At 38.8% G+C, this 285,419-nt stretch overlaps 4 protein-coding genes and 1 pseudogene across 9 annotated transcripts; 4 read left to right on the plus strand and 1 right to left on the minus strand.

Annotated features, from left to right (window-relative positions):
- Positions 1 to 4,149: 4,149 nt before the first annotated feature.
- On the minus strand, positions 4,150 to 4,715 carry LOC112298174 (large ribosomal subunit protein eL18 pseudogene; annotated as a pseudogene).
- Positions 4,716 to 22,266: 17,551 nt separating this feature from the next.
- FOXN2 (forkhead box N2) lies at positions 22,267 to 75,494 on the plus strand. Of its 3 annotated transcripts, none has more exons than XM_053924789.1 (6): positions 22,267 to 22,462; positions 48,330 to 48,880; positions 60,258 to 60,364; positions 62,308 to 62,372; positions 69,835 to 69,903; positions 70,945 to 75,494. In XM_053924789.1, exons 2-6 carry the CDS (start codon positions 48,344 to 48,346, stop codon positions 71,466 to 71,468), a joined length of 1,302 nt encoding a protein of 433 aa, XP_053780764.1. In that variant the 5' UTR covers positions 22,267 to 22,462; positions 48,330 to 48,343; the 3' UTR covers positions 71,469 to 75,494. The 3 variants fall into 3 exon arrangements, with proteins under 3 accessions (XP_053780764.1, XP_053780765.1, XP_071077642.1); XM_053924790.1 differs by lacking the exon at positions 22,267 to 22,462 and adding an exon at positions 22,624 to 22,753; XM_071221541.1 differs by lacking the exon at positions 22,267 to 22,462 and adding an exon at positions 23,501 to 23,663.
- Positions 75,495 to 102,232: 26,738 nt separating this feature from the next.
- PPP1R21 (protein phosphatase 1 regulatory subunit 21) lies at positions 102,233 to 163,298 on the plus strand. Its single transcript, XM_024552830.4, has 22 exons — positions 102,233 to 102,401; positions 111,068 to 111,136; positions 114,160 to 114,306; positions 116,639 to 116,740; positions 117,880 to 118,044; positions 118,226 to 118,284; positions 119,687 to 119,781; positions 123,459 to 123,511; positions 124,234 to 124,383; positions 126,726 to 126,827; positions 126,913 to 127,001; positions 128,978 to 129,114; positions 133,225 to 133,317; positions 139,622 to 139,749; positions 142,705 to 142,857; positions 147,183 to 147,275; positions 149,845 to 150,087; positions 154,988 to 155,020; positions 156,196 to 156,312; positions 158,660 to 158,758; positions 160,578 to 160,706; positions 162,825 to 163,298. Exons 1-22 carry the CDS (start codon positions 102,345 to 102,347, stop codon positions 162,852 to 162,854), a joined length of 2,343 nt encoding a protein of 780 aa, XP_024408598.2. The 5' UTR covers positions 102,233 to 102,344; the 3' UTR covers positions 162,855 to 163,298.
- A 9,722-nt stretch (positions 163,299 to 173,020) lies between these two features.
- STON1 (stonin 1) lies at positions 173,021 to 226,257 on the plus strand. Of its 4 annotated transcripts, XM_053925892.2 has the most exons (6): positions 173,021 to 173,095; positions 177,934 to 177,975; positions 193,066 to 193,140; positions 209,096 to 211,068; positions 221,300 to 221,502; positions 223,994 to 226,257. In XM_053925892.2, the coding sequence occupies exons 4-6, from the start codon at positions 209,139 to 209,141 to the stop codon at positions 224,066 to 224,068; spliced, it is 2,208 nt and encodes a 735-aa protein (XP_053781867.1). In that variant the 5' UTR covers positions 173,021 to 173,095; positions 177,934 to 177,975; positions 193,066 to 193,140; positions 209,096 to 209,138; the 3' UTR covers positions 224,069 to 226,257. The 4 variants fall into 4 exon arrangements, with proteins under 4 accessions (XP_053781867.1, XP_024408599.2, XP_045045397.2 ...); XM_024552831.4 differs by lacking the exon at positions 193,066 to 193,140 and having other exon boundaries at positions 209,098 to 211,068; XM_045189462.3 differs by lacking the exons at positions 173,021 to 173,095; positions 177,934 to 177,975; positions 193,066 to 193,140 and adding an exon at positions 196,589 to 196,810 and having other exon boundaries at positions 209,098 to 211,068.
- A 19,612-nt stretch (positions 226,258 to 245,869) lies between these two features.
- Positions 245,870 to 270,192, plus strand: GTF2A1L (general transcription factor IIA subunit 1 like). Its single transcript, XM_071221609.1, has 7 exons — positions 245,870 to 245,890; positions 248,269 to 248,370; positions 256,950 to 257,034; positions 258,049 to 258,635; positions 267,334 to 267,594; positions 268,273 to 268,362; positions 270,175 to 270,192. The coding sequence occupies exons 1-7, from the start codon at positions 245,870 to 245,872 to the stop codon at positions 270,190 to 270,192; spliced, it is 1,164 nt and encodes a 387-aa protein (XP_071077710.1).
- Positions 270,193 to 285,419: the final 15,227 nt, after the last annotated feature.

The raw sequence follows: 285,419 nt of genomic DNA on the forward strand, positions 1-285,419 counted from the left end.
AGCAGAATCTTACCAAATGGTAGATAATTCTGCTTGGGTGTATAAGAACTTTGGTGCAAATATAAACTCAATTAAAGCAAGCAAATGTATTACTGAATCTAAATAATCTGTCTACGGTGCTTCAACCCTAGCTTTCTGAAATGTTTTGAGATGATGGTTTAGGGGGTTGATACTTGTTATGGATTAAATGTTAATGATCCCCCAAACTCATTTGTTGAAACCCTAAACCCTAATATGATAGCATTCGAAGGTGAAGCCGTTGGGAGGTCATTAGGTCATGAAGGTGGAGCCCTCATAAATGGAATTAATGTGCAAATAAAAGGGACCCCAGAGAGCTTTCTCCCCCTGTTTTTGCCATATGAGGACACAAGGAAAAGTCAGCAGTTTGCAGATCAGAAGTGGGCTCTCACCAGGACCCCATTATGCTAGTACACTGATCTCAGAGTTCCAGCCTCCAGAACTGTGAGAAATAAATTCCAATTGTTGAAAAGACACCCAATCTATGATACTTTGTTATAACAGTCCAGAGTAAGATAATACCGGTGCAAATTAGCTAGTTTTTAGCCATTCCATGTCTAGACACAACTCAGGTTACTTAGGCTAGTTGTTCAGACCATGAATGCCATTTATATATAGATATTTCCACTTGTCCTATAGATGGTGACAGGCAGACTCAAGTGCTAGGAATGATGGGCTTTCAGCGACACAGGAAGAAAGGTAGAAATAGATTGGATGAGGGTGGAAAAAAATGATCACATTAACATTTCTGCCTCCACCTAACCTTACCTGCCAGAATGAGTCTGATTATATTATACTTCAGTTGCTATGTACTTCTTAGAAACAGGAGTATAGCCACTGTACATTGTATCATATAGGATTATCTGCCTCAGGCACTAGCCTACCTCCACTATCCCTAGCTTTCTCCTCCTCCCTACTAGCATATATTGCTAAAGTCTCACTTATTCATTCATCCACTCCATTCATTCATTCAGTAAATATTTACTGAGACTTTAATATGTGCCAATTACTGTTCTAGCTCCTTGCAATATAGCATCTCTATAGTGTACTCTGGGTTTGAATTTTTACTTATAAAATTTTAAATTAAAACAATATATTTATTTTGAAAAATATACAATAATATAAAGGAGAAATTTTAATCTACATGTAATCCCAACAAATACTGTTAAATCTTTACTGAGTTTCTTTTCAGTCTTTTTTCCCCCTCTTCTAATGTTTTTAAGTTGAAATACTACAGGCATGTGAAATATCTGAGACTGAAAAAATAAGCACCCGCATGCCCTTTACACAGTTTAAAAAATAAAATATTACACAAACTGTTGAAGGCCCCTTCCCAGCTATATTCAACTTTGTCACTGTCAGGGTTACCATTACTGTAATTTTTTTTTACCACATCATAAATAATATGTAGTACAGTTTGAACTATGTGGGTTCACATATACTCATTTTTTCTTTTTTTAAAAATATATTTGATCAATTATGGTATTACAGTTGTCCCATTTCCCCCCTTTATTCCCCTTTGCCCTGCACACACCCTCCCACCCTCATTCCCCTTCTTTAGTTCATGTCCATGGGTCATACATATAAATTCTTTGGCTTCTACATTTCCTATGCTATTCTTAACCTCCCCCTATTTTCTACCTACCATTTATGCTACTTATTCTCTGCACCTTTTCCCCCCTCTCTCCCCCTCCCACTCCCCTGCTGATAACCCTCCATGTGATCTTCATTTCTGTGATTCTTTTCCTGTTCTAGTTGTTTGCTTAGTTTGCTTTTGTTTTTGTTTTAGGTGTGGTTGTTAATAACTGTTTGCTGTCATTTTACTGTTCATATATTTTATCTTCTTTTTCTTAGATAACTCCCTTTAATATTTCATATAATAAGGGCTTGGTGATGATAAACTCCTTTAACTTGACTTCATCTAGGAAGCACTTTATCTGCCCTTCCATTCTAAATGAAAGCTTTGCCGGATAGACTAATCTTAGATGTAGGTCCTTGCCTTTCATGACTTGGAATACTTCTTGCCAGCCCCTTCTTGCCTGAAAGTTTTCTTTTGAGAAATCACCTGACAGCCTTCTGGGAACTCCTTTGTAGGTAACTGTCTCCTTTTCTCTTACTGCTTTTAAGATTCTCTCCTTATCTTTAATCTTGGCTAATGTAATTATGATGTGCCTTGGTGTGTTCCTCTTTGGGTCCAACTTTTTGGGACTCTCTGAGCTTCCTGGACTTCGTGGAAGTCTATTTCCTTTGCCAGGTTAAGGAAGTTCTCCAATATTTTTTCAAATAAGTTTTCCATTTCTTGCTCTTCCTCTTCTCCTTCTGGCACTCCTATGATTCATATATTGGAAAGTTTAAAGTTGTCCCAGAGGTTCCAAAGCTTCTCCCATTTTTTTGAATTCTTGTTTCTTCATTCTGTTCTGGCTGAATGTTTTGTTCTTCTTTCTGGTCCAAACCGTTGATTTGAGTCCCGGTTTCCTTCCCATCACTGTTAGTTCCCTGTACATTTTCTTTTATCTCACTTAGCATAGCCTTCATTATTTCCTCTAATTTGTGACCATATTCAACCCATTCTGTGAGCATCCAGATTACCAGTGATTTGAACCGTGCATCTGATAGGTTGGCTATCTCTTCATCGCTTAGTTGTATTTTTTCTGGAGCTTTGATCTGTTCTTTCATTTGGGCCATTTTTTTTTTTTTTTGTCTTGGCACCTGTTACATAGTAAGGGGTGGAGCCTTAGGTGTTCACCAGGGCAGGGTAACTCACAGCACTGCGTTGTGATGCTGTCTGTGGGGGAGGGGTCTGAGAGGGAACAGTGCCACTTGCTCAGCTCTCAGCCAGTTTTCAGTCACTTCCCCTACTACCCACAATCAAATTAGGCCCTTCTGGTGCTGATTCCCGGGTGGGTGGGTTTGTGTACGTTCTAGGCCCCTGTGGGTCTCTCCAATGAACTCTCCTGTGAGGCTTGGAGTTTCTCCCACTGCTGCCTCAACCCCCACAGGTGTTTTCAGTCAGAGGTTTGAAGCTTTATTTCCCCCACACTGGAACTCTAGGTTGTATGGGGTCTGTCTCGCTCCCCTGGTTTGTCCTCTTGGTTGTCCTCCTGGTTTATCCGCACATGAATGTGGGACTGCCCAGTCAGCCAGCCACTGCCTTGCCTGTCCTGGTCCTCCAGCCGCAGCCCTGCCACTAGTCCTCTCTGCCTGGCTGCCATCTCCGCCCCTCCTACAGGTCTGGATGAATGTTTTTTCTTTAACTCCTTGGTTGTTGGACTTCCATACAGTTCAGTTTTCTGTCAGTTCTGGTTGTTTTTTGTTTTTAAATGTGTTTTTGTCCTTCATTTGGTTGTGCAAGGAGGCACCGTTTGTCTACCTATGCCTCCATCTTGGCCAGAAGTCCCCCTAATTTTTTCAATAAATATACAGTTGCCCCTCTGTATGCCCAGATTTTGCATCCACAGATTAAAAATAGTTTTTTCGATCTGCCATTGGGAATCCACAGATGCAGAGGGTCAACTGTATGCACTGTTCTACACCATTTCATATTAGGGACTTGGGCATCTATTGATTTTGGTATTCTCAGAGTGTCCCAGAACTTGGACCCAAGAAGGAACCATCCTCCCAACAGATACCAAGGGATGACTGTATTGTGGTATATTTTTACTACACATGGGTAATATAAAGGAGTGTTTTGCATGTTTTTAAAACTTTATATGAATATCATTCTGAATACATTCCTCTGCAATTTTATCCCTCATCATTGTTTTTAAAATTTATTCATATTGATGTATATATAGTTCCACTGCATTGATTTTAACTGTTGTATCATTGATATTCCCATGGATGAATATGCCACAATTTATCCATTTTCCTATGGGTTAACATGCAAGTTAGTTCTAATATCTTGTTAAAAACATGCAATGACCATTCTATACATGTTCCCTTAAGCACATGAGGAGGAATTTCTCTAGGGTATGTAATCTAGGAATAAAATCATTGAAACAAAGGGTGTAAATTACTTGGATATTATCAAATGGCCCTTCAAAGTGGTTGCGTTAACTTACACTCATACCAGTAATATGTGTAATGTACTCTTTTTTTTTTAGCATCCAAAATCTTTTTAATAACAAGGGGTTAGTTTTTGTAGCCCCAGCTAGCCTATGAGCCTCTTGAGTGCTAGAACTTCTGGCCCTTGGAGTATATGTAAGTTTTGGTGTAGCTGTGAAGGGTTCCTAGGTCCTTGACAAAACACCTGTACACCTCTTGGCCCTTGCTAGGACCAGAGAGCAGAATGGTGTCATGGTCCTTAGGGGTGTCTAGGGCCAGCTGGCTGAAGGTGAGGATCTTGCCTCCAGCCCTAAGGATAAGGCTCCTGGTGCAGCTTCTCACACAAAATGCACACACCTTCAGTTTGGGCACCTCCTGGACATGCACATTATGGGCTATAGTCCCTACAATCACAGTGGTTTTGCCCTCCTGGCCAGGAAGCTTCATCTTCCCGATCACTGAGAAAAGGACAGAGGGGGCTAATTGGTGCCACTCATGAACAGCCTCTTCAGCACCACTTCATTGAAGATGGAGTTGGTTCATGTGGCCAGAAACAGGTACAGCTTGACCAACAGCCTTGGGTAAGTGTCCTAGCTCTTGATCTCCTTACACCAAACCTTTCAGTCTTCGTCGTGGTAGATGTTGACTCCCATGATGGCGCCTCCGATTTCACCAGGTCCGGAAAGTGTAATGTACTTTTTAAGTGTAAAGAAATATATACATTCATGCATGTATATGGTGAATAAGTCATGTATATGGATCAGGGATCAAAAGACCCAAGCCTGGATATTCTCACCTGTCTCTCTTTCCCTCTCTTATTTGCCCCAACCTAATTCCTCTCACCGTCCTGTCCTTCTAGGCCCTGCTCAAGTCCCTCAGAAGGCCTTCTTTATCACACAGTTCTTCACATCTCTCCTGTCCCTGACCTCCCAAGGCAGCCCCTCACCACCAGGTTTTATTTAGTGTTTCAGGGGTCCATGCTCTGGTTCCACATCATATGATGTGCTCCTCAAAGGCAGAAACCATCCTGAGGATTTATTAGCATCTCCCAGAATCCAGTGCCACATTCATAATGAGTTCTTCATGAGGTTGGTGAATTGTTGACAGGGTGAAGGCAATTTCCTTTTCCTCCCATAGAGAGATCAGGTCATATTCCTGGAGTGATTTCCTAGAAACAACTAACCTCCCTTGCTTTGGTAACATCTTGTTAACATGCAGATCCACATACCCATTGCTCCAATAATTGCATTCCCCTGTATATACTCTAGAGAACTGCCCTTATATACAGTCCCACTTTTCTCTTATATTCCTGCTCTTAGTAAATTTTCAATGACATTTCATAAACACTTAGGCTAATCTTGAAGCAACCATAAATGATAAAACTGTTTTTCGAAAACCATAGCTACATATAGTTCTGCATATATAGGCTTACAGTTCATCTTTGTTCAACTTGGAAGAAGTCTATCCTGTGAGTTGTTGGTCTGCTCAGTTACCAAAGCACATTCTATTCTTAGTCCTGGGTCTGTGAGAAGTCTGGATTCTCCTGTTCTTTATTTCTACTTATCTTCTTGTCTGCTCCTCCCACGTCCTGAGCAATACACTGAACTCTTTTTACCATATTTACTCCCAAATCTTATTCTGTTTTCCTCAACAGAATGTCAAATATTCAGCTTCATTTTCTAATCAGGTTTTATTGAAACTTCTTACATTTTGACAGCAATGTGGTGTAGTAAAAAGAAAGCAGGTTTTAGAGCCCATAAAACTGGGTTTGAACTCTGCTTTATTAGTTTACTGTTACTTTAGGTAACTTACTATAACTCCATTATTTGTCAGAAAAATAAGCCCTCTATTTTATGCTGAGAGAATTAAACAGGATAACATCGGTTAAGTGTATTTATCGTAGTGTCTTGCATAGAGTAGTTGCTTGTTAACTATTAGCATCATTCCTCTTTTATTCTCCTTCCTCCCCCTGAATTACTCTCAGGTAATTTTTCTTAAAAGAGATGCAATAGAAAGTCACCTGTGTGACCAAAAAGACCTCCATCACAGCCCACACACACAAAAAAAATCCTCTTGTCAGCATTCCAGAAATTTTACCTCTATCAAGTAATTATTTTACACTCCTAATTGACAGGTATTGCAGACCCCATCTCCACTGCAAGAGAGTTTTTGGCACTTTGTCCCAGGACAGGGAAAAGACCATCTTATCAGTTGAGCTGAGGGACCTATTAAGTATTTGATGTCTCCTAAAAAGAAAGAAATGTTTCTCTTTTGTTACCAAACAGCAAGTGGGGACCTACTGCTTGCCGACACCCTCTAGGCAAAATTCCAGAGGAAAAGGTTTGGTAATAAAGGAAAGGAGTCTTCATTCAAAAGCTACACAGTTTTGGAACAACAGCTTTCCACATGCATTAGTCACTTAAGCCTATCAATTAAGGCTAAAATCTTTAACTTCTGAGTTTCTGTATCATTCCCCCTTTTCGTTTAAAATTCTTATTTCTATAGGATTTGTTTACACACTAAAGCAACATAAGATATGAAAGGTACACAATTTTGGAAAAAATGGCAGGCTTCTGCCTCAGAGCCCATCCCCTTTAGAATACCTAAAGAATAACCCTGCCATCCTCTTGCCAGGCCAGCCCGATCCAGGCTGTGCTTGGAGTTTCTTCTTCCATCCAAAGTGCCATCTTTTGGGAAATGCAGGCAGCTGCAGCACAATCATCCATGCATCCTCGAAGAAGAGAGCCAGAAAGCCAGTCTCTGCCTTCCTTTTATTTTAAATCTTCTGGCCCAAAATTTCATGCAGTCTGAGGCAGTCAGCTTCTCAGCCACTCCCACCCTAGACTGTTTATCATTGCCTCAGGCAACCTCCTGTTATGGCCCCTTCTTACTCCTCCCTAGTAATCTGATCATATCTCTGTATTGCTTTGACAAATATATATTATAGTGGGGGAGGGAAAAAATGTCTTCTACTTTCAAGGTTCTTTTGGCTGGTCAAATAATCAAACAGATGTGAGGCAGATTAGCAAGAGATAATAACCAAATTTAATATATATATATATATATGTATGGGGAACCCCACCAATGTGAGAAAGTCAGAGACCCCACATGCATGAGAAATTTAGAGACAGAGAGGGAACATGGGTATATATGACATTCTGAGCTAGAGATGAAGTAAATTGTCTAGGGGGCTGCAAAGGCTCATTGCAGAATGATAAGAAGAGACATTTAGTAAACAGAGGTTTTCCCTGCCCTATAGATAGGTCAAAACGGTTATCTCTAGTGATCTATTATTGGCAAAGCTCCTAATTCAAGTTCTAGGCATTTAAAGGAGGAGAAGTGTCCCTTGAGCCCTGGGCTAAAGTTGTCTTTAGCTCAAAATAGTCTATATACCACAGAGGCACATCTTGGTGTGACTCCTTCTGAACCCCCACTACACACACACACACACACACACACGCGCGCGCGCACAAAGTAAGTTCTCAATGTCCTGACTGGTGTGGCTCAGTTGGTTGGATGTCTTCCCACAAAGTCAAAGGTTGCCAGTTCAATTCCCACTCAGGGTACATGTCTGGGTTGTTCGCCCTGTCCCCAGTCAGGGTGCACATGAGAGGCGACCAATCAATGTTTCTCTCACACATCAATGTTTCTCTCCCTCTCTCTCCCCTTCCCTCTCCCTCTAAGAATAAATAAGTAAAACCTTCAAAACAATTTACCATAGGGTTATTGATATAAATGAGGATTGAGTTCCTATAACATATTTCTGGTCACAAAAACATCACCAAACTTCTAAATAAAAACCCCAAACATCTCTAATACGAAACACTGAAATAAATGTGAGTTATGTGTACATGTAAGAAAGATTAATAAAAACAAGTGAGATAATTATTTTTCAGCTCACTTATTCCAGTTCATGGTACAAGGTGGGAACCAGCCCTACATAGCACACTCTTCCATTGCAGGGTGCATTCACACCCTCGCACCCCAGGCTCATTCATACTGGGATGATTTAGACATATCAATTTCTTAATGTGTGCATCTTTGGGACATGGGAAGAAACCAGAGTTCTGGGAGAAAAACCACACAAACATGGGGATAATGTGCAAACTCCAGACAGAGAGTTTGCACATCCAGGAATTGATTATTTTCCCTCATCAACATTGTAACAAAATGATGTGGAATGAAAAGACATTATTCAAGGACCTGTTGTATATATTATATTTATATTATTATCCAGTAAAATATCTATCTCCTTATACTGGTGCACCTGGTACATATTGTCTTAGTCTATTTGGGCTGCTATAATAACATCATAAACTGGGTAGCATAAACAACAGAAATTTATTTCTCACAGTCTGGAGGCTGGGAATTCTAAGATCAAGGCACTGGCAGATTTGGTGTCTGGTGAGGACCAAGCTCTTATTTTATAAACCACCATATCTTTGCTGTGTCCTCACACTGTGGATGGGGGTGAAGGCAGGTCACTTGGATCTTTATAATTTCATTCATGAGGGCTCCACCCTCATGACTTAATCACCCCCCAAAGTCCCCACCTCCAAACACCTTCACATTGGGGATTAGGTTTCAGCATATGAATTAGTAGGAGTGGGGGCACAATTATTCAGTCTATAGCTCATACAGAAAGCAATGGCCTCATTACACCAGATACCCCATCTCTTTATACAGTGTGTGCTTTTTGCTACAGGCCTTGCTATTACTTAAATATTTAATTACATTTTTAATAATAAAAATCTCGATTGTTAGGAAGACTGCCATCAACATGGTCCAGTTAATTTCTTTTCTATGTGTATCCACATCAAGGTAAATGCTTTGCACCATAACTGGCTAGAAAGGAGCTAATTCATTCCAAATTAGTTACCTGGAAAAACTATTGGAAAGCCCCAGCCACACTTTCCCTTATCCAGGTAGAGCCATCCTAAATTACTGCAGGACATAGGTAATTTGAGATTAAGAAAAAGAGGAATCATTCATTAGGAAGTGTGAGAAATGTTTTAGGGTTGATTTTGTTAAATGCAATGTGAATTGAGCATTTGCAAGAGCTGTGCAAATAACACCCCTAAGGGGCTAAACCAACATGGATTGTTTCAGAGCAATTAATTCACTTCCAAACTTCTTGTATCAGCATCACCTATTTTCCCTCGTGTAGATAGACAATTGTTTTAAAAATCCACCAAAAACTGTGATATTCCTCGAATAAGATTGTAGAGGTGAAAGAACAACCCCCTAGTCAAATGCAAATTGTAGCCATATTATTATGCTAATGAACCAAGTGATAAACTGTGGGTCGGATCTCCTCTTCAGCTTAAATAGCACTTGAAAAGGTTTGTTACTATATGGTTGGGAGAAAAATTAAGGTTTAATTACATATTAATATTATCTGTTCAGCAATATGCAAAATTAATAGATGGACTAAACTGAGGACATAATTCTTCATAATGACTTATAAGTTATTGAGAAACAGGGCTTAAAGGAAACATTTAATTATTCTAAATTTGAAGTGAAGCCTTTTCAAAATTTATTATTTTACAATTTAAAAAATTTAGGTCTGTTTTGTCTAGCTGAGGAACATTTAAGGAGGAACAAAGAGGAAAACAGTTGGGGAAGAAGTTGAAAGGAGATAAGTTCCAAAGAAATGTTTACTGATGTTAATGTCCTTAACCACTTAAGAAAGAAATTGTTCCTGATTAAATTACTCCCATCAGTTGATTTTACCCTTTCAAAAAGCACCTAAGCACTTCTATAGAATTTTTAACGTCCACTGCTTTTCTTCATATGCTCTTGCAATTCTGTAAGTTCCTTAAAATCCAAAGCAGGTCTGATTGTATTTTGCAACATTCAGCTCAGCTACTTGCCTGTAGTCCAGGTTTGGAAAAGCCAGTTGAAGACCTGAGAAGAGACATGTGGTGAAGAGAGCCCCAAAATTGGGTCCCACAGTCACCCCCACTCTTTTTCTGTGTGACCGTATCTACTTCTACCCTCTCTGCCACTTCCACAAGCTATGTAACCAAGAGAAATTTGCTGAATCTCCTTGGACCCCAACCTTGACCATTGTAAAAGGGCAATAATAAAGCTTTAGGTGCAAAGCAGTGGTCTCAACCTTGGCTGCACAATGGAATCACCTAGAGAGCTTTAGAAATACTGGTGAATAGGTTCCACCCCCACCAGAGTTTTTAAATTCATCAGTGTGGTTGTTACCAGGGTATAGGGAGATATAAACATGCTGGGTGATTGTAATGTGCAGACGAGGTCAAGAACCAGTGCTTTAAGAGTTGTGTAAGAATTAAAACAAAAACAGTACCTGACAGTACTAAGTCAAAATCATTCGTTTCCTTTATTTCTCTAGTTGATTTTTCTATTTGTATTGGTAGTTGTGTTTGATCCTGGCTGAAGCTAAGGGACAGAGGGAGAATTGTGTTTAAACATTTTTGTTTTAGATTTTTTATTTTGAAATAATTTTAAACTTACAAAAGAATTATGAGGAGAGGACAAAGAATTCCCATATACCCTTCACCCAAATTCCCCAATTATTAACAATTTACTACATTTGCTCTATCACTTTTCCATGTTCTCTAAACACATATAATTTTTTTTCTGACCTAGTTGAGAGGTAGTTGCAGAAAATGTGCAAACTTATCCCTAAATATGTATTTATTAAGAATAAAGGCATTTTCCACAAGATAGTTATATGGAAAATTTAACATGGATACAATACTATTATCTATCTATAGTCCATAAGTAATTTCTGTAATATTCCCAATAATGTCCTTATGGCATTCCTCCGAGACCCTCCCGACCATATTCAGGATCCTATCCAGGATCATGCCTAGAAGTTCATTGTCATGCCACTTTAGTTTCTTTTAATCTGACATAATTCCTCTGCCTTTCATGATATCGGCATTTTTTGAAAGGTACAGGCCAGTTGTTCTGTATCCCATGCCATCTTTTTTGTTAGTGTTCAATTTAGTTAATAATTTTTAGTAATCATATAGAGATGTGCAGTCATTACTACAACCTCATTTTAGAACGTGTCCATCAATCCCCAAAATTCCCCTTTCTTCCACTCCCATCCCTAGCCCTAAGTAACCACCGATCTGCTTTCTGTTCTACAGTTTTGCCTTTTCAAAATGTCAAATAATAAAATCACACAGTATGTAGTCTTTTACAGCTGAATTTTTTTACTTAGCCTCGTGTTTCTGAGGTTCATACATTTGTAATACATCTCTGTATCTTGTTACTTTTTATTGATGAATAGTACCACAATATGGATATACTACATTGGTTGGCAGTTTCTAAGATGGTCCTCAATGATCCCTGCACTGGTATTCATGCCCTCGTACAAATACTTCCTGTTGAGTGTGGTCTTGACCTAATTAACTTGCTCCTAATGAACAGAATGTGGTGGGATGCCACTCTGAAAATTAGGTTATAAAGAGACTATTGCTTCTATCTTGAGGGCTCTCATTCTTTTTTTCTTTCTTGTATCCCTTCCTCTACTACAAAATTTATGCTTAAAATCATATGGTAGACAGAAAAGAATGCATTTTATTCCATCACATATTTGTTATTGAGCACACAGCAAATTAGCTTCTTAACTCGTTTGGGAAAGGAAGAAGATATGGGCCTGGTTGGAGAGCAGAAACCCAACACAGATCAGCAATGGGTGAGGTTCAACACCTTTCTCCATTAAGTGGCAACACAGACACCCAAGAAAGGCCCAGTAAATAAAAAGGAAAAGTCACTTAATTTGTCATATGAACTGAATTAAGGTTAACATTGTTTTCTCTTAGAGTTCAGATTTTTTGAAGAGAATGTGAAATGCAGTCTTTGCTAATAAGAAAATAAAGCCAATTAGGTAGTTCAGCCTTGTTCGGACATCATCAGTGGCTAAATTATACATTGTATCTAGCTATTACCTGAACAGTATATATAACCTTTGAATAAGTCCTGATATTTGGTGTCTGATGAGAACCCAATTCCTAGTTCATAGGCTGCCATCTTCTTGCTATAACCTCACATGGGAGAAGGGGAAGGGGAACTCTGTGGGGTCTCTTTTATAAAGGCACTAATCCCACTCCTTAGGGATCCACTCTCATGGCCTAATCACTCCCCAAAGGTCCCGCATCCTAATAGCATCGCATTGGTCATTAAGTTTCAACTTTTGAATTTTGGTAAAACACTAACGTTCAATCTATAGCAGCTTCTTTTGTTAGCAATCAGTATAGTTTTAAATGTGCCTGTGTTTTAATGGAGTTTCATTGGTCACATCCTGAGCCCAAGTTTCCCCGTCTGTAAACTGAGAGAAGGGATCTAGAACAGTGACTTCTAGGTCTTTAAAAATTTCAAGTCTCTAAAGGCAGGACATATCCCATCACTAACAGGGATTCATTATAGTGGAATTTCTCAATGAGGTGGAAGCAGAAGAGGGCCTGGGAGTTTGACAAAGCCTGGCCCTTAAGATTCTGGTATTATCAATACTTATGCTCATTCCATTAGACCAGTAGTTTTCAAAGTATTGTGTTCCTTGAGGAACACTGGATGCAAATACCTAGGTTTTTCCAGCCCTTCTCTGCCTTTCAGCATCTGCCCATCTTCAACCAGAGCAGGTCCACTTTGATCTATCTGTTTAAGAGTTGGACTCCAGGTAAGATTTCATTCAAACAAAAAGCTCCACAACTGTTCTACTTTGAAGGGCCTAAAAACTACTATTCTAATTCAGTGCTTCAATTTCTCATGCTTTGATGTGTATATGAATCACCTGTGGAATCTTCAAAAATTCAGATTCTTATTCAGTGGGTCTGGGGTGGGGCCTGGGATTCTGCATTCCTAAAAAGCTCCTTGGTGATGTTAATGCTGCTGAGTGTGCTCAGAAAACACTTGGAATAGCAAGGACTAAAATGATCTCTAAGGTTTTTAAAACTCAAATCATTTTTCTACTCAACCAAAGACTGCTTATGAAAGATTTTCCCCACAATGATCTTACGATTACCAAATGGTAAATTCTAGATTTGAACTCCTCCTACCCGCAAGTCTCAGCCTATCTGCCTCTATCTTTCCATCTATCTGTCTCATTCTCTCAGGTCTTGTTCTCATTCTCTCTCTTTGAAAAGTAAACAACATTTAACCTTCTGGACACGCATTTAAAAATCTTATAAAGTGAACATTGTGCCTCAGCCAGTTCATCTAGCAAGAGCTAACTGTGCAGGGTCTGGGAAATTTGCCACAAGTGAGTTATTTAAAGGTAGTTAGGGTGGCACACTCTCCTAAATTTAGCATCTTAATGAACTTCTCCAGATTAAGAAGTAACGGTCTTGCACTCTTCCAACCTTTGTGTACAAAATATAGTGTATGCTTGAGACTCATTACTTTTTTCCCTGTGTTCGAGCCTTCAAGCTGATCTTTTCTCAAAATACTTCCTCAGTTGCCATTTCCCCACATTATCTTTTTTCCACAAAAAACTCTCAGAACTTCAGTTACCAGAGTTGACCTTCACTAATCTTCTATAGGGCCCTACATTTCCACATCAAACTGCAGGGGTCAACTATTTCTGTAAAGGTCTAGAAAGTAAATATTTTCAGCTTTGTAGTCCTTTGGTGCTCTGTCACAACTACTCAACTCTATCCTTTTAATGCCAAAGCAGCCGTACCCAATATATAAATAAATGTGTGTAGCTGTGCTCTGTAAAAGCTTTACTTACAACAGTGGAAGGCAGGCCAGATTGTCTATACCTACTCCCAGCCCCAGGCCACATTGCTGACCCTTGATCTACATGTATGTTGAAACTTTAGCAGTCAGATTACAACTCCTAAAATATGGAATTAGGATCTTGAGACTAAGTAATAACTGTGGGTTGCTAAGCCGTAAAGTTGGGCAAATTGGGTGGTGGCCTGAGGTGGAGAGCTCGGGCCACCATTTGGGACAGCAATACTAGCCCTCATGCAAGCAGATAAGCGAGCAGCAAAGCCAGTCTGCAGACAGAATAAAGCAGACATACAAAGAAAAGCTGGAACTAGAGATCAGATGAGAAAGAGAAAGGGGGAACGAGACTTCTTGTAATGTTGTCTGTGCTTCCCACAGTTGTGTCTCACATAATCCCTGCCTATTTTTATACATGTTCCTCATTTATTTTAGCCAACTGGTATGACTTTCTGTTTCCTGCAACCAGATAACTCTTAACTCCAGCAACCTTTTATACTCCAGCCATTCCAAGCAACTGGCTGTTCTCTGATGAACAATCATGCTCTCTCACAACTAGGCTTTGCTAGGTGTGGTTCCTCTCTCCATCCCCACATTGCCACTTCTCTTTCACATTCTTTTCTTCAAACTTTGCTCGGGCATCATCTCCTGTGGCTGAGTTAGGACCCCATTCCCATTGCTCCTAATGTAAAGCTCTATCACTGCACTTATCATACCACATTATATATTTTCTGATTTGTTTGTCTGTAGTTTTAACTACAGTTTTCATCTCTGTGCTAAGTACAGGGCCTGCCACATAGTTGAAACTTAATATGTTTATTTAATGAATAAGGTAAAAGTATACATGGTAAATACTATATCTTTAACACAGGGATAGGTTCTCTCCAGCCTTGACTCAGCATCCTCAGATGTCATGAGCCAAAACAGAAATAACATAAACTGATAAATTTGTTCACATGTAAAGGACTATAGAAATGTACTCATCTGCCTTCACACTTAACTTTGCTAACAGTGTTGTTCAAACCTATATTCTTACTGAATTTTCTGTCAGCCTGTTTTTTCAGTAAATGAATATAATAGCATTTCCTGCTAAAACTATCAATTTTATATGCCTCCTTGTAGTGCTGTAATTTTTGCTTTATATACTCTGAGGTTATGTTATTAGGGGAATAAAACTTGGAATTTTTTTTATCTTCCTGGAAAATTAAATCTTTATCATTATGAAGAGTCTCTCTTTATATCCAGTAGTGCTTTTTATCTTACAGTCAACTGAATCTGATATTAATATGGTGCCTCCAGCTTTCTTTTGATAATATTATATGGTTTTTGTTATTTTCCATCCTTTTTCTTTCAACATTTTTACATTAAAAATGTTTTTTTTATTGTAGATAGAGGAGAAAGGAGGGAGAAAGAGAGGGTGAGGAATATCGATGTGAGAAACATCGATTGGTTGCCTTGTGTGTGCCCCAAGGGATTGAATCTGCAATGCAGGCAACCCAGGCATTCGCCCTGAAGAGAAATCAAACCGAGGACCTTGGTTTTGAGGTGATGCTCAACCAACTGAGCTACACCAGCTGGGGCTCAACCTCTTTGCATTTTCATGTTCCACATATATCCCTTGTAAACAGCATGTAGCTGATCTTGTGTGTGTGTGCAGTGTGTCACAATCTATGCTAGATGGTTAAATGGATTGGTAGCCCTGGGTTTACCATCTCTTAATATTTATACTTTCATATAGTTCCCTCTCCTTGATTCTGGGAAGGACATGTGTTTTGCTTTATCTGATAAATGTGGCAGAAATAACAATATGCTAGCTCCAAGTCCTTCTGAAAACCCTATCCCCTTGGAGAGACTATATGGAGAGGAGAAAGTCATGAAACCACTTGAACAAAAACCAAAGAACCCAATCAACAGTAAGAATGAAGGACCCATACATGCAATCTCAATCAAGCTGGTCCTGCTAACCCCCACCATTGGAGCCATCCCAGCTGAAGTGCCAGGCATGAGAGTAAAGCAGCTATCCAGGTAGGGCATTTTAGCCCCAGCAGTCATCACCCAGAGATGGGATGATCCATTCTTTTCATTTCCTATGCATATTCCTGACACACAAAATCATGAAATGCAATAAAATGGTGGTAGTTTAAGATTACCAAGTTTGGAGGTAGTTTGTTACATAGCAATAGGTAACCAAAACAATTTTTTTTCATTAAGATCTGTTTTCATTTAATGTAACTAGTGATATATTTGGGTTTAAATCTATCATCTCATTAATTACTTCCTACATGTCCTGCCTGTTATATGCCCTCATATTTCTCCTACTTTGCATTTGGATTGATTATTTTTTATTAGCCCATTCCCTTTGTCCCCCTTTTAGATTGGAAGCTGCATAGTGTTATGATTAATTTTGTGTCAGCTTGGCTGTGCCACACAAAGTGCCCAAATATTTGTTCAAACATTTTTATAGATATTTCTGTAAATATATTTTTCAATAAGATCATTTAAATTGATGGACTTTGAGGAAAGCAGACTATCTATCCTCCAGAGTATGAGTGGGCCTCATCCAATCAGTTGAAGACTTTAAAAGAATAAAGACTTGACCTCCCCTGAGCAAGGATAAATTCAGTCAGAAAACTACCTTTGGACTCAAACTGCAGCTCTTCCTTGGGTCTCCAGGCTGCTAGCCTACTCTGCAGATTTTGGACTTACTAAGCCTCCACAGTCACTTGAGCAAGATGGATTCTTGAGTTACCAGACTACTATTAATTGTAACTTTTTCCATTCTCTAAGACAATGCACAGATTTTAGAACACTTGATTTCATTTACCCTCTCCTGAGTTTTATACTACTGCTCTGTATTTTTATATACAAAAGACATTACTATTATTGCCTTATATAGACAATATCAATATTAATTTATTCATCTATATATTTATCATTTTGATTGATCTTTATTTCCTTATGTATCTCTGACCTTAAAACTGGGATATTTTCCTTCTGCCTAAAGAATGCCACTGTGAATATGCTGGTGACAAATACTCTAATTTGTTTGTTTAAAAATGTCTTAATTTTATCTTCATTCTTAATATATTTGCTTTCAGTCCTTTAAAGTTATAATTCCATCAATTTCTGGCTTCAGATAATTCTTTTAAAAAGTCAGTTGCCAGTCTAATTATTGTTTCCTTAAAGATCAATTCCATTTTCCCTTGCTGCTCTTAAGTGTTTGCTCTGTCTTGGAGTTGTAGCAGTTTTTTCATGATGTGTCTATGTGTCAACTGTGTGGGTTTAAAAAAATGTATCCTGATGGGGATTCATTAGTTCAAATATTTCTGCCCACTACTATCTTTCCTTTCCTTCTGGAATTCCATTTATATGTGTATTAAACTTTATCATGGTATCTTCCATGTGCTTCTCCTGTTTTTTGTATTTTTAATCCTTTTTCTTCTTTGTGCTTCTTTCTGTATATTTTCCTCTGACTTATCTTCTAGCTCACTAAATCTATCTTTGTCTGTGTCTAATATGCTGTAAGAACATCAAGTTCTTATTTTCAATTAGGGAATTTATTGGTCCTAAAATTCCATCTGATTATTTAAGTTTCTACTTATTTGCCTAAATTTTTAATCTTGTGTTATATTTATGTATACACAGTATGCATTTGTTATTTTTTCAATTAATAATCACAAAGGGAACTTAGTTATTTAATGCAACTACTAATCTAATGTCACCAATAAAATCTGAACAATTATATCACAAAACCACGGTTATACTGAGTGGACATGCATTAATAATCTATACAATGTAACATAACATCAGAAAAAGGAATTGAATACAAAATGTCCTTTGATTTTCAGTGGTTTCCAAATTTCATGGCACAGATTACCACCACCCCTCCAAAAAACTGTGTAAAAGCAAATTTTAGTATTTTCAGTAAAATGGTAAAAAGTTGAATAAGCCTTTAAGTTTTCATATTGGGCTAAAGATTTAAAACATCAAGTGACTCCAATCTGTCAAAAATGACAGATGAAAACCCTGTAGGGTTAATTTCTCAATGCAAACATGTCTTTGTGACTACTGTGATAATATAAAATTGGAAACATACCTGAATACAGAACAGGGATGAAAAGTAACACACAAGTCCATCTTATTTCTGACCTGTCATCATAAAGTCCTCTGGGTCCAAATACCAAACACTGTCCCTCAATATAAAACTAAATTCAGAAGAGTAGAATGACTTTTAGCCTACTGGCTGATATTCTTGTACAGAATTATCTTTTACTGCATGTAAGGGCAGGTCTCAAGCTCTGTTAACTTGCTTTTCTAGAGTGTAATTAGCAGACCACCAAATTTATAAACTCATATATGGCAACCCAAAATGCTAAACACACTTTGAAAACAAAAGCAAACATTTTTTCCCATTGTTGGTTCTGTGTCATGTTCTTAACTTACATAGCTACCAACATAAAAAATATTGGGGAAGCTTTGAACATATTGTGTACTTTTCATCAAGACTAAAGTGCAAAATATCTCCATATCTTCAGTATTTTCATAGGAAAAAATCATCAAACATACATAATAAAGGAACTGAAGTGACAGGAAAACTAACACACACAAAAAAACCTCTTTAAATATATACTTGAAGACTACATAAAACCAATATAATATTTATCTCTTCAGTGAAATATGTAAATGAACCAAGTTCTCATTGAACTTGAGATTTCATTTGATTCTGTTTCCCAGGATCAGAAATTCCAAAATTAGAAGGGGAAAACTGTTTGATAATTTCACTATCCAAATCCCTCTGGGATCTGCATTTGTTCTCTGGTATTTCTGCTATGTTTTTCTTGTTTCCTTGGGTGACTAATTATTTCTTACTATGTACTAGACATTGTATTTGTAACATTATTTATATAAATGATGATATTACTTTCCTCCACATATTTTAGAATATTAGTTGGCCTCTGCCAAGTGCTTGGGGGCATGAACTCAAAGGAATTACCTAAATCTAATCTTGGAATCGAGCTGATTTAAATATAGCCCCTTCACTTCTAGGATATAGCCATTTGGATTTACCATCCAAGGAGATGGGGCTTCAACAGAGTTCTCCTGCCCCCATCCCTTAACACACCCTGAACTCTAATTGCCAGACCCCATCTCTGTTCATTCATCCTCTCAGCAACTTTCTATGGAAAGGAAAATGGACCTTCCTGGGTTTCCACTGTTCCTCAGATCATGGCCTGGTAATTCCTATTTTGTAAGCTCTCTGATGCCTTGAGATGGTATTCTTTTATATTTTGTTGAGTTTTTTTAGTGTCCTCAGTAGGAGGATTGATCCATATTACTGCCAATACCAGGGCTTATAGAAATGTAGATATTATTAAGTATAGGTAGTTGCTTTTAGGGTGTACAATGAAAAAAAAATCCTTAAAGGAAAAATACATAGACTTTCTTCACAATTCTACTTTTTTTTGCCCAGGTGGCAGATCAGTACTTAGGAATGTTATATGGTAGTCCTCATACCATGTAATTTGAAGAAAGCTACTTCTTTCACTAACAAGAATACTTTTACTGATAAGAATATAAGAATTGAACATTGCCTCTATTCCAAAAGCTGTTCTAAGAATTTAGACCAGAAAGATGAAAAAGACATGGTCATTGACTTCAAGGGAATCTAGATTCCTTATTGATAAACTGGTTATTTTTAGAATCATTAATTCACAATCAAAAAGTCTTTTATTAAATACATGTAATATAATGATAAATGTTTAAAATTTAAACATGTGTATTTGTGTTCCTACCATTTTTCACCCTAAACGTGAAAGCATTTTAAACAATGTATTTTCTTTTTTTTTTTTTAGCATTTTATTTATTTATTTTTAGAGAGGAGAAAGGAGGGGGAAAGAGAGGGAGAGAAACATCAATGTGTGGTTGTCTCTCGTGTGCCCCTACTGTGGACCTGGTCTGCAACCCAGGCATGTGTCCTGACTGGGAATCGAACCAGCAACCCTTTGGTTCGAAGTTCGGCACTCAATCCACTGTGCCACACCAGTCAGGATTAAACAATGTATTTTCTAATGCATTTGTCTTCCAATAAATTTTACTATTAAATATGTTCTTTTAAAGGTTTTGGAGAACTAACAATAGCTTTGCAAGAGACCTTAAATGCCAGGATCCTCTTTTTCCTAAAGAGTTAAGTTCTGGTTTCCTAGCCTTTTTACTGTTGTAAACTTTGGGGGAAAGCTATTTATGCTGAATCATAATTATTTTTAATCAGAGCTCTTCTTTGGTGGGTGTTCAAAGTCCTCTAAAAAAGCCTCTAAGTACACAAGTGTCCCTGGACTCTAAACTAAGTGTGACAGATTTCCTAAGAGACCTGAATGAACCTCACCCACAGAGATCATTTAAATGGGTTCAGCCTCTCTAGGATGAGTCAGTGAGTAGAAAGAATCAGTACAAAGAACTTAGTGGATGAAGATGCTGTAGCTTCGTTCTGTGGCTTTGGACAAATTACATAATTTTTCTGGATTTATTTTCTCATCCATGATAGATTTGGCTCCTGGATGACATATCTCTAACGTATATATAACTTCCAGCTCTCAAATTCTATCATTCTTCTAGAGTTGATGGGGACTGTTTGCCCACCTGAGTTTAAAATAGATTAGAAGGAAAAAGAGAAACTAAAGTTCAATGCAGGGGTGGGCAAAAGTAGGTTTACAATTGCTTGTACGGAAAAAGACATGCAGATTATGATTACTACGGTAGCTTTATTAACTCAGAAGAATGTCATAATGTAATTATAAACCTACTTTTGAAAACTCCTGTGTGTGTGCAAGAAGATGGAGACCTATAGTATGCCAATGATCACCAGTACAATGGCTAGCAGACAGAAAAACGAGACTGAGGTCTGAGGAGGCTGTGGTTCTCCAGAAGCCACCCTCTCTCAATCCTCCCTTCCCTCTTTCCGCAGCTTCCTTTCTACTACAGGGACTTCCTTCAGTGTGTCCACAGGAGGGGCCAGCCATGATTGCTCTGAAGGGAGAGAATGAGTAACTCCCGTTTCAGTTGAAGCGCATTGTCCATTTGTCTTGCTGTCTCTTGCTCTGAATGCAGCTGTGAGGCCCTTCAGGACAGTGTGATGAAAAACAAACGGAACTAGCAGACAACTCTGGACAAATCGTATAAATGCTGCGTTTTCATTTGTAGAACGAGGGGCTCAAACTTCCATTTTTGTTTTTATATATCCTGACGCCTATAATTCTTCTGTATCTCTGTCACCCCCACAGCTTGACTTGTCTTATTGTCAGTAGGCAGCTTGTTCCATACTCAGCTCACTTGTACCCAGAGCTTGACACATCGGGAATGTCTGGTTAACATTCATTGTGCGGGAAGGAAATAAACCTGTGAGCACCTCCTGTACCCCAGGCACAGCCCCGGTCTGTTTCCTATACTTTTTCTTTTAACCCATTCAACACATTTGTGAGGTACATATATATCACTACTCTAGTTTTTGAAGGCGTGGGTATACATATTCAGAGATTTAATTATTAGTATCATAGTAATAATAAAACAGAGCCACTTACTTTATATCTGACAGGTTATTTTTCTAAGCCTCAGTTTCCATATCTGTAAAGTGGGAATTTGTAAGAGTTAGGATACGGTTGGCAGATCTAACAAACAACACAAATCAGAAAGAATATCCCAAATGGAACATTCTCATATTAAAAAATTATTGTACCTTTCCCTGAAATTCAGATGTAACTGGGCACTCCTGTATTTTATCTGGTAACGCTATGTTAGCACTACCGTTATGACAATGCATATAAAGGACTTAGCCCAGTCCCAAGCTCTTAGTGGGCACTCTGGAAATGCATGCTCATTAAATTTTGGTTCTGATTCCAAAGTCTTTTTTTCCACCACAAATACACTGAGCTCAGTTTCCACACAAAATTTCAGTCAGCGAGGGTGACGATTAAGTTTCTATTAATGCTTTATCCTTTCTATAGGGCTTTCAAAAAGCCTGGCCAATGGCGGAAAGCTCCTGGGGAAACCCATAAAAGTTGGAGTTGTTGGGGGTTGTCGTTGCAGTCCCGGCACTGGCACCGCTGTCCGATGGGCGGCCACCCTCGCCCCGCCCCCACGCCTCCTCCGCCAGTCAGCGGCTGCGGCGCGCCCCACCACACTCCTATAGGTCCTCCCCGGACAGACGAGGCCTTTCCATTTTCCCGCCTTCTCCAGCCCCTCCTCAGCTCAAAGCGGCACGGCCCTTCTCGTCTCCGCCCGGCCTTCCGTGCGAGCCCCGCCCTTTCAGACACCCCTTCCTCCCCTACCCGTTGTTCTAGGCGTCCCCTGGGTCCGTCCGCCCTTCTGTAGGAGGTGGGAGGGGACGGGAAGGGGCAGACCGAGCACCCCTCCAGAAAGGATGAGGGAGGAGGGAGCAGGAGGGAAGGGCGGGGCTAATCTCCTAGGCGCCGTGTTGCCATGGCAGCGGGGGGCGGAGGGAGCGGGAGGAAGCAGGAGGGAGGGGGATGTGGTGCCGCCGAGGCCGCCACCGCAGCTGCCGCTGCCTTCTCGTTGCCGTGTCTTCCCGGAGGCGGTTGCTGGAAGCTGCCGGCAGTAGCTGCGGTGCTCTGCCATATTGTGTCTCCCCCCCCTACCCGCCCCTTGCCTCCCCGCTGCGGCGGCCGAGCTGACGGTGAGTCCGGGGTCGAACGGCGCCCTCGCTGGCCGGCGCCGCCCGGCTTCCGTGCTCCCTGCCCCGGATTTCGGCGCAGCTCCTGGGCACAGAGGCAGGGTGTGTGGCTGGGCCGGGCGTGGGGCCCGGAGGCGGCTGTCCCGTGACGCGCCCGGACATTTTTGTCCTAAGGCTTTGACGCCGGCTCGGGGGTCTCCGCGGCGCGCGGCTTAGATTGTGTGTGGGCTCCACCGGGGTGTCGAACTGTGGAGAGTGCGGCCCCGAGAGGAGTTCGGAGTTTTTTCCTGAAAGGTACTGACCACCCGGGAGCGGGTGTCGCGCTGAGGAAACCGCGGCGAGTGGTGCCGTCTCTCCGAAAGGCTTGGAGATGGCCCGGAGGACGCTTCGGGCTCGACTAAGGGAGAATCTGCTGTTCGAGGAAGTGTCTGCCCCAAGCCCCTCGGGAGTCTTTGCAACGCCCCCCTCCGCTGGCTTGTAGTGGAGTGAGACGCGCGCGGGCGTGGGGTCCTCGTCCGGCCCCAGGCGGACTCGGGCTGGGCCCGGCCAAGTAGTGTCCAGGAAGGCGCTGGGCGCCGTCGGGAGCGAACTTCGCGCGGCTGCGTGGCGGGGCATTGGGATGGACAGGTTCGGTCCCGGATGTGGGGGCGGCCGACCCCGATGCCCTCTGGCATCGCCTCCAGCGGGCGCCCTGGGGGCCTCTGAAGGTGGCTGTCTAGGTGGGATGAGAGTTTGTGTTTCAGCGCTGCAATATGGACACTTCCTGTTCGCCTGCTGTCTTGGGGCCGTGGTTACTCTGCTCTTTAGTCCTCTGTCCTGGCTGTGAGGTTTGAGGGTGTGCGCGAGGCATTTCAGCCTTCTCAATTCGCCCCTCGGCAGCAGCCCCAGCAGAGAGTCTGGAACCTGGGAGGGCAGTGGGAGCCGGGGGGGCAGAGGCCCATGTGCTCAGGGCTCCATCTCACTCAACCCCACCCCTTTTACCTTTTAGCGGAATGCCTCTTCCCACCGCAGCTCAGGGGGGTTGAGGTGTCCAGCTCATTGGGGGCACACTCTCGGGATCTTTTTTGACACGATTTCAATTTAAAGTCTTTAAAGCAGCGTCTGTACTTAGTTTTCTCCTTACAGGAAAAAAGTTATGCAAAGAAATGTCACATGCTTTCTGCTACCCGAACTCCGACGTGGGGGAGGAGGGCAGTTGTTTCAGGTTGGTTTACGCTGATTCTCCTCTCTTATAATTGTGACAGCCACGTGGCCGGCTGAGTGTGAGAGATTGCCCTAGCGCCACCAGGGCTGAGGCTTCAATAGTAGCCAGGGGCTTTGTAACCGTGCAGTAGCTTTGCATCCACATTTATTTTGGTGTTTTCTGGGATGGGGAAGTGGAAAAAGTTGAACTGTACTTGTCCGAATCGTAAGACTCATTTGTTTCCTTGCAGTCATTGCAAGGTATATATGTTGACATTTTTGCCCTGCTTTGCCGTTTTCATGATTCATTTTTGAAATCTCAGCAGTATTAGGTACCATTAAAGATTGGTTGGGAATAGAATGGTACATTATGGAGTTTTCCAACCGAGGTTGGGGGAAAATCACTTGAAGTTCAAAGCCAATAATGAGAGGTTTTGATATAATCAGAAATAATCACATTCTGGAGGATTTCTTTTTGATAGTTTTATAAAAATTTGTTCTTTTTTATTTTTACCTAAAAGTCGTGACTTGAAAAGATATATTGCCGTTGAAAATACTTGTTTAGGGATGAAATAAATACTCGTTTGATTTGTGTAGTACATTTTCTGAAGCTTTTTGGGGGGAAAGGTATTAAAAGATATGAATACTAACAAACGGATTTTATTTTAAGGGAATGAAATTTAATTTTTAGAATATATAGAAATTAAATGTCGTCAAATTAAAAATTTAAAAATCCAAACTTTTGGAGTGTTTGGAAAATTTTAGAATTTCAGGACAATACCTGATTACTAATGTATCATGTTTCATTTTGTGAATACTTTGGTGGATTTGAATTTTTTCTGTATCATATGTTTTCATTTGAATTGGTTTTACTTGAAGAGTGATAAACCACAGAAAACATTTACGATGTGTAGAGAAATTATAGTAAAACTTACTAGAATTTTCATTACACCACAACAGTGGTTCTTAGTCAATGAGGTTAACAGATAAAAATATCAGAGTCTTCAGTGCAGAAAAGGTAATGAGACTGAGAAATGAGTATGTGTGCCCATGCTTAGGTGAGAAAGAAAAGGCAATGAGGTTATGAGATGCTTAAGTAAAGCAGAAAGCACTGAAAACATACACTGGAAGTTAACTGTTGAATACATTATTAGTTATGGGATCTGACTATCAAGTGAAACTTAAAAATAAACTGCCATCCAGTTTATGGCTTAGCCATGTGTGTGTTGCTTTTAAACCATTGTCATTTTAGTAACTGGGTTTTGCATAAATACAAAAAGGTCCTCCAAAAACAAAGTTTTGAAGGCCCAATACTTTGCTGATTTCTGAGGGAAGATAAGAGGTCTAAGATTTGATCCCTATTCTTAGGTTGAAGAGACAAGATTAACACACATGAAAATAAGAGCTTGTAATGTGAGAAGATACGGTTAGGAGTGAAATTGTATAATGCAGGCAGGTTCTGTAAGAGTTAAGAGGAGAAGAAAACTAGAGGGTTTGAAAAGATAGGGGAGGCTTCTTGAAGAAATAAGGCTCTTGCTTTCTAAAGTCTAACCTTTATTTTACTCCCATTAGATTAATCCTTCTGAAGATTATATCACTCTAATGACCAAAACTCTTTATATGAAGCATGAGTACCAAATTTCTTCTTAAGACTTTTCAACCTTTGGTTCCTGTCTTCTCCCATCTTATCTTCCACTAACCTATAGGAACTTTTTATTCAGTACTTCAGCATAGTATACCAATTTTGCTTCTTTTTTACCTTTGCTGACATGACATTTTTCTGTTGAAATGCACTTGCACGCATCCTCTTAACTACTGGAGATCTACTCAAGGTTGAAGCTTGCCTGAAATTTTGATTGCCCTGAGAACCTTAGAATAATACCATTTTATATCTCGCCAACTGAAAATCTCTTCTCTAGAAGTATATACGACTTTTGGGCTGTAACATTCTGTACTGCCTTGTTTTCATTTAATAAATGTTTTTTCCTTACCTACCACATGGCAGGCACTAGAAACTGTAGATACAGCCTTAAATAGACAAATTCCCATGTCCTTTGCTTTCGTTATCTTTTTAGATTTTATCATCCCAAGAGTATAAAGTCCACCACCCAGAAGTCTTACCTTCTTAGTGAATATTTGATTATTTTCTGAATAAAGGAAAGGCAGGGCTTGTGGTATGAGGCAGAAAAATGATAGAAAGGTCTTTCTTTACAAGTGAAGCGTACAAAAGAATAACCAATTGTGGATGGCCTTGAAGACATCACTTCTGAATTTAAATATGGTTTAGTCCTCCAAAAAATGGCATTTGAGCCTGGGAATGATAATATCCTTATTGGAGGAAGGTTCATTTCATAGCCATGTGCAGGACTAATTATTAATAGTGGGAATGAAGAGGAATGGGAAAGAGAACAATCTATTGAAGAAAAAAATTAACGACTTGAGAAGGAGATACAAAAGGGGAACATCACAAAGAAGATGGTGAGTTTAGTTGAGTGTAAAGTGAGTGGGAGCTATCAAGGTGAGTTTGAACTTTAGTGACTAGGTAATTCAATCAATGTAGAGCTGACAGCTAATGTTATGAATTTTTGTCATAGACTTAGTTAACTGAAATGTTGAGGACTAAGAATGATACTTTAGAAAAGTAGAATTCAAGGGGTATTTGCTTCATTCATATGTAACTTCATAATTAATACTGTAGACTTGTGTAATACCTATGATATTGTTTTATTAATAACTTTATTTCCACTGAATGAGAATGCTATCTCTGTCTTACTACCAAATATAAAGGGACCAAGAGTGTGTGTTATGATTTGCTTCCAAGGGATTTTGATTCAAGTATTCCTTACTTCTCTTACCCTAACTTTTTAAAATTTAAATAATCTTTTTCTTTTAGAATAGTTTACATTTACCAATAGTACACAGTGTATATACCTCATCCTATTTTTCCTGTCAACTTTTTACATTATACCATGGTACATTAGTCACGACTAAGGAGACAAAATTGCTATGTTACTATTACTTAACTACATACTTACCCAGATTTCACTAGTTTTCCCCAATGTCCTTTTTCTGTTCCAGAATTCTAGTTTCTCATACTTTTCTTATTTTTGATAACTGTCATAGTTTTGAGGAGTACTAGGAGAAATTTTATAGAATGTCCCTCATTTGAGATTTGTTTGATGTTTTCTTCATCATTAGACTGGCGTCATGGGTTTTAGGAAGTAAGATGACAGAGGTGAGCCCCAGCGGGTGTGGCCCAGTTGATTGGAGCATTGCCCTTAGACCAAAAGGTGGCGTGTTTGATTCCCAGCTAGGGCACTTACCTGGGTTGCTGGTTCAGTTTCCGGTGGGCGTGTATAGAAGAGGCAACCAATAGATGTTTCTCTCTCACATCATGTTTCTCTCCCTCTCTGCCTCCCTCCCCCTCTCTCTAAAATCAATAAGCATGTCTTTTTTTTTTTTTAAGACAACAGAGGTATAAGTGACATTCTTATCATATTGTATCAAGGGTACATATATACTAACAATATAATAACATTTATTTATTAACCTTGATCACCTGTTTGAAGTCTTTGTTTGCCCCTACTCCTACCCATTCCATATTCTGCTCTGGAAGCAAGTCACTAAGCACTGCCCATGTCCTAGGCCTTAACCTAATTTTGATTCATATATTTTTTTTATTTCCCTCAACCTAATTTTCTTTTCCATAAATAAACATTTAAACTTGGACAGCTATTTATTGAGCATCTGTTGTATTTAAGTGCTAGGAATATAGTGGTGACTAAGAGACTTCTTTCATTTCTATTCTTCTGGAGCCTGCCTGATATAAACATGAAATAGAATTTATCCCCTTACCAATACAGGCCTTAATTTTACTGACAGTTATAAACATAGTATTACTGTGAGGCCTAAAAGTCTAAGTAAAGCTCTATAACTAAGTAGTCACTCAGAAGATACTCTGTTATCATAAAGGTTAAATATTAGGTGCCATAAAAATAACCACCTTTTTGCTACTGAAATAGAGAATGGAAAATTACTGTGATTCTCCCTAAGCCGATGTATTATTGTTAAATTATTGGGACAGTTTAATTACCATTATCTTCATATCTAATAAAGTTTGCAGGTTATATAAGAAAATTCTTGGTTCTTGACAGTATTTTCATAGGTATTTAGTACTTTTGCTACTTAAAAGCTTTTTTTTTTTCACCCTGAAAAGTAGTTTAAAAGGTATATTGGGAAAAGAACAGAGATCATGAGCTATCTTCTTTGAGAGGCTTTATTTCTTTATGGAAAAGAAAATGAGATTGTGGGAAATAAAGAACAATCAAAATTTTGAAACTAAATTTTTGGAGGAAAGTTGCTTAAACTTAATAGAAAAGAGTGATGTTATTCTAATGATGGGAATGTTATTGGGATATTAGTATTACAACAATATCAATTTTGTTGGAGAATAAAATCTAATGACTTGTTGAATGAGGGTTTCAGTTAATTTTTTTCTAGTTAACTGGGTTAACTACAAAACAATCTTACCTTGAACTCTTATTGATTCTTTCTAAAATGTATTAATACATTTATACATTTCACACTATATTGTACAGGCCACTGAGCAAAATTTAATATTTAAATTATAATTTTGACACAGTTAATATAAAATTTTAAACTATATTCATAACTTTGGAGGTAGAAAATTGAGGAAATTGATAAATTTATATCCTTGTAGTTTGTTTCTTTATCTTAAAAGAGGAACCACAGAAAAAAGGAAGAAATTTCTTGTAAATTAAGATTTTACTGTTCATTTTACCTGCCCTATGACTTTGTCCAACTCTTCCATCCTTAAAAGTTTAGTTTAAATGCTACATCCTCTATGCCAGTTGAACAACATCTATTAATAATCGTAGTACTACTTACTACTTTTTATTGAGTGTCTACTATGTCCTGGCAAGGTATTATACTAGTCATATGAGTGTATAACTTAATTTCCATAACAACCCCAACAGATAATGAGACATTATTTAAATACAGTGCTGGGTATTTGAACCCATGTTTGTCAGACTATGAAAATTCATACTTTGGGTTTTTATTATTTTTTTTATTGATTATGCTATTACAGTTGTCCCAATTTTTCCCCTGTTGCCCCCCTCCACCCAGCACCTCCCTACTCTCTCAGGCCATGCCCACACCATTGGTCATGTCCATGGGTCATGTGTATAAATTCTTTGGCTACTCCCTTTCCTGTACTGTACTTGACATCCCCATGGCTATTCTGTAACTACCTATTTGTACTTCTTAATCCCCTCACCGCTTCATCCATTGCCCCATACGTCCCTCCCATCTGGCAACCATCAAAATGCTCTCCGTGTCCATGATTCTGTGTCTGTTCTTGTTTGCTTAGTTTGTTTTGTTAGATTCAATTGTTGACAGATATGTATTTTTGCCATTTTATTTTTCATAGTTTTGATCTTTTTCTTAACTAAGTCCCTTTAACATTAATGGTTTGGTGATAACGAACTCCTTTAGTTTTTACTTGTCTGGGAAGCACTATCTTGCCCTTCTATTCTAAATGATATTTTTACTGGGTAGAGCAATCTTGACTGTAGGTCCCTGCTTTTCATGACTTTGAATATTTCTTGCCAATCCCTTCAGTCTGTAAAGTTTTGAGAAATCAACTGACAATCTTATGGGGATGCTCCTGTAGGTAACTAACTGCTTTTCTCTTGCTGCTTTTAAGATTCTTTATCTTTAACCTTTGGCATTTTAATTATGATGTGTCTTGGTGTGATCCTCTTTGGGTCCAACTTGTTTGAGACTCTCTGTGCTTCCTGGATTTGTATGTCATATTTCTTTTGCCAAATTAGGGAAGTTTACTTTCCATTATTTTTTCAAATAAGTTTTCAATTTCTTGCTCATTTTCTTCTCCTTCTGGCACCCCTATGATGTGAATGTTGGACCTCTTAAAGTTGTCTCAAAGGCTGTTTACACTATCCTCATTCTTTTAGATTCTTTTTCTTCTTGTTTTTATGATTGGTTTTTTGCTTCCTTATGTTCCAAATAATTGATTTGAGTCTTGGCTTCATCCACTCCACTGTTGTTTCCCTGTAAATTGTTCTTTTTTAAATTAGTGTGTCCTTTGTTTCTGAGTGGATCTTTTTTATGCTTCTGAGGACCTCACCACATTCCTTGAGCATCCTATAACTAGTATTTTGAACTCTGCATCTGATAGATTTATCTCCATTTTGTTTAGTTCTTTTTCTTTTTTTTTTTTCTTTTTAATTGAGTCTTCCTATGTCTTAACAACAGGAAAATAAAGTCACCTTGTCCTCCGAATGGGACCCAGAGGTCATCCTGATTGTGATCCTCTGTTTAGTTCTTTTTCTGGAGTTTTGATCTGTTCTTTCATTTGGGCCCTGTTTCTTTGTCTCCATGTTTTGGTAGCCTCCCTGTATTTGTTTCTATGTATTAGGTAGAGCTGCTTTGATTCCATGTCTTGGTAGCATGGTCTAATGTATTAGGTGTCCTGTAAGGTCCGGTGGCACAGCCTTCCCTATTACCCAAGCTGGGTACATGAGGTGCACCAACTGTGTGGGTTGAGTATACCCTCCTCTTGTAGTTGAGCCTTGATTGCTGTTGGAAGGTCAATTGGGAAGGATATAGCCAGGCCAGTCAGCTACAAGGACTGGCTATGACCACTGACCACTAACCTCTGCCCTCTGTGGAGGACCAGCTGTGCAGGGGCAGGGTGGTGGTGCTCTGACATGGTCTGTAGTTGTCCATTTGGTATGCAGGCTTTGGGATTTCCCAGGTGGTGCAAGCCAGGGTAGCCCCCACCTATGTCTTGCCCGGAGCCACCCTGCATGAGCTGTAAAGCAGTCTGAGATGGCTGCTACTTACGGTGGGCTTAGAGATTCCTAGGTGAAGCCAGACTGTAAATCTAAGCTGGCTGCTCCTAGTACTGGGTCTGGGGCTGCTTAGCAAGAGGTATGGGGAATGGGGGCTCACTGAGGCCAGCAGTTGCTTGTTTGATAGGATTTAGGAAATTGTGAAGCATGAGCCAAGACCAGCCATTCATATGGGAAAGTCATGGTTAACAGTTTGGGTGGGCCTGTAACTTGGGTGGTTTGGAGTCTCTGGGGATCTCGGGGTGGCGGGGGCGGAGGGGACAAACACTGTTAGCCAGGTTGATGGAGTCTCAGATCTGGCACTTGCCTGCTGGCTCTGTGGCTCTGTGGCTCTGTGGGGGAGGGTTCAGAAAGGGACATTGTCCTCTGCCTACCCCTGTGTCTGAGAGAAAACTGTCCCCCAGCTCTTGCCCTGATGCCAGATACATCAGTTCCTCCCTGTATGCAGTGGTACCTTTCTTTTTTTTTTTTAATATATTTTTAAATTTTTTTATTGTTATTCAATTACAGTTGTATGCCTTTTCTCCCCATCCCTCCACCCTACCCCAGCCAAACACACCTCCCTCCCGCACCTCCACCCTCCCCCTTGATTTTGTCCATGTGTCCTTTATAGTAGTGCAGTGGTGCCTTTCAACCTGCTACCCCAGTGCTGGATCTCAGAGAGAGTGAATCTAAATAAATCTGTGTGTGGATTCTTTAAGAGGAACTACCTGAGACTCCAGAAGTTTCTTCCACCAACTCATTCCTTGCTAGTTTTTGCAGCCAGTAGTTATGGGGACTTGCCTTCCTGGCACTGGAACCCTGGGCTCTGGGGAGCTTGGTGTGGGTCTGGGATTCCTCACTCCTGAGATATCTCTCCTTAATTTTTATCCACCAGACTTTGGTGTGGGACCAGCATGTCTCTCCATCTCCGCCCCTCCTTACCAGTCTGGATGGATCTGGTTTCTCCACTCAGCTCGATTTCTGATGGTTCTGAGCGATGGTTCTATATTTTATTTGTAACTTTGATGTGGTTGTGTGAGGAGGCAAGCTGTGTTTACCTATGCTGCCATTGTGACTGGGAGTCGAAAATTCATACTTTGAACTGGAAGCTTATGTCTTTGAAAAATGGATATTTGTCCCCAGAAAGGAGTAGAGGGGAATACAATAAAGGGTCATGGGATTGTCTTTCTGTTGCAGATACACAAGTGTTAGTTGCTTTGACATTTATTGATTTAGCTGTTTCCAGTATTTAAAAGCTAACCTGCATTATGTACACCTAGGATATTCTTAAATTATGGAGAAAGAATTGGGTTTAACAGCTTCATATTGATTGGTTAAAGTTTTGAGAATTTTGTTTGTTGGTTTTCCTTTATACAAAGATAATTCAGAGATAGAAAATAATTAGATAGCTCAATAGGAAATTCTCTTTATGTGTAGAAGAACAAAAATTTAAATAATTTGTACAAGGTGAAGATACTCATTTGACAAATATCAAATGCTTACTACATGTTAGTAATCAGGTGAATGTGAGTAAATAATAGCAGAGTAAGACATCCTCTTCTAGACATAGATTCATGAGTACTGTGGGAACACAGTAGGAAGTAACTTTTCTCAAGCAGTGGGATTGGGTGGGGTGGATTTTACAGTCATGATGGAAGTTTATTAATGGTGTATCAGTAATACTTCTTAAGTGGAGAACTGAAATTTAGGAAGTGAAAAGATCACAAAGCAGAATGGAAAATACAGTATTTTGTACTTGAATATTAAATGCTCAGTAAATATTTTAAAAATAAATATCATATTTTACTCAAGTTATTTTTTTGTGTAGTTTGGTAAGGATATCTCCTTTGTTTGGTTGAAGAAAACTTAATGACATGGTGTAATTTGGGTGTAATTTTCCCTTTTCATTAAGCTAGTTGGCAGCAAGTTAGAGCCAGGTTCTACTTGCTTGAAGCAATCTGTTTAGGAGTATTGTATTCATTGGTTTTTATTCTCCTCTGTTTTTTATAAAAATTTAGTCTGGATTAAGTATTTTATAAAGTATAGAACTTTAGTGTTTATAAGGTAATTTATGTCTATTTCTTTTGAGTTATTGAGACATAAAACTACAGTAAAAAAGAGGATAGATAAGTGCATTTTGGAACATAGTAGGAAAGAGAGAAAAAATCTGTAAAAGATGTTTGAGTGAGAATTACATGGAGGAGTTGTCATTGAGTTAGGCCTTAAATATTAGGGCTTTGGCTAAATAGTGGCAGGCAAGGTAGACAATCGAATGTTAGAATAGCAGGAGCAAGCGTATAAATGGAGAAATGCACAGTAAGTATTTGAACAGGATTAGTCTAACAGGATTAGTCTAAATTAGTCCGGTGGATAAATTAGTCCAAAGTCTGGACTTTGGACTAATTTATCCACCGGACTAATTTCAAGCAGAAGAGCATTAGCTTGAGGATGTAGATACTGAGTCAGATTTATTGATGATAGTATGTACTTTTTAAAAAATTCTTTCTTTTGTATTGATATTTATGAAGTAATCTAGGCAGGATGTCAGCTGGTATAGTAGTAAAAAGTGTGAGCTCTTGTGCTGTACTCCCTGAGCTTGTGTCCCAGTTGTGCCACTTCAAGGTTTGTGGTATTGGGTGTATCATTTAATTTCTCTGTATCCGTTTCCAGATAGAAAATGAACACTAATAAGAGCAACTACCTGATTGGGGTTGTTATAAAGACTAAAGGAGTTAATACTAGTGAAACACTTAAAATAATACATACAAAAAAGTATTAGTTTTCACCTTTATATTAATTGTGTATATAATTTAGACACACATTCAGGCATGTAGGAAATGTACATGTAGGTAGGAAATGTAGGTCTTACTATGTATATATGTGCAGGAAAACTAGTAGTATTTGAATTTCAGTTTTTAATAGCATGTAGATTATTGTAGAATGAAAATCCAACCATCTAATTTAATAGATGTCAAAGTTATGTAATAGCAGAGCTAGAACTGAGATGTCAGACAACAAATATTTGAGCCGTAAACAAAACAGATAACCATATCTGCCTTAAGGAGATTTTAGTAAGTCATAAAAAGATGTGTATTAAACCATTCTAGGTGTGATAAGTGTCATCAAAAAGTATAGGATATCACCCTGGCTGGTATAGTTCAGTGGATTGAGAGTAGGCCTGCGAACCAAAGAGTTGCTGGTTCAATTCCCAGTCATGGCACATGCCTGGATTGTGGTCCAGGTCCCCAGTAGGGGGTGTGCAGGAGGCAACCACACATTGATGTTTCTTTACCTCTCTTTCTTTCTCCCTCCCTTCCCCTCTATAAAAATAAATAAATATATATATATTTTAAAAGTACAGGATATTATAGAAGAATACAGTTTGGGGTACCCTCTAATATGGAATGTTGGAGGAGGTTTCCCTTAAGATTGTAAAGCTGAGATGTGAATGATAGTTAGCCAGGGCTAGGTACAATGAAGTGTTAGGCAAAAGAAGTAGTATTTGTAAAGGCTCTGGGGGAGGAGTTCAGAATCTAAAGTGGGGAGAACAAGGGAAAGAGTGGCAAAAGAGTGGCCAGGGAGGTTACACAGGGGCTAAGTTCTCTTATATACCATGTCAAGAACTTCGGATTTTGATCTAAGGGCCCCCTTGATGTTTTGAGCAAGAAAAGGACATTGTCAGTGTTGCATTTTATAAGGTTACTCTAGTTACATTTTAGAGAACAAATTAAGAGGATCAGGCGTAGATGCAGGGAGACTAGTTTAGGAAGATATTGTCATTGCCGCTGTGTGTTTGTGTAGAACATAACCATAGTGGGTACGATTTATGTAGACTACCATTGTGGTGGTTTAGATGAGAGATGATGTTAGCCTGGACTGTAGTTGTGACCATGAAAATGGAGAGAGGGATGGGCAGATTTAAGATATAACTACCCCAAAATCTATCACCAGACCAGACATGTGTCCCTAACTATTGATCACATCTATCCCAAATGCCCACTTTACTTGAATATCTCATAAGCATCTCAGACTCATCAGATCAAAACAACAAAAAAATCCCCACGACAAACACTGATCTACTCCAAGAGAAAACCAGCCAATATTCTTTATATTATCAAGTAGAATTAACATCTACTCTCTTGCTGATTCTGTCTCCTAGTTGTGAAAACTAGACTACTTAGCTGTACATAGCTGCAGTTAATATGGCTACTTAGAATTTAGGATATATTCCGTGTCAGTTTATTTAGAAACTTGAGAGTTTATTAGGGTGAAGTGTTATTTTCTAAAATTCTCTGGGGGTCTATTTATAGCAGAAATGTCTTTAATAATTTTTAGTATAAAAATATTTTACTTTAGTATAAGTGTACTTATAGGGTTAGCTTAGTCCTATTTAAAATGGACTTAATTTTGCCCTGACCAGTGTGGCTCAGTTGGTGGGTGCGTTGTATTGTAACTGAAGCGTTGTGGGTTTAATTCCTGGTCAGGGCACATGCCTAGGTTACAGGTTCAGCCCCACGTCTGGCACATATGGGAGGCAACCAATTGATGTTTCTCTCTCTCCCTTCCTCTCTCTCTAAAAAAGCAATGAAAAAAATGTCCTCACATGAGGATTAAAAATTATAATAAGAGTAAAGTAAAATGGACTTGATTCTGTGTTAAATTAATCATACTTTTGTGTTGTTTTGGGAATTAGATATAAAATCAGTACATTAAATCAACCAGTATAGTTTTATTATACTCAGTTTTCCTCTTGCTTTCCTAATTTGACACCAGGGGCCTATTGGTAAGATACCACTTTATGCCTTTATTATAAAATGTATTTTTGATCATGAGTGTGCTCTTTAAAAATGCTTATTTTCAGTGGAACAACTTAATTGGCTGTGAGAGATTTACTCCATGGCTGACTAATTATGGCTTACCTTCAAGGTATTGAAAATCATCTTAAAATGTTAACAACAAAGAATACCAGCTGTTTGTATTCAAATGCCAACCAAATTTACCTTTGTACTTTGGGACATTAGATCTCTTGACTTTTCAGGTTTCTGTAACTTTGTTCCTCTCCACGTTACTTTTCAAGTGCAGTACAAGAACGTCAAAGAACGAAAGTGCTGGTTTGTTGCACAGGTGATGTTACTTATAATTCCATTAATGATTATTTTTGGTTTTTTATTTCTGTGTGATCAGTTTTTTTCACCCTCCAGCATATTTTTGCTTGGACCCCACAGTGATTGCTATTCAAAGTTTGAGAAGATGGGTTTCTAAAACTAGATTATTCTCGGAGCTACTAGTGCTTCTTCATAAAATGTATTTTTGATCATGAGTGTGCTTTTTAAAAATGCTTATTTTCAGTATTTTCTATCATTATATTTAATAACATGAGGTAATTAAGTGCGATATTTTAGATACTGATAGTTTACAAGTTGTTGTGTCATCTACTTTTTAAACATTAGACATAGGTATTCTCTTTATTAGAGAAAACAATTTTCACTCAATTTAGATTTAAGTACTGCTTTTTCCCTTTCTGTATGATACTGCTTTTTACCTGACTGTGAAAGGCAGGGTTTTGTACTAGAGATTCATTGTAAAGGGAAGTGTTTGGTTTTTATGTAGAGAACATAAGGTTTGTTACTGTTTAGAAGACAGTGTGTTCGTTTTTTAACTTACAAAGCTATTGCTTCATTTTAACTTCCCCTAGAAACTGATGAACAATTGAGGGTTTGGGGTTTTTATTTTAGGCACATGCTGCAACAATGTATAGGGTAACTGTATACTGTGTACAAATAGTACAAAATTTTCTAGATTGAAGTGGCATCTGAGCCATGGTTTACACAGTATATCTGGGCAAGTTAGGATAGGAGAAAAGTGGCTCCAGCGGAAGGTTAGCACACCAGATTTTTTCCCCCCAGATTTCAGTATTTTTTGCTTTTAGCGTGAGTTGGAGAAAGGCTTTCCCCCCACTCATTTTACTTTCTTTTTTTTAATCCTATTTGAAAAACAGTTTTCCTCTGAGACATCTTTGACCCTTTTGTATTCTGCTCCCCACCCCCCTTTCTGGACTGGAAAATGCAGCTGCACACATTTTTTGTTTAGAGACAATGGATCACATGCAGTGTCACCTAAATCTATGACGAAGAGGCAGTTTTATTCCTAAGAGAACATAATGCTTCTGTTGTCCTGGATACATGACATCATGTAGCATTATAATCAAACATACATCTTTTTGCAGTACATTTGGGATTTGAATCTACCCTCTAATCTCGGCATTGGATTTTATGGGAGGGGCAGTACTTATAATCAAGAATCTTAATCAAAACAAAGAATGTATTGTTAATTCAATAGGAAAAGTTGTGAGTTCCTTCCTTTTTTATGTGTTTTTTTTCCTTACTAAAGGTTGCCAAAGTTAACAGATATTTTAAGTTAATAGAATATCTTTAAAGTTATAGCATTTCTTAGGTTTATTACACAGTGCCTTGCAAATAGTATGTGCTCAATAAATGTTACATTTTGTTTTTGCTAACAATGTAACAATTTTTTCTTTTCTATTGAATTGGGTGACATTGGTTGATAAAATTATATAGGTTTCAGGTGTACAATTCTATAATACATCTGGATATTATATTGTGTGTGCACAACCCTAAGTTAAGTCTTCTTCTATCACCATTTACCCTCTCATACCCACTTCTCTTGTCTCCCATCCCCCTTACCCTTTGGTAATCACTAAACTGTTGCTTGTGTCTGTGAGATTTTTTGTTTGTTTGTTTTTGCTTAGTCCTTTCATATTTTTCCCCAATATGACAAATGAATGAGAAGAAAACTTTTTTCTAAATGAATAACTCACAAGATTTAGAAAATTATTAGCTGTAAACTGCTAAAATATTTTATGATGAGCTTATTATAATGAGCTTTTTATGCTGTTGAATAAATCTAGGAAATATAATGCAGTGGCTTCCAGTCTTGAGAAATGGTACCTTATTGTAATTAACAAATAAAAATAGTTCATTCCTAAGGAGATTGGAGGTGAGGAAAGGAGAGGGAAATTGAATGGAAATTTCTTTTATGTGTAGTACATCTTAATCAGGGACAGTGCTTAAATTACAGGAAAGAAATCAGGTAATTGCAAGGTAGTTTTAATATTAGTGCACAAACATTTTGTATTTCTGTGGTATGCCATAGCTCTGTCATAGATTTTTTTCCCATGAAAAACATTGTTTAGTGATCTGAATTAAGTGAATGCCTATTTCCCTTTGCTAGGATGTCTTAGCCCAAATCAAATGGTTTTTAATATTAGTTAATTTAAAGTCACTGGATGGGAAAGCCCAAATCTGAAGTAGGAGGTCTACTCTCTGGTCGATCTTTTGACATTTATAAGATTGTTTGATTTACTGATGACATTAAGTTCTTGGTGGGAAGTAAAATGGCAAGTCAATAAGAATAAAATTTCCAAATGTCTTAAGACCATGTAAAATAACAGAATTAGCAATTGGAAATGCATTTAATTAAATATAACCAAAAAAAAATCGTGATCATTTGTCACATGCTTCAGGAATTCACATTTTTAAAGTAAGTATAATGAAACTGAGTTTAAGTAGGAAGCTGGACCGTTAGAGTGAAAAGGATGAGAAACAACTTCATCTGTTAAGTCAGATGCTGCCATATATAGTTCGTGGTTAATCATCCCTTGCTTTAAGCATGGTACTGACTGCAAGTCTTCAGGGCTTCTCGGTACCATTGCTCAAGTGTTGCTTTCATCTTTTCCCCAGTTCTAGTATAACATAACAGGTGATGTGGTTCTTTTTCACACCAGTGTAGTAAAAGCTTTTAAGAAACAGCGAAATTGATTTTCCTTATTACTCTTTCCAGGTAATGAGGAAAGAAATATTTAGTGGTGCAAGAAGAAAAGTAAATTGGAATAAATTTGCTTTGGATATCAGAACTTGACTATCATATTTTATTTTGATCTGAGTCCATTTTCAGTGTTATTTTTTATTTTCTAATAACTCTTAGTGCAATGGGTTAAATGTAAATTTTTAACAGTTAAAAATTGTCTTGCAAATAACAGATTTAGGGCTCTGACAATTATATGTGTAAGATAATGTAAGAAAAATGTAACATGAAGAGATTTGATAATATGACTTGAAAAGCACTTTTTAACAGTATTAAACATCATTAATACAACTGAGTTAATTGAAATTATTTATTTGCTATGGTGCTGTGTTACTTAGTAAAGTATACACTAAAAAACTTTTATATTCATGAGAATCGCTGTACTGAGAGCCTGAGTTCTTGTCATTAAATTTTATATTCATAAACTCACTTTAAAGATATTATAGACATATGCTGAGATTCACAATATAAGTAATATTTTGAGAGTAGGGAAAAATTATTATTTTGAATATTTTAACTTGATAAGAATTTTATAACAAGATAATAGATTCTGAATTAGTTGAATACACTAGTATATGTAACTATATATGCAGGTATTTATATTTATATCCTGTTTTGATTATAACATTATATTTGCCATACATATAATGAGAATTATATATAGCATTATCTTTTCTTTTTGTTATTGATAATGTCATTACTAGTGAAAACTAAACATTTCTTATTTCAGAGGTAGTATAGTTATTTTCATTATTTTTTATGTGTGTATGTGTGTAAATGTCATCAGCCAGAGCTGTTAATAAAGGAATTTAGAGGGGGAGGGGCACACTAGATAATAAAATACTAAAAAATGTTCTGAAAGTTTATATGATTTAAGTGCTTTTATATTATTTAAATTAGAAAGATTTGAAGGATTCTGTCATGTTGCGTGATTGGGTAAGATACTGACATAACCTAACAAATAAAGTTCATAGACACAAATAGAACAAGGAAGTGAAAATTGTATCATAAAGAAAATGATGAAACTGATATTGCAGCACTCTTCTGAGAAGGCCTAATTTCAGTTGACTATTTTGTCAGTGGGTGTCATTGGTCATGAGAGGGATCCATCCTTAACACTAGAATTTTTTTTCTAATTTTCAAACTTCGAAACAGTATTGTTACTGGTTTTGTACTATAATTTTTTTATTTGAAACATACAACATTTATGAATCTATTACTTTAAAAAGAAAGCTAGTGATAATTTAAAAAATTAATAACAATAATAATCACTATCTCTATAGCTAGTATTTATTGTATACTTTACCTCTGTTCTAAGTGCTTTATATTTATTCTCACTTAATGTGTACTAACAATCTTATGAAAGTAGGTACTATTAGAATTCTAAATTGAAAGTAGATACTATTAGAATCCTATTGAGTGGTAGAGCTGGGATTTGAGGCAGTATCTCTTCACAGCTCATGCTCTTACCCATCTGCTTCACTACATCCAGATGTGATTATGATATCAAGAGTACTGATTTAGATTTTATTTTTGTTTTTTTATAATATGAAATCCTTTTTTTAAGATTTTATTTTTTTAGAGAGAAGGGAAAGGAGTAAGAAAGAGAAACATCAATGTGTGCTTGCCTCTCGCCTGCCCCCAACTGGGGACCTGGCCCGCAACCTAGGCATGTGCCCTGACCAGGGAATTGAACCAGCAACCTTTCAGTCCACAGGCCAGCACTCAATCCACTGAGTCACACCAGCCAGGGCAATAATATGAAATTCTTTACAACTTCAAATGTTCTGCCCCCTCAAGTTTCTGTTTAATATCTCCTAGTGTTAAATACCATGTTTCGCCATGTATAATATGTACTTTTTTGCCCAAATATTTGAAAATAAAGATGCACATTATACATGGGTAGTACCTGAAATCCCTTGTATCTGTTGTGTTTTGTAATTATTCGTTACATAAAATTTCTTACACCATAATGTTCAAAAATAAATGCTAAAATTTCTTTATAATACAAAAAACAAGTATCTAAATGTAAATAAATAAAAATTGAATTAAAAAATTAAAACAAAGGATTTTTTTCCTGAAAGTTAGGGTCTAAAATGTGGGTGTGCATTATACATGGCAGCACATTATACACAGCAAAATACAGTATATTCTTTCTCAAGAAAAAAGGCTTCCATTTTAGTTGTATACTATTTCACTATAGAATCTAACAACTATGACAACAGAGCCATGAGTTTAGTAGAAGAGGTGTCTTCTGGAAACTTATTAGAAAAGGACTGGGAGAGGTTATTCTGAATAGTATACTTTTCTTTCTCTATCATTTATCTTCATTGCTAGCTGAAGAGACATTGTAATCATAATCCAGTTTGGCTAATATGTTGGCTTTGGAATGTATTTTAAATCCCTATATACATTTAGGTACTTTGACATTTTAGAATTCATAATATATTTCCTGCTTATCAGGAGCTCACTTATTCTGTGTCTTCCACTATTAAACCATAGATAAAAAGAGATTCTTAAGTAGCTAGGAGAAAAATTACAAAGTTTATGCATTAAATTTATGCACCGTAAACTTGTTACCCTTATCCAATTTTTCTTACTGTGATCTGCTTTCCAGATAAATTTATAGCAAATAATGGTTGTACAATTATAGCAAATAATGGTTGTATAATTCCATCCCCACAATTTAGAAATCAAAAATGCTCTGAAAACCGAAAGTTTTATTTATTGGCAAAACATGATCTGAAATGATATAAGACTATTGATGTTCTTTATGTAGTTACTTTTTAGTGTGAACATATCTTTTGCTGCAGAAATATGAACATGTTCATTATGGGGTGCTGCCTCAGACTTCACTGTCACATCATATAACCCTCTTTTGCATTGTAGTCCCTTTCTAAAATCCAAATACTCTGAATTCTGAAGTGTATCTCAAAGATTTTAGATAAGGGATCATATACCTGTATAATCAGGTACAGTGACTACAGTACAAATGGGACTAGGATATAGAACTAAGAAGATTAATCTAGCAACTGAAGCGTAGCAGTGTGAGGCCTTTCAGTGTGCAGCAATTTTTCTCAACTTGAATTGTATGGATCATTTATGTAGAAAAAATTATTGACCATTTTGAGAATCACTGACTTTAGTTCCTCAAGTAGTTTTTTGGGGTTTTTTGTTTGTTTGGTTTTTTTTGTATCCTCACCTGAGGACATGTTTAAAGGGGGAAAGAGGGAGAGAAACATCAATGTGAGAGTTGCCTTTCACTGGTGCCCTGACCTTTTTGATTTATGGGACAGTGCTCCAACTGACTGAGCCACACCACCTGGGTCCTCAAGTAGTTTTAAGTCTTTTCATTTTTCTCTTTGAAAATGGTAAAATAGGCCCTGGCTGGGTAACTTAGTTGGTTAGAGTCTTGTCTCAATATGCCAAGATTTCAGGTTTGATCCCCTGTCAGGGCCCAAGTAAGAATCTACCAATGAATGCATAAATAAGTGGAACAAGAAATCAGTGATTCCTTCTCTCTCTCTCCTCCCCTGCGCAACTCCCCCCTCTCTAAAATCAATAAATAAAAATTTTGTAAAAAATGGTCAAATGCATTTTTATACTGTTATTGAGATGAAAGCAAAAAATGAAAATTACAAAACTTGTGACCCCTGGAATATATATCCTTGGGGCATCCTGATTTGGGAAACACTGATAAACTGGCCAGTAGTCCTGTATACTTTAGCAGCTCCTATAAGTATTACTCTTTATCAAGTCTTTGTTTATAATGATAGACCTGAATCATAGTTAAGGGGTTAAAATATCTTTACTGCATTTATGGAGCATGTTTTTTTAAAGGGATGAAAGCACCCTCTTTTTAAAAATCTGCACTGAGTTTTTGATAACCATCTTCAACCTTCAAGGAAATGTTCTCTACCTAATTCCAGTTGGAAGTCACTGTCACAATGAGCAACTCTTTACAGACATAAGTACTGTAAGTCAAATTCCTCAAGTGTGCTGAGGCTGAAGAAAATTAAGAACACATGCTCTAACACAGAGGCTAATGCACGTTAGAGATGTTGCCATAAATACCTGTTTTCTGCAGCATGGTGAACTAAATACCTGGAGGAGCCTTTCTGCTGAAGACAACCTAAAATACTGGATAAAAATGCATCAATGGTCTGGCACAAAAGTAAAGAACATTTAGCCCAACCACTAATTGAAAACCTAGTGAGGTAAGCTGAATGCTGAAACTGACTATTGCCTTGAGGGTATTTACCAAATTAAGTGAACTCTGTTTTCCTAGCTATGTAGGGCTCAGGGATCAGGAAGCAGAGCCCAGACCTAGTCAGAGTAGAACATCAAGCAAGAAATAGTCTTCCCCCATTAATTTGGGGTTCTATACACCTATACATTGTAGGTATAAGAGTGATCTAGAAATTCTTTCCCATGGTGTCCCAATGGATAACAAAGAAAATGATCTTTCTAGATTATTTCTACTAACAGGAAAAATAAAATCTCTGCTGAAAATTTATTACCACAAACCAGCCCCCTTACTGGTTTGCAGCCTGAATTCATACTAACCCTCAAGCTAAGAATTTAAAAGGATCATGGATTGTTACTACTCCCAGAAGCCTGACAGAAGCAAGCAACACAAATTATCATCATCAAATGATTCCAGTTGGTAAAGTTCTAATGAAAATGATTAGCTTGTAATAAAAATTTGTAAACATCTAGGGAAAACAGAGTACAGTATAAAAGAATCAGAAGAATCAGACCTGAGAATAGTTCACATCTTAGAATTATCAGATGTAAAATATAAAATAATGTCTTCAGTGAAAGTTGAAAAATGAGGAAAAGAGCAGATACTATGTAAAAAAAACAGAAGTTCTAGAAATGAAAATATACAGTAATTAAAATTTAAGGGATAGATAAAAGCAAATAGACCCCAATGAAGAGAAATTAATATAAGGAAGGATGAATCTGAAGAAATCTGGAATGCAACACAAGGAGACAATAAGTGGAAAACAAAAAGAGGTTAATAAAAGGGAAATTTTTAGAGAAAACACAGAACACCTTCAAAGGACTATGGTTTCAATAATAGTAATGGGAATAGAAGACCATGAAATAAGTGAAAATAAATCTAACAACTATGACTCATGGTATTTCAAGCTAGAGTTCTATAGCTAGCAAAAATATCTGTTAAGAACAAGGGTTAAACAAACATAGGCTCAGAGAAATAAAATCTGGAAGTTCACCAGCAGACCACTTTTTAAATAGAAGGAAAATGGTTACAGAAAGCCTGAAATTCAAGAAGGAATGATAAAAAGATTAGTAAGTGGTTATAACTTAAAGATGGCATGACCCCTGGGTCCCACCCTCCCTATTCACCCAATCTTGCCTCAAGCAATTTTTTTTGTTTCCTCTCCCCCGCCCCCATGAAGAAAATCCTCAGCGGGAAACTTTGCCCATGTGGAAGAGGTGAAACAAAAAACGGCAGAAGTACTATAAGGCATCAAACTCAAGTAGTTAAAAAACTTTTGAGCAGTGGAAAAAAGGTCTCAATAGGTATATTGCATCAAATGGAGAGTACTTTGAAGGCTACTGAAGTTTAAACATGTAAGAATAAGTACACAATTTTTTATAAATACCGTTGTTGGGTTTTTTTTTTTTTTGGTCCCCCCTGTTACTACAACTAAAAATAATCTAGCACAGCCTTTTCCTGCATGAGTTTCTTTTAATTTTAAACTATAAAAATAATAAACACATTAAAGAAATACTAGAAAATAGAAGAACAAAGAAAAAATTACCAAGTTAACTAATATAAACCACTGTACACTTTGTATATTTTCTATTTATCAGTTTTTAATAAAGCTTTTTTGTTTACCTCATAGTCTTTAGACAATCATTTTTTGTAGTGATGACTACTAAATATTACATTGAATAGATATACCTTAGTTTACTTACCTTCTGTAATAAAATATATAAGTTGTTTATAGATGTCTACTATCTTTCATTAATCTTGGATGGACATTTGTGTGTGTGTGCCGTGTAAAAGAGAGGGAGCCCTGGCTGGGTGGCTCAGTTGATTGGAACATCGTCCCATACACCAAAAAGGTGGGTTGGATGCTGAGTTGGGGCATGTTCAGTAGGCAACCCATTGATGTTTCTCTCACATGGATGTTTCTCTCCCCTCTACCCCCACCTCCGCCCCACCTCTAAAATCAATGAGCATATCCTCAGGTGAGAGTTTTTTTAAATTAAATAAATAAAAAGAGGAGGAGAAAGAAGAAAGAATTTTTCCCTACAGAGGATTATTTCACTGAAGTGATTCGTAAGTGGAATTAATGGCTCAAGAAATATGACATTTTTAATGATTCTGGGAGCATATTACCAGGTAGCTGTCTAAAATGGCCCAAGGTCCTTGACCCAAATTGTTATTGTATATATTTTTAAACTATTGCTTATTTGTGCAAAAGTAGATAGTTATTTTTATTACTAGTATTTGTGCTTGGTGCAAGACTAGGTACTGTGCTACATTATCATATTTAACATAACATTTTTGTTTTGCATTTCTTTTATCATTAGTGAAGTTGAATATTTTCTAGTTTATTTGTTCTCTATTTTTACAGTTATTTGTGAGAAAGATCATTTGCCTATTTGTTTTGATGGATTTAGTGTTCTAATGTTCTAAGTGGATGGTGTTCTAAAGTATTCTAAAATGATAGTTTAGAAACACTCTTCTTCTCTCCTTGAAAATGACAGTTCAAACCTTACTAAGAGCATATTATAGCCTTTCAGTGTCACTACTTAATCTTTTAACTTTGCTTGGCTGTGTACTTTGTAATCTTTGATGAATTTCATGATGTAATATTGGTTGTTATCTTAATAAGATTTTATTCTAAACTTGTAATTCAGAGGAATAACATAGTCGTAACCATCTAAATTAATTTCTGTCACATTATTTTCTCATGTCTGTCAACAATATATATTTGTTTTTAGTAGTATTGCTAAAATATAAATTCCTTAAGAGATTGAGTGTACTTGAATGGACAAAGGACTTGACTATTGAACTCAGCCTGGTTTATAATTTTGCTTCTCCTTTTTTTAGCTTTAGAACCTTAGACAAATGTCTTAGTTCACTTCCATTTCCTTATTTATAAACAGTGAATTTCAATTTTCTGGTTGTTACCAGTGAGGGTGTTTACTAGCATTAAGGATGTGTTTCGAAAATAAATAACTAGTAAAGGTGGGTAGCATAGCACCTGAGTAGTCCATGCATGTTGATTATTAGTTAATTTCAGTTTGAAATAATTATGATTTGATTGATTACTCACACCCAACATTTTGTTAAGAATCATTAGGAATACAAAAGTAAAAGATTCATGTCCTTTATGGAATTCACAATCAAAAAGAAAGAATGGTACATAGAGCTAAGTAGTATGGAGGAGTAAGTAGAGGCAAAGCATTTCAAAGCTCATAGCATAGTGTCTGTAATATAGTAAAATCTCAGTAAATGTTAGTCAGTGCTATTTGGTACTCCCTAATTTCTATAAGTAATTGAAAATAAAGCCTTGGCTGGTGTGGCTCAGTGGATTGAGCAGTAACTAACTGCCTGTGGACTGAAATTTGCTGGTTTGATTCCTGGCCAGGGCCTGTGCCTGGGATGTGGGCCAGGTCCCCATTTGGGGGCATGTGAGAGGCAACCACACATTGATATTTCCCTCTTTTTCTTACTTCCTCCTCTCTCTAAAAAAATAATCTCTAAAAAAAGGAAATAAATGAAGAGATAGGTGAAAAGACAAAAGTGGACCATTAAAAATTAGTTATTTCCTTCTTTGGACACTAAATGCTAAGTTGTTGTTGTTGTTGTTGTTGTTTTTAAGGAAACAAGACTTTCTTCAACCAGTTAATTCTCAACCATCACATTTTTAAAGTTTTCTATGGGTAGAGAGACTTTAGTGGTAAATGAACAATTTGGTCAGTTACATAGAACAGGATGTCATCTCTGAAATGTGTGCTTTCATTATTGATTGAAATAGACAACAAATTTGTTATAGTTTGATCTTTTCCTTTTTACAGTGTCTTAGTGTAAGAAGTGAAAGATGTAGGTGTATGTGAGAGGTAAGAGCTGGATGGAGAGAACAGTGATAAAATTTAAAATGGATAGGATTGGGTAATTCATACTCATGCGTGATGTATATGTACTGTTACCAGGATAATGTAATGGTTAGGGTTTTGGTTCTAAGTCACTCTGCCTGGTTTTTAAATTCTAATGTTTTCAGTTACTAGCCAGGCAACCTCAAACAGGATGTTTAACATCTGTGAATCATTTTCTTCATCTATAATAATTAGGTTAATAATAGTTCCTATTTTATACGGTTTAATTGATGGTTGAGATAGTGTTTCACACAATGGTTAGCCCCCAAATTATTATCAGTAACTAATGCTATTGATAATTGAATGCCCTGAGATTATATCTGCTACCAGCTACCAGAATCCAATTAGATGACTACCCAATTTAGATGACTTCGCTACATCTAAAATTGACTGATTTTCATAAATCTTGGGCTAACCTGCCAGATGTATTCTAAGTAAAGTAAAACTTTGGAGGTTCGGTGTTTTGCCATGTATGATGCACTCATGTGTATAATGTGCACCCACGTTTTTGGCCCAAACTTTCAGGAAAAACTTCTGTTTTAGTTCAGTTTTTTATTCATTTATATTTAGATACTTGTTTTTTTATTATCAAGGAATTTTAGCATTTATTTTTGAACATATTATAGTTCCAAGAAATCTTATGTAACAAATAATTACAAAACACAAGGGATTTCAGGTACTACCCATATATAATGCGCATCCTTATTTTTCCCTCAAAAATGTGGGCAAAATGTGCACATTATACATGGCAAAATATGGTACTTTTCATATTTCAGTTATGGAATTATAAGTAGATCAACTAGAATAATGGAAAACATAGAAGGTTTTTCACTGAATTCAGAAGTGAGGCATGTTTATGAATCATTAAATGAGTGAAATAGTACATTAGTTCTATCACTTACCACGTTGGTCAGTTGGTTTCCCATGTTAAGTGTTTTGAATTGAAGTGTGGTTAAAAAGCAAAAGAAAAGTTGTTTGAGAAAATAGAAGTAAAAACAGATGGTATAGAAATAGTTTTTTCTCTTTGAAAATACAGTAACACTTCATCCCTGGCTGGTGTGGCTCAGTGGACTGAGTGCCAGCGATACAGTGACACTTCGAACTTTATTAAGAGAATGTTAACCTTTCAGTATCAGTATCTGCTGAGAGAATACACAATACAGATGTAAAATACTGGAATTTAGAAAAAATATAACTTATAGTAAATGTAATTTTACTGATAACATAGTGAATAAGAAATGTTATCTTAGTATGATATAATAAAAATATTAAAATGGTTTCTCTTTATAGTAAATATTTTAGATTTGAGGAAAGGGTTTATTTAGGATTATTGTTTAAGCAATATTTTAAATTTGTTTTCTGTATTGAGCAATATATATGACTATTATAGTAAAAACGTAGATCCTTAGAATGCATAGATTATAAAGTCTTATAATTCAAAGAAATAGTCCGTTCCTTTTTAATAATAACCATTCCTTATTAAGTAGTAACTGTGGGCTAGGGACTTTAATAAATACTCAAAATACATTATTTAATTTTGTTTATATCACCCAGACATATGGTACTATAATGCTGCATTTTATTTACAACCATTTCAAATAATATGATGTTCTCTTACTCATATTGTAATCTTTAGTGTGTTCATTATACAAATACAGTGCTTAAATATTATGTGGAATAATTGCAAAATTTCTCCAATTTGGAGATATTTAAATATGTATTTTATTTTTCCATGAGCCTAAGAATCTTAAGCTTTACATTGATAATTGTTTCCTTTGTTGCAGAACTATAAGAGTAAATGGGTCCGGTAATTGGAATGACTCCAGAAAAGAGAGCTGAAACTCCAGGAGTTGAAAAGATTGCAGGATTAAGCCAGATTTACAAAATGGGAAGCTTGCCTGAAGCTGTCGATGCTGCCAAGCCAAAGGCCACTGTAGTGGACAATGAATCAGCAGATGATGAACTCACAAACTTGAACTGGCTTCATGAAAGTACTAATCTTCTAACAAACTTCAGCTTTGGAAGTGAGGGTCTTCCAATTGTTAGTCCCTTGTATGACATAGAGGGAGATGATGTGCCATCATTAGGACCATCTTGCTACCAGAACCCAGAAAAAAAATCAGTAACTTCGAAGCCCCCATACTCTTTTAGTCTTCTCATTTATATGGCTATAGAACACTCTCCAAATAAATGTTTGCCTGTCAAAGAAATTTATAGCTGGATTCTGGACCGCTTTCCATATTTTGCTACTGCACCAACAGGCTGGAAGAATTCTGTTCGACATAATCTGTCCCTGAATAAATGTTTTCAGAAAGTGGAAAGAAGCCATGGCAAGGTCAGTATTATGAACATTACTATATTTGGAGAGGTGGGGAAAGTTAACATGGAGACCCTAAAATACAGGGAAATCAAAGGAAGACAAAAATAGCCAAGTCAGATTACTTTAGCTTGATGTTAATTATATCCATCATTTGTTTTCAGCCTCCTATAGGTACATAAATTAGTTTTTTTTAATGTTCCAATTTTCTATTATCAGTTTCTATAGTGTTTCTATCAGTGTATCAGTATATTCTTACTTATTCAGTCTGACCTTTGCCTTATAATTGAAATGTAGACCATTTACATTAATGCAGTTGATATGGTTAGATTTAAATCTACTACTATGCTGTTTTTTTCTATTTGTTCAGTTTGTTTTTTTTCCTTTTTCCCACTTTTCCTGCCTTCTTTCGGATTGAGTATCTTATGATTCAGTTTTATCACTACTTTGGCTTATTAGCTATTTATTTTTTTACTTGTTACTGTAAAATTTTAATTGTATCTCTTTATCACAGTCTACCTTCAAATAATGTTATACCATTTCATTTGTTTTCTGGACTTTTACATAAAAAGTCAACTAATCCTGATGTCCTATCTGGATCAATTTCTTTTTCCTGGAGAAGTTTATTTAACATTTCTTATAATTCACTTGTACTAGCAATGAAATACTGTTTTAACTATTTTGTGGAAGAGGGGTATAAAATTCTAGGTTGGCAATTTTTAAGCACAGTATTTCCCTCCCCTTATCTACTGGGGTATGTTTCAAGACCTCCAGTGGATGCAGACAGTATGAAACATAGAATATACTATGTTTTTTCCTATACATACATATTTATGGTAAAGTTTAATTTGTAAATTAGGCACAAATAGATTAACAATAACTGATAACAATAGATTAACAGTAGCTGATAATAAGAACAACTGTAACAATATATTATTTTATTTATACATTTTTAGAGAGAGGGGAAGGGAAGGAGAAAAGAGGGAGAGAAATATCAATGTGTGGTTGCCTCTCACATGCCCTCAACTGGGGATCTGGCCCACATCCCAGGCAGGTGCTCTGACTGGGAATCGAACCAGCGACCCTTTGGTTTGCAGGCCAGCACTCAATCCACTGAGCCACACAAGTCAGGGCAATTGTAACAATACGTTGTAATAAAAGTTGAGTATGGCCTCTTTTTCTTTCTCAAAACATCTCATTGTCCCGTAATCACCCTTATTCTTGTGATGATGGGAGATGATGAAATGCTTATGGAATGAGATGAAGTGAGATGAATGATGTAGGTATTGTGACTTAGTGTTAGGCTGCTGTTGACCTTCTGACCATACATCAGAAAAGGATCATCTGCTTTAGGTGATCCTGGATCATCGAACCATGACAATATTGGTGTTTGGATGGCACCAGCAGACAATGTCAATGGTTGGGGAAATTTAATATTTTCAGACTGCAGTTGACTGCAAGTAACTGAAACTGCGGAAAGCAAACCCACAGATAAGGGGGAACTACTGTACTTTAAGGATTCTGCTCTCTTGTCTTTGGCTTACATAATTTCTAATGAGAAGTCTCTTGCCATTCTTATCTTTGTTCCTCTGTTATGTTTCTTTTTTAACTGTCTTCAAGATTTTTTCCTTTATCACTACTTTTTAGTAGTTTGACTATGATGTGTCTGATTGTGTTATTGTTATTTTTTATCCTGCATTGGTTTTTCAGAGGTTCTTGGATCTGTGGTTTGTTGTCTTTCATTAAATTGCAAAAAATTTAGCTCATTATCTCTTCAAATATTTCTTTTGGCTCACTTTCTAAGTCTTCTGGGACTCCAAGTAAAAATACGTTAGACCATTTACTGTTGTCTCACCTCTTAGTTGGTGAGACAACAGTAAATGGTCTAACCTTTTCCTATTTTTTTCTCCCTTTGTTTCAGTTTGGGTCATTTGTATTAGTCTTTACATAGGTTCACTCTTTCCTCCGTTGTGTTCATTCTGATGATAAGCCTGATAAAGGATTCTTCATATTTATTTTTAGCATTTGCATTTGCCTTTTAAAAAATACTCTCCATCTCCGCTAAAATTTCCCACTAGGTCTATAAACATATTAATCTTAGTTGTGGTATCTGATCATTTCAGTATCTGGTCCATCTCTGGGTCTAGTTTGACTATTTTATCTCCTGTTTTTGTGTGTGTTTCATAATTTTGGATTGAATGTCAGTGTAAAAAAAAATGGTAGAGATTGAAGTAAATAATATTTCCACCCAGAAGTAGGCATGCCTCTACTTCTGTCAAGTTGATAGTATATACAGGTATTGGTCAATCTAGTTAATAATTGAACTAGGATTGTGTTTTGTGGTTGTCATAGTTACCTTCAGCATACCACAGGCTTCACATTCCTATAGAGATGGACTGCCAATACTTTGGGCTTAGTGTGAAAATTGGTGTATCAGCCCTAGCTGTTGTAGCTCAGGGGATTGAGTGCAGGCCTGCAAACCAAAAGGTCACCAGTTTGATTCCCAGTCAGGACACATGCCTGGGTTGTGGGACAGGTCCCCAGTGGGAGTTGTGCAAGAGGCAACTATTTAATGTACCTCTCGTACATCATTGTATCTCTTCCTCTCTCTCTCTCACCCTTCCCCTAAAAATAAATAAATAAAATCTTAAAAAAATAAGAACTGATGTATCAGGTGGTTTTTTTCAGGGTTTTTACTTTACCTTCATCTTTCAGCTTGTGCCACATTTGGAGGCAGGGGAGGAGTTTGAACATTACCCTTAATGTTCTTGCCCTTCCCATAGCAATAGATTGTCATTGCTTATTACTTGGTGCAAGGCTTTTGTGTAGGGTGGGTTTCTTTCTTTTGTTCCAGTTTTAGTCTTAAGCAGGCCCTATATGCCTGTGCCTCCGGATAGGGTCTTTTCATGCCTTGTCCAGGAGCAGACAGTCTGTCCCATCTACTAGGCATGGAGTCTAGAGCTGCATTCATTAATAGCCAATTATCTACATGGGGCTAGTGGCTGGCATATTGGACAGCACAGATATAGGATAGTTCTGTCATTGTAGAAAGACCTACTGGAGTGCACTGTTCCGAAGCTCAGGCCTATTTCCTGCTTATTCCCATTGTGGCAGGTAAACTGGCTGATATCAGTGGGATGTCTTAGGTACAGGTGAATGACCATTTCCTTTCTCAGTGTAGCAGATTTGTGCTTTGTGTCTTTGGAGACTCTCGGCATGAGCTGATTTTCTGCCCTTCTCCTAATGACACATGGCACACTGCCTAGTGTCAGTGAAGTATCAGGATAGCTCAGTTTGGTACTTCTCTCCCAGCATCCTTCATTTGCATGGTACTGAGGTGGGTAGGGTATTTTGTCTCTCAGTAGCAGACAGCTTTTGCTTCATATTGAAGCTTTGTCCAGAGTGTAGGAAGGTTGTATGCCTGTCCCACAGTGACACCTGATCTCACTTTATGCTCATTCAGGGCCTGTAGCATGAATGAGTTCTGCCTTGGTAGATTCTGTGCATCTATCTTCATCTCTTTTATATGAAGGGTGTCTAAAGACACAAGGGTGTCTCTTTTAGATCTCCTGCCCTGCCTACTATCTTCCTCTAGAGCACAGGATGGAGGCCTGTGGAAAAATGCTGGCTAGTGGATGCAGACTCTTTTTCTGTCTGGGAGTGCCAGGGATGCTAACTTATCTTGCTAGCTCACACTTGGCTTTTAAGAATTTGTTAAATTTTGAGTCATTTTTTTTTCTTCTTTTATGATTACCACTTCTTCCATTCTCTGCCAAAGGTAAAACAGTCCACATGTTCCATGTCTACTCACAGGGCCCTGTCACAGTTTAGAATTTAGTTATTTCAGTTGTCTTGCAGCTTTAGCTCTCATACGGGCCCATAAAAAATTATGATTTTGTAGATTATTTTGGGTTTTTTCACTGTTAGTCTAGGAGTAATGTTCTCTTATGGCTTACTATACCCAAAGTGGTAGACGTTTATTCTTATGTGAAATAAAAGTTAAAAGAGTAACTAATTATATTTTTAGGTAACTAAAATATTTTCTAGGATAGTGCTGCTCAAACTTAAAATGTACCAACTTATCACCTAAGGATCTTGTTAAAATGCAGATTGTGATTCAGCAAATCTAGGATGGGAAGTGAGGCTCTTATTTCTAACAGGCTCCCAGGTGATCCTGATGCTGCTAGTCCATGGACACACCCTGAGTATGAAGACATTAGCACATATCATCATCTTATGCTAACTTAGAGGAGGTCGTATTAGTTATTTATTGCTATGTAACAAATTGCTGTGTATCACATAGCTAAGAAGAAGTCATTGAGACAAGCAGCAACCAAAAGATCTAGGATCAAAGCATATAAGCAGTGGTGTGCTGGTTAATGTTTAATAATTGGGTGCGGGCGAGGACATAGCTTTTGCAGGTATCCGTGGTACACATACTTCCGTCATGGCCAGTTTCAAGCTAACAACATTAAATGTGAAGTTGATGAGATGTTTATAGTCAGCAACATACCACTGTATATAAGGAACTCATATAATTCAATAAAGAAAAGAAAACTTAATAGAAAAATGGGCAAGAATATGAACAGACAGTTCACAGAAGAAGAAATACAGATGGCCCATAAACATATGCAAAGATGTTCATCCTCACAAATAATCAGGGACATACAAATTAAAAGAACAAAAGGCCACTTTTTACCTATTAGAATGTAAAAATTTTAAATGTTTGATAGTATCAAATTAGATGAGGAGGACACGGGGAAATAAAAAAAAATCAATAGTTTCACACTATTGATTACAAAAGAGTATAAATTATGGTCAGTAAATATGACCATACTTGAAGGCAACTTGACAGAAATTATTATCATTAGAAATGTGCATATCCTTAGTTCTAATGGATCAGATTCTGATATCTCCCCTACAGTAACATTCATACATGCATAAAAGGTAATGTATATAAGAATATTCACTGTGGTATTATTTGTAATAAAAATTGTAAAGCAATATGTTCAGTGCGGTATAATCAAAAGGAAGTTGTTTTTATCCGTAATTTTGAAATGTGTGCATTATTTATATCATTAACTGGAGTGTTTTTGAATGCTCAGAGAAAGAAAGAAAGAAAGGAAGGAAGTGAGAGCTAGCAAATGGGAGAGCATTAAGTCCAGAGTACAGGGAGAGTTGATAAAAGAGAAAGAAATCATGTTAGGAGATAGTAAAGAATATGAGAATAAATATAGAAATTGTTATATATTGGGAGAAAAAGTATCAAGCTATTATCACAAGTCAGGGTGTGAGGGAAGGAACTCACAGGCGATGGTCTTCACAAAAATCAGTAGACCACTTTGCTTAAATGTCTGAAATTTGGACACAGAAAGTGATAGATTCAAGTAGGATTGGGAAGCTTTATGGATATTTTTAATTTATGAAATACTTCTTGAATCAATGCCTCAAGATGACAATATTTGTCTTCTAATCTGCAGAAGGCAAGTAGGGTATACTTTCTTCCATCAAATGTTGGCAACCTTGACAGTACTTTTCTGATGACTGGTTGTTATGTAGAGATGATAATCTCAAAAGAAGGCAAGATGGCAAAGTCCAGGTCAAACTACAAAGTGGTGATGATGTCCAATCAGTTTGTATAGCTGCTGTTCAGATTTCCCCCCAGTCATCGATACCATAGTTCTTACTCTCAAAAGACAGGTCTAAAAATCTTGGCTTGATATTTTTCTGCTTCAGGATTTTAAAATTACAAAAGTTAGACATGGTGTATTTTGGTTTTGGTTTTGGTTTTATGTTTTAAACATTAACATCCAAGCCTTATATCTATTTTTCTAAATTTTTGTAAAGCCAGAGTGGGATTTTAGAAGTTTCATCATCTAAAATCTAATCTAATCTAAAAATATGTTTGTAAAACTTAACTTCCTTTGGAAAAAAATTTAGCTGAGAAATATAAATTTGACATTTTATCTGGTTTAGTACAATTTTACTCTGTATATTTGCATGATGATGACTTGTTTCAATAGCTGGATTTCGGGGGGGGGGGGAAGTCATGCTAATCGCTATAAAAGTTCATGCTATAAGCAAGAGTCAGGAATGTGGTTTTTAATTAGTTAATTCTTTTTAATTCAGTGATTCTGAAAACCACTGAAAAGGTCGTCAAGAGGGGAACTCTAGTAAAATGTATAGGGCAAGTGCATAAAAGCATTTCAAGAACAGTGAACATTGCCTCTTCTCCCAGTCTATTATTTACAACTTCCATTAAGGTAAATATTTAAAAAATTCAGCTCATTTCTTCAAAACCTTCATTGGTTCTCTACCAAATAAATCCAGAAGCCTTAGAGTTCCAAAATGCATAATAGTAAATGAGAGAATGCACATTTCCTGTTTTTACCCCACAAAAAAATTCATGTTGTTTTATGTAAATTTAGTTTAAAACAATTCTTCTAAAGCTCTTTATTATTTGTGTTCTATAATCTAAGCATATTAATGAAGAGGCAAAGTTTTAACCTGAGAGTTAGTTAAAAATAAGTTCCTTTTTGCTGTCGACTTGAAAACATAGATTAGCAAATGCAGAGTTTTATCTCTTGTTACTGATAGTTGTGAACAGACCCAGTGAAAGGAAATGCTGCCATGGTAACATAAACCAGACTGTTATTTGGAGACCTCATTCAAGTTACTTAACTGCCCCGAACTGCAAGTTTTCAGTACCAGATTTTCTAATTTGCTATTTCAAGTAAATAGCAATTCTACCACTACCAAAACAATTTGCAATTCTCTTATGATAGAATTTGAAAAGTAAACTTGAACTAAAGAGTATCTAGGAGTATAATCTCAGCAATACCAAGATAGAACATGGCTAGAATTATTATAATGGTTATCTTAGTCAATACATGAAAAATAATATATGCATATCTTTTCTCTGTAAAACAGGAATGGTTTGGGAGCAAAGGATGTTGTGGGTGCTAACATTTTATAATTTTGTTTCCATATCAGAACAATTATAATTATCATCTGGGCCAAGTGACTGAATATATAATTTAAGAAGTTTCATCATTTAATCTAAAAATACATTTGTAAAACTCCCTTTGGGAAAAAAATTTCAAATACTTGTTTGGCACAGTTATGTGGTATCTTGCCAGAGAAGGCTAGAAAAAGGTTTTACCTGATATATGATATATTACTTCCTATATCATGGTGTGATATGCTACCTATGTTTTTCTTTTCCTATATATTTAAGTTGTGAGGATGTTAAATACTGCTTTATACTCAATTACCATACTTTTCCTCAGACAAGAGCTTTTTTCCCTCTAACTTTAGTTTGTTCCTTGTTCTTTACTACCTAACTTTTGTCTCTTACGCAGAATTAATTGATGCTGTTTTTACTGTTAATTGTTTAAAATTCTCTCATCTCTTAGAAGAAGTAGGAATCTCTTAGAGTTTATAATATAAACTCTATATATGATAATTTCAGAATAACCCATTAATATTCACTTATTTTATATCTCTGTCACTTACATATAAACTATTGTCTTTGAATCTCATCACAGCTCAAATGGCCTGTTTTTTTTATTTTATAGATGAATTATGCATGAGGACTGATTTTTAGAGATACGATATGTTCAGTATCACATAGCCAATCAATAAGCAGTGTTTAGGACCTCATTTTTTAAACCTGCAGAAGTGTTCTTTCATTGTGCCATTCTGCCTTAATAATTAACACATGATATTGTAAGGTAAAAGAGCCTCAGCAATAGACCAATATTATCTTCAGGAAGATTTTGGGAAATGAAAGCACTCTGGAATTCATCACATCAATAACAGTCATAATAGTTTATATTGTACAGTATTTTATACAAACAACAAAGAGCAGGGGAACAGAAAACATAAATTGTATTGTTGTCTAAGTAATTGCTGATGTGCTTTTAGAGTGTAATTCAAACTAAAGAAATGGTTTTTGAGATAAAAAGGTGTATTATAAAAAAACTAATAGTTTGAATTTCACTAATCTCATGTGTTAGTTCTGAGGTTCTGAGGAAATTTTGTACATCCCATGGTGGGGAAGGCGACTTATAATTGATTTTTGACATTTGTAGAGAAAAAAACATCTAGTAGCCAACTTTTATTGAGTGTTTATGTGTCTGGCAGTGTTCTAAGCAATTTACATGAATTAACTTACAACACAGTAATTCTTGAAGTAGGTACAATTTATATAGAGATATATTTTGAGTACATTAATACACAGGGAACATAGATATTTTTTCTGAAGGTTACACAGCTGTTAAATGGTAGAGCCATTTTCTAAAGTAAGCAGTCTGGCTCCAAGGCTTCCACTCTTAACCACTATACAAATAGTGTTTAGCTCTGGGGTAGTAGGATGAGATTGCCTTTGGACTCCCTCCTTGTGTGGCTGTGGAGTTCTGTGTGTAAGCTGTGTATGGATGTAGTACATTTGTGGAATATGCTTATAGTTGGGTTTCTCTTCAGGATATGCAGATTGGGATGTTCAGCTAAGGAAATAGGAAAGATTTATCTTGAAGTTAGATTTAATGGGTGATACAACAGTTCCTAAAGTCCTTCAGTCACTTCACTTGACTAGCCGACCTAGTGTGAATAACGTATTAATGGTTTTTAAATACTCTCTTGCTCTGGCCATTGTGGCTCAGTTGGTTGGAATGTTGTCCCATAACCAAAGAGTTGTGGGTTCAATTATGGTCAGGACACATACCTAGGTTATGGGTTCAGTCCCTGGTCTGGGTGCATATGATCCCCCTTTGAGGTGCATACAGGAGGCAACCAATTGATGCTTCTCTTGCATTGATGTTTTTCTCACTTCCTCTCTCTCTAAAGAGCAATGAAAAAAATGTCCTTGGGTAAAGTTGAAAAAAAATTTTTTAAATACTCTCCTGAATTTATTTATCAAGTCCTTTCTTTTCCTCATTTCTAGTTTATATATTTGTCGATTTTCTTTTTATATGATTTTATATAATATGTTTACATTGTAAAATACTATATAGTTTTTTCTTTTTTTTCCCCATAGGTGTAACAAAAGCTCGTGTCAGATTTTTCATTTCTTGTTTAAGAAGGAGAGTGTTTTGGGGATATAAATTTGCCTTTAAGTAGTGCTTTGGCCACATCTGCTTAGTTTTGATACAACAATGTTTCTCATACCCTTTAATTACTAGGTAATCTGTAATTGTAGTTTGGAAAGCTTTTTAATCCAAGAGTGTTTATAAATTTCCAAGTGGTTAGAGAACTTTGTTGTCGTGGGACTGTTAACTGTTTTTCTTTATCAGGGTCTAAAATTGTGATTTTTTAAAAAAGATTTTATTTATATATTTTTAGAGAAATGGGAATGGAGGGAGAAAGAAAGGGAGAGAAACATAGATGTGTGAGAGATATATCAACTGGTTGCCTCTCAGATACCCCCAACCGGAAACCTGGCCCAAAACCTAAGCATGTCCCCTGATCGGGAATCCAACCAGTGACCCTTTGGTTCAATCCACCGAGCCACACCAGCCAGGGCAAAAAAAATTGTGATCTTTAAAAGGGAATTAATTTTTCTTCATGGCCTAACCAGCATTTGTAGGTGTTTGTTTGGTAACAAGAAATGTTTATTGGTACCTCCTTACTCTAGTTCCCAGAGTGTCAAGTTCACAGCAATGAGGGTGTTAGTATGGAGCAAAGGTCACGTGTGTGACATGGACCAGTATCCACCGTCACATGTGTAAACGGGACCCTAGGGAACACTTGCTGGAAGCCCCGGGCAGTGAGGCACCACAGCTAAATAAATACACGTGCTCCAGTGCGCCATAAGAGATTTGATTTTGTGTCCTTAGAAAAGACACTTCCTCAACTGTTGAATTTTTAAGTCTGTTTTCATTTTTTATGCCTAGAAAAACCTCTTCTCTCCTGGTATAGCCTCTAAGGCTTGGAGGAACTAAGGGGTATGACAGGAAAACGAAAACACAGGATTAGGAGCAGTCTACATGGAGTATATGCAGTGGTTTCTGGTACTCCAGCGCCTTTAAAATTTTATCAAAGCCTTGGACTTCTTGGAGAGACACAAGGTGCCTGTAGTTACCTGATTTTGTAGTTGTTTTTTCCATTAATATTTGGAAAGCAGATTCTATAAGAATTCACTGATCACATCAGTTTTTCTCATAAGTATTCCACAGAACACTAACTCTGTAAATGTTACCCGAGAGAAAGAGGTTCTGGGTCATATAACTTTGGAAACCACATAAAGCAGGTTTAATTATAGCAAGACTTTTTAAATTCCTTAATCCAATAATATATAGTGTGGTAAAATGTGCAGCATTTTTAAACCTGACTCAAAGGTATTATCTCATAGCCTGGCCTTTTCCCTGCATATTGGATAATATTAGTGAGGTTCTTTAAGCATCTTGTTCACTTACCTTCCTGATAAGCTGTACCTTCATGTTATGGGAACTGTGGATCAGGCAGGTCTTTCTTTTAGACACCTCCCATTTGTAATTTAGTGGGCACTTTTATTTATATTTTCTCTAGTTTCCAGTAATCATGCAAATTACATGATTTTAGATTTTATTGATTATTTTAATAGCATCTGGGCCTGTGCGCTCATTGCCATGTTACCCAGAAGTCACTCATATGTTGAAACTTAACCCTCTTGAGGGAAGGAATAATGCTTCTTCTTCCTCTTTTTATTTTTTCCAAGAGTCTTTTCCATACCTCAGTCACTGACTTACTACTCTTTGAGACTTTTACTATGCCATTTATTAAATTGTTTGCTGTTAATGCATTAAAAACTAAAAATAATTTTTGATGCCTCACTTAATACCATGTTCCCTAACAGTTTTGGGGAAATGATGTTGCATAGAAAGTATTTTTCTCTGTTTAATTTCTCTATAACAATAATAATGGCATTTGTGATATCTTAACGTGTGGAGGGCCACATTGTGCAGTTCTCCATGCTGTGCGTGGCATAACTTGGGGTTGTATCATTCTCACCAATTATGATGTGAATGGCATGTCCTGGAGTTGTGTGGTCCTGGGGCCCTCTGGGCCAGGCACTGTGCAGGAATCTTTATGCATAATTTAGCCCACGTAACAATTCTTTGTGGTGTAGGTACTGTTATTATCCTACATTACAAATGAGGGTATAATGGCCCAGAGAGATAGAAGTTAGTCAACCACGTGCAGATAAATGGCAGAGCAGGAGATAAGAACCCAGGCAGTCTGCCTTCAGGGATTTTAATCACACAGTGTATTCCTAGCAAGCTTACTTCAACCTTTGCATTGTACTGAAAAGGTACTATAGGAGGTTTTTTCCCCTTCACATTTATAAAAACATTCAGACACTAATTCTGTGTGTCTTAAAGTTCCAGGTTATTAATTCTTGTGTATTTTATTCTAGGTTAATGGGAAAGGTTCCTTATGGTGTGTTGATCCAGAGTATAAACCCAACCTTATGCAAGCCCTGAAGAAGCAACCTTTTCCCTCAGCATTAACATCTCCACAAAGGTATAGGGTCTTCCATATAAGTATCAGTGGTGATTTATGAGATTTCCTTGTGTGAGATGGAGAAAGTTAACAAAATTGTAAGGGTTTGGGGATTTTTTATTGTATAAAGAATTATTTATGGATAAGACATTAATTAATCTAAGACAGTTTTACTTAGAGTCTAACTTGTGTTGTTAGGGAATAGGATATGGATAGGTAAGAATATAAATCCTGGGAAATGTAGTTAATACTGAATATGTTATAACTAAGCTGTAAAGAAACATGATTTTTGTTTGTTTTTGCTGGTAAATATAATTGTGTATTTCCTTGCCTTTTGTTTTCAAACTTGGTGACTCCTATTGGTCTTACAGCTTTCCCATTTTAAGTCACACTGAAAATGTACTACCTCCTTAAATCTGATGTTTTCTTATAAAGAAGCCTTCAGAATCTTTTTGAATTCTATTATGTATATTCATTTGAATTTAAAATGTCAGATTTTGTCAAGATACTTTTAAGTGTTGCCTATAATGGTGAATTTGATTTTTGAAAAAAATGTAACCCTTCTTAGTAAAATGATAAGTGGAAATTTTCAAACATACACAAAAGTAGGGAGAAAGTTATAATGAAGTCCCAGCTGCAACAATTACCACCATTTCATATATTGGTTAGTTTTTTAAAGTAGAATTAGATAACTTTTAGAGGTAGCTGAAATACAGTAAAAAATTAGTATGTCTATTCACCGTAGCTTGTTTACCGTATTAGTAGGTAAAAGGATCATTGTAACAAGAACTACTGAGTAGTTTATTCTTATGAAACCTGGAAAAGAAATTACCAGTTATATCTTCATTGTTTAGGAATTGATATCTTTATTAGTTAATGTTGGTGCTTATGTTCCAGTTAAAAAATAATAATTTTTATAATACTTTTTATAATAATAATTATTATTAAACTAATAATTTAGAAACTAATGGTAAGTTCTATGATGGTAACTTATGTGTTCTATTTAGCTATGGTAATTTTTAAAATTAAAGATTAAATGGGAGAATTGGCGCCATTTTTTGTATATCATCAAAACCACACTTTATTGTGCCTTTCATATGTTGCATTTTCATGCTTATATTTTTTAACTTTATGTTTAAACGTAAATAAAAATGATTAATATTTTTAGAAACATTTTGTCTTTTTCATTGTTTGGTGAAATGAGAGTTTCATTTGACATGCCTTTGTGTAGCCCCTTTCATATCATAATTGGTAATTCTGAGGAAGAGAATAAGATACAATGTATGTAAAACTGTGAATAGAAAATAGACTTTTAATTTAGTTGGAAAATCAGATTTTTTTAATGCTATCACAAGCTCCAAAAAAACAGAAGTAGTTTGTCCCCAGAATGCTTTAATTTTTGGAACTAAAAAGAAATTGCTGGTCTCTTTTCATGAATATAGAAAGCTTAGTGTGATAATGATATTTACTAATAAAATCAGGGACTTACCTGTTTTGCATCATTATCATACAGTGCTCCTTAAACATTTGTTTTGGTAAACACTTTTATTTCTGTGGTAACACCTGCAGTGACATTATGTCAAACTTTGGCATTGCAACACCAAATAGTAACTATTATGTATTGCCTATTGTTCCAAGCATTTTAAATGCATTATCCTTATTTAATTAGCAGAGCAACCTTATGTGGGAGGTTTAGTTATTCCTATTTTACAGATGAAGAAAGTAAGAGATTAATTATTTTGTCTAAGAATGTCCAAACAGCTGTGATTTAATATTGGATCTTATGCTCTTTCTGCTCTGGCAGACTCTTCCTAAACTGAGTAGTATTAACAAAGAACAAAAGGTAAAAATAGTTTGTTGGGGGGGGGGTGGTTTGGTACACATTAGTTGTGTTTGTGACTAAGTTCTGTGAGAAGTGAGATTAAGGTTTTTATAAGTATATTTGTCTTCTCTGTTTTTTTCAGTGGCTCTTTATCACCTCACTACTTAAGCTCTGTACTCAAGCAGAACCAGGTGCAAACCCTCAAAGGTAAGAATAAGATCAGTATTTTAAATCAATAGAACTCAGGTTAAAAATTAAGATTTAGAAATTATTTTTTGAATTATAAAATAATTATATGTTTATTGTTGAAAATTTGGAAAATAAACATACTTATAAATGAGAAATTAAAACTTCCCTTTATTCTACTGTTAACATTTTGATAGAATTGTTTTGGTTCTTTTTATGCTTTATATGTAAGTAGGTAATTTTTGCGTGCATGCACAGACATGCCCACAAACCTATCTTTTCTCCAAATACCAGACTTACACTATATACATTGTTGTACATCCCTTTTTTTTCACGTCCTTTTTTGTGTATTTTCCCTTCCAAATAGGAAAATATTTCTCGGTAATATCATCAGTAGAGCGTTACATATCTTTTCAAGTACATCTGTGACTAGAACAGAAGGTTGGCAATCTGACTCATGGATCATATCTGGTCTGTCACCTGTTTTTGTATGGCTTATAAATTAGGCATGGTTTTACACTTGTAAATAGTTGAGAAAAATAAAAATAATATTTGGAGGCTTGTAAAAACTTGCTGCAACAGCAGAGTTAAGTAGTTGCACCAGAGACCTCTGTAGTGTATCCTTGGTTTTGCTTCTTGGCCAGTGAAGCCTAAAATATTTACTTAATGACCCTTTACAGAAGCAGTTTGCCAACTACTGGATTAAATATAGTTCAGAAAATTCTTTTATAGGTTATTTAAGTGTAAAGAACTTTAAGAAGGCAATAAGTTAACTTTTAGAATTTTGTAAACTTCTTTTTGAATGTATATCAAAATTTTGAATTAGTGGGTTATTTCCCCTACTCATAATCGATATTATAGATTAGTGATGTAGTAACATAAAGTTTTCTAGCATTGTTGCTTTGGAACCTAGAGAAATTTTTATGATTTTTTTAAAATTTTTAAGTTGATTTTAGAGAGGAGGGGAGAAAGAGAAAAACTGATTTGTTGTTCCACTTACCTTATTTATGCTTTCATTGGTTGAATCTTAGACATGGGTCCTGACCAGGGATTAAACCTGCAACCTTGGCATTTCAGGACAACGCTCTTAACCAACTGAGCTATTCAGCCAAGGCAGACTATGATTTTTAAAAATAGAAATTCTCAGACCAGAAGTCTTTCCATGTATCAGAAACATATTGGCTCTTTGGAATTACAATAAGCTGAGCATAGGAAGCAGTGTAAAGATGGTCTGTAAAAATAAGGGAGGGAGAGAATGTGAAAAATCTTAAGAGAACTTTGCAAAGAAAAGTGGATATGGAGTCCACTTCAGATATGTTCTAGGTTAATGAAAGGTAAGTGTCCATTTTTCCATTACCTGATGGATAAATGTGGTTTCTCTTTACATTTATGTATTGTTGGAACTTCCTTTATTTTTTTTATTACCTCATTAATATATGACCCATAGTCTTTTAAGCTGAGTTCATATATACACTTTGAGAACATTTTCTTTTTAAATTGTAGAGTTTATTTAGAATCTTGTCTTGCTCTTGTTCCATTTCATCTAAATTCTGCTTCTTTTTGGAGAGCAGACACTTTCACAAGTTTCTCCTGCTAGTTTCAATCACTATTTTTATAACTAGAGTGTAGGTACTTCTCTTTCCTTTAATGATTTCATATATTATGCATGATCTCCCCAGTGCTACTAGCACCTTACTTCCCTTCATTTCTATACAATTAAGTCTTAAGTCTATTCCCATACTAATAATTAACTTGGTGGGGAAGGTGTTTGGTATTCTGGGGTAAAACAAATGCAGATCTGTCTTGGAATAGAATATAAAGTTCTCATGGGTTTTAAGAGAAAAACATAAAATTTACAAAAGTGTAAAAAAAGGTATATTTAAATCAGGTTGCTTTAGGGCATTTTCATAGACTTCTGAGGAAATTTGCTTTTTCTCCTCTAGGGAAAAGTTTGAAAAATAGAACACTAAATGATTAAATGATTATTTATTCTATCAGTAATTGTTGGGTTCCTACATAGTGCTAGGCATTGTAGTGTAGTGGTTGGTTTTGCACATGCAGAGATGAAAGACCCAGGTTCTGGTCTCAGAAAATACTGAATTTAATTGAAGAAGGCTGGCTAGAATGATGCAGAGTACACTGGGGGAAAAGGAAGTGAATGGCAAATTATGCTTAGAGATAAGTTAGGAAAGGCATCTTAGGAGAAGAAAGAGTGATGGTTGAGCTGGACTCAAAAGTTGGGAGCATTCTTAACCTTGGGTAGAGGTTTGGTTAACCTGTGCAGTTAGTTGCTGGGAGCTGCAGGTTGATGAGTATGGCTGAAGCCTAGGAGTACAGAAGAAGACTGGTGGCCTTGGTCTGGTGGCTGTAGATGTGATCATTTAATATGAACAAGACCAAGGAAGAAGTTTAAGCAGGCATTAACCAAATCAAGGAGAACTTAGTTAACATGAGTTTGAATTTCTTCCAATGATTATAACATCAGTTAGTGTGGAGTTGCTTACTCTGGTGCTTTGCATGCATTATCTTATTTAATCCTCACAACAACTCTTTGAGGCACTGGTACTCTTTTACAAACAAGGAAACTAAAGTTGGGAGAAATTAAGTAACTTTCTCAAGGTGACACAACTAGTAATAGAATAGAAGGAACTCTGATTTTGGAGCCTGCACTCCTACCTGATATGAGACATTGGGGAGGCTGCTTTAGAGCTTTTAAGGAATGAGGTGACATTATCAGTTTTTTAAAGATTACTTAGGTGTCATCATTGGGCTTGATGTTAGAGTCTAATATTAGATTCATTTATCACTTCATGGAAATGTCTTTCTTATCATTATATTAGAGTGACCTTTAGACACATATGAGAGAGTAACAGAAGTTAGGCTTAGGAACTTCAGAAACCGGTATCAGCCAAAACAAGTGCAGCTGTTTGTTTAAAATATAGTTGTCTGTCTTGTTCACCTTAAAATGGCTAATTTTATGTACTAGTATCTATGTTACAATATTGTGTAACAGGTAGCAAGAGGCATAGGAATCTCATACTGAGATAGTAAAAGAAAACCTTTTTTGTCAATCTTTGTTTTGCTGTACATTTGTGGTAAATTCATCTGTCTAAAAATATTTATGGAGCATACTCGTGTGCTCGGCACTATTCTAGGCTACCAAGGATATGTCAGTGCAGGCCCTGGCTGGGTCGCTCAGTTGGTAGAGCATTATCCTGATACCAAGGTTGCATGTTCAGTCTCTGGTCAGGGCACATAAAAGAATCAACCAATAAATTTTTAAAAAAGGACATATCAGCAAACAACAAAGCAGGCAAAAATGGAACTCACATACTATAGTAGATTTCAGTATTTATACATAAGCACTATAGTATTCTATAAGCAGATACAAAATTTAGATAGTGATAATGTTAGAGGCTAAGTGCAAATCTAAATTCAAATTTAAGGTTGCAAATGAGCATAATTTGTATCTTCATTGAAATGGAAGTAAACCCATGGTCCAGTCAGCTTAAAGTGTTGATAATTTATTGAAATTGCTCTCCTAAAGAATCACAGGAGACAGCTTCTCCGTTTGGATGCTCTGTAAATGTGTATGTTAATTTTGATAGAGGCAGTAAATCCTCTTAGTTATTGCTGAGCTTATACCTATTTAAATTCTGCCTCTGTGGTTCTCATATCATGCCCTAAGCAAATGGACTGAGAATGAGATAACAGAAACTTCTAAGGAGTGTCAGAGAAAATACATACAAAAGACTTTATAAAAACAAAATTTTTGTTCTTCATGAACTGGGTATGTTAGATAATATAGCTAATAGCATGTGTTTTAAAAACAGAGACACCCTTAAAATAGTGTTAAGTACTTATTAATGAAAAAATAACATTACGAGGTGTTTTTTTATTATGACAATAAACAAATAAGTCTTCAGTTTAATTTTAATACCAAGACAGATTGGTTACTATAAATAAAAATTATTGTGAAGCCTGCACAGAAAGAGTTTTTGTTGTTCAAAGAAGCTCAAGATTGTATCTTAGACAAATTATTGAAAATCAGGTATTTTTTAAAAGATTTTATTTATTTATTTTTAGACAGAGAGGAAGGGAGGGAGAGAAACATCAATGTGTGGTTGCCTCTCTCGCATCCCCTACTGGTGCCCCAGCCCACAACCCAGGCATGTGCCCTAGACTGAGAATTGAACCTGCAACAACTTCGGTTCATAAGCAGGCACTCAATCCACTGAGCCATACCAACCAGGACAATAATCAGATATTCTTGATTACCAAGTGTTATGAGTCTTTTCTCTAATGCATATTTTAACATTGAAGTTAAACTTATCAGCATTAGAGTTAACTGACAAGGCATTGTGGGAATCATACTTTCAAATGTTCTAAATCAAGCAAGTCAGATGTAAATAAAATCCTTTTGCAAAGTCTTGGTTTCATAAAGTTAATTCTATGGGAGAGTCAAATTAATGAGACTATAATAACTTCTACAAGAAATAAATGTATTTAAGGAATACATTTATCAATCTGTTGTTACAGAAACAGTACCTAATTTTGTTACCACTTTAAATATTTGAAAACTAAGAAAAGAAATGGTGTTCATGCAGCTTACTTATATTGCCAGGATAAGCCTATTACCCGTTTTCTTTAGTTTTAGGTATAGTGTTCAGAAATATAACTCCTTGAATTATAATGGAAGTTTACTATAGGAAGTCAAATTAGAGATATACTAACTTTGAGTAAGATTTTGTTTCATTTATAAGATTATAAATTTTCTGATTATTTCCTCATTAGAATGAATGTCAGTAGTATTAGATTTGCTCCCTCACCACTACCTCCTTTATATATATAACTAGAAATAGGAAAACCTTTTCTATTAAAAGAAAAATTATTTCATGGAGCAGCAAAATCTGTTAGTGCTTTTGCATGGTGCCATGTAAGTTGTGCCCTGTACAAGGACAACTGGCTAAGGAATGAGTGGGGTCTGAAATCCAGCCCACACTCCCATCCTCAAGCTGTGTGCCTTGATACGGGGAAGCATCCACCTGGAGGGAGAGTTGCCTCTTTTCCAATTCACACAGAGATACAATATGGGCTCCCGGCTGCACTTTTTTGTCTTCAAAGATGTGTTAGAATACTGAACTCTATCAAGCTGTAGTCAGGTCTTATTTTAAAAGACAGGAATAAGAAAGGTGTTTGTTTTGCTAGCCTCTTGGCTATGACATGTATGAATCATTGATTAATTTTTTTTTTTACTTGCTGTTCTTTCTGAAGTGCTTTTCCTTCAGATATTCACATGGCTTCAATTCTCTGACTTTCTGAGGTCTTTGTTCAGCTATTACCTACTCCTCTTCCCTAACCTCTGTATTAAAAATTGCAACCACTTTTTCAGTATCACCCTTCCCTCTTAGTAATTTTTCTTCCTAGTGCTTATCACTCTCTGGCATACTGTGTTTTAATTATTTCTTTGTGTTTTGAGATTAGGGTTTTTCCTGTTTTGTTTTCTGCTGTATTCCACAGCCTAGAATGATGTCAGGCTCATAACAGGACACTCAGTTTATTGAATGAATAACAGAATAAATGATTTCCAGTATATTCTGTAATTTTCTACAGAATTTCCTATTCCAATCATGGGTCCTTGCTAAGTATTAAAGGGTGATGATGGAGTACAAATTGAAGGCCTGAGTTCTGGAAGTAGTCTACTGAGGTTCAGATCCTACCTCTGTCATTCCTAGAGACTCCTGGGTCTGTTTTCTTATCTTTAAGATGGAAATACTAATAGTACCCATATCATAAAGTTGTGAGGATTAGATCAGTTAATAATACTTAGCACATGCCAAGACCATTGAAAGTACTCAGTGTTAGTAATTTGATGATACTCAGCTTAATGTAAGGAAAGGGAGGCAAAGATATTATACGCATAATCTTTACACATTTATTAAGGACCTACTGTTGTTCCAGACATTATGGAAGACAGCAGATAAGATACAGTTCCTACCCTAAGGAAGCTGACAGTCTAATTGGAAAGACATTCACGTAGAGACTCTTTCATGAGGTCACATTTTATTTAAGGGAAAAGAGCTCTAATATTATGTGCTCCCTCATAGCAACCATCTTATGATTTACTTAAGCTTGTTTATTAAAGTCGATAACAAAAATTTCCTGCCTATTCTGAATTTATAGTCACATTGGGGAAAAAACAAGTCAATATCTTTATGACTTTATTATTTAAAATAACTTTATAATTAGAGATTGCAAGTAAAATTAAAAACTTTGGGATAATAAAAATTTTCCAGCTTTGAGATAGAAATGGGAGTTTTCATATCTGAGTCTTATTTGAAATGTATCCTTTATAATCTAAAAATTTTAATTATTTTCTAACTTTTCCTTCACTTTAGGTTATAGCATTTTGCTTTTTTATTTATTGATTTTGGAGGGAGAGAAAGAGAAACATTGATTTGTTTATACCACTTACTCATGCATTCGTTGGTTGATTCTTGTATGTGTCCTGACCCAGGATCAAATGCACAACCTTGGCATATCCGAACAATGCTCTAGCCAACAGAGCTACCTGGCCAGGGCTACCATTTCACTTTTATTCAATTCCAATTATTCATACTAATAGATCACTAAGATGGAGAGAAACTTCCAGTATAAAAAGAGATATGAGAGCAAAATTACCTTATCTGGAGTAGAACATGTTGATTTTACCATCTTTTAAAGCCCACTTTTCTTATGGGATATTCATAATTATGTTTGACCTCTTAAGTATTATATATCTATAGTACATATAGACTTATATGTAATTATGACTAAAGACATTAGTACTAATATTTTTGTGCCAGCAATAATTATTCATTTAGGTTTTATAGATTGACATGATCTAGACTGACCAATTATGTATATTTTTTTTTCCTGTAACTAACATGTATGAGTAATAACACAGTACTTTATAACTGCATGTGCGTATAGGTAAGGATATTTTTTAAATACTAAAAAGGTAAAAATGTTAAAAAGTAATACTACATTTTTAGGTAAGTTAGTCTATCTAAAGGCAAACCTTATTAAAATGCAGTTCAGGTTTTTATTTTCATTGTAAACAATTAAGAGAACTTTCATTATCTCTCGTACCTTTCAATCCTCCTTTATATGATACTGTTCACAAAACTGTTCATAATTTTAAGTGAACAAAAGCAGGTTGCAAAATATGTGCCTCATTTTGTTTAATTTTTAAAATTTTTATTGAATTTATAGGGGTGATATTGGTTAATAAAATCACATAGGTTTCAGGTTTGCAACTCTATAATACATCTTCTATATCTTACATTGTGTGTTCACCACCTGAAGTCAAGTCTCCTGCCATCACCATTCTTTTTTTTTAGGTAGGAGAATATAGACCAAAACCTTAACACTGGTTACCTTTGGGTGCGTGCAAATACTTATGATCAGAAACATTAACATTGTCACTCTTTTCCTTTTTCAGAATCTGATATTGATGCTGCCACTGCAATGATGCTTTTAAATACTTCCATAGAGCAAGGAATTTTAGAATGTAAGTAATTATGCTTTTCTTTATAAAATACATTTTTGAGTGCCTTTTCAAATATAATTCAGAGTGCAAGATATTTAAATGTTATAGCAAAAATATTCTTTCCAGCTAAATTGTGTTTTTATCTGAATAACTTAGTTTCTCTTTTACTGTATTTCCATTAATATAGTGAGCATTTGAGAAATTGAGAGGTTATTGCTAAGATGTATCATGTTACATTGAACAAGAAATTAAGAAGTAGCATATTTAGAAATTAAGCTTGAAAATATTAAAGGATTCTACAAGAAATAAAAGACCAGTTCAGAAACCCAGCAAAATATATGAATAGGTAGATCTCAGGAAGAAATACATATGGATAACATGCATTTGAAAAAAATATGTAACTTCTCTAGAAATCAAGGAAATGCAGTATGAAACAATATTGAGATACTTTTTTTGTCCATGAGATTATGAAAAATTTAAATGATTTATAATATAATATTAAATGTTAAGTATGAGAACTGGGTGTTGTCATAAACTGTAGGATATAAATTGGTACAACCATTTTGGAGGGCAATTTGGAAATACCAACTGTAAGTTTAAATGTGTATATATCCCTTTTACTTAGTAATTCCACTTCTTGCTTTTTTTTTCCTAGAAAAATATTTTCGTATGTGTGAGAAAAGGCACCTAAAAGGATTTTCATTACAGTGTTATTTGTAGTAGTGAAAAATTGGGAACCTACAAATATCAACAAGGAAATGGTTAGCAAACCATTGTAGTGATACATTCAATGCAGTGATAACATACATATTCAGGCATTCTGTGCAAGCAGCTCAAATAATTATATTTTCCTTGGGAAGGTCAAGACATATCGTTAAGTGGTTTAAAAATGTTTCAGATTAATACCTACAGGATGATACGGTTTGTGTAAAAAAAAAAAGAAGAACCTTCAAAATACTACTAATCTATAGCACTTGCTATTCGGGAATTATATGGTTGTTTTAAATGGCCTGTTTTTGCAATCAAATGCATTTGACCTATTGGAAGTTTTATTTTACACAGGTGAGAATCCTCTTTCTCTTAAAACAGCAATGCAGAAAAAAAGGAGTTATGGCAATGCATTTAATCATCCCAGTGCTATGCGATTACAAGAAAGCAATTCTTTAGCCACCAGCATTGATCCTAAAGAAGATCACAATTACAGTGCAAATAGCATTGCAACACAGCGTTGTGCATCCAGGTCCAGTGTGTCTTCCCTGTCTTCTGTGGATGAGGTATATGAATTTATCCCAAAGAGTAGTCATGTGGGAAGTGATGGCAGTGAAGGATTTCACAGTGAAGAAGATACAGACGTTGATTATGAAGATGATCCTCTTGGAGACAGTGGCTATGCATCACAGGCTTGTGCAGATACCTCTGCAAAGGGGCAGCCAGGCAAAAAGATGCGAAAACAGTCATGTCAAGAAATTGATGAGGAGCTCAAAGAGGCAGCTGGATCTCTGCTCCACCTTGCTGGAATTCGTACATGTCTGGGTTCTCTAATAAGTACTGCAAAGGCACAAAATCAAAAGCAGCGGAAAAAATAGAAATACCTATTAGTGTGAAATTATTTTAAAGTGTGGCAATACTCTTCTACTTAGTTCTTTACAAGGGATATCAAAGCCATATGGACTTATTTTTGTTTTAGAGAAGGGGGAAGGGATGCTAATTACTTGTTTATTTTGAAACATTTTTGTTTGTGTTTTAACTTTTATTAAATAATTACTGTTAGGATCATGCCCAACCATAAATACAATGTGAAGTTCTAAAAGCATAATTTTTGTGATGTGTCTTCAAGATTTTGAAATTTTTATATAAGAAAACCCACAGCTTCTGTCCTAAACTTGTAGGAGAAATCTTTTATTCTATTAATACGTCAAAATGTGTTAACTGGCAACTGTTAACACATTTTCTTCAATCTGTAATTAACTGCTGATCCAGTTAAAAATTTTGCTGATGTCTGTCTTATATACTTCTCTGACATATGCAATCGAGTAGGATAAGATTTGAATTTTTTCTTTTGTCTTAATTTTTTTGTTGTTGAAGCATAACAAAGTTGAATATAAATTAGAAAAGACCTTATATGTCTAGAAAATTCTTTTTGGTTACACAGGCAGAGAGTACAGCAAAGATTTATAAGATTTAAAAAAGGCAGTTTTGTGGTGTAATGTCATCTAGGAGCACTCCAATTCCTATTACAATACTGTCTTTGAAAATTTTTTATTTGCCAGATACTGCATAGCATTTACTGGAGCCTTCTCTTCTTTCCCAGAGTACTCTGCAACCAGTGTTTAAATATGAGCCACCAGCTGTCATTTGTTCAATAAACAATGAGAGGATATAGCCATAGAAGTTGTTATGAAGTTAACACCCATTTTAACACACTTTTGCAATAAGAGAATCGTTTCATTTACCACTTAATCTTTTCATTTGCCAGTTAAATGTACTGCATTCTGAGAAACTTATAGTAGGAATAGAGTGTAATCTAATACAAATATTTTGAATAACATTACTTACGTCATCATAAATAAAGGTAGGTCATTTAGGAAAAGAAACTTCTGTCCAAGCTTTTTATGAATTAAATTTGTATATACCCAATTAAATTACAATGTATTTAACAAGACTATAGAGACAAAATACCTTCATGGATCTCAAAATGTATATAAAATTAAATCTTACACAATACACCCTTTTGAGGAGGCAGTGTAATATCTATTATGTGCCATTAACCCATGCTAAATCTTATATTACAGTTCCAAATGTGCATTGACTAAGGCATTTTAAGTACTTGAAAAAATCTGCTTGTATGAAACATTTTTTCATATCATTTTCATATTATTTAGAAGGTATAAGGGATACTAATAAAACTAAACTTACTCATTATATATTTTTTTATAATGGCAGAAGCAACTTTCCAACATCCTATTTCATAGGCAATATCCTTGTTTTCATTTTATGATGATTTCATATATACAGGGTCTGGCAGAAGTAATGCCTGCTTGAGTGTGGTTGGTAGGGTAACAACATGGGTGTAATAATTTATAGTTTTAATTTGAACATTTCATCTAAAATATCATATGGTGTGCTTCAGTGTGATATTGTTATGTTACAGAATTATATGCTTATGATTTTGTAATAAAAAGGGCATTATTTGTGCTGGACCCTGTACATAGATACATATACACAGATACATAAGTTTATGATTTTGATTTGTTACTTTCAGCTATTTTTATGACTATAAAGCATTTTCTTGGATTTTTTTGAGACAAATATTTTAACTTCTAAATTTTATTAGAGCAAAACTGTCAAATGGGAAGCATAATGAAAATGTCTTTTTTAATTGGCAAGACTTTTAAGCCAGGGAGAACAACATTAATATAATCTACTCTGTTTCTATGTTAATTGTAATTGAACCTGGATAGCTACATTAATAGAATCAGTGCTGTTGAAATACGGTAATTTTTAAATCTGCTATTGATGAAAAATAGTCCGTAAGTATGCAGGATGAGGTATTCGGTCTTTCCTTCATATTCATCACGTCTACTACAAAAAGCGGCTAACCCAAGGTGGCATCTTTTAGTTAGTGAATATAACACCAAAAATTGCTTTACCACAGTATGAAATAGTACACAGATTATAAAATCATTTTAGTAATAATATTTTTTAAAATTATTTACCATGGCCTTGTGAATAGACCTTAGTAACAGTGTTTCAATGATCTGGGTCCAATTTATTTTGTTCAACTGAAAGTCAGCACCAAAAATGTTCTCTCTGGTTCCTGTCTATTAGATAATTATTCTTTGTAAGTAAAGGAAAATGATCTAAAACAAGGATGGGGGAGGGTTGTTCCAAGTTTTAATAGGAAGCTTCAAGATTATTTTGTCTTAATAACTCTTTAAACTTGACTTTTCTTTTCCTCTTCATGTACTCTTCCCACAAATTTAAAAGTTGAAGTTTATCACTAGGAAGGGCAATAAACACTTTTGCACTAAAAGCTAACAGGAAGAAGTTACACGATATTTTACACTTAATTCTTGTACAGAATTTAGTGCCTAACTTTCCATTTGCTAATTTACCAACACAGTTATTTTCAAGGGGGAGAGCCTTTTTAATTATGGTCCCCATTATTACTTCCATAGACATTGTGATCTCATTTCTCAGGTGTATTGAGATAAAAATATGGCTAATAACCACTCAGTTAAGGAAAGTCATTTGAAGTCCTATGGACTGGAAATTGTATTTCTAGTAATATATCATCGACAAATTTTACTGTAATGAAACAACAGTCCTGGAGAACTTACATATTTTCCAACAGATTTTAAAACTGATTTAAGCTAACTTATAATTTGCCTTATATCAATATAATTTGTTACAACTAATTTCAGTTTATAAATAGAAGATCCCTAGGAAGAGTTTTGCCTCAACACAATCTTCATCTCTCACATCCCAAATAGAATCAGTGTTTCTTGACTACTATATATTTTTGAAATTTATTTGTGCAATATATTACTAAATTAATATTTTATTTTCAAATTCAGATGAAGAAAACATTACTTGTATTCATGGAAAAGCTAATTATTGGTGGATCACCTCCTTTTTTCCACCTTCAAGCCTTTCCTGTTCTCCTTGTAACCAGCATGACTTTTCTTAACTTAGGTTTCTGTGTAGATAGTAAAGTTAGAATATATATATATATATTTTTTTTCTTTGCTACTTTCTGAGACATTAGGTAATGGGTTCATACTAGATGGCCAGTTAAACATATGTTAGCAGGAATTCAAAGCTAGAGAAAGTGTTAAAGAGGGAATATGTGTGTCTTGGTAGACTAGGAAGCCTTTCCAAGCAATTTAGGCAACACATGTGAATACTTCACAAATCTGTAAAGACGATTGTCTTAAATACTACGGTAACTTAACAACTTCTTTTGTGAAGACCATAGCATTTAAATAGGAAACTTGGAGGCTTTCTGGTTTACATCTATTTTATACTTTTTGTTTGAAATGTGTAAGCTTTGATTAAACAAACTTTACTTCAGTTTGTTAATGATGTAGTCAAAATATTTATTGAAAAACAGAGTATTTTAATGTTATACCTGCCATTTGTTCTTAAAGCACATTTTTTTTTGCATCTAACTGCCAGTGCCATTGTCAACACTTGTTTTTAAAGTGTTGTACAGTTGTTATTAAACTAAGTGCTTAATTTTAAAGTATTATGTTGCCATCATATAGTGTATAAAAATGTATAACTGCCAATTCATTGTAACTATTATTTATTTTTAATGAAAGTGTAAGAATGCTATTTGATTCAATAAATTTGAATTATACTGTTTCTTTATCCTCTTTTCTAATGTAGCATAAAAATTGCCGAGTTTGAGTTTTTTAACTACCAGTAGATGAGCAGTTTGAGTGAATCACTTCTCAGTTGCCAGTCTTTGCTGATATTAAAAACAACTTAACAAAATTTAGTTTTTGTATGTAATCTCTGATTATTAAAATGTTTATAAAGTTTATTTTTACCAAAGAGATGCAATTCATTATGATAAGGTATTGCAGAATAAACCTTGTTTTATAACATTTTTGTGTTTTCTCTGTTCTTTTCGGTTGGGTAGTGTAGATGTAGGTGACTCATAGTCCTACACACACACACACACACACACACACACACTTTCCATTTAAGTGTTACAAAGTTAGAATCATATACAGGTAAAAAATAAAGTTTCAATTTCAAGATATTTTTAAACTTTGCTTTTTTTAAGTATTGTTTTTCCTGGTTTGTACATGTCATCTTAATCATTGAAAGCTAAAGTAGTGTTAATTAAGTGATTTTCTTCCTAAAGTTAAACTTTTCTATTTCACATACATATATATGAGATTTTGGAAATACAAGTAGGAAAATTAAATAGCATATGAAATTATTAAGATTATTTTTAAATACCAGTTGCACAATATGTTTAAATATTGAGGCATCCATTGTAAAATGAAATAATCTACAACCCACATCTTGATTTTTATTTCGTTCCCCCATCATTTCCCTTTGAAGTTCTGCATAGGGTTGTCTATTTAAAATGAGTCAAGTGAGACCAGCATCTTCATTTTAAACTACCATCGCCTTCTCTAAGACCTCCTTCCAAGGCATCCCTTTGAAAATACAAAGTCATTTAAAAATCATAGCCACTTGGTGGGTGGTGAACACATAATACAATATACAGATGATCTATTATAGGATTGTGCACTTGAGACTCCCATATAATCTCATTAACCCATGGCACTCCAATAAAGTCAATATTTTTTTAAAATTATAGCCACTTGGGGAGTCATGTATTTGTTTCATATGAGAGCTTTATTCTCTATTGCAATCACCATTTCCTAGGGCATACTAATTCTGAGGGGGAAAGATACACCATTTTTAGAAAAATAATTTATTAAAATACGGGCTAAAAACATTTTTTTCCTCAAGAATTTAAGGATATTCTACTTTGATAGTTCTTAAAACTAAACAAAACTAGCAAAAAAAAGTGCAAAATCCTAGATGTAAAAGTGTTCAAAATCTTTTTTTGTAAAAGTTGAAAATCTAAGAATGAAAACAATTACTAATCTTAAAAATAACAGCGTTATTATGCTCCCTGAATTTTTAAGTATAGGAATGTGTAGAAGCTGTCTACTGAAAATTTAAATAGCCTTGTGCTACATAGAGAATATAACTCTTGTATTTAAGGATAGTTTGTGTTCCAAAAGTTGTTTAAAAATACATTGTTGGAAAGATAGCTTTGCCATTGAACTTCAAGGCAAATTATAAAGTCTATTTATCTCATAATGTAGTGAATAACCATCCCTTCTGAACTGAAAGTGATTCTTACACAAAACTTTTCCTCAGCCTTGAGATTTTGGTTTAAGTATATACTTATATATCATTCTTGTTGGGAAATTTTAATAAAATGGGAAACTAGGGGTTGACAGAAAAGAGAGATTGTAGAAAACACTAACTTGGGTGAGATTTAAGAACATGAAGCAGTTACTGTCTACTGTTTGAGAATTCTAAAGAGAGACTGCAACCAAATTAAAGAGCTCTGCAATGTGACTAAACTCATAATCTTATATATTGGTAATCTTTTATGTCAGGAGAGAAATTGAGAAAAAGTTCCACATTCTGGTTAACTGAGCATCTTTTCACTCAAGCATTGGCCTTTAAGTTTTGGACATGTGATATGCACCGAGAAGCAAAAATAGACAATTCCTCTCTTAAAAATGTAAATATAATTATGAATTCTGGTGATTGCCATGAAAGAAAAGATAGGAAGCTATGAAAACATACTAACATTGAATCTAGGGTTTTAGGGAAGGCTACCCTGAAGAATGATGTAAGCTGAGATCTTAAAGAAACAGGTTAACTTGGGAATGAAAGTGTTGGCAGCAAAATGGCACCAGGTGTTAGACCTCGGTTGAGCAACCTCAGTACTTGAGTTCTGGCTAAGAAAGAATTCAGAGCCAAGACTCAAACTAGAAGAGAAAGTTTATTTAGAAAATCACAGGTAGAAGTGGGCCAAAGAAGAAATGGGCTCAGGAAACGAGTTACAGAGGCAAAACAATGGCCCTTGGAGCTTAGGGGAGAGACATAGATACACACCTTGGGCGACAAAAGGGAGGAAAGGTGTGGGCATGCTTGGGAAAAAGAGAAAAAGAAATCATGTGCAGAGTCTCTGTCTTAAGGGCTTTTATCTGGAGGTCTCAGGGGGAGGATCTCAACTGAGTATCAGCTTTCTAGGTGTGTCCCTTCAGGGTTGTAGTTTCCACTGGTTGGTTGGTGCCAGGGCTGGGGGTCAGTCAGTACAGCTGGTCCTGACATCAGCCATGGCATCGCTTGCCTGATTGTGCCATTTCTCTGAGCCTGCAGCTGAAACACAGCTAAGGCCTTAGATGTCATCTCCAGGGGTTAATGCTTAAGGGGGAGATCAAGCAAGGGCTTGTAGTTTTGCCCTTTGTTAGGCACCTGGGGCTCTCCCCACTCATGACCCTCTGCACGTGGCCTATCATTCCTACCCTGCTCATACCTGTCTAATTACCTACTATAAAAGTACGGCAAATTGTTTTGGGTGGGGAGTAACAGCATGCACTGAGATCCCTGTGATAGGGGAAAACAAGATTTTTCAGTGAACTAAAAAGCTAGTGGGGCTACAAAGCAAAGACCTGGAGACAGATTTTGCGAAACTATGTGGATCATAGATTTGGGCTTGTAAGTACCTAGGCAAGACACTGAGGGTATACACAGTTTAAGAGATTACCCTGACACAATAGCAAGAGAAATAATTTGTGTCCATTGACATAAACAAAATGTGGTATTATACATAGCAAAGAAATATACTTCAGTCTTAAAAGGAAAGAAATCTGACATACTACAACACAGATGAACCTTGAAGATATGATATTAAGTGAAATGAGCCAGCCACGGGAAGAGAAATACTGTATGACTCCGTTTATATCAGGCACCTAGAGTAGTCTAACTGATAAACACAGAAAGTGGAAGGGTGACTGCCAGAGGCTGGGGGAAGAGGGAGATGGGGAGTTGTTTAATGAACGTGAAGCTTGAGTTTTGCAAGATGAAAAAGAATTCTGGAGGTTGGTTGCACAACAATGTGGATGTACTTAACACAACTGCACTGTGCACTTAAAAATGGTTAAAATGGCAAATTTCTTGTTAATGTATTTCACCACATTTAGAAAGAAGGAGGAAGGGGGAAGGGGGGAGGAGGCAGAGAGAGAGAGAGAGAGAGAGAGAGCTGTCTAGCCACACAAACACAGAAGAAACTTAAATGCATATTGCTAAGTGAAAGAAGCCCATGAAATAGCTACATGCCGTGATTCCAACTATATGGGAAAAACAAAATTATGGAGACAGTCAAAAGGCCAGGGGTGACCAGGAATTTCAGGGGAGGGAGGGAGGGAGGGATGAACTGGTAGAGCACGGAGAATTTTTAAGGCACTGAAACTACTCTATATGGATACCTCTATGAACATTGGAGTACAAGTACCTGTTTAAATCCCTGCTTTCAAGTATTTTGGGTATATACCTTAAAGTAGAATGGTTGCATGATATGGTAATTCTATGTTTAATTTGTTTTGAGGACCTGCCCCTACTGCTTTACCCTTTTACATTCCCATTGGCAATGCATAAATGTTCGTTTCTCCATATCCTTCCCAACAATTTTCTTTCCCTTTTTTAAAAAATAATAGTTATCCTAATGGGGCTGAAGTAGGGTGTCCCATAGTTTCCATGTCTTGCAAACAGAGGCACTGCCAGTCTTTTCTCCCAGACTATATTCATTTTCAAGGTGTGTGTATAGTGAACATCCGGCAGAGATAACGTCTGCGTCTAGAGCAGAGGACAGGTTAGATATCTTGATATCCAGGACAATAAAGATAATGGCTCCCTCGAGGGCAAAGGTCAGACATATTTGCTTGCAACCCGATCATATTATTGTTTACTATATTGAACCTCGTACTAGGTAAAGTCACAGTAAATACAAAACTGAATCTTGATCAAATTACAACACCACCGATGCTAGAACAACACAATTTACTGCTACCAAGCACACGCTTTAAGAACCCAGCTGTTCGGTGTCCTCCCTGTCAAATGAGCAAGAACCAGGTTCAGCAGCAGGGCTTTTCCTTCACATCTATTAAGACTTTATTTAAAGAACTCCCACTGGCTTTCTGCTTTCACTTGCACACCAGTCTGAGTTCTTAAAGGGAATTCTCTATGAAATCAGTTTTTCCTGAATGTGTTTGATGATAATTCCGAGAATGAGCGATTCCTTGAAACTTCATTATGTGTAAATACTATCTCTCCTTTCTTACAGAGGAATTTTCCCCAGGAAATGTATGGTCACCTTTAATTCACTTAAAGAACAATGTTGGTTATTCAAATGAAAAATTACAATATCCAAATACTTGCAATCAGCTCTTGGGAGAGGCAGTGGTGTACTTCCACATTTCAGCTGACACACCACAGGTCCTTTTATCAGTGGAGGTAAAAGTAGGGCCATATATAATTTATTCTCTCTCTCTCTCTCTCTCTCTCTCCCTCTCATTGCTTTCCAGTAGAATTGCAGAAAGGAATTCTCACTCCTCTTCTGTTTCCCAGGAGGGGTTGCCTTTGTTACAGCTCAACTATAAGCTTTATATGGAGTTGCAGCTTTCAAAATAGAGCATTAATTGGAAGCAATTATCCAATTATACCAGCTGTGACTATGCTGTATAATGAATATTTACCAAGAAAAGAACACATTTAACAGATGATTTAATATAGCAGCCTGGCATAATGAATCTGCAACTGACACTCCAATCACATAGCTAGTTTTCACTGGCTACAGTATTGAAGGGTACATCGGTAGCTCGAGTCATTGCAAAAACTGAAATAAAGACTATTACACTTGGTTTTCAAAGCAGTGTCAACTGTAGGTGATGTAAATTTCAAAAGTAATCAGAAAGTTTATGCTTGTTTATTATCTAAAATGAGTGAGATTTCTCCAACCACTTGATTTTAAAAGTAGGTGTGCCTTCAACTTTAATCAAATTTTTAAAAAATTCTTTTGAAGCTTTTTGTGTGTACCCTGAAGTCTTATTATAGGACTGTCCTTGAAACTGATGCTTTGGAGCCACTTTAGGTTCTGCTCAGATAAGCACCGAGAAGAACCTGCCCTGTGTGAAATTCCACTCTGCAGCCAATGGTGTGATAATGAGCTGTGGGGTAGTCATTTACTGCCGGTAATCTATTCAGCTGCAGGAGTGCTGACCAAGTGCTTGAGGGGCAACAGGCTTTGGCTTGGCTAGCATTGATTATATGGATGTGAAGATAATCCGTTCGCTGTCAAGGAATATTTTTATGGGCAAAAATCCACTACTGACACTTGCAAAATTGGCTTTGGGAGAAATGTTTCATCTGTTTGTTAGCTTTATATTAAAGAAACAAAACAAAGGATCCAAAACACGTTGCCACCAACTCTTGAGTCATCTTATTGGTGTTGTCTTGACAAAGAGATGCCCTTCCCCTATGTGCTATGATGTCACCTTTGTCCAATCATAACCTTTCTTATGAGAGTGGGGGATAACTCTCTGGAGACAAGGTGAGTGACAGCAGCAAGCAATGCAGCAGTCACTAGGCAACAGGATCCAGCCCTTCAGTGGAAGAGAATTTTCAAACATTTAACCCTCACGCCTTCAGGGCTTCTCGTCACTGATATGGCAGTAATCTCTGGACAAAAGAACTAATATGAACAATGTAGCTTTGTTTTCCCCTAAAGCCATGTCTCTAGAGACAATATGAGGGATCATTCTGTTTAGGATTAAGGACATTACTTGGTTTGAAAAGATTGGTAAAGTTACTATGCTATACACCTGAAACTATTACAAAATAATATTGAGTGTAAACTTTAATTGAAAAAAAAATTTAAAACAAAATCTTGGCAAATTGAGAAAATTTTAAAACCTTTTTTCACTTGGGTCACAGAACAAGCAACACAATTAGCTCCTCTGTGTGTTTAGAACTGTTGCTCAGTTGTTCCCCATAAGCCAGTCTGCCACACAGGTGTGTAGTTTGTGCCTTGGACAGGCATGCTGCTGGGGGAGGGTTGGTGGTGAGTGGAGCTGAAATCAGCCTGTACTCTGGGCCGAGACACACCCTTCTGCTGGCAGTCTTTAGAAAGGTATCTTTATCTAATTTGTCGCCCTGATGAGATGCCATTTTGTAATTTGCTGGAGGTGGTGCCTTTTCCTAATTTGCACAAACTTGCTGTATGTGATCTGGATGGGGGGACCCTATAAATACAGCTTATTTTTCCAACTACCCAGAAAGTCTACAATATTATCTCTCCCTCTTTTTCACTTGACCATGCTAGAGAATTTAGCACAGGGCTTGACAGACCCTTGAGAGACAGGTGAGACTGGTGGTATAATTTCCAAACTGGATTTACAGAATCATCTCATTCAAATTGTTTTGGTTTCTAGAAAAACAAAAAGTGTTAGAACTTCTCTCACGAAAAGATGACAGAATAAGGGTAAAAATACTGCAAGGTCACAGAGCCCAACGGGTTCAATCACTATGTGAGCTTCTAAAATAAACAGTGTGTGTATTTTTTAGACAAGTCCAGTTGCTGAACTGAACTGTCTCTGCATGACCCTTTTTTGTGGCACTGGAGGCTGCACACCCCTGGCCTTTTCCAGGGGTTAACTTCCAAGCAACATTCAGAACTCAACAGAGGTCATTTCCTCTCTAACCCCAAAACTCTAGCTCGGCATCCCGCTAGCCTGGTCGGTCCCTCAGCACCTGGATGTGACACTGTCACGCTGGGACGTTTGGTCCGTTTCCCAGTCTGCACACTCCTAGTTTGTGTTTAACTACTGTAAATTGGATAAGTGTACACGGTGAATCTGAATCTGATGTCCTTGTATATCTGCAGAATGTTGAGATTACTTATGAAAAATGTCTAAATAAAACTTTTCACTCTTGTATAGCCAAAACCAAGTATGGGAAAAGTAATTGACAAACTGTCTAATTTCTGTGATGCCTCCGAAGGACTTATCAGAGTCCTTTGGAGGAGGGGTGGAAGAGAATTTTTCCAAATTTCTACATGTAGAAATATAGATGAATGCACTATGCATTTAAAGTGTATTAATTTAATTAAAGTGTTTTAATATGGTCCCCATGTTAAAAATAAGCAGAAAAAGAAAAACAAAAACAAAATGGTCTTGAGAGTTTTGTGTCTCAGGGATTGGTGCAGTACTTAGCTCAATAAATATTTGTTGAGAGAATCAAAGGGTAAAATAAAAGAATAGACACAAAAATGCATTTAAATCTTCAAAGCTTTTGTTACACGGGAGATTTGCCTGTAATTTAGTACTGAAGAGGTAGCTAGCTACAGCCATGTGAACCAGTGAACAGAAGGGGGCTTGAAGCCCTGAGAGCAACTGTAGGCAGCAAATCGAAACATAAAAGAGCACTCATTGTTTAAACCTTTCCCAAAGGGAGCCTAGACAGCCACAATGTGATGGCAAGGTAGGATGCCATCTAAAGGGCCTTACCAGGTGGATTGAATCTAGACTATCCTCCTATCCCATTAATTTGAGTCTGGTCAACTAAGCTTTCTTAAAAGTGAAACTTGTAAGGAAAGTAGGAAAATCAATGCATAAAACAAAATCTCAGTGTACCAAAACTCAGGGGATGCAGCTAAAGCAGTGCTAAGAGGGAAATTTATAGCTAAATGCCTATATTAAAAAAGCAGAAAATTCTCAAATTAATAATCTACACTTCCACCTTAACAAAAACTAGAAAAGGAAGAGCAAACTAAACCCAAAGGGAGCAGAAGAAAGGAAATAATAAAAATAAAAGTGGAAATAAATAGAATATCAATAGAGGAAATTAATGCAATCAAAAGTGGGTGTTTTTGAAAAGATCAAGAAAATAGACAAACTTTTCCTTGACTGACCAAGAAAAAAAAAAAGACACAAATGACTGAAATCAGGAATGGAAATAGGGTCATTTCTACCAACCTTACAGAAATTAAAAGAATTTTAAAGAAATACTACAACAATAATATGCCAGTAAATTAGATAACTTAGATGAAAAGGACATATTTCTAGAAAGACAAATAACTGAAACTGACTCAAGAAGAAGAAACAGAAAATAGATGTGTGTGTAAACATTTTTTTCTTAAAGAATATTTTCCTTTTTAAAAAGACTTTATTTTTTTTAAGAAGTTTTAGATTCACAGAAAATTGAGAGGAAGGGACAGAGATTTCTTATATACCCACTGTCCTCAGACATGCCCAGGCCACCCCACTATCAACATCCCTCACTACAGCGGTACATTTGTTACAAACTGATGAACCCACACTAACACATCATAATCACCCAAAGTCCACAGCTGACCTTAGGGTTCACTCTTGGTTTTATAAATTCTATGGGTTTGGACAAATTAATAATGACGTGTATCCATCATTATAGTATCATACAAAATATTTCCATTCCCCTCCCAACTCTCTGTCCTCCATCTATTAATCTCTTCCCCCACACCAAAGCCTGGTGACCACTGAGCTTTCGACTCTCTATACTTTGGCTTTTTCCAGAACGCAGTATAGTTGGAATCATTAGGTATGTAGCTTTTTCAGATTGGCTTCTTTCTCTTAGTATATGTAGTTAAGGTTCCTCCCTGTCTTTTCATGGCTTATTTCTTTTCAGTGCTGAACAATAGCCCATTGTCTGGAAGTTCTGCGATTTACTTATTCATTCACCTATATCTCAGTTGCTACCAAATTTTGGCGATTATGAATAAAGCTGCTATAAGCATCCACATGCAGGTATTCGTATGGTCATAAATTTTCAAATTACTTGGGTAAATACCAAGGAACTCAATTGCTGAATCATATGGTAAGAGAATGTTTAGTTTTGTAAGACACCACCAAACTGTCTTGCAAAGTGGTTGTACCATTTTGCATTCCCACTTAAAATATATGAGGATTCCTATTGATCCACATCCTCACTAGCATTTGGTGTTGTTCCAGATTTGGGCCATTTTAATAGGTGTGTAGTGGTATCTTGTGGTTTTAATTTGCATTTCCCCGATGATATATGATGTGGAGCACCTTTTCATATGCCTATTTGTTGTCTGTATGTCTTCTTTGTTGGAGTGCCTGTTAAGGTCTTTGGACCATTTTTTTAACTGGATTGCTTTTACTCTTATTGTTGAGTTTTAAGAGGTCTTTGTGTATTTTGGATAACAACCCTTTATCAGATTGTCTTTTGCAAATATTTTCTCCCAGACTGTGCTTATCTTCTCATTCTCTTGACATTGTCTCTCACGGAGCAGAAGGTTTTAATTTAAATGCAGCCCAGCTTATAAATTATTTCTTTCACGGATCGTGCCTGTGGAGTTGTATCTGAAAAGTCATCGCCATACCCAAGGCCATCTAGATTTTCTCCTGTGTAATCTTCTAAGAGTTTTACAGTTTTCCATTTAGGTGTGCAGTCCATTTTGAGTTAATTTTTGTAAAAGGTGTAAGGTCTGGATCTAGATTTTTTTTTTTTTTGGCATGTGGAAAAGTATTTTCCTTTTAAGAATTATTTTTCTTTTAATATATGTGCAATACAGGTAGAAATAAAGTACAGATTAACAAAAAAGAAGAAAATAACTCCATGACCTGAAGATAACTGATACTATTTTGAGGTGAAACTATCAAATATGTGCACATATATATGTATGTAACAGGATGTTAAAATGGGATTCTTTCTACTTCCTTTTGGCTGATGCCCTAAAGGCTGATAACAATAAAATAGGCACCCAAGGGTCCCACATCCTAAACATCCAAACCGAGGTGCTATGTGTCCTATGCAAACTATGGAGGATAGATTGAGACATTAGGAAACAGGTTCTGCCAGCATGTGAAGCAACCACCCCTCCAGCCTATAAAAGCGAGAGTTCACGAGTAGTAAGAAAAATTTCTTGGAGGGCCTTTTGACAGGCTGAGTCCTGCCCCAGCTCCCAGGGGACCAGGAGGGGTACATCTCTTCATCCTAAGCCAAGTGAGAGGGCCTACCAGAGACCCACTCAGAAAGCTTGGCATGTGCCTCCTGGAGTTTGGGGACTGGGATCCCTTCAGTCGAGAGAAGCCTACACGTGAGAGATGGTGGCGGGCCCTCAGCCTGCCTGCCAGTGAGGACAAAGAGGGGCTGCACTTCTATGGTGACAGGGAAAGGTGTGTGAGCTTCACCGGGGGCCGTGTGGGTGTGAGGAGGGAGTTGGTCTGGGTTGTTTTCAAAGGGAACCACACAGGAGGACTCCTGAGTCAGAGGGCAAAGGGACCAAGAGAGCGTTAGTATGGGCTGAGGGCTTCCAGCCAGAGGAAAAATGGCATCCTCAACAAAGAAACTTGGGAACAACCTGCAAAGATACCTGCCAGGGAAAGAAGCTGCAATGTTCCATCTGCCACATTCACAGGACAGTCTTCCCCCGGTCCCATTCCAGGGTCCCAGCCTTGGAAGGAAGAAGAGGACCTAGGGGAGGGCGATGGCAACCATTAACCTTTCCAGGATTCCAGGCTGGAAGCAAGTTGGCCTGGAGGTGGAGATTCCCTTTGAATGGAAAGAAGTTCAGAATAGATTGGTCATTCTAATCTTCAAAGTAATACTGTCCAGCCAATTGAAAGGACCCAGGAAATCTTTGAAACCTGCCTGAGACTTCATCCAGGGACAGGAAAAGGACGAATCCAGAGAGTGGGTTTGAAGCAGATGTGGGAGAAAGGGAACACTTGCTTTGTTGTTGCACTTGTGCCTGTCTCATTCAACAAAACAGTCATGAATACCAACTATTTTTAAACAAGCATTGGATCGTACCCAGGTTCTTACATAAACAAAGTGACTTAATGTATGTGAAGCTTCTAGCATGATATTTAGCATGTAATGAATACTATATATAATAATTAGCTATTATTATCATTATTAATTTTGTAACGTGACTTCTTCATTTAATAATATATCCTAAATATATTTTTATGTCAGTCAATACAGCTATGGCATATAACCAGTTGTGAGATCCACACAGTTTTATTTGCTAATGTACCCTTCCATTCATAACAGTGTCTGGTACATGGTAGGTAGTCAATATACAATTATTCAATGAATCATTTTAAAGTGGATGAAACATGTCGATGTATGGAAGGTACTATATTTATTCATTGATCTCCTATTATTGGCCAGAATACACTGAAAACAACCACATCTAGGTGCTTTCCAATCTCTCATGATTATAAACCAGGCCCTAACAAATATCTTTATTTTTGATCTTTGTGTATATCCTTAATTACTTTCTTTGTATAAGTTCTTAGAAAAGGAATGGCTAGGTCAAAGGGCACAAATGTTTCATTAAAATTTAAAAACTGCTGTCAAATTTCCTTCTGGAGAGATTTTGGAGGCTTAGGAGGAGTTAGGAATTTCCAAGTACAGGGATTATTTTTATCATTTTGTATATCTCTGGATATTTCCCAGTTCCAAGAGTTTTGGCATGGTTTCAACCCAAGAAGGATTTCTGCAAGGTTGAAAATAAAAACATATTTCAGAAACTGTTTCTAGGGCATAGTTGACTGAAACAGAAGGAAAAACAGAGCATTCAGCAACAGAAGCAGCAGTGAGTAACTCCTCAGCCCAGCCTCTGCTTGGAATAGAACAGATTCCTCTCCAAGCATCACAGAGAAGACTTATAAGCCAAAATGCAACTATTTATTGAGCATCTACAAAGTATGGCACTTTGTTGGCTGTCGTGCACAGACAATGCCTGCATGTCCCTTTCTACTACACTGACCACTTTAGAGTGCAGGGGCCTGTGTCTGCACCCTCCCCCATCCCCTCTCCTCCCCTCCCCCCACTCTCCCATGCCCAGACTCTCCAGGGAAGAGCCTTTGTTGGCTTCGTGTTGCATCCCTGGCACACAGCAGGAGACATGCAATAGATGCAATATGTATTTGTGAAACTGAACAGAATTCCCCTAGGGAAATTCTAGAGGGTTTGGCACAAACCCCGGAAAACATACACACATACACATACATTTGAACGACTAATGTCAAATGTGAGAAGCTAAATCACTGTGGTCTTGATCTCTCACACTAGAAGCTCAGGTAGATTTAGGATTGTGTCTGTCTGTTCTCAGATGGGTCGGCTGACCCAGATTTGTTCAGCACCAGGATCTAGTCAGAACAGATCATCATGATGAGGCTGCACTCTGCTCTCTGGCATGAAATGGCAGACAAAAATCCAAGCCCATATGAACTAGAGGCCCTGAGCCAAGCAACCAAAAGGCTGTGTACTTCTCTTAGGACCTGTGTGTTGAATCTGCATTTGGACTTCAGCAGGTTCGCTAAGCATTGCAGTAGGTGAAACAGTGTGGTGGAGATGGCTGGCTGCCTACTCAATGTCCATTCACTCTGCTTCTTCACTAGAGAACCCACTGTTATTAGAGACAGCAAAGCATCTAACTAAAGTTACATAGCCAATGAGATATAAAGGAAGTTCTTAAAGGAGCCTTATTTGTTTATTCTTTCTGACTTCCACCCTTCTTTCTTCTTACCTAAATCACAGACACAATAGCTGGAGTTCCAGCAGCCATTTTGTGACCATGAACTTGAGGATGGAAATCCATACTAGGAATGTTACAGCAGAAAAGATAGGAGCCTTGGACAAACTAGCCCAGGACTGCCTGCTTCCATATTTATTTTACCTGAGAGGAAAACAAACCCTTATCTTGTGTAAGCTATCTTGTCATTCTTGTCATTTGAGGACTCTTTTAGTAGAGGCTGAAGGTGATTGTTAATGGAATGACTTTCTGTGGGATTAAGGGCACAGTATTTCCATCTGGGAGCATTTTGGAAATTCTTCTTTGGGGGTAGGGGGTTGTGTTTTTTGTTGCCACAATAAATGGGAGCACTACTTGTATTTAGTAGACAAGAGCCTCAGATGTCCTATTCCAGATGTTCATGCAGATTTATTTAATAAAACAATAAAATGTTTATAATTACCTGTGTCTTGAACCTAACATATAAACAGTTTTCCAGGATTACAACTGCCATGTAAAACAAAGAAATCTTGTACTTTGGTTTTGGGAACTTACTAAGATTTGTTCGGCATTCACAAAATTACATCACCAACGGTAACACTGATTATATGCAATATAACACACCTGTATTGACCTATGTTTCTAGCTGTCCCGCTCATGGTGAATGTATGATAACTACAGCATTTGGCTCCTTCATTTTATTTGCTAAGGTAGTTGGACCCAAGCATTTTCATACTGAAATACATATGTATTAATAGTTTATTATACTTTATTAATACCTATGTAATGATACTTTATAATAAACTACCTTCCTTTTATTTCTACTTTGACTTTTTACAGACACTATGCTGATGTTCTTTTTGAGAAGGTATGTATGTGTAGGCTTATTATCCATATATTTCATCATAGTACCATGATATTTGTTCTAAAAAGGGGGGAGGAGGGTGAGCATTTGTCTTGACAGTGCCCATTGTCCTAACTGATTGGACTTACACTCAGCCTTTGTCTGCCTCTCTGCTTTGGTGCTGAGAGGCAGAAAGGCCTGGCAATGGAGAGCTGAGTGTCTGGGGTCTGCCTGTGAAAGCAAAACAGGCGTGGTGTTTACATTTATTTGTGGCAAGCCTGGCTTTGGGCATCAATGCGGAAGATGCCTTGTGCAATGTCATTTGAGAACTAATTATCTCTGAGAGATTTGAGTATTAGTCCGTCATCTACCACTGACAACTCTGTACATTATTTTATCGGAGGACACAGAATTAGGGCAGAATGGTCTGTTGATAGAGGGGAGGCAGAGCAAGGAGCAGTTCTGGGACTCCAGGGGCTCAGGAAGGAGAAGGGAGGTGAAGGAACCGCCGTGGCCATCTGGGGGTGGGGGAAGAGTGCCAGGGGAAACAGCACAGCCCAGGCTACCAAGGGGACCTGCAGCATGGCCAGCCCACTGTTTGCCTTGGTCACCCCACTGGAGTGACTGAATTAACCACATCTCACACTCTTTAATTGGAGCAGATAATTGGCAAGCTGGCTCTGTGCACAGGAAATGTGTTCAGATAGATTTGGCAGAGTGGAACAGGAAGAATGGGGACCACCTGATTTCATCCTGTGCCAAGGAGGGTGACACAAAGAGGCAGTGTCCCTTATGGAGCCCTGCCCAGCAAAGCGTGGGGATGGAGAACCCTGTGCACACCCGCAGGCGTGTGGGATCCTCCTGGAAAGATAGCTGGAGCAGGTGACGGTCTGGGGCTCCGGGGCTGGGCTCAGTGGTTAAGCTGCTTTGTGACTTTGGGCTAGGAATTTAACCTCTTTCTGTCTGTTTCCTCATCTCTAAAACAATTGAGGGGGAAAATGTTACAACCCTGTTATAATCATGTCACTCCATTCCATCCAATCCACAGACATTGCTTGAATGCCCACTCCGTGGGTAGAACTCTGCCAGGAGCTATGCCTGCTTCCTTGAATCCCTGTGGGGGTGAGATGGGTGTAAAACAAACAAATATAAACAATCCTGGCAGGGTGTTTTAAATCTTCACCTTCTCCCCAGATAAATCTCAAGCAACTTCCACTTCGGGTTAGGAAATATCTTGGTCAACCCCCATCCCCAGCCCTTTGCCTATCTTTAAGAGATGCAGGGGAGAAGGACTGCTTGGAGATGGCCGTTGCCAGGACAACAGAAACCAAACACCAGTGAAGGTGTCATCATTTCTGGGGATGTGGGAAGTGAAGTGTTTGCCTGATGACCATCCTGTAACTGCCAGGGGCCCTTTTCCAGCTACATTTTGGAATCAGCTGGGAAATGTGCTCAGGTCCAGAAAGGAAGTGAGGGTCAGTGAGCTCCAGAACAACGGCTCCTTTGGAAAGATTCATCCTCATTTGCTCCTGGCTTAGGGTTGGTTTATGATGACTGTTTCCTGGGGATTTCCAACCTGACTGCAAGGAGCCCAGGCCCCAGCTCGTGCCCACGCAGAGGGCAGAGATGCTGTGTTTCCTGCACGACTTTCTCTGTCCTGCAGCGGGTAGACAAAGGGAGTCCGGAGACCAAGCTTGTGTGACCCTGGGCAAGTCTCTTTGCCTCCCTGAGTGTCACTGTAGCAACTGAGACATTCAGTAACATGTGTTCTTACAGGAAAACTTAGGACAAGTCACCAAAACTGGCCCGTACCCATTTAACACGGACGGTGTTATTATTTTTTTTGCTTTTTGCTCAAGATTTGTTTTTCATGATCTACAGTTACTCAAGTGAACACTTTCATTTCGTAACCTCTTTTGACTTAGAGCTGTTCATAGCTAATATTATCAGTCATTAAAAATGTTTCAATGCAGCAATGCATCTGTATTTTTCTTATTAAGCTTGGTTATCATGCAGAGCTTAGTGTGAATTACAGCACAGTATTATCTCATAAAAGTGGCAAGGTGGAAAAATTTGACTTAGCTGCAAAAATCGTTGAACATTTCCTAAGAGAAAACGAATCAAAAAGTCGCATGTCATTCCCACGACTAGCTTGTAGCAGACTTATTAATCAGATTCCATTGGAACATTTTCCTCACTGGGCTGCAGTGAGGATTCAATGAGAATATCAAGTTCTTGGTGCCCAGAGGCATCTAGTAAATGATGGTCATATATGTTTATATCCTCAAAAATAGACACACACCTACAAACAGGCATATACACATACACACACGCTATTTTGGTCCAACTCTCTTACAAAGAGTCCAATTCTAAAGGAAATGGATGAATATTCTCTTTAGAGTCTTAGCATGAAAGGTGGTCATCTCTTTTTTGTTTTGGGGGTTTGGGTCATTATCTGAGAACTTCAAATATCCCTTAGAGCCTCTGAGAGTCCAGCTCTGGTGTCCCCTGAACTCACGTTTCCAGGCTCACTGGGGAAACAAACCTTACAAGTATGAAGTACAACTCTAGACTTCACTTGAGTGATAACTGGAGACTGTGGTATAGGTGGGGTGTGGACTTCATGATCCATCTAGACTCCATGGGACTCTCTCTGGGACTGTGTGGAAGACTGTGTGGAACAGTACATGTATGTCCTGGACTTGGAGAAGAAGAGCAGCCATTTGTGGGGTGGGAAATGATTTGAAGGACAGCAAGAGTCATCCTCCAGGATAGATAGACCAGGGTCTGAGACCAGGGGGTTTATGAGGCTATAAAAAGTAGCATCTTGGGAAGGTCCCATAAAGCTTCGGTAAGAGACAAATTTGGGCTTTACTTGGCTTGTGTTGTGCCAGTCACCAAGTACCGACCTAGTCCTTTCTCATTACATCACACACACCTTAACTGAAGTGTTACTTAAGTTAGAAGATGTGGGCATTACGCATAACCCCAGCCACATGGGGAGCTTGGAATAGGTAGGAGTGTTTACACCCCAGAAATTGGCAAATGATAAAATAGCAACACTTCTTTTTTTGAGACCCAATTTACCAGACCACCATGGCCTTGGAGGGTACATAGCATAATGATTTGACTTACATATAATATAAAATTGTTACCACAAAAGTTTTGTTAACTTCTATCATCTCATAGAGATACAAAAAATTTTTCTTCCTTGTGGTAAGAACTTTTAAGATATACTCTCTTAACAAATTTCAAATTTACTATATGACAATGTGACTATAGTCATCATGTTCTATGTTACATCCCTCGCACTTATTTTGTAAATGGAAGCTTGTATTTTTTGATAACCTTCATCCAGTTCCCCTACCCCCACCCCTTACCTTTGATAACTACAAATTAAATTTCTTTTTTCTATGAGTTTGATTTTTTTTAAAGTTAGATTCTACCTATAAGTGAAATCTTACAGTATTCGTCTTTCTCTGATTTATTTAACTTAGTATAATGCCTTCAAGGTCCATCCATGCTGTCATAAAGGCAGGATTTCCCTTCTTAGGGCTGAATGGTACCTCATTGTGTGTGCACGTGTGTGTGTCTGTGTTATCACATCTTCGTTCATCTGATGATGGACACTTAGATTGTTTCCGTGTCTCCTTGGGGGCTTTGGGGTAAGGGGTGGGTAGAAACCTTTCATATCTTCACTTACTGGTTCGCCACTGGGGTAGAGATGTGTGTGAAGTGTTTTTAATTTTTCAAAAAGTTGCTTAGAGTCCAGTGGGGGAATCAGAGGCATGAGATTATGGTTTGTGGCAAAGCTTTATGGGAAAATCTCAGGTCCAGGAAGAATTCTTCCCAGAGGCAGTCAGCTGGGAGAGTAGAGGAGACATGGGCAGGGCGGAGTGTCAGGCAGAGGAAGCAACGTACTGGCAGGCAGGGCGCAGCCCAGGAACTGAGAGGCCGAGCTGCCTGGACTGCAGGGAACGTGGGGAGAGTGGTCAGGATGAGACGGAGGAAGTAGGAGGGGCTGATTGTGCAGACCTGGTGGGCCATGACAAGGATCTGTTCCTTACCCTGAAAGCCACAGGGAGACATCAGAGTGTCCCCGCTCTCTAAAGTTAAATTAAAAAAAGTTTCCTACTCTCACTGAAGGTTTTCCTTGTGCAGTGAGTAGCAGGATCAGAGAGAATAAGAGACATTCCTCCTTTTGTCATCCTCTCTCCCAAGCCCTGTGTCTTCTGAAGCATTGCTCATGAACAGGAACATGGCCTGGAACCCACTGGTCCCTCAGCACACGGCCAAATGCAGCCAGAAGGCCGGGGAGAATCAGCTCCTGGGGTTCGCTGAGCACATGGCAGTTTGGAGCAGTCCCCACCTCTCCGCAGCCTTCACCACAGAGGCTTCTGAAAGTGCATCTTGGGGCCCCAGAGCCGGTCAATGGAGGGCCCCACTTCTGTCGCAGAGAAGCGCAGGTCCAGGAAGGGCTGCTCCACTCCTGCTCTGCCTGCACAGGACAGAAAAAGGGGCTGCACCCGGCAGGGAGGAGTGACTCGCTCCTTTCTCTTCAGTCAGGTAAGGAAGGAGGGTCCACGCCCAAACTCTAAGCCTCAAGGAGATACAGGATGTCCCAACAGGCCTTGTAGAACGACTTAGTAATTTTCCAGTTACTAATTTGCCTTACCTGTTCTGTTCAAACAGGCTAATTGTTTCCTTAAAAAGACTCAAGTGTAGTGGGATGAGGTCACCAGAGACGTGCCTAAACAATCACAAACACTAGTCATGAGAGCACCAAGAGGTAACCAGTTACTCAGGCTGTTGGTCTGATTTTTTAATCTTTTCTGAAAGCAAATTCGGTGAGGGCGCGCCCCCTGCTGGTAACAGGAAACTATGCAGGGTAGAAAGAACCGTTCAGCTGAGTGAGCGATTCCTCTGGGTGGGAGGATAATTGAGAATAGGTGGTGTTTTTGGAACGTTCTCAGCGGGGCACATTAATGGTTCTTTCTCAATAAATATTTGTTGGTTGAAATGTGAAATTAAATTGATTAGTATAATCCATTAGTAATCATGATCTGGGAATGTGTGAATTTAATCAACAGTGAAAAATCTGCCAAAACAGAGAAAAAACAGGGAGAATTGATTTTTGGTCTGATGAGGAAAGAGAACATAACTTTGAGAGTTTCCATATACTGTTTGCTTTTACATTATGGGTATTATATTATCTCTATGTTCATATAGGACAGTTCAATTTTTTTATTACAAAAGTTTCCAAATATACACAAAAACAGGTGAAACATATAAATTCCCATATACTCACCACCCAGGTCCTGGAGTTATCAAGATTTTGTCACTCCTGCTTTATATATACCATTAATTTTTAGTTGCTTTTTCCCTTAAATTTTATAGCCCAGACATTATGTCACTTTGCCCTAAATACTGTACTGTAGTTAAGAATGCATTTCTAAAAACTGCGTATTTTTTATAACCACATATCATTATCACATCTAAAAATGTATAATCCCTTGGAGGCATCTATCTCCATCTCTCTCCTTTTCCTCCTTTCCTCTTAATTAACTTATCCTTATACACAGTGTGGGCCAAAAGTAGGTTTGCAGTTGTGAGTACGCAAAACACAGAGTTTATTATTATATTATTACTTATTCATTATTGTATTACTTTCTATATGAACCGAAAGCCTATTTTTACCCCACCCTGTATAGTGAAATGTGCAGGTATTAAGGATACAGTTTGGTGAGTTTTGATCAAAGCATACACCAGGTAACCTGCACCCTTATCAACATAGAGAACGTTCCCATCACATCAGAAACTTTCCTCCTGTGCCTTCACTGTCTGCTCACCCTCCACCCCAACCGCTGCTCTGGTTTCTTTCACCGTGGATAAGTTTTGCCTGTCCCAGAATTTCATACGAAATGGAAACATATAGTATGTTCCTTTTTGTGAATAAGCTTCTTGTGCTCAGCACAGTGTTTTTGAGGAGGTCTGTCCCCATTTTTGTATGTTCCTTTTATTGAATGGCATCCCATTGTATGTATGTATCAAAACTTGCTTATGTACAGTTCTGTTGTTGGACTTCTGAATTGTTTCCAATTTGGAGTATTATGAAAAAAGCTGCCATGATTATTTTTTAAATAATTATTACGTGGACATATGTTTTCATGTCTGTTGGGTAAATACCCTGGAATAAAATAACTGTTCACAGTGAGTGTGTATGTTTAACTTTGTAAGAAAACCCCAAGCCTCTTATAAGCACTCCCTGCTCTTCCACTTTTCCAGTTGTCCAGTAGTTCTGCATTCTGCATATGTCCACCGGCTTCCTTGTGGTGTCTCTTAACTTGTGCTTTTAACCCTGGGTTTCCTATAAACTAGTTGGATCTAAAATCTGGATGCGATTCATTTTAAATGCTTTGACAAGAATGCTTCAGACATGGTGCTGTGCGGTTTATCCTACATCTCAGGGGAAAGCACATGTTGCAGGGTTGCCCCTCTTAGTTAGGATGCTGAGACTGATCTGTGGACCCAGGTGGTGGCAGCCTTGTCCCCTGCAGTGCAAACTTCCCCATCATCCATCCCCTTATCTACTGGCTTCAAATGGTTTTTGCTTTAAAGGGCTGAATAAGACACAGTTCTCACCCTAAAGATTTTGCAGTTTAGTTAAGAGCACATGACTAAATATTGCCTAAATATGTTTTTAAAAATTCTTCACAATTTAAAGAAAATAACTATCAGTAACAGTTCAGATTTTTTAAATGCTGAATGACATCAAAAAAGGATAACAGAGAGAAAAGAAGGAATTAATGTAAAAAAGTACTTGTCAGATGGTGTGGAGTAGGGAAGCCCTTTAAAATGAGCAAGAGAAGGGGTGTGCTCGGAGACAGAGGCGTGCAGGGGAAGCTGATTGAAAATCACAACAAGGGAAGCAGAGTGTGGGAAAGGTAAACGGCCCAGGTGTTTTCCTATGGAACTAAGAAGCTGTTTTTAACCTACGAAGCTAGCAATCTGTGGCAAGAAGGAGAGCTGCCTGGACTCATGGAAGACAGGAGTCCATTCTTCGGTAGACCTGTTGCCTCAGGTGAAGCCTGAAGATGGGTACCATTTGTAGAGCTGTAGAGAAAGACGATAAAAGCCTGTCCTCTTACAGAGTCAGAGGCCTGTGCCCTTTCTCTGCCCCTCTGTGTGATACTGGCAAGGAATAAGGTGGTGAAATTTGCCATAGAGAAAGCAAGTAAACAATGGGTAGTGGTAAAGCATTTTTAGAAATTAAGGACGCCAATAAGCACATGAGAGGATGTTCAACATTGCAAGTCATTAGGGAAACGCAAATCAGAACCACAATGAGATAGTACTTTGCACCCATTAGGATGACTATTGTTTTTAAAAAATGTCTATTTATGCGTGAATGAATAAATAAAATGTGGTGTATTATTCAGCTTTAAAATTTAATGAAATTCTGATATGACATGGAGGAAACTTGAAGATGTTATGCTAAATGAAATAAGCCAAGCACAAACGGGCAAAGATTGTATGATTCTGCTTATATGAGATACTAAAGTAGTCAAATTGATAGAAATAGAAAACAGAATGATAGTTGCCAGGGGCTGGGAAGAGACGGGAATAAAGAGTAAGTACTTAATAATAGGGAGTTTCAGTTCGAAAACTTGAAAAAGTTCTACAGGTAGATGGTGGTGATTGTTGCACAACGGTGTTCATCTGCTTAATGACACTGGAAAAAATGGTATATTTTTAAAAAGGTTTTATTTACTTATTTTTAGAGAGAGGGGAAGGGAGAAAGAAAGAGAGGGAGAGAAACATCAATGTGTGGTTGCCTCTTGCGCACCCCTGCAGGGGACCTGGCCTGCAACCCAGGCACGTGCCCTGATGGGGAATCGAACCGCTAACCCTTTGGTTTGCCAGCCAGCACTCAATCCATTGAGTCACACCAGCCAGGTAAAAATGGTAAATTTTATGTTAGGCATTTCCCTCCCTGCCCTGCCTGCCCCACACACTGAGGATGCCCACATTGTAGAATTCACAGTGGACTTCCAGAAATGTGAAAGTTAAATCTTTACTTTCCACCTCTTCTACTTCTCCCCACCCCCTGCCAAAAGGCCAGACTTAAAAGCCAGTGCATTCTTGGGAGTGGAGGGTGGGGGGATTGAGCAAAAAAGAAAAGAACTCATGGACCAGACAACAGTGTCAACAGCCTGCTGATGGGGAGGGGGTGGAGGTGGAAGAGAGTATAAGGGGGATAAATGGTGATGAAAAAAAGTACAATAAAATATGAACTATGAAAATAAAAAAGCCAGTACATCCTGTCTTCCCATATCTAGTTTTATCACCCATTGTTCCTCAGGACGCATCCTCTGTTTTACAGCGGGCCAGCTCTCCAACAGGAAGGGCAAATCAGGATTCACAGGCAGGAGAATGGAGAAAAGAGAAGGCTCCATGCTTCAGAAAACACAACTCTTCAATATCAAAGTGTAATAGGTTATCAAGATTAACTTCCAATAGGTTATCAAGATGATCAATATTAGCATGTTACTTCTGCCCCTTTCTCCTAAACAGCTCTACTGTTATCTACTTCATGAAGGACCAAGTCCCAACAAATATCACGCTGTATAATCCACCCCTTGGCATCCTCCCTCCTAATCTAGGGTTCATTCACCTTCTGATCATTTAAGCTGAATGGCCAAGGTTTCCCACAAGTGGCACTTAACAGAGAAAATACAGTCTGCAGTAGAGGCAAAGGACCTGGGTTCTAGTTTTGCTTCTGCCGTTGTCTGCCATGTGACTCTGGACAAGGTATGTCAGGGCTCTGTGCCTGGTCTATTCTTCTTTCTTGCTGAGATGGAGACAGGCAAAGCTTGAGGGCATGGCCAAAGGAAGGAGTTGCAAAACCTCAAAGTCTAGAATTTCTATTTTTAGTGTAGAGTTCCTCAAATTCTACAGATGAAAATCTACAGATTTTTCCTGACTACTCATTACAAAACCTGAATTTTGGAGCTAGCTGCTCATCAAGAGAAAATCATTTGAAGGGAAGTGTTTTCTCCCTGCGCCCCACCCCCCCATGTTATTTTAATTTCATAGTACAGTGATAGGCGTTTCCCACTGGATTAAAAATATAAATAACAACAAGGACAATTTGTCATAATATGAGGCCCACAAGTTGCCTTCTTTAATCCTTTTCTTATATAAACACTGCTGTCCATTATCTCAGTAATCAGGAGTGGTGACCAGCCTCGAGGGTTGTGAAACCAGGCCAGAGAAAACCGTAACTTAGTTACCACAATGACCACCAGGGCAGATGCTGGTGGGGCTTGCTGGTCTTTCGACGTCACTGCGGTATCTACTACATACCCACAGGTTATTATGGAGTAGACTATGATTTCAGAAAATAGAGCTTTGAAGCTTGAAGGAAGTTCTTGATTTTCCGATGTATACAAACATGGAAAACACATCTCTACTGTACCAAGAAACAACGCTCACTCAGAGACTGACAATGTCATCTAAGTAACCCAGTGGCACAGCTGATCACTGTTTGTACGACCAAGGGAAGTTCCGCACTGTTATCTAGTTATATATTTTTGATTCCCGTTATTTGCAGTAGTTGTGTTCTACAAAATCACCACAAACACTGAATTACTGAATAACCTTTCTCCTGGGGAAAATAAAAGGTTAGGTTCCTGCAAGCCTTTTCTTTTTCTATGACAGATCTGGTCTTCCACAATCTCCTCTCCATTGGAAGAGGAAATTCATTGGTTAATACCTTCCCAGTCCTTTCAGTCAAACCAGTTTTCTTTTAGTGTACAACAGTCCCTCCTTTCACAAAATGCTCCTTCGTTCTGAGTGTTGTCCTCTCCCTCTCACCTCCAAGATCACTTCTGGGAATGTGGAGAGGGTACTGTGCCTTTGAGGTCAGGGCACAGGATCCCAGATCTGCATCAAGCAGGTTTCTGGGCCTCACGGCCTCTCCAGTGATGGTCCCTTGCTTAACCTGCCACAGAAGTCTGCATTTGAGGGAAGTGTAGTCTCTCTTGGTTTATTCATCGCCTAGGGATTTTCCCAGCTGACCTGCCTGTCTGATGTGACTGAGACCTCATGTTAGAGCTGACTGACCCAGGGATGTACCTCACCCAAGGTGGGCCAGCAGAGAACTTCCTTGTGTTTTTGCAAACTGAAACTGAGCAACCTAGTTCATCTCTGGAGGGAAAGTTGTGAGACAAGGACTGGAGGGCCGCTATGCTTGCAACCCAGCAGAAGCACAGGTAGCCCAGCAGCAGGAAGCTGCATAGACAGAGAGGATGGAAGTTGCAGAAGCATTATGGTCCCTGGTCTAAGTTGTTCTTGAGGTCCTGCAAACTTCTCTTTTCTCCTATTGTTCTGAGATCTACCCATACATCCTTTTAGTAAATTTCCTCCTTTGGGTGAAATCTAGTGTCAGTGTCTGACACCTGCAGCTGAAAAAGAAAATCCTAAGGCAGTATGTTTTTAAATGCTTTAATGATCATCACAGAACTTGCATATTTACAGTAACTCCAAGCCACCTTAATTTACACCACTTATCGGTTGGGAACTATTGATGGAAAGCATATGAGACAATCAAGGTTTTAAAAAAAAATTTGTTATTGTGAGATGTAACACCCATACAAAGAAGTGCACAAAACAAAAATGTATCTCATGAGGAATTATCACAAAGTTAACACCTGTGTAACTATCACACAGAATTAGAACATTGCCAACACCTCTGAAGCCCAATAGTTACCTCCTTCTTCCCTCCAAAAAGTAATCAAGCTCCTGACTTTCATGGTTTGCATTTGCTTATTTTTCTTTCTAGTTTTATTACCCAAGCATGGATCCCTGAACCCTGTAGTTGAGTCATGCCCTTTTTTGAATGTTATACAAATGAAATCATACAATATAATTGTTTTGGGGTATGGCTTCTTTTGTTCTGAATTATGTTTTCAGATTTACCTAATAGTTAACTGTAGCTATATTTCAGTTTTTTAAAAATTGCTGTTTACTATGATGAATATATATGTTTTCAGGTGAGTCAATAATACCAAATTCTTTTCTTTTTACGATTTTTTAAAATTGTCATTCTATTACAGTTGTCCCAATTTTTACCCCTTTGCCCTCCTCCACCCATCCCACCCCCCCATCAAATATTTTTTCTAAATGATTGTTCCACTTTATATTCCTATCAACGTTTTACGAGAGTTTTTCTCGTTCCACATCCTAACTCTCGTCAGTCTTTTGAATTTCTGCCGTTTGTATGGTGTGCATGGTATCTCACTGTGGTTTTAATTTCACTTCCTCTGGTTACTAATGAAACTGAACGCCCTTTTGTACATTTCATGACTGTTTCTATATCTTCTTTTGTGAAATGCCTGTGAAGTTTCTTGTCCACTTTTCTATTTGGTTGCCTGCTTTTCTCCTTACTGATTTGCAAGAGCTCCTTATGTACTTGGATGAGGCCTCCGTTGGATATATATGTTGCAAGCATCTCCCACGCTGTGGCTCGCCTTTCACTCAGTGGTGTTTTTGAGGAAAAGAGTCTTAACTTTAATGTATTCAGACTTATCAATTGGGATTTGAGACAATGTATCTGACAGAATCACCAATTAAGCAATGGAAAATAAATTTCCCAATTCAGTAAAATTGGGAAATTTACTGAAATTCAGTAAAATTTTGGCCCTTATAGCCAAAGTTGCACATTCTTTCTTTGGAATGTCATTTCTGAGATGGCATTTTATTTTTAAATGATTGGACATTCCATTCCATTACAAACCACAGAAAGACATGTACAGTATTTAATTTAATTGCTTGGTGGTGCGATGGAAAACTAATAATAATAATAGTAGTAGTAGCAGGAGTAGTAATAAAATTGTTGTTTTTAAAGTTTGCTGAACAATAGCACATGGCTATTAAATTGAAAAATATAAACAACACATTAAAAGTTTGTCACCCTTTTACATATTACAGTGGCTGAAAAGTACTTACAGGTTCAGCCTTTCACTATAAAATCCCAGGCATATTCATAGCCAAACAAGAAACTGGGAGAGCACAAATAGTTTTTTAAATCATGGTAAATTGCAAGCATTCTAAATTACCGATGTAACTATCATCCCTGTACCTGTTACCTAGATAATAAATTTTAACATTCTATTTAATTTAAAAATTAAATAAAAATAACAGTTAATGCTCCTTTGTTCTCCTGTTTCATCCTCTTTCTCCTTTTCTTACTAGAGGAAGCCACTATCCAGAATTTGACAGTTCTTGTTTTTCTATTTTTGTACGTTTCTGTTTTCATTAACAAATACTGCTTTGTGCTTTTTAAATGTATTTTTCCATGCTATTGTATACTGCAATTTGAGGTTAAACATAGTGCTTTATCATGTTGATATATGCAGATCTATTGTAAGTCATTAGTTTTAACTGCCGTGTTGTAATTTATGGCAAACGTATACTCTGAATTTATTTCATTCCTCTACCAATGAACATTTCTGTGTAGCAGTAAGTGCAATGTCAAGAACATCTAACATATAATAGGTCCTCAAAACTTATTTAATAAATGAATAGAGGCAGGCTGTTAAATAAAAGTGGTATAAGATATCTCAGGTAAAATACTTTTTGTTTCAATTCTCCAGTTTTTTGTCAACATCTACCCTATTTGCATGCGTAGCAGGTTATCGTTCCTGAAAATTTCTAATGTCTTTTTAACCAATCCACTGAAAAAGGCTCTGATGTGTTTTGCGTGTAGGGGCAGCGAATGGACTGGGTGGAGAAAGAACACAAAGAAATCTCAACGTCAAAATATAAAACAATAAAGGTTTGTGTGGTGTGGAGCAGTGTTATACATTCAGGGGAGGTCTGAGAGTTTACAATTCAGGGCATGGCCAGTGCTGCTACCACATCCGGATAAAGAAATAGCGGAAAGACATAGGTCTTTCTCTGCGTGTACGTTCTGAAAGATGGAACCATCAAATGCCAGACGGTTGCCATGGGAACCAGAGGGGGAGGGAGAGCACGAGGGCCAGAATTCTTTCTACACTTAGAATGTTTCTTCCGGTCCTCGCCTCTTCGCAACCACCGCCCCTTTCCTCGGTTTCCCGCCCGTTCGGTGGACTCATTCTCTTCCCCTCTTGACCCTCCTTCTCCATTCCAAGTTGCCATCTTGGACCATGCGTCAAGATGGCGTCCTCTGCTCCCAGATACTCAACCCAGGCGAGCCAGCGAGGCTGCGCGCGCACGTGCTTGGGCGCAGGAGGGTGGAGCGGTGACGTTCAGACGTCGCCCCGCCTCCGGCAGTCGCTCCTCCCCTGGGCGAACCCGGAAGTGGAGGAGGAGGCGCGGCGGCAGCAGCGGTGGCGAAGCGGGCAGGCGCTGGCTGAGCCGTATCGGGGAGCGTGTCTGGGGTTGGGGGCGGGGGGCGGGGCTGAACGGCCTGGGCAGCCTGGCCTGGAAGGGGCGGGAGAGGCCATGGCCTCGGCAGAGTTGCAGGGGAAGTACCAGAAGCTGGCTCAGGAGTACTCGAAGGTACCCATCATGGGCGGGGATTAGGGGGTCCCCGGCCCTGCGGCCTCGGGTTGCCTTGACTTGTCGGGACGGTGGGGTACCACGGAGGGAGCACGCGAGGGCACTCCACCTCTCTCCTTCGCCTCCCCTGCCCACGATTACCGATCTTCCACCTGCAGCACCCTAGAGATGCAGCCGGGCGGTGTCTGGGTTCGTGTGCGTTTCTGCGGGAAGGAGCAGGAGTTTGATTCTTCCTTCTCACTGAACTAGCGGGCGTGGAACTGGGATGTCAGAAATCCTGGCCTCTGCCTCTGTGCTGGCCGGGTGGCTGCTGTTTCCTCAATTTTCCCAGCCCAGTGATGGAGAAGATCAAGACTCCTTCCTTCCCACAGGGATGGTATTAACATAAAGAGATTTATCCGCTCCCATTCAATTCGAAAGGGTAATTAGAGTCATGGGTGTAAACTGCTTCACCAGGCGTGGTGGTTACGATGTGTTCAGGGATAAGCAAGATGTCTGGAAATGATTTTGAAAGCTTGAATCCTACGCTTGTGCCATTCTCTATCTTTTCCCTGGGTCACCTGGAGTGGGGCAGGGCACCCAGCAGGTGTTCAGTACATATTAAATTAGGCTTGTTTGTCGTATTTATAGTATTAGTCTTTTAAATGATGGAACCCTTACCTTTGAAAAGGGCTGCTTCTGGGGAGGGTGTTTCTGTCTTAAGAAATATCCTAATGAAGTTATGAAAGCGGAATCTTACAACTATGAAAGTCGATTTATCAGTCATTAGCCTTAGTTTTCAGTGGCAGTGGCATTCATGGGGGCAGTGGAAAAACTTAGCCCCCTTTTTACAATTTGGAGAAACTGAGACATTTTTTATGATTTCATTTAACAAATGTTTAGTAAGGTGAAATGAAAAAATAAAACCCATGTCTAAACATGCACGTTAGTCTTTTCACTATGGAATGGGAGCCTTTTGAGATACTACACTCCAGCGGTGCTGCCATTGGCATGGCTTCTTGCATTTCCATTTGAAATTGTCCTAAGAGCCTGTGACACAATGTCAGTGGTGACAGCTTTCATCCTTTGAAGGAGTATTTTGTTGTTTGAAAGGGCCAAGTTGGAACAAATCTGTGCTGAAGCGGGGTGGGTGGGGAATGGCAGGAGTACACAAACTTGGCTCTACTATTTTGGTGTGAAAACATTTCAAGAGTATAAAGTAAGGGGACTAATGTTCTCCAGAAAGTAAGCAAGCTCAGAAGGCAATTCCAAGTGGCAAAGGGAAGTTCCAAAAATGTTTTGAGTGGTGACTGTATTATTGAAAAAGTGAAGAATCTAAAGAAAGTAATACAGACTTTGAAATACTTTGGGGTTTTGAGGGGATATTTAAATTTTTTTGTTCAACAGATTATTTGTTATGTGCCCCCTGAAAACAGTCTGCCAGAGTTGGTCGAATGAGGCAGAGTTCCAGCTAAAGGAGATCCACTTAATAGAATGTTCAAACGTTGTTCATAATTATAATACACTATGAGAAGTGTTGAAATATGGTTGGAGAGGTAATTTGGACCTAATCATGAGGGGTTGTGGTTGTCAAATAAGAAATTTGAACTTTAGTTTTTGAGTGATGGAGAAACATCAAAGGTTTTTAGACAGGGGTGTAACATTACTTTTAGGAAGGAAACTGGTAACTATTTGGAGGATGGGTTTAAGTAGGGAAAGAGTGGTGAAAAGAAGACCAGACTATAGGTTGTTGGACTAGTTTGGGGAAGAATAACAGGGTTAAATAAAGATAGTGACAGTGAGATGGAGAAGAGCCCTAGATTTAGGAATTATGGTTAAAAGATACATTTTAGCTTACTTCTTGGCTGAGTGTCTGCTTTTTGCATAGTACTACACTTATGACAGATATATGGAATATATGAGATAGTCATCCTTTTATCTCATTCATTCTGTGGGACATGGTGAGTGAGGGAAGAAGACAGAGTTAACCTTGAAGTTTTGAGATGACTGCCACTGACAACGGAGGGTGGGCAGAAAGGCAAGCCAATTTGAAGTGAACGGGTGAATTAAAGTTTAGACGCAATCATAGAATTTTGAGGTTCAAAGTCATGTTAAAATTATTCACAAAGTAATAGCTTGAGGTGATTGATGTTGGGTGATTGCTGAAAACTTCTAGTGAAGATGGACTGTTTAAAAGTCAGGACAACAGCAAGAACTTTTGGAATAATTACCGTAAAGATGATAGTTGAACTTTGAGAGAGAATCAGGGTAGAATACTTTAGGGAGACTCTCTGGGAAACATTTGTGGGAAGGACATGACCAGAGGAGGAGAGGCTAAGCAGACGGTAACAGATCTGCCAGACAGAGTTTATTCTTTCCTGTTGGGCCAGACCACTTTTCATCCTTTTAATTTTAACGTGATGGAAACCTCAGACCACAAGAGAACAGAGATTGGGCAAAAGATTTCTTGTGCTTTTTTAAAAAAAATTTTTATTTATTGATTTTAGAGAGGGGGGAAGAGAGAGAGAAACATTGATTCATTGTTTCACTTTATTTGTGCATTCATTGGTTGAGTCCAGTATGTGCCTTGACTGGGGATCAAACCCACGACCTTGGCATATTGGGATGACACTCCAGCCAACTGAGCTGCCTGGCCAGGGTCTCATGTGCTTTTTATTTCTTGGCAATTCTAATGTCAAGCATTTTCTAGGTAAGATCTATGCCACCTTCAGCTCTGATTCTGTGGAAGGAGTAGTCTACCTTTTGATTACTTTACTTGATGGAGAAATTGTGTGCTGTTGTGGAAATCCAGTTACGATACAAAGAAAAAAACATTTCCCTTTATAATCGGTATAAGGAGGCTTACATATCAAGAGAGGAACAAACATGATTCCTATACTAAGAACATTTATAGAATCTTTTCATTCTTTAAAAAGAAAATTTTTTAAAATGTTTATTGACTTCAGAGAGAGAGGAAGGGTAGGGAAGAGAGAGAGAAAGAGAGAGAGAGAGAGAGAGAGAGAAAAACCTTGATATGAGAGAAAAACATTGATTGGTTGCCTCCCATATGCACCCTGACCAGGGATGGAACCTGCAAGCACCGACTGGGAATTGAACCGCTAACCTTTTGGCGCACGGGGCTGTGCTCCAACCAACTGAGCCACATTGGTGAGGGCTCCTCTCGTTCTTATATAAATCAGATCTTAGCCTGTGTCCCAGGAAGGAGCCCATTGCTTGCTTAAGAACCCTGGTCATAATCGCCTTTCCTCTTGAGAAGGCAAAAAGTCTGAGGAGCTCGCATTAAACACACTGAGAGTTTAGTTAGGTAAAAGATGACCCATGGAGGCCAAAGCAGGTGAAAATTGCTGAGGCAGGCAAGTTGCCAAAACATGAAGTGAAAGTGGAGAGTAAGACTGGTGGTTGGGGGCAATTAAGAGGACATCACTGGAGGCTTTTAAAATTTCAGGTTTGATAGGGTTTGGAGGAGGAGAAAGGTGTGTAGAAGCTGATTTTCAGAGGTTCATGAAGTTAATAGTTAATAGATGGAAGCTACCCCTTTGAGGTGTGAGGGGAAGCTGATCAAGGCCTCAGTTACTATACTGTTGAAGACTCAAAGAGCGTTTCTTGTTTCTTTCGTGGCCTGCTCTGCTTCTGAGGCTCTGGCACATCTCATCATGGAGAAGAGAGGCTAAGTGCACGCAGTCCTGGCTTGTTTGGTTTCAGCCGGCTTTCTGCAGGGGCTCCCCCATTCTTGCCTGGCACCGTGTTGTATGTGTAGTTGCAAGTTCTAACTGGGTCCTTGGTTCTCAAAGTGCTGCCCCTGGGTCAGCATCATGGGCTGGAAACACAAATTCTTGGGTCCACCCTGGACTTACTGAAACTAAAACTGGCGGTGAAACCCAGCAGTCCGTGTAGTACAACAAACCTCTCCGGTGATTTGGGTGTTCATCAGAGTTTGAGAACTGTTGCTCTAGGAATGATATCAGTATAGGAGCTTTTGCTCGAAGATAATCTTTTAAAAACTCTTTTTGAGGCAATAACAACCAATGGGAAAACCAAGCATCAATTACTTCTCTAACAGTTTATTTTGCAATTGATGCTTCTCTCAGTTACGAAGGATATTGCATTTGGGAACGTGTCAGATGTATGCTCTTAGTATAGAGCTACTGATGTTGGGAAAAGGTCAGTTGTGATTCGGTGTGTTTGCTTTCCAGATAGTGGGGTCTGGAAACCTGATTAATCGCCCCTCCTGTAAGAGAAACAGGGTTATTATATTATTATTTTTAAATTTTTACCCTGATGTGCAGGGTTGACTGCTGAAGTTGGAACGTTGCATGAGGATGAAGATGTTCTGTATCTGTGCTGTCCAGCAGGGAACCACGAGCCACGTGAGGCTGTTGAGCACTTGAAATGCAGCAGCGAGTGCCATCGAAGAACTCTATTTTAGATTTTATTTCATTTCAAATAATTTAAGGAGGGACGTGTTGGACAGTGCTAGCTTAGCCCTTAGACCAGTGCATCACTGATGTAAATGTCCGTGTGACTCATCTGCGGACCTTGTTAAACTGCAGATTCTGGTTTGGTAGGTCTGGGGTGGGGCCTCTGATTCTGCTCCCAGGGATGCTGTTGCAGCTGTCCACGGACCACACTTTGAATAGCAAGGCTTTAGAAAGGCAAGGGTTGTCTTATTCTTCTCTTTAACTCACTTGACTTACCCATTCAGTGACTGATGGGGCAGCTAGACTGCAAGGGTTGGGGTTGGGTGTTTTGTAACGAACCCCACATGGTAGCAGGAGCTGGAGAAAGGGTTCTACTCGAGGGCAGGTCTGAGAGGAGAAGGTGTTTTTCCCCTGCCTCAGTGACCAAATAACCGCAGCCACTAGTACACAGACTACCCAGCCACCGATACTTTATTCCCTTCCAGGGGAAGGAACAAGTGAGGAGGTAGAAAGACTAAGTGGTATTCCCAACACTTTGGAATACTTAAAATGTTAGATCTAGAGGGATTTTAGGGGTCATCGAGGCCAGAGATACTGTAGCTGGGGTCTGCAGATGACTCCAGTGTCCTGAAGCTGCAAGCCGGGGTTTCGGTGAAGCTTAGGAATGGCTCCAGGTTGTCTGTCGCACACACTGATTTGTAATGAAAAAAGCTGTATGTTTAAAGATGGGTTTCACAGAGCTGTAAAACATGTACACATCTCAAAACGTCCATTGTATGAAAGTACTATGTGGAGTAGTTCTAACACAGAAGACTGCTGAGGATTAGATGAGGAAATGCATACGGACGATTCATCTCTCCTTCCCCACACACTCTTCCAACAGTTTGTGATTGAAGGTAGTAAATCCCTAATCTTGGGCCAATTATCCCACCACAGATTGTCCAGGTGGCAAGAGAGAGATCATAGTGGGCTGACCACTACACTCTGAACTTGGAGAAACAGCTTTGTGATAAGCCTGACTGAGGCTGGAGTGTTCCAGAAACATAGAACAGGTTGGGGCATTGGTCATTGGTTAGGACTTGGGGATGCATGGTGTCCTGTAGGACCAGGATGTTCAAATCATTTGGAGAAGGGTCTTAGGGACTGTTACAGTAAGGACAGTCTCTTACAGGTATGTAGTGCATTACATTTAAACACCTTTTGCATAGTGTATTTAAGTTGATTTTCTAAAAATTCATTGAGTGCCTTCTCTATCCATAGGATTGGTCTTTCATTGTTGGCAAAAGACACAAGGAATTATGCTATAGTCTCTACCATGAAGGACAGTTTAGTTGGCAGATGGGAGATGAATAGGGAAATCATAAATTAATCATAGATCATACATGACTTAATAAATGTAAAATTTACTACTTTAAAAGTAAAATTAAAAGCGAACAGTTTAATAAGAGGTGTCTTGTTACTATACTAGTAAGTGCCAAGGGAACTGAGGGTGCAAGCTCACTGTGGACCGTAGGGGGACCACAGGGAGTGGTCAGGAAAAAACCTAGGGAAGAGGTAGGACCAGAGGTAGGAAATAAGCTCATCAAACAACAGTTGGGATGTGGTTGGTCAAAAAGAGGAAGGGCTGTGCTTTCAGAGTAAAGGTAAAGTTAATCCGAAAATTACAAGACCATGAAAAATGAGGTGTCAAAGGACTAAGAGGGCTTGAGAGTTGGGATTCAGAGGTACTGTCCCTCTACTGAATGGAGTGGAGGAGCTTGGTGCACAGCGGCTGGAACCACACAATATCATCTCCTGGAGCGTTTTCCTGTCGTAACGGAGACTTCAGTTACATCCATGTGCACTGGAGTCTCCATGCTCGTCTCAGAGGCATTAGGGACCATTTGGTCATCTTCTATCTATTTCTAAACCAGGAATATATGCATTTGCCTCCCTACGATAGTGAATGCTGCTGAGGAAAAACAGACTGTAAAAGACCAGGCTGGTCACAGCAGTGTCAGCATTGGACAAGCTGCTGGTTCAGTGATGCACCAGTGTGCTGTTGAAAGGCAGGAAAATGCCACGTGCCACAGTGTAATTAACGTGGCAATGGAGTATCCTATGTCACCCTTTTCCACCTACTGAATAATAAAGGTATTTTTAAATAAGTATTTCTGAAAGCTGCATTTTCTATCACACAGTTTTACTGAAACTCTGTTCGAATTGTTACTAATTTAGCAAACAATATCTTCAAAAGAAAAATCCAAATCATTTTTCATTATAATCAGATTAAATTCCAAACAACAGTAATTTGAAAGTTTGTTTTTCCTTTTTAACAAAGTAGACCGTTCAATTTGCTACAGGTAGCTTTTAAATGTGCCTTAAAAATGAAAGTTGACATTCTTTTTTTTTTTTATTGCTGTAGGTCCTACAGAAAATTTACAGTTTAGCAGATTTCAAGTTTTATCTGTATTTTTTGAAGCAGTCACTAGGAGCTTCTAAAAACCACTCCAAGAAGACATCGTAGATCAACGTTAGGACAGGGGTATGAAGTGAGACCTAGATACCCAAGTAGCATTGCTGCCTTTTGGCTAGATGGGTTTGAATGTTCTTATTGAATGTTGCTATGTAGGTAACACATTATCCAAGAGTATGCTGATGTTGCTTAAAAAGTAAAATATTACACAACAGAAGTCAACATTAAAGTGTTATTTCTTTCTTCTGAACTTTTAGAGCAGAGGTCCCCCAACTTTTTCTGTAAAGAGCCTAATAGTACATATTTTAGGCTCGGGGCCGTACAGTTTTTAACTGCTTGTCTCTGTCATTGCAGCTCCAAAGCAGCTATAGACAATATGTAACTAATGAGAGTGGCTGTGTTCCAGTCAAACTGTTAAACAGGTTGCAGGCCAGTTTCGTCCATGGCTCTTAGTTTGCCAATTCCTGTTCTAGAGAGTTTAATGTTTGTACTACTTTTTTTAAAAAGAACAGAAAATCCTAGGGTGGCTAGTTATCTTTGATTTTCCCTTGTAAATTGTAAGCTCTTTGAAGACAGGGGCCACTTCTTTTACTTCTTTCTCTCCCCCACATCATTAGGCATTGTCTTATGCCAGGCAAACTATAATAAGTATATCTATTCTCCTTTGTATTCTATTCTCAAATAAGAGCTCCATTTCCATTCTGGAACACTTTATGGTTTAGAAAGTGTTTTTACATATTTTTGATCTGGTTCTCACAACAACCTCAGAAGAAGGAAGATAGATGTATTTACCCATATTATAGACCAGGTAACTGAGGCTCAGAAAGGTTAAGTGAATTCCCCAAGTTTACATCGTCTAGTACAATGGCAGAGCCGGCCCCGACCAGTGACTCACTTGGTTGCGTGCCATTCTGCAAGGCAAAGGGTTGCTGATTCCATTCCTGGTCAGGGCACGTGCCTGGGTTGCAGTTCGGTCCCAGGCATGTATGAGAGGCAGCTGATCGATGTGTCTCTCACATTGATGTTTCTTTTCCTCTCCCTCCCTTCCCCTCTCTAAAAATAAATAAAATCTTAAAAAATACAACTGCTGGGGCTTGAATCTCAGCATTGCCTGTAACATGGAGGTAATATAGTACCTACTTCATAGGATTGTGACGTTTAATGAAGTAACATATATAAAACACTTAGGACAGTGCTGGTGTGTAATGAGCATTAGATGTTAGCTGCTGTTATTACTATTTCTAAATTGAGCCTGCTTCTTAGTTGCTTTTGGTACATTGTCTCAGCTGATGCCTGATACAGGTTTGCCATTCTTGATGACATTTTTGCGACTAATATTAGGCACAGTGTCCTGCTGGGTGCGTGGATGCCTTACGCTTTGATTTTCTATAGAATCGTTACTCCATAATTGGTCCAATTGTATATATTTTACAGGTGAATGGTGTGCCAGAGTCTCAAGGAAATAGTAGTTTTTATTTAGGGAGATGACTTGGTTTCATAGAAGGAACCATGTACTAGAAGTTGAGAGATAGGGATTTTAGTCTCAATTTTGCCACAAATGATGTGTTTCATGTCATTGGGCCGCTAAGGCACTGTGTATTTATCTGTACAGTGGCAGAATGATGATAACTTCTCTCCTCCTCCGGGCTAATATTTTTGTTCTCACATATATGTGAGAAGATAGTTAGTTACTCAGTGTTATGATTCCTGTAAAGTAATGGTAAGTGATTTTCTTGCTATAAGTGATGCTTTAAATTAAATTAAAACTTAATTATCACTTATTCTGTTTTCAGCTTCGGGCTCAGAATCAGGTTCTGAAAAAAGGTGTTGTGGATGAACAAGCAAATTCTGCTGCTTTAAAGGTATGCAATGGGGTATTTGTATTGTGAGGTTAAGCGAGTGTTTGGCGATGCTTAAAGCAGGGGATTTGGCTGGTTTTCTGGGTTAAAGTCTCAACGCTGATGCTAATTCACTAGGGAAAGTGATGAGTAATACAGTTTTTTGTGTTTAACTTTCTTACTTCCTTCAGTATGAATGTTACATGCTTTGATTTTCTTGGCTAAAATTTTTTAAAAATGTATTATTTGACATTAATGCATTTCAGTTATACTTCAGGGCCTTTATTTAGCTAAATTCATTTGGATCACTAGACAATACTCCGAGGAGAACAAGGTCATGTTCATATTTACATCCCCAGTATTCAGCCTGAGGGTTGTGCTGTAATAAATGGATTTGAAAGTGTGAATCATTTAGTCCAAAATATTGTATTATTTGGTTGGCCAAAAAATCTGTTTAAATTTTTCTGTAGAATAAAGAGACACATTTTCATTTTCACCAATAACTGTTGATTGGGATATTTTGAGTGTGTTGGCTGACTCCTGAGTGGTATAACGTTGATTGTTCTCAGTTAATGTCTTGATTTGATCGCTATCAACTTGAACTGCTCTACCTGACCCTGGAGCCTCGTCCAGCAAGAACTCTCCAGCACGAATCTTCAGAAACCACTTTTGACATGTTCGATCCGTCACAGCACCTTCTCCATACTCTGCACAAATATTTTTTGTGTGTATTTCAGTTGCGCTTTTACCTTTCTTGAAATAAAGCATAAGGTCGAAAATGTTGCATGTTTTCTTCCATCTTCAATAATTAAAATGGCTACACAAAATTTCACCAATTTTGATGTTTTTTTTTTAAATGCTCATTGATATGACAGCTGTCACAATATAATCTATATTGTTTTGAATTAAGTTAAAGACAACTAAGCACTACTGGAGCCCGACTGTTACGGAAAAAAACAAATGAACTTTTTGGCCAGGCCAGTATTTGTTAGTATCACATCTATGAACCTATTGTAATTTTGCCCACCCTTGTATACCGCCTACCTCACCCTTTGGCTCTCTTCCTTGCTCCTTCTTTAGACCAAAGGGACTAGGATTCCTTTTACCCTTATCTCTTCCTGGAGTAGCCTCTCACCAGTGGCATAGTTCCATTCAGTTAACTGACACCCAGAAGTATGCCTTTTTACTTAGCCAGTGTTGGACCCTACACTAGAGAAATATGTTTTTTGAGTGCCCCCACCTCAGGTATTATTCCACAGACCCAGGGCTGGGATGGGTCAGGATACCTTACCCATACTTCCAAAGCTCTCTGTGCCCAAGCCAAGATGATGAAAATAAGCTTTATAGTCAGGAGTTGCTAGTCATTATTATGCCTAAATCATCAAAGAAATGATCGTGTTATCTCTCTTAATGATGTTTAAAACCTACTACTGGGGAATGTATTTCCTACCTTGTCTTTGTAGCCCACTCTTGGTTTGACAGCCTCCTGTCGCTCGTTGTGTTTGATTAGCTCTGGGATAGTGGCGGTGGTGGTGACAGTGCTGATTTGGCAGCAGGTTCTATTTATTGGGCACTCACAGTGTGTTGGGCATTTTGCTAAATACATTATATCCACGATCTCAGTCTTCATAGTAACTCTGAGGGCAGATAACATTATTACCATCTCCATTGCACAAACTAGGATTTACAGAGAGGTTGGGAAAGATGTCATCCAAAATTAATGATTAGTTAATAGAGTTGGAGCATTAGTCAGCTAGTGATTAACTAATTATAAGGATGTAAATAAATTACTTTTGTTTTACTATTCATTGCGGTGGTCATTATGATTACTGTTAAGAATGACAGTTACTCGATAGGAATGTTACGATGTCTTCTGTTATAGTTGGCTTTTGATTATAGTGGGTTTGCCTCTTCAATGAGTTGTGGATATAATAAGCATTCATTGATTTGAATTTCTTTAATTTGAAGTATGGTAATTTGGACATGGAGTAGAACTGAGTTTACCATTGAACATCAAGTAAAAATCAAGGGCTATTAAACAAACAATAGAAAGAAAAATGTTTTTCTAATTAATGGAAACATTATTCTCACTCTAGCCCTGCTCTCAACAGAAAAATAATGTCAGTAGGTTGCAGACATCAGCCTGTGGTTTTTAGTTTGCTGTTTCACTACATTTGAATCACCTATTCATTAAAACTTGACCTCTTTTTAGCTCTACAGTGGTTTAAAAATGAAAGTAATAAAAGTATAGTTCTGTAAATATACAGTAGCATGTGACCATCTGTTTGATTATCAGTGAATAGAAAGTTGTCAGAACATGATAAGTGAAATGTAGTTAGAGTAATATTTTTTAAAAACAGAGTGAAACTAAATATTTCTCTGATTTCCTATTTTCTTCTCCCATTATGGTATAAACAATACAGAATGGCCAGCAGAAGTTAGGTTGTTTGGATTTTAAATTTTGTCTCTATTTTCACTTAACTTTAAAGGGAATTGATATAAAACAGTAGCTGCAAATATTCTTATGTTAGGATAACAATGATTTTTATCTCCGACAAATCAGAGGACAGTAGTTTAAAATTAGGTGTATTGAAAGGATTTCATTAGACTGACTTAAATTTATAAAAATATGAATACAAATATATTTCTGGCTCTTCCTGTTTACTGAAGGGCATCATCAGTTGAGTCTGAGATTCCCTTTAAAAATTCAAGTTCATAAAATTGTAGCCTCAGGCTTTGTGTCTCCTCACTGCCAGACACACATATAACAACATTATATAACAACAGATTGTGGGTATTTTACTTTAAGTTGATGACTATCTTGCTTCTTTCGTATATATACTCTTTATTTTTAAATTTACTTGGTTTGATCAAAAAATTTTGCTACAAAACAGAGCTAAAAACATAGGAACCAGAATAATAAACATAGTTTGAATTTCCTAAAGCAAGAGGTTTTGATTATATTTTGGTGAAACAAGAATGATTTTTTTCATTTCTAAACCTTCAGGCTAAATTATGAAGAATAGTTTGTTTTCACTTTGTTGTAGGAACAGCTGAAAATGAAGGATCAGTCACTGAGAAAACTACAGCAGGAAATGGACAGTTTGACATTTCGAAATCTGCAGCTCGCCAAGAGGGTAGAACTACTGCAAGATGAACTGGCTCTAAGTGAGCCCCGAGGCAAGAAGAACAAGGTAGGTCACATAGAAGCAAGGTAGTGTAACCTTGTGCTTAGGTACAGACGTCTCTGGGCCACCCTGCTTGTGACAGAAGGCCCCACCTCCAAACTCTCTGTTTCATGATTATACCTGGGTACTGGGTCAAGAAAACAGATATTTACTATTCATGTGTTCGAGGTATTAGAGGCATTTTCATATGAACGTGAATTTAAAAGAATTTCTTAAGAGCAAACTTACTTGATGCACATACTTGATTTAGTGGCTGAGAAAGGTGAAAGGAATATCTCATATTCGTCAGAATTGTTGATATCTTTCAGTTATACCACATTGCCATTAACTGAAGGTAGGGCAAATAAAAAGAAATATTGTAAAAGTGTAATTGCTTATGGGAAAATAGCAGTTACATACCTTAGGCTAGTAACTTTGCTGTAGATATTTTTCCTTTCCTTTTTTTAAAAGGTTTTATTTATTTATTTTTAGGGAGAGGGGAAGGGAGGGAGAAAGAGAGGGAGAGAAACATTCAAACTGTGAGAGAAACATCTATTGGTTGCTTCTTACATGCCCCCAACCAGGAACCTGGCTCACAACCCAGGCATGTGCCCTGACCAGAAATCAACCAGTGACCTTTTGGATTGTGGGACGGTGACCCAGCCCACTGAGCCACATCAAACAGAGCTAGATATTTTTTCTTAGTATTTATTCTTAGGCCAGCTTGGTATTCTTGTCCAAAGATATAAAAATAAACTTTTCCCCTTATGGTTAATGTAGTGAGGCAAGATTCTTACTGCTCTAATATGGATGATCTGGTACTTTGAGAAGCTGCATTTTTTAAGGGTAAGGGCTAGTGATCGAATCTTTAAGTCTATATGTGTATATCGAACAGCACCCCCGAATGTGTGGATATGAGGCAGTCATAGCAGAGTTGTAGGGAGGGAAGAGGAAGACCCACAGTAACTCTAGCAGCACAGTATCGCGGGAAGACTACAGGCTTTGGAGTGAAGTGCAGGATTGGATTCTTTGCCATTTATAATTCTACGACTTCAGGTGAATCTTTAAGCCTTGCAACCTCAGTTTATGCATCAGCTAAATAGGAATGGTACTCTTTTTGTGATCATGGGATTATGTAAAAGTGCCTGGGACTCTGTTTGCCAAACAATGGGCAATCCACATAATTATGTGCCGGTACCTTTCCATATGCATTTCCCCTACATGGAAGAATTCTTGAGAGTGGTGATTTTCAAATGGGAACAAAGTTGGCAAAACAGGTATGTATTTGAATCACTAGGGAAACTGTCAAAATACACGTGCTCTGGAAATTCGAAAGACACTTGGGGAAGGAATAGCCATCTGTGCTTGAGACATGCTCCACAGGTTAGTGAGATCCCTCACAGGGCTGTTTTAGCAGAGGTTCGGGTATAGCACTCCTGAGATCATGTTAATTAAAGCTAGCCAAACTTGGAAGTGCTGAGGACACAGTATATAATTTAGCAGTTCCTTGTGTACTGCTTCTGTCCCAAACAGGATGGATATTTAATATATTTTTTAATATAGCTACTCTGTTTCACAGTTTTCTAATCATTGGTTTATCTTGGATCAGTAAGTGACTTCATTTGAAGTGAGGAGTGAAGGCACAAGAAAGGCAGAGAAGGGTGGTGACTGATGTCTGAACACAGTTTTATTGTTAGGTTGTCACTTGAATAGCCTCAGTTCTTGTATTCCATGAAAACAAATGTTCATTACTAGCTCTTTTAAATAGCGCTATTCTTCTATGTAGAAAAATTGATACTGGTTAAAAAAAACAAGCAAAAGGAAGGTATTTTTCATAACCTTGGAGCTCTTTTTCTTCTAACAGCTTTATTTTTTTTTTTAATTAGAAATGTATGTGAACTTTTGTATCTTATCTTTGTGAATGCTAAGTAATTAGCATTACTTAGAGGAGTTTAACTACTCAGACTCATGGAATTGCTAAAACTGTCATTTCCCAAACCCAAAAATCAAATTGAAATGATATTTATTAGCATATTTATTTTTATATCACTAGCTTTTGGGGTCTTCTCTATCTTCCAACAAAAACTACTCCTGAATTCATCTGCGAAGAATAGCAAACCTTATATGTTTTTTTTTCTCTCTCTCTTTTTTTAAGCTTTCCTGCCCATTGCAATACTTGCAGTTCCAACTTGTCACATAGGAAAAGTTAAATGATGGACTGTATACCTTTTGCAGGATTGTGTGAGAATGATGAACACGTAGAAGAGACAAGCTACTAAGGTGATAGAGAATCTGTGTACCTTAGGATGTTTCTCTAAAGGATGAAAGTTATGTGGACATAACTTATTCTTTCCATCAGAAAAGTGGAGACTCTTCTTCTCAGCTGAGTCAAGAGCAGAAGAGTGTCTTTGATGAAGATCTGCAGAAGAAGATAGAAGAGAACGAACGGTTGCACATACAAGTGAGAAAATCTTTCTGTTTTTCCATGTGAATTTAAAAATGGGTCATGTGATCCGGAATGTCAAAAAATCAATGCAGGATGGAGTGTTCTGTGGTTCTGTGTATATGTGGGTGTTTTAATGTTTCCTGTGGTTGCTAGGTATTATGTCACTGTCATTCATTTCTTAAATCTCATTCATGTCTTAATATGGACATGTGAAGTACACATTTGTTTAGAGGACAGGAGAGTAACTTTATAACAACAATACAGAAATAGACTGAGCACTATTTTTTTATTTAGGAAATGATTTGTTAGATCATTTAGATGGGGGCTTATGAATAAGTAGTGTTTGCCTTTTATTACTCTTTATCTGGTGATCTGTAATGCCTTTTACGGTACAGATCACGTCGATTTTGTGTGCCCAGGCCCAGAATGGGGTCGCACTCACGGCAGGCCCCCAAATATTTATGGAATGTTGAATAATCATTGTTTGCCTGCAGTTAGCGTATAGTAAGAGTCATAGTGTGGGGTATCCAACTATGCTTATTTTTATTGTGTGTGAGAAATGGTGACAGACTCAAACAGTAGAAAGTAAATATGCATTAATTCTCAGTCTTTGACAATGTTAAAAAAATGAACTTTTGACGTTAGTGCTTTTTGTGTTAAGTATTCATAATTAATTAGTACTGAATTCTCATTAAGGAAAATAGCTTTACCTCTTTTAGGAATAACATCCATTTGCATTTTGATTATTTAATTATGGAAGGTAACCCAATAGAAAAGTTGGACACTGGGCAGTTGAGTTATCTGTGTGTCAGAAATTGAAATAGAAATTCGTGAGACCGAGAGGAAGGAGGTGTAGCCTTTGGAGTAGATCTCCTGTTGTTCCGGTCTGATTTCCACCACGTGTCCACCCTGAGACATCTGACAAGTTACAGCGCCCCTCTGGGCTCCCGCTTCCCCAGGTGAGGGAGGGCTGAGAGCAACACTACCTCTGACACACCGTGAGGTTGCAGTGAGATCGGGGCGGTGCGGGTTTGGCATAGTGAGCACGTGGAGCCATACGGAGGTTGCTCAATTCATAGTCATTGCTGTTGTTTTTCTCTTCATTTGTTCATGTTAGGATATTATGAGAAAAGAAAATGATCTTTTCTTTTTAGTTTTTTGAAGCTGACGAACAGCACAAGCACGTGGAAGCAGAGCTGAGGAGTCGGCTGGCCACTCTGGAGACAGAGGCAGCCCAGCACCAAGCCGTGGTTGATGGTCTGACGCGGAAGTACATGGAAACCATTGAGAAACTGCAGAATGACAAGGCCAAACTGGAAGTAAGCCCAAACTTAAAATGAGAGTACCTCAAGAAATAGTCAAGGCTATTGTACATTGTGTGCGTACATTATAGAACATAAAGTTAGTCATTTAAGGTGAGACTGCTGCCTGCAGTGTCTCCTAAGTGTGCACTCATCTACTGTCTGAGCCATCTGCTTTTCTCTGTCTTCTAAAATTCAGGTAATATCCCAGGCTCTAGAAAAGGAGGCCAAGGAATGTCGGCTTCGAACAGAAGAATGGTATGTGAAAACGTGAATTCCAAAGGGCCCTGAAGTAAGAATCAGAAGACCTGAGTTTTGGTTTAGCAGCTCCTGTCACTGTCGAAATGAAATGGGAGGAGGTCCTTTTCAGTTCCATTATCTCTGGGGCCTTCTGCGTCCGTGGCAGAGTGGCGCTGCAGTAGTCCTCAGCGGCACATGTTTTGGGTCATGGCAGATAGTGTTCTGGGGCTCCCTGACTAAGGACTGGGTACTTTCTGTTTCAGACTACAGTAAAGAGAGAGCCTTTTGGTAGTCCCAGGCAGGAAAACTGACTAGTGATCACTATAGCAACTTTTTAATAGTTCATTTTTAAAAATTTATGTATTTATTTATTTTTAGAGAGGGGGGAGGGAGAAAGAGAGGGAGAAAAGCGATGTTCAAGAGAATGGATCAGTTGCCTCTCATACGCCCCCAACCGGGAACCTGGCCCACAACCTAGTCATGTGCCCCAACTGGGAATTGAACCAGCAACCTTTTGGTCCATAGGCCGGTGCTCAATCCACTGAGCCACACTAGCCAGGGCTAATAGTCCATTTTGAATAGAGTAGAGGTTATATGATCTAATTTGGAGATATCTGAATCTTAAAATATTACCTATCGATGGGTGATAAAAGCGTTCTTCAACATTTATTTGGTAAATTACATAATAGTTTAGGTTTTAGTAGAATCAGTCAAGTGAGTTTTTTCAGTAGTTACTTTGGTAGAATTACATGCTTGGCTTAGATGTATGCCTCATAATTGAATGAAAATCAGAAAGTTATCAGATTTTGAGCCAAAGGAAAAAAAGATAGAATGCCTAAAAAAGAATTTAACCCTGCTCTGGCTGGTGTAGCTCAGTGGATTGAGTGCAGGCTTGCAAACCAAAGGGTCGCCCGTCGATTCTGAGTCTAGGGCACATGCCTGAGTTGCAGGCCAGGTCCCCAGTAGGGGGCAAGCGAGAGGCAACCACGCATTGATGTTTCTCTTCCTCCCTTTCTCCCTCCCTTCCCCGTTCTTTAAAAATAACATCTTAAAACAAAAAAAAAAGAATTTAACCCTCATACCGAACAAACATTTATGTGTCGTAAAGAGAAAATGTGTGATGTTGAAATGAGTCTAACATTACTTTATGCTTAGGGAAATCAACTTAAAATTATAGAAGATACTGAGACTATGATAAAGTCTTCCAAACTTCAACATTATTGAACAGAAGTCCCAGGGGCTTTTGAATCAAGGCTTATTATTTTTCTTATCTTTATCTTTTAATAATTCTGTACCACCAAGAGTATCCCAGATGTCAGGCACAGTTCTCTGAAAGCCTGATACCAGCCATTGAGGTAACAAGTAAATGAGGATCCACTGTCTGGCTGGTGATAATGTGCTTTTGTGTTTTTTCTTTCAGTCAATTACAGTTAAAGAATCTTCATGAAGATTTGTCAGGTAGATTAGAGGAATCCTTATCAGTCATCAATGAAAAAGTACCTTTTAATGATACAAGTAGGTATTATGTACAGCTTTTCGTTATTTGTATCTTTGAACCTCTCTGTGGTAGCCAACTAATTAAAGTAATTTCTTATCTATCGGCACAAAACTTCATTGGTTCAGCAGAAGGGTGCTGTTTCTGCTTTTGATCAGGTTTGGCCCTTATATTTCGTAGGGAAATTTATTTTATTTATTTTTGAATTTTTGTTCTTTTTTTTTTCTTCTTCATAGGGAGATTTTAAATTGTCATATAACTCCAAAGCTAGCCTTTTTGGAAAAAGCTGAAATACACATTTTAAAATTGTAGTTAGTATATGCCAAGGTAAAAACCAGCCTACACATAAAGTACCCAAAAGTTTGTACAAGAAAAGTTGTTGTTCATGATGGAGAGGGCTAGGGTAGGAGGTAGATTTCTCAGCCTGGTATCTCCTAGTGCTTGGACAGTCCCCAGCGGTGGTTTGGGAGCTGATTCAGGTTAAGTCCTGCTTCCTGTTCCTTCTGGGAATGGTCTGGTAATTTATATAGCCAAGAGCAACAAAAAGGACTTTAAAAAAAATTCAACTTACTTGTATAATAGGTGCTGATTTTGTAACCTTTAGACAAGAATTAATTCAGAACCTTGAACATGAAGTAAATGTTTAATTGTTGGGGTTTTGAAATCTACATTAAAAAATTACACATTTCCTTTTTTATAATCACATGATTAAAATCAGTTTTGTTACTTCCTCTAAATATTTCTAAGGGAAGACCGAAAAAAAGAGGAAGGAAAAGACACCAAAGAAAAACAGCAGTTTGATCTAACACTATAATCAGCATTGTGTCATTATTGCATCAAAAACCTAAATTCCTCTGAAAACAGCACCTGTTTGCAGTTTCTAGATTAATGTAAATAGCAGGAGCGTCCTTTGATACTTAAGACTTGAAGCCTTGGCATTTCGTTCTCCCTTTCATTTTTGTGTCAGTTAGTCATCAGGTTCTAATAATTTCCTTCTGAATTTCTTTTGTGTTTATCATTTCTTTTCCAATACTAGTTGTCACCCTGCTTTAGATCATTATGTCATTGTGGGTTATTTCTTTTAGTTCTGAAGTATTTAGAGATCATTTGCTCAATGTCCCGAAGGGTAGGGAGCATAGGGGATGCAGAGATTTGTAATATAAAAGTCTCTATCATCAAGAATTTATAGTTCAGTAGGGAGGAGATAATATATATTGTAGAAATGTCCAAAATATAAGTTAAACTATTTCGTAGAGAACCTCCTGGGGAGTCAGAGGGAAGGATAGATAACTGCTGGTGGGGTTGTTTGGAGGGGCCTTTTGGAAGAAGTATGCTTTGAGCTGAGCCTGGCTGTGCAGGTAGGTTTCATTGTGCAGAGATGAGGGAGAATGAGCCAGGGAAGTGCATGGATGTGGTACGTAGGACAAAAGGTGCTGTCATGGCCTACTGAGCAATAGTTTGTGAAGTAAAGAGGGCAATGACAAGTGCTGAAAGGGTGGGTGGGACTGGACCCAGAGTTGTGGGCAGAGGAATTGCGACTCGATTGACAAGGCGATGGGATGGTTGGAGATGTTTTTGATGCAGGGAATGTCACGGTGAGACTTGTGGACTCACAGAGTTAATCTGGCAGGAGTGTGGACCACCCTGGAATGGGGAAAGGGGTCCAGGCTATCGTGATGATAGTTCTGGTGTGCTGTCCTGGAAGCTTGAGCCTGATTTGTCAGGGAGGGGCAAGGAGGCGAGAGAGCAGGAGGAGGCAGTGTGGTAGAAAGGTGTGGTGCAGTTGATAGAAATCAAAAAGCAGATGAGGAACAGGTTTATGGGGAAGATGATAAAGTTAACTTCGTTGTTTAATATTCTGGCAGATAGATTGATGTATATCTATTACCTATTGGTGTATGTATTTATAAATAAAAGCCTAGACCTCTGGAGAGCAAATGATGTTGACCTTCTTGGCATGGATGAGCCCGCCATCCCTATTGGGAATGGTGGGAATGAGGGGTATGAAGTGCAGAGACCTGTGCAGTGTCCTTGGATAGTTCTCCATCACAGTGATCAGGAAGGGGAGGGGCTGAGGTGAAGAGGAGCTAGGGAAAAGATGAGATAAAAGTAGAGAAGGGAGTGCTCCACCTGGTGGTGCTGGCTGCACATTGCTGTGGAGAGGTCCGGGAGGGTAATGACAGTAAAGGCAGCGGGTTTGGTGCCTTTGAGAGAAGTGCTCCCATACAGGAGACACCAGATTGCTCTCACAAGAGTTAGAGGGGAGTGGATGCTGAGGAAACAGGCAGAGACATGCTGTTTTGGGGGTAGTGGGAATGAAGCAGATAGGAAAGGATGAGAGCTTATTATTCTAGCAGTGTGAAAGGAATGTTGTGTGTGCAGGGGATGGGCAAGGGCAGAGAATGAAGAATGACATAAATAAAGGGGAAGAAGTCACAGTGGAGAAAGAGTCAAACAAGCTGCAACAAGTGGTTGGGTTTTTTTGTTTGTTTTGTTTTTTTGTAATGAGGTAATTTTGGAGATGTAAGAAGGAGGAAGTGATTGATGGACTAGACCCAGAAGGACCTATTTCTAGGGGCCAGGAGGAAGGTTAACTGAAGAAAGAATATGTGAAGCCATAGACTGAGGTGGCAGGTGAGGACTGTAAGAAGCCCTTGTGCTTTGGCTCTAGTCTTCTTGGCATCATAGGGGGAGGCCAAGCCATCCATGAGGCAGAGGAAGAGAGGAGGAATGGTATTAGTTAGGGAAAAGGTTTGGAGTAGAAATCATGGGAAGTATAATTTCAGGGACACAGCCATGAAATCGTGGATTGTTCAGTAGTGTGGAAGACCCCCTTAGGTTAGACTGTATTATTGTGGACCCTGGTCTGGTTTTGAGTTAGCAAGAGCACTGTTGAAAATGACAGACCAGGCTGCGAAGGAAAACAAGCAAGGCTCAGAGAGGATATGACTGGAAAGTAGAGACTGCGGTTGTGGGTGGGAGACCAAGCTGATTTAACAGAAATGGGGATGTAAGAGAGAATGGGATGTGAATGGTGTAAGGACTTTCTGAATTGGACTTTGGCACTGGGTCATTCTGACTGAGGAAACAGGCAGAGGAGGGAAGGTTTGGAATGGTGTGCAGAGGTTAGGGGAGACGAAGATCATTAAAATGTGGGGGTCCAAGAAGTGTGAGGACAGGTGTTGGGAAGCTGTCAGAGGTCAAGGACAGACTCTAGGGTAGAGAGGAGCACTGTGAGAAGGTAGGAAAACCGGCCCAGAAAAGTTAGGATTGAGTCATTGGGATCAGTCGTCGCAGACAGTGATAGATTTTCAAATATTATGGTGTCATAAAAACTGTGGTGTTCTGGAAGATTAGTGTGGCTGCTGTGCGCAGGTACTTTAGAAGAATGACTGAGGATAACATGAACATCGTGAGCCTTTCCAAGTGGTCCTGGTAGGTCCCAAAGCAGTGTTTGAAAGGATTTCTTAGAAACAGAAAAACGGTGTTTTTAAATACTTTTTATCCTAAAGGTAAAAACAATATTAGAGGTATTAATTTACCTGAGAAACAACTGACTGTGTAAATTCCATTATTCTCTTAGACTGTGACTTTGATCATTTTAAATTCTTTTGCTGCAAATCACTTATTATTTTGCAGTTAAACTGCTTTTCTATAAATGTAAAATGAGAGATTTAATGTACTTTTTTTTTCGTAGAATATAGTCAGTACAATGCTCTGAATGTTCCACTCCACAATAGGAGACATCAGGTAAAGATGAAATACATGTTTTTCTTTTCAGCGACGTGCATGTCAAAGTTTTCAGAAACAAGGATTAGTTTGGGGGGCCTCTGTTTAGTGCACTAAACCACTGAACCATTGTATTTAACTTATGCTTTACTTCCTCATACATTAAAAAAATTTTTTTCATTTATCGATTTTAGAGAGAGAGAGAGAGGAAGGGATGGGGGTGGGGGACATTAAGTTGTTCCACTTACTTATGCATTCATTGGTTTATTACTCTTGTATGTGCCCTGACCGGGGATCAAACGTGCCACCTTGGTGCATTGGGATGGTGCTCTAACCAGCTGAACTGCCTGGTCAGGGCTCTCACATGTTTTTACAAAAATTCTGTAATTTGCTCTTTATTGAACTTAAACCAGATGTAGATTTTTGCCGTCTCTCTTGTCTGATAACCTTAGAGCCGAATTGTGGCATGCACTCATTTCATGAGCCATACCTTCTGCTAGGTTAGTGGGCCTTGCAACTAAATGGTCCAGGGTAAGTGGGGGAGGTGTGTTTGCCAAAGCTGGTGGCTTTCTACTATAATTTACTTAGATGGGGATATTAAAATCCAAGTAGGAGTGAATAAATTTAAATTAGTGAATAATTACACTAGAATTCAAATGTTATCTCCAAAAGCAGGCTTAACAAAGTAGTTTGAGAATGAGACTTTGATAGTTGACTTTAACTATGTATTTTTCATTTTAAAGCTGAAGATGCGGGACATAGCTGGGCAGGCCCTGGCTTTTGTTCAAGATCTTGTGATGGCTCTCCTGAACTTCCACACCTATACAGAACAGAGGATTCAGATTTTTCCGGTTGATTCTGCCATTGACACTATATCTCCATTGAATCAGAGGGTAAATGTAGCTCAAGATACCTTTTGTCTGCCCTAAACAAGTAGGAAAACATATTATTCATTTTCATACCACTTCTGTGCGTCAGCCAAGTACTGTGGAAGGCATGGGGAAAAACTGTAAGTCATAGTCTTTACCCTGAAGATAAAATATGGCAAACATGGAGATTCTTAAGAAGTTAAACCCTAGGGGAGTTGTCAAAAAAGACCTTAGTGTGGGAGTGAGTGGTTAAGGCCTGCAAGCAATACGAAGTCATTAAGGGGAAGAGATTGCTGTCCGGGGTGGTGTCTCGGAAAGAGTCTGTGGGGATTTGCACATGCTTTGAAAAATGAGCAAGGGGTGAATAGGAGGAGAAAAGTGGCTTACATATTCTTCCCCCTGGAAAAGGGCAGGACCTGAGCACATCACGGAGTAGGAAAGCGTAGGAGTAAGCGTGTCTTCACGTACCATCACGCTTGCCGTCTTGTGTTGGTCACTCAGACCAACCCTGAGGTGGTATGCGAGGTGCTGCACAAAGCCACGACTAGCAGGAGGCGGTCCCCACAGGGAGGACGTTGAGGGATCTTGCCATAAATGTGCTCCAAGTGCCAGCCTGAAATGAGTCATGCCTTTTCCTGCTTCCCTGGTTCTTCACCCCGGCTTGCTTTTGTGCATCACATGGTTTGAATTGTGTTATGTCCATGGATCCCCTACGTGCCATTTATGTTAGTATAACAAAGGCTTGGCCTCTGCCACCAGACTTTCGGGGTTCCATTCTAGCTCTGCTGCTTTCTGTGACCCCTTGGGGAATTTATTTAACCCTTCTGTGTTTCAGTTTCCTCATCTTTAAAATGGTGGATAAGAGTACCTACCTTATAGGCATGCATGTATATATAAAAATTAAATGAGCTAATACATGTAAAGCACCAAGAACAGCCTTTAATAAAGGTTAGCAGTTGTCATCCTTATTATGTCTCACACATAGGAAACTTACATAGGTGCTTAGTTTCATCAGTTTTGGTGTGACGCCACAAATCTCTTGAAGTTCATAAAAATTTGGGGGTCTTTGAAATGCTCTTTAATATCACTCTTGGGAAAAGCTATCAGAAGGCCTGGAAAACAGTACTGTAACGTTTTAATATAATTACATTTTCTTTTATACTTCCAGTAATATCAAAAATATTTTTCTACTCAATACTGGTTCTTTGTCCATTATTGGAATTTTATCTTATGGAAAAATTTTTATAATGTTTTTTTATTGTTCAAGAACAGTTGTCACCATTTTCCTCCCACTGCACCACCTTGCCCCCTCATCCCCACCTCCTATCTTTGAACCTACCTACCCCCATTGGCTTTGTCCATGTGTCCTTGGAATTTTATCTTAACTTGTCTGAAATACTTCATTACTTTGAAAAATTTGTATCTTTCTCAATATTCTGCCTTGGTTGCTTTGGCCTATGAAAGGCCCTATGCAATTTTCTAGTAAGTCTGTGATGTTGAAGGAGATTCAGACATCGTCTGTTAAAAGATGCCCAGAGTGTTTAGACATGTTTATAGAATCTTAAAGTAGATGTGTACACCTGCAAGCTTAGAGTTGTCTTTGACAGCTTTAAAGATCAAAGGCCAAAGAGATTTAAGTGAATTGTCCAGGGCCATATGTTTGAGTAGTTCGTAGCGGGGCTAAGTGAATCACATTTCTGCAGAATGAGATCTTATATTCCTGTATTGAGACATCAAAATTTGAGCCATTATGTAATGCTTAGATAATTGAAGTATTTCATAAGTGAAAATTAATATTTTGCTTCTAAATTGTTTAAATGCCTGTAGGATTATATCTGAATCTATTCTTCCTACTGAATTCTTTATAAATATTAAAGTTATCAGTGACAGTTATGAAAGTTTTTATATCCTCTTTTTGATGATAATTACGTTTCTGGAATTTGTAACCCTGAATACTATACACAGTAAAAATTAGAGGCTGTCCTCAATAAGATTTGTTTAAAAATGGAGCACATAACACAAAAATATGTCACACAGTTTTGATTTCCAGGTCTTTTTTTTTCTGAAGCGGGGACCCCTTTGGAGAGAAGCAAGTGTTGAGGAAGGTCTGCTGGTGCTGGGTTGTAATGCAGTACCTCCTTCCTGGTTGTTACCTCTGCCACCCCTCTTCTCCATCCTCTGTATTGGGATGGGGACTTGGGATAGTAGCTGGGACTCTTAGGGGGGAGCATCTCTGTATAAAAGCCACGTTTCCCCCCCAAAAAGTCTAAAAGAATTTAGGTTTACAACTCAGTGAGTCCATTCACCAGTATGTTGGCATTTGTTATTTTCCAGTGATCTAACTCAGATCCTTCCCTTCTGTTCAGTTCTCACAATACCTTCATGAAAATGCATCCTATGTCCGCCCTCTTGAAGAAGGAATGTTTCATTTGTTTGAAAGTATTACTGAAGATACTGTGACCGTCCTGGTAATTTTCTTCTGTTTTACTTCTGGGAGCGGGAGCTCCTCTTTGTCAAATAACTGTTAACCTTGAAATTGTTTTTCTTTTCCAGGAGACAACTGTGAAATTGAAAACTTTCTCAGAACATTTAACCTCTTACATATGTTTTCTTAGGAAGATTCTTCCTTATCAGTTAAAAAGGTACTTACACCTTAGGCCAGGGAGCTTGGGGAATTGTGGGGTGTCACCTGACCTGCACCGGAGTTAATAAAATAGTGACATGGCCTCTTGGCCTCTTGTGATCTGCCTGACTTTTCTGCACCTTAACCGGTTTGGACTTCAGTGAAAAAGGGAAACCATGTATAAACTTATATTTAAGAAAATAGAATTGTAGTTCTTCAGCTAGAATATTTTGTAGTAATTGTATACTGTGATTACTACTATAACCACATAATGCCATATGAATCGTTATTTTCAGTGATTGTAAATGACACATTTACTGCAAGGAATATTTCAGTTTTGGGTATTTACTATTTTTTTGCAGTAATTATGTATATATATGTATATATATATATATCTAGTTGGGGTTTACAATAGTTAATGTCTACATTAGGATCTATAATCTTTAGTTTTCTTTGAAATGGTATATTCTTATTATTAATAACTTATTTAAGTTATAAACTAAAAACTTTATTACTCTTATAAGATATGTCATATAGTAACCTTAAATATTCCATCTTAAATATTTTTGGAAAGGCAACAGAGAATAATGTATATAACTGGAAAGTTGATAATACTTCTTGAAAGTTTTGATCCTTATGGTCTAAGATTACCAGGGCTTCTAATTCTTCTAAATCTTTTCATCCTAAGATTTGACCTTTAAAAAAACCCCAAAGAATAACGGAACATAAGAGAAATAAGAACATGCATGTATTATAGTATATTGCCAACTAAGGTTTAGAAAATATGTAAATGAGTTACTTACAGGTTTTAAAAATATACAGGTAACTATAGTTGTAAGTTCCTATAAAACTAAGGTAGTAGGCTTTAACTTTTCAAAAATATAAAATTTCACTGCCATCTTATTTTTTAATTCTAACCTATTAAGGTATTTCAGTAAATTCTATGATTCATGCATATGACAGAATTTTAGGAAAGCAGGGAATTATGACTTAAACTAACACTAAAGTCAATATACCTTATTGATTTGCCTTATTTTTAAGAAGAATCTGTTTAAGAACCATTGCAAAATGGTATTTACTACTTGAAACAGTTATACATTTTTATTTTCTGTTATTTTTTCACTATTACATTTTTAGAAAGACTGGGTAAGGCCTTTCTTGATCTAAGATTTCTGCTCTTAGGATGTTCTGTCTCATATGCTTTCAGCCCTTCCTCATCAGGTGTATGTGTTTTTAGGCAATTTTTTTTGTCATTGGTTTAAATACCACTTTAATTGACAAGATGACATGTTCTTTAGTAGTGAATGGGCTTGCACTGAATGAAGCTGTCTGCCATAAATAAAGTAGAAGAGAAGTGGCAAGGTCAAAGAAAAGGATATGATTATCACTCCTGTGATAATCACTTCTCCAGTTGTGTGTAAAAGCATTTTATTTGATCACCTGCAACATTTTATTTATAGTGTTGAGTACACATGGATTTTTAACAACTAATAATTGGGTTTTCCACAGTAACTATATAAAATTGAAAATGATAGAGTGTATTTTATGAATGTTAACCATTTACTTTTAGATTTGAGTCTATAGATTGTTTTTTCCAATCTGTATGGCTTTTGCAACCTAACATACTAAGAAGGGTTCTTGATTCTCTCTGTTAGTTTCTATTTAATTAATTCTCCATAGGACTTCAGTCCATGAAATAATTTCCTCCTGAAAATATTTTTAAGGGACACATTTTTTGTGCTGCTCAGGATGAAAAGATAAAGGACACATGCCTTCATCTTTTTTCCATTTAGTCCTCTGTCATTCCAGGGACACCGCAGCTAGTAGGTGTATATATCATGGCATAAAAAACAAAACCTTATAAGTGAGATCGATTTTTTTTTTTTTTTGTAAAGTCTGTCCTTGAATAGAGTTGTTTGTGGATTTAGATGGTTTCTTACAGCTAATTGAAAATTGTTCAGGATGCTCACTTTTTAAATATCTGCCCATTCCTAGTTTAGAAGAAGAATGTGAGTCTCCTCTTTGTACATCTGCATTAAGAGCCAGGAATCTAGAGTTGTCTCAGGACATGAAAAAGATGACAGCTGTGTTTGAGAAGCTGCAGACTTACGTCAGCCTTCTCGCCTTGCCAAGTGAGTATGTCTGTTTTTCACAGTTCAACTTGAAAAACTTAAGAGAACAAGAAGCTAGAGGAGGGAGATGGTTTAGCCTGGAAGAGTGAGACCAGCTTAGGGTCTGGAGTCGGAAAAACTCAAATTCAAATCTTCCAGCCGCTTACACATTCATGAACTTGGGCAAATAGCCTTACTTTTCTGTACCTGTTTTCCCATTTATAAAATGGAGGCAAATGTGATTATTAAGTCAAATTAAGAATGTATAATATCAGGCATTGAAGACATGCATTAAATATTAATTCCCTTTCGTTTCTTTTTTTGTTATATGGAGACGGGCAAAAAGAAAAAAAAAGAATTGTGGTAACTTTCCAACAAGTAGCGTAGGGGAGTAAAAATGCCATTCATTTCCGTTTGGTCTTATTTCAAAAAAGTATTTTCAGGGGATTGAATGGATCTCAGTTTAAATGATGTTTTTTTAAAAAATGCTGTGATTTTCCTGGTACCGGGATTTTTTTGGTAATAGCTTTAATGTGATATAATTAACATACCATACAACTTATCCCTTTAAAGTGTGCAGTTCAATTGTTTATAGTGTATTCACAGATTTGTACCCCATCACTACAGTCAGTATTTTCATTGCTTCAAGAAGAAACCTGTGCACTTCAGGTGTCACCCTCTCACTTCGCCTTTTGCCCCTCCTCAGCACTGAGCAGTAACTCCTGTTTGTCTCTAGATTTGCCTGTTCCAGACGTTTTCTGTAAATGGAATCATATGTGGTCTCTGTGACTGCTTTCTTTCAGGTTATGAATGCTTTCAAGATTCATCCAAGTTGTAGCGTGTATCGAAAATTCATTCCTTTTTATTGAAGGATAATATTTCATGTGGATATACCACTTTTATTTACCCATCAGTTGATGGATATTTGCATTGTTTTCACCTTTTTTGCTCTTATCGATAATGATGCTGAGGACATTTATGAACAACTTTTGAGTGGATGTATTTTTCCACTTCTCTGGGGTATTTATCTGGGAGTGGAGTTACTGGGTCATAAAGGTAACTCTGTGTTTAACTGTGGGAGGAACTGCCAGACTATTTTCCGAGGTGGCTGCATCATTTACATCCCCAAAAGCAACGTATAATTTCTCCACATCCTTACCAATTCTTGTTATTTGATTTTTTTATTTTAGCCATCTAGTGTTATCTGACTTTTTGAAATGGTATCTTATTGTAGTTTTGATTCACATTTCTGTTATTTCTAATAATGTTAAGCATCTTTTCATGTCCTTGTTGACCATTTATATATATTCTTTGGAGACTTGTCTATTCAGCCCTTTTCTCCATTTTTCAATTAGGTTATCTAATTGTTATTGTTATTGAGTTGTAAGTATTCTTCATTTATTCTAAATACAAATCCCTTATTGGATATATTATTTACAATATTCCCTGCCATTTTGTGAGTTATGTTTTCATTTTCTTGATGGAACCCTTTGAAGCATGAAAGTTTTTAATTTTGGTGAGGTCTAGTTTATCTACTTTTTGTTGCTTGTGCTTTTGGTATCATATCTAAGAATCTGTTGTCAAACCTTAGCTCATGAAGACTTAACCCCTGTTTTCTTCAGAGCTTTATAGTTTTAGCTTTTACATTTACGTCTTTGATCCATTTAGAGTTAAGTTTTGCGTATAGTGGGAGGTAGGGGTACAACTTGCCTTTTGTGTGTGACCATCTGCTTGTGTCAGCGCCACTCATTAAAAAGACTATTCTTTTCCTAATGAGTGGTCCTTGCACCCTTGTTAAGACTCCTTTGACCATAGATGTATGAATTTATTGCTGGTCTAATTCACTGATCTCTATATCTATCATATGCCAGCACCATCCTGTTTGATGACTGCTGCTTTGTAGTAAGTTTTGAGATCAGGAAGTGAGAGGAGTCCTACCTTGTTCTCCTTTTTCAAGATTGTCTTGCCTTGCAGTTCCATATGAATTTTAAAATCAGCTTGTCACTTGTCAGTTTCGACAGAGAAGTTAACTGGGATTCTGATGGTGATTGCCTTGAATCTGTAGATCACTTTGATCACTTTGGGAGTTTTTTGGGTTGTACTGTGTCTCTCAAAAAGGTATCTGAAGTTCTAACCCCCAGTACTTGTGTGAGTGACCATATTTGGAAATAGGATCTCTGCAGATGTAATCAAGATAAGATGAGGTCTTACTAGTTTAGGGAGAGTCCTCCCAGGCCAGTGACTGATGTCCTTTTAAGGAGAGCTTTGCAGAGAGATGGAGACACAGGGGAGAAAGCCATGAGGAAAGAAGCAAGGATTGGAGTTGTCCCACAAGTTAAGGAACATTTGGAGCCAACAGAAGCTGGAAGACACAGGGAAGGATTCCTTTCTAGAGCCTTTGGAGGGAGTGTGGTACTGTTAACACGGAGAATAAATTTCTGCTGTTTTAAGCCACTCCATTGGAGGTACTTGGTTACAGCAGCCCTAGGAAACTAATATGGTTACCATCTTAACAATGTTGTTTTCTGATCCGTGAACATGGTATGTTTTTTCCATTTATATAGTTCTTCTTTAGTTTTTTAAACACTATTTTGTAGTTTTCAGGGTATAATTTTTGCACCCTAACATGCAGAGTCATGCTGGGGAGGACAGTGGTTTTGACAGGATTCTCTTTCATTGTCTCCTTTAATCACACCCAGGTTTAAGTTCTGCTGCTGCTGGCTGCTGGCTTTCTTGTTTTCAACAATGCCTCGTGGGGCATAAATTGCTGTACAGACTGATCTAATTAAATTTGGGCTTCTTTGTAGGAATAGTTAGTTAGAGACCTGGTATGTACCTAGCAGGTATAATTTTTGAGATAGTGTTTGAAATTTGTTCTGAACCCAGGAGGGCTCTTGTTAGCTGTCTCTTTCTCTGGTTCTCTCTGGTAAACCCACTAGCCTACAGTTTAGCTTATATCTTTAATGAATTACCCATTTCCTCTTAATTGCTTTTTCTACCAGCTTCATCATTTTTTGAACATTTATCCTTAGGCTTGAACCCCTCCATACTCTTGCAAATTAAGTCACTTCCTTTCAGAAGAGATTTAGAGTTTTCTGCTTTAAGGCCTGCTTCCCACTTGGGCTGAATCTCTGAGCCATGGTTCTGGTACTGGGGGAAGGGACAGGGATGTCCTTCTCTCAGAGTGACACCCCTGCACTTAGTAGCTGAGCACTTGGAAGAGGGCATAGGTCAGCAGTCCCAGGTGTCCTTGTCCAATTTGGCATGGAACTCCTGTTGCTGAGCTGGGCACAGGTGATCAGGGTCCCATATTCTCAGCAGCACCATGCCCGGGTAGAGCTTCCATTTCATGAGTTGGGGCTGTGAAAGAAGGGAACCCGCATCTCTCAGTTTTGCTCAGCAGTGGGTACCTGGAGCCATGAGGAGAGCTGCAATTCTCCAGCTTGGTGTTAGGGAGTCCTGTATTCTCGGCTGTGCCAGTCTGGAGTGGGGTTTCTACTTCATGAGCTGGTAGCGGCAGGAAGGGAAGGAGGCAGTGGGTCTTGGTTCACATACCAAAGACTCACTGTTCTTACAAATTATTATAGATTTTCTTGAGTAAATGTTTCCTCATTTGCTGTATGTTTCTAGGATCATTTCTAGAGTTTTGAATGGTTGCTTTTTAAATAATTTTCACCAGTTGTGCTGGAGAGCAGGTCTGTATAGCTAGCTGCTCATATTGTCATCCAGAAGTGGAACTCTGTGATGTTTAAATAATAGTGTTTTTAATGATGCTTATCAAAAAATAAAAATGAAAAATATGTTATATAGTAATAAACAAGGTGAAAATTCACAAAGACTTTCATTTCCAAAAGAATCATGAAAGATATAATCCTGCTCAGCAATTTCATGTTGATTCTTAATCATTAAAAATACTTGTGGACATGGGAGACGTAGATCAGTTAGATGTGTTTGTATTTATCACCATTATATCTAAATGTGTCTACAGTGATTTTAAGAGCCATTATTTTCAACATTTCACAAGTGGTCTTCATTCTTTCTCTTCCCAAAAGTAGAGGAGATGGTGGGCTGTCAATTTTTCAGGTGAAGTCTTCTGGGAGAATACTTAGGTTTGTGATTTTGGTTTCCTAGGTACGGAGCCAGATGGACTCCTTCGGACAAACTACAGTTCTGTCTTAACAAATGTTGGTGCTGCTCTGCATGGATTTCATGATGTCATGAAAGGTGAGGCTTGGAAAAAAACAAAAACAAGCTTAAAACCTTCATCCCACTTTCTCAGGTCTGTATGAATGAGATTTAAACAAATGCTGCCAAGGCTAATAGGCCCCAGATAGAGGCTTAGTGGCATTTGGCTTCTGTTGAAGTGCATAGCTCACTGCCTTCTGCTTTTCCCATCTGCTTCATTTCTGAAGGTAAACAAAGTGCTGGAGAGAAACCCTTGCGCACAGTACTTCAGCCAAAAATACATTACACTGACTTAAAGCAGGTGTATGAATTTTATCAAACCAGACCTGCTATTCAGAGGCATTCAGCGAAATACATTGCACTGGTCAGAGAGCCCAAGCAGGAAGGAGTTTTGAGGAAACCAAGGTTTAAAGTTCCCTGAAAGAATGCACTAACTTTCCACCAACCTGTGCATTTTTATGTGTAAAGTCCCCATATCAAGTCCTGTTTTGTTCAGCAGAACCTTAAGAAATGAATTTCTGTTTTTAAGCTTTGGTCAGTTTTCATTTGCTTGTGTGCTTCTAAGTCCGTAGCCTGCTGAAAAGCATTTCATATGCTTCTTATTCAGAGCCCTAAACATTTTAAATCTGTAACTCTGTGTGACTCATAGGTGTTTTTTCTTCTTTCTGTTCATTTTGAAGACTGTTGGGGGTAGGAGAAGGAGGAGAGGGAGGGAGGGATTGCTAAGGACTATTGGAAATAGCCCAGGTGCCTAGATTATTCATTGTGGTGTTTAGTTAACAATTAGTGACCAGTTGCTAGTTTTACAGAAAATAATTTTTAAAAGCTTAGCATTGTGTTCACATGCATAAGGTGCAACCCTTCTGTGGATTGGCATATAAGCTCTGACACTGGGAATTGTTCCTACTCAGCTGTGTTGTCCAATATCACCTTACCATTCAGTTTGGAGAATGGTCCTTCCTGTGGCTTGTCTTCAATTATGAGGAACTTTAAAAGTCACCCTACTTCTGGAGCTAGCCCTGGTTGCAAGAAACAGCTTGAATAGACAGTCTTGGTGCAGGTGACAGTAGCCAACGCAACCCTGCAGCACCTAGTCTGGTTTATAGACAACCTAAGGGACTGGTCCCTTTTTCTTGTGCAGCTTTGGTTTGGGGAGCTCAGACTTAGCTGTAGTCTTGTATTCAAGAATTGTACTTAACCCGGAATTAGGCCACTGAGACTACAAGTGGCTCTGTGGCTAGAGTTTTCTGGTTTTGTCTTCTGAATTTTCCTATGCTGATACTATGATTGTTTCTGCTAGTAACTTCCTCCAGCAGTCCTGTAAATGAGGGACTAGAACAGTGGAAGGTAGCTATCCAGTGAGAGGGGTCTTAAAGCTTTGTTTACATTTAAAAACCTTGATTTTCTTTATATTTCTATTTTAATTAATCTCATTTACAAGATTTCTAAATATGCTTTTGTTCATATATTACATGAAACTGAGAAGATGCCAGGTGGTCCAAATCCAAGAATGTAACTGTTATTATTTGGCATGAGCTGATAGAGATTATGGGAGGATCAGAGGCTCCCTAAGACCACTTTGTGCCTCCATTTATTTCTGTCCTTGGAAATGAACATGATATAAAGAGAGAATATTGGGAAACATGAAGGATCATTGGCAGGATTATGGGGTCCTGTTGTTAGGTTTACAGTTCAAATCTCTTTACCTCGCTTGGAAGACTGTTGCAAATCTCTCATGAGAACTCATGGTGAGCATTAACTGGCATTAAGAGAAGCTTTGTGTTTAAGAGAACTCTTGTTTTTCAGTCTTCTTCCCTTCCTGTTTCGCCCTGAGTAATTGCTTGATTCAGGTTGGAAGGGAAGAAGGCAGGCAGGCAGGCAGGCTAGCTGGCTGGTCTTGGTGTAAAAAGAGAGAGAGAGATTTATTGAAAGGCTTATCCTATGTGGATTTAAAATAGTGAATTAACCTTTTAACAAGGGCCATTCTAAGTGAGAATTGTTGATCTTTAGTCTCATAGGAAACAAAAGAAAAATAAATCTCTGGCCTAGGTCACATGTTTTCTTTGTTCTTTTGGAGTTAAAATATAATGTCAAGGAATACCCTAAATATTTAAAATATTTGGACTGAACAAAGAGTAAACAATTGGATTGGGAGAATTATTGTCCTACTATAGCAGCATTGATCCAGTAAAAGCCACATAGGTGTTCTTAGTGTTGTATGTCTCTCATAAGTATCTCAGTCACCTACCAATCAACCAGGACTGCCTACCAGCCACGTAGTAGTATAGCACTGTATGTTTTCTATAGAATATTACATGCAACTTGCTGTGGTGTATAGAAAGAAAATGTCTGTGTTAAAGGTTAGCAAGTTCAGCATACAGAAGCTGTTCGGCATTCCAGCAGAAGTTTTATTCCCTTGAATATCTTACGAACATACAGAAAATAATCATTTATTTAAAAAAATATGCTGAACATAATAATAATTTACCAATTAGTTGGTTCCTTTGCTGTGACAATTATACCATTGTAACATAAGATGTTAACAATAGGGAAAACTGGCTGTAACTTTTCCGTAAATGAGGGAGATTCTCCAGGAGGGCAGCCTAGGTAAACACGCCATACCTCCTCACACAACCACATCAAAATTACAACTAAACTATACAATAGCCATCACTCAGAACCATTAGAAATCGAGCTGAGTAGAACTCCCACGGCTACAGAATTAAAGAGGAAAGCACATCCATCCAGACTGGTAGTATGGATGAAGACATGGAGATGCAGAATGGGATGGCGCCACACCCATGTGTGGTAGATCAAAATTGGGAGGGATAGCTTGGGAGTAAGGGGTCCCATCCACACATTAGGCCCCACAGCCCAGGGTTCCAGTGCCAAAAGTTAAGACTGCATAACTTCTGGCTGTAAAAATCAGTGGGGATTGAGTTGGTGGAAGAAACTGCTGGATTTCCAAGCAGTTCCTCTTAAAGGGCCCACTCACAGACTTACTCAGATTCACTCTGAGCTCCAGCATTGGGGAAGGAGCATGAAAGGCACCAGTGGCGTACGGGTTGGAACTTAAGTGTCTGGCGTCAGGGTGAGAACTGGGGGGCAGGTTTCACCCAGACAGAACTGCTGGCAGAGACCATTGTTCCTTTTTTAAGCCCCCCCCCCCCCCCGCCCCATAGCATCAGGGCAGTGGGCACCATATCTGAGACTCTGTCAACCTGGCTTACACTGTTTGCCCCACTGTGGTGATTCTCTGAGGCTCTGCCCAACTAATGGGCCCACCCAAGCTGCTAACAGTGGCTTTTCCATACAGATGGGTTGTCTTGACTTATGCTTCAGATCTTCCTAAATCCTCTCAAACAAGTAGCATCTGGCTTCAGCAGGCCTCCATACCTCTTGCTAAAAGCCACATAGGTCCCAGGCCTAGTACTGGGAGCAGCTGGCCTTGGTTCACAGTCTTGCCACACTTGGGCACCTCCAAACCTACCACAAGTAGCAGCTATGTGCAGATCACTTTATAGCTTATGTCAAGTGGCCCCAGATAGAACACAGGCAGTGACTGACCTTGGCCTGCACCTCCAGGGAAACCCCAGAGCCTGCACACCCAGTGGACAGCTACAGACCATATCAGAGCACCAGTACCCAGTGGCCTCCACAGGCAACTCACTCAGAGGTGGATTCAGTGGGCACCAGAGCCCTGCTGAAGTAACTCCTGTGCTGTGGAGTGGGCTGACACAGCTGATCCTCCATCCTCCATGGAGGGTGTAGGTTGGTGATCAGTGGTCCCATCCAATCCTTACAGTTAACTGGCCTGGGTAAATCCCTTCCACTGACCTGCCAAAAGCAAAGAAATCTCAACAACAAGAGGAGGGTGTACTCAGCCCACATGGTGGGCTCACCTTGAGTTCCCAGCTTGGATGATAGGGGAAGCTGTGCCACTGGACCCTACAGGACACATACAACATTAGGTCAAGGTACCAAGATAGAGTCATAGCAGCTCTGCCTAATACATAGAAACAAACACAGGGAGGCTGCCAAAATGAGGAGACAAAGAAAGAACAAAACTCCAGAAAAAGAACTGAACAAAATTGTGATAAGCAATCTATCAGATGCAGAGTTCAAAAGGATGGTTATAAGGATGTTTGAGGAACTTAGTGAGGACCTCAACAGCATAAAAAAGACCCAGACGGAAAAAAAGGATACACTAATGAAATAAAGAACAATTTACAGGGAATTAACAGCAGAGTGGGCTAAACCAAGAATCAAGTAAATCATTTGGAACATAAGGAAGCAAAACACCACCAATCAGAACAACAAGAAGAAAAAAGAATCCAAAAAAAAAATGAGGGTAGTATAAACAGCCTGTGGGATAACTTCAAGAGGCCCAATATTCACATCATAGGGCTGTCAGAAGGAGAAGAAAAAGAGCAAGAAATTGGAAACCTATTTGAAAAAATAATGGAAGAAAATTTCCCTAATTTGGTGAAGGAAATAGACATACGAATCTAGGAAGCACAGAGAGTCCCAAACAAAATGGATGCAAAGAGGCCTCCACCAGCACACATTATAATGAAAGTGCCAAAGGTTAAAGATAAAGAGAGAATCTTAAAAGCAGCAAGAGAAAAGCAGTTAGTTATCTACCAGGAAGTTCCCGTAAGACTGTCCCGTAAGCTGATTTCTCAAAACAAACTCAGCAGACTAGAAGGAATTGGCAAGAACTATTCAAAGTGATGAAAAGCAAAGGCCTACAACCAAGATTACTCTACCCAGCAAAGGTATCAGAATTGAAGCTCAAATAAAGAGCTTCCCAGACAAGAAAATACTAAAGGAAGTCATCATCACCAAACCATTATTACATGAGATGTTAAGGGGATTTATTTTTAAAAAGACCAAAACTATGAATAATCAAATGGCGATAAATACATATTTATCAATAATTGAATCTAAACAAACAGCAAACAAGCAAAACAAACAAGCATGGATACAGTTAGCGTTTTGATGGCTCTAGGGTAAGGAGGTCTGGGGCTTGGATGAAAAGGTGAAGGGATTAAAGAAATACGAATTGGTAGTTGCAGAATACTCATGAGGATATAAAGTATGGTATAGAAAAGGGAGCAGGCAAAGAACTTATATGTATGACCCATGGACAGAAACTAAGCGGGGGGTTGCCAGAGGGAGTGGGGAGTGCTGAGTGTAGGGGGGCAAAGAGGGAAAAATTGGGACAACTGTAATAGCATAACCAATAAGATGTAATTTAAAAATAAGTGAAACTATATTAAATTAAAAATCTATATAAGTACATGTGTACATAAAATATTTTTAGCAAAAATAATGTTATAAAATTTACAGTAATTTTGTGTTAAAATATGCTCATATCAGATTAAGTCTCAAATACCATTTTTTCTAATAGTCTTTTTTCCTCTTAATTATTCATTGTCTAAAATCAACTAAATTTCTTGATTTTCAATAAATGAAATTCTGTGTACACATCTGCGATGAAAGTTAATCTTCATGTTGTGTTATTTATTTTGAGCTTTATTGGTAATGATAATGCTGTATAACAATATTATTCTAAAAAAATTCAAAGGAGGCTGTATGGTAAACATTTTGTTATTTAAAAATATAATTATCCTTCCTAGTAAATCAGAGACTTAATAATTCCCCCATTTTTCTCTTACTTCCAAGGCAAAATTATTTTATTTCTCCAAGACTCAGAAAACCCCAAGCTTAGCTGTTTGGCAGTTTCACCCACTGTAGCTTGTCTTCACATGTTAATCTCAGCCTCTCTTCTATGCTTTTCTACCCCAGACCCTGGTTGTAATATTCTTGGACTAGAGGCAGTAGCATGGGAAGCCAGACACCGGAGTACCAATCCTTGTTTGGCTGTGCAGACATCTCTCATTGTTATTAGCTAACTAGCTAAGAGCCAGTGAGGATTGTGGGACATTTTGCCTCTGTTGGCTGCTCTGTTCCAACCTCATGGTTTGCTTATGTGAGTGCAAGATAAATTCTCATTTGTGCCTACTGGATTATCAAATTAGGGTTTTTAACTGGTAAATACTGGTCAGGGTTACTTACCCAACACTAGATTAAGGGCTAACATTCAAATGAGGAACTACAAGCTGGTGGCTGTAATAGAGACTCCAGGATGGTGTTGAGTGACCCTCACTCCTCTCTATTCTTTTCTATTCATACCTAATTGATATTCAGCACAATCCTGATATTTAGGACTATTTTTTGAGTAAATTTGTAAGAATAGATGTGAGAAGTTAACAGGCTGGTTATCTATATGCCACTTGTGTATAGGTAGTAATGAGTTTTCATTCCATTGCTTTTACAGATATTTCCAAACATTATAGTCAAAAAGCTACAATAGAGCATGAACTTCCAATAGCAACACAGAAGCTCATAACGACGAATGACTGTATCCTGTCATCAGTAGTAGCATTAACAAATGGAGCAGGAAAGGTAATTTTTCTCTGGTTTATATTGACATTAAATTCAGTTTTTAAATATGCTCCTTTTTTCCCTTCCTTGAATGATACAGGAAAATTGATTTGTAAAGGGATATTGGAATATCCTTTTTTGTAAAGGCTTTTTGTAAAGTTGTCTCCTTTTTCCTCCTCCCTGCCCAATATTTAAAACAATATGGTAGTTGCTGTTAAGCATTTGTGATGAGTAAGGGGACCGCTCAACTCTTATGTTTTAACGAGTTATTTGATGATTTGAAGATTCTAGATGGTCTCAGTATACACCCTTGTGTATATCAGGGGTCTGCTATTTAGAAATTAGGATACATAAAGAGAAAAGTCTTCTGTTAATATTTTGTTTTATTCCCTCCAAGTTTTTTTGTTTGTGTTTTGGTAATATTTGTGGTAATACTACCTGTGTGGTTTTGTACCTTAACAAGTACTTTTGAAGTGCCTTCAACATACGTCTTTTCATTGAACTCTTAATATTGGATAATGGTCATTTGGACCATTAAGTACTTAATTATTATTATAAAATGACCAAAGTGCAGTTTCTTTAAAACTCACTTTATTTTGGATATCTAGTTTTAGCAGAAGTCCCATTCTAAGAATGTATGTTCATTTGGCTATCATCAACACCTTTAGAGATTAAAATTTCTGTGAGTATTACCTATATGTATAAAGCTGAAAGGACTATATTCAGGACTATTTAGCCCATTTATTTCAACAGACTCAGTGTAATTTCTCAATGAAATGCTAATTTCCATCATGTTTATATACCATTATTCTTTGACAGGTTGACTATAAGAGAAACATTTTTTTCCAGTGGTTTAAGTTAATCAGAAATGATCATAGATTATGTCAAATATTCAGTGTCATCTTTCCCAGACTCAGATGAGGCTGGCCTTTGTGTCAGTTTGCTATAGTTTGGGGACGTGATTAAAAGGGTGTTTTTGTCAGGTTCTGTCAGGAGACGTGTGTTTACAGGATTCCTTAGCCAGAAGACCATGCCCACTGCGCCCACTTTAATGCTTTTATCTACTGGCATGCTGGAAGCTTTCTGAGGATAATTCTAACTTTGTTTCAATTCAGACATTCCAGGAAAAGAGAATGTTTGCATTTTACCAGAGTCTCTGCATTTGCCACTTTTTATGAGAACTCTGGAATATTAAATACCTGTATACTCATAGTCTATTTTTGATTAGCTTTGCCTGAAACCTTAAAATGTTGTCTCAAGGAAAGGTATTTGATCTTTAGTCTGAATTTTTTACAAATGATTTTTAACTAAAGTAAGTGTCTGAACTAATGGTAGTCTGTGGTAGCTTAGTACTTAGCTAATATGTTTTGATTAAAATAAATTTTATTGTTTGTAATTTTAAGAAACTCAGTTGGAAAGTGTAACGTGCATATGAAAGAACATTTGGGAAAGGTAGACATACTAGAAAGAGGAAAGAGAATAAACCTCACTGTATACCGACACGACCGAAATGCAAACACTCGGTATGTGATTGTCCGTGTCGTTTACGAGGATACGTGGCTCAAGAGTTCTAGATCCTCATTTTCTTGAATACTACCTAGCAATTTCATTTGACAAAGTAAAGTGTTAATGAAAAATATAATTTTCAGACCACTAGCAATTAATTGGCTACTTTTTGAGCAATTTTTGCCAATGTAGGATACTCTGTTCCATGTCACATTTTTTACTTTTCAAAATAGAATACTCTTTAAGGTCTCCAAGACTTTACTTTTCCTGGCTAAGTACTTTCTTAGACATTTTTATTTATACCACCATTTCATGTATCACTGTAGTTTCCAAATCATGGCTCTGCAAAGTTACAGTTAAGGATCTTTGTGGCTGCTCATGTAGGTTTAATAAAGGTTAAATCAGAAAGTGACAAAGGTCTACTTAATTTCCAGTCTTTTCTATTATCGGGTTGGCCAAAAAGTTCATTACATTGTTTCCATGAAATAAAAGACACATTTTCATTTTCATGCATAACTTTATTGATTGGGACATTTTGAGTGTGTTGGCTCTCTCTCACTATTGGCTTCTGGTGGGTAGAGGCCAAGGCTGCTGCTAAACATCTTCCAATGCATAATCCAGACCCACAGCAAACACTTACTTGGCTAAAATGTCAATAGTACCAAGAAACTTTGCAAACCACTTTTGACACGTTCCATCGGTCACAGCACCTTCTCCATACACTGCACAAATCTTTTTTTGCTTTTCAGTTGCGTTTTTACCTTTCTTGAAATAATAAAGCATAATATGCCAAAAATGTTGCATATTTTTTTCCATCTTCAATATTACTATGGCTGCACAAAAATTTACCAATTTTGATAATTTTTTAAATGCACGCTGATATGACAGCTGTCACAAGACAGTCCAACAAACTTGTTCTGAATGAAGTTGTAGACAACTAAACACTACTAGAACCATTGTACAGAAAAAATGTAATGGACTTTTTGGCCCACCCAACATATTTGTGACATACAGATGGAGTTTCACGGAATTAAATTTAAGTAGAGATTGCCTATTCAAGATGCCTGTGGCGTGTCTTATGTTGGAATTTGAAACATTTAAAGTTCAAATGGACTATATAACCCAAATATGTGTATTTTGAGAGTAATGGCCAAATTAATGAGGTCAATAGGTCATGAACATCATCTAGGAATATTCTGAATAAATCAGAAACAGTTTTTGTCTTCAGGAAGAATAAAAATTGTCTAAATTAAGACCTGCCAGAAGTATAGTCTCAATATTTATACTGGTATTGTCTTTTTATTATAAATCATTGCCTAGGCATTCTCAAGTAAATGTGGGGTTTGGGGCAGGTGCTGAAATTTCATTTCCATTCTAGCATCTTTTAACTTTGCTTTAAAAGATATTACATACATATATTAGATATTTTACTGGAAAACAAAATCTATCTTCTTGTCACACTTCATTTAGGTTGCATCTTTCTTCAGCAACAATGTGGATTACTTCATTGCCTCACTGAGCTATGGGCCTAAGGCGGCAAGTGGATTCATTAGCCCTCTTTCAGCCGAATGCATGTTACAGTACAAGAAAAAAGCCGCTGCCTATATGAAGGCTTTGAGAAAGGTTTGTGAGCTTCTGTTAACATTTAAATCAGAGGTCAAACCAGGAATAATTCAGGAAATGGCAAGAGCTTTTCCACAATTCTTATTATTTAGGTTGTACCCAATTTTGAGGCCTAGGTGGTTGGTGGGTGTTTGGGTTCTTTGGGGAGGAAGAGGTAGTAAGAGACCCAAACCTCACTTAACATATGATACATGCATAGGTCATATTGGACTCCTGTCCCTAGTGCCTGGTAAACTGTTTAGGGTGAGGCAGCCAGGCAGCCAATAAGTGTCAAACTTCAGAAAATCTTTAACATGTAGAAACAGAAAAATAATTGGAATACATTTATGATTTTTTTGTGAATATAGTAATAAGAATACACAATCATTGCAAAAAGAAACCAAAAGATGAAGGAGACAATTATGGTCACCCCAAATCCTACCACCTAAAGTGAGCTATTCTTAACTTTGTTACAAGTATATGTTTGACATATTTATTAAAAAAACTTTAATGCATGTACGCACACACAGACACACATGCTATATAAAAAGCATTGTATTTGGAAAAATATAGTGTTTTAGAATCAGTTTTTTCCTCATAAAACAGTGTGGATATATATTTTTTAAATATATTTATTGATTATGCTATTACAGTTGTCCCATTTCTTTTTTTTTAAATATATTTATTGATTATGCTATTACAGTTGTCCCATTTCCCCCCCCACTCCACTCCATCTTGCCCACCCCCCTCCCTCCCACATTCCCCCCTATAGTTCATGTCCATGGGTCATACTTATAAGTTCTTTGGCTTCTACATTTCCTACACTATTTTTACCCTCCCCCTGTCTATTTTCCACTTATCATCTATGCTACTTATTCTCTGTATCTTTCCCCCCCCTCCCCCTCCCACTCCCTTATTGACAACTCTCATGTTCTAGTTGTTTGCCTAGTTTGCTCTCGTTTTTGTTTTAGGTGTGTTCGTTAATAACTGTGAGTTTGCTGTCATTTTTACTGTTCCTATTTTTGATCTTCTTTTTCTTAGGTAACTCCCTTTAACATTTCATATAATAAGGGCTTGGTGATGATGAACTTCTTTAACTTGACCTTATCTGAGAAGCACTTTATCTTCCATTCCATTCTAAGTGATAGCTTTGCTGGATACAGTAATCTTGGATGAAGGTCCTTGCGTTTAAGCTTGGGTAATGTAATTATGATGTGCCTTGGTGTGTTCCTCCTTGGGTCCAGCTTCTTTGGGACTCTCTGAGCTTCCTGGACTTCCCGGAAGTCTATTTCCTTTGCCAGACTGGGGAAGTTCTCCTTCATTATTTGTTCAAATAAGTTTTCAATTTTTTGTTCTTCCTCTTCTCCTTCTGGCACCCCTATAATTCGGATGTTGGAACGTTTGAAGGTGTCCTGGAGGTTCCTAAGCCTCTCCTCATTTTTCCAAGTTCTTGTTTCTTCATTCTTTTCTGGTTGGATGTTTCTTTCTTCCTTCTGGTCCACACCATTGATTTGAGTCCCAGTTTCCTTCTCATCACTATTGGTTCCCTGTACATTTTCCTTTGTTTCTCTTAGCACAGGCTGCATTTTTTCATCTGGTTTTCGAACAGATTCAACCAATTCTGTGAGCGTCTTGATAACCAGTGTTTTGAACTGTGCATCCGATAGGTTGGCTATCTCTTCCTTGCTTAGTTGTATTTTTTCTGGAGCTTTGAAGTGTTCTGTCATTTGGGCCTTTTTTTTTTTTTTTTTTTGTCTTGGCGCGTCTGTTACTTTAAGGGGCGGAGCCTTAGGTGTTCACTGGGGCGGGGTAACACTGGTCGCTGCGCTGTGATGCTGTACGTGGGGGAGGGGCCGAGAGGGAGCAATGGCGCCCGTTCCACTCTCCACCGGATTTCAATCATTCACTCCGCTTCCCACAATCAAACTGGGCCCCCCTGGTGCTGGTTCCCGAGTGGGTGGGCTTGTGCACACCCTAGGCCCCTGTGGGTCTCTCATCGACCTCTCCTGTGAGGCTGAGAGTCTCTCCTGCTGCCGCCCCAACCCCTACGGGCATTTTCAATCAGAGGTTTGAGGCTTTATTTCCCCTGCGCTGGAGCCCTGGGTTGAGCCGTCTGCTTTGCTCCCGCTGTTTGTCCCGTTTATCTGTGCGCAAATGTGTGGCCGCAGGGTGCTACCCTCCGCTCTGCCTGCCCCGTTGTCCTCCACTCTCAGTCTGGCCCTCTGGGTTTATCTGCACGAATGTGGGGCCGCAGGGTCTGCTAGTGGTCAGACTGCCTCTCCTGTTGGATCCACACTCCGCCAGTCTCGGTCCCGCCACGGCAAAGTGAGTCCTCTCTGCCCCGGCTGCCCGTCTCCGCCCCTCCTACCGGTCTGGATAAATGTTTATTTTTTATTTCCTTGGTGTCGGACTTCCTTGCCGTTCGATTTTTCTGTCAGTTCTGGTTGTGCGAGGAGGCGCAGTGTGTCTACCTACGCTGCCATTTTGGTTCTCTTGTGTGGATATCTTTATATATCAAAAAATGTATATCTGGAAATATAAATTATTCTTTTTTAATGCCTTTATAGTATTTCATTCTATAACTGTAATAATTTAATTAACTAATCTACTAGCGGATTTTTAGGTGGTTTCTTATGTTCTGTTATGGGCTATACTACAGGGGGTACTTTTGCACATGCAAGTCTGCATTCGTTTTTACCTTTCCCTCTATTTCTTTTTAAATTTTACTTATACATAATGCATAAATACATTCTTACATTACATTAGGACACTACAGGTAAATTACAATCTCTGATTCTAGTTCTGCTCTAGAGCTAACTATTTAGTTATCAGTTTGATGTATAACCTTCCAGGCTCTTTTGAAGCATTTATATGCATCCATATAAACCTAAAGACAATATACAATATATAGAATTTTCTCTTTTTGAACATAAATGCATGTTTTATTGTGCAACTTCTTTTTTACATTAAAAATGTTTTAGAGGTGTGTCTGTATCTTTACACATGGTGGCCACTATATTCCTTTTAAGTAAGGCATAGAATTCTATAATGTGGGTATTCCATGGTTCATTTAGGTATTCCCTTATTGGTGGTCATTTAGGTTGATTCCATGTTTTTACTGTTTTGATAATACTGCGGTGGATAGTTTTACAAATGTCTCCTTGGGCATGTGTGTGGAATACCCAGAAGTGGAATGTTCTGGATCATGTGGTTTGCACATTTGAAATTTTAATATTTATTGCCAAATTGCCCTTACAAGTGGCTATACTGTTTTACACTTCTAGCAATGGCTAAGGGTACCTATCTCCCTGTATTTGTCTAAGTGTTTTAAGATATCTTTAAGAATAATTCCTTAAAAAGAACTTGCTGGCTCAAAGTCTTATGAGTATTTCATATTTTGACATATTTTCATATTTTGAAACACTTTAGGAGGGTTACCTATTTATAGTTTACTATAAATAGAAGTGTAAATTTAACCCATAAATTTAATATTTGTCAACCTCAGACAAGAGGCTTCTTATATTATTTTAATTTGCATTTATTTGCTTATTATTGAAGTTGAACACCCTTTCTTAAAGTTATCGTGAATATCTATTTTGTCAATTGCCTGTTGAAAGCCTTTATCTGTTTTTAAATAAATGTTCCTAATAAAGTTGAAAGCACTCTCCATATTAAGGATTTAAATCTCTTATTTATATTGTGTTTTCCCCTCAGTTTGCTATAGTCATTTTCCAAAAAAGAAGTTTTAATTTTTATGTCATCAAACCAGTGCTTTGCTTAATGGTGGCGATTCTCAGGGAGATCTTGGAAAATTGAGGCTCTTGCTAAAATTGTAGACATGGTCACATATTTTTTCCAGTATTTTTGTGGTCTACATTTTTGGCATGAGATTTTTAATCCGTCTTGAAATTACTTATTCTGATAGAAAGGTATAAAAATAGGTATATAAATACTTCCTTTTCTAAGTTATTAGTTGGTGGTTCTTGTACCATTTATCCAGGCTACCTTTCTCCATTGACTGAAAAATGCAACATTTGTCATGTAATATATTTTTGTATGTGCTTTTTTGTCTGTTTTTAGAGTTTCTATCCTGTTCCTTTCTCTCTCTATTTTGATGCAAGTCAATATGGTTTTAATTAGTGTAACTTGTAACTTGGATGACAAGCTCATCTTCATTTTTTTTTTTTTTATGAAAAGTTTCTTTTCAAATGTATTAAAGGAAATAGTCTATTTTGACATACCTCTGAATTTATTATCAAGCCCCATTTAGCATTCTAATTTGTATATGTAGGATCATGAAGATGATACGATCTTTTTCTTTAATTTTTATGATGCTTTTCCCATAGCCCCTCCCAGAGTCTGTGCCTTACGAAGAAGCACTGGTGAACCGCCGCGTCCTTCTCAGCTCCACTGAAAGCCGAGAAGGCCTTGCACAACAGGTACGGCACCTGGAAAATCATACTTGTTCAAGAGCATAATTGTTAAACCCCCTGGAAAAAGTTTTTAACATTCATAGAGTGATTTAAAAGGCTTTATAAATAAACATGTAAAGTTAATTGTTTAACACATGCTGAAAAGCACCATAAGCATAATTCATTTTGAAAAGCATTTCTTTGTACTCTAAATTTAAAGTCCTCTTGTTCAATTGGTGTTATAATTGCCAGTAAAGTAATATCAACACACTTTGGCCTTGATGATTAATTCTTTTTTGGACACTAGATTTCAATGTCTGGAATAACAAGGCCAGGGGGAAGGGGCTAGAGACACAATTATTTTATGAGTAGGAATAAGAAAATTTTAATATTCAATTGGTTGGTTGAATTTGGGGCAGTGGGTAGGAGGTACTATGTTTATACAAGTTGGTATAAACGGATACCAGTTTAGCTTTTGTCAGAGATGTATTTACTTTAACACTGGCTTGCTTTCAGTGTTGGAAAGGTTTATTTTAAAGACAGCACAAATGCATTAATCTGAGACAATATTTTGTCTATGCTGACATATTTTCACTGGGTGGACACACACACACACACAATCACTTATCTTATCATTATTAGTGTGTTCTGATGTTGGAACTAAAAATTCCATCCACAGAATAATTTTCGTAAAAGGGAATTCCTGAGACAAACAATAAAATGTGGAATATCTTAAAAAATGATTTTGGATATTCTTATTTTATGTGAAGAAAGTAAGGCTCAAAGAAATGAAGCAGCTTTTACCCAAAGTAGCTAGGGAGTGGCAGAACTGTCTGACTTCAAAGCTATTGCTTTTCCCACCCTGCCGCTGACCAGCTGCAGGCTAGTCTGATAAATACTCTGGGTCTCACTTCCTGCCTCTCTAAAGTGAGGATAATATCTTCCTTTCAAGGTCTAGTAAGGATTAATTGAGCCAATGGGAGGCAGTGTGATATAGTGAAAAGACTCAGACTTGTGAGCTAGACAGATGGGGTCCCAAATCCTGGCTCTGCCATTTGTTAGCTTAGCAGGTGGTTTAGCTGCTGGGAGCTTAATTCTCTTTGAGAAATGCGAACTGTAGGACTGTTAGGAGGCCTCAGTGGGATAACGGGAGGAAAGTGCCAGGAATAGTGCCTGGTGCTTGGTGACTGCTCAACCGTGGTAGTTGGTAAAGCATTTGGAATTCACTATAAGATGTTATTTTACGTATTTATCAGGCTTTGATTTGTCCTGAGAATTAGTTTTTTAAACTTTTAATTGAAGTGTAATGTACTTAGAGTATACAAATCATTAATATACAATATCCCAATGAATTAATGTAGCCAGTTACTAGGGCCCCAGAAGCCTTCCTCTTGCCCCTTTCCAGTTGCCCTTGTCCTCTCCCCCAAAGAAAACCATTATCCTGCGTTCTGACACCATAGATTAGGCTTGTTGCCCGATACTGAACATTTTATAAAATGAGATTATATAGTGAATACTCTTTCAGATCTGGCTTCTTTACTCAACATTTTATTCATAATATTCACCTACCTGTGTTATATATAGTTGTAATCTGTTCATTTTCATTGCTGTTGACTATTTTATTGTGTGAATATACATTAGTTATTCTTACTGCTTGTGAGTATTTGGGCTGTTTTAAGTGTTTGGCTATCATACATGTCTCTTGGTAAACAAGCATGCATTTTATTGGGTATATACCTAGAAGGGAAATTATTGGGTCATAGGATATTGTATGTTCAGTTTTAAAAGATCCTGTCAAACAGTTTTTCAGTGTTTGTCCTAAATTCCACTCCTCTCAGCACTATTCTGTGATTATTACAGTTACTCCACAAACATGCGCACCTGTGTTTTTTCTTTTTTTCAATTGCAGGTTATATTCAGTACTATTCTGTAATAGTTTCAAATGTATAGCATAGTGGTTAGATAATCATATACTTTATAAAGTTGTCCCCTGTATCTCAAGTACCCACCTGGCCCCATACACAGTTACTACAATATTATTGACTATATTCCTTATGCTGTAATTTACAGCTCTGTGATTATTCTGTAACTGTCAATTTGTACTTCTTAATCCCTTCACCTTTAAAAAAAAAGTCACTTGGGTGATTTTGAATTGCTTTTCCTTGAAAAAGGCAACATTGAACATGTTCTCTTTTATGTTTATAATCTTGTTCAAGTGTCTACTCAAGTTTTTTTTTCTTTTTTGTATTTCTCTGTTGAGTTGTCTTTTTCTTGATTTGTAGAACGCTTTAATATGTTCTGGATATTAGTCCTCTATTGGATACATGTTTGTTCTTCCACTTTTTGACCTTCCTTTTTATTTTCTTAATGATACCTTTCAATGAGTAGAAATTTTATTTTACTATAGCTCAATTTCTTCATTTTTGGGTGTCCTTTTTGCATCCTGTTGATGAAATTGTTCCCTATTCCATGGTCAAGCTTTTTTGGTTTTGCCTCTGTGAGGTAGTTTTGCTGTACATTCTGTAAAGTATTATTTTGGCCACTAAGTTTTATCTTCATCATCCTCTAAGGTGCAGAACTCTCTGTTGCTTTCAAGGTTCAGCAGAGTTTGGAGAAGATTTCTAAACTGGAGCAGGAAAAAGAACATTGGATGTTGGAAGCACAATTAGCCAAAATCAAGCTGGAGAAAGAAAACCAGCGAATTGCAGATAAGCTGAAGAGTACAAGCAGTGGGCAGGCGGTTGGGCAGGCCCAGGAAAATGCCTCCGTGGTGAATGCTTCGGGCCAGGAAGAAGCCTCAGCTAAGGCCATGCTGGAGCCAGTTCACAGCACCAGTCTGGTGAGTGCCGCCTTTTTTTAATGTTAATTGGCAAGGATCTATTAGTTAGGTTAACTAACTATATAAACATGTCAGTTTGTAATAGGAATAATCCGTGTGCTTTAGAAAAAGCAAGCTGGTAAGCAGATTCCTCATTCAAAAAGCATCTCCATTAAATTCCCTTTGATTTTACCTGAGACGTTCCCATGGTGAGGGCTGTGTTCCTGGAAAAGATATAGCAAGGCAAATTTAAGATGATTCTGTTTTTCCACAGAAACATTTATAAAATGGAATTATATTTCTGACCAAAGGCTAAATGCCTAGGTCTTTATAGAAATGACCACAAACACAATTTTAACCAATTATATGGTATATTTCTAGACACTGTAAAGCTTTATGACATACATTTAATACAAAGATCCATCACATTAATTTTATTTTGTAAGGCAGCAGACTGGCAGGTTGCCTTGCAACTTTATATTTAATTGCAGTGATTTAGAAAGTGAAGAAACATCTCTTTTGGAGGTATAGAATTCAAAGTTACTTTGAGAGAAGTTTTCTGATTATACTATTCTGCCTAATGTAAAAACACATTAGAAAATCTAGTAAAAGGGAAATCAGGAAGGGGGAAAAATCCCTTCATAATCAGAAAGGTCTCATTAAGTGTATTTTTACAAGCATTTCTTAAGGAACTTGAGGAGAGCCATAGTTCTTCTTGAAGTCCTTGTCCTAAGGTGCGTGACTTTATTTCATAGCTCACTGATGCTGTGGAAGAACAAGTCATGGTCCTTCTCACATTTACCTTGCACCTGATTCGGAGTACACCTAATAGTAAAATATGCAAACCGAATTATTTTCAAAATGTATACTGACCTCATTGCTTCTTAACAATATCAGAAACTCAAATTATTGGTAATTTTCCTAGGTCTGATCATGGTATTGTGATTGTTTAGGAGAATAAATTAATTTTGGGGAGCTAAATGCCAAAGTACAGTCATACCTCCGTACTCGTTGGCTTCAGAACTCGTCAAACCCTGTACTCGTCGCATTTGATGAGAAAAATGTTTTGGACTTCTGGCCAAGATGGAGGCGTAGATGGACACACTGTGCCTCCTTGCACGACAACAAATTTAAAAACAAAAAACCACCAGAATTGACAGAAAATCAAACTGTATGGAAGTCCAACAACCAAGGAGTTAAAGAAGAAACATTCACCCAGACCAGTAAGTGGGGCGGAGACAGGCAGCTGGACAGAGAGGACTCGAGGCAAGGTGGCAGCTGGTGGACCTGGGCAGGTAACAGATTATGGACTGGGTGGTCCCACATTTGTGTGCAGATAAACCAGGAGGACCAACTGGGGAGCAAGATAAACCACAAAACTCAGAGTTCCAGCTCAGGGAAATAAAGCCTCAAACCTTTGATTGAAAACACCCGTGGGGGTTGAGGCAGCAGCAGGAGAAACTCCCAGCCTCACAAGAGAGTTCATTGGAGAGACCCACAGGGGCCTAGAATGTACACAAACCCACCCACTCGGGAATCAGCACCAGAAGGGCCTAATTTGATTGTGGGTAGTGGGGGGAAGTGACTGGAAACCGGCAGAGAGCTGATCAAGCAGAATTGTTCCTTCTTGTCCCCCCCCCACACACACACACACACACTGCAGCCACAATGCAGCCACATGGGTTACCCTGCCCTGGTGAACCCTAAGGGTCTGCCCCTTACTATGTACCACCGAGAAAAAAAAAATGGCCCAAATGAAAGAACAGATCAAAGCTCCCGAAAAAATACAACTAAGCCACGAAGAGATAGCCAACCTATCAGATGCACAGTTCAAAACACTGGTAATCTGGATGCTCACAGAATTGGTTGAATATGGTCACAAATTAGATGAAAAAATGAAGGCTATGCTAAGTGAAATAAAGGAAAATGTACAGGGAACCAACAGTGATGGGAAGGAAACCGGGACTCAAATCAACAATTTGGAGCAAAAGGAAGAAATACCATTCAACCAGAACACAATGAAGAAACAATAATTCAAAAAAATGAGGAGAGGCTTAGGAACCTCCAGGACATCTTGAAACATTCCAACATCCGAATTATAAGGGTGCCAGAAGGAGAAGAGGAAGAACAAAAAATTGAAAACTTATTTGAACAAATAATGAGGGAGAACTTCCCCAAGCTGGCAAAGGAAATAGACTTCCGGGAAGTCCAGGAAGCTCAGAGAGTCCCAAAGAAGCTGGACCCAAGGAAGAACACACCAAGGCACATCATAATTACATTAGCCAAGATTAAAGATAAGGGGAGAATCTTCAGCAAGAGAAAAGGAGACAGTTACCTACAAAGGAGTTCCCAGAAGGCTATCAGCTGATATCTCAAAAGAAACCCTGCAGGCAAGAAGGGGCTGGCAAGAAGTATTCCAAGTCATGAAAGGCAAGGACTTATATCCAAGGTTGCTCTATCCAGCAAAGCTTTCATTTAGAATGGAAGGGCAGATAAAGTGCTTCCCAGATAAAGTCAAGTTAAAGGAGTTTATCATCACCCAGTCCTTATTATATGAAATATTAAAGGGACTTATCTAAGAAAAAGAAGATAAAATATATGAACAGTAAAATGAAAGCAAACAGTTATTAACAACCACACCTAAAACAAAAACAAAAGCAAACTAATCAAACAACTAGAACAGGAAAAGAATCACAGAAATGAAGATCACATGGAGGGTTATCAGCAGGGGAGTGGGAGGGGGAGAGAGAGGGGAAAAGGTGCAGAGAATAAGTAGCATAAATGGTAGGTAGAAAATAGGGGGGAGGTTAAGAATAGTATAGGTAATGTAGATGCCAAAGAACTTATATGTATGACCCATGGACATGAACTAAAGGAGGGGAATGTGGGTGGGAGGGTGTGTGCAGGACGGAGGGGAATAAAGGGGGGAAAATGGGACAACTGTAATAGCAAAATCAATAAAATATATCTTAAAAAAAAGAAAAAAATGTTTTGGCACTCAGTGCTAGCTCAGGACTCGAGACACTTGCTAGAACTTGTTCGTATGAGTCACGACGCTGCCCCTCAAAAGGAAATGTTCCAGCTCTTGTCGCTTGCTCGGGACTTGTCATGATTTCGGGATGAATTAACACCGAGTACTGAGGTACCACTCTTCTTAGGGTTAGGTATCATAGTGTCTATATAGCTTACTTTCAGAGTGGTCAGAATAAATACATACATACAGATAAATAAAGCAAATGTAAAATGTTCATTGAGTATAGGTGGTGGCTATACAGATGTTTTTTATACTTTTTCCCCTAGCTTTATGTATATTTGAAATTGTTTATCATAAAATATAAGGGAGAGAAAAAGAAAAGTTTTAGAAAAACCAACGACATAATGAAACTTCTCAGCTTTTGGCCCTGCATGGATGCCATGCTCACAGAAGAATCCCGTAGTGGGCCCTGTAGGGAGTGCTGTGGGATCACAGAGAGGTCTCTGGAGGCTCAGGGAGCACATCACAGAGGTACCATGAGTGTGCTGCACAAGTGAGCAGGAGTCCAAGGCAGGAGAAGAGTACTTGAGGCCAAGAAGGTGCTCACCATAGAACTCTCTTGCCCTCTGCCTGTGGCAGATTCCTGCCTAAAATGACCTGGAGACAATAGAAATAAAAAGAGATGGTGTTTTCTGTCTTCCTTGGTGTTGCTGCTTTTCAGTCTTTCTTTTTATTCCCTCTCATTTAAGGTGCAGTTGAGATTGCCTCACTTACCACATTTTCCATGAGCCCCGAGTTTGGGCATCGTCTTTGATGGTCAGGATTAGAGACCCAAGATAGGGTTGGCCACCTTTCATTTTTCATGTGATTGAATCCATTCCTTTCCCTTAGTTGCCCTCAGTGGAATAAGAGCTTGGCTAGACATCTGTACGGAGGAGCTATGTGCTGTCCCACATTCTCAAGTCCTAACTTGGGAGTGAGGGGGTGAGAGTGGGGAGGCAGAATGGATACCAAAGTAGTCATATTTGAATATATAAAATTAAACAATCGGTCACTGTAAACAGTTTTTAACTGAAAGGGAAAGACTAATTGCTACTCCTGCTTCAGTGAGTAGGAAATGATGGCTCTTCTTTTTTTTAAAAAAGTCTTATAAAAGACTGTTTATAGCTAGGTGGGCATAACATTCTTTAGTACACGTTCAGTTGATCTGTTCACTGTTCAGAGTAATACTCTTGAGCATATTATTTAGAACCTGTGAAAACTTTATTTGGTATCATCCCTGATGAACAGAATACATTGAAACTGAGGTTCCAATAGCCTTTTTAAGTTGTTGTACCTAAGCACATGAACTATGGTCTGAGTAATCCTAACCTTCTGTTTTCCACACCTCGATCTACAAAAGCAAGCTTTCAAACCTGGCAGCAGTTTAAGGTGTCTGAAATTACATTTTCATTGACTCATATCTGAAGTGAATATTTATTGATGTCATAATAGCATTGCATCAAAAATGTATTTGTCTCCTTTTGAATTTTCAGCCAGTGGGGGGGTTTTGTTTGTTTTTTTTTTTCCTGTTTGGAATGTTCTGTTATGATGGTCATTATCATGGCTACTGCTTTGGAAAAAGGCACAGAAACGAGGAGGGGAGTCAAAAGCTATTCTTCTCTCTTCACAATTTGTTGGTTTCAGCGATGAAAATGACTAACGGCATTTTGGTAGAGGAAATAGTGATGATCATTACTCATTACAGCCTCATGGGAGAAAGAGCAAATGCAGTTACCTCTCCGCAGGTACTGCTTCGTTGCAGTAAAACACAATCCCAGGGTGATCTAGCATTCCAGCCCCGGTGCTCTTTAAATGTGGGAACTGAGAAGAGAAAATATGTGCTTAAACTGTTGTGTTTGAAATGTAAACAGTCTATTCTAAAGACTTTTTTTCCTTACCTTCCAGATTGGGGTTTTAACCAGGACATCTGACAGTGAGGTAATGTGTGCTTGGCATCGTGTTGTTTGCTAGTAAATATCTGGCTACGTGATTGTTGACAAAGCCTTACAAATGCCAGCTTTGTCTAATTGTGTTTTCTGACCATTCTAGCAAATATGGAGCCATTGTTTTCTTCCTCCATCAGTGGGTCCATGTTGCTTTTCTCCCTGGTTCTCTTTTAACTGTCGCAACAAATTATGGCCTGTTTTATAAATGCCTCATTGAATGACTTGAGCTGGCAGTTTGACAAGGTGTGGCTCCAGCCGGCCATCAGCTCGCTGGCCTGCTGGGTGAGGCTGAGAGCTGTTAGCCCTCCCAGTGGGCAGGCTGGGAAAGCAGGGCTTTTCAGGGGCTTATGAACAGTGTGCTTGCTAGTTGTTTCCAGCCCTTGAGTGAGTGAACCCAGGTCAGATTTGGCTTGTCACATAGGGTTGCACATTTGTTTTGAAATATTATGAAATGTGACTTGATAAATAACCATTAAAAGGACATTGAAGTCATTTAACTGACCACTCAATATAGTGAGCTGGTAAATATAGTTCAACATGGTTGACAAATTCTTTGATTTCCTTATTGGCCTTATACTTTAGGTAATCTTGAACTTCCGCATATATTTTTTAACTAAATTCAATAGTGTGCCATTGCTAGAGTAACTAGAAGTAACTACTAGTCTGAGACAAGGGTCATAATTTTATTATAGCAATAGTTTAATTGATTAGTATTTTTAAGAGCATTAAAGCTGTCTTAAGATGATGTTGGAGAAAAATGTTCAGATTTTAGGGGTTCCAGTACATGCTCCCTTTTTCTTGCTCTCTTCCAGTTAGAGAAGGACATAGGAGTCATACAGAAATTTTGAAAGTCAGGTTTATGGCTAATAAAAGCTTATGGAGGGACATGGCCCCGGGGCTTCCCAGCACCTCATTTCTGCTCTGTTCTCGAAGCCACAACTTTATTCTGAGATAGGCAGATGTTGAAAATCAAGAAATGTAGAATAATCATTTCCCTGCCCCGTCTGAAGTTTCTTTGAGGGGTAGGAAAACTGACTCCCCAACAAATTTCAAATGAATGTGTACAAACATTGTGTCTTTTTTTCCTAACGTGAGTTCCTTTTTATTTTTCTAGAACTGCTTCATCTCACTGGCATTCATTTATTTAGTTCTGTGTGTTCTGTCTAGGTTCCAGATGTCGAATCTCGTGAAGACTTGATTAAAAGTCACTACATGGCAAGGATAGTGGAGCTGACATCTCAGCTGCAGCTGGCTGACAGTAAGTCGGTGCATTTTTACGCTGAGGTGAGTGGAGAGTGATTAGATCTGGTGACTTTTTCCCAGCCCCTTCAGTTATTGGCCACTGTCCTGGTCTCCTGCTGTTCCCTAGAAGAGCGAAGTCAGTGTCAGTATACCAACCAAAAATTTTCATTTCAATAAATATAGCACTGATTTGTCATTTCTAAGTTGATGAAAAACAGTTGAGTGGCTGTTCTTATGGTCGTGTATGTTCTGGAACACTATTACTACAGATCACTTCTAGAGAGCTATGCACAGGTAACATTCATAGGCCAAGAAATTTTCATAGAGGGAAATTAGAAAACAAAATATGCCTTTTTCCTTTTTAAAAAAAATACTTTTCAGTTTCTAAGTGACATTTTGTTGAAATGAGTTACTGTAAGTGATGAAAATATAACCTTTTTGTCCTGGCTGGTATGGCCCAGTGGATTGAGCGCTGGCCTGTGAACTGAAGGGTTGTGGGTTTGATTCCCTATCAGGGCGCATGCCTGGGTCACAGGCTGGGTCCCTGGTTGGGCACGTGTGAGAGGCAACTGATCAATGTTTCTCTTGCACATTAATGTTTTTCTCCCTCTCTTCTTCCCTTCCCCTCTCTCTGAAAATAAATAAATACAATCTTAAAAAAAAAAACCCGCCTTTTTCAACCACTAAAAGATTTAAAAAATCTTACTTTTTGTTACATTTTCTTCTTTCCTCATTAAATAATTCATTTTCTTGAGAACTGGAAAAAGCACTGTGCAAGGTAATCGATAAGATTATATCCCATTGATTAGATAGGAAGAAAATGAAGAAAGTGCAGTATCAAAGAGTAAAACAAATAAGGTAGAACATCTAAGAATCCCTGTAGGTCTCTGCTTTGAAACTTACATTAAAAGGTCAGCTGCAGATGTCAGACAGAATTATAATGCTGTTAATTGTTAAAGAATTTTTTTTTAAAAGACAACACCCTTTATTGGGACCTTACTTTGTGATTTTGTCCAATAACTGCAGAGATGGAGAGAGAATAGGAGGCCAGTTGCTGTAGTGGAGAGGTACTTTGCTTTTTTTTTCTTGCCAAAGTAAATGATGTGCCTAGCTCAGTGTTGCTCATAAGCAACCACTACATACCTGTTTGATGAGTGGATCAATAGTGACAGCTTGAAGGGCCCTAGGAGATAGGGAGGACAGCAGACTGGACGACTTACAACAAACCTGCTGGAGTGCTTAGCATCTAAGCCACGTGGTGCAGTACAAAATCATGTCCTTATTTGGATCCCTAACCGCCTTCTGAGTTGGTGTTCCAACTTGATGTTATCTTCACAAGGACCTGAGCCTTGTAAAACTCTCTCCCTCTTTTTCAGGTTTAGTGCTGAGGACATAGATGTTTGGTTAATAGAAGGCAGTTGATTTGGTTGGCTGAGCTTTCCTGAAATGAGTGGGGATGTTGGAGGCTGTTTCATCTGCTTATCTTAGTAAATGGCTGTGGCAGAAATGTGATACAAGAATTATCAAATTGTCCCAGTTTTTCCCTCATCTGTAAACAGGAAGTGGCAACCCCCTGTATGACTTACTGGAATAATTAGTCTGAGCATCTGATGTTGACAGAGCATTCAAATGTGTCTCAACAGATTCTCCTTGTCAGTCTCCGGGCCTCATCAGAAAGTTTAGTGATTCTTTCAATGGCACACCCTCTTTAGACAAGATTTTTGGGATAGATTTTTTTCTTTTTTCTTCTATCTCTGGACAGCCTAGGTTTGGTAAAACCCCCAAAGAAAGCAGCTGAGGTATTTACAATCCTGCCCTCACTTTTTTGATTCCATGTAGATAGAACATAATCTGTAGAGTAGGACTGTAAAGCTTTTATTGTCCCTTTAATGTGTTCTTTAATAAAGGACTTAAAACACAAGAAAAGGGGTAAGGGCTCCGTAGCTCAGGGGTTAGAGCACTGGTCTTGGAAAACACAAGAAAAGTATCTTAGGACCCGTATTGCCTAGTCAGATGCCATTGACAGTGTTTGAAATAACCACTTCCTTTTTGTACAGTGTGAGTATAAATGAATCCTGGGTAAATGTAAAAACTTTTTATGTTTTTTGTAACCACTGATCATTGGGCCAGAGCTAGGGGAAAAAAACCCAAAACATTGCTGAGCTTGGGTTAGTAGACATTTTGTTTCCTTATTAAAATAATCAAAGTGGGACCTGATCTTCCTTACGTGTCCTCTGGTGTCTGGTACAAGGCCTGTAGGTGTTCTGCAGATACTGTGAAGGGGGGAGGGCTTTGGTTTGGGGCACTGTTTTCTAATAATCTTCCCTGAAGTAAATTTGCTTTTGGGAAGTGCCCCCCTGTGATAATGGAATGCTTTCTGATTTAACAGTGCCGAGCACTCTCTAAAAGACTAGCCTTGGCTGAAAAGTCCAAAGAGACGCTGGCAGAAGAAATGAAAGTAGCCAGTCAGAATATCAGCAGACTTCAGGTGAGTTCATAAGTACCTAAGCCATTTTCAGTTTTTTTTTCATTCAAAGTTCTTGGGCAGCAAAGTCAGCATTTGCTTTCTAAAGTAGAGCCATTTGATGATAGACTGGCTTGATGCAGGGTTGCTACAAACCTTCTTCTATGTGTAAAAATACAAAATATCTGTAAAACGTAATAAGATGAGATATACTTCTAAAAAATAAAAATGAAGTCTATTTTGTCTAGAAAAAATAAAATAAAGTAGTGGTATTTGACCTCTAGACACACATCTTTCTAACCACTTTATTTCTAACTCTTTATATTTATTGGTTTATAAGATTTTATCTATTTATTTTTAGAGAGAAAGGAAGAGAGGGAGAGAGAGGAGGAGAGAAATGTGGATATGAGAGAGAAACATCAACTGGTTGCCTCTCTCATGCACGCAGCTGGGGACCTGGCCTGTAACCCAGGCACGTGCCCTGCCAGGGAATCAAACCGGAGACCCTGTGGTTTTCAGGTGGAGCTCAATCCACTGAGCCACACCAGCCAGGGCTCTAACTCATTTTAATGTAACATCTTTCTTATGTAAGACAAAAAGTGGTTATATCATTTGTTTCTCTGACTTGATTTTAATTTTAAATAGTTTTGTAGTTAGCATTTCTTTTTTTGTAAGTAAAATTATTTTTATTTTTATAAATGAAAAGATAAGTCATTATACAAGCAACACTTTTAGCAGAATGCCAGCTGTCATTATCCACTTTAAATGAATTATGAAATGTATGCAGTAGTTAAAGCAAATAGTTACATCTCTTTATACCTACCCTTCATGCACCTTCTTTGTATTTCTCAAAGTTTGCAACACTATTTCAAAGAATATGATGAATATTTTAATCACAAAGTGTCACGTTGGCTGAGTCAACAGAATATTGGCTTATGTCAGAGTTTCCAATTATGGGTTAAAATACCAGTAATTACTTCATTTTCTCTTTTTACTTCATTTACAGTAGCACTGAGCTTCTGTAAAATGTTTTCATCTCAAATATGGTAGTATGATCCACAATGAAGTCAACGCAAAAGCATTTTTTAAATAATACCTATTTACCCACAGTGCGTTCATTTCCTCCTCCCTGTTATTCCCTGTCCCATTACTTTTACTCTGTTCCTTGTCTTCACTGTTTCATAAAACTGACCTAAGCTGCAAGGTAGGGCTGCAAAATATTTCTCCTTACTCACGGCTTTGTTTTAAAGCCTCGTTTCCAGAAAGCTCTCCTTAAATATAAACATGACAGGCAAAGAAAAACACATTAGCACAGCAACACCCACTTCCTCCTAGTTTCAGATTAGTGTATGAGATTAGCTGCTGGCACCGGATTAATGGAAGGGGTTGAGGAGAGTTTAGGGATGGAAAAGAAGGAAAGGTGTTTCTTCCAAGGAAGGTCCTGCCTGGAGGGCGGTGGGTCATCCAGGTGTGGCATGGTACCTGAGGTGGACTTCCCCACCTCCCCAAAGGCTTGGGAAAACCTGAGGGGATTTGGAAAGATCAAGTAGCTCTTGTTTTTTTGTGTGACAATTTTATACCTGGCATAGAAGGAAATGCTTATGTTTTTCTAAAGACATTCAGAACTTTTTGAAGGCTCAGAAAAACTTTTTCCTCATGTCTTTTAACTTTGTTCTCTTGTTAAGCCTTTGACTTAACCTTCATGCTAGTTGATCACATAGGTCATTTAGATAAGTTACTTTTCCAATTAAAAAAAAATAAATTTCAAAAGCTTTAGAGTGGTATGACTAGTGGGGTTTTGACTTTTCCCCCCGCTTTTTTCTTCTTTTCCTTTGCCATTTAGGATGAACTGACAACTACCAAGAGAAGTTACGAGGATCAGTTAAGTATGATGAGTGACCACTTGTGCAGCATGAATGAGACATTGTCTAAACAGAGAGAGGAGATCGACACGCTAAAGATGTCCAGTAAGGTAAAGAGGAGGGGTGTAGTCTCCCTACAATACAATATTTAATGTATTTAATATAAGACATTTCATTGCTGTGCATTTCAGGAGCAAAAGGTTAAGAGATTTAAAGCGTTTAGAAATCATTTTATGTATATAATTCATCCTATTATCCAGAAGTAAAATTAAGTTTCCTTGGCTGAGTTATAAGTTGGGAGGAGGTGTGACCTCTAAGGCCCTAATGCTGTGTCCTTTGTTTTTTAGCATTTCTGCTACGTTGTGCAAGTTTGGGGGATTCTTAGGTTTATCATGAGGCTTGCTCTTTTTCATATGAATCTAAATGGTGCTGTTGAAGAGTAACCCTCTTTAGCAAATGTATTCTCAGATATATCCATATAACCTAAGAGTGTCTTGTCCTTTTAATTCCAAAATGTTGTTTTGATTTCATTTCACATAAAGCCTCCAGGCTGCAGGCAGTAGATATTGGCATTATTTTTATGTTGAAGTGCATATCCACGTGTCATGAAAAGTAGGCTTCAGGAGGCCCGGGACTTCGTTTCGTGCATCATCTCAGGTGCCCAGCACATGTTGGTAACTCAGACAATGCTGTACCACCACCAGCTTGGATTTACTGCCTCCAGCCTGTGCTGTTTGAAATCCACTGCTGCCCCTTATTGATTTAGCAGGCACTGCTTACTGAGCTCCTGCTATGTGCTGGCACTGGGAAGGAAATAGAGATAAACAAACCATAGCTTTATTTATCATCTGCCAGTGGTGGTGCAGAGCAGCATTCTGTTTAATTGGTGTCTCCTTGGAAAGTATATCATGTTAATGTATTGGAATCTGCATTATACAGTTTTGTTTCTCGGCGTAGTTTCATGATATTGGTTGGCCTCTGGCTACTTCGAGAGTGTCTGTGATGCTTTTCTGGGACATCTTGTGATGATTGTAACCAGCCAATGTGGTTTTGATTATGGTTTTCCAGTTACTTGTGCTTCAGGAAACTTGAGCTTGGAGGTAGGGGGTGGGGGTTGGTACTCTTAAAGAATGCCTCCTTTAACCCTTTTGGCTTCTTGATATTCTAGCAGGGCAATAGTTAGCTGATGTAGAAAGAACATACATTAGTCCGAGCAGCATGAGAAGGCCTATTTTAGCACCTAACATATGAAAGAAAGTAGCAGGAAAACTTCAGACTGCAGAGCTGCAGAATGCATTTGGTTCTGAGTGGAAAAGGGTCAGTGTTGAGTACAGCAGAGGTCATTGTAGCTACTTTAGGAGTTAGAGAATTTTCAGGCCCTCGCGGAACTTTTTAATCTAGTCCTTAAAATACCTGTCATTAATGAAGCACCGAGTTAGAGATCCCTCTTCACTCTGTACTCTATATTGTTAACCTTTCTTTGATTATGCTATAATCGCTATTGCTTTTTTCCCTTCCCTGTCCATTAATAATTCAGATTGCCAAAGCATTATCTTATGGCTGAGTTGACATTATCTCCACTGGATACCAAGTAAACATCCTGAAACAATTTGCTTGCTAGTATCTTGCTCTTAATGTTTGTATTCTGCAAGCTTTCCCCACTTATGTGAAAAGAATGTATTTGTATCTAATAGTTAAGTATAGGAATCTAGTTAGAATGTTTTTCTAAAAAGTGAACTTCTCCAGAAAGAGAAAAAGTTATGCAAAATTGGAAAGTCCAGATGTCCATATGTGAGGGAATTGGGCATAAGTTAAGACATCGTCCCCTCCAGTTTGTTTTCAACTAGTGTCAGAGCTCTCTTTTGACAATAACCATTGCCATTTGGGCGTTATTTGGCACATATGCAAAGTTAGTATCAATTATTAAGACCTTTCAAAGGTACTTATTTAAATAGCAAAGAAACATGTTTAGGCTAAAATTTCTTTCTTTATTGCCTGTCCTCAGCTCCCAGGGGTATAAGGACCCATGCATTTAGAGACAAGAAGAGTTAAAAGTAACAAACTGCTCTGTGATGACTGAGTAAAAGCAATGCAAGGTTATGAGCTTTTCTCCTCTTGGAAGTTGAAGTCCAAAGTGGAATATGGCTTCAGAGAACCTGGTCTATAAACCATGTGAAATGTTTTTCTTTAAGTTTGTGTTCTTATTGTTGATATTTTTCTTTGCACAGGGAAATTCTAAAAAGAACAAGAGTCGATAGTTTACACATAGCTGGTTGGTGACTTCTTTCCAGAGCTGCTGCTGCTGCAGGGAGCTGCAGGGCCAAGACTCCACGACCAGTGCTGGCCGCCTTCAGAAGCTGCAGTGTCGCTGGACCTAGTAAACTAGTCAGTGTTGTAAATGACCTTGAAACATTCAAAATATATTTGTAACCAGTAAGGCAAATACAGAATTTGGTGTTGACAGTAAAATGGAAAACTATACACATACCATGGATATTGTAGGTTTCCTTACATTGTTTTTACTGTGCACTTTTTAAAATTAGGTTTTAATTTCAGTATGTAAGAACAAAAATATTTTGTATATTTTCAAACTCAATTATATGGTGATTGATTTGGTATCTATGGAATAGATATGTTTCTGGATAAAATGCTTACATTGTCAAACTCGTTACTTCTTGCTATAATTAAAAGCAGTTTCCAGATTCTTTTTGAAGATTTTTTCCCTTCCCTCTCTCTTTCTCTCTAACCCTCTCTCCCTCTCTCCCTCTCCTCCTCTCCCTCTCTCTCCTCCTCCCTTTCTCTCTCCCCTTCTCTCTCGCTCTCCCTCTCTCTCTCTCTCTCTCTCTCTCTCTCTCTCTCTCTCTCTCTGGGAGTGAGTGGGCCTTGCAAACTTCAGATCTTGTGGGTTTATTATCATTGTCTTCAGCCCTTCAGGACCTTCTCTGTGTTGCAATAATAGCTTAAGGAAATTGATGTCAATAAATCCATATTTATATCAAACCTTCAGTCTCTCTATGAAAATTTGATAAAGGGAACTGAAACCTATTAGAGTAGGTTTTACAAAATTTACCAAATCCCAATTGATTTAGATGTAATCTTTTTAATCCCACAAATTGGGATAATTGTTTGGTTAATCCTTTAGTAAGGCTTTGAGTTTTGCCTTGAGAGGTACTTGTAACCATACTTCAGGCTAGGACCCTGAGGCCTTTGGGGCTCCACTTGGTTTATTTTATAAACATTGTGTCATTTCAGTGTATACTTCAGGGGAATCTCTCCCAGGACCCCCATTCCCTGACTCTAAATATAGTGATTGCTCCTTTCTTCTCAGTTACTTTCACAGGCCCATTTCGCTCGTGCATACCCAAGTCCCCAGATTAGTTGAGATGTTGCCTCCCTACCTCCCAATCTCTCTGTCTGCAGTTCCATCTCCCTTGAGCCTCTTCTCTAGGTGGTTGCTAATTACCCTCCAAAATGCTTTATTACGGTTGGCCCCAGAGCTCACCACTGGCTTCTTTCTGTGCTCAGCATATAAGCCAACCCCTTGGCCTCTGCCTCACATCTTCCGCTGCCTGTCGTAGAGGCTGGTTGTTATGCCAGGTCTTCACAGTGATGAAGTGTTTGGATCCTGCTTTGGGGATCTGTGGTGAGTCAGCTCAGTCCCATTCTTCCTAGCCCTTCAAGTCCTTAGCCCCTTTGCCCTTTTTGTGTTCTGTGACTTGCCCGTTTGCAGTTCTCTATCAACTGAACCAGCTGTTTTCACTGCAGCTGTGCCCAGGCCCCCGGGCACCGTAAGGGAAACATCCAATAACCTCGCTGATTAGCCCCGTTGTAAATTTAGGGTTTCCAGCCCTGCCAGGCCTTCAGTGTTTCCTGACAATCCTTTTGGCATTTTTAGTCCATTCCTGGTCCTCCTCTGGAGGGTTTGGGACAAAGAAGGGATGTCTTCTGACTTAGGTTTTAGTGGAATCGTTGGCTGCTGTGATAGACTGTCGGGGAGCAGTGGTGGAAGCAGAGTCCCGTTTGGACGCTGTCACAAGAATAGGAGGCTATTGAGAGAAGATGGTGGCCTGGACCGTGCTGGTGGCAGTGGAAATTAGGTGAAGTCTGTTTGTATTTCTTTTGAAAAAACAGTTGATCGGATTTGCTGACAGATTTATGTAAAATTATAGCTTCTTCCCTCTATATTTCTATTGTCACCTGCTTTATTTTACTGCTTAAGTCTTATAATCTAATGGACAATATGTTTTGCCTGTTTATCATATTTACTTCCTGTTTCAACATCTAGAAGATGTAACTCCATGAAGGCAGGAGTTTTGGTTGGGTTTTTTACTGCTGTATTCCCTGTACCTAGAACATAGCCTGGCATACAGTGAATGTTGAATGAATGTCGATTGGATGGGATGTGGTGTGTGAGAGAGAGGAGTCAAAAATGCAGCCAGAGATTTTGGCGGGAACAAACCTGACTGAGAGACAAGAGTGAGGGAGAAGCAACTAGCTACCTAGTTGTAACTTAAGCCGAATACCTGGGAATCATCTTTGAGTCCTCGTTGCCTGCTGGGCACCGTCTGGCAGTGCTGTGTGCGTGTGAGGCACGTGCAGCCAGCCTTCCCTCCCGTTCTCTTCATTTTGCTCCGTGCGTCCAGTGCACTTTCCCTCTACCTGTATGAAAACGCTCAGACCTCCAGGTCAGGAAAAGGCTTACCTCTCCTGCACGACGGGCCTCTGTTTCTCTCAGACACACTGTGAATCTTGGGATTGTTTCCCTCTCTGCTTTGGTGGCTGAGATTTGTGTCTCCCTCCAGCTGAGAGCTGCCAGAGCTCCCAGACCAGCCACCCCTATTATCCTGCATGGCGTCTGGCCCCATAGACTCACAGGCAGGATTTATGGACTGGTTGGCCCTTCAGTGCCCCTTGGGAGTTTTCCTAAGTCTGTAGGACAGGGCAGGGCGGTAAAGGGTGCAGTTGTTTTCCTGGAAAAATTGCCCCTTTTTAACTTACTTGGTAAGATCGTTGCTCTCTTGGCAGAATCCCTTCCCGAGGCATATAACCACCATCATAATGAGTTACCATATGTCAGGCATGGGAAAACCTTGATGTATTTTATTTAATTTAAACCTCCAATAACTGTTTCTCGTGGTGCTATTAAAATCCCCATTTTACAGACAGAAAACTAGGCTTCGAGAGGCTGTACACGTTGTCCATAGTCACACAGCTAGTACGTGTTGGACCAGGACTCAACCGGGTTGGTCTGATTCCAGAGCCTGGTCTACTTACTGGAGTACACCGGTGGCAAACACCAGGCCTGCGGCCCTCCGCCTTGTTTTATCCGGCCCGGCACCTTGTTTCTACTTGGCGGCAGTGCTGAGCTCCTTACCCCTAGTTAAGGAGTAGTGACATTTATGCAGTCCCAAAATTACATTCGGCCCTTTGAAGGCAACCTTGAGGCTGATGTGGCCCCCGACCCCTGCTGTAGTACATATGAGCCTTTCAGTTGGAGTATTCAGTTTTGTTTCTATAGGCCGTATATATAATATTTGGAGGATGAAATACATTTAATTTCTCAGTAACTCCAGTACTTCATTCAACTCTCTTGTTCCATGTCTTTATTAAGTACCCTGACCTCTTCTTTCAGTCAGCTTCTAGTTAGCTTCTTGGGCTAGTAATGGCCTGGCACAGTGGTACAGTGTTAGCCTTTGACATGTTTTATTCCCTTCCCCAATGCTTCATTTTTATTTACATATTAACTGTTATACAAACCTTCCGAATTACCGAACTCTGAATTTAATGTATTTATGCCATAATACTGCCCCTTCCTTACAGTCCTCTTTCTGTACAAACCTTATTGTTACTTCCCTTTTCTTTAAAGGACTCTTCTAACATACATAAAAGTAGAGAGATGAATGCAAACCCTTATCTCGCTACTGCTTGTTATGAACATTTGTCAATCTTGTTTTATCTTGTTTCCACACTTCTTTTTTTCCTGGAGTATTTTAAGGCAGTTCCCAGATATTGGCCGATTTTGCCTGTAAATACTTCAGTCATGCATATCTTTGTTAAGAACGGTGAGCGCTGACTTCTAACTCTGCCTTACCCGTTTCATCATTCATTCAACAAGTACGTATTGAGTGCCTGCTGTGTGCTCAGTCCTGAGAAGACCGTGATGAGCAAAATGCACGCTGGCTGCCTTTGAGAGCGTTTAGCCTGCTAGCGAGACAACCAAGTGGTCCCGTGAGTGCATGCTCACACACTGTCATGTGTTGTCCGTCCTGCCCGGGACTGTCTCAGAGCAGCAAGTGAGAGAGAAGACATAAAGGCTATAATTTTTAAAAAGTAAATGCCTATATTTCAAGCTTTCTAAAGTATTTATTACAAAGAAAAATAAAACAAGGCAAAGAAACCAACAAAAATAGTTCCCTGACCTCCACCTCCCTCCCCCCATTTCATGCTCCCCAGAGAGAATGCTTGCACTCACTGTTTTATCTCCCTAGTTCCAAATAGCATGTTACTTGTGTTTTCCTATTGGGCACCATCAGTTAACTTCACACTTGAAAGATTTGCCTGTGTTTTGACTATGTCCCCCTCTATACCACTCATAAATACATACACACTTTCCCTTTTCCTGTCTTTAAACTAGTTACATCAGGGTTTTGATTAGGTCATTACTCAGTATATACTTTATTATTCAAGAGCTATTCATAGCTGAGTCATATAATGTGCTATGGTTTCTTTCCCTTTCCTGTACAACTGTTTGTTTTTCCTTGGTGTTAATAGTCGTCTTTTAAAAAAATTTACTTATGTTTTCTCTGTTACTTTGTTTCTAAATTCTCTCACAGGTGTATAGCTCTCCTCTTAGTGTGGTCAGATTCAACTGAGTGTTCAGCCAACCTCATCTTCTTCAAGAAGTCTCTCCTAGAGCCCTTTGACCTGCTCCAGGCTGCTTTGGTTGCTCTGGGCCATCAGTACTGCTTCTGTCCTGGAACCCCCTTCCTTATCACTCTGGGTGTCAGGTGTCTCCCACTCTTAAAATAACCCTCTCACACTCCATGAGCCCTTCTAGTGACTGTGCTGTCCCTCTACTTGCCATACGGCCCACCTCTCAAAGACTTGTCTGTTCTGTCTGATCCTCTGTGGCATGAGAAGGAAAAACGAGAGATCATTCTCAGTCTAGGCACAGAGTAGGCACAGTTGTTTCAAGTCCACGTAGGAGTGAAGGGGGAAAAAAACTAAAAAGAAAAAGGACTTTTAAGTAATCATACCCCATTTCCTGGAGAAGATGGAATTTTCAGAACTTATTGAAATGGCATTTCCTAGTTTTTCTTTTTTTATATACTACAGGCTCGATAAAAGTTTGGGAATGAGGAAAAGTATCAAGAGCACACATCTCTCTTTGTAGAGATTCAACTATTAACATTTTTGTTCCTGCTTTTTTCATGCATATATAAAATACTTGTTTATAATCAAAATTGAGATTTATAAGATACTCCAAATGAGGGGAAAAAGTTCTGTAATAGGATGGGGGTAATGGTTAGCTGGCTGCACAACTCCAGGGGGCACTGTTCCATTATGTTATACAACAGCACTGGGTGACCCTCCAGGCACAGCCTGCAAAGCTGTGATAAATAGCATGTGCCTTGTGGTAGCATTATTAAACACTTCCGCCACCCCCACCCCCCATTATCTTGTTACAAGGAACACCGCTCACTTTTCAAGGCTGATAAAATTGGATTTTTCATTGCTTTTGGTAAGAAACTAACTCTATCAAGTACCACTAACATGCTTTTTTAACAACATGACCACTTTCCTAATTTATTATCCATTAAAACAACAAAACTCAGCTGCACTATTTCCAAACAAAAATGTTAGATAAAGTAAGTAAAATGAAGAACAAATTAGCTAAGAAAGTGACCGAGAAGTTGGAGCAAAAGGCTCTTTTAAAATGACCATGAATTAAAGCCTTCTTTATCATTAAAATCCTCAGAGAGAAAACTGTGCAGTTAAATAGTTTTGTTTTTTGAAGCATTAACCCTGGAAGTTGCTCCCAGCTCTTGAAAGCCTTCAAACTGTATAACATTAGCACATAAAGATAACAACTTGGTTGATGATGGCTAAGAAAGCATCTGGCAGAGCCACACTGACAAGGACTAGTTTGTTCTGTGACAGAAGAAGAAACTTCTGTTCTTGGCTAAGGACCATGTCCTCAGACACCATGGTGATAAATGGAAAGCTTGTCAGTAAGCCGTTGCCCATGCCTTAAATTTTTAAGCAGTTTAGTAATTAGCTCCAAATTAGGAAATTAACTGGCAGTCAGAGCTTTAGAGCAGGAGAACCCATTATAGCTCTTCCAAATCGTTGAAAGCAGTGGTTATGGAGCATTAGAATAACTGTTTTCATAAGGAGAGGATTACAAGAATTGACTCCTAGGTGAAAACACGGTGGAGGGTATTTTCTGCTTTGCTGATGTAGGGCCCTCAAAAGGCAACTTCCCCACTTAGAACCTTTGCATTTGTTTTTTCAGGAGTTTCAATGATCTCTGAACTCAACCCCACTGCTCCCTAAACACCAGAGGAATAGCTAAGTGGTGACACCACAAAGGTCCAAAATAGAATCAACACAGTTCAGTTAATTAGCAAAGAACAAACTATCAGTCACATCTTGCTCAGATGGTAAAGAATGTTCCGCTCTTAAGCTTTCCCGTATTTTAGGTCACTTCTGCTGTTGTGTTATACTGTCAGCACATCTCATGTAGTCATTTCCATGTACACCATCTCCCTAAGCAACTTCAGATGTTGTGAGGCAGGAACCATGCCTTAGACTTACTCCTCCACAGCGCCTAGCAGAATGTCTTGTACATAGTAGGTCTTCAATAAATACTAATTGGCTACATTTTAGGGAGCAGGCCAAGGGACCGGCCAATAGCAATGGTCAGTGTAGCTCAAGCCACACCTAAGAGTGTCCCATTTCTAGGACAAAGGATAGCAAATCGTGGGCCATTCTAAATTAGGTGATCATCCCCTTAAATATCATTGGTTTCAGTTGGCATGCTCAGTGAAGATACGGGCTTTTTATTTACGTCTGGAAATTTCTATCCAAAGAGTATTCAGGTTTCCTTGTGGTAAAGGTTGTTCAAAACCAGTGTGCGCTTCAGACATTAGGCCAGAATGTTTCATGCACCTAAAATGATGATTTTTTTTTTCCTGTTTCATTTTTACTTTTGTAAAAACCATCCATACACTGTAATCTTTTTTTTTAATATGGCTTTCCAAAAGCTTTCACTCTCTTGAATGAATGTTGCAATATAGATAGAGACTTAATTGTTGTAAAGTTTTTAGAGAGGAATGTTGTTAAACAAGCCTTTAGGGCCAAGCTTGTCTTATCTCTAAAGTACTCACTTTTCCGAACCACATCCCCTTTCAAAGTGCGCATTTCTCCTTTCCAAGTACTAACCAGGCCCAACCCTGCTTAGCTTCCCAGATCAGATGAGATCGGGCACGTTCAGGATGGGATGGCCGTAGACCAAAATGGGCATTTCTACAAACTGGTTTGAATTTCTATTAATTGATCCCAACAGCTTCAGCTGCTTTCAGTTTTGAGGCATTCCACATTGATCTGCTGGGCCATATCTAAAGACACTGTGGGGGGGGCCCCTTGTTAACAGTGTGGAAGTTCTAGTTCATTTCTAAATTGGAGGAAAAGGCTGCTGGGAAAGGGACCTGTTTATAGAAAGGAGAATGCTATCATCTGAAGGTCTCCTTAGTGTAGAGCAAGGAAAAGAGCAGGGACTGTAGTAAAATAAGGTCATGGCTGATGACGAATGACTGTGATGGCTTAGCTAACTGAGGCCAGGCTGAGCAGCTTACCAGCAGATTTTGTTACAAAGGAACAGTGCCAAGAAAGGGTCCTTTGGAAATATGTGATGGAGTTACAAGAAATAAATCTGCATTCATGAAAATAACAGCCTTTGGGGCGATGCTGAGTCATGCAGAAGGGGTGGTGGTGGTGGGGTGCTTCCCTTGTGAAAGGTAAGTGGTTTTCGACTAATTATATGGTCTTTAGAAAATCTATGGGCCTATTTGCTTTGCAGTAGTGTCAAGGTTTCCAAAAGATTTATTAACTAGGTGGGCTACCTACTAATCAAGGCAATACTGCTCTTACAAAGATGATAAAATTAAAAAGGTGCCCTCGTACTCTATTTAAATGCAATGAAAATTGCTATTTGTCAAGTGTATTGTTTCCTATATGAGTCAGTCCTTTCTCCTGTTGTTACCTGTGGCATTTTCTGAGATGGGTTGGCCTCCCCAGGAAGCCCACTGGCTGGATACAGGATATAGGAGATTGAATTTGGAGCTTCAACCAGAAGGCCTGGGGTCAAGGCACCTCTTTTTCTTCCTTCCCCTGCCTTATTCCTTCTTGATTTGCACCTCTCTCAGCTCCTTACAAGAAGCCTGACTTGCCAACCCCCCTTCCCTCTAGTACCTGTCTGGTTCCATAGAAGAGTCTCTGAAAAGTTACCAGTCAGTTGACTTTTGTTTTCTAGTCTCCCTCCTGCCCTTCCTCAGCCGATGACCATCCCCAGGAAGGTAGCTGGAGGAAGTGAGGAAGAGGCAGACCCCATACCTTTTACTGTTTGTTTAGGGGACCTTAGGGGTAAACACAATTATTAATTTTATCTGAGAATAGAAGTATTCTATATACTGTGTTTTGCCATGTATAATGCACACTTTTGCCCAATTTCTGAGGGAAAAATAAGGATGCACATTATACATGGGTAGTACTAATTCCAAGTATCTAAATATAAATTAAAAATTGAATTAAAAAATTAAAACGGAAGATTTTTTTCCTGAAAGTTTGGGCCAAAAACGGTGCGTATTACACAGGGGAGCACATTATACATGGCAAAATACGGTAGGCTCTGGCCGTGCGACTTCAGGGACTCCCGTGTCCTTTCAGAATGTTTCCTTCCTCACAGCCCTCAGCTCAGGGTCTTCACTCTGGGTGGAGGTTGAATAGGGTACTGAGTTTCTTTTCTGTTTCTCAAAGGGACTCTAAAGCCAAAAATAGGACTACACCTGAAAGAGCATTTAAAAGAATCACACCGTTAAGCAAACACAAGGAAGTATTCATTCAGAATTCCCTCATTCTCTTTCTACCACCGGGACACAGCAGGTCAACGTCAGATGTTCACGGGGAGCCTCCTAACCCCTCTTGGGGCCGAAGCCCTCCCTTCCCAGACTGTTAACACCAGTGTTGCCCAGTCACCATTTTGACGCCACAAGGACTTACTGGTGCCTGCTGTATACCAGGCTCTGGGAATGCAAAAATGAGTAGCACACCACTCGGGTCAAATATTCCCTTGCTTAAACACTTTCATGGATTTCCTTTTTTCTGCTTCATGTCGTCACACATTCCCATCCAAACGTTTCCCACCTCTCCTAAGGCTTCCAGTCCTGCCAGCCTCCAAAGCACCCCATGACCCAGGCAGGGCCCAGAATGCCCTCCTTTCTCCCGTGTCTGTTCAAGCCCCTTTCAGGCTTCCCATCCTGGGGCTGCGTGTCCTTCCAGGGTAAAAGGCACAGGCAGATCTCTTCACACTGACTCCCTACCGGTGAGGAGCCCCACTTTTGGAAGAGGCTGAGATGCCAAGCGCCTCGCCCGGAATCACCTGCCAGCAGGTGAAGCAGGAACTAAAAGCCACCCTCCAACCGCTCCTCGGAGGACTTCTCTTCTGCACCCTGAAGACAGCAGGCGGCGGCAAATACTTACCTCCTGCCCCTGGCAACAGCCAGGCCCTTCATCAAGCCATCCTGCGTCCTCCTCCTGAGTATTGATTCGCCCAGGAATGTGAGGGTTCATCTTTACGTCCATCTTACCCTACAACCAGGGCTGGTCCCACTTCTGAAAGAAAAAGAAACACCCCGAAGCTTCAAAAAGAATTCTTTAGTTCTCATCACAAGACAAAACAAAACCATCCAAACAAAAAAAATCTCGAAGCCAAGTGGAAAGCACGGCCTCAAAGTCCCCCCTCCACCCCATTATGTCACCACTCAGGGGTGACAACTAGGTCTTAGGGAGTGGAGTGCAGGTTGGCTCCAGACCTGCCAAGGGTCCTTGCCGCCTGCTTCACGGAGACCTGTAAAGGGAATGCCTACTGCACCCCTTACCCCTCACTTTTGCTGGAGGGAGCACCCTCTCCCCCCTTGGGAGCTGGAGACTCAAGGGAAGGAAGAGAATGGAGAATCAGACACCCGAAAAACTTTGGGGGATCCAAGGTAGGAAGGGAGTGAGGAGAAAAGCGGGAATCTGGCAAAGGACAGGGCAGGTGGGGGGTGGACAGCAGCGTCTCTGAGTGGTGGCCGCCCCGCCCCTCCTGTCCCCTCCTCTCCTGTAGGCTCCCGGCCCACCCCCTCCTCCTCCGCCCCCTTCTCCGCCTTTCTCCCTCTTCCTCCCACCCCTCCTCCGGGTGTGGACATCCGCCGGAGTCGGAGCCCCAGTGGCGCTGTCGGTGAGTGACTAGCCCCAGGGGACAGATGGGGAGGCACAGGGAGCCCCTTTTCTGGACTGGGGAAAGTTTGCGGGTGGGGAGCGCGGGCGCCCCAGGACTCGGGCATCCCGGGGCTGGCCGGCGTACCGTGCCCCAGTCCCCCTACGCCGCTCCGGACCTGCCCAGGGCCCCCGGGGTGGCCCCGACGGGGCTTCCCCTCTGCACCTCAGCTCTGCGGCTGCTGCGACCTGGGTCCGGCTCTAAACAGAAAGAAAACTCAGAGAGCAGAGCAAAGAATCCAGACTACTCGGTTGTGAGGGCGGGGCTGGGGGCTCGTGCAGACCGTGCGGTCCGGCCTTCCAGTCCTGGGCTACCAGCCTCCGTGCCTCATCCTCTCTCGGGGGTGCCGGGACTTCCCCCTCCTTTCCCCGGGCCCCAGTTTTCTGTGCTGCAGCCGCCCCATGCCTCCTTTCCATGGGAGGCTCCTGTCCCCCAGGCTCCCGCCACAACCGGCGTCTCCAGCCCCGTGTCCTCTGTAGCAGCAGCAGGCCGTGACCCAGGCCAAGGGGCTACAGCCAGAAGACATTTCCCGCAGGACTGACCGGCACTGGGATTTGCTGTGGGTCCCTTGGACCCACAAACCGTACCTTTTGAGTCCAAAGGGAAATTAAATTCTGTAGAGTCCTTTTTAGGATTTTACTATTTCTATTGGGTGAGCATCTTTTTAGAAACCTCTTCAACTCTGCTTTTTTCCCCCAATAATAATGGTATTTATGTAATACCATTACATAAATTAATAATGTAATGTTAATTACATCAATATCATGTAATTAGCCTTTCTAACTCTGAAAAAAGAAGGGAACACAAGAAAAAATAATAAAGAAGAGAAGAACGCTAAAGAGAATGCTTGCTGTGCAGAAGCATTCTTTGGAAAGTGAAGACTTCGTTCCACACTGAACCATTTTAGTGGGAGATGGGGGTTCAATGTAGCCTGTTCTCAGAGTACCCCAAACAGACCAGTATGGCCTCCTGGAGGTTAGAAGTTTTAATTGGCCTGACAGAAACCTCAGTGTTTGTTGGCACTCCTCACTTTGGCATATTCCCTCTGCATTTCTCTCCCCTCCTGCTACTCTCTGCCTCTCTCCCAACTCCCCCCCTCTCACTTTCTCATAAACAGGAGTTGTGAAAAATAAAGCAGTGGAATAGGCTAAAAAGAGCAGGACCACAGAGAAAAAAACAGCCTCACTTCTTTTACTCCTGAGGCTGTTGCTTCAACTTGACTCTGATTGGGTGGAAGAATGTTTAGTTCATTGTGTGGTTTTCTGTCGGTTCTCATTAAGGTTGAATCAGTGTTTCCATGGCAGGCCTAGTTCTCTGGGTGCTTAGAAGGAGCTTGTTAATTCTCAGATGGGTCTGGACAGGTCAAGTCTGGAATCTGGAGATATTTGGGGGAGGGGAGTGGGATTGATCTGGGTTGATATTGCTGCCCCTGGCCCCTCAGATGGAGCAGCAGGGGGCGGCGGGAGCTGGAGCTTGCTTCCATGTGAACTAGGAAGGAAAAGCTTTCCTAAGGACTGGGCTGTGTGAGCAGGGTTCTAGTGGGTATTGAACTTTTTGTTTTTAGGGAGAATGCACTTCTGAAGAACTTTAGCCATTCCCATTTCTGTAACAATTAGTGTGATTGTAACATATGTACTAATTAGATCAGGTTCTGACCAACCCACCGGAACAGGTCAAGATACTGAACTATTTGGAAATAAAGATTTTTTAAAAAATGAATTTCATTGGAAATAAGCTCCTTTATTTTAAAAAGGACATAATTCATTTTTCTCTATGGATTCAGGTTGACCGTTCCCCATTTGTACACATTAGTAGAGTTTTGCTGTAGTCTCAAAGTGTCATTGATAAAGGAAGTGTTATGACGTCCATTAAAAAAAAAAAAAGCCCTTAAGTTTTGAACTTGTTTGGCCCTGTTACTTAGAAAAACAATGCGCTCAGATAAAAATCTTCAGTCCCTTCCTCTTCCTGAGAATTTTTAATAGTGTATTTAATGCCTCAGAAATCAACCTTACACATTTTGGGGAGAACTTGCCTTCTGCCTTGTTCAGCTTTTGTACCAACACTTTACAGAATCTTGTGAAACTGGGTGGTTTGCCATCAGTCACAAGGTTTGCTGTGCAGCCCCAGGGAGGCTGCCGTGGATGCTGGGGGGATAATGAGCGCTGGCAATGTGTCTCTTACCAAAGGAGCAGCTGTTCTGGATGGTGAGATAAACGCTGCATCCCCAGTGAGCCACATGGAAAGCAGGCAGTGATCATCTGGATGGGTCAGATGAGCTGCAAATACATGAAGTGCGGGGCCTGCAGAGAGAATGGAGGGCACGGGTCATTAAGAAGTAGAATAACCCAAAGGAAAAGGATGTGGCCTTTTAAAATCATATTGTACAAGATACCAAATTACATAGGACATGCTTAGGGTATGGTGTTAAATGTTAAAAGCAGGTTATGAAACAGAAAGCACTGTAATTTTACTCTTTAAAAATACATTCAGTGATATTGGAATTATATGCATTGAAATGAATGGTGGAATTATAGGTGCTTTTGATTTTTTTGTGCTTGCCTGTATTTCTCAACTTTTTTCATAATAGTAATACCTAAGATTTACTGAGTACAAAGCGCATGGATATGGCATTTCATTTATAAACTCTTTGAGACATGTACCATTATTATTAGGCTCATGATATAAGATTCAGAAACTAGAATCAGAGGGGTAACTTGCCAAGGTTGCATAGCCACTACGTGCTGTCTGAATTCAGGTCAGTCTCCAAAATCTGTGTAATTCAATTCTACTATCTGCAGTCTCCCTGCACATGTATTATTATTTTACTTATAAAAAATAGAAAAAGGGCCCTGGCTGGTGTGGCTCAGTGGATTGAGTGCTGGCCTGTGAATCAAAGGGTGACCAGTTCTATTCCCAGTCAGGGCACATGCCTGGGTTGCAGGCTGGGTCCCCTATAGGGGGTGCGTGAGAGGTAACCACACATTGATGTTTCTCTCCCTCTCTTTCTCCCTCCCTTCCCCCCTCTAAAAATAAATAAATAAAGTCTTAAAAAATATAGAAAAAGGGAGGAGGCATTTTCTGCCTTAATAACTAATATTTTAATTAATTATAAAATGCCTCCCATCTCTCCCATCTCCCATTGCCACTTCTTTTTTTCTTTCTTTGTCACTTCTCCTTGGAAGTCCTTGGAGAAGGACTTAGCCAGAGGTAGCCAGAGGTAAGTCACCTTTCTTGGGAGCCAACTGTACCAAAAAGTATCCAGCATTCCTTGGAGGCTTCCCAGCCAGCCTGTAGTTTGAGGAACTCCATGGGATTCTGGAGCAGTCTTGGTAGAAGGCAGGATTTTTAAGCAGATCAGGCAAATTATGTCTTCAGAGCTCTGCCAGTATGGGCTTACGATGTTCTTGGCATTGTCAGGGGAGTGTGATGGTTAGGAAGACCCAGGGAGAGCTCCCAGGCTCCCATTTACCTACATGTTTTGTGGAATGTCAGGGTAGGAAGGGCAAGGATTTACCACAGAACAAGGAGAAAGGAAAGTTAATTGCTTCTTGATGCTTATTACTGTGAAAATACAATAATAAACTACTTTGTTAGAAGACTGGCTACTTGGGTGATCCCAAGCATTGGCAAGATGAACTGGTTTAGTGAAGGTGGAAATAGTGTGAGTGATTCTGGGGGTAGCCCTGGGGAGAAGATGCCCACATCCTGTACCACCTCATGCCCTCCCAGGCAGCCAGGCCCCCAGAGGTCACCTTATCCATCCTCTTCCAGAAATCCACTTGAATATCCCAGGCGGACGGGCTTTTCTATGACACGTGGCCATCCAAATAAAACACCTTCAGAGGGAGGTTTTATTTTTCCATTCTACAAGGAAGAGATATCTGGAAGGCTAATGCATGTAAATCACCTCCTCGTTGAAAAAAATTTTAAGCGTCAAGGACTTCTTTCCCAAATTATCATACTCGGATGAGTGTCCCAGATCTTGTAGACATTTAACCTCATGAGAAATGTCTTTCTGGTTAGTGTCGAGAAAAGTTCTCGTTAGCAACTTGTTTGGTTTGTCGTGTGGATGATGTGATTCCTGTAGTTGACATTTCTCATTTCTTATTGGGCCACAAGGAATCCCAGAGTCAACTCAGTAGCCCACTTTGGCATAGGCATAGGACTCTGTTTTTCAATAACTAATAACACTGTAATACACCTTTTATGTCCTACCTATACTTTTCCTTGGGCCCCAATTGTCTCACCTATTTTACATTGTGTTGTTTTATTCAATGCATTTTGGAGGCTCCTACTCTGACACCGCACATCTTCCTTCTTAGTTCATTTTTCTTCATGCCAACATAAATTTAGAAGTTCTTTCATAAAAGGTATGTGGTAAACTTTAAAGTATATTTCTGGCAATGTCTCTATTTTGCACTTACAAACGAGAGTTTGACTGAGTGTAGAATTCTGGACTAGATTATTTTCTCCCTATGGCTACTCCTGAGTAGCAGGTAACTTTGGGCAAGTTACCTAATGTCTCGGTCTCCTGGTCTATAAAATAGACCATAGCGCCCACTTCCAGGATAATTTTGAAGAGTTAATGTGTACCGAATATTAGAATAGTGCCTACCATTTAAGGAAGCACATGATAATTATTAACTATTATGATTACTTTTCTATTTTTTCAGAATTTCTTGGCTTTTTGGGTTTTACTAGCTCATCTAAATGTTAGTGTGTTTGGTTGCACGCGTGTGCGCACACACACACAAACCTTTTAGGAATGTTATTAAACTTGCTTTCAATTTATATTACAGGAGGACTGACACCTTTCTAATATTGCGTCTTCTTTTATTCAGGTGAGTGACTGGTGATTTCCCCTATAAATATCTTATACAACTTTTACTGTATTTATTTCTTAGAGATTTTGTTGCTATTTTACTTGATGTCTTTTTTTTCTTATTATATTTTCAAATTTACTGGCCCATAGAGACATTTCCTGATTTTTTAATTTTGATCTTATATCCAGCATCCCAGCTGACTTCCCTTATTAGATAGACCTAAGAATCTACATGTAGCTGTTCTTGAATTTTCTAGGTAGAAAGTCACAAAACAACAACTTGTCTTTTTTTCTGTTCCTTCTTACTCACATCTTTTTCTTCTATTATTGTATTGGATAGATCCTGCAGCATCCTTATCTTCTTACTGTCTTTAAGGAGTGCTCTTAAAGTTTCTCCATTAAGCATGAGGTTTACATAGAGTTTTGGTATATACTCTTTATTAAATTAAGGACTTTTCCTGTATTAATATTATTTAGCAAGTTAAAAATTTTATCATGACTGAATGTTGATTTTATGTAATGCCTTAATGTTTTTATGTGAATTAGAAGATGATATGTTTTTCTCCTTTATTTTAAAATGTGGTAAATAATATGAGTATATTTACCTATATGTTGAGACATACTTGCATGTATATGCATATACGGATACGTTCTTTCATTTTATGGGATATATTGGGCTGGACAAAAAGTTCGTTGCATTTGTTTTTTTCTGTAAGACGGCTCTAGTAGCACTTCGTTGTCTTTAACTTCATTCAAAACAATTTTGTTAATTGTATGTGACAGCTGTCCTATCAATGTGCATTTAAAAAAACATCAAAATGGTGAATTTTTGTGTAGCTATTTTAATACTGAAGATGGAAGAAAATATGCAATACTTTCAGCATATTATGCTTTATTATTTCAAGAAAGATAAAAATGCAACTGCAATGCAGAATATGGAGAAGGTGCTGTGACTGATTGAATGTGTCAAAAGTGGTTTGCAGACTTTCATGCTGGAGAGCTCTCTCGGGATGCTGCTCCAGGGTTGAGTAGACCAGTTGAAGTTGGTAGCGATCAAACTGAGACATTAATTGAGAATAATTAACATTCTACCACACAGGGAATAGTCAACATACTCAAATATCCAAATCAATACATTTATTGGTGAAAATAAAAAATGTGTCTTTTATTTTATGGAAAAAACTAAACAGACTTTATGGGCAATCCAGTAATTTGCTAGCACTTTATTTAGGCGTTTTACAAATGTTCGTAAGTGAAACAATTGGTTTATAATTTTCTCTTAAAATATTATTTTTATATTATTTGGTGTTAAGTTTATATTAACCTCATTAAAGAAGTTGGGTAGCTTTTCCTGTTTCATGTACATTTTTCTTAAAACACTTTATAAGAGATAAAGACTTTCTGTTCCTTAAAAATTTGGTACAATTTATTGTAAAATCATCTGAACTGCTTATAAAGGGTGTGTGTGTTAGGTTTTTGATAATTCAATTTTATTAATGACTACTGATGAATTTGGGTTTCTGTTCCCAGTGCAGAAGAGTTCTGAATGTCCAGAACAATTGCTCCAGTCCCCGGATGGCATCCTTTAGATTCTCTGTAGTAGATTAAAACCTTCTCATGACCAACCAGCACCCTAACTCACATTCATGTAGAAAAGAAAAGTCTCTTTGGAGAGGTTCCTATTCCCTGTGGTCATGGAGACCATGTTCTCTCTCTGCTTGTGTGCGTGTCTACGTGTGTTCCTAACTGTGCAGAGAGGTTTACATTCAACACGCGATCCTTTCTTCGTGGCTGACAACATCTCAGGGAATGCTGATTGAGATCAGCAAAGCCCGTTTATAATGTACAAAGAAATCTACACAGACATATATCTGTCCCATATCCTCCCAACAAACCCCATTCTTTTAAGGAAACCAAACCAGGAATCATCCTTGGCCTTCTCCTCTGGCCCTGACACCAGCCCTATGTGATAGTGGAAAAGAATTGGACTTTGGAGTCTGGCAGATCTGGGTTTGAATCCAAGCTTTGCCGCTAACTAGATGTGTGGCCATCTTAGTGTGTTTGGGGTGCTGTAAGAAAGTACCACAGACTGGGTAGCTTATAAACAGCAAACGCTGATTTTTCACAGTTCCGGAGACTGGAAGTCCAAGATGAGAGTACTGGCATGGTTCTGGTGAGGACACTCCTTGCAGACAGCCATCTTCTCCCTGTGTGCTCACTCAGCGGGAGGGGTGAGCCAGCGCTGGGTGGCCTCTTCTTATACAGGCACGAATCCCATTCCTGAGGGCTCACGCCCAGGACTTAATCACTTCCCCTTGGGGGGTAGGATTTCAACATGTATTTTGGGGGGGCACAGAGTATGGCAGTGGCCTTGGGCAGGTTATTTCACATCTCTGAGGCTAAGTTTCCTTCTTTATAAAATAGTAATAATAAAACCTATCCCCCCAAATTGTTTTGAAGATTAAGTGAGATAACAAGAAATAATATGGACCAAATGCTTGGCATATGTTAATGCTTACAAATGTTCGTTTCCTCCCATCATCTCCCCTGCCCTGCTCTTTCTTTCAAACTAGGATTGTGCTTCAGAGAGACTTCTAGGAAGAGGCCATGGGTGTACCTCCTAATATTTTATGTTTTCTTGGTAATCAATTGAGATTTCTCTTGGATGAATTTCCTCAAAGCTTTGGACTGCCATTTTGGTTTTTTATCTCTACCACTTGTTAGTAGTCCTCCTAGACTATTAATCAAACTGTTGTATAGAGTAACTACATTGTTACTTAAAAACTTTGCTCCTTTTAATCAGAAATATCTCTTTGCTTTATTTGTTGGTGCTCCTTCCTTCAAGAAGATACACTCTTTATTTTTGAAGACAATATGTTCAATGCAAAGACCCCAGAGCGAATATAAGGAGTAAATAACAGAACTACTTCTGGGACTAGGTGTTCCCAGGAGAGACTGTGAAGTCCCTGAGTAATTGAGGGGTAGATAGGGTCAGGGATTGACAAGGAAGAGGCATGCTGCCTCATTGGGTAGAAGAACTGAAAGTATTCCTTGAGGACTTCCCAACATCTAAAATCTGCCTATTTTATAATCATTTATCTGGATTCTATGGAATCGGCACCTAGCCCAGAGCTTTTTGCAAGTGTCTTATCAGAAATGGTAACAAAGGTATCACTGTGTTTACGTAGAAGGAAAAGAGCATCATGAAAACAAAACATAATTGGAATCATGGATGTACCCCCATATAAATATCTGTGGCTCGGAGCACAAGAATAACTTTTCCATTAGAGAGCTAAGCCAAGAGTTTTGTGGAATCTGCACTGAGAATCTAATTTAAAACAGCCGTGCCCAGAAATTCAGAGACGGGACTGTCACATTGGCCTCTGTTCATCCCTTTGAACGTTTTTTCCTAGCTCATGGTAACTCATATTCAAGGCCAATTTGGAGGGCCTAGAAGATGGTAATTGATACTATAAACCTTGCTTTTGTTGGCTTCAGTTTAGTGTTAATACAAACGTAGAGAAATTGTTTTAATTTTATGTCTTTACAACTGAGAGCCTCCCCTAATGCAGCTGCAAGCCTGTTGCTCGTTTGTGGCTTGAAGCAGAACCTCATAAATTTTGTGAAAATTGCCCGTTCCTCTGCTGGTCCTGGATTCAGTGGAAGGTGCCTCGTTGGGGTCATTCTAAGTAGCACACTGGCAGTCAGGTGCTCTTGATTTTCAGACCACTTATCTTGGGGGAGAAAAGATCAAGTTTTCCTGGGAACTGGGGGGTAATGTCATAATCCTTCAGTTCTTAGAAGGCTCAGACTTGCCTAGATGAGCATTTTTCCCCCTTAAGGAAGGAGAGTATTTTAGCCTTCTGACCTCATCCCCTTTATCAGTCGTTGGATTGTAAAGTCCCAATAGGCACGGCTCTGTAGCACATGTGATGGGATTTACCCAGCTTTAAACAGCCCTCGCCTGTCAGGATCTGCCTCCCCCCTCCCCCCTCACATTTCCCCTCTCCCACCAGATGTTCTTCCTTAGCTGCTTGCGCATGCCCTTCCACACGTGCACACAGACTTTGGCCAGTCACGGCTGGGACCCCTGCTGCAAACCTCACTGCTTGTGGCCGGGTCTGGCCAGAGGGAGTGTCTTTCTTTGATCCTCAGAAGGGCGCTGGATGGACTACCCGAGCTGAGACAGGTGCTGGCTCCCCTGCTGGTTTCCGAGTCTGTCTGCTTCAACCCTCCATTCCTGTGGAGAACTGGTGTCTTTAACTCCTTCTGTCCTGGAACTTTGGTTTGTCCTGCTTCTGACTTGTTGCTTGGCTTGGACTTGACTTATCTGAGCTTCTGGACCCTGACCTTACTTTGTTTAGGGCTCATCTACCCCCATCCCCTTTTGATATAAGGGGCTCATGCATTCAGCCACCACCTACCTAATGGGTGTCCTGTTTGAGGTTCCTACACATCATCGGTGGTCGTGATGCCACAGGTGACATCACTCTTGTGCCATCACGTGACTGTGGAAAACGATGAAGGTGTTGTCGTTCTGCAAAGTTTTGAAGAAATTGTCTTGTGCCATGAGAGATGTGCATGAAAAACAATCTCTTCTCCTCTTATATGTCAGACTTTAAAACTAAGTATGTGTGGGCAGGAACGATAAGGTTCAACCCTGTTTTCTTCCTTGCCTCTGGCCTCACCACCTTCCAGTTCATCCCCCGCTGTCAGAGCTTTCCTTCGAAAATTCCTATCTGATCCTGTATACTCTCTCTCTAAATTCGTTCATTGAATCCTGTTGCCTTTAGGATACAATCTAACTCCTTAACATAATACAGCAGGGCTTCTGTACCTCATTCATCTATTTGCCTCTTCCACTGTATCACCCCTGTTAACTCCTGGCTCCAGCCACGCCCTCTACCTGCAGCATCAGGCTTTCTCCTGCCTCCTTGTCTTTGTGCACACACCTCTCCCCACTCCGTTCTGCCTGATCAATTCATAGTGACCTTCAAGATGCAGCTCGGAAGCCCACACTTCCTGAGGTCCTTTCAAACTACTAGGACCGGCAGTTTTATTTCCCCCTACCACAACTGTGGATGCCGCCACCATCACTGTCACCCATCTTAATTAAGGATCTGGCTTATAAATGAAGTGCCACAATACCCCGCATTTACCTTTATCACATTAACATAACATATGAGAATCGTCCCTGCTAGACAGAGGATGCCGGGGGTAATGGACTGTGCCTGCTCTTCACTTGCACCAGTGTATGGCAGACTGTTCGGGGTGTTCAGTTATCACTGTCGGGTGAATGTTCGCATGCCTGAAAGAATTAATTAGTTCACACACACCAACATGTAGATTCCTATGGGCTCACTTTAAATCTTATTGAGAGTATTTATTTACAAAGCACCTTGTAGGTGCTTAGTGAATGTCTATTGAGTCAAAGAAAGAATAAGTGCACATACATACAAACTATGGAAAATTTGCTCCAAAATGTCTTAAGAAGAGGGCCATCATGTAGCCCCGCTTCCTTCCCCCTCCCCTGTTTCCTCTTAACTACCGTAGAAAGAATGTGGACTGGAAAATCAAAGGTTATAGAGTTCATGTTCATCCTCTCGGCTATGTTTCCCCAGTGAATCATTCTACCTCTTTGTACCTCCTTTTCCTCATCTGTCATATGAGGTGTTAGAAAAGGTATTTAATGCCTGTTGAATAGTCTAGATTCCATTTTTATTAGATGGCCTCAAGTCAGACAACCAGCTGTTTCCCATTAAGTGGCACGCATGTGGGACTCATTTTTCAGCCCATCACGGAGCACGTTCATGACAAGCCCTCCAGCACTGAGCGAAGCAGCAAAGCTGAGACCAACAGATGGACCAGAGTTTTCCCAAACTGTGGCAGGAGACCAAGACCTAGCTGGAAAGCAAACACGGGGTAAGATGCCCTGAGCCAGGCAGGAGCAGCAGTCAGTGTCCCATGTCAGTCTGAGGTCGGAGCTGGCCAGAGATACCCAGGAAAGGAGCATGCAAGGGAGCTGGACAGCGTGCTTGCAGGGGTGTGCTGAAATGGGTCCTCCTCCCAGGAGGGTCTTGGGAGAACCCGGTGTAAGTCATCAAGACCAGCTTCAGTTGTCTGAAGGACGGGTAGGTGAAAAGGTGTTCAGACTGAGTCTGCGTCCCCCCAGAATGTAGATGGAAACCAAGAAGCAGTTAATTTGGGTTAAATAGGAGGGTGAAGAGTTTAATCCTGTCCAAATGATAATGAGATGAACTTGCTTATAAAGTAGTGCGATCTCCACTACTGGGAGTGTTTAGGCAGCAGCTGGATAATCCCTCCGCAGAGATGTATCAGGGTTCCTCAGTTGGGAAGGTTGGACTAGATGATGTTTAAAGTTTTCTTCTGACTCAAGGTCCTCCCCAAATCTTATTTAGGGAAACACTTTCAGACTTCAGAGCCCTTCTTCAGCACACCCTGCTGTCCTGGTGACCAGCCTTTTTGTTACTGGACTAAAGTGGTCCTTTCACCTGCGTACATCAAAGTCCAGTCAAAAGCACACAGGAGTTTGCAGCAAAGAAAGTAGAGGTTTATTAGTTAAGGAAACAGCACCAAGCCTGGAGTCCCAGGTAAACTTGTGCTGAAAGATCTGGCTCCCTGATGGCTTCTAGGGGATGGGTTATATAGGGGAAGAATTATGAATCACGGTGGTTAAAGGAGTTGAGTTCATGGGCTCTGCTGATCGGTGGGGGCCAGGGTGGGGAGTAGTTGATGGCTGCGTCAGGTCTGGAGGTCAGCCATGGCATTGGTCTGTTTCCCAAGGGTGTGGTTCTGCTTTCGTGGGCCTGGAGCTGAAATACACTGGAGTCACGGGGTCAACAGACCTGAGGTTTTGTTCAGAAGACAGTTTGATGCTGACCAGAATCTGATGTCCGAAGGGCTTAATAATTAAGGAAGGGGGTGGACAGACTGAAAGGAGAAAGGGTCATGTTAAATAAAGTTTCTGTGCAGTGACACTTTGGGAACTCTTTGAATGTTTCCCTTAAAGTGGAGCACCCTGAATTGGACCTCATGGGCCAGGATGTGGTCTGGCCAGGGCCTCTCTAAGGACATTACACAATTTTTACAGATAGTGGACCTATTAATTCCTCATCTGTTTTGCTCTGAGCTGAGCTGTAAAAGCAAACAGCAGCGAGTCTGGGTTCCCCTGGTATGTGCTCCTGCCACCTCAGGTGATGGACAGACTCTATTTCCTTTTATCTGCTTTTCTCCACTGCAGTTGAACTTCGGATGCCTTTGCGGTGAATCTTCTAATCTAGACTGTGCCTTTCAGGCTCAGGGGACATTTTCTGTCCTGGGAACTTCCATGGCATTCCATCCTTGCCTTCTCAAGAGCGTCACATTTCACCCCAAATGCTCTCTCTGTCTCTTATTTGTTTCTTTTCCCCTTTCATTTTTCTTGTTCATTTCTTCTTTCTCAACTCTTCCTGCTCACTGACTCCATTCCTACTTGTTTTTTCATTTCAATGTTTTTCTTTTCAAATTCTTTGCCTTCCTGGTATCCTGGTGAATAGGAATGCGGGTGGCTTGTCAGCTCCATTGTGTTTATGAAGAAAAATGCCCAGAGGTTAAGTGATGCGCTTAATTTACTGGCAGAGCCAAGGTTTCCTGCTTCCCCCCCCCCCCCCCCCCCCCCGCCCCATCCTGGAGATCACGTGCATTGCTCAGAACACTGGTGTCACAGAGATCATCAAGCTTTTCTCTGTGTGTGGGGTCATTGGACCCTGAAAGAATTTACCCAGGGGCCATACGAGGTCTCTAGAGATCTTAGTCTGAAATCACAGTGAAGTAAACAGGAGTGACTGAGAGCAAAGGAATTTATGAAGTGCTTACCATTTTTCAAAGAAACTTTTGAGTTCATCACTTTATATGATGTTCCCCAGAGCCATTTGAGGTGGAAGAGCCCACGTGAGCCTCATTTTGCAGGTGAAGGTCATGGGTGGAGGAGGCACTGAGCAGACATACTAGCTCCTGGTCCATAAATCTTCTATTTGGCCCGTGCTTCAGGAAAACCAGGAAAGAGGAATGGTTGTTTCCATCTGGTGTCAAAGAAAATGGAGACCAGCATTCTGGGCTTGGCAGTTGGCCCACAAAGCAGTCTCATGCCATGTTTGAAGGTGGGAGGGAGCTGGGCCAGGGGACAGTGGGGCAGGATCTGACCCTGGAAGTCAGGCCAGCTCCAGCGATAGCTGGAGTATGAGGCCAGATGGGACGGAAGTATGCAGGCTTGGTGAGTTGGTTGTCGAGACGTGGGTGAGCTGGTTTCAGCCTCCTGGGGGGAGAGGTGGCATTCTAAGATCTAGTAGTTACACTAGTTGGGGATTCTGAAGTGGGGAGAGGGACACTTGTTCTAATGTGAGTCTTGTTCTAATCTCAGGTTATGCATCCATTCATTCAGCAAATATCAGCATAAATCAATATCTAACATATTTACAGGTTTTCTTATGAGGACCTCATATATGTGTGTATATCTCTGTATCATCTCACATATATTCATTCTTATTAATGTACATAATCAGTGGGAATACAAAGTATTTTCCTCTATTTATGGATTAGGAAACCAAGGATAATTGGTTTTCTCAAAGTCCCACAGTTACTTAGAAGCTGAGCCAAATTCCAAATCTATGTTTTCTGAGTTCTTTTACTGGTGTTTCTAACTGCTTCCCATATAGTAAGCAGTCCCTGATGGTCAAGTTATGTGCTTTGAAGAGAAACAGAGGAAATCTCCTTTAGAGTTACTACTTACCTCCAGGGCCTTTATCGTTAGGGCCTGGAAAACCTAAATGTGAGTTGAAACACAACTTGAACCCTTTTTGTTAAAATCCCAGTGGGCATTTGTATGGTTAGCATTCATTCTTTAAGTCAACCAGGAACAAGTCCTCTTCATAGATTTGGAATTAATGTCTGTGCTCTGTTGCATCTTGACTGGTGTTGGGCCTCCTAGTTATGTGGCCAAGTGGAGTGGAGCAGTAGGAAGAATGGGTTGGATTTCCTTGGTAAAGTGTTTATGGGTTAGAGCGATGGGGTCATAGGGCAACCAACCTGGGTCCTCAGGTTGCTGTGAAGGAAACTTGCTGTCCCAAGCACCCAGGGCTCAACTATATGACTCAGCTCACAGCTCAAGTTCCCTTTCTTACATCTCACGGCTTGTACTATGACCCTGGGTTGACTCCCTCTAAGCTCTGCCTGTGCCCCTGTAAATGGGCACATGAGGCTCTGTCACCCTGAGCTCTGGGAATTGGGTCCAAGAAGCTGAGCAAGACTGGTTCCCAAGAGGCCTTATCTGTTGGCTTAGCCTGATGCCTGGCACACCCTTCCTAATGGGACTTTCTCACCTCCAGGTGAGGCCTCTGCTGGGCTGCCTTGGTTGGGGTGGGCGCTTCAGGATAGATTCTGAGCTCCCTTGGAATCCTGGGCCTGGCCATGAGATTTTCCCCATCAGACTATTCTGCTGCCGCTGCCTCCTCCTTTTCTTTCCAGCCAGAAGCAGCCGCTCTGCCGTGCTTCCCTTGGCACAGTTTTTGTCCTGCAAGGAGCCTGTCAGAAACTCTGGGATGAGTCAGAACCTGGCTTCAGTGTCAAGTACATTTTTCACTCATTCATCGAGCATTTTGTGGGCCTGTGAGCTTGTACCAGGGCGGGGTACCCAGGTGTGAGTAAGATCCTGCCGGTTCCTGTCCTGGGGTTGCTCCCAGCCTAGAATGGAGACCCCAGAAGACACCCAGCCTGGTGTCACAAGTGGTATTGGGACCTCCAGCCTGGATCACTTGGCCAGTCTCATGCTCGGGGCTAGTGCCCTGGTGCTCTGTGTTTCTGCCAGACTCACCAGGTCCTGACATCTGCCTTGGGGGCGGTGCTCTGCTGTCTCAGAGCCACATTGCCCACTGCTCCACTTCTGTCTTACTCTACATCAGCATCTCCAGGTGTAGAGGTTTTCATTGATGGGCGATTGAAGAAACAGAAGATGGTGTACATGTACAGTGGAACATTTCAGCCTTAAAAAGGAAGGAAATTCTGGCACAAGCTTCGGCATGGATAAACCTTGTTGGCATTATGCTAAGTGAAATAAGCCAGTCCCAAAGGTTCAAATATTGAACGATTCCACTTATCGGTGGTAGTTAGAGTAGTCGGATTCATAGAAACACAGGGCAGGATGGTGGTTGCACAATAATTGGAATGTACTTAATGCCACTGACCTGTGCACTTAAAAATGGTTGAGAGGGTAAATTTTATCTCTAAGTATATTTTACCACACGCACAAAAAATGTAGAGGCTTAAAACCACAACTGCATATTATCTCGCTGGTTCTGTGGTTGGACTGGTCTCAGCTGGGTGGTCTTGCTTAGGGTCTCTCGTGTCATGTTAGTCAGATGGCAGCTGGAGTCTGAATCACTGAAAGCTCAACTGGCTGATGTCCAAATTGGTGGCCTTGGGTGGCTTTTCCTTGTGGCTTCTTTGTCCAACCTGGTTTTCTTCTTTGGTGCCTCAGGGCTCTAATAAGCAGGAAATGGCAGCTTGTAGGTCAGTTCAGGCCCATGCCCGGAATTGTCACAGTATCACTTGTGCCACATGGTAGCCATCGGAGCGTGACAGACCCACCCAGATTCAAGGGGAGGGGAAATGGAGCCTCTCTCTCAATGGAAGAGGGACAAGGTGACATTTCAGAAAACTTCCAGCCTAAAGCATGGTTGCAGGGGACCTAAAGAGTTTAAGTAGCAAAGTCTGCAGGCAGGCACATAGTTCTCTGCAGACCCCTTTTAGAGGAAATCATCCTATGTTGTTAAGAGTTTGAAGGGCCCTTGGAAACTTGCTAGCAGTGACTTTTTTTTAACATTCAGAGTCAGAGAGAGCTGGAACCTGGCCTCCTGGCTCCAGGCTGGGCACACAGCTGTGGGACTTCACCCAGAGGGACCTCTGTGTGTTGTGAGCAGTAGCACGAAGGTCTGGTGGAGAGATGGGTGTGGTGGGAGAGCAGAGCCTTGGGTGGTATCCAGTGGAGACCTACCAGCATCTCAGAGGCTGAGCTGGATCTGTCTGGAGCTCAGCTCATGGGCCTTGCTGGGCAGAGCTTTGCAGAGGCACCTGGGGGGCTCCGTGAGGAGGCTGAGAATTTACTCATTTGATTGTGGACTCAGAGTTGGGATAAAGGAAGTCAGTCTGCCATAGGCTCAGTTGACCCAGGTTGAGACTTAGAGATCTGTAGGTTTACATATAAGCTAATTAATGCCCATTGCTGAGAATATCAGCTGGCAACTCCATTCATTTGCATCTACTTAAACATGTTTCTAATCAGACTTTGCTTTAAATGCAAAATTCTTTGTAAAGCCTTTAGTAGCTTTCGAAATGCAATGAAATTCACAACTACTTTGTGTTCCCTCCTTGTGGACTTAGAGATACAAATATTATTTTTGTGTGTGATATCTACATTTGAGACTAAGAGTCCAAGTAAATGTTGATATTGTATACTTGGTTTGTAAATAGGACCTTTGTAAGTGATTTTTAAAAATTTTCCATATTTTTGGAATCGCTCAAGTTGTTTTACATTTATACACATGTACACTCATGGAATTTCCAGGAAAAGCTAGGATCAAAGCTAATCTGTTTTTGTTCTCTGTAAGTCAGTGGTTCCTGTCTCTGTTTTCACAATGATGTAAACATTTCCAGGTGAGCTTGGTGGTCAGCAGCAGCTGAGGACTGGCCATGGATGAGCCAAAATGCATTTGATTTGGGATATGCACACAGCCCTGATCTGAGGTTGCCCTTGTGGCTTGAGGCCAAGTTTGGGTGGCCAGAGAGACCTGTTTAGTGATGATCAGTGCGTGCGTGACTGGATATTATGTTCTCTCAGTGGGGGGAATAAAGCCAGGCAGGAGAAATTCCCTTATGCTGGTGTTAACTGGCATGTGACTCAAATGCACAGAAGCATGAGCAGAGGGTATGATCGCTAGTGCCTCGTCTGCTGCCCCATGTCTTCGCCCAAGCAGATGCCCCCTCCCCAGGTAGCCTCCCTGCCCCTGAGCCAGAAGGGCTGTCCTCTCTGAACCTCCCAGTGCACTTTTGCACAGGGGACAGCACACCTGTGTGTCATTTGTTGTTTTCTGTGGTCTCTTCCAGCAGGTTTTAAGCACCTTAGAAGCAGGGCTGTGTAGTAACAACGGCCTCTATTTAAGCTCTCCCCCTGCATCTGTCTGTTACAGATACTGCTTTAGTACGTGCGACACCCCTGTCTCAGTTTGCATGGGCCCCATGACAGAATACCAGGTGGGGTGACTCACACAACAGAAATGTGTTTCTCACAGTTCTGGAGGCTAGAAGTCCAAGATCAAGGTGTTGGCAGGTCTAGTTTCTTCTGAGGCCTCTCTGCTAGGCTTTCAGTTGGGCACCTTCTCACTGTGTCCTCACACAGCCTTTTCCCTGTGTGTTCACCTCCCTGGTGTCTCTCTCTGTGTCTTAACCCCTTCTTATAAGGACACCAGTCAGATTGGCTCAGGGTCCAGCCGAATGGCTTCATTTTAACTTCCACAGCTCTTTAGAGGTCCTTCGTTTAAATATAGTCACATCCTGAGGCACTGGGAGCTAAAGCTGAATTTTGGGGTACACAATTCAGCCCATAACAAATCCCAAAAGTTAACTAGTATTGTCCTTGTCTCACACCTGAGGAAACAGAGGCTCGTGGAATTAAAGTAACCTGCCCCATGGTGCTCAGTAAGTTGGTGGCAGGGCTCGGATTTATACAAGGTCTAACTTCCCAGCCCTTCATCCCCCAGCACACGACCAGTGAATCAGGTCGTACTTGTTTCTGTGGTCTACAGGGTGCTTGGTTTGGGACTGAGCACAGAAGACAATGTGACTATCCGCTGAATGAGTGTGTAATACCAGAATTTGTACCAGAACTTTTGAAAGACATTCCCCGAAGGCCAGCATCCAACTGTGAAGATCCTGGGGCTCTTCCCCAGGATGCAGGTCCTTAACTTCTCATACAGACCATTTCAGTTTCAATGCAGCACCATTAATGTGTGGGTAGGAATCACATTTTAAAGTGTTAAATACTCTTTCTGGGCCATTTAGCTACTGACTCCTCTCAAAACACTAAAAGCAATTACATAGTAATTAAGATAAATTACTTGGCCAATTTTCATAACAAAGTGGCCAATTTTGGTTTCCCCCCACTAAATATTTAAATCCAGAGAGAGATCTTCTTTCTAGTTCTTTAAATTTCTAGGACTTTCTGCTGCTCACCTTCAGGAGGGCCCTGAGCCTGCAGAGAAGAGGGGAAGGAGACTTGCATATTTAAGATGCGTGATGTGAGCCAAGCCGCTTCAGCTAACTATCCCACATCTTTTTCATAGTTTCCTCCGAATTCAGAATCAAAATCCAGGAGCTGCCATCTAATAACCACAGGGCCCTACGCCCCAGCCCAGCCTCAGGGGCCCCTAAGGAGATAATGCCTTCTCATTTCTTCCTCTGAGAGCCTTACTCTTCCCACGGAAGAGCCCACAGGGATATAAATACCAGAAGGCAGCTCTGAAAGCAGGCCTTGTTTGCAGCCCCTCGGCCTGCAAAGAAGGCTCACTTGTCTGCCTCCTACCCCCTCCTCCGTGGGGGGTGGGCTGGATTTTTTGGAGAGTGGGAAGCCCAGGGGCTCTTCTGTGCTCCTGAGACCAGAAGGTAAGAGGCTGGCTGTTACTAGGGCTGCCAGACATGGGTCCACTGGGAAACAGCACAATCCCAGGACAGCAGAAACCCAAACCTGGGCGGGTAGGGGTGGAGTTGCCGAGATGTAGACAGCTGAGTCCGGCCTCTGTCCGTGGGCCCCAGCATCCCTACTTCTCCTGCTTCCAGACTGGCAGCCTTGCTCATCCCCACCCTCAGTTGAAGTTGCCCCCAACCCTGTCACTTGACCTAATCACTCAACCCAGAAGTCATCTGTCTCTACTCTCTCCACCCTCCTCAGCTCTTCAAGGACCCATGAGGACACTCCTTCCTGCCTTGGGGGTCCTTGTACCCCCTGGTTTTCCTTTGGCCTTTTCATTTTGACTTCCTTTCTCCTTTCCTTTCCTTCCTCCTATAAAATGATAGGGCCCTTAGCTTTGGGTGCCCTGTGGCCTCTCCCATTCTCTCCTGTATTCAGCTCTCTTCTAGCTGATAAAGACCCACAGCTCTACATGTGTAGTGTAAGGTTTTCTCTCCAGGCATGATTTTGTGTTGGTTTCTTGCTAGATATTTTCACTGGGTTGTACCTCACACTGACCAGCCTGTGACTGACCTGCTGCTCTTCCTGCCTCTCATGTGTCTCTACTTTTCTAAGTGCCAGACTCCCATTTTGCATGTGTTTTCTAGATCACTTTTGGTGTCCCAAGTCCTGTCAAATCTTTTAAAATATTCCTTTGCCTGCTTTCTCTCCTGTAGTGATTCCCAGGCTGGTAGTCATTGTAATTTAGTGGGAAGAACATAAGATTTGGGCCCGAGCCAGGGTTCAGTTCTGTCGGTACCTTTTTCTGGGTTTGCTACCACAGGGAAATTGCTGAACTTGTGCCTCCAATTGTCTACAAAGTAGACCCAAGCAGAAGGGTGTGATAAGGGAACTCAAGAGTTAAAGATTTCAGCCTTAGTTGATAGGCTTAAGTGATTAATGGGTGGTAAGCTGTTATTCTAGGAACTGGAATGTATGACCATGTGACTCCTAGAGGTTGACAAGCAATTCAACCTTCTGCCCCAGAAGGTCGGCAAGTGATGGAGATAGCGTCTGAGCCATTGTGTTCCAGGGAGGGAAGTAGGTGATGTAGATAAAGAGTTACTGATCAACAGATAAAGAAGTACTAGGAAAATCTCCACCCAGACTGCATCTCTTAACCAATTAACGTTTTTTTCCTAACCCCTTACCTACCGTTTCTTCACCTTATAAAAAGGGTCAGCTTGAAATGAGGTGTTAACATGGTTTTTTGAGGGTACATAACCCACTGTCTTCTCTGACCGCCAGCCATCTGAATAAAGTGCCATAAAGATTCAATACTTGTCTCTACTTACTGGTACTGGCAGTGATAAACACCGACTTTTCCAATTTCAGGTGGATACTCTGATTGGCACACTCAGCTCACTGACCTTCTCAACAGAGCACAGGATTTCTCATCCTCGATGCCAGAGATACTTTGATCTGAATAATCCCTTGTGAGGTGGCTGTCTTGCACACCGTAGGACATTTAGCAGTATCCTAGTCTCTCTGCCCCAGAGGCCAGTAGCACTCCCAACCCCCAACTATGAAACTAAAAATGTGTCCAAACGCAGCTAAATGTCTTCTGGGAGTGCAGTCACTTCAGTTGAGAGATAGTGGTAGAGGTGATGCTGAGTCAGGGTTGTGGGTGATGAGCATGGTCTGGGGTTTTCAGGTTTTCACCTTACATGTCAGCCACATGTAGAAAGGGACTATGTCACTGTAAAAAATTATATTTTATTGTTTATGCTATTACACTTGTCCCAGTTTTTTTCCCTTTTCCACCTTCCACCCACCCCCACCCCCACTCCCTCAGGCAATCCCCATAACGTTTCCATATCCATGGGTCAGGCATGTATGTTTTTGGTTACCTGATTCCCTATGCTGTACTTTATATCCCCATGACTGCTCTGCAACTACCAATTTGTACTTCTTCACCTTTCCCTTCTCCTTTTCTGCCCATGCCCCCAACCTCCCTCCTATCTGGCAACTGTCAAAATGTTCTCTGTATCTATGATTCTGTTTCTGTTCTGCTTGTTTGTTTATTTTGTTTTTTAGATTCAATTGTTGATAGATATGTATTTATTGCCACTTTATTGATCATATTTTTGTTGTTGTTGTTGTCCTTCTTAAAGAAGACCCTTTAACATTTCATATAATATTGGTTTGGTGGTGATGAACTCCTTTAGCTTTTTTTTGTCTGGGAAGTCTTTCTCTCTTTTGATTCCAAATGATAGCCTTGCTGGGTAAAGTAATCTTGGTTGTAGCTCTGTGCTTTTCACCACTTTGAATATTTCCCACCAATCCCTTCTAGCCTGTAAAGTTTCTTTTGAGAAATCAGTTGACAGTGTAATGGGAATGCCCTTGCAGGTTACTATGAGGGTTTCCCCAAGAAAACCGGACTTATCTTCTGGAGAGCAGGCCCCTTGTAGTACAGGCTTCCCCTACTAGGTGAGTGTTCTAGGAACCCATCTATGTCAGTGTACCAGCTGGCATTGTCATGAGAGGCTGCATTCAGCTTCAGTGGATTTTTTTTGAAGACTCTTTCAACGCATTTGCCCATTTCATGCTGGGTGATTTACAAGTGCACCTGCTCGCACTACACTGAGTGCTCAGCAGTTTTTGCCTGAAAACGGCATGACTCCCATGCCCCATCCTCCCTATTCACCCAACCTCTCCCTGAGCAACTATTTTTTGTTTCCCTGGATTAAAAAAGTCCTCAAAGGGAAACATTTTGCCAATGTGAGAGAGGTGAAACAAAAAAATGGCAGAAGCACTAAAAGGCATCAAAATCAACAAGTTCAAAAACTGTTTTGAGCAGTGGAAAAACCATCTCTATGGTGTATTGCCTCAAATGGATGGTACTTTCAAGTTGACTGAAGTTTAAACACACAATTTTTAATAAATAAATTCTGGGGGGGATTTGGTCTCCCTTTTCTCTCGCTGCTTTTAAGATTCTTCCTTTGTACTTAAATTTTGGCATTTAATTATAGTGTGTCTTAGTGTGGGCCTCTTTGTGTTCATCTTGTTTGGGACTCTATGCTTCCTGGACTTGTATGTCTATTTTCTTCACCAAGTTAGGGAATTTTTCTGTGGTTATTTTTTCAAATAGGTCTTCAGTTCCTTCCTCTGTGTCTTCTACTTCTGGCACCTTCATGATGCACATGTCGGTCACCTGAAGTTATCCTATAGGATCCTTACACTATCTTCATTTTGTTTTTGATTCTTTTTTCTTCTTGCTGTTCAGATTGGTTATTTTCTGCTTCCTTATATTCCAGATTGCTGATTTGATTTTTGGCTTCATTTACTCTACTATTGATTCCCTGTACATTATTCTTTATTTCAATAGTGTATCCTTTGTTTCTGACTGGATCTTTTTGATGCTGTTGAGGTTCTCACTAAGTTATAACCAGTGTTTTGAACTCTATGTCTAGTAGCTTGCTTGTCTCCATTTTATTTGGTTCTTTTTCTGGAGTTTTGTCCTATTCTTTCATCTGGGCCATGTTTCCTTGTCTCCTCATTCTGGCAGCTTCTCTTGTGTTTGTTTCTATGTATTAGGTGTAGCTGCTATGTCTCCCAGACTTGGGAGAGTAGCCTAATGTAGTATGTTTCTTATAGAGTCCAGTGGCACAGCCTCCCCTACCACCCAAGCTGGGTATTCAAGGGGTGCCCACTGTGTGGGCTGTGTACACCCTCCCATTGTAGCTGAGCTTTGTTTGCCATTGGCATGTCCAAGGTCAGCCACTGCCTGTGTTCTGTTCAGGGTCTCACAGCATAAGCTACAAAGTGATCTGCAGAAGGCTACCTCTTGTGCTGGGCTCGGAGGTGGCCAGGCAAGGCCAAGCTGTGAACCAAGGCCTGCTGCTGCTAGTGACAGTCCTGGGGCAACTAAGTGAGAGGTACAGCGCTCACTGAGACCAGATGTTGCTTGTTTGAGAGAATTTAGGAAAATCTGTAGCATGGACCAAGACAAGTCATTCATAGGAAAAAGCCACTGGAAACAGCTTGGGTGGCCTTGAAAGTTGGGGGGGCAGGGTTGGGCCTCAGGGAATCACCAGGGTAAACAGTGTGAGCTAGGGTGATGGAGTCTCAGATATGGTACCTGCCTGCTGGCTCTGTGGCTTTGTGGGAGGAGGGCTCAGAAAAGGAATAATATCCTCTGCCAACACTTCAGCCTGGGAGAAAGCTCTGCCCCACCCCCACTCCCAATCTCTCACCCTGATATCCAACAATCCATTTCCTTCCCATATGTCTCTGATTTATTTTAATATGTTGCCCCAGTGCTGGAGCTCAGAGGGACTGAGTCCAAGTAAGTCTGTCCCTGGGCTTATTAAGAGGAATTCCCTGGGGTTCCAGAAGTTTCTTTCTTCTACACTGTCATGAGCAAATGTTTCATGATATGGTTTCCTATAATTCAGCCTCCAGCCTTTGTCCTGGACTAGAGGCGTTGGGCCGCCTACACAGCCACCAGCCCTATAGTCAACATTGGCATCAAGGAATAACAGTGAGTCAACACAGGTGACTATGCTATTCACTCAGCTTTTAATGCAGATTCAATCCAAATCTATAATAGTCCAGTAACAATCTAACGAACCTGAGTCCCAAGAATCCAGATCAGGTCCAAGTCTGGGAGGCAGTCAGTCAGCGTCTTGCAAGGCAGTCTACAGTGGCTTCAGAGTCAGCTAGAGGAGCGTTGATCAGAGCAATGGAGCGTCTCAGCCATCTCAGCTCCTTTCAGCTGTCTCAGCAGTTTGTTCGAAGACCTTTGCTTTCATACTCTTGTATGATGCAACATTGCGTCAGCCTCTGATTAACACATGTTGTTTTGTACAACCTCGAAAAGCACATGTGGTTTATGTACTGCGCTTGCTCAGAGCAGGTGCTGTTTATCCTTCAGATAAGCACAGGTTGTCTACTACATTGTACTGTGTCATCCTTAGAGTCGTTGCTCACTATGTGTGCTGTAAACATGGCTTTCCTTGATGCCATCTCGGTTGACAGGACTGACTCCATCTTAATTCAGTCCTGCTCTCCACATACAGCCTCAATCCCCACTGGATTTTACAGCCAGAAGTTATGGAGACTTATCTTCAAGGCACTGGTAAGCTGGTGTGGGGCTGGGACCCCTTGCTCCTAAGATATCACTTGCAATTTTTGTCTGCTACAATTTTTGTCTGGGACCAGCTCATTCCGCATGGTTTGAGCTGGTCCCAGTCTCGAAATGGTTTCTTCTTTAATTCTATATTTATAGGACTTCCATCCAGCTCAATTTCTCATGGTTCTGAATGATGGTTGCTCTATAATTTAGTTGTAATTTTGATGTGGTTGTGTGAGGAGGTGAGCTATATTTTGGAACTGTGTCACTTTTGATCTGTCATTTTTTCTGATTACTTTTGGCATCTCCACATGCTGTGCTGACTTGCTTAAGTAATGCCTTTCACTTGACACTTCAATTCAGCACACACAGTTCTTGCACCTTGATTTTCTCTTGCTGGAGAAGAAGAGAGCAATTCACTGTTGGACAGGCACCAGAGGACTCTCACTTGCATCCCCTGCAGGTCTGGCCCAATTTCGGGGGAGCTTTGTCCAGCAGAGCACTCCCGGCTGCCGCGGATGAGAATAAGTCTACCAAGATATGATATGCTTGGGGAGGAAAGGCTGACCTGTCTCTCAGAGGAGAAAGGCGTCAAACCCCTCTCTCAACGGGCTTTTATTGAGTTTAGCTTGCACAAGGATGCATATCAAAGAAAGGAGGTACAGTTTACAGATAGCATTTTGGGGATCACGGGGGTCCTTTTGAGCCAGGGTCTGGTAGACAGGGTGATGCCAATTGGCTGTAAAACCTGGGGAAACAAACTTACTTTGTGCTTGAACCTTTAACATTTAAATTGAGGACATTCTTAGCAAAGCAGGTTTCACAGGACTTTATACATTCTTTCTTAGGCCTGATCACCCCTCGTCAGGAACTGTCTGTTCTGGCACAGGGATGCACCCCACTTTGGCATTGTTTCAGGCCTGAATCAGGTGGGGGAAGCAAGGCAGCCAAGAGATTAGACTTTTTACAGATAGAATGAGGACTCAGGCTTTGATAAAGCTGAGGGGTGAGGGTCTTTTGTCCCTCTTCCACAATCCCCTAAGTCCTTCCCTGGTGGCCCCTTCAAGACTGTGCCTGTCTTAGGTTGTTCCTCCCTTGAGGAATCTTACCCATCATTGACTATCCAGCCATCCTCCAGGAGCCAAGCAGGGTAAAGTAAAGCGGGTAGAGGCTGCACTCCTGCCCGGAGGATAAGTTTTGTCTCCTTAGTGGTTAATGGTCCCAAGATCCCCTAGCCATGAGGCCTTTTTGCCTGTCGTGCGGTTACAGCTTCTGAAACCAAGTAGGAGGGTTCCCAACACCCAATCCTCATGCTCAGAGCAGAGAAGCTGGCAACAGATTGAAAAGGCCAAGATATCCAGAGTTAAAGTAAACTATGTGTTCTCTAGCCCCAGATACTTTATTTTAGAATAGCATGTTCCAGAATGTTCTGAAGCACACTCCATATGGGACTTTTCCATAAGGAAAGCTACCTCTTATTCCCTCCTGGAGCCCATGAAAACAATAGCAGCCTACAAGCTTTGGGAAGGATTGCCTTGAAGAGACCTGTATACCCTTGTTCAGCCAGAATTTCTCAAATGCCTTTGACCATGGGTCTTTTTTCCCACACTCTTAATTTCTCTGCACTTTGGGAGATGCTTTCTTCAAGGAGAAGCCCTGAGCAGGGATTCAGGCACATGGATAGGACTAGATAGGAACAGATCACATGTGGAGGGCAGGGTAGAGGCATGGTCATGTGTCAGGCAGAATGAAGACAGAGTTCTAGAAACGGATTTGTAACAGGTTGACCAGATGCAAAAGCAGACTCCAGAATCTGGGCTCCTGAATTTCTTACTGACTAGGAAAAGGAAGACTAAAATGGGAGAGAAGGGAAACGGGAGGGAGAAGGAGGAAGGAAAATTACTCTATTGAGTACCTGTTATGAGGCAATTTACACATCAGGCAGATATTATCACCATTTTACAGGTGAAGAAACTGAGGCTCACAGACCTCTGTTTAGCTGATTTCCATAGTATCTATGTCAGTGACATGAACCTGCTATGGATACTCCATGAAACTGTCATGGAGAGGAGAATAAGATCCTGAAATCAGAATGCCCACCTGGCCTTAAATCTTTTCTCTCTTCCTGTAAAGACCGTCTTCTGGGACTAGCCAGTTTGATTTGGTATCTGTTCATACTACTCTCTAAATTTAGGAAATGAGCAGGTTATTAAAACAAGGTTAAAATTATAGCTGGGAGCCAAATTCGTCCTGGAAAAGTGGAGGTTAAATATCACATGGGAGGAGTGAGGTTGGGGATCTCCACGGAACCAGCACAAATAATATTCGAAGGCATGGGTAGGTTTTGCTGCGGTTTAATATTTTACAAATGGTATTTCCTGTCACATAGCTGAACTAAATGCCACACATGTTTGTGATTAAATATAATGGACTGCAGGACATATGTGTTAATAATATATCCAGTGCATGTAGTGGGCACTTCTCCTGTGAGCTAAGGTGAGAGCGTACTTTATAAGCATTTTCCCTTCATTTAGGATTTTGTGTTGTCTTATGATTTGTTTCTGTTTCACACTTTTAGTTTCCCCTTTAAAGGAAACCTTTCTGTAGGACCGACATGTTAAATACTTTCATAGCAAACCTTTAAGAAAATTCTTCATGGATGCATTGTGCACCCTGGGCCTTCCCCGACTTTGGCTTTGTTTCTGAGGTATACATCCCAGAATAACAAGGAGGGTAACTTTTGCAGACCTCTAACCATACAAAACAACAGGGAGGCTTTGTAAATACAGTTCCAGTCTAGTTTCAGTGTGGTGGTTAAGGAGTCCAGCCTTGGGGAGAATCCGAGAATTCCTTATTTGGGGGACAGCCAAGGAAACCACACAGATACTGACATGAAGACATTCTTTCTCTAGATTATGCAGCATTGTTATAGAGCACAAAAGTCACAGGCATAAAGGACCAAATTCAGCTTCTGCAAAGGCGAGGGTGTTGCTGAGGGTCCAGATGTGTTCATGAGACTTGAGTAGGAGTCAGCTCAACAACGGCAGCTCTGGTGGGGCTGAAACCAGGAGACTGCTGCTAAGTGTGATGATGCTTCCCTGAGCCCTCTCTGCTGAATACTCTTCTAGCATCAGGTCTCCCCCAGCCTGGCAGGTGTAGAGAAGCCAGACTCTGGAGTCATCCTACAGGGTGTTGTTTTCCACAGGTAATGTGATGAAGTGGGACAGCCTTCAGTTGCAGAGAACCTAGAATGCTGATTCAACAACCAAGTGCATCTAATCTGATTTTGACAATCTGCAGGGTAAGGTAGAACTTGATATTTATACTTTGTTTGAATGGTTTCTGGAGGAAAGCAAAGGAAAACTGCAAAGAACAGCAGAAGTAGACACTTGAGCATAGAGGGGGTTGGGGGCTGGCATGGGAGGAAGGACAAAGCAGGGAGTTACACAAATTTGGGGGAATTAGTCTACCAAGACTGCCGCTTGAAGAGCAGGTGGCATCCAAATGCATTTGTTGGGCAGCAAGTCTGAAAACCTGTTCATCACAGTTTAAGGGTGGGCCGGCCAGTGGATGCAGACAAGAAGGGGCAGGAAACAGGGCAGGCTGAGTGATGAAAGCCAGTCTTAGAATTGACCCAAATCGATAATGAGCTGTTGTTTTTGAGCACTCATGGGGTCAACTGTCTCAGAGTTTGCCTTTCCCACAGTCTGGGGTGTCCAAGAGGCAGGTGCATGTGGTGGGCTGTGTGAAGAAATAGGTTCTTCTCAGGTGAGAACAGAATCCTTCCAGTTTAGAGAGTTTGAGTTCCCGACACCAGGAAATGGTGGTTCGTGCCCTGGAGCTTCCTCCTTAGTAAAGGGTGGAGGGGTGGAAAGGACTTGCAAGTGGCAGTTAGGGCACTAACACAGTCTGTCATCAGATTGTTTGGGGTCTTTGGGGTGATGGATGGTGTCGAACATGGGTTTTGGGGTCAGACAGACCTGGTCAGAGTCCAGGTCTGCCTAACCAAATGGGTGACTTTAGGCAAGTAGCTTAATCTCTCTGAGCCTTGTTTTCCTCTTCTACAAAATGATGATGTCATTACCTGATGGGGTTGTGAGAATTACATGAGATCGTGCACATGTGGCCCTTAGCATACCATCAGCACACAGTGCCTGACGAATGTTTGTTGGTGTGGTTAATGAACAGAACACCTGCGATTTCTGCCTCACTCTGAAGTTCGGTGGTTCTTTGAACTGGGGAGGGCAGCCTGAGTTACTTTATGGAAAACTGAATAGACTAGTTAAATTGTTCAATCACAGATTTATTGAGCTGCATACTCATGTCAGACATTTGTAGGCAATGTGGAAAATGCCCTAATGAATGAGACACGATTCCACCCTGAAAAATTCCAAATCTCAAGGAATATATGAAATTTTTTCTATGATAACTTGAAAATTTTTATCCTAAAATTCTTTTTGGTGAGATCATTTTTTCATACTAGTGCTTCTTATTCATAAAGCTTCTTGCAAGTAATCTGCAATATTGTTAATATTGAAGGTATTGCTATTTGTGAAAGATTTCATTTTTAAAACAACTTAGAATAAGTTTATGATAATCTCCATCACCTAAAGAATTCCACTATGATTTCTTAAGTGGAGAAAAGGGGTGGAATGCAGTAATTGCATATAATGCAGACTTTCTCATGTTGGCTGTGGCCTGGGCCCCTCCTTTGCTGATCCAACAGTGAGCATGTGGGGATAATTAATTATTTTAAGGCTCCTCTAAACATTTTTGGGGGTTGTTAAACTCTGGGTACATCCAAGAGAATGAGACAGGCTTTGGAATGCCATCTGTCACATGTGTTGAGGTAAGAGATTAAAAACCGTGGTCTACCTGTATCCTTGTTATTCCCAGTGTGCGCAGGCACGTGCATTTACTTTCAGTTTGATCTTGAGTTCCTGTATTCTGATGCTGCTTTGAAAATAGGGAGGCAAAAAGAATGTCTAATAGTCTTAAGGGGAAGCAAACACTCCCCTAGAAACCTTCTAGCCTCAGAAACTGATTTCCAGAAATTTCTACCATCATACACTTTCCTGTTCTTTTTTAAAGATTTTATTTATTTATTTTTAGTGAGAGGATAAGGGAGGGAGAAAGAGAAGGAGAGAAACATCAATGTGTGGTTGCCTCTCATGCACCCCCAACTGGGGACCTGGCCCGCAACCCAGGCACCTGCCCTAACTGGGAATTGAACTGGCAACCCTTTGGTTCTCTGGCTGGCACTCAATCCATTGAGCCACACCAGCCAGGGCTATTTTCCTTTTATATGTGGTAGGACTCAGGACCCTCTGGGAGAGGCAGATACATATTTAGATCTTACCCCATTTGCAGTACAGAAAAAAAAAAATACGGCAGTTAAATAGATGCTGCTGCTCGAATACTTTTAGATTCCAAGGTCTTGAAGTAGATGGGGTGAATTTGCAGATGACTAAAAGAAGACACATTCTAGACCCTTAGACTCTGAGCGCTCTCATCCCTGCCTGAGACCCAATCAACCTTGGACAGACCACAGTTCTGGACAGGATGTGGCCCTCTGTCCCTGCTGGGGGTGGGGATGGGTTAGGAGGGAAAGAAAGAGAAAGGAAAGTGCTAGATAGAATTGATTCTGGTTGTTCACTTTGGGAAAACTGGTTGCTGTTTTGAGACTAGACTAGAAAGATGAGGTCATAAAGAAGGAAGGGACAAAAGAGGTAAGAGAGAAGTGGAAAGTAGTGTAAAAAGGATTGATAAGGAAGGGCAGCAAGAGAGATAGAGAAAAGGAGAAAGAAGAGCAGAGCAGGAAACAAATCTGCCCTTAACCTTGGAGCTGCAGTCTCAGCCATTTGCTCCAGAACAGTAAGTACTGCCTCTTAAACAGTCAAAGGTTTGGGCTCTTGGGCACCATACAGAATTCTGTTTGGTTGCATTTAACTCACATAACATTGGCTGAACGCCTCCTATGGAAGAGTATTGCACAGGGGGAAGAGTGCTTTGCATAAGTCTTTGCACTCAAGATAGGAGGTATTTTGCAAGTTGTGCTTTCCAAAGTTCACAGGTCACTTAAAAAGTAATGAGATTGACTTCCTTATCTGGTTTATGGAAATCGTTTTTTCCCATAATAAGCAAAAGCCCCGAAGAAACCAATATCCATATTCCAAATTTTGAAGCTACCAATGGAAAACAGATAAGGCAAAATGTTTGGTACAGATCAGAATAGGAGTCAGTCTGAAGCTAAGTTATTTCTTCTCTTGGTTTTTAATTCTTTTTCTTTTTAATAAACCCAACTAAAAAGAACATTTACATGATATTTTATCCTATATGAAGAATTATTTTGGCTGGATTTCTTCTGAAGAGGGTGAGATGGGGTGGGTTAATATATACTGCTGCTGATTTCCTGCCTCTGAGGCTGCTGGCGGAGTCCCCTCCTCACTGCTCTTCCTGCCCCGAAGGGAAAGTGCTTTATGGCAACTCCAGCCCCAGGGCAGTGACAGTGAAATGCCCTCCAGAGAGCCAGCTGGCCTGGGCTGCTGCTCCACTGTGTGCTTTTGTGCCCTCAGGAATGTGCGGATTTAGCAAATGACGCCCTCCCTTTGTGTTGGCTCTTTTCCAGGCTTGAATGATTGCATTGGTTGAGCCTTCATTATCCACAAGGGGAGGTGAGAAGGCAGGCTGGAGGGAGAAAAACAGCCTTTCTCATGGCCTTTATTCCAGCAGGCTTTGAGTTTTCATACCAGTAGATCTTATGGAGTTTTACTTTCTGTCAGTTTGGAAGTTTGGTAAAAAATCCCAGTGGTAACACAACTTCTGATTTTGAAAGAAAATTCAACTGGATGTCGATTACTGTAGAGTTGTTGTGGAATTGGAGAGAAACTCAGAGATGATTCTAGTCTAATCTCTGAATGTCTGGAGCAAGGGGCAGGGCAGAGCCCGGTGTCCAGGTTATACCTGGCCCCGGGTCAGTGCTGGGTTCTGTACAGCTCATCACTTCCAATGTTAGTACAATAATTTCAATAATTTATGTTGTATTAGATTTGCATGAAGTGACCTGTGTTCAAATCTGGGTTCTTTCCAAAGCTAGGCAAATATACCTGAGAGAAACAATTACACCAAAAAAAAAAATACACAAATGCTCATTAACAGTATTATAATAGCCAAAAAAAAAAAAAAATAGAAACAAACCAAATGCCCATCAACTAACGAACAAAATCTGGGGAATCCTCACAATGAAATTTCATCAGCTACAAAAAGGAATGAAGTACTGTTTGATATGGGCTACAACCTGGACAGACTTTGAAAACATTATGCTAAGTGAAAGAAGCCAGATGCAAAAGGTCATATGTTGTAGAGAGTCTATTTATATGAAATGTCCAGACTAGGCAAATTCAGAAAAATAAAGAAGATTAGTGGTTTCCAGGGCTTGGGGTAGGGAGAAAATGGGGAGTGACTGCTAATGGGTACAGGGTTTATTTTGGGGGGGTAATAAAAAAATGTTCTGGAATTAGTGGTGATGGTTGCACAACTGTTAATGTTAAATACCACTGAATTGTCTTTTTTTAAAAAAAAGTGAATTTTAGCCCTGGTTGGTGTGGCTCAGTGGATTGAGTGCTGGCCTGTGAACTGAAAGGTCACCAGTTCAATTCCTAGGCAGGACATATGCCTGGGTTGCGGGCCAGGTCCCCAGTTGGGGGCGTGTGAGAGGCAACTGATTGATGTATCTCTCTCCCATTGAAGTTTCTTTCTCCCTCTCTTTCTCCCTCCCTCCCCCCCTCTAAAAAGAAATAAATAAAATCTTTAAAAAAACAAAGTGAATTTTATGTATATGAACTGTATGTCAATAAAGCTGTTATTTTAAAAAAATATATTAGTTCTGCCTTTTAACCAGTTGAGTGACTTTAGGTAATGACTCTAAACCCAGGTAATCTCTGCTATGCAATCGGAATAATGATATACACCTCTCAGGGTTGCTTTGATAAATGAGGTCATTAATTTAAAAATGTTTTTAGAGTATAAACATCACATACTTGGGGGCTGTCAGCAGTTTAAAGTTCCATATACATTGGGTTTTACCTATTCCTTCTGTATTTTCTAGAGCACTAACAAGGTCTGGCATAATAATCATTCAAATAAAGACTTTCTGAAGTGATTCAAAAGTGTTGCAGTTAATAAAAACAATGTTTTTAACAATTTTTTAAGTGTATGGTAGAGTATTGCTGACTAGATGCACTTTGTTGCACAACAGATCTCACATTTTTTTATATTGGTATGACTAAAACTTCATAGTCACTGAACAGCAACACCCCTTTTTCCTACCCCCCAGCCCTTGGTAACCACCATTCTACTCGCTGCCTCTGTAAATTGGACTACAGTGATGCTCTGCTTAACAATGGGGATGTGTTCTGAGAAACGATAGGCCGTTTCATTGTTGTGTGAACGTCATAGAGTGTACTTACAAATACCTCGATGATACAGCCTACTGCACACCTAGACCATGTGGTAGAGCCACTGCTCCTAGCCTGCAGGTCTGTATGGCACGTTTCTGTGCACAACGACACCAGGTTAAATCAGGCACAACAGAAAATGATGCCGTCGGGAGTCACGGTAAATAGGAGACGTATGAGCCTGCTGCTGGCCTGTTTTACAATAAAAATGTTTAATAAGTAGAAAGAGCATATTCAAAAATAATGATGAAAAGTATAGTATAACAAACACATAAACCAGTAATGTAGTTGTCTCTTGTCATTATTAAGTATTATGTACTGCGCTACGTAATGGTACGTGCTGTACAACTGGCAGCTCAGTGGGTTTGTTTATACCAGCATCCCCACAAACGTGATAATCTGTTATAATCTGTTACAACAGCTACCACGTCACTAGGCAATTAGGCGTTTTTTAGCTGCATCATAGGACTACGGTCATATATGCCATCTGTTATTGGCTGAAAAATCGTTAAGTGCTGCATGACTATACTTTGGATACCTAACGTAAGTGGACTCATACGATATTTGTTTTTTGGTGACTGGTTTACATCACTTTTTTTACATAATGTCTATGTTTGAGGTTCATTCCTGTTGTTGCATGTATCAAAATTTCCTTTTTAAGACTGAGTAATACTCCATTGTATGTATATATACCACATTTTCTTTATCCATTCATCGGATGATGGACATTTTGGTTGTTTCCACCTGTTGGCTATCGTGAGTAATGCTGCAATGACCCCGGAAGTGCAGATATCTTTGAGATCCTGTTTCAGTTCTCTTGGGTAAATTTCCAGAAGTGGGACTGCTGGATCATATGGGCAGTTCTGTTTGAAAAATTTTGAGGAACGTCTACAGTTTTTCATTTTCGAAAAGTGCATAGGGGTTCCCGTTGATCCACATCTTTGCCAACAACTTGGTTTTTTGTTTGTTTGTTTTGTGCTTTTTCTTTCTTTCCTTGTTTTTCAGTAATGACCATCCTCATAGATGTGAGGAGAGATTTGACTTGCATTTCCCTGGTGATTAGTGACACTGAGTATCACTTCATATACCTGTTGTCCATTTGTGTGTCTTCTTTGCAGGAATGTCTGTTGCCCATTTTTAAGTTGGGTTATTTGTTTTTTTTGTTATTGAATTGTAGGAATTCCTTCTATATTTTGGATATTAAACCCTTCATCAGATATGTGATTTGCAGATATTTTCTCCCTTTCCATAGGTTGCCTTTTCACCTGTTGATTGTTTTCTTTGGTATACAGAAGATTTTCAATTTGATATAGTTTCACTTGTCTATTTTTGCTTTTGTTGCTTGTGCTTTTGGTGTCAAATTTAAGAAATCATTGCTGATACCAATGTCACGAAGCTTTTCCCCTACGTTTTCTTCTTGGAGTGTACAAGGCCTCCAGCTTTGTTATTGTAGCTCTAATAATACTTTGTAGTTTTCAGTGTACAAGTCCTTTGCCTCTTCAGTTAAGTTTACTCCTAAGCATTTTATTTTTTTGATGCTATTGTAAATGGGGTAAATTTCTTAATTTCTTACCAGGGTTGCTAATTGCTTGTGTATAGAAATACAAGTGATACTTGGATATTGATTTTATATGCTACAACTTTGCTGAATTCATTTATTCTAACATTTTGTGTGTGTGTGAAATCTTTAGAGTTTTCTATGTATAAGAGCATATCATCTGCAAGCAGACACAATGTAACTTCTTTTCTGATTTGGATGCCTTTTATTTTATTTTTCTTGCCTCATTGCTCTGGGTAGGACTTCCAGTACTGTGTTGAATAGAAGTAGCAAGAGTGGACATCCTTGCCTTGTTGGTCTTAGAGGAAAAAGCTTTCAGCTTTTCAACATTGAATGTTATATTAGTTGTAGTCTTTACATATATGATTTTTATTATGTTGAGGTAATTTCCTTCTATTCCTAGCTTGTTGAATGGTTTCTTATCATGAAAAGGTGTTGAATTTTGTCAAATGCTTTTTCTGTATTATGTGATGTTTATCCTTTGTTCTATTAATGTGGTATATCTCCTTGATTGATATTTCATATATTGATCATCCCAGGAATAAATTCAACTGGATAATGGTGTATGATCTTTTTAATCTGCTGCTAAATTTGGTTTGCTAGTATTTTGTTGAGTATTTTTGCCTTTATATTAAAAATAGTAGTTTTCTTGTAGAGTCTTTGGCTTTAGTATTAGAATAATCCTGACCTCATAAAATGAGTTTGGAAATGTTTCCTCCTCCTCTGAAGCTTTTTGGAAGAGTTTGAGAAGGGTTAGTGTAAGAATTCTTTAAGTGTTTAAGTAGAATTCTCCAGTGAAGCCTAGGCTTTTTTTGGGGGGGGGAAGTTTTGAGTACCAATTCAGTCTCCTTACTAATTATTGGTATAGGTCTGCTCATATTTTCTATTTATTTATTGTCAGATCTTGGTAGATGTTATGTTTCTAGGAATTTATACTTTTCTTCTGGGTTAATCAACTTGTTTGCATATAATTGTTCACATAGTCTCATAATGATATTTTTGAAATTTCTGTGACATCAGTTGTAATGTCTCCTTTCATTTCCAATTTTGAGTATTTTTCCCCTCAATTCAGCTAAAAGTTTGTCAATCTTGTTGATATTTTTCAAAAATTCAACTCTTAGTTTTATTGATATTTTTCCTATTTTCTATTGCCTATATAATTTATTTCTGCTCTAATATTTATTCTTTTCTTCCTGCTTACTTAGAGCTCAGTTGTTTTTATCCTAGTCTTTTGAGCTATAAAAGTTAGTTTATTTTTGAAATCTTTTAAAAATGTAAGCATTTAGCATAAACTACCTTCTTAGAACCACTTTTGCTGCATCCTATAAGTTTTGGTATATTGTGTTTTAATTTTTTGTTTGTCTCAAGATATTTATTTTCTAATTTTGTTTTGATTTCTTCCTTGACACATTTTGTATTACTTAATTTCTACATATTTGTGAATTTTCCAGTTTTTCTTCTGCTATTGACTTGTAGGGTTTGTTTTTTTTTTTCTATTATGGTGGAAAAGATACCTGCTATGATTTCAATCTTAAATTTGTCAAGACTTATTTTGTGGCCTAACCTGTGATCTATCATAGAGACTGTTCTGTGTGTGCTTGAGAAGAATATGTGTTTTACTGCTGTTATGTGGAATGTTCTGTATATGTGTGATACATCCATTTGATCTATAGCATTGTTCAAGTCCTCTATTTCCTTATTCTGTCTGGATATCCTATCCATTATTGAAAGTGGTGTATTGAAATCTCCTATTACTGTGTTCCTATTTCTCCATTTAGTTTTTTATTGTCTGCTTTATATAATTGGGTGTTCTGGTGTTGAGTTTACATATACTTGCAATTGTTATATCTTTTGGGTGAGTTGACCCTATTATTATTATTATTATTATTATTATTATTATTATTATTATTATATAATGTCCTTCTTTGTCTCTTGTGACAGTTTTTGACTTAGAGTTACTTTGTCTGATATTAATATGGCTATCCCTGCTGTCTTTTGATTTCTATTTGCATAAAATATCTTTTTCTATCCTTTCACTTTCAGCCTATGTGTGTCCTTAAATCTAAAATGAGTCTCTTGTCACAGTATATGGTTAGATATTATACTTTAAATCCATTCAGTCATCAAAAGTGTTACCGTTTTAAAGCATTTCTTTAAACTCAGTTAATCTGTAAATCTGGGTGCTTTTAAATCCAAGTATTTCTCAGAACTAAAGACCACTAGTCACTTGAATTTTTTCTCTCATTTTATATTCTTATTTTCTTTTTCTCCTTTAACAGAGACAACACATCTGACTCATTGACAAGATCACAATTCAAAGATGTGTTCTACGAACCCAGGCAACTGGGTCACATTTGATGATGACCCCGAATTTCAGACTTCTCAAAGGTCAAAGAATTTACCTCTGGAAAATCAAGGCATCTGTCGGCCAAATGGACTTAAGCTGAACCTTACTGGTCCTAAGGAATTTTCCAGTGGATCTTCCTCCACCAGTAGTACCCCTCTCCCCTCGCCCATCATAGACTTTTACTTCAGCCCAGGACCTCCAAGTAACTCTCCTCTTTCTACACCTACCAAAGACTTCCCGGGAATTCCTGGCATTCCCAAAGCAGGGGCTCATGTGCTCTATCCTATTCCAGAGTTAGCTTCAAACAGTCCACTCACAACACCTGGAGCAGATTCTTCCTTATCGCCTACTCAGCCAACCTGTTTTTCTCAGGCTTCCTTACCCAGTGACCACTCATGTCCACATCCAGATCCCAAAGTGGGTCTTCCAGATGAAGTTAGTTCTCCACAGGCTGAAAGCCTGGGGTTCCAAAGTGATGCTCTCCAGTTTCAGTATTTTCAGGAGGACTGTGCCTTTTCAAGTCCATTTTGGAAAGAAGAAGGCAGTGCATCCCAGTTCACCGTTGACCCTCCAGGAAGCAGAAAGGGGTTCCCATCAAGAGACAAAGAAATGCCCATCGATCAAAAAAGCTTAAACCAGTGTTCACTCAATTACATCTGTAAGAAGCTTGAACATTTGCAATCAACTGAGAACCAAGATTCATTTGGAAATTTGTCTATGCAATGTCTTTATATCGAAGACACTGCCTCTTCCTTTGTCCCCCACACTCTTTTCAGGAGTCAGCCCAAAACTGGATGGTCTTTCATGTTGAGAATTCCTGAGAAGAAGAACATGATGTCCTCCCGTCAGTGGGGACCAATTTTTTTAAAAGTCTTACCTGGAGGAATTTTGCAAATGTATTATGAGAAGGGGTTAGAAAAACCATTTAAAGAGTTACAGCTTGATCCACAATGCAGACTTTCTGAGCCCAAAATTGAGAACTTTAGTGTAACAGGAAAAATCCATACTGTGAAGATTGAACATGTGTCTTACACAGAAAAAAGAAAATACCATTCTAAGACAGAAGTTGTTCATGAGCCAGACATAGAACAGATGCTAAAGTTGGGGTCCACAGAGTACCATGACTTCCTCGACTTTCTGACTACTGTGGAGGAGGAGCTGGTGAAGCTGCCAGCTGTTTCGAAACCAAAAAAGAATTACGAGGAACAAGAAATTTCCCTTGAAATTGTGGACAACTTTTGGGGTAAAATCACCAAAGAAGAAGCAAAATTGGTTGAAAGTGCTGTGATAACTCAAATCTCTTGCCTCTGCTTTGTGAATGGGAACACGGAATGCTTTTTAACATTGAATGATCTTGAGTTGCAGAAGCGAAATGAACACTATTTTGAAACAGACCCAGAAAAGAAGGGGATTGATATTCTTGAATATCATTTTCATAAGTGTGTTAAAGCACAAGAATTTGAACAATCGAGAATCATTAAGTTTGTACCCCTGGATGCCTGCCGGTTTGAGCTGATGCGTTTCAAGACTCTTTATGATGGGGAGGACCTTCCCTTTTCCCTGAAGTCTGTAGTGGTTGTCCAGGGGGCATATGTGGAGCTTCAGGCCTTTGTCAACATGGCCCCATTGCTTCAGAGATCATCCCAGGCCTGTTCCTTGAGGTCCTGTGACAACATAATGATACACTTTCCTGTCCCATCGCAGTGGATCAAGGCTCTCTGGACTATGAACCTCCAGAGGCAGAAGTCCCTGAAAGCCAAAATGAACCGCCGGGCATGTCTGGGGAGCTTGCATGAACCCGAATCTGAACCTGTCATCCAGGTCACTGTGGGGTCAGCAAAATATGAGAGCGCCTACCGGGCCGTGGTATGGAAGATAGACCGGCTTCCTGATAAACATTCAAGTAAATATTCAACACCCCAAGTTGGTTTTTATGTGAAATAGCTCCAATGTTTTCATTCTCCTCCTTGGATTGAAACCAGGCGGAGACAGATGGTAACTTCAGTCAGCTGAGGACATACTTACACATTGCTCGGTGGGAAATGGAACATTTAGTTAAACAGCTGGCTTATTGCATCCTCTTGTGCTTGTTTCTGCCAGATAAGTTAACTTAAACATTTTTTTTAAGATCATAAATATCATCCTAGGCTGGGGTTTTGTTGCAGGTGATGGCACCAAGGGAAAATTTGTAGTTGACTTCTTGACATCAGATTCCCTAATTAACCTTTAAAGATCTGTCATCCATATTCTTAGCCAGTCCCTCTTCTTCCTTTAGTTTTGCTCCAGGCTGTTTGTAATAGGACGGCCTTTCACTGGGGAGGTGAGGGATGGGTGATGAAATTCAGAAGGGGTGCCCCCAAGACAATGACAGATAACCTGTGGGCCTGGGGGAGAGGAAGGGGATGGGAGGAGGCGGGCTCTCTGGCTTTCGGGAATAGGTGGGCAATGGTGCCATTAGCTGAGGTGGCCTGGGATCCTTGTCATCACTCTTCCTTTTAAAACCTGTCTTGTTTCCCAGCCCTGGCTGCCTGACAAGAGTCCGTAGAATCATTAGAACTTTAAAATTATCATACCCATATTTAGGGCCCCTCCCAGCCATGACTGTCTGGTAGGGGGAGGCCCAGGTATGGGCACTAATGAAAGGCTCTCCCAGGCAGCCAGGGTTGAGAACTACTGACCTGAGGCCTCTCCTGTGGAACCTATTATGGTCCCCCAGGTAGAGATCATCGCACCCAGCGCTGTCTTTCCCTGTGTCTCCTGGAGCTCTGTTTTGCCCTCATACCTGTATTTACTAGCAGTTGAGCTCACTAAGAACAATTACAATAGTGGGTATTCCTGGAAAGGCGGCTGGACTTGATCTTGGTCTTCAGGATTCTTTTTGAAGACTTTCATAGCATCAGGCCAACACAGAACAACATTTTACAAGCCTTCCCATGATAACTGTCAGAACAAATGCTTTGAGATCAAAGCTGCTCTGTTCAGATCAGGTCTGTGTGCAAAGAGGAGGCTCAGGGAAAAGGCAGGTGGACTGTGGCAGGTAGAGTCTGGAGAGCACATCATGGCTCTGAGGCAGATGGGATCCCATGGTCCTGTCTTGTGGCTTCACCATTGTGGGGTTGGGGGAGTGAGTGCAGAGAGTGAGAGGGTGCCTGGCCACTTGTCTCTGGAGAAGTGTAGAAATAGTGAAGTTGGGGTGCAGAGGATATCTTTGTCCTAAGCAGTGCTTCTTAAACTTTGGTGTGCACGTGAATCGCTTGTTAAAATGTAGATTGTGGTTCAGTATGTGGGGCCCAATAGCTGTGTTTCCCGCCTGTTCTCAGGTGATACCAATGCTGCTGGCCCACAGACCACGCGCAGAATAACAGGGTCTGAGACTGCGTCTCTATTTTTCTATATGATTTTTAAATCAATTGGGTGTTTAGAGAACAGTGGATTTTTAAAAAGTCTTTAAAGTATTATGCTTACCAAGTTAGTTTCTGAAAAACCTATACTGTTAGGAAAAATATTTAAACATGGAAAATGAAAGAGAATATAAGAACTAGTCCACTAGGTGCTAATTTACAAAAAATTATCCCTTTCTTCCTGTGGGTTTTTGAGATCAGGATTGACTTCTTTTTCACTTACACATGATTTCAAGGGAGGTGGGAAGGGCTGCTGGCCCCTTAAATGTCTCCTACTAGTACAGTGTTCCTTTAACAGTGAGCAGGTCTTTCATTTTGCAACAAAGGTTGGCTTGGGCAGGTAGCTCAGATAGTTCATTCAGACTAATGAACTAGTCCGAATGACTGGTGTGAAGGACGGCAAAGGAGCAGAGGAGCTTTTCCTTAGGACAGGCTTCTGTGGGGTGAGGGGGTGGGGTGGGAGGAGCGGGGCCTTGGGAAAGAGAAATGGGTGGGGAAAGAAAGGAAGAAGAGGAAAAGAGGGGAATGAATGAGAGCATCTTTAGCCAAAGGAGGTGCAGATGGTGGCACAGAATTAGAAAGGGTAGTGGGAGTGGTAGAGGGTCAATTAACAAATGTATCTCAACCTTCCCAGTTTTGCCAATTTTTAGTATAATTTGCCTTCACTTCTTCTCTTTGCTGTCCATGATCACCAGCACATTGGTTGCTCTCTCCTCCTCCACTTGCATCCTTCTCCTTCCATCCATACCCGCCAGCTTTCAACAGTTCTGTGTCAGACATGAAATATTTTGGTTCGAGAGGGACCAGATAGCTACTGTAGTAGACCTAAGTAGATGTAATTCCCACCCCCAGTCTTGAGTTACGGTGAATGACAATTACCAAAGCCCAAGAGTGCCCCCTGCTGGTCAGTACTGAGATAAATTACGTGATTTTCCTCTGTTATTCATTGACTTGTAAACTTGTCAAATACCGGCTGAGCTCCAGTCATGCCAGACATTGTCCTAGGGACGGACACATACCCCTCCTCACGGAGATCAAAGTCTAAAGAGGGAGTATGTTATCAAGCATTGTAGAGTATTTAGAATTTTTAAAAGCCAGGGAAAATATTCCAGAAAACTTAAAGGAGCAGTTGTTTAGAAAAGCAAGTAGAAGGGTTTTGTTTCTAATATTTTTTAGAATATTAGGTCTTCAACTTGGGTAATTTTGATTGCAAAAGATTCCAAAAACAGTTTTTGCCTTTAAAATGTGAATATCAAATTAGATCATCTCCAATATAATTTTCGGCTCTAAAAATGTAGAGTTCACAGTCTCTTCATTAGCAAAATTATAGTAATTAAGTAACAAATTGGATTTATAATCTAATTGGATTAACTTTGCAAAGTAGTCTTGTCTCCCCCACATCCAACTATACCACTTCAACAGTGGGCCACTGCTCTCCGGGTCTGCTGACTGCTTTAACTGTCACGACAAGCCTGTAAGGTTCGTGTTATTATTATTATCAGCACCATCCCCCCCCATTTTCAGGTGGGGAAACTGAGGCTCAGATCAAGTAACTTGCCTGGGATTACACAGCTATTACGTAGCACAGCTGGGACTGGACTCTTGGCAACTTGGGTCTAGTGTTTGCATTCTTAAGCCCTGTGTGTCTTTTTTTTTTTTTTTTTTTTTTTTTATTGTTATGCAATTACAGTTGTATGCCTTTTCTCCCCATCCCTCTACCCCACCCCAGGTGAACCCACCTCCCTCCCCCCTCTCCACCCTCCCCCTTGGTTTTGTCCATGTGTCCTTTATAGTAGTTCCTGTAATACCCTCTTCCCACTATCCCCGCCCCCACCCCCCACCCCCGCCCTGGCTATTGTTAGATTGTTCTTAACTTCAATGTCTCTGGTTATATTTTGTTTGCTTTTTTCTTCTATTGCTTATGTTCCAGTTAAAGGTGAGATCATATGGTACTTGTCCCTCACTTCCTGGCTTATTTCACTTAGCATAATGCTCTCCAGTTTCATCCATGCTGTTGCAAAGGGTATAAGCTCCTTCTTTCTCTCTGCTGCATAGAATTCCATTGTGTAAATATACCATAGTTTTTGGATCCACTCGTTTGCTGATGGGCACTTAGGTTGCTTCCAGTACTTGGCTATTGTAAATTGTGCTGCTATGAACATTGGGGTGCACAGATTCTTTTGGATTGGTGTTTCAGTGTTCTTAGGGTATAATCCCAGCAGCGGAATTACTGGGTCAAAGGGCAGTTCCATTTTTAGTTTTCTGAGGAAATTCCATATTGTTTTCCACAGTGGCCTCACCAGTCTGCATTCCCACCAACAGTGCACTAGGGTTCCCTTTTCTCCACATCCTCTCCAACATTTGTTTGTGGATTTGTTTATGTTGGCCATTCTGACTGGTGTGAGATGATACCTCATTGTGGTTTTAATTTGCATCTCTCTGATGGCTAGTGATGCTGAGCATCTTTTCATATGTCTCTGGGCCCTCTGTATGTCTTCCTTGGAGAAGTGTCTGTTCAAGTCCTTTGCCCATTTTTTAATTGGGTTGTTTGTCTTCCTGGAGTGGAGTCGAGTGAGTTCTTTATATATTTTGGAGATCAGGCCCTTGTCTGAGGTATCGTTGGCAAATATGTTTTCCCATACTGTTGGTACTCTTTGTAATTTGGTGCTGTTTTCTTTAGCCATGCAGAAGCTTTTTATTTTGATGAGGTCCCATTTGTTTATTCTTTCCTTTATGTCCCTTGCTTTAGGGGATGTGTCTGTGAGGATGTTGCTGCGTGGAATGTCTGAGATTTTCCTGCCAATGTTTTCCTCAAGGACTTTTATGGTGTTACGGCTTACATTTAAGTCTTTTATCCATCTTGAGTTTATTTTCGTGTATGGTGTAAGTTGGTGATCGAGTTTCATTTTTTTGCACGTAGCTGTCCAGATCTCCCAACACCATCTGTTGAAGAGGCTGTTTTTGCTCCATTTTATGCTCCTGCCTCCTTTGTCAAATATTAATTGATCGTATAGACTTGAGTTTATTTCTGGGCTCTCTATTCTGTTCCATTGGTCTATGTGCCTGTTTTTATGCCAATACCAGGCTGTTTTGATTACAGTGGCCTTGTAATACAGTTTGATATCAGGTATTGTGATCCCTCCTGCTTTGTTTTTCTTTCTCAAAATTGCTGCAGCTATTCGAGGTCGTTTATGGTTCCATATGAATTTCTGCAATGTTTGTTCTATATCTGTGAAATATGTCATGGGTACTCTAATAGGGATTGCATTGAATCTATAAATTGCTTTGGGTAGTATGGCCATTTTGATAATGTTGATTCTTCCAATCCATGAACATGGTACATGCTTCCATTTGTTTGTATCTTCCTTAATTTCTTTCTTCAGTGTTATGTAGTTTTCTGAGTACAGGTCTTTTACCTCCTTGGTTAGGTTTATTCCTAGGTACTTTATTTTTCTTGTTGCTATATCGAATGGGATTTTTTTCCTGATTTCCGTTTCTGCAGTTTCGTTGCTGGTGTACAGGAATGCCTTTGATTTCTGGGTATTGACTCTGTATCCAGCTGTTTTGCCAAATTCATTTATTAAGTCGAGTAGTTTTTGAGTGGAGTCTATAGGGTTTTCCATGTACACTATCATGTCGTCTGCAAACAGTGACAGTTTCATTTCCTCCTTTCCAATTTGGATGCCTTTTATTGCTTTTTCTTGTCTGATTGCTGTGGCTAGGACTTCCAATACTATGTTGAATAGGAGTGGTGAGAGAGGGCATCCTTGTCTAGTTCCTGATCTTAGTGGGAAAGCTCTAAGTTTTTGTCCATTGAGTGTGATGTTGGCTGTAGGTCTCTCATATATGGCCTTAATTATGTTGAGGACTGCTCCCTTTATTCCCACTTTGCTGAGTGTTTTTATCAGAAATGGGTGCTGTATCTTATCAAATGCTTTTTCCGCATCTATTGATATGATCATGTGATTTTTGTCTTTGCTGTTGTTGATGTGATGTATTATGTTTATTGATTTGCGAATATTGTACCATCCTTGCATCCCTGGGATGAATCCCACTTGGTCATGGTGGATGATCTTTTTAATATATTGCTGGATGCGGTTTGCTAATATTTTGTTGAGAATTTTAGCGTCTATGTTCATCAGCGATATTGGCCTGAAGTTTTCTTTCTTCGTTGTGTCTTTATCTGGTTTTGGGATTAGGATGATGTTGGCTTCATAAAAAGAGTTTGGGAGTCTTCCATCAGTTTGGATTTTTTCGAATAGTCTGTGAAGGATAGGGGTTAGTTCTTCCTTAAATGCTTTGTAGAAATCTCCTGTGAAACCATCTGGTCCAGGGCTTTTGTGTGATGGGAGTTTCTTGATGACAGCTTCAATTTCCTTTGCTGATATTGGTTTGTTCAGGTTTTCTGCTTCTTCTTCATTCAGTTTTGGAAGATTATATTTTTCTAGAAATGTGTCCATTTCATCTAGGTTTTCAAATTTCTTAGCATACAGGTCTTCATAGTAATTTCTTACGATCCTTTGTATTTCTGTGGTATCAGTTGTAATCTCTCCACTTTCATTTCTAATTCTGTTTATTTGGATCCTCTCTCTTTTTTTCTTGATGAGCCTACTTAAAGGCTTGTCGATTTTGTTTATCTTTTCAAAGAACCAGCTCCTGGATTCATTGATCCTTACAATTGTGCTTTTAGTCTCTATGTCATTTAATTCTGCTCTGATCTTGGTTATTTCCTTCCTTCTGCTTGCTCTGGGCTGTCTTTGTTGTTGTTCCTCCAGTTCTTGTAGGCGTAGGGTTAGGTTGTTTGTTTGAACTGTTTCTAACTTCTTAAGGTAGGCCTGTATTGCTATGAACTTCCCTCTCAGGACTGCCTTTGCTGTGTCCCATAGGTTTTGGGTTGTTGTGAGTTCGTTTTCATTTGTTTCCAGGAAGTTTTTGATTTCTTCCCTAATCTCATTCTTGACCCATTCATTGTTTAATAGCATGCTATTCAGTCTCCATGCTTTTGAGTGTTTTGGGTTTTTACCCTTGGCGTTGGTTTCTAGTTTCAGACCCTTGTGGTCAGAGAAGATGCTTGATATGATTTCAATTTTCTTGAATTTGTTGAGGCTTGCTTTGTGTCCTATCATGTGGTCTATCTTTGAAAAAGTTCCATGGACACTTGAAAAGAACGTGTATTTTGCTTCTTTGGGATGAAAAGCTCTGTATATATCAGTTAAGTCCATTTCCTCTAAGGTATTGTTAAGTGACACAATATCTTTGTTGATCTTTTGTTTGGAAGACCTGTCCATTTTTGATAGTGGGGTGTTAAAATCCCCTACTATAATTGTGTTGCTGTCAATATCTTTCTTGAAATCCTCCAAGATTTTCTTTATGTATTTGGGTGCTCCTATGTTGGGTGCATATATATTTACAATGTTTATGTCTTCTTGGTGGATTCTTCCTTTGAGTATTATGAAGTGACCTTCTGGGTCTCTCTTTATGGCCCTTCTTTGGAAGTCTATTTTGTCAGATATGAGTATTGCTACCCCTGCTTTTTTTTCCTGTCCGTTTGCTTGGAAGATTTGTTTCCAGCCCTTCACTTTCAGTCTGTGTAAGTCTTTTGTCCTGAGATGGGTTTCTTGTAGGCAGCATATGTGTGGGTCATGTTTTCTTATCCATTCAGCTGTTCTATGTCTTTTGATTGGAGCATTTAATCCATTTACGTTTAAGGTTATTATCGATAGGTAGTTATTCATTGCCATTATTTCCACCTGTGTTCCTCTGTCTTTCTCTTTTCCTTCCTTTCCTTAAAGCAGTCCCCTTAGCATCTCTTGCAGAGCTGGTTTGGTGGAGCTGTATTCTTTTAGACTTCTTTTGTCTGGGAAACTCTTTATTTGGTCTTCTATCTTGATTGAGAGCCTTGCTGGGTAAAGTAGTCTTGGTTGCAGGCCTCTGGTTCTCAGTACTTGGAATATTTTTTGCCATTCTCTTCTGGCTTGGAGCGTTTCCATTGAGAAGTCAGTTGCTAACCTTATTGGGGCTCCCTTGTATGTTACTTCCTTTTTCTCCCTTGCTGCCTTTAAGATCCTCTCTTTGTCTTGGAAATTTGCCATTTTAATTATGATGTGTCTTGCAGTGGGTCTCTTTGGGTTCCTCTTGTTTGGGACTCTCTGTGATTCCTGGATTTGGGTGACTTTTTCTCTTCTCAGATTAGGGAAATTTTCCATCATTACTTTTTCAAACAGGTTTTCTATCCCTTGCTCTTCTTCTTCTCCTTCTGGTATTCCTATTATACGGATATTGTTACGTTTCATGTTGTCCTGCATTTCCCTTATTGCCTCTTCATTCTTTCTGAGCCTCTTTTCCTTTTCTTGCTCCTTCTGGGTGTTTTTTTCTACTTTATCCTCCAGCTCGCTGATCCGATCCTCTGCTTCGTCAAGTCTGCTTTTAATTCCTTCTACTGTGTTCTTCAATTCAGAAATTGTATTCTTCATTTCCTCTTGGCTCTTGTTGATAGTTTCTATTTCCTTTTTCATGTTGATATAGTTTGCAGTGAGTTCATTGTAGTTTCCTTGTAGTTTCTGGTAGTTCTCTTTGAGCTCAGAGAGCTCAGTGAGTTTCCTGATGACCATTGCTTTGAACTCAGTATCTGATAGTTGACTTGCCTCTTTTTCGGTTAGTATTCTTTCTGAGACTTCCTCCTTTCCTTTCATTTGGGAATTGTTTCTTTGTCTTCCCATTGTTTGTGAGGCTCTTCTTGTTGGCCTCTGCGTCTTAAATTGCTTTGTTCTGACTCCCTGGATTTATGATATGCACTTCTATGGTAGAATGCCAATGGGATTCGGTGGTGCTGTCTCCTTACTCTCCTGTGCTCACTGGTCTTGAGCTGACGTTTATGTGTTTAACACGGTCTAGCTCTAGTCTTTTCAGCACTCCAGGTTTTGTTGTCTCACCGTCAGATCTTTCAGTGTCCTCTATCTTTGGTCTCTGATCTTCGTATATGCTGGAATACTGTTGGCTGTTCGCTCTGCTCCTCAGATCAGCTAGGTATTTCCCTGGCGTTGAGGGGAAGTGGACTCTGCTCCCACCTATGTTGCCGCCATCTTCTAATTCAGCCCTGTGTGTCTTAAAAGGATGTAAGAGTTTCTGAATTAAGTTACATGAACTTAATGTATCCTTACTGCAGGCAGAAGACTAGAAATGGTAATGGATTGTGGAATCTCTCCTGGGGGTGTGTGTGTGAATAAAGTTATCCCTTGCCTGCAGTGATCTGGGTAGCTTACAGCACCTCAGAGGCTGCTGTTGTCCTCCCCTACTTGTAAGTAGTGGAGATGGTAATGAGCCTCTGTTGGTTAATTGACTGATGACTTTTCAAGGCCTTTTACAGCCTTAGAATTCTATTAGTCTCTCTACAAGAAACAGGTTGTAAGGAATGAAAGGCAATTTATCTTTTAAGAATTAAGTGAAATCCTTTAAACTCTTGTTTTTGTGCCTAAAGCTATATTCTGATGGAAATGTTCTTTCTGAAGCTATGTCTGGTGCTATAGTAATTTAATACGGCTTTGAAATTACTGTCACCTCATACATTTATTGAAGTAAATTTAGCTTTTTGGATATGTAGATGTGGTGGAAAATGCCACAGAATCATGGGACATTTAGAGTTACTGCAGTGATTACAGTGAAAATATATATTTTTTTACTCCATTATCACACATGTACACGTTACATGATCACACTTAAAATTTTTGCATTTATCTGATATCCCTAGGCCTGGCACAGAGCCTGGCCTGACAGAGTAGATGTTCAATAAATGACAGATTGAGTTAAGTGAAAACAAGTATTACATTGAAACATTGAAAACTAATATGACCATTTCTTCTACACTGTACATCTATTTCCATGAAAGCTTTAAAAAGGGTGAGTGGAAATTAATGTACTAAAATATAGTTTTAGTCCTGTTCTACTGAAAAAGGAATTCTTGGCCTAGAATATTTTCTGAAATGTAATAAAAATTTCATTAAGTTTAACTTTAAAAAATAAGCAGGATTTTTGCCCTGGCTGATATGGCTCAGTGGATTGAGTACCAGACTTTGAAGCAAAAGGTTGCTGGTTCAATTCCCTGTCAGGGCAGGTCAGGGCACATGCCTGGGTTGTGGGCCAGGTCCCCAGCAGGGGGCATGTGAGAGGCAACCACACATTGATGTTTTTCTCCCTCTCTCCCTTCCCCTCTCTCTAAAACTAAATTAATAAAATCTTTAAAAAAATAATCAGAATTTTTTATAATGTGATCTAATTTAGGCTAAAGCTTACCTTTGCATTAACTTGTCAATAGAAGAGTGGTAAGAAAATGAGTAAATTAAGAATTACTGTAAAAGCTTATTCAGTCTACTTAAGAAAGTGTTTTTGGAACTGATCCTACACACACTGTAGCCAAATAATGGTACTTAACATAAATGTTACTTATCTTTTAAAAAGAGACTCCTAAAAATGTTTTCAGTTAGAAGTATGCTTATATATATGTATATAGTAATAAAGTTGTATTTATTTTAAAAGCTAGTACTTAAAAATCTCAGACTTTCCACTAGTTAGTACAAAATTGTGAATGTCAATGGTATTTTGTTCAAATGGAATTCGCACCGCCCCAGTGTTAATGGAATTGCTTATTAAAGAGACGGATGTGTGCCTCTTACGTTAGAGAGAAATGTTTAGTGGCTATTGAACTGCTTCGACTGACAGTGTGATTTTTTCTTCAAGGTCCCGATCATCCCCATTGTTTGTCATACAAACTGGAACTTGGATCAGACCAGGAAATTCCCTCTGATTGGTATCCATTTGCTACTGTTCAGTTTGGGGTGCTTGACACCTCTGCCTCAAGGACGGAGGTCAGGTCTCTGGGGGTGGAGAGTGATGTCCAGCCACAGAAACATGTTCATCAGCGAGCTTGCTACAACATCCAGGTACGCCCTAAACCCCTTTGGCTCACGTTGGGGCTTCTAGACCTGTGACCTGATTTGGTTTTGAATATTTGCTTTGTCCTCTTATGTGACCATGTATGTGTGTGAATGGGTGTGTGTTTGTATCTTTTTGATCTAGAAAAGAGCTCGACCATGGAAATTTGAGGGTCACTAGCGAGCCTAGTTTATCCCCTCAATTTTAGAGAATATTAGGAGCCTGAGCACACAGTGCCACATACTTAATTCAACTCTCAATGAAAAACAGGGCATTAAAAATTAATTCACATTTCAGAAGCATATTTATAATAAAAATTATGTTAGAATAACATTTCCCAATATGTGTTCTGTGGAACATGTATCCAAGAAAAAAATAAGTTTGAGAATGCCGTACACAAAATTAATGTTAAATGAAGGCTCTGGAAGTCCTGCAATAAAGAAACTTGTTAACCTTAACCCAGTTTACCCCAATTTATTGATTAGGTTAAACATGCGTCAGTATCTTCTGGAATTGTATTCTGTGAAGCGCCCCTTGGATATGCTGAGTTACTCCACTGCGACAATTTTAAATGTTCACCATCAATGCTTCCACATTCTTCGGCCAAATGAATTAAAGAGTGACATCCGTTTGCACCTGTTTCTAACCTGGCTATCCTTCTCATCTTCAAAGTTAGTAGGTGTAGAGATAACCTCTACCATATATTTCCCATAGTATCTTGAAATGGTAACATGTTACTGATTTTGTTTACAAACATATTTCATTAGAAAATATTTCCAGCCCTGGCTGGTGTGGCTCAGTGGATTGAGTGCTGGCCTGCGAACACAAGGGTCACTGGTTCGATTCCCAGTCTAAGGCACATGCCTGGGTTATGGACCAGGTTCCCAGTGGGGGCTACGTGAGAGGCAACCACACATTGATGTTTCTCTCCCTCTCTTTCTCCCTCCCTTCCCCTCTCTCTGAAGATAAATAGATAAAATCTTTAAAAAAACATAGTGTGATTATATGACATCATAAACAACTGGTGGTTCTATAATATAGTAATATGTCAGGATTTTTCTTTATTTTGGGCCATCTGTTCAGAAGTGTATATGTTTGGATCCAGTAATTTTTTTTTTCCATTGGTAAAATTAATGATGGGTGGCTGTCTTGTGCAGCTCCTTGGGGACCTAAGCACTTGCTCCCCCAGCAGCTGGGAATTGTCCTAGCTAAAGAAACCTCCAGATCCTGCCCCCTTCCTGGGGCAGTGTTTGTTCCATGACTGGTGGATGCAGGGGTGTAAAGACCCTTTTGTTTCAGCTTGGGTAACTCTGCAGAGCCCTCCTAGCTAGCTAGCTAGCTAGCTTCAGCTCTCCCTGGGGATCAGCTGAAGCCCTCCTTGTGACCACATTGCAGCCGAGCTTCTCCCTTCCCCTGTTGTTTCCTTCTCTCCCCTCCCCTTCCTCACCAGGTGTCGACCCCAACAGCACTCCCCAGTAAACTTTCTGCATGCCAGTCTCCATCTCAGAGTTTGCATCTGGGGAACCTGCCTGTATCACTGGGTACATAAGTACTAGGTGTGACTGAAATGTGGGTCAAGTGCACACGGAGTCTTCATTTATACCTAGTTTCCTATTCATGGGATGTGCCAGTTTCACATGGTTTTTGGGGACAGCTCCCAATTACGTAACAAAGTCTCTAGCTTTAATAGCATTTACTAATTGACCTGCACTTGGTGGCAGTCAGTTTCAAAACATCGTCTTACATTTATTAAGTATTTATTGAGCAATTTCAAAGTGCCAGGCGCTGTTCTAGATGCTGGGGACACAAGAGTGAATAAGAGATAGGTCCCTGCCCTCATGCAGCTCACCTTTTAGTGAGGGAACAAAAATAATTAGTAAGCAGGTAAGTAGTATATTTCAATTAGTGACAGATTCTAAGAAGAGAATAAAATGAGGAAGTAGGATAGAGAGTGATGGGGGCCTCCTTATCAGGAGTGGTCCAGGAGGGCCTCCTGGGGAGGTAACACCTGAGCTGAGATGGAAAAGATAAGGGGCAAGCAGGTGGTTTGGCCCAGCTGGTTTACTGGTTTGTAAACTACTGGTTTGTTTTAGTCCATTGGAGAGATGATTGGGGGGTGGGGTATGAACCTCAGGTGAGTCAAAGCCTAGAGCTGTGAACTGGCACTGATCACATACCTAGCCAGGTCTCTGCCTTATCAATCTATGTATTCTGTATACATTTTATAAAAACTATATTTGACTTAGAAGAGGGGAGAGTTTTAGTTCTTTTCAAGATTTGACCCTAGAGGGAAGGATTTGGGGTGGGGGGCTCTGTTGCCCAAAAGTGGAGGGGAGTGCCTCACTATGGAGCTAGCAGGAGAAGGCAGAAGGGCTGTGTCTGCGTGCAGAGTGTGGTGTGGCTACCGTCCTTGCCTGGCGTTTGAACCGGGACTGAGCAGGTGTTAGTGCTGTGTTGCATGTGTTAATGCTGCCCATGATTTGCCTTTGTGTATAACAGGTTGAAATTGAAAAGAAGTGGATTAAAATCGATGGAGAAGACCCAGATAAAGCCGGCGACTGCGTAACTCAGTAGGAGTAGCACGAGTGAATGATGACGACCCGCTTTTCACATAGTCAATTTACAGAAACCACACCCAGTTCCGCTGCGGTATAGTGGCAATGACTTCTGAATAGAGGGCTAAGGACAGGTCCAGTGGCTGTGTTTAGAGAAGTTTAGACCTGAAACCAATCAACGTATTTTATGCTTTCGATATGTTTGTGCCCCACGCATTTGATCTAAATTGTGTCTGTAATTTGCGTGATGTTTCTGCTTCCTATTGAAACTCAAAGGTGCTGTTATTCAATGTGTGACCCAACAGCCAGCTTGGCTAATGGGTTTTTGGTTTTTGATTACTCACTGGCTGATTGTTTTGTGCTCTGGATTACCCAGGTGTCGTATTTATTATCTTCCAGTCCCCATTTCTTCTTGCTATGTCCGCACCTGTACTGGAGGGTGAGGCAATCAAAGGAAACGTAAATCAAAATACTGAATTTTCCCTCTTGCTCATCTCTGAAATGTGGCTAGGTGTAGAATGACACCGAAACCACAGGCTAGAATGGAGATGTGGCAGTGTCTGTGATTTTGAATGATCTTCCTGCCCTCTTACCACATTGCGAGTCATCAGCGGCTGTATTTGGTACTGTCTTTCCCCCGTGGTGTTATTGTTTTAAAAAATATATTAATATTCTGATGTGTGTTGCAAAAAACTATTTCTGTTGATATATATATTTTAGTACAAGTCACTAAGACCTATTGCCTTTTGCTAAGACAGAGTTCTTTTAAAATGGAATCTCAGTATTGGATACTAATTAAAATATTTATGTACATTAAAGATGAGTTTTTAAAGTTCATGAATCTTTCCTCAAAGTACAGACTCTTAAGAATGTGTTTTGATAAAGTTTTATTTGTGATTAACACAAGCCTTTCTTGAGTTGAAGTCTAACTCATATTATGATTATTTTAAGCTAGTTCTACTAAATTTAGAGTATTTTTCTTTAAAAGAAAGATGAAAGGCACTAGATTATTTTCCCTAGATTTTTAAGAAGTGACATTTTTATTCTTCAATCAGCTAAATGTTTGGTTTCAAATGAAAAGCCAATGGCATTTGCATTATAATTCTGTTTATAATTTCCTTTCAATATTTACAGCAAAAGGTCAAATTAAAAAATTTATGAAATCTATATTCTAGGTATTTCTTAGCCTGAAAAACAAAGTCCTCCACTTGGTATTAATACATCTTCAATTTGTGTTGACTCTAAAATATTATTAGGAGGTATTTTTCTCTATTTACCAGATTTGTTTTGAATCAAACTGATATAATAATGTTCTCCCAAACAACATTTATTTGTCAGCCCGGAGTTTATGTCTTATGTTTTATTTAGTATTATGTTACATTCATTGTACTGTGTTCCAAAACCAGATTAAAACAAACATGTATGATGGTTTGTATCAATCAGCAGACTTTATTGCTTTTCATTATTTTGCTGTAACAGCAAGGAATGCAAAAGTTGACTGTTAAAATGAATTGTTATTGCTTTTTTTAACTCCACTTGATGCATTGCTCATAATATCATACACTTGAGACTCACTGTTGATGTATAGGAGGGCACATCTGTAGTATGTATGTTATGTTAAAAAAAAAAAAAGATCCGCCATCTTTCTCCATCATCTGGTGCAGCACATCCTGGAGCAACTTCAGTCTGCTCAACACAAGCCCTGAGGCGGCTGGAGGTGATGCTGCTCCAGCTCCCAGGGAAGTCAGCGGGGTTAGTTACTGCCATTGCTTTCAAATCTGTTTGGTGGCATCCTGCCCATAAACAATTCAGAGTCTGATTCAGTTGAACTTAATGAATATTTACACCTCAAAATAATTTTAGCAAAGGGTTCAATTAATTGCCCCTCATGCTGCACAGGTTGCCCAGTATCTGTAGCTGCCTCATTGCTGGGGTCACTTACGGTACTTCCCAGCCATCCAGGCTTCAGGAGCACCTCAAGATTCACTGTTGGAAACAGTAACAAACCGCTGACTAAAGCCCGAGTTGAGTTCCTGCTGTAATGCAGAGGTTGATAGCATTAACAGCGGGGTGCTATGGCATAATTGTTAATTTGCACATCTATTAGGATCCCTAAATATTCATTACTTAGCATTAAATTAACATTCTTTGAAGGGAAGAGGCTTTTTAATTCAATTCTTCTGACCTCAGAAATGGCAGGTCAAATGTGCTGTAAGTGAAAAATCAGGTAGGGTCCACTTAGACTTACAAATTAAGAAGTAGAATCTCCTTTGCTAGAAAGTAAATGATGATCTTGGAGACAGCAACTATAATAACATAAACCCCTGCTTTTAAGGTTGGGAAGGATGGAAGAGAGTGAAAGAGGAACTACTCCTTTCCAGTATTTTAGTTCAGGTAATGTGGACGAACCCTTTCTGAGTTTGACCATTTAGGGGCCAGCCGTGTGATTGACACATGGCATGCTTCCGAGGACTTGACCAGTGTCTGACTAGCTGTCCTGCTCTAATTGTTATGTCTGGTTGTCTTACCAGTCAGAGGATCATGTTAACTGTGTAAATGAATTCATGCCTTGATGATTAATTACTTGATCAATTGTACAAATCAGAATTTAAGAATATTTTCTTTTTCTATGGGAACAGAAATAGTTTATTCATTTAAAGAGCTATGAAAAAATACTTTGCAGCACATAAATAAAGGCTGGATGTTTTTTGAAAACCTGATTTATATATCAGACAGTTCTAGGGTTTAGTCCCTTCATTCTGAAGCTATGTGTATGATAGTGCCCTTTTCTTATAAATTCAGTTAGAAGGCCTTCCTTAATGATGATGAAGTATTATATTGTACTTAAAATATTACTTTATGTCATAGCAACACAAATATAAAACAGATGGAGCCTTAATAATCGTGAAACAAAGTATTTGGTAGATTGCATATTTGTTTTTAAAAATTAAAGATGTATTTCAAATGATTCTGGCTGTGCGATGGACTTATATCTTCTTTTGCAAGGTCTGGGGCTATTTTTTAAAGGTGTGAAATCAATTTCAGTAACCTCAAACAATTGACTCTCTGTCAGGCAAATGTATGCTGCTTCACTATTGAGTCAGCGAACATGGCATCTTGACACATCCTAGAAGAATAACACCACCAAGCTGTAATTTGTGATGTTAAAGGATGACTTTTAAAAGAGGATATAATCTTTACTCTCCTGAAGGAATAATATGAGTATGTGCCCAACGTTTTACTTAACTCCTTAACTAACCAGGAAACAGTTAAGATGTTACAACTGGTTCCAAGTAGAATTCAAAGAGCAGAGAGACATTGTAGTAAATAAGGAATTCTGAAATGAATTTACAAATACATGTAAAATGGATCTATCCATAGGGCAATAGTCAATAATCAATTTCCCCTACTGTCCCACAATCATTTTTCATTTGTATGGACTTGTATTATGTGTGTTGTCAGTTTTCGAAAACTTACAGAGTTGTAAAGTAAGGTAAGGACAATAGAGGTGTTGGTAACCTGGACAAATGAGCTGATGGGACCCCTACTACTCACTCTTTCACAATTTTTTTTTTGACAATAGGACAAACTTTGTCTGCAGGAGAATTCTAAGGAATTTTCAAACTTTGGCAACTAGTAGTATAAATATGATATGCATTTAAAGCAATTTTTTAAAGTTTAGAAAATATTTTTATGTAATTGTACAGAACATATTTCAGATAGGTATGTGTTGAGGGGAGAGGCCATAAGAGATTTGAAGATAAATTAGTTCTAATATAAACCAACCTAACAAACCTTTCTACCCACTGTTTTTATGAGAAAGCTGCTGTGGGGAGAGGGGGAGAATAATTTTTTCTACTCTTCTTACTTGTTCTAATCAAACTGACATGTGGCAGATTACAGGGGAAAACAACGGTGTTCATTACATACGTGCACATGAGTGGGAGGGGGGGAGATGGCGGTTTGCAACTCCAAACTGGAGGAAGGTAATTCACATGGAGATGAAAAGCCAACGTTTGTAAACAAGTGTTTGCTGGGCCATCTTTAATGGTGGACAGAGGCCTGGGATCCAGTGGGCCTTGCTGGGTTTCCCTTTCCATCACACTTAGTTCCATCAAACTCCAGTTATCTATAATGATAGTTCCCTTCTTGGAGCAGGTCCTCTATTTAAATTATTTTAGGCAGGGGGAAGGTCAAAGGTTACTCCTGAGTCTTTTGTCTTAAAAATAACCAGGTTACAAAAGGCATGTTTTGGGGTGGCAAACTCTGCTCCTCTCAATGCCAAGTGTTGAAATTCAACTTTTATCAAGCTATTAAAGTTAAATTTCAAAACTGCAGCAGGAAATAAAACTTCATACAGTCCAGGTCATTAAGCATTGTTTTAGTTATTATTGAAATTAACAGGACTTGGCTCTAATTCCTAAGGAACAATAAAGGATTAAGTGTCATAAACTGATCATATTTGTAACCAAATTCCTGAAATTCTCATCCACCAATTCTTTTCTGTTTTGTCTCAACTTCACCCACTTTGTGTACACACGGTGTTTCCACTAGATTTTGCTCTCTCCCTGCCCCGCCCCACTCCCTGGAGCTACTGCAGGGATCTTTTATGTCCTTAGCCAGGGTCCTAAAGCACAGGGCTGGGTGTATCGGATTGAACCTTATGATGGCAATTTCATGGGGCAAAATGCAATTACCTGCATATTTTCCCAGTGTGTATGAAACAAAAAATTGTTCTTGTTACAATTGTATTTAAAAGTTCTTACTTCAAACTGGCATGTAAATATGAATTTGGCTGTAGATTAATTTTTAAAGCAAGGCAGAAATGCTGGTCAGAAAGCAAATAGTTACAAAAAATAAATAAAAGTTGCAGGTAATATTATGCCTTTAAAATCATGTTCCATTTGTGAGGAAAAGGAAAACAGATTGGACTAGTTAGCCCATTTAAAAAAATTATTGTGATAACATTGTTTAGTAACTATAGAAATTTTAGGGGTCCGAATTTGTAATACAAAATCTGTATACTCCAGCAGTTTTCAACCTATTTCATCTCATGGCACACATAAACTAATTTCTAAAATTCTGTGGCATACCCAAAAGTATATATTTTGCCGGTCTGATTTTAAAAATAGGTATAATTTTGATTCATTTACACCAGACGGCTATTGTGTTGGCTTTTGTCATATTTTTTTTTTATTTGACAATCAAAGGGAAAAGAGGAAAGTGTCCCTGACTAAATAGTCATGTATGGCATGTTGTAAAAATTATTGCTGCACGCCGGCTGAAAATCGGTTTACTCTGTTGCATACTCACCACCCAAAATGTATGTTTTAAAAGATTGAAGTTAATTTCTATGAGACTTCCTGGGGAAGAAATGCAAATTGCTGTTAATTAGACCTCTGGGATTGCAACTTCTCCTTCACATCCCCTCCCCCACCCCCCGTTTTGCCTCCAGAACAGCCTTGCAAACCTCAGGTGTGAGGATAACTTATTTAAAGAATTACACTGTGCGTGTGGGCATTTTCCTGAAAAGCCCATTTTTGTACTACCCAGAATTGCTGTGAATTCCTCGTACGGCATTTTGTAGTATACTCTGGAAACAGAAGAGGGCGTTCGCACGCAAGCTGCTGCTGCTTAGTTGTAGAAACTGCATTTGAATTTGGTGGTGCTTGTGTTATGATCAATACAAGATCTTGGGGGCACTGTGTAAAGCATCTCAAAGCATTTTGAGTCCAGTGGAGTATAATTAAAATTAATGCACTAGACAAACATTTTAAAGGATTCATAATGCTTTGTCTAAAAATGCTGTTGACTACAATTTTACACATCCCAAAGATTTAAATAACCATGCTTATCTCTAAACATTTCTAAGTACTAAGAACAGAAAAATAGTGCCTTTCTTAAAAGACTTCAAACAAACTGTTTCTAATGAGCTTTACATCTGCTTACTTGAAAAGATTTATAAAATATTATAATGAATCCATCCTGTTTGACTTCTGATCTTCAGTTGCATGTATCAGGGTCAACGTGGTCTCTAAAAAACTTCAGTCTAGGATTCTCCTTTCAGATTTTTACGTAAGAACAAGCATATGTATACTTTCAGGAGAATGTTCCATGCCACCTTGACTCAGGAATGAGCCTCCTTGCCCTGTTTAGTACTTAGAAATCAGTAAATGGACATCGTCTTTTCGATATGGGCACTGTCTTCTCAGAAATATTCCCGGCTGGATGTTGTCCTCTTGTATAAAGACTGTTAGAACAATATAGTTCCCCAAATCTTACAGCACGAGTAAGCCTATGGGTGTTGCTAAACCTCTGAGGCACTCCGAAAGGTGTCTTCCAAACTCGGAAGAATAGAGCTTGTTTAAGACATTGGCTGCCTTATTTGGCCAAATTGAATCACCTTAAAATGCATTGTTCCAATTAATTGTCTTGCTGATTCTAATGTTTATTGAGTGCCAAATATGCACCTGTATTTTTCTAGGCACTGAGCGTAAGCAATCACAAAACGGTAAATTCCTGTCCTTGTAGAGGATATATTAGTGGAGCAAGTCAGACGATAGACAGATGTGAAGTGAGTAGACAGACTGCAGTGCAGGGGGGATAAGCCTCAGAGTGGCAGAAGAGTGCTGCTATTCCAGATCGGCTGGTCAGGGAAGTCCTCTGATGCGATGACATTCTAGCAGAGACCTGAAAGGAGTGAGGGAGAAAGCCACCAAGGGCACACAAAGAAGAATGTGTCCCAGAGGCAACTGCTAATGCAAAAGTGCTTAAATCGCAGTGCCCTTACCCTATCAGAGGAATAGCAAGGTGGGCAGACTGGTGACTGGGTGGCAGGAGCAGAGTAACCAAGGAGGATGGTTGGGGGGTGGCATGAGAGAGGTAGGTGAGGGAAGCAGATCGCACAGGGCTCTGTAGGCTGTGGTAGGGACTTTAGATGCTATTCCGAGTGAGATAGGAACCACTAGAAGGTTTTGTGTGAAGGGATGATATGAACATCTACATGTTAAGATGATCCAATGGCCATAGAAGGGGCTCAATGACAGAAGCAGAGAGGGCAGATAGCAAATAGTTTCAATCATTCAAGTGAGAGGAGGAGGTGGTAACTAGGAATGGTGATGGGAGATGAAAAATGGTGAGACTCGGAACCCACTGGAAATACAGAGCTAATAGGCGTGCTGATGGATTGGATGGGATTCCCAGCATGAGGGAAAGAAGGGAACCGAAAATGACTCCCAGATTTTTGGCCTGAACAGCTAAAAAATGGAGCTATCTTATGGAGAAAGGAAGACTGTTGTAAGAGCAGGTTTTTGGGAGAAATTCAGATTTGTGTGTGTTAACTTTAAGATGCCTATTAACATCCAAGAGGAGACAGGAGGTAGCAATTGAGTGTATAATTGAAAAGAGGGCTGGGCTGGAGATGGAGCGTTTAGAGATGTAAGTACTAAAAACTGAGAATGGATGAGTTCATCTGAGTGCGTATAAAGAGCAGAGGTGTTCTGAGAACTGCGTTTTTGGACTCTGAAGTGTAGAGGCCAGGAAAAGGAGGATGACTCAATAAAGGAGACTGAAGATTAGCTAGCTAAAGTGTAATCAGCTGCCTCAACTGTTGCTGATTGGGTAAGAGGAGGCCTAAGAATTGACTGTTGAATTTAGCAACATGGAAATCATCGGTGACCTTAACAGACAACTCAAGTGGCTGTGGAGATAGTAGATGGCTTTTTTTGAGGGGCTTTATAGTCAATCGGGACAGTAGCTGGTGAGGATGAGATCTTCTTTAACATCATTCCCCTGCTTAAGACCAAAGTCTTAGTCTTGGTCTTTACTAGTGTCTCTCCTTCATTTTTCCCTTTTAATCTTATTGATGTTGACTCCTGCTGAGCATTTCCTTCTCTTCCTCATTGGCGATGGTTACAGAAAATGGGATTATATCATCTTTCTGTCCCATGTCATCTGAATCTTATTTCCATCATTGGTGCTTTGGATGTGCCAGCTTGTATTTTTTCAGAGTTTTCATTAACTACGAATTCAGCCATTGTTTCAACCACTTCTTGTTTTGCCTTTAAATTTTTTCTTGGTTGAGCTCCACCAAGAAAAAATTTACGATGTCATTGTCATTTCACGTTGGTGGGGAGATCTCACTTTAGAATGAAGTTTAGAATAATGATGAACTAGTTGCTGGTTTCACAATCTTGCAAACACCTGCAAATTCCTCCAAGTTTTTGCAGGATAAAAAGATATTATTTATTCAATAGCTTTTATATTTACCTAACAGTTTGTATTTTGGTCCTTTGTTACAGTTTGGTGTAATAACATTCTATATAAATAGTTGCCCAGTAACGAACAAGTGCATTTTAATAAAATAAAAATATATGCAAAAGGTTCAGTTTAAGCAGCTGTTAATGTAATGTTTTATTTTCTTGATTTCTTCTTTAGTTTTAAAACAATGATTAAAATAGAAGAATATACTTTAGTTTTAAAGATATTATTACTCAAATATAATAAATATTTCATTGTAAAGTAACCAAACAAAATGTACCAAGCAAAAATATTACATCTTGCCCTTCACATTCTATTTCACTTTTTTAAAATTTATTTATTTTTTTCTATTTTTTTATTGTTGTTCAAGTACAGTTGTCTCCATTTTCTCTCACCACTCCCCCCCACCCCAGCCATCCCCACTTCCCACCCTTGATCCCACCCCCATTTGGTTTTGTCCGTGTGTCCTTTATAGATGTTTCTGAAAACCCTTCCCCCTTTCCCTCCCATTATCCCCTCCTACCTCCCCTCTGGTTACTGTCAGCTTGCTCTTAATTTCAGTGTTTTTGTTTATATTTTGCTTGCTTGTTCGTTTTGTTGATTAGGTTCCACTTATAGGTGAGATCGTATAGTATTTGTCTTTCGCCACCTGCCTTATTTCACTTAGCATAATGCTCTCTAGTTCCGTCCATGCGGTCACAAAGGGTAGGAGCTCCTTCTTTCTTTCTGCTGCGTAATATTCCATTGTGTAAATGTACCATCGTTTTTTGATCCACTCATTTACTGATGGGCACTTAGGTTGCTTCCATCACTTGGCTATTGTAAATGGTGCTGCTATGATCATTGGGGTGCATAGGTTCATTTGGATTGGTGTTTCAGGATTCTTAGGGTATAATCTGAGCAGTGGAATCACTGGATCAAAAGGGAGTTCCATTTTTAGTTTTTTTGAGGAAATTCCATTCTGTTTTCCACAGTGGCTGCACCAGTCTGCATTCCCACCAACAGTGCACTAGGGTTCCCTTTTTTCCACATTCTCCCCAACACTTGTTTGTTGATTTGTTGATGATGGCCATTCTGACTGGTGTGAAGTGGTATCTCATTGTGGTTTTAATTTGCATTTCTCTGATGGCTAGTGATGCTGAGCATCCTTTCACATGTCTCTGGGCCCTCTGGATGTCCTCTTTGGAGAAGTGTCTGTTCAAATCCTTTGCCCATTTTTTAATTGGGTTGTTTGTCTTCCTGGAGCGGAGTCATGTGAGTTCTTTATATATTTTGAAGATCAAATTCTTGTCCGAGGTATCATTGGCAAATATGTTTTCCCATACTTTTGGTTCTCTTTTCATATTGATGCTGTTTTCTTTAGCTTGCAGAAGTTTTCTATTTTGATGTGATCCCATTTGTTTATTCTTTCCTTTATGTCCCTTGCTCTAGGGGACATATCGGTGAAATCAAAACAGCCTGTTACTGGCATAAGAACGGACACATAGACCAATGGAACAAATTAGAGAGCACTGAAATAAAGCCAAGTCTGTATGGTCAATTAATATTTGACAAAGGGGAAAGAAGCAGAAAGTGGAGTAAAAATAGCCTCTTGAACAAATGGTGTTGGAAGATCTGGACAGCTACATGTAAAAAAATGAAACTTGATCAGCACCTTACACCATACACAAAAATAAATTCAAGGTGGATAAAAGACTTAAATATAAGTCACGACACCAAAAAAGTCCTAGAGGTGAACATAGGCGAGAAAATCACTTTTTAAAAATTTAAAGACACAAATAGCAACTCCAAATGGTCACATAGAAAGACAGAGTTGAAGTAACTCAGGTTCTGTTTCTTAATTTTGTAATCATTGCTTATTTTGAATCCATGGTTGAAATCCAGGAACATGAAGTAGCAAAGGGGATGCGGAGAAGACCTGCAGCTGAAGCAAATTTGAACAACTCTGCACCGATAGGTGCTTCCCGAATGGACACATGTATCTGAATCCACCTATGTCCCAGGTTCAACTGTATAACTGGGAGTTTCCAAATTAACTTCTAGGTAGAAAACAATGTTTATTAAATGATGAGAAATTAAAACGTGATATTTGAGGCTTACATGTGCATTATTGAAACTCAACAGTAACTCAGCAATTATTTAAAACGCTATGCTAGCCCTGGCTGGTGTGGCTGAGTGGATTGAATGCCGGACTGCAAACCAAACAGTTACCAGTTCGATTCCCAGTCAGGGCACATGCCTGGGTTGTAGGCCAGGTCCGCAATGGGGGGCAACTACACAATGATGCTTCTCTCCCTTTTTCTCCCTCCATTCCCCTCTCTCTAAAAAGAAAGAAAGAAAGAACCCAATGCTAATTAAAAAGGGGGGGCATTTTACTTCAGACAGGGCTTAAAGCAGACTGACATAGTCCATTTCATTACTGTACTTAAATTCTGTACAGACAATGCATGCTATTATTACCTGCACCCAGGACCGACTGCCCCTCCCCCACCCTTGTATACCGCTGGATGGTGACTATCTCTGCTTGTTGGTAGTGATCCAGTAGTGACAGCAAAACTGATGATGCAGAAGACAGAGAGAGAAAATACTGGGGCTATATCTCTGTGTAGATGAGGGGATGGGATCGGAGGTGCTAGCAGAGGGGCTGATTTAGATAAGGGCATGAAAAGTTCACCCATTGCAATAGGAGGAAAGACAAGTTTATGGGTGCAGATGCAGGCAGGCCTATATATCCAAGGTATTATATTAGTTTCTCTTCCAGAAATGGAATTGGATTCAGAGACTTCTCACCTTCTCACCGAGGGTGGGTGTCTGTGGGCTCCCTTTAAGGACCCTTTGTGACTGACTTTAATTTCATTTTCTTGAATACTTTGGTCGTGTCGTTCAATTTATGTGCTCTTTACTGATACTAACGCTTGATTGAATATCAACTATACTGACCCACATGAAGACACTTGTGATTTTGGATGGGTGGGTGTTAATTCCCTGTAACGGAGAATGAATGTTCTGATTTGGGAAACCCACTTGAGGACACTATAGAGTTTAATCTCTTTTTCTGCCTCTCATGTCTGAGAGACGCTGCCAGTCTGTGAGTGACTGCGTGGTGGGTGGGAGGTGACACCCAGTTGCAGTGCTTGTCCTTTTCTGTAGGGTTTTATTTTGATATTTTCACACTGCTCAGAGAGAATTCCACTGAAAGGTCAAGTGCCATGAAAAGGACAAGGAAAGAGCATCTTTGAACAGTGGCATTGTTAAATGCCAAGAGCCTGCCTCTCCAGTGGATAATTTTGAGATATTCTGAAACACTTTTCAAAGGCTTTGCTAACTACTAAGTGTGGAAAAGGACAGATTCTATATTAAACTCACACTGTGATCAGAAGTGGCCTTGGATAAAATTGTGAACAGGATGATGCTTGTCACCTTTTTATTGCCTTTTCCTCCATCCGTGGATGATCCATCCCTTCTCCCCTCCCTGCTCCCCCCCACCAAACTTCCTCAAGTCCCTTGGGGTCTCCGCACCTCCCCCCGTCTTCCTGTTTGCCTTATTTGTTTGAGTGCCAGGAAAGGATACATACTCGAGGTGTAGATCTTGTTCCTCCCTGGAGATGTTGCTTCTGCGGCAGGCTCTTCAAACAGGGCTGCTGATTCTTCCTTACCCCACAGACTTCTTACTGCTTCTCTGCTTGACGTGGCTGCCCTCCAATCCCCGCTCTGTGTGCAGTCAGGGACCTGGCATGGATTTATCAGCCATCCTTAGCTTTGTCATGCTTGCCTGGTTCTTTGTCCTTTGGCCAAACCGAACTGCTCTTATTCCCTCCAAGCCAATGACTTCTCTCTCATGCCCCAAGCTCTGGCTGGTTCAGTGCCCTCTCCCTGAAACACTCTTCCTGGCCCCTTCCTCTGTCCCTCACTCATTCTGCAGATGGAAGTGCAGGGAGCCCACCACAGAATCTTCCTCATTCAGGTTAGGTGTTCCTCCTAAGTGATTTTTAGTACTAATCCCATTATATGGTAATTGCTTGTGTATATTTCTTTTCCTCCTCCCCATCTGGAATTTTGAGTGAGGTGGCTCTGCCCACATTGTGATTTCCCATTTTCTGGGAAGAGGCCCAAAAATGGAGGTGGTGATAGGTGGTGGCAGTATCAATGCCAGTGCTGTGGTGCTGATCCTTTAGCCAGAGCCTTTGGCATAAATGTCAGATAGAAAATATTGAATGAGTGAATACATGACAGGGCAAATTTGGATCAATGTACAACTTCTCTGAAGGATGATTGCATCTCAGTCTCTAATTTTTTCTGCACAAATGGGCTAGAAATTCCATTTTATAGCAGTTAAACAATAAATTCAAATCAATAACTTTTAATGAATGCTTTCTATATTGGAGGTACTGTGCTAAAAACTCAAGGGGCATATAAGAATGAATAATACACAGCCTCAGTTCTTAAGAAATTTAAAATCTATCACACTTATAATTACAAATATACTTTTCCTTACTAAACACACACATAAATCTTCAGGAGTTGAAAAGATTACAATATTTGTTTTAAATTTGATTTAATCTTGTGGGTGAAGGCTACTCAAGTCAAGAAAAAGCACCTTTAGCCTTTTAACACCTACTATGTGCCAGGGATAGTGTTTTTTCATTTAACACCTCACATCTGATAAAGTCAGTGTTATTTCTGGTTGTGAAATGATAGCATCTCTTTTTTTACTTTATTTTCACTGTTGACATTATTACAGATGTCCCCATTCCCCCCCACCCTGCTCCCCTCTGCTCAGCCCCCACCTCCCCTTCCATCTGGCTACCACCACCCTGTTGTCTGTGTCTATGGATCAGACAAATATGTTCTTTGGCTAATCCCTTCACCTTCTCCCATCCAGCCCTCCCTCTCCCCTCTGACAGCTTTCAGCCTGTTCCATCTTTCTATGCCTCTATTTCTATTTTGTTCATCAGTTTATTTTGTTCATTAGATTCCACATACAAGTGAGATAATATGGTGTTTGTCTTTCTCTGACTGGCTTATTTCACTTAGCTTAATAATCTCCAGGTCCATTCATCCTGCCGCAAAAGGTAAGATTCCCTTCTTTCTTATGGCCGCATAGTGTTTCATTGTGTAAATATACCACAGCCTTTTTACACACTCACCTACTGATGGGCACTTGGGTTGCTTCCAGCACTTGGCTATCGTAAATAATGCTGCCGTGAACATAGTGGCGCATATATTCTTTTGAATTGGTGTTTCAGGATTCTTAGGATATATTCCCAGGAGTGGGATCTCTGGGTCAAAAAGCAGTTCCATTTTCAATTTTTTGAGGTAACTCCATACTGTTTTCCACAGTGGCTGCACTAGTCTGCATTCCCACCAACAGTGCGTGAGGGTTCCCTGTTCTGCGTCTCCTTGCCAGCACTTGTTGTTTGTTGATGAATTGATGGTAGCCATTCTGACAGGTGTGAGGTGATAACTCATTGAGGTATTAATTTGCATCTCTCTCGTGATTAGTGATGTTGAGCATATTTTCATGTCTATTGGCCACCTGTATGTCATCTTTGTCTCCAGTAGACGCCTAAAGTGTCTATTCAGTTTCTTTGCCCATTTTTTAACTGGTCTTAAATGTAAGTTGCAAAAGCATAAAAATCCTAGAAGCAAACATAGGCAGTAAAATCTCAGACATCTCTTGTAGCAATATTCTTGCCAATGTGTCCCCTAAGGGAAGGGAAACAAAGGAAAAAACAAACAAATGGGACTACATCAAACTAAAAGCTTCTGCATGGCAAAAGAAACCATCAGCAAAATGAAAAGGGAACCCACTGCACGGAAGAACATTTCACCAATGATACATCTGATAAGGGGTCAATTTCCAATACATGTAAAGAACTTATACAACTCAACACCAGGAAGAGAGCATCTGTCTTTTGTTAAAAGTATTTTGGACCCATTCTGTCGCTGAAGAAGGTGCTTCACTTCCTTGACCTGTCTACATAAGGAGGTGATGTAACCCCAAATAAAAATGGGGAGTTATTGTTTAATGGGTATAGAATTTCGGTTCTGCAAGATGAAAGGCGGTATGGAGGTGGATAGTGGTGATGGTTGCAGAACAATGTGAATGTACTTAATGGCCCTGAACTGTACTCAAAAATGGTAGAGATGGCAAATTTCATCTTCTACGTATTTCACCACAATTAAAAAAACTTAGGTTTCCTCTGAAGAAGAGAGGCTCCTTTGACATTTTAACAGCTTTGTTGAAGACTAATTTAAATATCACAAAATTCACCTGTTTTACGCACACAATTCAATGGTCTTTATTATTTCATACAATTGTACCACCATCACCAAGGTCAATTTTAGAACATTTCCTTCTACCTCAAAAGATCCTTCAAGTCCATCTCGAGTGGCTCCTTGTTCTCATCCCAGCTCCAGGCAACCACTAATCTAATTTCTCTCTCTATTTACCTTTTCTAGACATTTCATATAAATAGAACTCCACAGTGGAGGCCCTTTGTCTCTGGCTTCTTTCAGTTAGTACAATGTCTTTGAGGTTCATCCACATTGTTCATCCATGTTCACCCAGGTTCATGCATCTATCAGAACCTTATTTTGTTTTATTGTCAAATAACATTCCATTCCACTGTACACTATACCACATTTTATTTACCCATTCTCAGGTGATGGACATTTGGGTTTCTCCTACTTTTCCACTATTATCAGCAGGGCAGCTATAAACATCCATGTACGAGTATCTGAGTGGACCTATGTTTTCACTCTTTCTGGGGATGAGTGGGATTGCTGGGTCATATGGTAAATTCATGTTTAAATTTTCAAAAAACTGCAAAACTGTTCTCCAAAGGAGGTGCACCAGTTTACGCTTTCTTCACACCCTTGCCAGCACTGGTCTCTGCCTGTCCTTTGTTTTCTGTTTGTTCCCTCTGTTCTGTATCCCTTTTCTTTTTCTTGCCTTCTGGTTGGCTACTTGTGCATTTGTTTTAGAATTCCATTTTGATTTATCTGTAGAATTTTTGAGTGTATTTCTTTGTGTAGCTCCAGGTATTACGTTATACACACAGAACTTATCACAGTCAGCATTTTTACCAGTTCCAGTGAATTGAAGAAACCTTACTGTACTTTAGCCTCCCCCCACTGATAATGGGATTTGGGAAGCATGAGGCAATGTTATAAGTTCTGCTTCAACGGTCAGACACACCAGAAAACTCAAGAGAAGGAAAGTCTGTTATACTTACCCACACTTTTATTTTTTCTTCTTCTTTATTTTTTCCTGATAATTCCTTCATTTATCATTTCTTTTCTATTTCAGAAACTCCAAAGCCATTCTAGAGTGGTTTGGCTAATGATAAATAATTTTAATTTTGTTTTATCTGAGAATGTTTTGATCCCCACCCGCCTCTTTTTTTTTCTTTCTGAAGGATATTTTCACTGAGTATGGGATTCTGAGTTGACAGTTCTTCTCTTTCAGGTCACTTCCTTCTGGCCTCCATGGTTCCTGATGAGAAATCCACTTATATTCGAATTGTCTATTTTCTCTCTGTTCAGATTGGGTTATTTCTATTGTTCGATCTTCACGTTCATTGATTCTTTCCTTTGCCATCTCCATTTTGCTGTTGAGCCCTGTATGTTTCCTAGAGCTACCATATCATATTACCATAAACTAGGTAACTTAAAATAACAGAGACTTATTGCCTTGAGTTTGAAGTTTGGCTGGAAACCTGAAGGGGAGAATTTCTGCCTCACCACTTCTAGCACCTGGCGTTTGTTGGCAATAGTTGGTGTTCCTTGGTTTATAGATGCATCGCCCAATGACTGCCTCTGCTGTCACATGGCTGTCTCTCTGTCCTTTTCTTATAAAGACATCAGTCACATTGGATCAGGGGCCTACCCTGTTCCAGTATGACCTCGTCTTAACTAATTACATCTGCAAGACCCTATTTCCAAATAAGGCCATATTTGGAGGTACTGGGAATTTTGACTTCAATATACCTTTTGGGGGGGAATAGTTCAACCCATAACAAGCCCATTCTCTGAATTATTAATTTTGGTTATTGAATTTTGCAGTATATAATTTCCATTTGGTTCTTCTTTATATCTTCTATTTCTTTGCGGAGACTTCCTATTATTTCATTTGTTTAAAGTGCTTGTTAAATTGTTTGATTAATTGCTCGTTAAAGCAGTTTGATTAGGCTGCTTTAAAGTCCTTGTCAGATACTTTCAACATCTTAGTGGTCTTTGTGTTGGTGTCTATTGATTTTTTTCTCCTTCAAGTAGAGATTTTCTTGGTTCTTGGTATGACAAATGATTTTTCAGTTGCATCCTGGATATTTTGGTTATTACAATACTCTGTATTTTATTTAAATCTTTTGTTTCAGGGGATCTTCTCTGACACTAGGCCAGCGGGGATGGTGAGTGCCATTGCCAGGTGGAAGTGAAGGGCCAGGTGTCTGGCTCAGTGTCTGTTAACACCCTAGGGGAGGGAGGAGCTTCTCATTACTGTGGTTAGGGTGGAAGTTCAGGCCTCCCCACCCCACTAGGCCTCCACTGACATCACCCTGGCTAAGACAGAGTGGGATAACTTGTTATTCCTTCTCACATGCCCTCCACTGCCAGTGCAAGGGAAATGTCTCACTATCACTGAACAGGCTTCTCTGACACTGCCCCAGCGGGATAGGGTGCCTGAGGATGCCTCGGTATAGCTGGGTGGAGTGCAAGTCCAGACATTGCTTCTCCTGCGACATCGTGGGGATGGCTGCCCCTCATAGCAGCTGAGCGAGCCTGGAACTCCAAACTCCCTACTCTGCCTCTGCCAACAGGGCTGGGTGGGGCCAGTTCTTTCTGTGGTGTTGGACTGGAGTAGAACACTCACTGTCTCAAAGTTTTATGTCTTGCTGCCCCCTTGTGGGTTCTTTGGCTAGAGAAAAAGGTTTTTGTTCTGTTTTTGGTCTGTGATCATTGATGTTTCTGGGTTGCCGGCTTCACCAGCGCCCAGTCTAGTATACAAAAGGCAAAAAGAAAACCAGGGGATTCACTGCTGTGTCATTCTCTGGGGTGTAAGGTTTCCAACTGCTCTATGTTCTTCTCTTCACCTTTCAGAGTTGTCTTATGATTGTTCTATGTGCACTATCTAGAGTTTTTAGCTGTCATTAGCAGAAGGGATAGGAAGAAGTGTCTACTCCATGTTGTCCCTGCCTCTCCTGATATTTGAAGCAAGATGCTTCAAATATAACCTAAGATAACCTAAGATGTAGAATATGCAAGATGCTTCTATTTACCTCTTATAGAATGAGACCAATTAGGAAAAAAGAAAAGTACAGTTGTTGTGAGAACAAAGCTGTTTGGTTCTCTCCAGGTCTATACCTCTATCTTCTCTAAGTAGAAATTTAGATTGAAAAATTAACTGGAGACAATAGACATTATCCTTGCTAATATTTCATGCTCATGTATGATTATACACATTGTGATTAGAGAAATGAAAATGGAATAATTTGTTAGCCAGGAAATTACTGAATCCTTATCAAGACCCTGATGAGAAGAATATTGAAAAAGTAGCCATGGAGAAAATTGTGTTTGAAGTCACCCTTCTTACTCTCCGTGACTTAATTATAATCACCAATTTCCATATGTACACAATGCATACATCTCTTTAATACTAAAATAGTTTAAAACAGGCAGTAACGTGATCATTAACAGTGTTCCCCTGTGGTAAGGTTGCCAACCAGCCAGAGTGTTGTGTCACAAGGTCATGTTAATGGAAATCCTATTGGGGTTGGAGGGCGGAGGGATTCATTGTGGTGAAATCGTATCTGATGTTCAAATAATGTCAGTTGATTTTGCAGTTGTATTAGAAAATGGAAAATGTTACAAAAGTGCAGAGTATAAATAAATAAGAACTACCAACATTTGTAACCATTTCAAAGTTACAAGGTGAGGCAGAAATCATCAGGATTTTCATTTCCTGGAAGACGTGAAAGATGAAACAAAGGCAGAGAAACACAATACTGCTGGGTGTAGTGCATTGGTTGCAGAATGTTCAGAAACTAATTATGAATATTTGCTGCCTTAAGCCATATGCTCATAGACTAACTTGTATTTTTCATTACTGATAAATATATTATATAGAGTCTATATAGTTACTGAAATGCCCTGTATTTGATTAAAAAATTTAATATGTAAAAGATAATGGGTTGCCTCTAAAATACATTAAAAAAAATTCTTATTCAGACAAAGGACTTCACACATATGGCCTTTTCTCACAATAAGCAAAGTGAAATTGTTTCTTTACTTTTGTAATAGTATCACTGAATCCTCCAGGCAAAGGTAATGAGAACATACAGAATGCAAAGAAACTAATTTGATTACTAAGATTTGCTTAAATGTTACAAAGCTGGTATTGCTTGTAAATGATATATTAAATATACATTGTAGTCTCTAAGCCAAGCAGGGGAGTGAAACTCCGGTGCTCCGGACTATGCTGGGCATCTGGGGAAGAGCTTTATGCTTTGCCTCAGGTGTGATTTCAAAGAACTGAGTTCTCAAAGAAGGGCCAAAACTCAGCATTCCTTTTTCTATTCTCTATTTACTAACATAAAAAAGTCACTATAAAATTGCTTTATTGAGGCTTTGATATCTTGAAACTTCAATTTTAGTATTAAAAGTATTTTGTGTGTGCAACACACTTTTTCTCTCTTTTGAAATTTAATAATTTGAGTTTGAAATATTGACAAAAGAAATGTGCCCATTACATGACTACAACTGTCTGCTTGTATGACGATAGCCTGACGTCAATGTTATCAAATGATAGTCTATAAAGATTCCTTTACGTACTTTTCAAATGCTCTTGTGATTGATGACGGTATTCAAGAAACTTTAAAATGGTGAGATTACAATGAGGAAAAAACCATGCTTTCACTAGTCATGGTCCAATCAGAGAATTGACCCTGAACTAGTTATCTCATGCTATGTAACAAATTATCCCCAAACTTAACTGCTTCAAATGATAAATATTTATTATCTCACACAATTTCTGAGAATTGAGACTCTGGGAGATCCCCTAGAGGGTGATTCTAGTTGAAGGCCTCTCAAAGGGAGGCAGTCAAGTTGTCAGTCTGGACTGCGAGGATCTGACAGCCCAACTGGGGAAGGATCAATTTCCAAGGTTATTTATGTGATCGTCTATACAGGCTTCTGATTCTTGTTGGCTATGGTCTGTAATCTCAGTTCCTTGCCATACGGGCCTCTCCACCTTAGTGTCTTCATAACATGACAGCTTTTGTTTTTCTTTCCCAAAGTGTGTCATCTGAAGGAATCTCAACAAAGGAAGTCATTTATAATCCGGTCTTGGAAGCTTTACCGTAACTTCTGCTTTATCCTATATGTGGGAGGGCACCATACAAGGTTGTAAATACCAGGAGGTCAGAATCATTGGGGGCCATCCTGGAAGCTAGCTACCACAGGTCCAGAGCAGGTTTGCAACTTGGATTCACCTAGAATTTGGGTTAAAGCATACATCTTCTAAAAGACATTGTGTATTCTTGGGAAGAAATTACATCTAAGTCTTCTGCTTTGCCAAAGTTACATAATCTGTATGTAACCTGAGTCTACTAAGTATATTCAGTAACAATTTAACCCTCAGTCACACTTTGTACAGGTACCGAGGTCTAAATTTAATTTCAAAAGTATGTTTGGTCTACAGTATAGCCATAGAAGGGTAAAATATATAATGAAGTAATATAAAATAGTATGCTCTCACAAAAATCAGGTGATTACCAATTCTGTGCATTTAGGAATAAACGTTTAAAACTTGGGTATGAAAAGATGGAAAACAAGGGACCTTTCAGCTTTCTCATTTCCCAGCTTGAATAATTTAATTGGATTTTATAGTATCAGTAGGAATCAATGCCTGCTTTTAGCTTTTCTATTTTGGGTGAAAGATAAGTCACTTGAATACTTCTGGTAGTAAATTACCAGGTAGAGATACAATCATTAAAAAATACTATATAAAATTCTTGGCTTTTTGTAGGAGAAATTCCAGATAGTATTCAATTTAGGAAAGTCTTCTATGGGGCTTCATATAAATCAGCTGCTTGAAACTCACAAACCATAAGGCACCTGACCCAGACAAAGCAAATAAAAAGTGGTAGGGCATAAATAGCTCTACTGAACTTACATGCACAAATAAATAAATAAACAGCCAATTTTAAACCTAATAGGATTCTTAATCATTAAATAAGCCATCTGCTTAGGCTAGAAAGGCTGTTTAACAGAGTAGTGGCAATAGATGACTTCTTCCCTTTTCTAATCGCGCAGATTATTCGCTCTTACATCCTGCCCCGGCCCTAGGCGAGGGATGCCCCTAGATGCTCTACCCGTCAGGGAAGCAAGGGGATCATTGTAGATTAAGAGACAGTGATATCTGCCTGAGAAAGAACGGACCCTGGGTGGTATTGGGGTGCCGACTTCATTTTAGCAGTGGTTCTCCACCTTGGCTGCCTGATAGAGTCAGATTCTTCCGGGTGCATTTAGGTGCTAAACCTTTAAGTTCTCCAGGTGATTTCAATGTGCAGCCAAAGCTGAGAATCTTTGTGTCATTTCAGCGCCCATCAGTCACCTGGAAAGCATGTTAAAATTACAGACGGGCTCTGGCCAGTGTAGCTGGGTTGGAGAATGGCTGTAAGGGAAAGGTTGTAGGCCTGATTCCCAGTCAGGGCACAAGCCCGGGTTGCGGATTCGATTCCCTGTCTGGGTCCAGGTGCGGGCGCATGAAAACCCTGCCCAGACTCCTATGATCCCCGTCTGGGCGACTACTGAGATCCCCGATTTTGGCTACCGGAGTCAAGCAATTGATGCGTCTCTCCCGCATTGATGTTTCTCTCTCTCCTTTCCCCTCTCCCCCCCTCTCTAAAAGCAATGAAAAAGAAAATGTCCCCGGGTGAGGGTTAAAAAGAAAGTTAATAGAAGGCTGGGCCCCATCCTGAGAGTTTGATTCCGTGGGTCTGATGGGGTGGCACCCATTGATTTGCATTTTAACAGGTTCCCAGATGATGCTGATGCCCCCACACTTTGAGAACCAATTTAGAAGAGTCTGGCTCTGGTTATATTTTTGTTGTTCAGCTGCAAGTGGGGCGGAGGGGTGGAATGAAAATTGGTGGGAGAGAACAGATACCACTAGCCTCCCCTCTTTCCGGGCCCAGCCCCCTTCAAAGCTGCAGGTCAGGCGTACTGGAATCTACCACTGCATCGCCCCTCCTCTATTTTCTTAAGTCTTTATTTCACAGATTGAGAAAATACAGGTTCTTCAGGGGTCATGTGAACGGTCTAAACCTGATCAGACCAGATTTAACCTTTCTGTTTCAGCTGGTTAACGCAGGCCGCCGCATTCTCAGCAGTTCCCTTTCTCTGCCCCTGGTCCTCGACCTCGGCGTGCCCTTAGCGTGCCCTCGGCGTGGCTTACGTAGCAGCGCGGTCAGCGTGCCCATTCAAAGAGCGCAGGGAGCCGTCTTCAGCGGCGCGCTGCGTGCAGCGCAGGCGCGAGGAGCCAGGCGTTGCGGCAGGCGCCATGGCCTGTGTCAACTCGGTGGTAAGGAGGGACAGCCTTTCCTTTCAGCCTGGGCTCTGTGTAGAGGGCCCACTGATCCGCCCACTGGTCTGCGTTCATGGCAGCCAAACTCTGCAAACCCTTTACTCTCCTGGCGTTCCGACTCAGAAACCCTCGCCCTTAGGGGCTGTGGCTGTTCGCTGTGCGGGAGGAAGGGATGAGGGCCAGGAGCCCACCCTGGAGGCTGGGCCTGGCTCCCACCGGAAGAAGAACCATCCCTCCTCCTAGCCTCACTTCTCACCCCAACTGAGGTGTAGAATGAGACGCTTAGGAGGTGTTTAGGTGTGGAACTCACCTTAACCCTCCCAGTTTGCTGCGTTTAGAAAATTCGCGAGTTCAGTTCTACTTAGTTGTAATTCTTAAGTACAGTTATTGTTGATTCTAAGCTGTATTTACACAAAGTAACAGGTAATATGATAATTCATGTTACCCCACCACATGTTGTGTAAGTTCTCCCCCATCCTCATTTCTCCAACCAGTATCATGCTATGCTTAACCGTACAATTGGAATTTAAAAACACAAACATGGCTTTGCTTAAGGGGTTCCTAAGCCTCACGATGGGAACCGACAGGTGAAATGGCACTTGTGAGAACCTCTGTCAATCTTAAAAATCTGAACTAAGAAACAAATTAAAGATTCACTTTCATTTTCAGTTCAGCAGATTTCACATTTTGTGAAAGGCCATGTGCTTGTCCACATCTGTTATTTTCTGAGTTCCATGTGAGCCTATGCAGCATGAAGGTCTATTTTTAGGGTATTTTTATAGACGTACTATTTTAATGTGCATCTGTTTTCTGATAATGTGTTTTAAGATATATAAAATATTTATACCTTAATGTAAGCTTACCATGTATACTAATTTATCTAGTGGTGAACTCCAAGGAGACAGTGTGTGTGTGTGTATGTATGTGTGTGTGTGTGTTTTAAATAGAGAAGAGGTTAAGATAGAGTTCCTGGACTATACATAGTTTTAATAAAGATAACAGGGAAAGAATATAAAGTCTAACTGTATTCCTAGAACAGAAAGCATGTTTAATGCGTACTTGGCTTTTGGAAAATTGTGTTCCGATAGGTTATTTTTGGTGGCTGCTGTTACGTTCTGAGGGCAGATCTTAAAAGATGTTTTTTTAGCCCTAGGAGTTTTCTCCTTCAGCTTTAAATGTGATTACACTGAAACATCAGTTTAGTATGCCTTTATCAGGGTAAACTGTTTTAGTTAGAAGAAGCAACTAATCTAGGGCACTTAATCTTAATTAGTGGATATGCTTGTGAATAACATGTTATTTAAATGTAACTAATTGACCTATTCATAGGCTTACCCTGGATCTTTAGAAGGGTAAGTTTAAAACCTGGCTACTCTTATGAGCAGGACTCTTTGGAGTATTTTCTGAGTAGTATGAATGAGCAATCCTAGAATGCCACAATTTTCATTTTGGCTTGATTAAACAATTTGAAATAAGAGCAACTCAACTAAATTCCTGTTTTGCCATTCCTTATCAGTGGAACTTGCCCTGCGTCAGTATTGCCACTGCACTTAGCATTGCCTTTTTACCCGCGGTGAGAGTGGGGCACAGTTTACATACATTTGTAGGACTGAGTTTACCTCACAGGGCTATTTTTTTCTGTTGATAATGACCAATGTTTAATCTGGGTAGAAATCTGCTTAATGTTATTGTCATGGCATGTTTTTATTAGGGAGCATTTTAGGATGATGCTTAGTCTCTACAATATGCAGATTGTGAAAAGAGTAAAGTTCATTCATTTCTTAGTTTCTGTTAGTCGATCCATTTTGGTGCAGTTGTATTTTTACCTGACAATAGTTCAGAATATTTTTTGGGGGGGCTATGTGTATTTTGGAAGTGGGACAGGCTTTGGCTACACTATTGTAAGTGCTTGCCCCAGTTTTATGGCTTGTAATTTACTTACATTTGTGGAAATAATATAGTGAACTCTAAAAAAAAAAAAAAAAAGCTCCTTTGACCTCTTTGAGAAAAAGGTAAATTAAAAACAGGTTCATTTCCACCTGCCTTTAATTTCCCTTTTTAAAAGGAGTGGGGAGATTAAATATTGACATAAAAGCCAAGTAACCTAACAGTAACCATACAACTTGATAAGAATATTATCTCACATTTTATTGTAGTCTTGTAATTCAGCTTTGTAGGTAGACTGAGGCTATAGGTTTGAAGGTAAATAATTTATGGAAATCTAAGACTATACATACCAAAAGTAGGATGCACTTAAAATTTGTATGGTGGGTTTTCTTTAAACTGTAGGATTAGAAAGTGCATACTGCATGTCTTTCAAGATGGAATACATTCAAACTTGAGAATTTAAAACTTTAACAATTGCTTTTATGTAGCCTAAACTCTACAGATCTGTTATTGAAGATGTGATTGAAGGAGTGCGGGATCTGTTTGCTGAAGAAGGTATAGAGGAACAAGTGTTAAAAGACTTGAAGCAGGTTTGTTAATATAAGTGTTTCTGTCTTGTTTTTCACCTTATAAAACTGATAAATTATAGTTCTAGCTCCTTAATTATAGTTTAATACATTTATTGTGCCATCAGCTGTTTAATTTTTAAAAAGTAAAAACTAGAAATAAATATAATGTTTTATTTTATTTTATTTTTTTAAAAAGCAAACTTTTCTTTTGTCTGCAGCTCTGGGAAACAAAGGTTTTGCAGTCTAAAGCAACAGAAGACTTCTTCAGAAATAGCATCCATTCACCTCTGTTCACCCTTCAGCTGCCACACAGCTTGCACCAAACGTTGCAATCATCAACAGGTTGGATACAGTTAGTAAATTAGTACCATGTGAATCTTCAGAACAAATTCTCATTTGGTGATGGTTTTGAATTAGGGTAATGTTCTTAAGGTGAGAGGGTTTGGACCTCAAAATCATTACTATTAAGTGAACACAGTTATCCCTTGTTACTTGACAAATAATTGGGTTATTCAGCTAGTTTTTAAAATATTAAAGTCTACAAAGGTGACAAAGCCTTACTTTAGAGGAACAGATTATATAATTTGCGGGCTACTGGGATTATGCATTGATAATTTCAGAGAATTTGATTAGGTCTAGTCAAGGAGTAATCCAGGCACCTTTGCTGAAGAAGGAGAGGGTACTTGCACATTTGTGCAGTCTCTCTTTCTCTCTCGGTTTCTGTATATATTATACATCTGTTATTGTATTGAAAGAAAAATAGTGGTGTGGGTAGGGCAGGGGAGAGTAACGGGGGGGAAATGGGGACAACTGTAGTGAACAACAATAAAAAACAAAACAAAAAGAAAGCAAAATGGAGAGTTACCAAGAATATGGAGATTATTCAGGCCACCTCACTGTTTTGGATATATGCAGTGATGGCTAGAAATTGACCATATGTCTTTAATCTTTATTCTTGGACTTCCTGAATCTAGACCTTTCCTTTTAAGAGAAATATGGGGGGGATCAAAAACCCCAGAATTACCTTCTGGAGGGTGGGCCCCTTGTAATACAGGCTTCCCCCGCTAGGTTAGTGTTCTAGGAACTCATCTGTATCAGTGTATCAGCTGGCGCTGTTTTGAGAGGTTGTGTTTGGCTTCAGTGAATTTTTAATGAAAACTCAATGCATTAGCCTATTTCATGATGGGTGATTTATGAGCGCACCTGCCCATAATGTGCTGAGTGTTCAGCAGTTTTTGACAAAAAATGGCCTGACCCCGTGCCCCACCCTCCCTATTCACTCAATCTTTACCAGAGTGACATTTTTGTTTCCCTGAAGAAAAAAGTCCTCAAAGGGAAACCGTTTGAAGTAGAAGAGGTGAAACAAAAAGTGGCAGAAGCACTTAAAGGCATCAAATCGACAAGTTTGAAAACTGTTTTGAGCAGTGGGAAAAACATCTTGATAGGTGTATTGCATCAAATCAAGAGTACTTTGAAGATGATGGAAGTTTAAACATGTAAAAATAAGTACACAATTTTTAATAAATAAATTCTGTTTTGGGGGGGTCCCTGTTGTATTTGTCCGTATTATTTATATCAATTTGACCTGGAAAAGACTAGCTAATGAATATAAAACTATTCTGTTATATCTTTCTGGCCTTTATTCCTTCTTTTCTTCTCTGATTCTTGTAATCTTTATGCTATCCTAATGTGTGTGTTTCTAGCCATCATTGTATAAATCCACAACAGTGAGGTAGCCTGAATAATCTCCATACTTTTGTTAACTCTCCATTTTGTGTGTGTGCGTGTGCATGTCTGCATAGACATACAAATGTTATATACATGTATACATATGCGTGTATGAGTACATGTGTGTATACATATACACACACATGTATCCACACACAGTCACACATACAAATGGGTTTTATTGAGTTTAGATGAAATTCAGTAGATTAATGTTTGCAAGAGGTGAGGATAGATTTTGGATTAGATGTCAGTAATAACTAGATTGTTCATTGCATAGTTGGGAACATTCACATGAAAATCACATGAACCAAGGTGAAGAGAAAACTAGTAAGGAGGCTAGTACCTCATTTATTACAAAACAAGAGAATTTAAGTGTGGCAGCAATTATAATGTATAAAAACGAAATAAATTAACAATGAGTATTGAATTACCAAACAGAACTTTTATTTAATGCTATGCTTGTATAACTCTGCTCTGTAAGAATTAGCCATAGAAGTTTTAATTACTAAGTTGATACATCAAAACATTTTCCATCAGTTGTTGGATTTTTGGCTGATTTCATATTTAACTTTTCTGTTTTATTAGGATATCCCTTTTATTTCTCTATTTAATTACATTCTTTTGAATTTTTTCTTTATTAAAGAATTTAAAGATTTTTACTTGGGGATGGCTTGGAGGGTGGCAAGTGTGAGAGGGGTAAAATATTTGTCTTTTATCAAAAGTATACTTAACACTTTTCAGGTTCTTTGTCATTCACAATTGCAATACTTGATTTTGCCGCAAGATGGTAATATTCCCAGTGATTTAAACCACAAAATTCTCTTGCAACTAATATATCTATTTGGCTTTCACTCAGCACTTTTATTCTCTGTCTTAGAAGTTAGTATAAGAGAAACAATTATATTTAAACAAGACAGTTTTCTCATTCTCTTCTACATAATTTATAACGAAGTGGTTTAAGAGAAAGTATATATATCCTTTAAAAATGCATTTTAGGCCTTATTCCTATTCCTTTTCATTTCTAGGTACCCTAAAATAAGATGCTTAAAGCAAATAGCATCATAAAATTGATGTACTTCATTGTATACTTTTAAAAGGTTGATTAAAACAACCTAAACTAAGTTCTACAACCTTTTTATCTCTTGAAAACAACTTCAATCTACAATGGAATAAGTCTTTGCCTTTGTCCCACCCTTAAAACTTGTTTGCCCTATTATAGTTTTAGACTGTATTATCCATTTATTTAATAATTACTTGTGTCTTCAGTGGTCAATTTTTTTTTTTTGGTCTCAGGACCCCTTTACACTCTTAAAAATCGAGGACCTCAAAGTGCTTTCTTTTATGTGGGTTTTAAGTATCTACTTACCATATTAGAAATTAAAGCTGAGAAATTAAAAGGTTTAATTTAAAAAATGATTAACATGACAAATATTTGTTAAAAGGAATTAAAATATATTGTTAAAACTCTTTTCCAGAACAAAAATTCTTTTGTGAGATTAGTGGCATTGCGTTCCTTTCTGCAAATTTTGTTAAATGTCTGGCTTGGGAAAAGACAGCTGGATTTGCATGTCTATTTTTAGATTCAATCTGTTGTGCTATGGGATTTTCGGCTAAAGTATATGAAGAAAATTTGGCCTCACACAGATAGATAATTGGAGAAGTAGGAGTATTTTAACAGCATTTTCAGATAATTTAATATTACACTAAAACTCAACAAGTGGTAGTTTCTGAGAGGTAGTGCAAGGTGGAGTCTGAAACCACAGCCCTGGACTTTTTGTGACATTAAAGTTAACTGGTGTTTCTTGTACTTCAAATGACTCTTTAACCCATCTGTAATTTTGTAACATATGTTGGATATTTGGGAAATAATTGGGTCACTGAGTTATATAGTTGATATATGGTTCATTAAATAAGATTAAAAAGTCATATTCATTAATAGCACCACACATCTTATCAGAAAAGTATTAGTAAGATATCAAACCCACTGTGGTGGGCATAAAAGTTTCCAAATTTCTAAATTTTGCTTGAAAACTTGAATTTTATCATTGCCAAACAAATATCAGTTTGCTTTCCTGGAAGTGGTGGACACATTAATTCATTAAAAAGAATGTCTGCCAATAACCTAAGTCTCAATAACCGCAGTTTCTGTCAGTTATTCTTTAAAGTAAAAATAGTGTTTATTAAAAGAAGAGGCTAGGTCAGCTCCCAACTTGAAGAGTAGCACCAATTCCTCATATTTCCTTGTACTGTATTTCTGTGTGCTACAGAAATGCTTTGTGTGTTCCTCCCATTTCATCACAGGATATGAAAAGGAAGTATACTTGAGAGTTGAAATTTAGTATGAACAATTCTTTGTAGTTACATTAAGGACCTTCTTATGTGAAATGGTTTTGTTGCTGCCGTTTTCCTTTCCTTTCCTTTCCCTCCCTCCCTCCCTCCCTCCCTCCCTCCCACTGTGAGTGAGTGGCAATGGAGAGTAAATACAGTGACCACTGTTAAGGTTTGTACTGCCTTAATTAGTGCTAAGGTGCCTTCAATTTTACTCATCATTGCTTTGCGCCATCAGTGCAAACATTACTAAAGTATTTAATGAGAAATGAAAAAGGCCTATATTGTCTTGCTATTATCAAAACTAATTTTGATCTTGTAAATACCTTGAAAGGGTCTCAGGAACCCCCAGGGGTTTGCACACTATACTTTGAGAACTCTTCTATTTTTAGGGTGATTATATATAATTTATAATCTACTTTTTTAAGACTTAATTTTTTTAGAACAATTGTGGGATTGAATTCTTTCTAAAGCCTATTTTTTGTGAAATTTAGCATTTTAGAATATACACATGAAGACCAGAATTCCGACACTTTGTTTATGTAAAAACATGTATTCAGTTAAAACTTAATTGGTTACTGAAACCATCTTGAATATTTTGAACAATGTGTTTCAGGGCCCTACTGGATAGCTCAGTGTGTTGGTGTATCAGCTGATAGGCCAAAGTTGTGGGTTTGATTTCTGGTCAGGGCACCTACAAGAAGGAACCAATGAATGCATAAATAAGTGAAACAACAAATTGATATGTGTGTGTCTTTCCCTCCCTTCCTCACTTTCTCTCTCTAAAATCAATAAATTAAAAAAATAAAAAGTGTGTTTTAGGAATATATATATGTATAAATAAAATTTATGAACATATACAAATGGTGCATATAACTTGTGAATTTAGTATCAAACTTGAGTAGGAGTTGCATGAAACTTTACTGTAAAATTCTGTTAGTTTATGCTTTTATCCTGATGGCTATAAAGAATCTCTTAAAACTCATACAGCTCTGTTTGATTTATATATCTATAGGGAATTATCCTTTAGGATTTATTGCAAAGTCTTTAAAAGAGGAGCATTGTTGCTGTTTTTCCTCAACTAATTCATTTAATTGCTTCAGACAGTGTGTTAACACATTTTTGTTTCTTCTCAGGCTATGGCTTAAGCTTTAGCAGCTTAAGCTTTGCTCACTTCAGCTAATTAAGACTAATACCATTGTGTTCCTTCCACTGCAATTCTTTCTAATTTAGCCTTTCTAAAAGAATGCCTGTTAATAAGCAAAGCTGTAGATGAACAGAGGATAAAAATAATTTTGTGCTTCATTAACCATCAATCTAGGTAGTCTCACTTCTGTTGTTTTAATGTGGGAAGTATGGCTTAAAAAATATTTGCTCTTCTGAGCTGTTGTATATGATGGAACCATTCTAGTGTCAGAAGCAGATTTTTGGGACAGTATTCCTTAATGTAGTATGTGAAAAGGCCACAGTATATGTTACATTTAATACCTATGCGCTGCATGAACATGCTAAACATTCTTGTTTTATTAAAGAAACAGCAAAATGATAGTTTACAGTCATGTTCATCTAGGTAAAATGAACCTTGAGGTAAGGTTTAAGGATTAAGATTATGGGAGTTAATCTTTATTTTTTAGACTGATTTTTTATGATAATGTTTACAATTATTTGGCCAACCTTTTAGGCATATCATAAATGGAATGATGGTCACCATAGAAAATTGGTAGATGTAAAGGAAAGGTATGAGATTGCAGCTTTAATACAGGTTAAGTTCTCTTAATTTGTTCTTATATTTTTTCTAAGCAGTCATACCTGTTTTATGCAAAGACTTCAGGAGACATATTCTTTTTTTTTTTTTAATCCTTACCCAAGGACATGCCTAGTGATTTTAGAGAGGGGGGGGGGAAGTGAGAGAAACACTGATGTGAGATGTTTCGCTCCCTGTTCGATTGCCCCCTGTTCGCACCCCAATTAGGTGCTGAACCGGCAACATAGGCATGTGCCCTACTGGGAATTGACCCCATGACCCTTTGGTTTTTGGGCTGATGCTCTAACCAACTGAGCCACACTGACCAGGGCATCAGGAGACATATTCTTATTTATGTATGTTTGAAACTGTGTAGCCATGCTTGCCTTTGTACTGTAAATAAAGTACTTGGCTAAAGTACTGTAAATAATTTTTTATAAGATGAATGAATTGAAATTTATTTTGAACCTATAAAATTGAGAGATTTATGTTGGGTTATATGTTTTTGCTCAATAGTATTGTCTTTCGGAAATAGGCACTTTAACAAATACTACCTTTTCTCCCTGTGAAATGTAATGTAGATTTAGTGCTACATTGACTTACTGAAGACAATCTAGGTATTTATTATGGACTTGTATAGTATAGTATACACTTTTACAATGAAATATTTGCTTTTGGTATTTAAAGTAGGTTAGTTGTAAATTCTTTAAAGTTGTTGGACAAAAAATCTAGTTAAATACTTCTGCCTCTCGGGATCAGGCAGTTTAGAATTCACCATGGTCAAACATGTTAGTGAGTGACGGAAACCAGTTTTTAAAATAAGCTATACTTAGGAATTTTATTCAATTGGTAAATTCTAATGAATTGTATAATTATTTTGTTTTCTATGCAGCATCGTTAGTTATCCCTGCTGGTAGAACTCTTTCCAGTTTTACCACAGCAGAACTGGTATGTAGTTTATTTAAGATATATTTTAAAAGATATGCCCCACTTTTAGTGAATGATAGCAGATGGCTGGGCATAAATGTAATTCCTAATACTCCAGTTGACTAGGAAAGATGTAAAGGATGGGAAACCGGAATAGCTTCTGTAACACTGATCTTGCAAAAACTCAGAAGTTCCAAAATTGACATTTTCTTACCAACTTTTTCTATCTTCCATAGCAGTTGTTAGCATCTGCCAAGACTGTACCTATAAGACTATAAAATCTTTGAAGTTACATTGTATGGAGTTTTAATAGACTGTATAATGTTATATACTTAGTGGATTCTAAATAGATAATTTTGATATGGTATTTTTTCTGATTTTGCTCTCCCCAGAGTTGAGCCACAGCATAGCTATTCCTTTTATTTAAGCAGAATATTTTAGTCATTTTTTACTTTTGTAGTAGGGGTTAAAGTATAGATTCCCCACACATAGTATTTAGGGGAAGAAAAAAAAATTAAAACTTAATATGTATAAAACTGAGTAATTTTTGTTGGGGAAAATAGCACTTTTTCTCTTTTGCCTTTTTTCTTTACATATCAATGGTATATAATCCAGTAACTGTTTTTCATTTTCTTTTAGCCCATGAGCCACCTTTCTAGGATAAAAGGTTTAGTGGGCTATTTATTTCCATTTGAACAAATAACCATATCCCTTCCAGGATTTTTGGGAAGAATGGTGCTATTTTTAATAGGAGACCAATGAAGAAATATCTCTGCTTTTGAAATTGTTAGAAATAAATTTGCTTCTGACTAAAGAAATAATATACTTATAAAAAGTTAAAACAGATCTATAAAGTAAAAAGTGAAAGGACCGTGCAGTGCTATACCCCAAAGATAACTGTTTTAATTAACGTATACTCATCTAGATTTCTTTCATGAAAGTAATATTAATTTTCAGAGTACAAGTAGGATCATTCTCTATTGTTTCTGTAATTTACTTTTAAAAAATTAATAATGTGGAGGAATTCTTTTCAATGCCAGTAAAATACTGAGTAGCCTTGATAAATGTATCACAGTTTAATTAACCAATCTTGTTGATGGACATTTAAATTATTTGTAGCTTTTTAAAAATGTAACATTGCATTGATTATACCTGTAGATATATATGTCTTTGTGTATTTGTGTGATAATCAGGTAATCAGGATAAATTTCTAGAAGTAGAATTTATGGGACAAAGGTCATGCATGGTATATATTGAAATTTTGGTATAAATTGCAAGATTCTTCTTCAAGAGAATTGTATCATATATACTCATATAAGCAGTGGTCTGAGAGAATTGATTTTAATCACATCCTTACCAACATTGAATGTTACTAATCAATCTTTTAAATTTTTGCAGGTCTGATAGACAAAAATGTTTCTTTGTCTTTTGATTTAGTATTTTAAAAAGTTTAAAACTATAAGGTTTAATTATTTAAAAATAAAAAATATACACTATTGTATTATCTACTTTAAAATACCATTAGTGATCAACTTAGGGACTATAGGACTCCTTTAAACAGCTGTGTTTCTTATATTTGGCATCTTGAAGATCAGTGGCCCAGGCAAGTCTACGTAGTGGGCAAGTTTTGTGAGTTATTGTTTGTACTGTTAAGACTTAATGGATTCACTGCTAATAGCCAGAGAACAGAATTTTATCGTAATGAGATTATTTGAATCAAACATAAAAATGCTGTTTAATTCAAAGAACTCAAATGTAATGTTACCTGTTGTTAAACTGTTGTCCTTAATCACATTTTTTGACCCTCTATGATCATCAGGGGAAAAAAAGATACAAGTAAAGCCCTTTTCTAATATAAATTTCTCATATCTAGAGCACCTCAAACTCCAGTGCAAACTTCACTTTTCCTGGTTATCCTATTCATGTGCCAGCAGGTGTGACACTACAGACTGCATCTGGTAAGAATATAGTCTAAAGATGTCTTGTTTTCAGCATTGGCATTCACTTCTGGATGTTGATTTCTATGGTTTTTTAATAAACTTTATACCAGAAGTTATAAGAACTTATAATAAACCTTACTTTAAAAGTAATGATCAGTGGTGGTTATTACTATGGAAACAGTCTCCCATGAAAGATCCTGTATTAGTCCTGTCCTGTATTTTATTCTCAATTCTCTTTCCCAACATTGCAGAAGATACTTTACATGTATGTTTACTCTAATTCAAGTCAGTTATCTAAATTGTGATGAATTCAAAATAATATCTCTGTGTCCCTCTTGTCAAGAAAAAGTAAAGATTAGATTGATCAACTTTTGTCATCTTTCTTATTGGAGATTGTGTGGCATAATAGAATATCCAAAATGTGTAGAGATCAACCAACTTCTGCTTTTAAGAGTACTCTTTCTTACTTTGAAAGAGAATTACATCTATTCTTTGGGTTGTTGCAAAGTTTAAGCAAAGCTGCTAACAATGCTCAAAAAATAAATTTTGTCTTTATGGTTTTATTTTAAATGAAAGAAGGGGAAAATTTTGGTAAATTAAAATTAGTAAACTTTTTGCATAGCCTTGTCTTATAGTTGTTATACAGTATCTTACATCTTAAATATATGGAATATATCCTCCATAATTATGTTTGTTAAAACCCCAAATTTGGGTTGGTAACCCTATAATTTATCAAACAGTGTGAGAGATTTATGGAGTAAATATTGGTGGCCTATGTGTATCTCAAAATGTGCCATATAAGCAATAGTGGGAAAAGGCTAGAGTTAAAGCAAGACATTTAATTTTTAAAAATGAGTAATACATATTTATTTTAGAAAATACAAAAAAATCAGAAGACTAAAAGAAAATATCTCCTAGAGATAACCACTAATGACACACTGATATATTTTCCCTGACCCTGTTGTACATGACTTTATTTGAAAAGAAATCGGGATTATATTGTTCTTACAGTTTTGATTTCTCATTTTTAAGGTCACCTTTATAAAGTCAATGTACCAATTATGGTGACACAGACTTCTGGAAGAGCAGGTGTTCTTCAGCATCCAATTCAGCAAGTATTTCAGCAGCTTGGGCAGCCTTCAGTAATACAGACCAGTGTTTCAAGACTGAGCCCAGGTTCTCTTCAGGCATCTAGTGAAAAGTCACAGGGGACAGGAACTGTGCTCCAACAACCCCTAGTTCTTCATTCTGGAACAGTGGATAGGAAACATTTAGAAAATGCCACCAGTGATACACTTGTACCTCCTGGAAATAAGCATAACATCATGTCTGAAGCTTTGTTGAGTCAGCCAGAGAGCTCTCAGTATGTCAGTCTTCCAGGTGTTGTATTTCCTGCACAGGTCTCTCAAAGAAATGCTAACGTGGAGCCTTTGCTCAGTGTTTCAGCAAGTGCAACTCAAAACCTGCATGGACCCATCTCCATGGGCCCTCAGGGGGCTCAGCACCAGCACAAGTCTGATGTTCAACTTCATTTTGCTCAAAATAGGATGTTTGGATGTGATTCCGTAAAGCAGTCAAGAAATGTAGAGGAGCCCAGCAGCTTACCTGTCTCAGAGAAGGTATTAGGGATAAACAATGGCCAGTAATTAGATATTCTGAGTTTTTTAAGCTGTAAGGCTACTTAAAGTATATATTTTGTTTTTCCCTTTAGAAGATTGTTTAATTGTTTCTACTCTAACAGTTTTAAAGTATTCATTCTCAGCATTTCTAAACTTTTAATTTCAATTAATGAATTAGAATATTTCTTTCAAGAAAATGCATTTATTAAAAGGTAATCCATTTTACCTCTCCTTTAACATTGGGAGAATTGTTTTTGTCTGCAGATAAAATATAAAAGACCCAGAAATCCATCCTAGTAACTAAATGAGTATTTTCAGGTAAATTCATTGTCATACTTAATATATAAAAGAGGTCCAAAATATTTTTTTTCTTGCTCTACCTTATTTTCCTAAACTCCCATATGAAAATTTTCTCTACACGAGGAATTACCTCCAAATAGATATTTTGTTCCTCCCTGTTTGCTAAAATACTAGTTAAAATACATAATTTCTTTTGGAATTTAAACCACTAAAAGTAGTTTCTAATTAACTTTCCATATTGAAAATGGGCTTTAATTATTAATTTCCAAGGAATTCATAGTGATGGCAGAAAGATTTATGGGGAATTTTGGATGGTAAAACAAAATGTCATGTTATCTTTCTACAAATGTAAAATATGTCTTATAGTTAACTCCATTTATCCACTTTTTAGTGACATATGGCAAATAATGAAAGGTTTGTATCTCAAGCTAAATGGTTTAGTGGTCCTTTAGAACTGCTGTACAAATTGGTAACTATTAGTGCCACCTTAACATTTTCATAGGTAGAAGGGGAAGCCTGTGGGGTACAGTGAAGGATAACCAACAAAGAAAAACACTTTAAGAAATTATTTGACCTGTTTTAGAATGTTTCAGATATTTGATGAAACCTGTTTAAAATTGTTTAACAAGTCTGTTTCTAGTTTAGTTTTGGTATAAAGTATTAAGATTAAAGTGTTTTTTGAGTACTCTGATATTTTCCAAATAATACACAAAATATAAGAAATGTAGGCTAAAATAATTATGAAGCATTTGGTTTTGAGATAAAATAACTGTACATTTAAAATAAGTATTTGTTTTCATCACTTGTAATTTTTGGAGGTGTTTTTCTCCTGGACTCCGTATGAACTTTGCAGATTTTCAGTGTGATGATTCAAGGACTCATTCGACTGTTTATTAGATGTCACCTTGTACTTTGTTCTGATATGGCGAAATAGATTAGTTAAGGGGGATTAATCAAGGATTGTTTAGGGGATAGTGGTTGAGAGCTTAAGCTTTGGAGCCATAATAAGTTCAGATTCTAGATTCACTACTTACAAGCAAGCAGTATAATGTTACTCTCTGAATTCTAAAATTATCTTCTGTAAACTGGGCATGAAATCAATGTCATTTTTTTTTTAGAATTATCAGAGATGATGTATATAGAGTTTTTAATAGCTTCTGGTGTCATAATAAGCTTTATAGTAGTGGTGTTATGCTTTATGGGATATAATGGGTAACTTTTTATATAACTTGTCAGTTAGAATTAAAATAGATCTATATTTAAAACATAATCCAAACATTCAAAATTGACTTTATCAATTTTTAAAATTAATTTACTGTAGGATATCTTTAAAATAGTTCTTAATCTGGTAAAGTTTGTACTGATATAATTTTCAAAATTTATAAATAGCTTTTCAGAAAGTCTCATTGCTTTAAGCAAGTTACAATTAGCTATAATTGTTTACTTTTCCTGTGTAGACTAGCACAAATCTTAAGTTTCTATGTAAATGTTTCTATGAGGCAATCTTGCTGTTTCATAAAATATATCCCTGACAATTTTTGATGTGCTCCTATTTTAAAGTCTATGTTACTATGTTAAGTTTTTCCTCAGTGTAGGAGTTTTTTTTTTTTAAATCTTATAATGCCAAAGAGAACCAGAAACTCAGGTCTGGAACTCCAAAAAGTGGGAGAGAAATGGGTGTGGTAGTGTATCTTTGACTCCTTTTTATTTTTTGCCTGTTCCCCCAAACCATTCTTATTGCCCCAATTCCACATATTGTCATTTCTGCTGCCTTATATTAAATATTTGCCTTTCTGACTGTATTCTTATAGCTTCTTCATCAGCTCCTCCTCTATATCTGCCCCTCTTGTTTCCTAAGGGTCTATCCTCAGCTCACTTATATTCTCCGTGTTTTCCCTGGGCAATCTTATGTATTGTCATAGTTTTAACTACCACCTATTTGTTGATGACTACACTTTGAACCCCATTGCTCCTGTGAGCTTCATGCTCATATGTACTTTCTAGACAGATCTACCAGAATGTCACAATAATTCACTGTTCCTCCTGAGAGATACGGCCTGGTACTGCTGCCCACCTGCTGTTGCAAGCTAAGGACTTGTTCTCCTTATATCATGGGCTTTTTAACAACTATTTTTTAAATGTTGGAAAATATATATAACACAAAATTTGTCATTTTAACCATTTTAGGTGTACAGTTCAGTACTTTTTTGGGTGGACAACATTGAGGACATTCACATTGTTGTACAGCCATCACCACTGTCAGTCTCCAGCACTTCTTCATTTCACACTGAGGTGTTGTACACATGACACAGTGACTCACCATTACCCCGTCCCTTCAGCCTGTGGTATCTTCTGTTCTACTTTCTACCTCTGTGAATTTGGCTGTTCAAGGTATCTCATAAGTGGAATTATACAACATTTGCCCTTTCGTGACTGGCTTATTTTACTTAGCATAATATTTTTAAGGTTCTTCCATGTTGTAGTACATGTCAGAATTTAATTCTTTTTTAAGGCTGAATCATGTGATTTTGATAACTTTTAAAACTAAATATTTCTGAAATCTGATCCCTCTTTCTGCCCACTGCCATTGTCCTAATTGTTTCTCATTTGGGGTAACATAATAGTTTCCTATGTTACTAGCCCATTGTCTTTGCTGTTTGTTTCTCCTTCCGCTCGGCCCAGTCCATCCATTCAAGAGATTAAGCTTTAGAGATCAGAATTACTTTGAATCCCTTCTCTATTCCTTAATAACTCTGTGACTTGGACACGTTACTGTTTCCTTATTTGTAAAAGAAAGATAATAGTATCTACCATAGAGTTGTGGTAATGGGAGGATTACATGGGATAATCAGTGTGAAGTGCTCAGCAGCACACTGCCTGGCACATGGTAAGTGCTCAGTGAATGTTAGCTATTGGTCTCTGTTCCTCATGGCTAGCAGAGATTTACCCAGAAAGCAGCCTGCTTAATACATCACTGACTACCCATTGCCTCCAGGATGGAGTTTAAGCTCCTTAATGTGGCATGCAAGGACTTCTGTGTTCTTTCTGAGCCGGAGTTTCTTATTTATGCTTCCTTTATTTTATGCCTGCTACTTCACTGGGAACACCAAACTAACTAGAAGCGAGTCTCTGTGTTAACCTTGGTGTTTCCTGCCTCTCTGTTTTGCTCCTGTTACTCTTTCTGCTTTGTGCCTGGATTTTCTTCCTGCCATCCTTTCCTTTGGTGTGTTCCTACTTATCCATTTATTACTTCCTCCAGAAATCTTACTTCAATATCTCCCCCTCTCCCTTCATTATTAGATTGGATGCATCTCTTCTATGTTATTACAGCAACTTAAGCATGTGTCTGTTATAATGCACTTAACAGATATACACTAAAATGTCCTGTTTGCACTGAGAGGTACATTTTATTAATCTGTATATCTAGTACTTAAGGATATATACACATTTATATATGCTGGAATATAAGCTTTTAAAGAACAGGATTTATGATTCTTTATTTGGCTCAGTACTTCTCAATCCTGGCTAAATGTTAGAATCATTGAGGCATTAAAAAAAATAATGTTCAGGTCTACCCCAAGGGATTTAGATCTAATTGGTTATGAGTGGGTTCCACTCATCAGTGTTTAAGAGCTCTCTGAAGTGATTGTAATATGTAGTGAAGATTAAGAACTACTTCTCTAGCTCAAAGAAATGGATGGAGTTGAGGGGTTAAGAGAATATATAACTTCAAGTAAGAGCTTTTATTTTTCTTTTAAATCCATTCTGATATTCCTCTAAAAGGAAGAATATCATATCAGTAGTTATTTGAATTCAGTATTCAGTTAATTGGATGTCTGGAGAAAGTCCAACCATTGTTAATATAATGAGAATGGTTTGTGCGACACTGATGTAACCTGGCAGCTGAGAAGAGTGGATTGGAATGTGCATGTGTGAACAGTGATGACTTCACTGTACTAGTCAGTGTGTTGGGGGGCAGTAGTTGCCGTTGAGTGAGCACGTGTACTGTGTGGCCATCACATTCAAAATGACTGAATGAGTAGAGCAATGAATCTGCATCAGATTTTGTGTTAAGCTTAAACATTCCTCTGTGGAAACTATTTGGATGATTTAGGAGGCTGCAGCTATGGGCAACTGGTGACTGACAGCTTCATCACAACAACGTGCCTGCTCATGCATCATGTCTCATGCAGAGTTTTTTGGTGAAATATCAAATCACCCAGGTAACTCAGTGCCACTTCAGCCCAATTTGGTGCCCTGTGACTTTTGGCTTTTCCCAAACTAAAATCACCTTTGAAAGGGAAGAGATTTCAGACTGTCGATGAGATTCAGGAAAATACAATGGGGCAGCTGATGGCGACTGGGAGAACTGGGTGAGGTCCCAAGGTACCTACTTTGAAGGGGACTAAAGCGTCATTGTCTTATGTACAATGTTTCTTGTATCCTGCATCATCTTCAATAAATGTCTCTATTTTTCATAGTAAATGACTGGATACCTTCTGGATAGACTGTACATATATATATATATATATATATATATATATAGTCCATCTATAGATAGACTATAGTCTATCTGGATAGATATATCTATATATCCAGACTATATATATACACACACAGACACATAAAATTTTTTCATCTTTTTAAAAAATATATTTTATTGATGATGATATTACAGTTGTCCCATATTCCCCCTTTATTCCCCTCTGCCCTGCACACCACCTCCCACCTGCATTCCCCCCTTTAGTTCATGTCCATGGGTCATACCTATAAGTTCTTTGGCTTCTACATTTCCCATACTAGTCTTAACCTCCCCCTGTCTATTTTCTACCTGCCATTTATGCTACTCATTCTCTGTACCTTTTCCCACTCTCTCTCCCTCCTGCTTCCCCCTCTGATAACCTTCCACGTGATCTCCATTTCTGTCATTCTCTTCCTGTTCTAGTTGTTTGCTTTTTTTTTTTTTTTTGTCTTTTAGGATCAGTTGTTAATAACTGAGTTTGTTGTCATTTTACTGTTCATATATTTTTATCTTTTTCTTAGGTAAGTCCCTTTAACATTTCATATAATAAGGGCTGGGTGATGATGAGCTCCTTTAACTTGACCTTATCTGGGAAGCACTTGATCTGCCCTTCCATTCTAAATGATAGCTTTGCTGGATACAGTAATCTTGGATGTAGGTATTCTTGGAGGTATTCCAATCCTTTCATGACTTGGAATACCTCTTTCCAGCCGTTCTTGCCTACAAGGTTTCTTTTGAGAAATCAGCTGACAGTCTTATGGGAACTCCTTTGTAGGCTACTGTCTCCTTTTCTCTTGCTACTTTTAAGATTCTCTCCTTATCTTTCATCTTGGGTAATGTAATTTTGATGTGCCTTGGTTTGTTCCTCCTTGGGTCCAGCTTCTTTGGGACTCTCTGAGCTTCCTGGAAGTCTATTTCCTTTGCCAGATTGGGAAGTTCTCTTTCCTTATTTGTTCAAATAAGTTTTCAATTTCTTGCTCTTCCTCTTCTCCTTCTGGGACCCCTATGATTTGGATGTTGGAATGTCTAAAGATGTCCTGGAGGTTCCTAAGCCTCTCCTCACTTTTATTCTTGTTTCTTCATTCTGTTGTGGTTAAATGTTTCTTTCTTCCTTCTGAGCCAAACCATTGATTTGAGTCCTGGTTTCCTTCCTGTCACTGTTGGTTCCCTGTATATTTTGCTTTTTCTCACTTTGGGTAGCCTTCATTTGTTCCTTCATTTTGTGACAGCTCAATCAGTTGTGTGAGCATCCTGATAACCAGTGTTTTGAACTGTGCATCTGATAGGTTGGCTATCTCTTCATTGCTTAGTTGTATTTTTTCTGGAGCTATGATCTGTTCTTTCATTTGGGCCATTTTTTGGGGGGGGATCTTGGCATGCCTGTTATGTAGTAAGTGGAGGATCCTTAGGTGTTCACTGGGGTGGGGCAACCCACGTGGCTGCGTGTGACACTGTATGTAGGGGAGGGGTCCAAGAGGGAACAATGTTGCTTGCTCAGCTCTCAGCCGACTTTGTTACTCCCCCCACTACCCACAATCAAATTAGGCCCTTTTGGTGCTGATTCGCCAGGTGGGTGGGCTTGTATATGTTCTAGGACCCAGTGGGTCTCTTCAACAAACTCTCCTGTGAGGCTGGGAGTTTCTCCCACTGCTGCCTCAACGCCCACGGGTGTTTTCAGTCAGAGGCTTGGGGCTTTATTTCCCCCACACTGGAACTCTGGGTTTCGTGGTCTGTCTTGCTCCCCAGTTGTTCCTCCTGGTTTATCTGCACACGAATGTGGGATCACCCAGTCTGCAAGCCACCCCCTCCCTGGGTCCTCCAGCTGCCGCCTTGCTGTGAGTCCTCTCTGTCCGGCTGCCTGTCTCTGCCCCTCCTACAGGTCTGGATGAAAGTTTCTTCTTTAACTCCTTGGTTGTCGGACTTCTATACAGTTCAGTTTTCTGTCAGTTCTGGTTGTTTTTTGTTTTTAAGTATATTGTCCTTCTTGTGGTTGTGCGAGGAGGCACAGTGTGTCTACCTAGGCCTCCATCTTGGCTGGAAGTCCATTTTTTCATCTCTAAATTACAGTTAATATTCAGTATTATATTGGTTTCAGGTGTACAATGTAGTGATTAGACATTAATATAACTGTGACTGTTTTTAAAACTGGCAATTTGCACGTTTTAATCACTTCCCCTTTTGCACCCATCTCTCCAACCACCTGCCCATCTGGAGACCACCAGTTTGCTCTCTACATATATGAGTTTGTGTCTGTTTTGTTTGTTCACTTTTTTAGATTCAATATATACATGAATTCATATGGTATTTTTCTTTATTTGTTTCACCTAGCATAATACTCTCCAGATCCATCCACGTTGTCACAAATGGCAAGACTCCATTCTCCTTATGGCAGCGTAATATTCCATTATATATATGTCCTGCCTCTGTTAGCCATTCATCTATTGATGGACACTTAGGATGCTTGCGTATCTTCGCTATTGTAAATAACGCTGCAGTGACCATAGGGGTGAATATGTCTTTTTGAATTAGTTTTTGGGTTTCTTTAAATAAAATACCCAGAAGTGGAATTGCTGGGTCCTCCTTTGTCTCTTGCTATAGCCTTTGTTTTAAAGTCTATTTTGTCTAATGTAGGTATTACTACTACTTTTTTGTTTGTTTGTTTCCATATACATGAATTATCTTTTCCCATTCTTTTACTTTCAGTCTGTGTGTGTCTTTTGATGTGAAGTGAGTTCCTTTTTGGCAGCCTATGTATGGATCTTGTTTTCTTATCCATTCAGCCATCCTGTATCTTTTGATTGTAACATTTAATCCATTTACACTTAAAGTAATTATTGATAGGTATGCAGTTCTTGCCATTTTATTCATATTTTGCTCTTCTTCTTTGAGAAGTTCATGTATCATTTCATATGATACTGGTTTGATGGTGATGAATTCTTCTAGCATTTTCTTATCTGAAAACTCTTTAACTGTCCTTCAGTTCTAAATGATAGCTTTTCTAGGTAAGAGCAGTCTTGGCTGTAGGTCCTTGCTTTTTATATCTTGAGTATTTTGTGCCAATCGCTTTTGGCCTGCAGAGTTTCTGTTGAGAAATCGCCAAGCTCATTGCCCTTAGTTAAGGAGTAGTTACATTTATACAGTCCTAAAATTACATTTGGCCCTTTGAAGGCAACTGCGAGGCTGATGTGGCCCCTGGTGAAAATGAGTTTGACACCCCTGCAATATGCTCTTTAAAAGAATGTATAATTTGTCTATTTTGGGTGGAGTATTCGATAAATGTCAATTAGGTTAAATTGGTTAATTGGGCTCTTCAGGTCTTCTACATCCTTATGGAATTTCAGTCTTTTTTTGTTGATTACTGAGAAGAATGTTGAATTTTCCAGCTATGATTTTGAATTTGTTTCTTTTTCAGTTATATCAGTTCTGATTTATATTTATCCTTTCCTATTTTGCTTATTTCAGTTGGTACTATTCTTTACATTTTTTATTTGTCCATTGAGCATTATGTCACTTGTTCTTTTCCATTTCATTGAATTATTGTTTAAAATAATATGAAATAATTAAAACCTAACAGGTGCTCTATAAATTTAAGGTATGTAAACCCTGGTAAATACTATCTTAAAGCAGTTAACTCATTTGCTTTCTATGTATGACTATAAGTGGGTTTACTTTATAATTTTAAAATTATTTCTATGTTTCATAGAAATGCTAGGGGTGTCTTAAAATTAAAAATTAGGGAACATGATCTTAGAGGCAAGAAACACTTTTAAGTGACCACTTGTGAGATGTTTGACTAATTTTATATTTTGTATGATTCAATGTTTTCTATACATTGTTTTACTTGAAAAACTTTATTGCATTTCTTTTTCATTTTAGGATTATAATTCTGAGACAGGTACAAGCATTCAAGTAACCGGTGATGATATTAATGAAATAGTTCAAGTAGATGGAACTGGTGATACATCTTCCAATGATGAAATAGGAAGTACAAGGGACATAGATGAGAATGAATTTTTAGGGATTATTGATGGAGGAGACCTGAAGGTACTTGAAGGAGAAGCCGACAATATATCAAATGGAAATTCAACTGTTAACAGCAGTGATAATGAAGACCCTCAAATAGACATTGTGGAAGAGGTGAGGATTACTTTTGAGCTGAAACTTTCTTTATTAAATTTATAACATTTGTACTTTACTTTGGAACCAAGAGGAATAACAATTAAGATTAACTCTGTCTTTAGTGTTAAAATGAGTCTTCCTTGTACTCTAGTATTTAAACTTTTAAACTTAAACTGTAATTTAAACCAGTATTAATTATTTAGGAATCAGCTACTATATTTATTGGTCTTCACTAGAGATTGTGGGAAGTTTAGGGTATGGGAGTGGAGGTAAAGGAGGCAGCTAGGGTAGAGGCATATAGCATCTACTCTAATCCTAATAAATGTACTAAGATCTTTGTGGAATATGGTAATTAAGGAGCATGTAAGTAGTATTAACTATCATTTATGGTGTCCTTACATATGTTCCAGGTACCATATTAAGTCTTACCTGCCTTACATTTGACATTTCCACTGCCCTACAGGTCTTACTACTGTCCTCATTTTTTTCAGATGAGAAAACTGAGATATGAGGAGTTTAATAACTTGCCCAAGATCAGTAGTTATTAAGTGGCCAAGTTGGGATTCAAACACAGGCTATTTGACTCTTAAGTACACTACTATTCTGTCTCTCCAAGTTCCAGTATTTACATATGCCTCCCTTTAAAAAATTGAAAACATCATTAAATTCCTTAATGCAACCATCTTTTGCCTTTAGGACCCTTTAAATTCTGGAGACGATGTGAGTGAGCAGGACGTGCCAGACCTGTTTGACACGGATAATGTGATCGTCTGTCAGTATGACAAGGTACTGTGTCCCCTTTTAGACTTTGGGTTTATTAATTGCATTAATAGTAGGAAAGTATGTAAAATGAGGGGGAATATGAAGGTGAGTTCTAGTTACAGTTAAATAAATCTTAAATCTTTAACTCAATGTTAGTTAAATCTTTGAAATAGCTAATGAATTGTATAAATTTTTGGGATGTATTTTGGGTGTGACACTGAGGTCTCAGTGATACAAGAAGAGTGATAGTCCTTGTCTCAAGGAGGTGACAGTCTTATTGAAACAAGGTTTTTCTGTATGGAATAATAGAATTTCATACAATAAGATGGTAGGTAAATTAAAAGCTGAAATATGTGACAGGTAAGTCAGATGCTGAGATGAGTGGCATGTAAATCAATTGCTAAGATATGTGGCACATGTAAATATGTCCTAAAAGTGGCTAGAGATACAAGAAATTATTTGTAGTGAGAGTTCTCCACAAATCCTTCATGGGTGATATGGGGCTTTGAAATAGGTCTTGAATGATTTGTAGGATATAGATAAGTGGGGAGAGTAGGCATTTAGAGTGGAATAACCTAATAAAAGGTAGAACAATGGATGCATGTAGAATGTTCAAGGGGCAGTGAAGAGATAGCTCTGTCTTGACTAAAGTGTTTTGTTTTGGGATGTGTTAGGAAATGAGACTGGGTAGGGAACAGAGTTGGGAGCAGATTGGAAAATCCAGAATTCTGGTAGGAGAAATACAGATTTGGTGGACATTAGTCTTCTAAGAATGTTATTGAGAAAATTGTAATTGTGTTTAATTGTAATTGGCAGTGCTTGCTGATTTGAAAGAGGAAAATAGTGAGAACAGGGAGAGTACAGACTTGAAGTAATCAGAGCCCAGGCTAACGATGGCAGTGTAGAACGAGGGAGCTTCAGAGATTGCGATGGAAGAATCAGTGGGACTTAGTGATTAGTTGGACTTTAGAGAATGATTGACAAGGGTGGGTTCAAGGTGTCTCTCAGGTTTCAAGCCGAGAAATTAAGTTAGTAGCACTTTAACTTTAGCAACTGACATATATATTTTTTTCTTTTTTAAAGAACACTTAACTGTGATTATGTAGTAGAATGGCCAGTTTTTGTCCTTATTTATGCATATTTACATATTTATTTTTTTAAAAGTTTTGAGATATAATTCACATACTACACAATTTACCTATTTGAAGAGTACAATTCAGTGGTTTTTAGTACATTCATAGATATGTGCAACTATTAATACAGTCAAATTTAGAACATTTTCATTGCCTCAAAAAGAAGCTCCATACCCATTAGTTCTTAGTACTGTATCTCATTTCCTCCAAGCTCTACTACCAGGCCTGAGGAATCACTAATCTACTTTCTCTCTTTTTAGAGTTCCCTATTCTGGGGTTTCATATGAAGGGAATCATGAACTATGTGGTCTGTTGTAACTGGTTTCTTCATACAACGTTTAAAGTTTCATCTGTGTTGTAGCATGTAATAGTTCTTCATTCCTTTTTATTGCTGAATACTAGTTTATTGAATGGATATACCACATGTTGTTTATTCATCCTTCTGTTGATGAACATTTGGGCTGTTCTACCTTTTGGCTATTAAGAAGAATGCTGCTATAAACATTTGTGTACAAGTTTCTGTGTGAATATATATTTTCATTTCTCTCTACGAGTAGAATTCCTGGGTTATGTGATAATAGTTTGGGGAAACATCAGATTGTCTTCCCAAATGGCTGTGCCATTTTTCATTCCACCAACAGTGTATGAAGGTTTAGAGTGCTCCGCATTCTCGTTAACACTTGTAATCTGACTTTGATTTTAGCCATCCAAGTGGGTGTGAAGTGGTACCTCAGTGCAGTTTTGATTTGCATTTCCCTGATGACTAATGCATGTTTGCATCTTTGACTTTTCTTTATTAACAATTTCAGTATGCTCAGGTGAAACAGGATGGTGTTTATAATTGAAAAAATAAGTCTTTTTCTCTAAAAATAAGTTTGTTTTCTCCCCTATAACCTTTTATACAGATAGAAAATGGCAATTCAGATGCTGGTAAACATAAACACAAGAAGGAATAGGTAATACAAAAGGGACCAAACTTAGTTTACTTCTTTATAACAATATATTGCCTTCTATGAAGAAAACATTATAAGGCACGAAATTATATGTGCCTTCCATAGAGGCACAAAGAAATTTCTAGACAATTATGGATAGAGTATTCTTTGTTGTACTTCATTATGGGACATAGCCTGTAATTAATTACATAGTGCTTTGTATTTTTCAGAGCATTTTCTTACGCTTTTTTGTTTTGTTTCTTAAAACAACCTTGTGGGGTAGATAGGAGGAGTGATTTTAGATGTGTAGTGTTAACAAGGCTAATTGTCTGAGGGTACTCTTCAATTAGTTAATATTTTAAGTACTAAAATTTTTAATGGGAACCAGGGCATTGGGGAACCATTGAAAAGTTTTTTAAGGGGAGTGATGAAGTCAAAAGATAGCTTGCAAAGAGAATGTATCTCTAAGGTTAGACTGGTAAAGACCACTGTAGCAGTGAATTTTTATAAAAGAGTAACTTCCCAGTTCTGGTCATTAGTTGGCTTGTTTCAGGTAGTATTGAAAGACTCAGGTGAACAGACTTTTCAGGCTTTTCTTTTAAGAGCTTTACTACTCAGTGTGTTTTGAATGCTAGTAGCATCAGTTCCCCTTGGGAGTCACAAATGAGGCATTTGGAGCCTTACCCCAGACTACTGGATCAGAATGTGCATTTTAACAAGACTCCCCTGGTGATTTACATGTTCTTTAGACTTTGAGAAACACTTTTTAAAAAAATCTATATATTTTTGGATTTGGTTAACATTATGGAACTTGCCTTTAAAATTTATAAGTTAACAATTGGGAAAATAACTTGCAAATATTAAGATGTACAATGAAAAAAGGTTAAACGAAGGTTACTGGTCAACATGTTGAGTGAGAATTAGTTAAAAGTGTATGGGCATGTTATTTCAGAAGTCTAGGGAATGTCTAAGATTAACGTAAAGGGTAAAGGAATGAGGATATCATCATAGAGAAGATTAATGGTGAAATGAAACCTTTTACCATAGATGAGAGTGTTCTGTGCTATAAATAGGACACTGTTTACAGTTAAACGTGAAACTATTTGATATGTTGCATCTTCATTTAACAGTATCAAACTTTTGCTTATAGCTGGCTTTGTCCCTTAGATGCTAGTACAGTGAATAATTGCTGATTGTGTAGCATAGTATCTCTCTCTCCTCTGTGTGTGTTTTGAATTGATATATACATCTTTCAAAACAACAAAACACTATAAAAGGTATACTATGAAAAGTGTGGTTCCTACTCTTTTACTCTTTTTAAAAGTGTACTTCCTACTAGTAGCTCCCTGTCCCTGCCTTGAGTACAAATAAGTAACCAGTTATAGTAGTTTCTTAATATACTTAGAGTCTCTTTACTCAAGTACAAGCCTGAAAGGTAGCACAGACAACACTGTATTTTGCACCTTGTCCTTTAAAGAGAGTAACAATATATTTTGGAGATCTTTGTGCTGTTATTTTTATAGCTGTATAACATTCTATTGTAGAGTTATTAAGATTTATTTAACCGTTCTCCTACTGATGAATATTTGTTATTTTTGAGTTGTTTGCTATTGAATGGCCATGTACATAAGATATTTCATGTGGTTATTTTATGTGGTTATATCTACTAAATCAATCCCCAGATGCGAGATTACTGGGTCAAAGGGCAAATGCATATGTTAGATTTTGCCAAAATGCTCTCCTGGAGGGAATTCCAGTATAGACTTCCATTACAGTGTTTGAGAGTGCTTTTCTTTTCCTACAGCCTTGCCAATAGAATATAGTAAGACTTTGGATCTTTGTTAGTATGAAAGGTGGAAATGAATGATATCTTGGTGACATTTTAAACTTTTTGTTGTTTAAGGGCCATTAGTATTTACTTTTATGTGAATTGCTTGTTCATAATCTTTGTCTATTGATTTATAAGAGCACTGTTATTTTTGGGGGGAAATAGTCTTGTTATATGCAGAAATAGTTTTCCCTCTGCTTTCAGTCCTTTCAGGCAGATGTTGAATTTGTCAATCTTTATTTTTATGGCTTCTAAATTTTGAGTCATGAATAGAAAGTTTTTTCTTGCCTCAAGATTTTAAAGGGATTCACCCATGTTTTCTTCTAGCATTGCTTTGGTTTCTTTTTTAAAATGTAAGTCTGGATGGATTTGGTGCTTATCTTGGTGTATAATGTGACATAAGTTTCCAACTTTTTATTTCTAGGTGGCTACCCATTTTTCCTAACATTATTTATTGAAAAGTTTATCTTGTCTACACTGATAAGCAAATACTTTCTTTATCATTTACTAAATTCCTATATATATTTGGGTCTACTTTTTGATTTTATGTTTTCTTGGCTGGTCATTGGCCTGTACTACATTGATGTAAGTATTGAGGTTTTTAATATCTAGTAGGGCTAGTCTTTCTTCATGATGTCCTTTTCCAGAATTTTCCTTGATGTTATTGTTTATTTCTTTGTACTGACTTTAGAATCACCCTGTATGTTCAAAGCAAACCCTGTTGGTATTTTAATTGAGATCACATTAAATGATTAGAATTTGGCATTTTAATGATATTAAGAAGGGATAGGTTGCAATTTAAGATGGGATGTTCTGAAGAATGTGACAGGGTAAAGATCAAAAGGGAGTAAGAGAATGAACCACGAGGCTCCTTGGATGTAAGCATTTCAGAGGGAATAATAAATACATAAATCCCTAGGCAGAAAGATACCTGTGAGTTTAGGGAACAGTGAGGAGGTCAGAGCAGTAAGTGAGGTAAAGAGCAGCATCTTGTAGTCTATTTCAAGGACTTTTGTTTTTGGATGGGAAGTCATTGGAGAGTTTTGAGCAGAGAAATGACATATGGTTTGCATTTTTAGCAAGACCTCCCCTGGCTACCATGTTTATAGTAGACTGAAGGGGGGGGACAAGGGTGAAAACAAGGAAACTAGTAAGGCATACATTAATCCAGGTGAGAGAGGATGGTGGTTTCGACAAGAGTAATAGTAGTAGTAGTAGAGCTGGTGGAAGTGGCTGAAATATGAATATGCTTTGTAGGTAGAACTAACATTTACTGATGGATCTGGACATGGGGTGTGAGTAGGAGGCATAAGGAATGTCTGTAAAATTTTTGGCCTGAGCACTTAGAAGAATGCATGGGCATTCCCCACTGAGATGGGGAAGACTGTGAGATTTGGGGGTGAGATTATCAGTGTCCTAGTTTTAAACTTTTTGAGATGTCTATTGGACATTCAGGAAGAGATGGTGAAACAGTTGAATAAGAATCTGGAATTTAGGGGAGAGGTATGAACTGGAGATGTAAATTTGGGGAGCCATCAGCATATAGATGGTGTTTAAAGCCATGAGATGAGTTATGATCACCAAGAGAGTGAATATAAACAAAATAAGAGCCTTGGTACATTCTAAAATTGAAAGGTAAGAGAGATGAGGAGGAATCAGTAAAGAAAACTAAGAAGTGGCCAGAGAGTTAGGTGGAAAGCCAGGAGTGTTCTAGAAATGAAGTGAGGAAAATATTTCAAAGAGGAGAGTGTGTTAAATGGTGCCAGTAAATTAATTATTAAAAAAATTTATTCCTAGCTCTTTTATCTCTTTTGTTGCTATGGTAAGTGAGCTGTTTCTTTATATTTTTTAATTGTTGCATGTATACATAAAGGCTATGAATTTCCATATATTAATTTTGTATCAATACTGAATTCTTATATAGTCATTTTGGAAATTGATTATTTTAGGTTTATCATACATGTGGTCATTGCACCTGCAAATTTATTCCATCCTTTTCAATTTTTGTATCTTGACATCTTGCTTGTCTGACTTCATTGGCTAATATCTTATACTTTCCTCTTGTCTTGTTGCACTGGCAATAAGATACTTCTCTAGAGTGAAAAGTGAGATAATAGTGGGTATGCTTGATTATGTCCTGACTTTAGTGGGAATACCTTTAGGCTTTCCCCTCTAAGCATTAAGACAACAGCTTTTAGGCTGAAGTAGGAGTGTGTGTGTATGTGTGTGTGTGTGTGTGTGTAGGACATAGTCTTTGATTCTTATTTTGAGTTAAAAATTTTAAAAAATGCGTGAGTTTTATCTGGTGCTTTTTCAGTATCATTGGAGATGATTATATGATTTATCTCCTTAGCTCTAGCAATATAGTTTTTTATTTTTCTTGAAGATTTTATTTATTTTTAGAGGGAGGGGAAGGGAGGAAGAAAGGGACAGAGAGAAACATCAATGTGTGGTTGCCTCTTGCACACCCCCTACTGGGGACCTGGCCTGCAACCCAGGCATGTGCCCTAACTGGGAATCGAACCAGTGACCCTTTGGTTCACAGGCCGGCACTCAATCCACTGAGACACACCAGCTAGGGCTTATAGTTTTTCGTATAAAATCTTTATTTTTTATTATAATTTTTATTACCATTTATCCTTTTTATACTCCCTTTCCACCCTGCAATCACCACACTATTGACCATTTCCATGAGTCCTTTTTCCTTTTTGCTTGATCCTTCTACCTCCTAACTCACCCTCCAGAGCTGTCAGCCTACTTTCTATGAGTCTGTCTCTAATATGCTTGATATATTAATAAATTTCTAATATCGAACCTATGCTGCATTTTTAGAATAAATGTAGTCACTTGATAAAGCAACTTGAATGACTTGTTACTGCTATTGTTCTCCTAATTCTGGTTGAATTTTCTTACCATTGCTGAGTTCAGGATTCAGTTGTTACTATTGTGTTGAGACTTTTTAACGTACATACATGCAAGTGAAAATTTGGGTGTCAATCTCTGAGAAGAAAGTTTCCATTATTAGGACTTTTTTTCCCAATACAAATAGGGGTTTATCCTTTGCATTTTCTTATGCTTTTGCAGAATGCATCTGAATAGTAGTCATAGGCTTCTCTTTCTTCATTTGACTACTTGCAGTCAACAACTAGGTTTAGTTTTTAACCTTGATTTCAAATCACACATTCCTAAGGCTTAAAAAATATGTAGTCATTTGTGGTTTACCCAGAGGTAACAGTGATTTTGTAATTTCTTACCTCTTGAGGTAGTAGGTTTTCCTAGTTTTTATTTTTGTCTGTATCTAGGCTGACTTACTGAATTCAAATAACAGCCAATAGAATCTGATAGATTATGAGCTATATTTTCTGATCTTGCTCAGTGCTTTATTGTGACCTTCTTCTTCAGAATGAAATAACGACTTTTAAAAATTTCTCAAAATGTTAACCACATCCTCTCTGTTATCCCTTTGCATACATCCTGCACTCTTTGCTGTTCTTAACAATCCAGGCACGCCCCTCCTCAGGACTTCTGCAGCTCTCTGTTCTTTGCCTGGAATGCTCTCCTGGCTTTCTCTCCCGCCTTCCTCAAGTCTTTGCTCAAGTGTTACCTCATAAGTCAGGCCCACTCTGACTCCTTTTTTTCTTTTCAATTATAACCCCACCTTGGTATTTGTGATCTTCTGTTTCTTGCTCTATTTTTCATAGCAGTTACCACCTTTTAATATTCTATAGAATTTATGTATTTATTAGGTTTCTGTTTTCCCATCCTAACTAAAATGTAAACTTTTCAAAGATAGCATTGTTTTGTTTATTAAAATTGTATATATATATATATACACACACACATACACACACAACTATTTAAAAAATGATACATCCAGTGTGTAAAACAATATCTGACACATAAGAACCTCAAATATTTGCTGAATGAGTGAATGAACTATCTTGAGGAGGCCTTATTTTTAAAGAACTCTCATTTAGGGTCAGAATAATGACGTGATATTCAAAGAAATGTAAATAATCCTTTGACTTTAAATTTAATTAATTTAGACTATTTTTCTCCCTCCAGATTCACCGAAGCAAGAACAAATGGAAATTCTATTTGAAAGATGGTGTTATGTGTTTCGGAGGGAGAGACTATGTATTTGCAAAAGCCATTGGTGATGCAGAGTGGTAAAATTTATGAGCTCAGTACATCATAAACATCAGTGGGACTATATTATGTATTGTGAAACTTATTTTTATTTAAATATAGTCCACAGAGCTGCTCAAATATTTAGTTCACTGTATGGAATTTAATAAAATTATATATAATTCAGATGCAGATACAAATATTCAGTTTTATATTTCTTTCATTTACTAATTTTAAAAGGTCTCTTAAAAAGAACCCTCATTATACCATTACAAAGCATAGATACATTAGGTGTGATGGAGCATGAAGAAATGTCACATTTATTTCATCTTGAAGTAAAATTTAAATCCCCTTCATAGTGAAGTCAGTATCAGTTATTAGATTGGGGCCAGGGTTCCTCTCGCCTCTCACCAAGTAAGTAGCAGGATATTCAAGAAGACCTGTCTGGGTCTTTTAGTCTACACTCCTTACTAGTGATTTGCTGATTGTGCAAGCCCAGATGGTTTCTTGGAGGCAGATGCCTCCTACGCACACACTGTACATGAACATGGAAATCTTTGCTGAGGCAAGGTTTCCTGATCTAAGAATCAGCCTCCCTGAGCTTGTCCTGTGACCAGGTCATTCTCCTTGTAGCCTCCCATTTCTCTGGGAAATTATGAGGGAGGAATGGATTAGGTTCCTGTTCTACTTCTTGAAACGTCACACTTCTGTCCTCTTCCTAGCCATAGTGGGTTTTCCCTCTCTTCTTAATCTTTTCCTATTTTTCTTACAGTGCAAGGCCCCTTTGCAAACTATTTCTCTCTCAAAGATACTCTCTGTCTTCCTTCTTTCTAACAGGGAATTCCCTCATTGAGGTTAGGCTTTCTAAAACATCAGTCAGGAAGAGATATTCTCTTCAGAAACCCCTGCTTTGACCAGATGAGATTGCCTAAACTTATCTGCAACAAGGAGACCTGGGTAACTGTCTTTAAATCATGGAGAGGAAAAAATTAATGTAAAACACAAATAACTCATTTTCCTGCACCAATAAAAACAAAGCAAATTATCCCCCAAATTATTCTGGAATATTCTTTCCTTTAGTAGATTCAAATCCATCAAAGAAACATTTTCTTCATCCTTCAGCTTCTCTTAAGGGGTAGAATATACATGTTCTCTAAATTTAGGATCCCTAGTTTCTGCTCCGAATGGTGTTCTCCAGGACAGTACTCCCACACACAGAGCAGTGCTGGGATGAGTGGGTTATGGTCAGTGAAAGGTCCCTAAGGATTGGATACCTGGGTCTGGCAGGTCACAGGGTGAATTCCCCATTTCCTTTTCAAAGGCAACCCTAATTCAAGAGTTTAATTTATTGTAGCACTTGTCTTGTTTTGCCCAAGGGACTCAGCTACTATGGCAGATCATTTCAAAATCTGGATAAATTTCTTTGGATCTTGGACAACATATGTGGGGTATTGTCTTTTTTTTGAAGTTGGCAGCTACATGAGGATTCAGTTGTACTAGTAAGTAAGCTGGTCCTCTAACCAGATTTTCCAGCTATGTCCTCTTCATCCTCAGCATGATTGTTCTTTCCCCTACCACCACTGCTGTTCCCAGTCCCCCTTTCTCTGTTGAGAACTTCCAGGTGCTCTGGGTTCTCTTTGGATATTGCCTACTATGAAATGGCCATCTTTTCTACATAAAAACCAAAAAGAGGGTGCTTATTCTTTGTGTCTATCCTTGAATGTAACCCCGCCAGGGCTGAGGATTACACTTCGTAGTCTTCTTCCTTTCTTCTTCCCAGTTACTCTGTATATGCTTTAGACAAACCCTATTGTAAATGAAGGACTGAATTTATTGACAAGGTGAATTCACTTGGGAATTGGCCTTTAATATGTTAGTTTAAGTGTTTGAGAAAGGCAGTAATAGTTGTTTCTAAAATTCCGTTTTTTTCCAGCGTGGATTTTAAAATGACACTTGGCTTCAGTGATTTTTTTTTTAGTGGCATATTACAAATACTGCTATTACATAGGTCGTCTTTATTTATGTGGTGCATTTTATCACTAGAGACAAAAGTCACAGTTGTTCCATTTGAGTCTCTGCATGCCTTCATGTCTCTGATCTTTTAACAATGCAAAAAACTTCAATTTAAAAGTTGGATTGCCACAAAATAAAACAAAGTCCAATAATAATTACCCTTACATGCTAATATACATGATGATAGTGTTCATGGTGATTGCAGAGAGAGTTAAGAGTTGTTCACTTATTTTGGACCTTGTATGCTTTTATTAGTTTCAAATAATGCTAGAGAAAATTTTGGTTCTTGAGAAGTTGTCTATATGAGTGATTTTCACAATTTTTATATAATATACTTTAATAACAAGTATATGTTTGCATGTACATAGATACACATAACAAATGAAACAAAAATTTCAGAAAATCATGCCTGTTTCTAGCACAAGATAGCATCTTATATTTTCTACTTTATTTTGTTCTACTGCACTTAAAAAATGATGGTATTGACTCAATAAATTGATTTTACTACCTACTGATGGGTCATGATTCATAGTTAAAAGATATTTTTAATGAATGCGCTAAAGATAGAGTGAGACAAGTCTCCTTCCAAAAGAGAAAATTATTCTTTAAGCCCTATGAGTTGGTGGAGTTTATCCAAGACTTAGCTTTGTTATGATACTACTTTTCCTTCCAGGAACCTCTTCACCATGTCCAAGTTAAACATTTCTTGTTGCATATTATAACAAAATGTCAAAAGTAGGTTGAGTTCTTATAAATACAATTCCTTGCAAATGTCATCCTATACCCTTTTATAGGTAGACTTACAATTATAGAGGTTATAATTTGCTGTGTTAAATGAAATCTGTGTAAGTATCATGTATCATAATTCCCAATTCAAACTTTTTCTCATGCTGAGATCCTATAGTGTTTTCTTATATACTTTTTCTACCTGACCCTGTAGACTAAGAAGATCATACTGAATTTGCATAGTTAGTGTCTTAGGGACTGACCAACTGGCCTTGCCTGGAATACCTTCTTTACCTATTTTTTTCAGTGTGCTATATAATATGTGTAAATAATCATATGCATAGCTCAGACTTCATAGGTCAGTGAGTGCCCAGTTCTGGCTGAGGCACTCAGTTTTAGTCACTTAAGTTGTGTAGGAAAACTAATAACCTTAGTTCGAATAGCAACTGTTAATTAGAGTGGTGAGCAGGGGAATTTACTGGGGGATTTTCTTTTGACTCATGTTAGTAGGTTAATATTATGTAGTTTTTCATGTAAACTTACTCTAAGCCAGGTAGGAATTTTGTGATGTATAATAAGAAACGTAAATTATAAATCATAAGCCTGTAGCAATAACTCTTAGGAAGAAACTCAATATTAATAAAATATTGTACTTTTTGAAGAAAAGATTATTTTCATTTATGAACACATTTATTAAAATCTTTGTGACATAAAGATTCTTAATTTACCTGTGGACTTAGTACATTTTTGAGGAAACTAAAACAGTGTTACAAATGGAGGACAAAAACACCTTTTGAAAATATATGTAAGTTAAGATGAGTTGTTCCAGGTTGATTAATCCTTTTTAGTCATTTTGCTGCCTACCAGTGATAGTATCAGATGTTGTAGGAAAAAATGCAAGATAGAAATATAAATTTTCTGAGCATTTGATATTTTTATGATTTGTAAATGAGAGATTATACAGCTTAGTAATATACATGCTTTCTATGAGAACATCTCATAAGGGAAAGGCTTCCCTTTGATTGTTTTATTATTATTATTTTTATTGTTGTTCAATTACAGTTGTCCCACATTTCCCCCATTGCTCTCCCCTTCCCCGCCCCCCACCCCTACTCCTACAGTCAATCCCCATTGGATTATCCATTCCCCTGGGTCCTCTATATATCTTCTTTGACTTGCCCCTTTCCCTCTTTCCCCTGATATCCCCCTTTCTTCCTCCCCCCCCACCAGTCACTGTCAGTTTGTTCTTTATTTCCATGCTTCTGGTTCTATTTGATTCATTTGTTTGTTTTGTTGATTAGGTTCCACTTATAGGTGAGATCATATGGTATTTGTCTTTCACCACCTGGCTTATTTCACTTAGCACAATACTGTCCAGTTCCATCCATCCTGTCGTGAAGGGTAGGAGTTCTTTCTTTCTGCTGCATAGTATTCCATTGTGTAAATGTACCACAGCTTTTTGATCCTTTCATTTACTGATGGGCACTTAGGCTGTTTCCAGCACTTGGCTATTGTAAATAACGCTGCTATAAACATTAGGGTGCATAGGTTCTTTTGGATTGGTGTTTCAGGGCTCTTAGGGTATAATCCCAGCAGTGGAGTCACTGGATCAAAAGGCAGTTCCATTTTTGATTTTTTGTGGAAATTCCAATCTGTTTTCCACAGTGGCTATACCAGTCTGCATTCCCACCAACAGTGCACTAGGGTTCCCTTTTCTCCAGAACCTCACCAGCACTTGTTGTTTGTTGATTTGTTAATGATGGCCATTCCGACTGGTGTGAAGTGGCATCTCATTGTGGTCTTAATTTGCATCTCTCCAGTGGTTAGTGATGTTGAGCATTTTTTCATGTGTCCGTGGGCCCTCTATATGTCCTTCTTGGAGAAGTGTCCATTCAGGTCTTTTGCCCATTTTTTAATTGGATTGTTTGTCTTCCTGGTGTGGAGTCATGTGAGTTCTTTATGTATTTTGGAGATCAAGTTCTTGTCCGAGGTATCATGGGCAAATGTGTTTTCCTATATGGTTGGTTCCCTTTTCATTTTGTTGTTTTCTTTAGCCATGCAGAAACTTTTTTACCTTGTTGTAGTCCCATTTGTTTATTCTTTCCTTTTTATCTCTTGCTCTAGGAGAGGTGTCGGTTGAAAATATTGCTACGTGGGATATCTGAAATTTTCCTGTCTATGTTCTCCTCTAGGACTTCTGTGGTTTCATGTCCTATATTTAAGTCTTTTGTCCATCTTATGTTTATTTTGGTGTATGGTGTAAGTTGGTGGTCTAGTTTCATTTTTTTAGCAGGTGCCTGTCCAGATCTCCCAACACCATTTATTGAAAAAACTATTTTTACTCTGTTTTATGCTCCTGCCCCCTTTGTCAAATACTAATTGACCATAGAGACATGGGTTTATTTCTGGGCTCTTTATTCTGTTCTGTTGACCTATGTGTCTGTTCTTATGCCAGTACCACCAGACTGTTTTGATTATAGTGGCCTTGGAGTATAGTTTGGTATCAGTTATTGTGATTCCTCCTACTTTGTTCTTCTTTCTCAGAATTGCTGAGACTATACAGGGTCATTTAAGTTCCATATAAGTTTCTGAAATATTTGTTCTAGATCTGCGAAATATGTCATTAATATTTTGATAGGGATTGCATTGAATCTATAGATTGCTTTGTGTAGTGTGGACATTTTAATGATGTTAATTTTTCCAATCCATGAACATGGTATCTGCTTCCAATTATTTGTGTCTTCCTTAGTTTTTTTCATTAGTGTTCGGTGGTTCTCTGAGTACAGGTCTTTTACCTCCTTGATTAAGTTTATTCCTAGGTATTTTATTTTTCTTGTTACTATAATAAATGGGATTTTTTTCCTAATTTCTGTTTCTGATATTTCAAAATGCCTTTGATTTCTGAATATTAACTTTGTATCCTGCTGTTTTGCTAAACTCACTTATTAGGTTGAGTAGTTTTTTGGTTGAATCTATAGGGTTTTCTATGTACACTATCATGTCATCTGCAAACAATGACAGTTTTACTTCCTTCTTTCCAATTTGGATGCCTTTTATTTCTTTTTCTTGTCTGACCTCTGTGTCTAGAACTTCCAATACTATGTTGAATAGAAGTCATGAAAGCAGACACCCTTGTCTTGTTCCTGTTCTGAGGGGGAAGAATTTTAGGGGGAATGGTTGTTTTATATTTGTTATAAAAGTGAATCATCTAAAAAAATATTAACTACCTCCCATATGTAAGGCTTTAGTAGAAGAAACAAAAAGAGATGAGTGTATCACTAAAGAAATCTACAATATAGGTGAAATAATAGATATAAGTACATGTAAAGATAATTAATAATGCCCAGCAGTGTACAATAAAAGACAAATGGATACTATAGATGACAAGTGCTAAAGAAGTCCAAAGGGAGAAGCCATTGTGGGTTACATATTATTTATGACCTACTTTATTTCAGGTGGACGAGGTGTCTTGACTATATATTGGGGGGGTGTTAAGGAGAGCTTGATAAAATAAACCTTTAGTGGGGGTTTTAAAGGATGCAGAAAGAGGACAGGTGAGCAAGTAGGCATTCCAGCTGGTGAGAGTGGCATGGGCACCGGAATGGAGATGCACAGGGCATGGCTATGGAAAGTAAGTGGAACAATTTGTTTCATGTAGAAAAACAGGAGATAAAGTAAACATATTGAGGGTAGATTCTGGAGCTCTTTGAATGTTAGGCTAGGAGATAAAACTTTTATTTATAGGTACTGATGAACCACTCAGCATTTTTCGCAGGTGTGTAATAAGATGAAATAGAATTTTAGGCAGATTAATCAGTGGTGGTAAGTAAGTATAAGTGTGTGGACATGGGAAAGATAGAATATGAGTAAAAGTGAGGGAGATGTGATAGATAGTATTCCAGAGGTAAGGGGAAGTGGCCTGAGATGTGGGTGTGGCAGTAGGAATGCAAAATAACTAATGCGGAATATAATTCAAAGGAATAACTGGTAGGTCTTAGTGAATGAAAGGATATGAGAATGAGAGAGATAATAAACTATAACTCCATATGTTAAAACATATAATGCTGAGCCCTAGCTGGTGTGGCTCAGTGGATTGAGTGCCTGCCTGGGAACCAAAGGGCCACTGGTTAGATTCTCAGTCGGGGCACATGCCTGGGTTGTGGGCCAGTTCCCCAGTAGAGGGTGTTTGAGAGGCAACCACACATTGATATTTCTCTCCCTCTCTTTTGCCCTGCCTTCCCCTCTCTCTAAAAATAAACTCTTTTTAAAAACCTTATGTTGAAAATAAAGATTAATGTTTATGGAAAAGGACATACAAGTTATTTTTAGAGTATATGTAAAATCACCTTGGACTAAAACAATGTTTAAAAGTACATAATTTAAGTAGTGTCTCCACAATGATATGTTTTATTTTTTCTTTTGTTTCACTTTCTGCTTTTTGTTTACTTAGTTATTTTGGTTCTGGGATTTATGTATGAATAAAAATGTATGTATATAGCATACATACATACATACATACATACATATAGTGTATGTATATAGCAACATGTCTAATTAGTATTATCTCACACCATTGAGACAAGTTCTAGAACACTAGCTTACAAGAGAAAGGACTGCATCTGAGTGAAGAAATGTAACTAGTTATGGAGTAAAAAAGTTAGAAATGTGAAACATATTACAGAGAAGTGATATTTGTAGTTTGTAATCTTGTATAATCTACTTAGAATCACTGCACAATGGCGTGAAGATTGAAAGCAGGCTAAATGTGTAGAAAGTCTAGTTATGACTGTACATTTATTTAATAAAATGTCAAGGAAAAGTTATCCATTAATAGGAAAATGGAAAACAGCGTTATATTTTTATAATGGAATCCTACTCAGCAGTGAAAAGGAATGAACTACTGATTCAGGCAACAGTATGGATGAATAGCAAAAACATTGGGCTAAGTTAAAGAAGACTTACGCAAAACAGTATATACTGTATGATTCCATTTATATGAAGTTCTCCAATAGGTGAAACTAATCTATGGGGAAAAATCAGCTGTTACCTCTGGGGAGCAGGGGTGAGGGAATAACTCGGGAGGGGCATGAGGGAACTTTCTGAGGGTCATAGTGTTCTGTATACTCAGAGGTTTTGGGTCACATGGGTGTATTCATTTCTCAAAACTCATTAAATGGTATGCTTAGGATGTGTCCATGTTACCATATGGAAATTTAATCTGAAAATGTAAACAAATGTTGAACCTTGGTTAATGATAAGCATGCTGGAGTGTTTAAGGATTACAAGTACTAATATCTGCTGCTTACTTTAAAATGCTTCAGAAATGATGGGTAGATAAATAATGGGTAGAAAATTATATAGTTTGTAATGAAACCAATATAGTAAAATGTTGACTCTAATATATGGGTGTGTACTATATAATTCTTTCAACTTTTCTTTATGTTTGAAAATATTCACAATAAAATTTTGGGGAAAATTTAAGGAACTTTGAACCCATGAAACAAGCCTTTGAGTGACTGTGATTTGCTGATATGAAATCTGGGGTCCTGAATGAGAACTTGGAGTTTGAATTTTATTAGTTGAATATTTTATTAGTTTTGAGAACTTGGGGAAATTATAATATGGTTTCCTCTACTATAAAATGTGCATAATAATATCTGCATCATTGACTTTTATGAAGATTAAATGAGTTAACATATATAAAATACTTATTGTTTAGCATATGATAAACTTTCAATAAAATTTATTTTTAAAAGTTGGAGGAACATACAAAAAACACTGCAATTAAAACCATAATTTCTTTGTCCTATATGAATTAATTCTGATAGATTAAAATATTTTCTAGCAAATATTGGATTACAAGTATATTTCTTTACCACCCTCCAAAGGACAGAAAGTTTGAAAGTTAAATATTTTTAAGTATTTAAGTATTTCCTTTTACTTAGGTAAATAAAAAAATATGGGACCCTTGAAAGGAAAAAAAAGTTTTCCTTATAGATTTTGTAACTTCAGTGTTATTCAGCACATTTATTGCATGCCATTGCCAAGATCCTGAACTCTAAGAGACAGGAAAACAACAGTGAGATCAGTTCCTACTTGTAAGGACTCTCCATTCTATTTAATATTTCATTGGTCTTGAGAAGCTAAACACCAAAAAAAGAAAAGTGGCTGAAAAGTGCCTTTAGATGCTTAACTTACATGAAATTTTAAATAATAGAACCTAGACAGGGGTTGAATGAAAGTGTCTAGAACAGCACTACCCAAAAGAACTTTCTCTGATGCTGAAAATGTTCTGTATCTGTATTGTCCAGTACAGTAACC

This window comes from Desmodus rotundus, chromosome 5 (assembly GCF_022682495.2).
Source record: "Desmodus rotundus isolate HL8 chromosome 5, HLdesRot8A.1, whole genome shotgun sequence".
NCBI lineage: Eukaryota > Metazoa > Chordata > Mammalia > Chiroptera > Phyllostomidae > Desmodus > Desmodus rotundus.

What these genes read in the sequence shown, in the direction of transcription:
- FOXN2 (XM_053924789.1), top strand. Translation starts at nt 48,344, where the DNA reads ATGGGTCCGGTAATTGGAATGACTCCAGAAAAGAGAGCTGAAACTCCA. An exon ending in CCAGGTGCAAACCCTCAAAG is followed by an intron (nt 62,373 to 69,834) that starts GTAAGAATAAGA and finishes TTCCTTTTTCAG; the next exon opens with AATCTGATATTGATGCTGCC. An exon ending in AGAGCAAGGAATTTTAGAAT is followed by an intron (nt 69,904 to 70,944) that starts GTAAGTAATTAT and finishes TATTTTACACAG; the next exon opens with GTGAGAATCCTCTTTCTCTT.
- PPP1R21 (XM_024552830.4), top strand. Translation starts at nt 102,345, where the DNA reads ATGGCCTCGGCAGAGTTGCAGGGGAAGTACCAGAAGCTGGCTCAGGAG. An exon ending in CGGTGCATTTTTACGCTGAG is followed by an intron (nt 156,313 to 158,659) that starts GTGAGTGGAGAG and finishes CTGATTTAACAG; the next exon opens with TGCCGAGCACTCTCTAAAAG. An exon ending in AGAATATCAGCAGACTTCAG is followed by an intron (nt 158,759 to 160,577) that starts GTGAGTTCATAA and finishes TTTGCCATTTAG; the next exon opens with GATGAACTGACAACTACCAA.
- STON1 (XM_053925892.2), top strand. Translation starts at nt 209,139, where the DNA reads ATGTGTTCTACGAACCCAGGCAACTGGGTCACATTTGATGATGACCCC. An exon ending in GCTTCCTGATAAACATTCAA is followed by an intron (nt 211,069 to 221,299) that starts GTAAATATTCAA and finishes TTTTTCTTCAAG; the next exon opens with GTCCCGATCATCCCCATTGT. An exon ending in GAGCTTGCTACAACATCCAG is followed by an intron (nt 221,503 to 223,993) that starts GTACGCCCTAAA and finishes TGTGTATAACAG; the next exon opens with GTTGAAATTGAAAAGAAGTG.
- GTF2A1L (XM_071221609.1), top strand. Translation starts at nt 245,870, where the DNA reads ATGGCCTGTGTCAACTCGGTG. An exon ending in TGGCCTGTGTCAACTCGGTG is followed by an intron (nt 245,891 to 248,268) that starts GTAAGGAGGGAC and finishes GCTTTTATGTAG; the next exon opens with CCTAAACTCTACAGATCTGT. An exon ending in GACACTACAGACTGCATCTG is followed by an intron (nt 257,035 to 258,048) that starts GTAAGAATATAG and finishes CTCATTTTTAAG; the next exon opens with GTCACCTTTATAAAGTCAAT.